Source organism: Vipera ursinii (assembly GCF_947247035.1).
Source record: "Vipera ursinii genome assembly, chromosome: 2".
Classification (NCBI taxonomy): Eukaryota; Metazoa; Chordata; class Lepidosauria; order Squamata; family Viperidae; genus Vipera; species Vipera ursinii.
Window position 1 is genome coordinate 272,565,581 of NC_139513.1, and position 288,358 is coordinate 272,853,938.

General features: G+C 37.6%; 1 protein-coding gene across 1 annotated transcript; it reads left to right on the forward strand.

Annotated features, from left to right (window-relative positions):
* Window positions 1-64,339: 64,339 nt before the first annotated feature.
* Window positions 64,340-223,377, forward strand: HCN1 (hyperpolarization activated cyclic nucleotide gated potassium channel 1; the record flags this gene model as incomplete). Its single annotated transcript, XM_083356618.1, has 8 exons — window positions 64,340-64,722; window positions 99,530-99,953; window positions 164,023-164,184; window positions 185,944-186,162; window positions 204,734-204,880; window positions 214,078-214,318; window positions 220,406-220,570; window positions 222,503-223,377. 8 exons carry the CDS (start codon window positions 64,340-64,342, stop codon window positions 223,375-223,377), a joined length of 2,616 nt encoding a protein of 871 aa, XP_083212744.1.
* Between the last annotated feature and the right edge of the window lie 64,981 nt (window positions 223,378-288,358).

Sequence of the window (288,358 nt, forward strand, 5' to 3'; positions counted from 1 at the left end):
TCACCAACCATAGTCGATTGATGGACTGTAAGAAAAGGGAGGGGGAAGCATTTTACATACATGCATGCGTGGTGGCCCATTTTTGCGCCTCTGGGTTTTGTGTGCCAGAGGCGGCACTCAGAGGCGCCTCCCTGTCCTCCCCTGAGGGCACCACAGTGCTGATGCAGCTCTGGCATTTTGCAATAAATAAGTGGGTTTTGGGTTGCGGTTTGGGCACTCAGTCTCTAAAAGGTTTGCCATCAATGAGTTATGGGGATACATGGGGATTATTGAAGGGTTAACTCTATGGTTAGTTTTTTCTGAAGTGTGGACTGGACAGGGGCTTTTACATAATAAGGGGGCAACCTATTTTATTGCTAGGATCTGAACTGGAATATCCTTTGGGAAGAGGAAGAACCTAGAGCCATGAATCTATTCTTCTTCCTGGACAGGGAACTCACCACTGGTGGTATTTCTGTAGGAGGAGATGGGAATCAATTTTCATCTGTTTTCAATCTTATTGCATTTTTGAACTCCAGTACTATGGCGAGTCCAGCTTCTTTTCTTGCCTCTGGGTGGTATATTTAAGTTGCACCAGGGGCTTGACCAAAGGGAATAAAGCTAGTCCCAGGATAGAAGCTTTTGTACCATATTTTCCGGCGTATAAGATGACTGGGCGTATAAGACAACCCCCTACTTTTCCTGTTAAATTACCGTATTTTTTAGACCATAAGACGCACCTGACCATAAGACGCACTCAGTTTTTAGAGCAGGAAAACAAGAAAAAAAATATTCTGAACCAAATAGTACCGGTATGCTTTTCAACCTTTTCATCCATTGTACCACTTTTAGGACAAGGCAATGTCTGAGTACCACCAGTCGCCCAACAAGGTGTCAAAAACGTGACACTCCCCCCCCAAAAGGTAAAAAATGATAAAGTACAGGTAGTCCTTGGCTTACAATGATTCACTTAGTGACCGTTCAAAGTTACGACGGCACTGAAAAAGTGACTTATGACCATTTTTCACACTTATGACCATTGCAGCATCCCCAGGGTCATGTGATTTACATTCGGATGCTTGGCAATTGATTCATATTTATGATGGTCACATTGTTCCAGGGTCATGTGATCGCCTTTTGCAACCTTCTGACAAGCAAAGTTAGTGGGGAAACCAGATTCACTTAACAGTCATGTTACTAATTTAATTTCTCTCGCTCTCTTTCTCTCCCTCTCTCCCCCTCCCTCTTTCTTTCTCTCTCCTCTTTCTCCTTCTTTCTCTCTCTCTCCCTTTCCCTATTTTTCTCTTTCCCTCTATTTCTCCCTTTCTCTCTCCCTCTATTTCCCTCCCTGTTTCTTTCTCCTTGTCTCTCTCTCTTTCTCTCCCTCTCTATTTTTCTTTCCCTCTATTTCTCCCTCTTTCTCTCTCTCCCTCTATTTCCCTCCCTTTTTCTTTCTCCTTCTCTCTCTCTCGCTCTTTCTCTCTCTCTCCCTTTCTTTCTCTCCCTCTCTCTTTTCCTCTCCCTCTTTCTCTCTCTCCCTCTATTTCCCTCCCTTTCTTTCTCCTTCTCTCTCTCTCGCTCTTTCTCTCCCTCTATTTTTCTCTTTCCCTCTATTCCTTTCTCTCTCTCCTTCTATTTCCCTCTCTCTTTTTCTCATTGTCTATCTCTCCCTCTTTCTCTCTTTCTCCCTTTCTTTCTCTCCCTCTCTCTTTCCCTCTCCCTCTTTCTCTCTCTCCCTCTATTTCTCTCCCTTTCTTTCTCCTTCTCTCTCCCTCTTTCTCTCCCTCCCTATTTCTTTCTCCTTCTCTCTCTCCCTCTCTTTCTCTCTCTCTCTCTCGCTCTATTTCTCTCTCTCCCTTGCTCTCCCATTTCCCCTCCTTCTTTCCTTCCTTCCTTCCTTCCCTCCCTCTTTGTCCTTCCCTCTCCACGTTAGAGCAGTACCTGTGGAGGCGGCCCTGCGGCCCGGCTTTCTCTTGCAGAAAGCGAGCTGAAACAGAGCAAGGGAGATTGCCAGGAACGCGAATCAGCCGATCTCGTGCTCCTGCAATCTCCCTCACATGGTTTCAGTTTCCCTTGCTACAAAAGAAAGCAGGCTGAAATGAGGGACATTGCAGCAGTGCGAGATCAGCCAATTCGCATTCCTGGCAATCTCCCTCACTCCGTTTCAGCCTGCTTTCTCTTGTAGCAAGGGAATTTGAAACCGAGTGAAGGAGATTGCAGGAGCGTGAGATCGGCATTTCTCAGCACGTGCCGATTCGTGCTCCTGGCAATCTCCCTTGCTTTCCACTTGCGGAGGTTGGGGCTGGCCATACGGATCAGCTTCGGATCATAAGACGCACCCTCGTTTCCCCCCCTACTTTTGGGGAAAAAAGTGCGTCTTATGGTCCGAAAAATACAGGTACAGGGTTTGGGCTATACTCGCCGTATAAGACTACCGTATTTTCCGGCATATAAGACAACTGGGTGTATAAGACGACCCCCGATTTTTGAGAAGATTTTCATGGGTTAAAAAGTCGTCTTATACGCCAGAAAATACGGTACGTTGCTGTTGCCTGGTTGCCATCTTGGTTCCATGAGATCCAATTTCAATTATTCCAAAAAGATTCAAGGCCTTGCTTGAACACATGCGATGAGGTTCTATGGTTTTTTGGACTGCATACATTTCAGTGTTTTATTAGGTGTATATATTATCTGTTGTCTTTCTGTGAACCTGTTCTAGTTTCTCATAATTCTTTTTAAACCTAGAACTAGACCCAGTAGCTAAGATTTTTTTCAAAGCAGAATGAAATGGAACTATTTCTAGAAGCATCCTCAGCTATGTTTACTGACTTCAATATGGTGGACCCAACCAGATTATTGAAGCCCCTCCCATTTTAAAATGTGTTCATTGCATGTATTGCATACATGTAAAAATGGTCACCAGTCATACTTGCCAGTTTAAGCTGGTGACCATCACATGATTTGGAAATGATAGTTCTGTTGGCACAATCTAAAATTTTATTTGCAGCTTCTTTGCAGCTACATCATACTGGTGACTCATATTCAGCTAGTAAACAATTACTCTTTTTCCAAGATCTTTTTCACAAGTACTACTACTAAATTAATTCCTTATTCTGTATCTGTGCAGTTAATTTCTGCTTTCTAGGTGACAAAATCTGCTTTTGTCCCTGTTAGTTTCATCCTAGAACTAAGGAGAAATTTCCTGACAGTTATCACAATCAGTGGAACAACCTGCCTCCAGAACTTGTGGAAGTTTTTAAGAAGAGACTGGACAACCGTTTGTCTGAAATGGTATAGGGTTTCCTGCTTGAGCAGGGGGTTGGAGTAGAAGATCTCCCAAACCTCTGATTTTATTAACCTGTAAAGATTGTTTTGAGTATTATATTTGTGTATTAAGTGATTACCCATTATACTACATTTTGTCAGTTGGACATTGGTGAAGCATGTCCTCCATCTCATCATTAATTGTTCTCAAACATGTTGAAGAGGATAGGATCCAGGACTAAAACTAGTGACAATTCTCTTAATGTCTAACTAATAGATGAACTATTAAAGAACATGCAATATTCTGAGGAAACCAAAAAAAGAGCAAAACTAGGCTTCTTAGTTGCCAAACACAGTGTTATAATTGTTATGTTCCATTGGTTGCTTGACTACAAGATAAAGTGAACATTGTAATGCCAATGCTTAATGGTTAATCAAAGTGAACTGTCACTTCAGAAGATAATATGGTAAATCACGGATAATACGCTGTGGGATAGCATAATATGCTGTGGTTAGTGCTAAATGTAGTCAGCCTATAAGTGAACACAATTTTTAAAACCTTATTTTTATCTATTTATTATTTAAGAATTGATTATACAATAAGATGCATTTCCAGCATTACAGCCGTTGCTTCCAGAGGATCCAGGAATGAACTGAGTATACCAGATCATATATCTCACCCTCTCAGTTAGATAAGATGGCTTTGGAATGCTTTTAAAAGCATTCATTATTTGACCTAGTGATATCAATTCCTGGTTCAAATCTCAGGTTAGCTACTGTATGAGCTCAGTCTCTGGCCTGGTGCAAGAATCTCTCTCCCCCCTCCCTCCCCCCTCCTTCTGCTCCCTCCCTCACCCACCCTCTTTCAAACAGGTGGTTTTAGAGACTTCACTTTGGATAAGTATTTCTGAACTATGATCTCAGGAATTATGAAAATATCTCAAAGCACAAATTTATCCCAGAAAATTATTGAACAAAGGGCAATGAACCAGGCTTAATTATGAGTCAATTCCACCTAATGAACCAACACTGGGCATTAGATTAAGAATAGGTTAAAAGAGGCTGACGTTTATCTAGATATGGACTAAAATAAATGACTAAATAAATAAGTAATTTTCTCAATATTTTCCCCTTCATTTAATGAGTACTGGGATGCCTTTGGTAGTAGATCAAAATTTTTATGCCAAGGATTATCTGGCAGTATATCATGGGCACTCAAAATGATTGCCACTTGGATGTGGCAGTCCCAATTTAACAAAGGCAGATGGATGAAATTTTCCCTGCCCCCAACTCACTTTCAAATACTAGTTTATCTTTGCCTCTTTTGTCCCAGACAAAGCACTGAACTAAAGCCCTCTTCCCCATTTTCACTTTCTTACAATTCCATGCAGATTCTGTGGAATCTATGGGAAATACTAAATCTTTTTTTTTAAAAAAACTATTCTTTTTTTTAAAATCCTTTTGAAAGCAAACTAATTGGGCTCTGCAAAGCTTCAGCCCGTGTCCCTAAAAGGCAAAGCAAAACTGCCATTGTGCTTTACTGCTCCAATTTCCTTTTCTTGGCATATGTTGTAGCTAAATTAGGTTTCTTGCTTGTTTAAAATTGGAGCTAGAATTGGAAGACTTTTCATGAGTATGTAACCCAGAGTTTCTCACATTGACCTAGAGTAGAATGAACAACTCTGGTGGCTACAGGACTACAGATAGTCCTCAAACCCCTTCATATGGCCCTGAATTTTCCTCTGGTTGTGTCATCCAGTTGCAGTAATTTGACTGTTGAAATTCAATAGTGTGTCATGGATGCATCCCCGGACCCCTCTCCAGATGTGAGTTCAGAGGAAGAGAGTGAGTTTGAGTTGGCAGATGAAAGTGTGGAGCTGAGTATTGGTCAGGATTGGGGCTCGGAGAATGATAGGCTGATGGAGAAGCCTCAATTGGGTCATCAGATGAATGACAAGCTGAGACTGAGGGACGTGAGCCATAGCTGCAGCAAGTTGGCTAGGAGGCTCCAAGGGAGGACTTGGAGCAGCAATGAGAAGGAGGTGTAGTTCACTCCTCCTCCTTATCCAAGGACACATAGAGCAGAGAGGAAATAGGCACAATGCTGATCAGCTAGATTATTCATGAGGAGGCAACCTAACCTCTCATGAAGGGCTGCACTAGCATTGCCTACTTAACCCCACCCTGAGGACTTAAGTGTTGCTGGAGCTACATGCCCAGTTCTGTGCCTTGTGTGCTCATGCCATGTATCCTGGCCTGTTTGACTCCTAGACTACTTTCCTGAATTTCATGCATGCCCATTGGATTTTGTTATCCAGTGGCTCTTACTGTACTAAGTCTGGAATCTGGACCTGTGCAATAGGAGTGATTTCCAAGGACCTGTTTTTTTGGGGGGTAGAACTCTTGCTATACATTTGTGTGGGGTGGAAACAGGGCAGTACATAGTATCACAAGCATTGCCCAGGTGTAACTTATGTGCCATGTGCACCATTTTTTTTGACAAGAGTTCTCCAGATAGTCATTCATTTTCTGATCATCTTGAAATTGTAACATTGCAATGTGATAAAACGTGGTACCTCAGTACTTGTCATTAATTGGTTCCAAGATGCATGAGGAGTACCAAAAACAAGGAGTACCAAACAAATTTTCCCCATAAGGAATAATATATTAGTCATAAGGCAACCAACACCGATACGTTTTAGCTTGAGTGTCGAGTACCAAACAAACAAAGTGTACCAGGACAAAATTTCCACATCAAAATGGATTGAATGCCTTATTCAATGAATTTCAAACAATTGAGTACTGAGGTACTATTGTATATAGAGTTGTTCTTGAAGTTCACTCAGAAAGCACAATCAGTTAAAAATTTATTTATTTATTTATTTATTTATTTATTTATTTATTTAGATTTATATACCGCCCTTTCCCGAAGGACTCAGGGCGGTTGCAGTGACCCAAGCCATAATGGGCCCTTCTTATTATGCTCACGTGTCAAAACTGGTATGCAAGCTATATTAGCTACCATTTGGCTTTATGGTACAATTCAAGATGCTGATCATTACTTATATTGACCTTCATGGCATAGCATCCAGTTACTTGAAGGATTACCTGTCTCCAGTTGTTTCTGCCCACCCAGCATGTTTAGGCAGAGTAGGGTATAGTCCAGATCTTCTAAATTAAACATTGTTGTGGGACCAAGGAAGCCCTTGTCCTCTGGGTAAAATCCCCCTAGAGATACATATGGCTCGTACCTCAAGTGATCTGGAAGTCCCTTAAAATGTGGCTCTGCTCTCACGTTTAAGATTAGGGTGCTCGTGGAGCCCCTGATATGTTTTCTGAATGTTGTTATCTTGCCTGGACATTTGTGTTTTGCTGTAGTTCGAATTGTGTTTTCTTATATATTTGATAGTTTGTAAGCTACCCAGAATCTTCTTTTGTGAGTTAGACAGCCTTAACAAATCTAATAAACAATGAAATAATAAATAAATAATAATTGTTTGCATAAATATCTTTGAGTTGATACAAAAAGAGATTAAGGAAAAATAAGTAATGGATTTTGGGATAAATATAAAATAAATAAATCTGGATTTAGTTTAGGCACTCTAGATTTATGAGCAGACTCTAGTTTTTGGATTATTCTATAAACCAAAGAAAAAGAGGATAACAATATGACAACATTTGATGCTATGGTGTAGATTTCCAGGTGAAGATTATAGTTAGTGTAGCCATGAGAGTTTGACAGCTAACTTCTAACCGATGTTCTTGATTAACTCTATGGGGAAGTTACAGCATACATAGCAACAGTTTAGGAATAACCAAAGTATCATTGTTGCTATCACGGAGACAACCACACTTTTAAATGGTAAAACAATTAGGATTTTAGTGTAATGCTAGAAGACACCCAGAGAGATTTTGTTACAAGGTGCATGGCAAATAAATTCACTAAAATAAATAAAGTTTTAATGCAATTTGCTGCATTTGAATGTATATTGCAGAAGAGAGCGAGGGATCTCTTTATAGACTTTATTTAAATGCTGTTTGTATAGTTATCTGAAAGAATCCATCTCTGAGGCAAACAAAAGCTTTTTGATGCTAGGTATGTTACAAATAAGGAGAGAAAAAAATGAAATGGTTCACAACAGTCTTGTGTGTTGTCTTTGGTCTATTGATCGGTGCCATAGCAATCAAAACACATGGAAGCTTATTGGGAGATTATAAATATATGCAAACACACAGAGAGAGTTAGATAGGGAGGGAGGGAGAGGGAGGGAGAAGAGAGCGGGAAAGAGAGAGAGGCAGAGGGAGAGAAAGAGAGAGAGAGAGAAAAGGAAAAGGAGAAAGAGAGGCCTCTGTGAGGCATAATGTAAAGAAATTTCTGTTCTAAAACACAGAATAGATTGATTAAAGTCTATTCTTTGACAATGGTTTTCTATGATAAGGACCTCTATTTGCTGTCCTTATCTACTTTTTTCTTATACTTGCTGATAAATGCAGCTTTCCACAAAATATATAACTTTTATGGTTTAACCATCTCTGACAGAAATAATCTGTTTCTCCCTTATAATCAAAAAGCGTTATTTTATTCTCAGCTGGAGTTGTGTATTTCTCCCCTTTCCAGAATTTGTTTTATTTCCTAGAATATTTTTTTTTCACATTTCAGCTTTGATTACAGACTACTGCCGTTCACTCTCTTCAAATGATTTGCACAAAGTAATTTAGATTTGCAACTTATACTGAGAAACAAATACATTAAGTGCAAGACTAGACTAGACCAATGCTAAACAGTGTCTCACAGAAAGACTCCCACTCCAATACTAAAACTGGCTAAAAAGCTTGAATCCTTTCTATTTTGATCCTCAACTTCTCAATTACACTGTATGGTAGAAAATTAAAGAACTTTGCTATTTTTTCAATGCTAGATAAGAGAGTCTTCAACTCCCAGGAACTTAGACTTGGAATGCCATAGTTACATTGTAAACATTATTTAGTGGCTGCAACAGACTGTAATGGCAGCTTTCATATTTTATTTTATTTATTATATTTCTACACCTCCCCTCTCACCTAAGTGACTCTATTATATATTGCATTGTATTTTCTAGCTAACAATATTGTTGATATAGTGGATACCTATTACATGTTTTAAGCAGACAATAAGTATTATTGTATATACAATGTGTGTGTGTGTGTGTGCATAAAGAGAAATCACACAAAATTATTTTAATTCTGAGGGTCTATACCAGACATGTCAAACACAAGGCCCGGGGCCCAGATCCGGCCCGCGAAGTGGCTTCATGTGGCCCGTGAAGCCATCCTGGAAACAGTGAGGGAACGTACCCCACTGCCTTGGCCCTGGCCCAGAGACCCTCCTTCTGCCAGAGACCCTCAGATCTGTCCCACTCCTGCCCAGGCCCCCATAGGCACCCTTGATGCAAATGATGTAGAGCTGGCCATGCCCACCCAGTAGGCCATACGCACTCTAGCCACGCCCACCCAGTAGGCCACGCCCACTCAGGCCATACCCACCCAGCCCCCTGAGGGCAACTGCAATTCTGATGTGGCCCTCAATGAAATTGAGTTTGACACCCCTGGTCTATACTGTATATCACTTCCTATCCTAAAGAGAGGTTAATACAGAAACATATATTTGCTTGCAAAGACCATCAAGACAGAAGTAGTTCTCTTGGAAAGAAAAGTCTTCTGGGAATCTAGGTCTCATAGCTTCAGTAGAATAGTTTCCATTTCTTCCACCATTTTTAGCAAATTTAGCTACACATCATTATCTAGAAGGTTTAGCTCTGTCAGAACAGAGGTTGTAGAGAAAATCTATGTATCTGCGTTATTGCTAGAAATTGACATCGACTTGTCACATAATCAGCCCACCCATCTGAACAGGGAACCTTATAATATTTCTTAGATTTTTTTAAAGCTCCCTGAATAATTATTGATTTGTGCTCTCATTTTGAAAGCTACCTTATTCCTTGAGAAATAGAAAGAAAATACTTCGGCATAGGACTCTGTGTTGAGCCATGGAGCCTGCTGGGTTTCTAAGGAAACTAAAATTAGTTTAAGCTTTAATTGCAACGTACATTTTTCAATAAAATTTGGGATGGCAACATTCTGTGGTCCAGAGGCTGCTGTTTATGTTTCAGGTCTTCTGAAATATATTAATGTCTCTCTAAGAGTTTTTTGGGCTAGTTTTACATAATTTATGGGGATAGGTTTTTTTAGTGGCAGCAACAGCATTTCATTCCTCAGAGGTCTTGTCCTCTCACTCCTAGCCTTATTGTCCCATTTGAAATTTGGGCATTTTGCCCCCAGTCATCAATGCTGTGGACTTGGAATGCTCCAGGATCTACACATGGTGTTTTGAAGTACAGGCAATCCACAGATATAATTCAGTTTAGTTTAGTTCAGGAGTATTTCATTTTGAAATGGTAGAATAACATTCCCATAAAAACACAGTATTTTTCTTTACATCCTAGAAGTGTAGAACCTCAAGTTCCAAGGCTGCATGTGCCCCCCCCCAAAAAAAAAGTCTTGTCACCTGCAGAAATCTTAAATTGTTTCCAGACTGAGTGTTTTAATATGACAGAGTGGGGAAATAATTAAATGCATTGGAAAGGTCTAAACATAAGTTCCTACTAACTTGCAGAAGATGTGTCTGGTCTCAAGGCAGAGAAGTGATTGATAGAAACATTTTCTTCTTGTGAAGAAAAAAAGGACACTTGAGAAAGAATATTGTCCAAGATAATTTGGCCTAAACTTTTTAAAAATATCCCAAAGTATCTTCTATTTAAAAGGGCTCTGTCTTTGGACAAGGCTACCTCAACTTTCAAGGAAAGAATCAGTAACAAAAAATTAGAATAGAATAGAATAGAATAGAATAGAATAGAATAGAATAGAATAGAATAGAATAGAATAGAATGAAATTTCGTTGTATACAGCTCTCAAAGGGTCACCATTTCCACTTCCAATATACACTACATAAATATGGTAATAAATAAATAAATAAATACAGAATTATGCATATACCCACATAGATTATATGACACAGAGAAACAATACAGTCTAGTTAGCATTATGTATAAATGTGCATGGGGAGAAAAACGAACCAGACAGATGGCATAGGGAACAAAGCTATTACAAAATCACATAGTCCTGCTGGAAATACTAGATATAGAATACATATCTTTTAATACCAGCAAATTAAATCTGGCCAGACTGTATGAAATAACTAGATTGTCTCATTTGTGTGCCGCTTTTCTAAAAGATGATATTAAGCCAGCTGCATACGCTGATTATTCATTTGGCAAAAATGATTTGGTAATTAAATTTGAGATTAATTATCTCATCAGGGCAAAAATGGGCAGAACTAAAGCAGAACTAAAGCAGGCCTACCACTCAACAAGTTCTGGAATGCTTTGCTGATGTGTGATAACACTATTTATTTTATGCTGCCACTTGCTTCACCATTTATGTGGTGGGACTAACACACAATGTAGCGCTCCACTAGCATCATAGAGAGTAAAGTTAAGCTTTGAAGATTGCATTAAAGAGAACTTGAAAATATGAGAACAGAACAGACTTAAAACATCTAGTCAGTATTTCTTCTCATACAATGGTCCACCAGACATACCTAGGAACACCACAGGTAAGGAGGTAAAAAAACCTCCCTTCTTTCCCATTGTTGTACCCTGTACCTAGACTACCCATATGCTAAAGATAGTACTCAGTCAACACAGTTTTCTCAGAGATGCCAAATACAATCTTTCCTGGAGAAGGTCCTTCTCACAGTATATATTTCATCTCTAGTATCCTTGGTCTATTGCTTCTTACAAGCTGAAGCTGGTGCACACTGCAAAAGCTTACACATTTATGAACATTCCTCAATTCACTAATGAAATACAGGTACTTTGGTCAAGAGCTGCATTTGGTTTTTGTGTACAATTTTAAGGGCTGGTCATTACCTTGAAAAGCCTTCATTGCTTAGGAACTGGGCTTTTATAGAATGGTTTCTCTCTGCCCAACTAAATGAGGAACAGCAAGCTTCCTCCATGCTTCTTCTTTTATATAATGTCATCTTCATAATCCCTGGAGGTAGGACTTTATCAGTCATATCCTCGTTTCTTTAGGGGGACAAATGAAGGATTCCTGCTCCTGTGAAATTTACTTCTTCATTCTTCCCTGAGCTGTCATAGACCTGGATGATGAAAACTTGTTGCCAGACAGAATGATGCCAAATACATATGACAGTACCTAGACAATCTTGGGTGATCTTGAAAAACTGAATGGAGTCAGCTTTGGCTACTAGTTGTATGAGAGGTCATCAAGAATCCCAAATTCCAGGTCAGACTTGGGGGGGGGAAAAAACCCTTCTGTAGGTATGTATCTCTAATGTTTCTAGAAATCAAGTTTAACTTGCAAGATTTATGTCCAACTTAGAACATTGGTCTATATGGCCATAGCAACTAACATGACATAAGATTTCTATAGTCTGATTTGATGTCTCCATCTTTTATGAATAAATATATTCCCAATCTATGTCAGTGATAAATACAGGAAGTTATAAATCAGTTCTATCCAACACCACCCAATTTATTTGGTAATATTTTAAAATGAGAACAGAACAAGCAATATATACATTAATTTTTGATATGCAGTTTTCTCTGAAAGGCATACTAGTGTGCAATATGCATACTCAGGGCTTGTTTTGTCATAGAATGTACTGGAACGGAGTTCCGGCACCTTTTTTCGATGGATTTTCCAGAATTGCATTCTTTTCCTATTGTTTCCCTTCTTATCCTTGTTTGTTTTTGAAAATGCCCCGCTGGCAGTACAGTGTGAGTGGGGTCCCCTCTGGTACGTTCTGCCTCCTCTAGGAGGAGCTATGAGGTGCCAGAGTACCACAGCCAGAGCGTGGCTTGATTGGTTGGGTTGGAGCATGTGGTGTGGAAGCCGATGGTGGCAGGGGGAGACACATAAACATGGAGGCCATCTTTCACAAGACGGTGAGTGAGCCTTTTGTCTTCCCTTACAGAAGGTGGGGTGTGAGGTTAAAAAGAGGCGAAGCGAGAAGAAAGAAAGGTGGCTGGCGTAGAAGCTTGTTCGACAGTGAAATTTGCTGTTTCAGTTCCTTGGGTAGTTCAAAGGCTGGAGTGTCTACGAAAATCTTTTTTTTTTTTAGTCTTTTATACTTTATATTCAAACTGCAGAGGGGAAGAATAAGAATAAGAAAAATGTCTTGTGATTTGGAGATATTATTAATAATAATATATATTAATTATGTATTGGTCAGATGTAAAGGTAGACTTACAGTATGAGTTAATCAGATCTATTTATTAAATTGGGTTTAACTTAAAGTTATATTAAAAGTAATCTGTTCATTCACAAAGTTTCAACTTTAATTTGTTTCAATTTAATATCCATATTAAACTCCAAATGTAAATTTTTCTGCCTTGTTTGACAACTTCTTAAAAATAATTCAATCTTTTACAAGCACCCCTTTTTTATTGGGCCAATTTCATTCCACATAGAAAGCTGACATTTTCACTCATTAAACTAAAGGGGTATGCCAGTGGTAAATGTCTCAAAAGATTAATAAAATGCCTTCTTGTAATTTAAAGCCACACAGTGCATGGCAACATCAACAATATTAAATTACCTTGAACAAAAGCCTAGTCTTTTAGATACACTAAAAATTGAAGGGTTTTTGTTTTTTAACTACAAAGGTAAACCTTGTAGGGTAGGCAAGGCAGATTGTATGACGTGTGTTAGTTCCGGCATCTTTTTTTTTCTTTACAAAAAAGCACTGTGCATACTATTCCTAATATAGGTAATTGCAATATTAGTTTCAACTAAATTTTCTGTGCTGTCCAGATCCCCAGAGACACATTTCCCTCCACTTTTCTAAATAAAATAAACAATGGGAAAAGCAAATGTAATCTCAAATCCTACTGAAATGAATGAGACTTAAGTTGTAATAGCTGTCCAATTGATTTCAGTTCTGTTTCTTCTATAATGCTAAAGTGGTATCTGAGAAAAATGACAGTAATGATTTAGAAATGTAGCCTTAAAGAGAAATAAAAGAGGTAAACAGCAAAGTAATTTAAGATACTTTATATAGGTGACCTTAAAGTGTCCTTTTGGTTTATGGTCCATTTGTCCTGAGAGAGAAAAGAAGATGGAACAAGGTGAAACAATACAAAGCAAATTGCATTCATTATTAACTTGAAAGGAATAATATATTTAAATTCTAAACATGGAATGGGTAGAAACCCTACACCAATCCTTTCCTAGTACAGTTCTTCCATTATATGACATTATGTCCACCTTGCTGCTGACTTTTTTTTAAAGAAGTGACATAATCCTTGCCCCAGTTTATAAGTAAAGAGGTCTGCTCATTTTTACATTGATGAATTATTTGGAAATGTTGGGAAAATGGATTTTGGGCCAGTCATTCTCTTTCAGCTCCACTTACCTCATAGGGTTGTTATTGTGGGGAAAATAGGAGGAGGAAGGTATGTTGGACATGTTGGCTGCCTTTAGTTATTTGTAAAAACAATAAAGGTGGGATACAAATAAACAATCACATTGGCCATGAAAAGGTAGTATCTTCTTTGAATCATACTCAGTTCCTGAGGATTTCATGTATACAGCTATATTTTTCTTAGTATTGGTGTGTATGTAGTTTTTTTCTTAAAAATGGTGAATATGTAATTCTTCCAAGATGTTATTTGAGTTCCCAGCCGAGTCTAGTCTCACTTCTACTGGGTGACCTTGGGCTAATCACTCTCAGCCCAACTCACCTTCATAAGAGCCTTGGTGGAGCAGTGGGCTAATGCCTCCTTCAGTAACACCAGCTGCCTGCAATTAGTGCAGGTTCGCATCCCACCAGGCTCAAGGTTGACTCAGCCTTCCATCCTTCCGAGGTAGGTAAAATGAGGACCCAGATTGTTGGGGGCAATTAAGCTGACTTTGTAATAATGCCGCTGGGGTGTGTGTGAATTAGCCCTAATAAGCAGGCATAGACATAGAATGAAGGCTATTGCTAAGCACATTGATTTGTGCTTAGAGTGTAAGCCGCCCTGAGTCTTCGGAGAAGGGCGGGATATAAATGAGATTAAAAAAAGGGGGTGTTATTGTAGAGAAAATAGGAGGAGGAAAGAGTATGTATGTTCTCTGCCTTGAGATATTTTAAAAAAATGGTAAAGGTAGGATAAATAAATATACATAAAATTTATGCATGTATCTCTGACTTATACTATATCTCTAACATAAATTACCTCTCCCCATTCTGTACTTTTTTCGAAGAAGACCAGATACAATGGAAACAGCTAAGTAGTTACTATTAGTTGCTTAGCTTAGCTACTATAGACACGGCTTAGAGGAACAATTCTCTGCAAGTATGGGTCCTCCTTTACACATTTCTTGAATGGACTATCAGAGGAACACTTTTTTGCCATTTTAACAAGAATTTTGTTATTAAAGGGAATACAAGATAATTGCTCTCTCCCCCAAAGAATCCCAACATAGAAATACTGGTCTTGTAGAAAGTGTTTGAAAAGGTTTGAGTTCAAAGGTTGTTCTGCTCCACATTCAAAGTTCCACATTCAAAGATAGCGTGACAAAACATTTCTGTAACTCTGTTTTAAATTTTAGAACCATAACTCATAATAGACACATAATATGTTAGCATTTTATTACCATTTTCATCCAGGTCTCTCAAACAGGAAAATAAAAAAAACTCCACTGATAGACAACAGAGATTCAAATTCCACAGGAATGTGGAGAAAAATAGGAAGAAAAGTGCTATGAAAATTTGACCTTGACATAAATCTTTTTTTTTTAAAAATCCAACTGGAGATTTGAATTAAGTTCTTGAATCAAATTTACAATTATCTGAATTTAATTAGGGCATCAGATGGGGTGTTCTTGGGGTAAACATATCATGATAGTGACTTTAACTTCGTGACTGAATTCCTGTCCCATTTTGATGGCAGCATGTATAAAAGAGGCAGAGCTTTTGAACATGCAGCCAGAGCAGTCATGTTGACTTTTTTGACCCCCCCCCCCGAAGGTGCCCCAGCCTCAGAATCGCTAATCTAGGTCTAAACTGTATTTTGTGTTCAGTGTACAACCCATAATTTATATATATTGATTATATTGATCCTTTTTCGTCTTTAATAATTTAATTGAGCCCACCTGGTCTGACAGGACAAGATCTATACCTTGAAAGATAGTCACTCAGGCTTAGAAAAATAGTTAATGTGCAGATCTTTGATATGAGTAGAAAATAATTATTCTACATATTGTCTTAATGGACTTGGCAAAAATATTTTTTTAATAAGTCATAAAAGCAGAAGTACAGAATTGTGCTTGATGGAGCTTAGGAAATGATGCAGAAAAGCTGCACAAGAAAAAAGCCAAAGTCAGCTTGAATAATTCAGCTTATGCATATCTACAGAATGCCTTTGCCCATTGAAATTGCATTTAAGAGAGAGATAATTTTATGAGCTTCCTACAATTTCCCAGTGAATAACATCTCAAGAGAGAAACAATGTATTTTAAGAAAATTACTGACATTGGATAGACCATAGATCTTAAGGCAAGTATGGTTTTTGAAGAGTTTCTCCTGCCTTTCTTGTAAAGTGATGTAGTACTATAACACTGATAATACTGAAGATCTACCATATTGCATTAGATCATTGTTAGGAGGCAGATGGCCAGCCTCTTCTTAAAATTAACAGAAACAGAGAATGGGAATGCCTGAATAAAACGTAAAACAAGTATGAATATGGAAGAAAAATGCATAGCAAAGTCTAGCATAAATGCAAAACAACTTCAATGTCTCTATCAAAATTGATAGCAAATTATTGACAGTGGAACTGAGGTAGGAACAGACAACATATTTTTCTCTTCCCAGACAATTTGAGCAGGCATGTAAAAATAAACTATCAATTCCTTAGCGAAAGATCTACCAAAAAATCTACTAAAGATTTGTTGCAGATTGGATCAATTCCAATTCCATTAATTCTAATTCCAGGGGCAAAACATGAAAAGTGTCTGTTCTCTTCTGGTATTGGCTGGATAAATATTTCAGGAAGAATTAATGCTTGTTTTCTTTTTCTGAGACAATTGAGATTTGCATTTCTGAGCTAGGGAGTACTCATTTTATCAGTGCATGGGATGGATGTTTCTATATATATGCATGCTGAATGAAATGAGATTTCCACCAAGCTTAATGCTGTACAATCTATAACAGGGGTCTTCAAACCTGGCCCTTTTAAGACTTGTGGGCTTCAACTCCCAGAATTCCTCTGGCTGAGGAATTCTGGGAGTTGAAGTCCACAAGTCATAAAAGGGCCATGTTTGAAGACCCCTGCTCTATAATAACCAGTTTCTCAAATTTTCAGGCAAACATGTTTCCCTTCTAAATCAAAATCCTACAGAAAAACTCTGTGGATGTGAAAAATTCAGCACTGTATCTGGCACTTGACTGCATGCCAAGTATAACCTTTGCTACTGACCTAAGGGATTTGTTGAGGGTCTCTTTCATTTCCTCAAGATAGCACTGATGTCAAAGAGAAGAGGAAATATTGTAGAACAACTGTTGAATACACTGCTAAAAACTTACAATCATCATGTAATGATGAGTCAATCTTGTAAACTGAGCTGTGAAGCAAAGTTCTTGCCAACTGATCCTTCCCCTTTGATACCAGAGCTTTTCAGTTGCTTAATTATTCATATTTGTTCTTAGTTTTTAGATAACTACCAGCTTTCCACACAAAGAAAAATAATCCAAAACCTTACAGTGAACATTACAATGACAAACATTAAATTACATAAGCAGAATGATCTCTGATACAATTTTCACTGAGTATCTTCTCATGGTGGCAAGGATAAATTTGATCAGCTAAACTTGTAATAATATTGCAACTGATGTGTTGTTTTCCCAAGGGCTTTATTTGCTGCTGAAAATATTATTTTTCCTTTGATTAAATATTTAGTCATTTGTGAAAAATATAATGCTACTGTATATCATTTGTGACTTCTGTATAAAACAAGATGGAGAAATTCAAATGCTTTAGGAAGCATTTGGTGATTCAAAAAAACTTGACCTTCTGTTTATTAAATAGAATTTTGACTGGAGGGGTTCCAGTGAAAGATTAAAAACGTTCATAACCATCACGCTTTATCAACAATACAGAGTTAGGCTCTTTTCCTTCTTACATCCTGTCAGGACCCACCTCAATCCACATCTTAGGAAATAAGAACTCTTGGATGCAAGTTTAGTCCAAAAGGAAAATGTTTACTAGGAAGGAATCGATTGTGGGAATACAAGACGGAATCTGAGAAAAGTTACATTTCAATCCTATATAAACCATTCCCATTCCAGTCCTTCCCCTCATCCATTTGGTCAGGCTGTCGTCAGTTGCTAGGTGTCAGGTCCTTCCATGGGAAAGGGAACTCTCCTTGGTTTTATGGTTATTGCTTCCCTTTTCAGTTGTAAATGAAGATACAAACCAGATCTGTCTGTCCCCCTCCCTTCCCCCATTAAAACATCCCCTGTTGTTTGAAAACTAACCTGTTGTAACCTGTTTATTCTCCAGAGCAACAACCGCAACGAGAAACAAAGCCAGCGTTGGCTGCTACCCTGTTGTAGTAACTAACCATCCTCTCACCCCCCCTCGGAGAGATGGCAGAATCCCCAGTAATAGCACGTTGTTCTGCCTATACAATTATGAAATGTGATATAAATGGATTCTGACACATCCCTTCCTTCACAAGAAGAAAGGAACATTCCAACTTGCCAATGTTTTAGTCACTTATAATTTCCCCAACTGAGAAAAATATGGGAGGGAAGGCTCAGAGGCACTAGATCCATTTTGTCCTTTATACCAGTGGCCCCCAACCTTTTGGGCACCAGGGACCAGTTCCATGGAGAGAGGTTTTTTTCCATGGATCAAGGGGAGCAGGGTTTTGCATGCTGCTTGCATACCACGGATGGGCAACCCTGCTCTAATCAATGCAGGAAAGACCAAGAGCCACTATACTGTGTTGGTCCACAAGATACACAAGTTATCTGTGCAGCAATAGTTTGTCACAACTATGAAGCCATCCAGATTGGTAGAAGGAAGGAGTGATACATACATACATACATGCATGCATACAACATACATTGATACATACAGTCATTGGATAACTTAAATCAGATTTTTTCTGTATAGTTGATTAATTCTTTTCAATGTTTTGAAATCCAGAGTCTATGTATATCAAAAGAATTGCGGATTTTCTATCATCAGTAAAAAGATGCTCTATTTTTAGCCTATAGCAAATCAGTAACATCTGTACTTGGATGAAACTCAGCAGCTTCCTTGTGTTGCATTCCAACACTGAGTCACAACTGGTGTTAGAATATTATGACTTGTTTTTGATACAGAAGGGTTAGTTCAAGTTACCACATACCACACACACACACACACACACACACACACCAAACAAACAAAAGGTTAAGGATGTTTCTGCAATCTTAAATACAAGAACAATTTTATAGAAAATTATGTTTTCACACATTTATGTCAGTGATTAATATTTAATTCTTACTACCCAGACAAAAAGAATCAAATTGTGATACACAGAGAACATTGAGGGGCAGAGAGTGCTAGAGAAGTATCTAAAATTAAGTGAATGGAAAATATGAAAAGGATAAAGTGAAAGAGGCTGTGGATTAGAAAAATACATTCAGGAAAATAATTGCATAGTGTGCATCTTAAAAAAAAAGAATTTCACAAAGAATGTAGTTAAACAGCAAAGAATCATACAGGCTAAAAAATGCCTTAACAAACTATATGCACCTTTATTTTAAAGTATTTTAGAATTTTGACTGAAAATGTACATGTTGTGTATTAATATGTTATGTTAATGGTTATGTACCACCTGTAAATAGTTATGAGGTAAAACACTTCGGCAGCTTTTGACAGCTGTCAAAAGCTGCCGGTAGCCTCTGCGCAAGCGCTACCGCTTGACAGCTCCCAGCTGTCAAAGTCGCAGGGAACTGCGCAGGCGCGACACAGCTTGACAGCCGAGGGCTGTCAAAGCTCACCACCGCCGATTGGTCCGCGTGACAAGCGGGAAACTGGCACAACTCTGATTGGTCGCCTGGCAGCCAGCTGGGGGTATAAATAGAGGCGCTGCGAGTCTGTTCCTCGCCTGGTTCCTGACAATAAAAGGTTTTCGTTTAGCCAGCTGTCTCGCGTACTTCTTCAGCGGACGAAGCAGTACAAAAGTGTTTATAGCCTTTTTTTTAACCTCAAGCCATAATTTCATTGTCTGAAATTACTTTATCTGAATTATTTTATACTTTTATTTGTAGATTTTGCATAGTGATGCCTGATAGCTGAAAATGTATGCATGAATTTCTATATTTGAACATTTGCCCAAGTATGTAAAATGAAACATGAATTTGATTTTAGGAATAGAAGAGCAGCTATACTATTAGATTAAAGGTGCATCTGGTCTTGCATTCTGTGTTATCTTGTGGCAAATCCAATAGTTTGAGAAATTTATAAACATGGACAAAACTTCACTTGTTTTCCCCAATTGCTTGTATGTAGTTTTTATGCTATCTGTAATCAGGAGGCAACTTACTGCTTCTAGATGACTTTTGGAGGATCTCAAAAGATATGCTGTTTGCGGACTAGGTAGTACAGTAATAGGATGAGAGACTATTTGGAAATAGTCTCTTCCCAGGCTAAACTGGGAAGTTAAAAACTAATTATGAATGTAGGCAAATATATGTGTCCCAGGAAAATGTTACAGGATTCAATCTGGGTTGGTCATCAGGACCAGAGGTTTCATCTTTCCAGCTTTTGGGCGAGTGCTGGACCTTATCCCCGGTGAACTTTTCTCCACCAAAATGGAAAACCACCTTTTTATTCTAACAATTTATTATTTATTTATTTATTATTTAAATTTATATACCGCCCTATTCCCGTAGGACTCAGCGCAGTTTACAGGGAGAATTAAAATACATAGCATACAAAAATTAAAAGCAGTTAAAAACTATAATTAAATTACAGACCCTGAAATTAAACTAAAACCCAAGTAAATTAAATTAGTTAAAACCCCTCAGTCTGGGCCAAACAGCTCGAAGAACCAGGTTTTCAAATCCCAGCGAAATGAGTGAAGGTCGGGGGCAGTCCTGAGTTCCATGGGAAGTTGGTTCCATAGGGCCGGCGCACCCACAGAGAACGCCCTTCCCCTGGGAATAACCCGCCGGCATTCCTTAACCGGCGGTACCCTGAGAAGGCCCTCCCTGTGGGAGCGCACAGGACGATGGGAAGTTGATGCCGGCAGCAGGTGTTCCCTTAGATAATCTGGACCCAAGCCATTTAGAGCTTTATAGGTCACTACCAGCACCTTGAATCTCAGGAATAGGAATTGACCTATCCTATAGGCAGCAAGTTAAGTGTGACTCAAAAGTTATCTAAATAGTCATAAAATCTTATTTATTTATATATTTGAATTTATTATAGCTGTCCTACTCCAATGGATTTTGACTATTAAAAGCCTAGCCCTTCATGAATTTATCCACACTCCCCTTGCAAATCAATCTCAATTGTTTTTATATGCCCTTGCCAAAACTCCTTTGGAAACGGATTTCCTTTTCATATGCAAATGACTGAAATGTAAACCAAGTATCATATAACATTTCTCTCTCTGCTCATCCAAAGGCAGGAAACTCAAAAATGTTGATTTTTTTTTGTTCCAAAATGCTTACAAAGAAGACAGGTGGTGAATTATTTTGTCTGTAAACTGAGATTTTGCTGTGAGTTTGAATGTGATTGAAAATGACATGTTGGATTTTTGCCCCATATTTTATGATTATTTATTGTCTGTCATGTTGCAATTTACCTTAGGGACTTCTAATACTTATGTTCTTTGAATTGTCTTTCATTCCTAAGTATTCTTGAATTCCAAATACTTAAAAGCATTTCTGCTTATTAAAATGGGAGAATACATGTGATTGTTTCTTCACTCTTTCTGAATGGAAGAAATGATACAAAGGATAATCCCATCTTTATTTATTCTGAACAACCACCCAATGAGGTATATTAAAGTACATGCTAATAGCTAGAGCTGTGTGATTTGGGAATTCAACTCAGAATCTTAACTTGTTAGGCAAACGGGAGTCTCTAAATTGGTTTGGACATGGAAAATGCTTTTCTTGAATCAATCAGAAATCCTATTAGATCCAGTTATTTGCTCATGAGAATCAAATCTTTTGGAAACATGGAATCAAACTGATTTTCCATGTAGAATTGATTATTTTAATTGGAATTTGTAATCCACATCTTGCCTAATAGTAATACTTCTGAGATTATACACTCTTCCTGCTACATTTAGAAGGTCTATATCTGGAGATAAAAACAGTTCTGGAAGTCATAAAGGATATGAGGTTGAGCCAAGCAGCATTGACAATGTTTTTTGTACCATAGAGGTGATATATTCATCTTCTGAAGATATACTAAAGATATACTATGACTTAGTTGCTGGCAGAAAACATTTCTTTGTGTGTTCTCTGACTACTGACACACTAAAGCAGTATTTCTCAATCTCAACAAATTTAAGATATGTTGTTTTTAATTCTTTTTTAATCTATTTTCAAACTATGCTCTTTATATTACCATATGATTTTATTGTAAACTGTTCAGAGTTGCCTTGGTGAGATGAGAAGTATAAAAAATTGATAGATAAGGTAAGGTAAGGTAACGTAAGGTAAGGTAAGGTAAGATAAGATAAGATGATAAGATAAGATAAGATAAGATAAGATAAGATAAGATAAGATAAGATAAGATAAGATAAGATAAGATAAGATAATCTTTATTGTCATTTTTTTACTGTGGACACAATGGCACACATAAAAAATGAAATTTAGTTGCCCGCTCTCAAAGTGAAACACATACATGACACACACCTAAAACAATAAATCATTAAGTAAACAGTGCATAATAGTATATAGTAGTATAAAGGTAAAGGTAAATGTTTCCTCTATCCAGTTGTGTCTGACTCTAGGGGGCATGCTCATCTCATTTCTTAGCCAAGGGAGCCAGCATTGTCCAAAGATACTTCTGTGGTCATGTAATAGGCATGACTATGTGCTGAGGTGCACAGAACACTGATACCTTTCCACTGAAGTGGTACATATTTATCTACTCACATTTGCATGTTTTCGAACTGCTAGGTGGACCCAAGCTGGGGCATGTAACAGGAGCTCACCCCATCATGGAGCGCTTGGGTCTCGAACCTGGGTTGATAACTTTCTAGCTGACAAGCCCAGCTCTTACCTGCTGAGCCATTGCGACTTCATATACCAGTAATAATATACTGCATAGAAAAATAGGTGCAATAAACTAGAATGGAAGAGGATGAGATGGAACGGAAGTATAAAAATAATATTGAGGGATAAGTGAATTCAATTTTGTTCTATAAGGTCTTTGACTCAAATATTTATCTTTCCTGATTCAGATTGGAAAGCAGTAGGATTCTGAGTTAAAGAAAAATCAGAATAATTTCACAAGGTTTTAGATAGATAGATAGATAGATAGATAGATAGATAGATAGATAGATAGATAGATAGATAGATAGATAATATATTGAACATAGCTAATAATACGATTCTGAAAGCTGGAAACTCAGGTAGCAAAAAATACTATCATGATCAAGATAAAACCATATATTTATCATAGAATAAGGAAGCAGATCTCTTAGCATACCTCCACAGTATATAAGAAATGAAGTGAATTAGAAAGCTCTCATCCATTTAAGAATATCTTATTGATCACTCTAATATAGGCCTTAAGGTGTCTCCTGGGGACCACTGCAGCAGTTAGTCAGCAGCAGATATAAAGGACCTTTAAGGGACAGCCAAGGGTGTTGTAAAGCTTTTCTTATTTCAAATTAAATGGCCATCCTGATGGTTTTTAAATTTGTCTCCAACCCATAATGAAATGTGTACTGCAGAGGTCCCCAATCTTTTGGGCACCAGGGACCGGTTCCGTGGAGAGAGGTTTTTCCACGGACTGGAAGGTGCATGGTTTTGTGTGCTGCCTGCATCCCGCGGATGGGGCTTTGCTTGTTTGTGAGGACTGGTTGCTGGCTTGCCATGGCCCAGTACCAGTATTTGGACCAGGAATTGGGGCCCCCTGGTGTACTGCATGTCTCCAGATTCTCTTAAATTGTCACTAGACTGTAATTTTTAACATAATAAATAAGGATGTTTATTAAAAGGGTGGGAAGAAAGCATTTTATTTATTTCTGTGTTGATTTGCTTAGGATTGCCTGAGTATGTTGCTCAACCAGCACACCTGAACACAAATAATCTGTTTATGGCCTAGAACTTTTACTTCACCTCTGAGAGGACTCATTTCTGATCTAGCTCACTGATCCTGATTAATTCCTTATGCTCGCAGACCACAAATTTGCATTGAAGCTTTAGGAATACTTCCTTTTAAACTTCCATTGACTCTCAAGAGAGTTCCTGCACACGGTTCAGCTCCTTCCTTCAACTCTTTCGGCTTTCAGCCAGGACGCACTTACCTCTCCCATTACCATCAACTCTGTCTTAACCATCAACTCTTTCCACCTACAGTCTCTGTCTTGCCTAAAGCTTATTGGACTTATTGCCTGATCCCTGAATGTTTTCTTGGCTCTGCATTACACCTTATCTGACTTCCAGTCTCAGAGAACTTCAGCATTACCCCCCTCCCCACCCCATTTGAACATTGCTTAGTTCTCTGTTTTGCTGGAAATTAAGAAAGTGTTTCTCTTCTTCATTTTTTCTTTGTTTACATGTTAAGGCAATTTCATTTTCTTTCTCTTCTAGATATTCTTTATTTTTCCCTCTTGGTTGATCGGCTTCCTTTTACATCTCGCAAATATTTGTTTCTTTTGGTGTAAAGTTTTTCTGGGGAGCTGGAGAAGACCTGATGGGGATGATCAGGCAAATTTTTCCTTCCACCTTCTTTGGTACATAATAAGAATCATATTTAGTAATGTGGTGCAGTGGTTAGAATGCAGTATTGCAGGCTAACACATTGCTCACTGCCAAGAGTTCAATTCTCGCTAGCTCAAGGTTGACTCAGCCTTCCACCCTTCCAAGGTTGGTAAAATGAGAATCAGATTTTTGGAGGCAATATGCTGACTGTAAATTGCTTAGGGAGGGCTGTAAAGCACTATATAAGTCTAGGTGCTATTGCTATTGGACACTGAGCTTGTCAATCAGAAGGTCGGCAGTTTGGTGGGTCAAATCCCGAGTGCTGCGTAACAGAGTGAGCACCTGTTACTCGTCCCAGCTTTTGCCAACCTAGCATTTCGAAAGCACGTAAAAATGCAAGTAGAAAAATAGGGACCACTACGGTGGGAAGGTAACAGTGTTCCGTGCGCCTTTGGTGTCTAGTCATGCTGGCCACATGACCACGGAGACGTCCTCGAACAAGCGCTGGCTCTTTGGCTTTGAAATGGAGATGAGCACCGGCCCCTAGAGTCGGAAATGATTAGCACACATGTGCGGGGGAACCTTTACCTTTACCTTTTAGGGGGTTTACTGTCAGTAATATCTCTCTCTCTCTCTCTCTCTCTCTCTCTCTCTCTCTCTCTCTCTCTCTCATCTATTGTAGGTAAGTAAATTAGCCAATGAAATCTTTGGTCTGTATACATGCTTGCATTTGAAGCTGTTATTCATTCTCTTGCTGTTTGCGTAGGCATCCTTTGGCTGTCTAATGCAATGTTTCTCAGCTTCAGCACATTAAGATGAGTGGACTTCAACTCTCAGAATTCCCCATGCCCCCTGCCCCAATGTGGGAAGGAAGAGCCTGCTGCACATTTCCTGAGTTTACAGCCATTTTCCATTCATTGTTGCTCTGAATTTCTGTATGAATGAATTTCTCCACAGAGAATTTCATAGAAAGCCTAGACTAACCCAAAAATATGCATTACTTTCCCAACATTTAATAGACTTTGGAGTGTGCACAAGGAGTAAGACAAAATCTTCAGTCAATCATCATTTTAGAAGCTGGTAGGATCAGAAGCAGAGTCACTGCATATAAAGAAAACAGGGTCAAAATCAGCTGACTGTTCCCTTTGAATAACTGAATGAAACTGTTGTTTCTCCAGGGACAACAGACTGAAAATGCTTCCACCAAAAATGCACTTGCTATCTTTGGCACAACAGAGTGGAAGAGCAAGTGAGAGAAAGCTGCACTGAATTCTGCCAAGTTTTGGGTGCTCTCTGTTTGATGCAGCTGCACACTGAAGCAAAAAGAAGTCTGCAAGCATCCACATGTTCTTAGCCGGAAGCAACTAAAAAGCCATCTGTTTAGCAAAATGGCACTTTTTTGTTTGTTGGTTTCCTGCACATTGTGCAGACTATAGGCCATCTTAATAATGCATCTTGCAATTGATCTCTATCCCATGCCTCCCAATGTTGAATTAGTTATTCTTAAGCAATGAATACCCCTAGGGATAAGTAAATCCAATTATGTACTTTAATTTGGTCTACTTGAGTTCCCTTCTTCCTGGATTCCAGTTTTAATAGGAGTTCTAAAATGTATTCTAGAATTCAATGGCATATAGTTTACTGTGGTAGACAACTTATTTGATTAATTAACATCTCTTTTCTACCACTTCTCATTAACCCTGCATGCTGATAAAACAGTGTAACAAAACAAACTTGATATCAACATCCTGTTACCTCTTGCTTCCCATTGCCAGAGAAGTAATAAAACCAGGGACAAAGTATAACTGATTTTTGTTTGGTTTGAAAATGCTGTGCTGCCATTCTAACGACTTTTATTTACCTTTTATAATTTATTCAGAATTGTTTTCCCAATTATGAGGTGTCCTGCATAGATCCAAGTTTAGTTAACAGTATAAGATATAAAAATACTTTCTTTGCTTTATACTGTCACAATAGAATATTGCACTATACTATATTGTATATAGTAGATTCATGTGCACAGTTAGGCCGAATGTAACTAGGTTTGCAGTCAGAGGGAAACTGTTTATATTTCTAACTACAGGATCTCCCAGTGAAAGGATATGAAACAAGAAAGCATGTTTCTCATATTATAATTTCAGTTAAATGATCTGCTTTCACCCTCCTCTTCCATGATAAGGTAATGGCACTCTACTTAACTTCAACACAAGCACTTAACTTTTTTTGCTTTGCTGCTGATATTCATGCTAAATGATTCTAATATCCTCATTACAGATTATATGTTATCCCTGAAGCAGGGAAATAGCCATTTCAGAATCAGAGACGTTAGTTCAATAACAAATATGAAACAATGTGGGCTTTATTTTGCTAGCAATACTTTATAAAAGAGAAAAAAGTATATCCAGTTTTTCTTAAATGATTAAACACATTCTAATATCAATCATGTACTGAGATGATATTTTAATTATTTGATATAGCTTCATACGTTTTAGCCCCGTGGTAGTGAACCTATGGCACATGTGCCACAGGTGGCACACAGAGCCCTCTCTGTGGGCACACACGCCATCGCCCCAGTCCTAGGCCTTCAGCTGGGTTTTATAAAACCTTTTCACTTTAGTCCTCCACTGCCGTGTGCAAGAAAAAAAAAGTTTCAATCAATCAACTTCTCGTGGGGAAAGAAAGATCTTGCAAAGTTGGAGTTGATTGATTGAACTTTTTAGTCCCACCCAGTCTGCCGTTACTACTGCAGCCACGCCCACCCAATGGGCCACACCCACCCAATGCACCACACCCACCCAATGGGCCATGCCCGCCTGGCACCTGACAATACATAAGTGGGTTTCGGTTTCAGTTTGGGCACTCGGTCTCTAAAAGGTTCACCATCACTGTTTTAGCCTGTATCTCATTTTATGAAAGGTACCTGAGATACTTCATTTGTAAAGGGTAGTATGTATATTTCTAAGTATTTTTTAGAAAATTAAAATGTATTTCAAACAAACAAATATTCCCTATGAAACAATTCACAACACAGCTGCAGTATTTATCAAGAAATCTGTACAATCCACCTCACTATCTCCATGATTCGAAATAAGAGCAATAATGAATGATCAATGGTTGATCCACAACACTGATTTCTGCCCATGTGTTTTTTTTTTTAAAAGAGCAGGTCCTTTTCCAAGCTGGATTATTTCATCGGCGTTTCAGTGAGAGAAATTTTTGACAGATGGTTCCTTTAAATCATTCACATAAAAGTGACTGACAACTCTAAAGACTGGAAAATTATTTATTTGTCTCAAAGCAGACCATTCAGATCCACTTTCCACGATGTAGTCCAGATTCAGATATCTGGCAATTGGCATTCATACCCATCTTTTCATCTAATGAGGGTGTTAAATACTTTGCTTCTATTTCTGTTCATTTACCACATTTCCATTCCAAGAAGCGTGGCAATGTGCCAAGTGCCTCGCCTCTGTGTTTGACTGGCATAATAATATTACTATATTAAAAGACACTTTGCCACTTATACCTCTGGTAACCAGACTCCCTGATTCTCTGTAGGACTTTGGCTGACTATTTATTTATTTATTTATTTATTTATTTATTTATTTATTTATTTATTTATTTATTTATTTATTTATTAGATTTATTACGATGGGCATACATAATATTCCTTCCTCTTCCTATTTTACCTCAACAACAACCCTGTGAGGTGGGTTGGGCTGAAAGAGAGTGACTGTCTCAAAATTACCCAGCTGGCTTTCATGGTTAAGGCAGCACTAGAACTCACAGTCTCTTAGTTTCTAGTCCAGTACCTTAACCACTGGACCAAACTGGCTCTCTAAATAAAAAGGTCAATATGCAATGTGCTGTGCTGCGATGCAATACAATAAATGAATTATACTATACAATGTCACGAATATGACATTGTCCATCTCCTTCGACATTCAACCAACAGTTTGACCTCCTGACTTTCTTTCCCAATGAAAAACTGACTAGCTGGAAAGCAAAGTATCATCCACTAATATCAACTTTCTAGCCAAGATTCCCTCTGGCTTCATTTAGGCCACAATACAGATCAGATACCCATTCTATTTTTTAAAGCACTTCATTTTGAAATAATCCTCTGTCCCAAAGCTCAGTATTTGCATAAATACCCATCTGCCAAGATAAAAAGCAAAAGGTAAAATGAAAGCAGGTATCTGCTGGAAGAAGATGCCAAAAAAAGTGAAGATGGTGGCTGTGATTGCTTGTTCGACACCCCACCTATTTTAATATGCACAGATATTTTAAAGGGATGGGGGTCTGATCCCTCAGCCTCTTACCATATTTGGTGTAATTTATAAAAGAGGTTCTGAGCATCAAATGAATCTGTCTCATAAATTCCGTTCAGTATACCAGAGTCAACTTGTGAAGTGCTCTTCTTACCTCTCTTCAGATTGAATAAAGCTTTAGCCACCCAATTTTAAATATTTTCTAGAAATAACACCCATAAAACACAATAAGAGAAAGGGGAAAAAAGCCACCTCTTGCTTGCTATCTCTGCTCCTATTCCACTAAGATTTAAGAGGATTTAAACTCTAGGAGTCAACATTTCTTTAACTACCTTTTCGACAATGATCTCTGAGGGATTTCATTCCCTGGTTCCTAACGAACTGTGGGTCAGTGTTTGCTCAAGGCAAACCTATCAGGACAGAAATGTCAGCAGGATCCACTGCTTCTGTCCAAATGATCAAAGGAGCAGACACACAATGCCAGTTCTGCCCCTTTCATTTGTGCATGCAACTTTGTGCACAAGACTGAAAAATGTGGCAATGCTTGGTTTATGATGGCACAGGGCTTCTTTGCCCCATCTTGGCCTCATCTGCAGGTATTTTTGAAATAGGGTTAACTTAAACTTCTTAAAGAGTTACTGTATATTTGCTACTTTTAAATATAAGAAATAGAAGATTTGTTTTCTTAGAGTTAACTCAGAAAGAAATGGCTGGGCATTTGAACCACTGCCAGATAATACTGTATGAACAATAAGTAAACAAACAAACAAACATCTTACATGTACTGTAAATTTAATGCTCATGAGTGTACAAACATAGGAAGATGTTCTAGATCAGATCATGGACCCGTTTTGCCAATCTGGACAGGCAAAAGTGAACACAGAATAACTAGCTTGTGTGAATCTGCCAATGACAGATAAAAGTCATATTACCATGCTTGATATTGGAGGTAATATATAGTACATAGAAAAATAATTATTAAGACCCATTGAAAGCTCAATGAATCTTCCATACATTCATCTACTCTTTAAAATCATTCAGGTTTGTTGTCATTGCTGTAACTTCTAGCTATACATTTCAATGTTTAATAAAATGTACTAAGGAGTTATTGGTATCTGACTGAAATTTCCAATCATTCTGCTTTGTTGGGTAATCCTAGAGTATGCTAGTTTTTTATATATAATAATTTTATTGATATTATCATTACAATAGTAAAAACTAGTACAAATTTTTAAAAGGTAGAATTTCTTGTAATAAAAGGTGCAAAAAAGGGAAAAATGGAAATAGAAAAGAAATGGAAAAAATAAGAATAAGAATAAAGTAAAGAAAAAGAAAAAATACATAAGGATGTGATTTCCTGCCTTCATCATAATAGGTATAAACTTTTAATAATTGATAATCTCCTCTTAAAATACAACAAAAGTTCTCTTCTTCCCATATAACATCTCTGTCTGTAAACAAATCCATAAAGTATTGTCATTTTAGTCCTGATATTAGCAAAAGTCCATTAAGTATTGTGAAAAATAATAGCACATCTATATTAACCTTAATCAAATAAACCAATTTTATATTCCTTCTTTTTAGTTCTAACAATCTTAATATTTAGTCCATTAATATAATGTCTTAGAACTTGATTTCTTTTCATTTTGTTTTCTTTGCCCCTTCTCATAAGATGCTTCAAAACTTTAACGAGACTCTTTTGCAAAGCCAGTGTAGGAAAATTATTCAGTTCACTTGCTTGGTTTATTGTTTGTATATTCCTTTTATTTATTAAAACATTGTCCATTTTTATTTTTTTGCTCTTTTATGTCCAGCTTAACATCTTTTCCATGTCATTCTTATAGCCTGTGATTTGCAAATCCACTTACAATCTTCTCAGGTAAAACTGCTTTAACATTTTAAGCAAAATGTTACAATATTTTGCTTCATTCTGCAATTGTAAATAGAATTTATGAATTCTTCTCCTTTGTTTGTAATCTTTATTTCTCTTTAGTGTCAAAGTCCACTGCCAAAGAGAAGACATCATGAAAAAAAAAAACCCTGCCATCATGTTTGATTTAGACTGAGAAATTTGGTCAGTCAGGGAAGCTCCAGAGTGATAAAAGATATATAAAAGAAAATAACAACAACAACAACAACAGCTGAAGCACCTTCACCACTTACTATAATAAAATAAGCTAAACAAGCAAACAAGCACAGAGAAAAATTCCAAACAAACACGAAACAAATTCTCCTTTTCAAATTTTATTTTATTTATTTATTTTATTAGATTTATATACCGCCCCTCTCCAAGGACTCGGGGCGGTGAACAGGGCAATTAAAACAGTAACAACACACAAGGTATAAAAATTAAAATAAGATTAAATCAATAGCCCTAAGTAATAAATACAATCTAAAATTTATTTATTTTTTTAAAATTTAAACACTAAAATCCAATCCCTCAGTCCAGGCCGGCCTGTTCAAACAACCAAGTCTTCAGGTCGCGGCAAAACGAGTGAAGGTCGGGAGCCATCCGGAGCTCAACCAGAAGTTGATTCCAGAGGGCAGGCGTGCCCACAGAGAATGCTCTCCCCCTGGGGGCCACCAGTCGACATTCCTTGACCGATGGCACCCTGAGGAGGCCTGGAAAGTAAGATCCAAGAAGATTCCACAACCAATCAATCCTGTTTCTACTGACCCTGAGGGCCCAGATAAACCACTGAGCCTTGGTGGAGCAGTGGGCTAATGCCTCCTTAAGTAACACCAGCTGCCTGCAATTAGTGCAGGTTCGCGTCCCACCAGGCTCAAGGTTGACTCAGCCTTCCGTCCTTCCGAGGTAGGTAAAATGAGGACCCAGATTGTTGGGGGCAATTAAGCTGACTTTGTAATAATGCTGCTTGGGGGGTGTGTGAAAGCCCTAACAAGCAGGCATATACATAGAATGAAGGCTACTGCTAAGCTTGTAAGCCGCCCTGAGTCTTCGGAAAAGGGCGGGATATAAATGGAATTTAAAAAAAAAAACAACCTCATGTGGCCTCAAGAGCTCTCAGAGAGTGCTAATGACCAGATAACTGAAAAAAGTACAATCCTTCCATCCTACTCCCACCATCCTACCAGAACCTATTTTTTTTTCATCTCCCTACCATCCAGTACCAATCCTTCCATTCCCTGCCATCAGAACTGATGAAGCTTCTTGGATGAGAAGTGAAACATTTTCTTCTTCCTCAAAGAAAAAAAAAATCCACTTGCCTTTTGAAGAAAAAAAAAGTACTTTTGGGACAACTATGACCTGGATGACTGAGAATCTCCACAGACATAAGAACTGATTTTTTTTCTGCAGAGGAAGAAATCATTAGTTCATCTCTTGCTGAATGTTGACATGAAACTCCACCTTCCTCTTATTGCCCTGCATACATAAGCTGATCCATTCAAAAGATTCTGCTCTGTAAAGTTATATACAGTAAGAGTTTTCTTTCTGTTCCACAGAGACCTTTAGCCATGTAGGACTAAGATTCTGAGACAGAAACCATAGTTTTTTCCCCTACAAGCTGTTGAGTGAAGCCATGGAAAAAGCAGAAGCTTGCTATGAACTATACATGCTCCCTCTGAAAGCTATTTTTCTCTCATAAGCAGATGAATAAATTGTCTAAATGGTTAATTGAATGAAAGACATATATATATGTTCATAGGTTATTCATGAAGTTACTTTTTTATTATGAATGAATGAATGAAAAATGAATGTGTCCACCACAATCCACAAAGTTTATTTTTCACTGCTGGGATAAAGTCTACATCTTACCTAATTAAAGGCCTTGAGATGCAGCTTCACGTATCTTGTAACTGAGATAAAACAACTGCTACTTTTTATCTCTAGCAATTGCAAGTTTGCCATAATTTTAACCAGTTAACTTGGGACCAAGTTCATGTTCCATGCTTGATCAAGCAACACTAATTAATGTGGGCTTTAGCAGGCTTTCAAAGCATCTTCCAATTGAGGAGTGACTTTTCTCAGATGTTTAAACCCTTACTCTCTCCAGCAGAGAGAGAGAGCTCAGATTTTGCAAATTAAATCCCTTCTTTTCCCTTCTCAAGTCAGCTAGCTTGTACAAGCAATTGACTGCTGAATTGTAACAGCTAGCTAAACCCACCTTTCCCCTGTGCGAATCTGTGTTGCCCTGCTTTCTTGGATTTTTTGTAAACTGGCAGGAGCAACCAGGCTGAATCACAAAACCAGGACAGTCGTAAGCAAACCAGATGTATGGTGAACCTAGACAGTGCAGACTTTAAAAGTGATGGCCATTATAGGAGCATATCTTAACCTCTTACTGGATGAGGCCTTCTTCCTTGAGCAGTTTGCCATTTCTAGTGGCAAACAGAAGTGGTTTCAGCTTCCCCTACTCTTCAGTATATGGGTCATGTAATGTATTGGGCTTTGTCTTGTTAAGGGAACACCACGTGGGTTAATTGCTGGAAGGTTGCTTAAGCTGGGAAGCTGCCTAACGGCTCCCAGCTACTCAGACAACCTGTCTCCAGTGCCACTATTGGTTGCCTCTAGGGCAGCAATAGGTTGCTTTTAGCCTATTAGCCACCACCTAGAGGCCAGGGTATAAATTGCTGCATTTGCAGCCCTGTTTCTCAGTTCAGATCCTGCAAGCAATAAAGAATGGTCTTCGCTGAACTCACTCGCCTCGTCTCATCATTGAAGCAATGAACCCAGTTTTGAACACTGGCAATGAAGGATGGGATCCTGCTCCTCCATCTGAGCTGAAGAGTTACTAGGGGAGGGGCAGCACACACCTGGCAGGAAAGCAATTCCGCCCCCTATGGTCAGCTAGCACAGCCACATTAGCAACCACGTGCCCAGAGGACCAGTCCCTGGGCAACGGAGGAGCAGGATTCGAAGACACTGAGCACCAGCCGCGAAGACCAGCAGAAATGGCCAAGGTCGGAAAGCTGGAAGAATTCAACAGGTCCTCATACCTGTCCAGGGTCGAGAACTACTTTTGAGCAAACCAGGTCACCAAGGACGGACTGAAGGCCACCATGCTCCTCTGTGTGTGCAGCCCAGCAACGTTCAGCATAGCAGAGAACCTGTTTGCGCCAATGCCATTGGACTCCGTATCATTTGCAGACTTGAAGAAGAAGCTCGGAGACCACTTTCAGCCCAAGCTGTCAGTAATCGCTTGGCGCTATGCATTCGAGCAAAGAGTCCAGCAACCAGGTGAAACCGCGTCCGAGTTCATCGCAGCCTTGAGGCAGGCCACACACCTGTGCCAGTTCTCTGATGTTGAGGAAAGGCTACAAGACCAGCTTGTCTGTGGTCTCCGAAACCAAGAGCTACAGCAAAAGCTCTTCACCAAAGAAACGCTGTTGTTCCCAGACACGCTGAAGGAAGTCATGGCAGACAAAGCCACTGGCGGGGCTGTACGAGCCATGCGGCCCACCAAAACTGCACAATGCAAAGAAGCCATCCACCACAAGGATGCCGGACACACCAAAGACCCCAAAGATGACACAAAAGTCAACAAGCTACACAGACACCACAACCAACAGCATCGCAGTGACAAGCAGCATGAGGCCACTTACAAGGCAGATCCCTTCTTTAGATGTCCAGGACTGTAGGTTCTGGACAGCCACGTGCCGGGCTTGTAGAAAGATGGGCCACATCACATCCGTCTGCAGAGGTTGCCAGAGGGACCGGCCATCGAATCGCCAGTCAGAAGATCCGACTAGGAGAGGTACCGGGGACCTGGGACAGTATAGCGTGGGGTTTTGCTCCAGCCGCAGAAGCATTTGCCGTACCAGGGCTCACCGCCTGATTAAGCCAAAGTATAGACTTCAGGTGGAGCTGCAAGGGGTCCCCTGCAAGATGGATCTGGACACGGGCTCTGCTGTTTCTATTATTTCCCTTGAAACATTTAATTTCGTTTGTAGTCGCAGTAAGAGATGGGCCAACCTGAGGCCATCCGATATTGTACTAACTGATTTTCAGAATGCCAGAGTCGCATTCTGCAGGTACTTTCTGTATCTCTTTGCTGCCATCTAATGATTGCCCAGTTTTTTTGCGCCTCATGCTCTGCTCATCAAAAGAGACTGCTACTGGAAGAAGTCAAATGTAATTTTCTCCCCTTTTACTATGATTAACCCATTTTATTTTCAGAGTCATTATGTAGTATTTATTAAAAAGTAAAGTTTAATAATATTTATTAAACATTAAACAAACTCAAAGCCTAGAAGTGGTGTGGGCTTTTCAGAAAAAGTTTTGGCCAACTTAAACTCTATTTCTACTGCTGTGTCTCTGAACAACTCCCTTCCTTTGGACAGGAAAGCAAGAAAGTGGATTGTGTCTCAGAGAGATTCCCTGAACACTGTTGAAAAAAGGTGAGTTCCTGGTGGAAAAACAAATCATTTGAAACCTCTGTAAGATGAAACCTGCCCATTCAGCACCTGTTCTATTACTTTCCAAGGAGTAATCTCAGTTTTTCCAAGCTGAAACTCCTATTCTAAACACAATAAAAATATCTCTGTGTTTTGTATATTCTAAGTAATTACCGTAAGCTCACCTCATTTATTAGTTGAGCTAATCCACTTCTCTGCAGCAGGGATACTTGTTTAGCATTACTCTCTCTTGCATTAATTATTAGTATGTAATTTTGTTAAGTACTGAGGCCTCATTTATATGCATGTTCCCTGGAATCAATTAGATTTCTTGCCAATTCATCAAGAATTCAGGTCTGATAGAAATAAGAATAGAACTAGGCAGTGGTGGGATTCAAATATGTGAACAACCAGTTCTCTGTTTGGATTCCGCTTCCGGAAGACCATTCTGGGCCTGGGCAACAAAAAAAATTAGCTACCGGTTCTGCTGAAGTGGTGCAAACTGGCTGAATCCCATCACTGGATCTAGACATTGTTTTGTTTGCTTTTTCTTTTAAACATTGTGGCATTTGTATGCTGTCCAATAACAGGACTTTGCCAGACAGGTTATAATAATTATTAAAAACAACATGTTTATGTTTATGTTTTATTTAATTTATATACCGCCCTTCTCCCTGGGGACTCAGGGCGGTTCACAGGGCATATAAATAAAAATACAATACTATACAAAAGTTAAAACAAAGATTAAATCAGTGCCCAATTAAAAACAATAATACAATCTAAAATGACAATTTAAAACCCAACTCCCCCATCAGGCCAGACCGGCCAATTCAAACAAATGGGTCTTCAGACCACGACGGAAAGTTCGGAGGTCCGATGCCGTCCGGAGCTCCACCGGCAGTTGGTTCCACAAAGCCGGGGCACCCACAGAGAAGGCTCTCCCCCTGGGGGCCGCCAGTCGGCATTCCCTGACCGGAGGCACCCTGAGAAGGCCCTCTCTGTGGGAACGCACAGGGCGGAGGGGAGTTGAAGCCGGCAGCAGGTGGTCCCCGAGGTACCCCGGACCCATGCCATGTAGGGACTTAAAGATCATAACTAAGACCTTGAACCTCACCCGGAAGACAACTGGTAACCAATGCAGCTCGCGGAGCAAAGGTGTAACATGGGAGTACCGGGAAACTCCCAAGACAACTCTCGCGGCCGCATTCTGTACCAGTTGAAGCCTCCGAGTGGTCTTCAAGGGAAGCCCCATGTAGAGAGCATTACAGTAGTCAAGGCGAGAGGTCACGAGCGCATGAGTGACCGTGCACAGGGCATCCCGGTCCAGATAGGGCCGCAACTGGCGCACCAGGCGAACCTGGGCAAAAGCCCCCCTAGTCACGGCCACTACATGATCTTCTAGGGTAAGCCGTGAATCTAGGAGGACTCCCAAGTTGCGAGCCCTATCCATGGGGGGTAAGAGCTCACCCCCCATAGAAAGAGATGGAACATTTTGAATGTCCCGGGATGCCGGAATGCACAGCCACTCAGTCTTGTCAGGGTTGAGCTGAAGTCTGTTCCTCCCCATCCAGACCCGAACCGCCTCCAGGCAACGGGACATCACAGCGAGGGCATCACTGGGGTGGTTTGGGGTCGAAAAGAAAAGTTGGGTATCATCGGCATATTGATGATACCCAACTCCAAAACCACGAATGATCTCACCCAGCGGTTTCATGTAGATGTTGAACAGGAGAGGCGAGAGAACCGACCCCTGAGGAACTCCACAAACGAGAGACCTCGGGGTCGATCTCTGCCCCCCTGCCAACACCGACTGCGAACGTCCCAGGAGATAGGAGGAGAACCACCGAAGAACCGTGCCTCCCACTCCCAATCCCCTGAGACGCCGCAGCAAGATACCATGGTCGATGGTATCGAAAGCCGCCGAGAGGTCTAATAGGACTAGGACAGAGGAATATCCCCTGTCCCGAGCCCTCCAGAGATCATTCACCAGAGCGACCAATGCCGTCTCCGTGCTGTACCCGGGCCTGAAACCCGATTGGTAGGGGTCCAGATAATCCGCTTCATCCAGGACCAGAGGGAGCTGATGCGCCACCACACTCTCAACAACCTTCGCAAGAAAGCGAAGGTTGGAGACTGGACGAAAGTTGTTCAATACAGCTGGGTCCAAGGCAGGCTTCTTGAGGAGAGGTCTCACCACCGCCTCCTTCAAGACGGTGGGGAAATAACCCTCACTCAAAGAAGCAGATATAACCGCCTGGAGCCAGCCTCGTGTCCTCTCCCTAGCTGCATAAACCAGCCAGGAAGGGCACGGGTCCAACAAACATGTGGAGGAGCTCAGCCTCCCCATAATCCTGTCCACTTCATCAGGGGTCACAGAATCAAACTCTTCCCAGATAACATTGACAAGACCGTCCGTGTCCTGATCGCCTGACTCTGCCCAGCTGGAGTCCAAACCGGTCCGAATCCGAGCGATTTTATCCGACAGATGTTGACTAAATTCCTCGGCACGACCCTGCAAGGGATCCTCCCTCACCTCCTGATTAAGAAGTGAGCGAGTCACCCTAAACAGAGTGGCCGGGCGATTATCTGCGGACGCAATGAGGGTCGAGAAGTAATTACACCTCGCCACCCTCATCGCTGCGAGATAAGACCTAATATAGGTTCTTAACCGCAACCGGTCGGGTTCGGATCGGCTCGACCTCCAACAGCTCTCTAGGCCCCGTTTCCGACGCTTCATCTCCCGGAGCTCCGCGGAGAACCATGGAGCTCGCTGGGATCTGCGCCGGGTCAGGGGCCGCAAGGGTACAACCCGGTCAAGTGCCTCAGTGGCTGCCCTTTCCCAGGTTTCCACTAAGGCATCCGCCGAGCTGTGAGCAATGGAGGCAGGTGGGGACCCCAGCGCCGCTTGGAATCTATCAGGATCCATTAAGCGTCTGGGGCGGTACCATCTAATTGGTTCCGTATCCCCACGGCGGGGGGGTGGCAAAACGGAAGACCATCCGCAGGAGATGATGATCGGTCCATGACAGGGGCATAATAAATGGAGAGCCCCCACCAAGATCATCCAACCACCATCTAGATAAAAAAATCAGGTCAAGAGTGTGGCCTCCCTCATGAGTTGGTTCAGAAATTACTTGCGTCAGGTCCATGGCCGTCATGGAAGCCATGAACTCCCGAGCTAGCTCAGATGAGCCTCCCAGGGATGGTAGATTGAAGTCTCCCAAAACTATAAGTTTGGGAAACTCAACCACCAACCCTGAGAGGATATCAAGCAGCTCGGGCAGGGCTGCCGCTGTACGACTAGGCGAAATGTACGTCAGCAGCAAACCCAACTGCGCCCCAGAACCAAATCTCACAAAGAGAGATTCACACCCGACTATCTGAGAAACGGTGGTCTCCCGCGGACATAAGGTCTCCCTAATAATAACCGCCACTCCCCCACCCCTACCTTGAGCTCTAGGCCGGTGCAGCACCCGGAAGCCTGGTGGGCAGATGTCAACCAAAGGGACCCCACCCTCTGGGCCCAACCAGGTCTCTGTGATGCAGGCCAGGTCCACATGCTCACCCTCAACTAAATCCCTAACGAGGGGAGCTTTGTTAACCACGGACCTGGCATTCAGATACACCAGCCGGAGCTCAGGAGGCTGCACATCCTCGCTCCTGGAACCTCGGGGAAGAAGCAGAGGGTCGGAGCGCCTCACCGCTTGCAAGTAGCGGAGATGGCCCTCCCGGTAGCGATACAGCCCCCTGTCTATCCGCCTGCTGCCATTCCCCGTCGTGGGAATTGGTAATCCCACGACCCGCTCGTGAGCTCCGGAGACAGCGACACCCCGTTCTCCCACCGCGTGGTCAGACCCAAGTCCGGCCTGAACCATGGTTGATTGGCCACCCCCCAAGGCCAGACAACCCTTATCACCCACCCCCCTCCCTAACCCTATAAAAAATCTAGATAAAAAAGTAATCAGAGGCCTTCTGTTAACTTTATATTGACGGCCCCTGCCCCTGCCCGGCCATCTCTCAGGGTCCCAAAACTCGGGCCCGTCATCGAGGTTGAAGGTGTCTAAAGAGGCGGGTCGCACCCAGGAGAGGGGGGCTCCCCTGAGGGCACACAAATCCGTGCTAGTATATTTCCACATAAGTCTAGCAAGTCCAGGAAAGGCGTCCCATTAGTGGGAGGATCGAAGCATAAAGACAGGTATCTTGGTCCCCACCCAACTTCACTGCCACTCAGTTGGGTGCCCCCAGAGACAGGCCACCCCCCGCCCTCTCACGACGGGTTGCAACTCTGTTCCTGGAGGTGGGCCAGATATCCTCTGGGTAGGCAACCCCATAGAGCTCTCACCTCCATGGGGTCGCAGATGGAAAAAGTCAAGCCACTCTCCCACCGTGGCCGATACCCAGTTATGTCCCAAAATCCAAGGGGAGAGGGGGAAGGTAGGCAGACAAGATGATAAGTATATATGTCCATATGTCCGAGACAAAAAGGGCAAGCAGGCCAGGGTAGTGAAGATGGTCCAAATTGCGAACATCGCTGCAAAAGCAGTCCAAAGGCGGTGGGGGAACCACGTCATCCTAGTACCATTATGATGATCCGCGGTCATCTTCTCCGCCACTGAATGGACTGAAGACGCCGTCGCTGCCAAGATGACTAACAGTCGCCCTTTCCACCGTCGAAACGGCCCGAGGGCGACAGTGCCGCTAAAGAGCAGCCCAAGGCGAAATAGGGCAACGTGGAAATCCCACCGCTGGCGAGAGGGCCAAAAGCCGAGAAAGCTCGAAGTCAGTCGCCGGCAAACAGGCACACAGTCCAAGAAACGCTGGTGTAGCCGTAAGCAGTCCAAAAGCAGGCCCCAGAAATGTCTCATCAGCTGTTGGGCCGCTAAAAACGGCCAGAACATACCATCTTCGCCGTCGCCGCCGAACACGTATTGCCGCCGCTGCTGCCGAGCGCAGGCCGCCGTTGGCGCCAGGCGCGGCCCAGACACCACCGCAACCAGCGCCGGGGACACCGCCCACGCCATTGCCGCCATTGCCGCCATCACCATCATTGCCGCCATTACCGCCTTCGTCATCGCCCGAAATCGCCGCCGCCCGAGCAGATTCACCGGCGTCCACCCCGACAACCGGGGCCAGTCCGGTTGTCGGGGCCAGTCATTCTAACTTTAGCATTATAACTGATTGCATCAGATTTCATGAGTTATTAAAAGAAGAAGATACTTCTTGTTAAAATCCTAAATCTGAGAAACAATCAACCTAAATAATGTGTACTGTTCTCTTTAGGTGGTGAATTTGTCATTTCTGAATGTTATCAGGTATAATGTCTACAGTTTAAGAAAGATGTCCACTTTTTTAAATATAGGGCTTATTCCACACAGTTTCCAGGAGTCAACAATGAATCAAAGGCACAATAACTATTGTCTGTCTGTTTGTCTGTCTATCTATCTGTCTTCATCATCATCTATGATCTATCATCTACCTTGAGATATAGATATATCAGAGAGAGAGAGAGAATGTAGAAGCATGTTAAGAGATAGTCAAATCACCTCACCTGTTACATTGGTGATTTATTGGTGGCTATGATTAGTTGCAATTAATTTTTTTTCCAGTAGTCCATATACTGTACATTCCTCTCTATGGTCTCTTGTTTGTGCAAATTGTCCAGTGGAGGATTTCCATATTTAGTATGTTTCATTTGTTTGTCCAAACATTTGTCAGTTTAGATTTGAGGAGATCCAATGGTTCATCTGTAATTAAGTGCATTATATTACAATATATAAATAGAAAATTTGTAAGTTTTTCGTAAATGTTTTCTCAGACTTCACTCACAAAGCACTCCTTGGAGTGTCAGTAAATCTGCAGCAGAGGGATATGGTATCAATATCACACATCTGATTCCCTTCTTTTTCAGGAATGTCTGAAAGCTGTTTGGTTACAAACTCTCCATTGTTACTCATTAATTGTTCTGGAACACCTGCTCTCCCAAAGAGTTTTCTCAAATCATTTGTATGGTTATTGCTGGCCATACAATAAGCAATAACCATATAAACCATAAATGATTTGAGAAATATTCTTGGCACTTGCACAGAGTATGAACAGTAAACAGGGTGAACTATAAATTCAGGTTAATGAGGGCAGATATGATATTGTTGCCATTATGGAAACATGGTGGGATGAAACACACAAATGGAACACACAGTTAGAGTGATTTAAATTATTTAAAAGAAACAGACCAAACAAAAGAGGAGGTGGAGTTGCTCTCTCTATAAGAAATACATCTCTATAGAAATAGAGCACAGCAATGATGAAAACTGACTTGAATGCATTTGGGTCAAAAAGGGAAAAAATGACATTTCCATAGGTGTATACTATAGGCCACCCAACCAGAGAAAATAGACGAACTTTTTGCTAGTCAGCTAACTAAGGTATGTAGGAAGCATATAGTAATGGGGGACATTAATTACCCTGACATCAACTGGGAGACAAACTCTGCACCTAGCAGACAATTTTGTCTCCCAAAAAGTAGAGAAGGGAACTAAGGGATTAGCCATATTGGATCTAATTCTTACTAACAGAGATGAAATGATAGAAGGTATTGAAGCCACAGGAACCTTGGGGGGATGTGATCATGCAATATTGGAATTCAGCATCATGGTAGCACAAGCAATAGAACAGTCAAACTAGAGTCTTGGACTTTAAGAGAGCTAATTTCAACAAACCTAGGGAGGGCTTGGGAAGGATTCCATGGATGAGAATCCTCAGGGGGAAAACAACTCAAGAAGCTTGGGAAATTTTGAAAAGTGAGATAATAAAAGCCCAGAGTAGCACAATACCAACAAAGAGGAAAAATAAGAGCTCTCAAAAGAAACCAGCATCGCTGCATAAAGAACTGTCTGATAAATTGAAAGATAAAAAGGACAAGTATAGAAAGTAGAAAGAGGGGCACATAACTAAAGCAGAATATCAGCAAATAGCCTGAGCCTGCAAAGATGAAGTGAGGATAGGTAAGGCTCAAAATGAACTAAGGCTTGTGACCAAAGTCAAAAATAACAAAAAAAGCTTCTTTCAACATGTAAAAAACAAGAAAAAAGTTAAATAAATGTTGGTCCATTAGTGGGGGAAAGTGGCAAGAAGGTGACAAGCAAGAGGGAGAAAGCAGAACTATTTAACTCGTTTTTTGCATCTGTCTTTACACAAAGGGAAAAAAAACAGTCAAACTTGTTTAAAAACAGTGCTATAAAAAACAGAATAGAAACCCAAGTTAAGATAGGCAAGAAAATGATAAGTGACCACCTGTCCAACCTAGATGAGTTCAGATCACCAGGACCAGATGGATTACACCCCAAAGTTCTCAAGGAACTGGCAGATGTGATCGCAGAACCACTGAACTATATTTTTCAAAGATCCTGAGCATTGGGGAACTACCAGAGGACTGGAAAAGAGCTGATGTAGTTCCCATCTTCAAAAAAGGAAAAATATGGATCCAGGATATTGCAGACCTATCAGCCTGACTTCAGTACCTGGGAAGATTCTGGAAAAGATAATCAAACAATGAATCAGCAAACACCTAGAGGCAAACTAAGTCATTACTGAAAGCCAATATGGATTTGTCAAAAACAGATCATGCCAGACAAATCTTATTGCATTCTTTGACCAAGTGACAAAATTAGTGGACCAGAGGAATGCTGTGAATATATTTTATTTGGACTTCAGTAAGGTATTTGATAAAGTAGATCACAACCTACTACTTGATAAGATAGAAAAATATGGGTTAGATGGATTCATAGCTGGCTGACCGACCATACTCAGCATGTAGTCCTCAATGGAACTGCATCTACATGGAGGGAAGTGTGTAGTGGGGTGCCCCAGGGCTCTGTTCTAAGCCCAGTGCTCTTCAACATCTTCATCAATGATATGGATGAGAAGATAGATGGGGAACTCATCAAATTTGCAGATGGCACCAAGCTGGCAGGAATAGCCAACACTCCAGAAGATAGAGTTAAGATACAGGAGGATCTGGACACACTTGAACACTGGGCATTATCTAACAAAATGAAATTCAGTGGTGAAAATAGTAAGGTTCTACATTTAGGCAAGAAAACTAAATGTATGGGTATAGGTGGTACCTTGCTCAATAGTAGTAACTGTGAGAGGGATTTTTTATTTTTATTTTAATTCCATTTATATCCCACCCTTCTCCGAAGACTCAGGGCGGCTTACAAGCTTAGCAGTAGCCTTCATTCTATGTATATGCCTGCTTATTAGGGCTTTCATACACCCCCCAAGCAGCATTATTACAAAGTCAGCTTAATTGCCCCCAACAATCTGGGTCCTCATTTTACCTACCTCGGAAGGATGGAAGGCTGAGTCAACCTTGAGCCTGGTGGGATGCGAACCTGCACTAATTGCAGGCAGCTGGTGTTACTTAAGGAGGCATTAGCCCACTGCTCCACCAAGGCTGCCACTGTCCTAGTGGACAATCACTTCAATATGAGCCAGCAGTGTGCTGCAGCTGTCAAAAGAGCCAACACAGTGGTAGGCTGCATTAACAAAAGGATAAAATCAAGATCAAGTGAAGTATTAATACCACTTTCCAATGCCTTGGTAAGGCCACACTTGGAATACTGCATCCAGTTTTAGTCACCAAGATGTAAAAAAGATGTCGAGACTCTAGAAAGGGTACAGAGAAGAGCAACAAAGATGATTGGGGGACTGGAGGCTAAAACATATAAGGAACAGTTGCTGGAATTGGGTATGTCTAGTTTAATGAAGAGAAGGGTGAGGGGTGACATGATAGCAGTGTTCCAATATCTCAGGGCTGCCACAAAGAAGAGGGAGTCAAGCTATTCTCCAAAGGACCTGAAGGCAGGACAAGAAGCAATGGATGGAAACTAATAAAGGAGAGAAGCAACCTAGAACTAAGGAGAAACTTCCTGACAGTTAGAACAATTAACCAGCTGAACAACCTGCCTCCAGAAGTGGTGAATGCTCTAACATTGGAAATTTTTAAGAAGAGACTGGACAGCCATTTGTCTGAAATGGTATAGGGTTTCCTGCCTGAGCAGGGGGTTGGAATAGATGACCTCCAACTTTATTATTATTATTACTTTGAACATGGATTCACCACAATTAAAAATTGGGCCTATAAATGTTCCTCCAATGTTTATATGAATTCTAGCAGGCCATTTCCACAAGATATTTTTGGCATCTTTTGGATATGTTTGCAAGTTGACCAACTAGCTGCAAGCTGTTAAATTTGTTGATGCAGTCCCTGCCACCAAACTGCAAACTAGTCTCTTTGTTTTTACTACATGAGGATGTCCAACACTCTCAATCCTTGAGCTTCCAGTTTGAAATAATATGATGAGCACTCCATCCCTACATCCTTGTTTGCAGAATTATGAATTCTATTTTGTACCCATGTCCTTTATGGGAAACTGCCCCCCCCCCCACGAATACTCCATTCAAAAAGCTGCTGTTAGTGGAATTCCTCTTTCTGGATCAAATATTGAACACAGCAGTTGATAATTAAAGAGGAGAGTAACTACCTTTTGTACAAGGACTTGTGGAAATGGTTAATTCCTCAAATGTAATTCAGCAGTGTTTGTCTATTTCTGTATAATTTTCCTGTGCAATTTTGAGGGAATGCAATCGGAAAGGTACTGGTTATTCATTATCTTTCATGATATCTAAGCTAACTATGCCAACACCATATTGTGAGACATAATACACCAATTTCAGATCAAGGTGGGATAAAATACGTGTTTTGTACACTTCATCATCTTCCCGCCTACTAAGAGAGTGTTGAAGGGACAGAACATGGACAGAATCTCTTAGAATTAATTAATCCTACAAAAGATTATAACTCTGATATATCTTGTGGCCTGGGACATTCACAACAGCTAAAATTTTCCCTGTACACTTGCCTTGGCCTTGTACTTCTATACAAACCCAGTGGTGGGATTCAGCTGGTTCGTACCACTTTGGCTAATTTTTTGTTGCCCAGGCCCAAAATGGATTTCCAGAAGTCACATCCACACAGAGAACTAGTTGTTCACATATTTGAATCCCATCTCTGCACAAACCTAATATGCAATACTACATTTAAATAACTCACACTTGCCACAGAGTATTCTGAGGTCATTGTCCACAAGTCTCTGCAGTACTATCTGTAATCATCATTTTCTCTGGTGACAGTAATGTCATCTGAATAGCACTGGGTTTCTGAATACCTTGTAATATTTGGGCCATGGCTTTCTGCCCAGACACTAGTGTTGATACTACTAGACCATCCTTTTATAATGATATAGATTTCCTTGTTAACTATTTCTATTTCACTTTCTGGATCAAACACTTCAACTATAGGACTGTGCTGTTTTTAAAGTTGAGATGTGTTCTTAGTCTTTAGGAAATGATTTGCTTTTCCCTAAGCAACAGGCTCTGTAAATATCTCTCACTTTTTTACTGTTTGTACAGGTTTTCTCTTTTAAATCTGCATGAACTGGTGAGTGTGAATTTTGAGTTGTTACTCACAGAGTATGCTATTGCAAGTTTGTTTGCATTTGTTTTTATTCCTGATTGGAACTCTATTACATCTTTGCAATAGTTTTCATGGGAAGAGCAATTTCAAATGCATCCTTAAATGTTAAATCTGTCTCTGTTATGAATCTCTTGCTTTCAGAATTTCACAGTCTAGTTGATCTCTCAATGCACTGTTAAGCCCTTCAATAAATTTGCAATGTTCAGATGGTTTTTGAGTTTAGCTGCATATGCTACAATATATTCTTCCCTTTTCTGTTTGCTTTATGAAACCAAATTTCTCTGCTAATAATAGTGATTTTAATCCCAAATATTCCTGCATTATTTTTGATTTATTCATCATATTTGTATAGTTTTCTGTCCAACAAGAGAATGACTCTAGGTGTTATACAGCACTTAATTAAAAAAAAGAAAACCAATAAATATAAATTCTGAGAATAAAACATATTGATACACTATAGCACCATATCTCTCATACCATCCAGTAAAACTCACATTTTTTAGCCACCCAAACTGTTTAAGTCCTTCAATATATAATGTCTAACCTACTGTGGCACTATCAAGCGGGCTAATCTTCCCAATATAACTATCTACCCTGCTGTGCTGTTTTCTCTTTACTTACCAATTTAATGTTATTCTTTTCTTCGTCTGTTGAACCAGCCTTTACCCCTCTCTAGAGATAAAGTGAAGTTTCAGATACTTTTTACACAATTCCATCCTACTCAGCAGTGTAATGTCTTTTGTATCTATGACTTCAGGCTCAAGAATAGGTTTTTCCAGGTGCTTGCTTCACTGAAACTTCTAAAAGAACTATTTCAAGTAAGTCTGTAAGAATTAAAACACATATAACCCAAGGTAATAAAGTCAAGTCATCACCATCATTTTAGCCATTGTCTGTCCACTGCAGGTTGAAGGCCTCTTCCACATGTTTCCAACCTATATGGTCCTGAGCTTTCTTTTGTCAATTAGGCCTACTATAAAGTAAAGCATTACCGGTTAAAACTACCAATAATAACAGGAACCCATTACATTACATTTCAGTTAGTACATGTTTGAAACTTAAAAGTGCACTGTGAAATTTGGAAATGCATGTGCTTCAAATAGTGTTAGTATGTTTCTTTTTGAAAATGCAAAAATATTCTTCTCCTTTCCAGTCTTGCATCACACAATATATTAAAAGCATCACTGGAGAACATAGACTGTTTCTACAGCATAGTTTCATCAACTAAAATATAAACAAATCTTTCATTCATAGTACAAGCAACAAATCCAGGAATGCTTTAATGGATTACATCAAATTGGGAAGTGGTTTTGATTCTCTTTGGAACAAGCCTGGATATTAAATTCTGAAAAACCCACCAAAAGAAAAGAGAGTGATCCCTCAAGATTGTCCTATTGATTCAGAGGAGTGAAAGTGAAATAGGTTCTGAAGCAGGCCACACAATGTGTGTATGTATGTATCTAACAAAATGTATCTAACAAAATGAAATTCAATTGTGAAAAAAGTAAGGTTCTACATTTAGGCAGGAAAAATCAAATGCACAGGTATAGTATAGGTGGTACCTTGCTCAATAGTAGTAACTGTGAGAGGGATCTCGGAGTCCTAGTGGACGATCACTTAAATATGAGCCAGCAGTGTGCTGCAGCTGCCAAAAAAGCCAACCCAGTGCTAGGTTGCATTAACAGAGGGATAGAATCAAGATCACGTGAAATATTAATACCACTTTATAATGCCTTGGTAAGGCCACACTTGGAATACTGCATCCAGTTTTGGTCACCACGATGTAAAAAAGATGTCGAGACTCTAGAAAGAGTACAGAGAAGAGCAACAAAGATGATTAGGGGGCTTGAGGCTAAAACATATAGGGAACGGTTGCTGGAATTGGGTATGTGTAGTTTAATGAAGAGAAGGGTGAGGGGTGACATGATAGCAGTGTTCCAATATCTCAGGGGCTGCCACAAAGAAGAGGGAGCCAGGCTGTTCTCCAGAGCACCTGAAAGCAGGACAAGAAGCAATGGATGTAAACCAGTCAAGGAGAGAAGCAACCTAGAACTAAGGAGAAACTTCCTGACAGTTAGAACAACTAACCAGTGGAACAACCTGCCTCCAGAAGTGGTGAATGCTCCAACACTGGAAGTTTTTAAGAAGAGAAGCCATTTAAGAAGCCATTTGTCTGAAATGGTAGGGTTTCCTGCCTGAGCAGGGGGTTGGACTAGATGACCTCCAAGGTCCCTTCCAACTTCTTCTTCTTCTTCTTCTTCTTCTTCTTCTTCTTCTTCTTCTTCTTCTTCTTCTTCTTCTTCTTCTTCTTCTTCTTCTTCTTCTTCTTCTTGTTATTTCTATACCATAACGTTGACTGATTGATTGATAAGATTTATAAGGCCACCCAACCAAAGTGATGTGACTTTGTAGCATACTGATAAAAACAATCCATCAATCAAAGAAGAAGAAATACCCACATAATGATAAAGAATGCAGTATATAAGTTCCAAATGTAAAATATGAAGTGGTAACCAAGCCCATTCATTCTTTGCGATTCAATTGAACAATGGAAAGAAGATGTAGGAATAGGATCAGATTTCTGCAGGATAATTCTCCAACAACTAAACATAACTGGACCAAATTTGCTATGTGGAGACAAGTCAGTGAAAGAAAGTTCAAGTTCAAATGAAATCGGATCAGTGGTGAAAAAGTCAGAACAGATGTAGGGGAAAACATCTCCCTAATTTCCCCAGCTCCTCTCTATGTGAAGAGACAAACAGATCAGAATGCTGCCAACTTTATCATTATAAGCCTCCCTCCCCTTTTTTGCAAAATAATTTTATTAGTATTTACAAATGCAAAGAAAAAGAAAATATAGGAAAATATAAAATGAAAACATAAAAAGGAAAGAAAAACACGCACAGATAGAATATATATATATATACCAGGAAGAATATTGTGCATATTTGAACCCTGATGATATAGATTCAACTTGTTAGAATTTCAGTTTACTTTTAAAAAGCTTGATCTTCGGTCCCATCAAAATAATGTTCTCCAATCATTTTCTCTTTAAGGAGCAGTTTCAGTAATTGTTCTCTGTCTCCTCATGTTTCACATGTTCCTTTTATGAATCCAAGATAAGAAGGCTTTCCAAGTCACACTTCTGATTTATTATTTGTATGTTGCCTTAAATTATTAAGACATCAGCAATTCCCATTTATAAATCGATTTTGGCATTTTTTTTCCATCTCTCTTATACACTGGCATATTCCTTCAAGTTCATCTGGCTCCTTAACTTTCCAAAATCCACATTATAAGTTTTACTTTTGCTGTTTTTTCTAAAAGCAAACAGCAAATTCTTAATCTTTTTTAATCCTTAAATTTACATCAGGGCTTCTTTTCATCCAGGGTAGGAGGAGGTGTTTTTAGCAACTTAGTAAAGCTTGTCCTTGGGGAGGGTTCCTCAAACAGCTTCCCAAAGGTGCTTTTTCAAAAGGCAAGTGGAATTTGTTTTTCCTTGAAGATGTTTTGCTTGTCATCCAAGACACTTCTTCAGTTCTGAACTGAAGAAGCTTCTTGGATGAGAAGCGAAATGTCTTCAAAAAAAAAAACAAAAAAACAAATTCCGCTTGCCTTTTGAAAAAGTACTTGGGACAACCATGATCTAGATGACTGAGAATCCCCATATACAGTAAGCAGCTCCCTAAAGTAGTTAAGAAACTAAGGTGAACCAAATGGCTCTTTGGAAGAAGCCAGATACCAACTTAAATAGGATAATTTCCCCTTCAGTTCCCAGAGCTCTCAAACCTGCTGGGGACTGCTCTTTTATAATCTCTATGCTTAGCAAACCTGTGGGCAATCCTTGTCCTCTCCTTGATCCAGATATGAATTCCAGACATGCTGATCCAACTATTCCAACATGATTGCTTTGCAAAAAGCAGAGCTGTGTTCAGTCCACCACTACTGTCTTTGGAAGTCTCCATTCTAAGCTTCCCTCCTAATCATAAACCAGGATCCTTGCTTCCTCCATACGCTTCCTAATACACATGCAAACCCACACACAAACACACACTGTTACAATAGCAGGAGAAAGCAGAAATTCTCCCACAGAGACACAACATATTACTTAACTACACAGAAGAAAGTACAGGTGCTTCCTATGGTCACTGTTGATAAGGGTTGGGAAAAAGTCAAGAAACCATTCTCTTCGTGCTTTCCCCAACTTGCAGAAACAGCAGGCATTCATGCTGTGTTTTAGAAATAAAAAAGCATTGCTTAATTTTCCCCACACTGTATTTTTTACTTCACATACAGTAGAGGTAGCAGTAAGAATGATTATCCTTCAACTCATGTCTTAGTAAATTAGAGCAAGGAAGAAAATATGGCTAATCAAAGATTTTGTCACATGAACAGCTCACAAACCACACTTGAATGTTAAATGGAGCTACACAGATGGCTGAGGAAGCTTACCAGAGAAATGAAGAAAATAATGAAGGGCTGCAAGACCTGGAAATATTAAGAAGATACAACTGTGATTCAGCAATAAAAAAGTTGGATGTTGACTTACTAGCAAAAGCTGGAAAAGAATTTCATACCAATTGGATGTATATACAGTACACAATCCCACCATGGCATTTTCAACAAATGGGTTAAACAACCTACACTATAGCTTAATATAAATGAATCTCAGACGACTAGGAGACAAAATGAACTCTCATCTTTCTTCTCAGGGCATCCTTTGCTTATTGATTTTTTTCCTGTATATTTTTTTTCTTGCTGAAGCTAGTGGCTGATTATTTATTATTTATTTATTAATTTTATTTGTATACCGCCCTTCTCCCGAAGGACTCAGGGCGGTGAACAGGGCAATACATATTAAAAAACAAGATACAAAAATTAAAAACGATTAAACAAATGCCCATGAATAAGTTAATACGCATTAAAAATAGATTAAAACAGATTAATAAAACCCAACCCCATCCTATCAGGCCAGGCCAGCTTTTTCGAAAAGGTAGGTTTTGAGATCGCGCCAGAAGGAGCGGAGGTCAGGTGCCATCCGGAGCTCGACCGTAAGATGGTTCCATAAATCCGGCGCGCCCACAGAGAACGCTCTCCCCCTGGGGGCCACCAGTCGGCATTCTTTGACCGGTGGCACCCTGAGGAGGCCCTCTCTGTGGGAGCGTACTGGGCGGAGGGAAGTTGATGCCGGCCGCAGGTGCTCCCCAAGGTATTCCGGACCCATGCCATGTAGGGCTTTGTAGGTCATTACCAACACCTTGAATCTCACCCGGAAGACAACTGGAAGCCAATGCAGCTCGCGGAGCAGAGGTGTAACATGGGAGTGTTGGGAAACTCCCAACACAACTCTCGCGGCTGCATTCTGTACCAGCTGGAGCCTCCGAGTGGTCTTCAAGGGTAGCCCCTTGTAGAGAGCGTTGCAGTAGTCCAGACGAGAGGTCACAAGGGCGTGAGTGACCGTACGTAAGGCATCCTGGTCTAGATAGGGCCGCAACTGGCGCACCAGGCGAACCTGGGTGAAGGCCCCCCTAGTCATAGCTACTATATGATCTTCTAGAGAAAGCTGTGAATCTAGGAGGACTCCCAAGTTGCGAGCCCTATCTACGGGGGGTAATAACTCACCCCCCCATAGAGAGAGATGGGATATCCTGAATATCCCAAGATGCCGGTACGCACAGCCACTCGGTCTTGTCAGGGTTAATTCAGCTTAAGTAGAAAACCTCAAACAGAACAGATTGTAATAGAACAGAATATCAGAGTTGGAAAGGACCTTGGAGGTCTTCTAGTCCACACACCCCCTGCTCAAGCAGCAGACTCTATACCAGTGGTGTCAAACTCGCAACGCCACATGATGTGTCGCGACATATTGTGATTTGTTTTGCCATTGCCGGCAATGGGGTGGGCACAGTTTCACCATGACACATCCGGCCTGTGGGCCGGCAGTTTGACCATCCCTGCCCTATACCATTTCAGACAAGTGGCTTTCCAATCTCTTTTTAAAAGTCTCCAGTGATGAACCACCCACAATTTCTGAAGGCAAGTTATTCCACTGGTTAATTGTTCTCGCTTTCAAGAAATTTTTCCTTTGTTGTAGCTTGTTTCTCTCCTTGATTAGTTTTCATCCATTGCTTCCAGTCCCCTTTGTTGATCTTTTCTGGACTCTTCTGGACAGGTGAAATGATACAGAAACATCAGTTTCTGTTTTAATTTATTAGTTTAAGTCAGCTTGAATGGAAGGTTTTCCCTGATTTATTGCTAGCTATAAAGTGGCCAAAGGTTGGGTTGAATGCCCTCTCTTGTGTTCTATGATCTTTTTTCTAGTGGTCTCAGGTAGTGGTGGGATTCAGATATGTGAGAAACTGGTTCTCTGTGTGGATGCTGCTTCCAGAAGTCCATTCTGGGACTGGGCAACAAAAAATTAGCTACCAGTTCTGACAAAGTGGTGCGAACCAGCTGAATCCCACCACTGGTCTCAGGCCTTCTTGGCTTTCATGCTTTCCTTTAGTTCAGGGGTTCAAACTGCCGGCCCGCGGGCTGGATGCATCATCTGGAAGCTGCGCCCACCCCATTGCCAGCAATGGCAAAACTGCCCCAATATGTTGCGCGATGTCACGTGATGTTGCAAGTTTGACATGTCTGCTTTAGTTCCAAAGAAAGACTTCCCATATTGCAAACTGAGGGCTGCTGAGAAGGTTGGAAAATGATAAGGAGGAAGAGAAATAGAAGGAAAGAAGAAGGAGAATAGTCCATAACACCCTATACTATATTAGAATAAAATAAGCTAATAAATACCATCAAAAGAAGTTGAATCAAATTTTAAAGAGGAAGAAATTTTTTAGAAAACTGGAAGATGGACTGAGGATACTAGCTATGGTGATAACAGGGACAAAAATGCTGTATCTGGCTCAATTTACTCCTTTTTTAGACCTTTCTAATGCCACGGTAATGAAAGCTGTCTGTAATTAAGTTGGTCACATAATAAAAGGAGATAAATTTCATTTTGTTCACCTTCATCGTACTTAGTAGCTTCTGTTGTTTCCTTGCATGTGATTTTTCAAGGGATTCATATCAATGTGTATTTGTTTCCAGTGCAATCTCTATAATAATGTACTTTTTCAAAAACAACTGGACTTAGGCCTTAGAACAGCTGGAGACCTTTACAGTAAGGGAGAGGGCAGAGACTCCTTGAAGATATATTGTGTTTTTCTGTCTGCTGCAGAAATTGATTTCAGGGGCCATGCTGCTTTCTGCTGAGAAGCCTTTTAAAAACATGTTTAAATGTTGTATGATAGTCATATGGACATTAATCAATGTGCAAAACAGATGGATAATTGCAAATACTTTGGAACATATGAAATGTGAAAGCTGAATCAGCAACTGATCTTCAGATCTTCAGAACTGCAGCCCCCACATATCCTTAACACTGACCATGCTGCTTCCTTGGCCAGTTGAATCTACAGTGTAAAACAGCTGGAGACTCAGTCTTGTTTCCCTTTGTTGGAATTAAAAATTAGGTCTAGTTCCAAGCCAGGAGTAAGCCACTGGAAATAAAATGGAGGCTAAGATGCTGGAAATAAAATGGAGCCTGGCTGCTTGGGAAAGAAGGTTTAATGATGACCAGAACCAACAAGAGCATGTAGTCCTGGGACAGCTGACAAAATGGAGTTAAGAGTAGGTGGGCTTTATACCTTTTTTGGGCTTTGTATCTGAGATGCCTGTTCCTGTGCAAAGACATGTCCTTTAATATTCTAATGGCTGTTGCCAGATTCCTATGGGGTCCTGTAGGGGTCATGGCTGGCTCTATACGCAAAAGGGGAAATCCTAGCTGTTTGTCTGAGCTAATCTTGTCAGCTTTTGGCTTGCCTAATTGTATTGCTTATTTGGAGTCTCTGCTTGCTCTTTGCTTATGAACAGAGTGGGTCAATCTTTCTGAATGGATATAGAATCTCCTAAAGACTGGCCTCTTCATTATTTTTGCTTGAGGCTGCAGCTATTTTCTTTCTTTCTTAAGATTTTTCTCCTCTTTTAGTATTCCCAAAATATTTCATTCTCTAGGAAGGGGAATAAGGTGCTGACTTCCTACACTTTAGAGGCCACATTCTGTCATATTGTGTTCATATTAAGATGTGAGATTCTCATCACATGATGTACTCAGCTTATAACATTTATAAAAGTCTTCCATCCTTTGCCAGATAATATGCCAAACAACAAGACCCCCACATTGCTATAACACTCAACTTCCAGATGTCATGCAACAAGGGTGGGGAATTATGGCCCTTGTTGGACTTCAACTCACAGAATTCCAAAGTCAGCCAATTCTGGGAGTTGAAGTTCACAGGTCATAAAGGGGCCATATTTGTCCACCTTGTCATACAGGGATGTCCCCATAGTATCCTGCAATTTAATAGACCTGCCCACATAACAGCAAAAATGACTTTTTAAAAAAGCCATTCTATGCTATGAGAAAATCAGCTTCACAAAATCTGGCTACCATGCAGCAAAATAATATTTTGTCAAACTGATTGATACCTTCTTGGCTTGCTCTTTTAAAAAAAAACTTTGCTTTGACTCTATGAATCACCATAAAGAATAATAAAGACTTTGTATGGATAAGTATAATGAAATATGTGACTGATTTATACAAAATACAGTAGGTTAAAAAAGCATGATAGTTATATAAGTGATTTAGAGACTGCATGTGTCTGTGTGTATATCTGCATACTCTTTGCATTAAATAATTATATTTGTTGTAATTTACTGTGATAGTGACCTATTCTCTGTATTCTAGTTTTTTCTGATGTATTTTTCTTTACTTATTTTTAACCACTTACATTTTTTTTCTGGATAATGTATGTATTTTTGTGTTTTGTTCCCTTTGTTTTTTTTTCTTTTTCTGTTATTTTAAGAGCAATAAAATATATATGTTAAGAAAATAGTTTCTAGTGTGCCAAATGGAACCAGTGGAACAGCTTGTCTCCAGAAATCGTGGGCACTCCATCACTGGAGATTTTTAAGAAGAGGCTAGACAATGCCTTGTCTGAGATGGTGTAAGTTCTCCTGCTTGAACAGGGGGCTGGACTAGAAGACCTTCAAAGTCTCTTCCAGCTCTATTCTATTCAAATGTCAAATGAAAATTAAAAGAAAAAGGTGCAGGTGTGATTATAAAATAATGTTGAAACAACACATAAAGGCCAAAAGTAAAAGTGAGACACATTTGCTATCAGTCAACATTGGAGAGATACATTAAATATGGAATTGTGGCTGACTATGGCTTTTTAATATTTCTCTCTAACTCTCTTCATTCCCCTATTTAATCCTTTGCCCCATTCAGAATTCCATCTTTCTCCTTGAATTCCCAAACATTGCTTTTCCATTTTTGACTCTCCTTTGCTGACCAATTGAAGGCTCGTTCATAACTATTATTAATTCCTTTTCTGGGTGATGTGCTGCCAGCTGAGAAATCTATTTAGCAAAGACAGCCCTTCAAAGCTTTGAAGGGCTGCTGTCAGTTTGAAACTGCTTGCTAGAATAACAAATCCTTGTACTTCTACAAAGTGAAGTTGCCTTGTTTCTTTACTTTGTACATTTTTGATTGCCTTCTTTAGCAGCTATGCATGAAAATAAACCTTCTTACTGGATATGCTGAAGAAGGCCGCAAAAGTTACCCAAAGTGGCAGGTATCATTGTTGATTCTCCACAATGTGAATGTTATTGCTTCTGCAACACACAGTGGCCCATTGAGGTGAACACAGTCATATAGATTTTGAGCCAAAGATTCAAGCAGAACCACCAAATAGGCACAAATGGACACAGACAGTTCTAAACAGACAGACAGAACAATAGATGTTCATCATGTAAGCCTTTCAAAGGTTTTACATCCTCTGCGACTAAATTAATTTTCCTAAAGACTAGCCTAAAATCTTAAATATATACCAGTGACACTAAGATATGGGCAAATGAGGGCTTTCATCAAATTATGATGAAACATATGTATGCCACAGCCATTTGCACTATTCAAGTGACCCTGAGGGCACAGATAAACCTCTAAGTGGCCTCAATAGCTCTCATAAAGAGTGCTAATGACCAGATGACTGCAAGGAATATAAAACTTTCCATTCTCCACCATCATTTAAAACTAAAGAAGCTTCTTGGATGAGAAGTGAAACATCTTCAAGTAAAAAACCAAAGTCCAGTTTCCTTTGGAAAAACATCTTTGGGACAACTATGACCTGGATGACTGAGAATCTCCATAGACATTTAAACATATAGAGTTATATACACACATACACACACACACACACAAACACACACATATAATGTATATATGTGTTTGTATATGCATACATGCATATGTATGTGTGTGTATGTATAACTACCCATCTCCTTCCCTCCCTTTAAAGGGAAGATTGCAATCAGCTACCCTTAATCCTTCCTGATGCTCAAAGATACAAACTTCTGAATCAATATCCCAGAAAAGTCCTTGGACCCACCCACTGTTCACATTTTGACTTCAACTTGCCATTCAAAGTTTGGTGCAGCCTTTGAGCCAATGAAAATTTCACATTGCTGCTCTAGAATATTAACAGCTGATTTCTCAAGCCAGTTATAGTGCACTGTGCTTCCAAAAGGATCTATTAAATGCATAATTTGCAGCTGTTCCTGCTAATGTTATCTTAATTAGAGGAAGGGCATGGAATCACTTTTTCTCTAGAAGTGAATAGTGGTATAGAACTAAACAATAAACAATTCCAGCTGAAGATTTTGAAAATATAATTCAAATCTATAGGATATGCTTTGGAATGGCTGAGCAATAGCTACCGGCTGCATTACCTTTGATGAATGTAAGCTGAGACTTTCTACTGTTTATATTTTGTATTTTTAATCTTAACTTTTGCTCTGACAGAATCTAATTTTTAAGACAAGACAATGTACCAACTGCTGGAGAACATGATCTTATCAAATTATATTCATGGCTGTTTCCTTCAAAATTCAAAACAGGCTTTCAGTATTTCAGTATTTGGTCACATTGTAATTCTATGGTTTGAATATAACAAAAAACTACCCTTCTGATGAATTTACACCATCAGATGAATGGAGATGTGAAGTATGAAAGAACAGCTTGAATGTACCAATATCCTGTTTGTTCTACATCATGGTTTATGATGTCAGGATACATAGCATCACATATATGGATGACATCTGTGGATACTACTAAGTGCAAACTTATATAAGTGACAGCAAGCAAGAAGCAACTTTGTGTATTTGAATACTCCATGTTATTTCTTCTTTATGAAAGTTGAAAGAAGAAATCAGTAGACCACCTTAATTGAAATTGGACAATATATACACTGAGTTATATCTGGAGGATATCTACGCTAATAATACCAGCCTGAGTTATTTAAAGAACCAGTGAGAAACTGTAGCAAATCCTACATTTTATAAAAGTTTTAGACCTTAAAGTGAGAAGATACTGCTCCCAGCCTCCCTGTGCAGATGGACTAGTCCCCTCCTTGCTGATGATCCATAATTTTTTTGAAAATGCAATGGTTTTATTGGGTTTTCCCTTGAGCTTATGTTGATGTCATCTTTCATTTTTGATTACTTATGTTGCTTTTAGTTTTCTTTGGAGTGATGGCTTTTTTATGGTTGTTATTTGTTCATTTCTGTCTGTTTGAAATGAGACCAAGGATCTTTTAGCTTGTTCTCTTTATAGTCAGAAACCATCAAGAGTCATGCTGAATGTACTGGAACATTGTAACATTCTATGTGTGCACTCCTGGAGATAGTTACCTTTTGAAATGTCATAAATAAATGGAGAGTGACAAAACAAAAACCAAACCAACAGAAAAAGCACTAGAATTGTCTGGAAGAACTAAATGCTGAAATTCTCCCCAAAATCTCACATCCGCTTGGGATTTTATTAGATTGAAACTCTATCAAGAGAAAACCTTGCCCAGGATAAAACTTAAAATCTAAGGCTTAAATGGTTATTGCTAATTCCAAGTTCACAAGTAACTTTGAATTATATATATATATAATTCTATTAAGATTTTAATATAGACATATATAAATAACACAAACTAATATTTAGAATAAGGAAAAGATGAAAAGCAAGACAAAGAAAAAGCTGAAAATGTAGGGAAAAAACAGAAAAAATCACTTCTGGTTTTCTTTACAGGTAGTTATAAAAAATAAATTTGCCTCTTACTCTATGGTTACAACATGAATTTTGTTTTTTTCTATAATCTAGTTTTTTTCCCTAATCATCAAAACCATACATCAAAGTTTCCCAGCCTTGACAACTTCAAGATTTGTGGACTTCAACTACCAGAATTTCCCAGCCAGCATGAGGAATTCTGGAAGTTGAAGTGCAGTTGAAGTCTTAAAGTTGCCAAGGTTAGAAAATCCTGCCATATATCATAAATTCATTTTTTTCTGTTTCACAAAAAAAGCCCAAAATGGGATTTGAATCAGCAACAAACTTTTGTAATGTCTTTGACCAGAGATGTCAGTTTGCCCATCTGACCATTCATCTTCACAATCCATTCCTCCATTCTGAGTAATGTTTAATCTCTACACCTTTGTGCATAATTACCAGAAGCTTTTTTTCCTAGATGATTTAGTAGATTGGGCCAATTCAGGTTGGAGCAGGTGGACCTGCATATATGCAGGTGCCAAACCATAAAAGGCTTTATAGGTCAAAACCAGCACTGTAAATTATATTCAAGAGCCAACTGGATAGTGCAAGCCAGATGGCTTTCCCTGCTGAGCTGCTCTAGGAGAAGTTCTCTAATTTCAGCTCCCCCAAAATGCTGCTTCTTCCCAAGTTTAAATGCTTTTTATTACCATCTCTGCTACATCAAAAATTTCTACAGTCCAATAGCTTAAGGTCTGCTACTCCCCATCAGGTCAGAAGGCATAGACATTTACTGCTGCAATAAAATACAAATCACAGACATTTTTTCTGAAATTGAACCAGGCAGGCTAGATGCTTGTAGATATTATAGCACTTTTTAACTGACTGTCATCTTTATTCATCATTTTTGGGGTAATAGTCTAATCCAAAATAAGAAAATACAATTGGCCAGTTGGGCTGCAAAGTCTAGATTAAATAGCATCAAAAAGTAATCTGGTCCTATGTCATGAAGGCTTTAAAGGTGATAACCTTGAATTGCACCTGGAAGAAGCCAATGCAGTTCACACAACAGAGCTGTAACTAGGTGCATCCACTCCTATGTGGACCAATTATCACTTCTGAGTGGTCTTCAAGGCCTGTTCATGTAAAACACAAACCTGAAGTCCAACCAAGAAGTGACCAAGGCATAAGTGACCTCCACATCCAGGAAAGGGCACAATTGCTGCACAGATGAATCTGTTTAAGAGCCACAATGGATACTCCTGCCACCTGCTCTATGAGCTGCAGCTTTGAGCATAGAAGGTGTCCCAAATTGTGCACCAGTTCAGTCTAGGGGGAGAGCCACCCCATTCAGAGCAAACATGACACATCACCAGACTGGGAACCAAACTCCAAAACTTGCCAGAGTTGAGTTGGAGTCAGTTCCTTTCCTCCATATTCTCACAGCATCCAGGCACTGGGCCAGCACCACAACCAGCATCAACTGACTGGCCCATGGTGGGAATATGTAATTGAATGTCATCAGTATAGTGGTCCAGAAATACACCAACATGTCCAAGAAAGTCAGGACAGCATCTTCATCCTGAGTAACCCCATCCCTAATAAATAATAATAATAATAATAATAATAATAATAATAATAATAATAATAATAATGATGATGATGATGATGATGATGATGATGATGATGTTGGAAGGGACCTTGGAGGTCATCTAGTCAAATCCTCTGCTAGGCAGGAATCAATCCTATCTCAGTACTGTAACCTAAATACAGGCTGAAAAATATCCAATTAATATGCTTCATCCAGGGTACTCTGTAACAGAACACCAACCATCCTCTTGAGACTTGATGGAAGTTGTCCAATACTCTTTGCCTGAGAATGTCCTCTTGAAAAGGGAGCACACTATCACTTCCTTCAAAGCAAGCAGTACCATCCCATTCTACAAAGAGGCATTTACCACTGCTTGGACCCATCCACATGCCCCCTCCAGGAGAGACCTTAACCAATCATGAAGGCAAATGGCCAAACTCACAACGGTTAGGACCCCATCTATCTCCTTAGGAAAACAGACCCAGTCAGAATCCAACTCTAAAAGAAGTCCAAAAACTTTGTGTAACAGACTTTGATAATACACTTCACATAAGCCCTGCAAGGATTCCCCCAACTTCTCCTTACCTACAAGAGACCTAGTCACCAAATTAGAATTGTTGGTGGCTCTCTGCAGATTCAATACAGTGGTAGAAATCGGCTTTGCTGCTCTTGTCACCACAAATAAGTCATATGCTTGATCAAATTCACCAATTCCTATCTTAATTAGTGGAGTAAGGTCACTAATAAGATAATACGTTGCAGAAATAAGCTTTTATTTTTAAAAGTATGATGTAACTGGGAAATTTCAAATTTGTTATATACATCCAATACAGCGACAAACAGAAATATTCCAAAAAATTGTTTAAAATTTCACTTTGTTTCATAATTCCTGATATAAGACACAATTCAATATTTATTTATTCCTCATAGTTATATCCAACTTTTCCTCCAGAAACTCAAAAATAATATTCACAACACTTCTTCCTGTTTTTCTTCAAAAACAACTTTATGCAGAAGCTTGGATTAAAAGTCAGTGACTGATCTAAAGTCATCTAGTCAGCTTCATTGAGAAAGCATTTGCACATCATTTTTTACAATCCTACATTCAACCAAGTTTCTTGATTCAATTAGCACTTTAATCCATAATTCATAGCTGCCAATCTTTTTTTAAACACCATCAAGAGTAGAAACTGAGTTTAAAGATGTAACTTACAGACTGAATCCATAGCTAGTGCTTGATATTTATAGTTGCTCCTAGTATTTGGGGGCATGGGGGGAAGACATGTTCTTCTCAGCCAGAAAATCAAAATCTGTCTATTCCAAAATATTTAGGTCATGTGTATACTCTATAAATAAACAGAGTAATAAATTAAATTTAAACAAAATAAAATAATATCAGTAAAAAGCAAATGGAATTTTGGTCAGTGGATGTAGCAAAAAATAATTTAGATTTTTTTTTCAGAAAGTGTGCAAATGTAGGACCTCTGTACTAATTAAAGCTACTATATCCTTTTTCAGAGTATGTAAATCTGTTTTAATGCAATGCCTAATGCAACTACTAAAGCAACTGCATCTTCTTTCAGACAGACACAAAATCCTGAAAAAAGACATAGCTAACTTTAATGAGTAACAGTGTGGTTTGTTGCTGCTTGTGTGAGTTTGATACATTTCTTCTGAATCATATTCAAAACATGTACATTCATTTCAAAATCAGTTGTGGTTGGAATTAACTAGATATTTTCAGACATATAAAATATACTTTTCATTTGGAGGTAGGTAGAATCTTTTCTGGACAGCTCATTGCATTTTTCCCAGGCACATTCCTACATGGGTGGCTTCAGGATTGTGGCAGTTACAATTATTTCAACCTTTCCATTGAACATTAAAGTAGATGATCTCTGCTTAAGAAACAACTGTCATTTTCCAGCTGTCATTACTCACCCTAAAGCAATTAGTAACATTAAATGGCACAAGCACAGATTAGTATCCAAGAAGGAATCTCCATGTGTCATGTGGAATTAAGAATATGTGTCTGTCTGTGTCTCCCTATAATCTTAATGATTCAGCACTGTTTTTCCTAGGCTCATACAAAAGGAATAGGACAACCATTTGAAACTCTAGTGAGGCAGAATGTTTTGTAACCAGGCTTTTAAAACAGATTTCAGTGATGTGTTCCAAAATTATATCATGTCTAGCCCTTTTAACAGAACTGCACAGATAATACTTGTCAAGCATGTAGATGTAGACATGAAGCATCTCTTTTCTTCTTTTCAGAAATAGTCTAACAGCAAACCCTCCCATGATGGAACTGTAGATTTAAAGCAACAGCCATTTTAAACAAATAAAGTGAGAAATAGCAAATCATTGTAAACTTATGACCTGGTATAGCAAAATTTGAATATTGGAACAGTTTGTAAAATTATCTTTTGTTAAAGATCAATAGCACTAGCACTAAGACACAAAATGTTTATATGTTAGCAATTATTTTTAAATGACACTTTTTAAAATGGGATATAACCATATTATGCAATACAGTTGTGTTTTCTATATATACTATTGTAACTTCATTCTTGAAAAGCAAATAAGGAGGCCAAAAAGAAATATGACTCTATTGGAACCTGGCAGTTTGTTAGATTCCTGATTTTGCTTCTTCATAGGATAGCAAAAATATTGCAATGAAAGATGTACAAAATGTTCTGGTAGATTATTGTGAAATAGTGCTGCTCACAGGTTTTCTATATGTCTATCATTTGCTGGATTAGAGGATCAGAACTGGGCAAAGCTATGCTCAAATCCTCACTAAATTACACAATTTCCAGGATGATTTTGGATAAATCTCTGTGGATACAATTTACAGGATTGTTAGGGGGGAAAAAGTGCCCTTCTTTGCAAAAAAAAAAGGTAGAATAGAAATAAAAGTCATTTAAAGTTCTGAAAGGATACTTCCAGTCAAAAAAAAAAAGTTTTAAAAAGCACTATTTCAAAGCTACTTTGTGAAGCAGGGGTGCCCACAGGAGGGTATGATAAAAAGTTATGGTAAGGATCATCAGACTGCAATCAAAGCTTTTGTCTTCTTTTTTGGATATGTTGCATAACTTATGTGTGTTGTAGAACTTTGATCTCATTGTTGCAGTCACTATCTTATTTTTTTTTATCACATCCTGAGGATACCCATCTTTTGAAGCTGTGTGGCCCCTTTCTTCTAAAAGCAAAACCTGGTGTGACCCCTCTCCAGCTTTTCTACCCTACATGGCAAGTTCTGCAAATACAATATTATGGTTAAAATTACAGGAGAGTCATAGTAAAGACTGCACTGAGTTTGACTTCTCAAAGCTACGTCACTTTTTGGGGTAGGGGTCAAAGGGTTTTCTTTTGACTTTCTCCATAATGCTTTTTCATCTTCCTGCTCTAAGATTTTCTAGCTTCAGTCTTTGATTCTTCTTAATTTGTTGGTGATAGGATGGTTGGCTAGTTGCTGCCAGATGGTTTCAATCCATACTCATTCGTAGGGGGTTAATTCAGTGATTCTGATTCTGGGTATCTGGCCAGTAAGCTGAAGCAGAACTTTAAAAAGGATACAACAATGTTAAACATGCTGCCTATTATCCCACCTGTGATATTAGGTGGGATAATAGGACCTTCGCTCCTTCCGGCGCGATCTAAAAACTTATTTATTCGAGCAATCTGACCTGGTTTGATGGGTTAGGGTTGGGGTTTTAATATGTCTTTTAATTACTGTTTTATATTCGGGCATAATATTTAATTGTTTTTTAACTTTTGTATTTTGTTTTTATATTTATTGCCCTGTACACCACCCTGAGTCCTTCGGGAGAAGGGCGGTATAACAATATAATAAATAAATAATAAATAAATAAATGTTCAAGATCACAATAAATGAAAGAACACCACCACCACCACCCCCCTCCACCATCACCACCACCCCGTAAACTATCAAAAGAAATTGAAGATTTCTTTTGGAGTTTTCAGTTATTGTGACCGCCAAGACCACGCGCTGAAGCATTGTGTCTGAGACGACCAGAGTGATATGAAATTGTACAATTGGCAAATGATCTTGTTAATGCAAGAATTTGTAAATATGGCAGTGTCTAGACATTCCTTCAACATCAGCCATGAAGGAAAGCAGGCAGTCTGTCTTAAGATACAACGGGTCTCAGCCCTATGAATTCTTCTGGGAAAACTTGACATTGGCTTTGTTACAGACATTTCTAGTCCTTTCTCTTTCTCTTTCTCTTTCCAGCAGTGTTTCTTAGCAGCTTGAAGTTGCCCAATAACAGCTGGGGAATTCTCAGAGTTGCAGTCCACACGTCTTCAAATCGCCAAGGTTGAGCAGCGTTGCCCGCAAGTGAAACCAGGTTTCTCTCCAGCCTTAGTGTTTTCACACATCTGTGGAGGCTCAATCTCCCCAGCAGTTACAACTCGAGTAGGGGGTGCCAGCTGGCACGTATGAGTCAGTCAACCTGTCTTGCAAGGCAGCTGTGCCCAGTTGCAGCGCGCAGCCTAACGCCACTTCTGAATCGGCCACCCTCTTTGGAAGAACCCCCCGCAGCCTCCCTGCCGTTCTGAGGGACCGGCTGAAAAGTGGCGGCGGGGGGGGGGACACCTTCAGGCGCCTTTCCCGCGTGATCCCGTAACTCTTTCTCTTTAAACCAGACCGAGTGCCACTACTCAAAAAGAGGTGAAGATCCGAATCAAAGCCCCCGGCAGGTCAGGTTTGGAGCGCCAACTCCTCACCGATCGGCGAGGCGGTTCGGGAAAAAGAAAAGCGCCGCTTCAGCCCAGCTGAAAGAAAGGCCGCCGTGTCCCTTCTCTCTCAAGGGCTCCGCCGGGTCGCTCAATGTCGAGACGAGGGGAGGGGACGAAGGGGCGGAGCCGGGCGGGGCGGAGCGTTCGCCAGCAGAGGGCTCCGGAGCTGTAGGCTTCGCCTTTTTTTCTCTCTCTCTCTCTCTCTCTCCGCCCCTCTCGGTCGGTGCCAGAGTGAGAAGAGGCGCTTGCCGGCTTGGCCAATGCCAGGAGCGGCACAGGGCAGTGAAGCGCTGCTGAAGGGCGGGCAGGACCAGCCGCCTCCTCCTCCTCCTCCTCCTCCTCCTCTCACTATTCTGAGGGAGCCGGCTCGCCTGGCTGGCTCGCTCTCTTTTCCCCGAGAGGAGCCGGACAGGCTGGAGCGCTCTCCTGGGCGCTGGACCGTGCCATGGAAGGCAACAAGCCGTGCGCCTCGCCCGGCAGCCGGGACGAGAGCAGTCCCGGCACCAACGCCTGCTCCCAGGCAAAGACGGCTGCGGAGAAGGCGCTGAGCAGCCCGAGCGCCGGTGGGAGCCTGAAGGAGCAGGGCAATTCGGTGTGTTTCAAAGTGGAGGGCAACGGCGGCGCCGAGGAACCGGCGGGGGGCTTCGACGGTGCCGACGGCGCGCGGCGCCAGTACGGTTTCATGCAGCGGCAGTTGACTTCCATGCTGCAGCCCGGGGTCAACAAATTCTCCCTCCGCATGTTCGGCAGCCAGAAAGCCGTGGAGAAGGAGCAGGAAAGGGTTAAAACTGCAGGATTCTGGATCATCCATCCGTACAGCGACTTCAGGTGAGGGGCGCTTGGTTGGGCGGCAGGAAGAGACCGGGTTTGCAACTGGTGAGGCTGAGCAGGCAGGAGCCAACTCTGGGCAAGCCAAGTCTAAACTGGAAGGGGCGTATTTGCTCATTTGAAAGCGCCAGCCGGATGCTGGGTGCTGTCAAACAGTATCTGGATGTCAGACATAGGAGCGGGCACCCTGAGTTGATAACATGGGAGAGAGGAGGAGGCATAGGATGAAATGTTTCTGTCTGTCACCTTATTCGGCGTTGTCTGTCTCTCTGCAGCCCACTCCAATAATTTTGATATCACTGCTGATGAGAATTGTGAAAAAAAAAATGCTGGGACTTCTGCTTAAAGCCACATCCTGTTTTCTTTCTTTCTTTCTTTTAAAAAAATCTCAGAGAGCTAGTTAGTCTTCATCCCTGGCAAAGTTTTCTTCATCAGAACTCATTCCTGTCTGAAGAAAAACCATCCAAGAAACTAGAGGCACAGGATGAGGGCCATGAAAATTACAGAGCTTCTTCCTGCCTTTTCCATTTCTTCTCTCTTCCTACAAAAACAAGAATCAAATTCCAGTTTTTGGAAAACACATGCCGGTCTTGTCCATAATCTAAGTACGCTCCCAGCATACTTACCGTACTCTGTTATTTTAAAATTACATCTCATCTTTCCTCTGAGACATTAACGTGGTGAAAGTGAAGCAGGTTCTCTTATCATTTCCTGTCTACAGTAATTCTCTAAGGTAGGCTGAATATTTGTTGGCCCCAAATCATGCAGTAGTGGTTTTTCCCCAGGTAAATTGCTTACCTCGGGAACTAAGCGTATTCATTCATTGATTTATTCATTCCTGGGTTTACATGGGAATATGTCGATCCATGAATGTAACTTAACAGGTTAGGTTCACATATAGACCCTAATTTACAAATAAATACATTTCAAGATTAAATTTATCATTAACCAAGCCTAGACTATGTAAAAGCAGAAAATGGAATTTTAGCTGATTTGGTTAAGCAAGTTGGGAGAATATAACCACTGAATTCCTTGTTGAATGGAGACTTGAATGTGGATTTCTCTGATTCCAATTCAAGTTCTCAACCGGTGATGACACTCCTCTCAGAATGCTACCATAACCTTTGGGATTTGAACTGGCAAGCTGGCTCATTTGCATCGCTTTCAGTCCCAATGGAGCAGTCTATTCTTAAGCACCTGACGAGAAGCTAATTTTTTCTTCCTATCAGCTTCAAAATATGTTGCTGAAACAGATAACATGATTCACCTAGCCCTGCTTTAAGGGAAAAAAAAGCAATATTTTTTTTAAAAAAATCCATGTATTTATTTCATTTTATATCTTGCCTTCTATTCAAGAATTGAAGCAAAAATATGTATTGCTTCCCACCATTTTACTTTCACAAGAAGCCTACAAAGTTGATTATACTGATAGGTGATGACTTGTCCAAGGTCATCCTACGAGCTTTATTCCTGAGACAGTATTTGACCCCAGGTTTCATTAGTCTCAGTCTGCTAATGTAACCATTATATAGTATTATTTCTTATGATCTTTAGTTTTGAAAGATAAATGGTTTGGGGTTTTAAAAATCCCCCTTTTCTTCTTAACAAGTAAAATTATTTCACTGATTTTTCCCCAATGTATTTTTACAGATATTTTTAATCCATTCCATTCATTCATTCATCCATCCAATATTAATATTAGACCCTGCATTAAAAAACCCCCTTTCACAGCAAAAGCAAGGAAGGTGAAATATGACTTTATTGTCAACCCCGTTTTCCAATAATAGGGCTGTTCCTTACTTTATCTTCTCTGAAAAGTATTCATTCTCTGAAGTGAAAAGCCAGTGGTTGCTGGCACACTTATTGTATGGCATTAGAAAGTTGATGGGTGCTGTTTTTCAACAAACCAAGAACTACTAATGTCTAAAAACTGTACATATCCCTTCCTTTAAATCATTGTTGTAGCAAGTAATCATTTCCCCTCCAGCTGACCAAAGAGGACAGACAAATATACCCTGCTTTCTTTTGAAAGGTGAGAAAAAAAGTATTTACATGTAACTCTTTGAGTGATGCCAAAATTAGAAACAAAGTGATTGACCTTGACTGCAGCCCTATGCAAAATGCTCTTTTCTAAGCACAGAAGGTTGGGGGGGGGGAGGGGATAGCCACTTCGGTGCATTTAACATTTGCATTAGAGACTGATTCAAAGCCATTTAAATAACTTCCCCCCCTAATCAATCCAAAGAATCAAATAGAATTGACTCAGTTTTCTGAATAGATTGAAATAATTAGATTGGTAATTTGAATTAAATCAATTATTTTGTTTGGGTTGGAGTTGATCTGTATACTCCAAATACATATGTTAAACATAATATCTCAAAAGTGTTTTACATGGGCAAATACCTAGAACATTAACTGACCACTTATTTTATATATTTAGTCATTCATTTCTTTATATCAACATAGGTTCTCTGGACTGCTTTTAAAAAGCAAGAATGTGATAGAGTGCAAAAGTTAAAATTGTACAAGTTATCCAATCTTCTTCAAGATATATAGGCAAGCACATACAATATTCTTTATAGAGTACAATTTTACACATACAATTAGGCTCTGCATATATAGGCCAGTGTGAAAGACATGAATCTCTAATCATTAAAGTTGGTAGACACAGAACATATTTGGGACACTTTAACAAAATAGCTGTAATGGTTTGGATAACCATTTTTTAAAAAATTACCATGGGTAAAACTGATGATGTAATTTCTCAAATAGATAAGATAACCTTTATTGTCATTTTTTTACTGTGAGTACACTGGCCCACATTAAAAATGAATTTCTGTTGCCTGTTCTCAAAGTATATATATCTATATCACACATATATACGTGCTATATGCATATACACCCATACCCACACACACACATGTACTCACACACCATATATATATGTGTGTAGCATTTATATATGTGTGTTATGTATATATTAATCACTGTCCATTTTGAATACATAGCGGAAAGAGGAAACTTGAGAGTTCACAAGGTTGATGCTATAGGGAACCCCTTTCATAACTCCTTTTCAAGATGTTGTATAGTTCCTTAGCATATTCTGTATTGTTTTCTGGAAAGGTGAGCACTCTTAGAAAATTTTGGTTTCTAGCTAACAACTACATTATTTTTTAAGAATGCCACTTGGACTCAAAAGGATTCTCCTTGAGGAGAATATTTTGCTTTTTGATATGCTAGCTTCTTATTTTTAAGAATTATAATTAATAATTATATCAATTGGCTGACGGTAATGGTGGGCACCAAAGAAAGTTTCAGTGATTATCGGCATCAGTCTGAGGATCCAGGGCTTAACTGAATTGTGTGGGTATCAGTCACATCAAGAGGCCATGGTCATCTAATAAATGTAATATTCACCCAACACATCTCTGAGTTCTTCATTAATCTTTGAACCTTTCTTTCTGATAAATGACAAAAGAAGGCATCAAAAATTAGGAAACCAGAAATGTCCCAGAAAATCATTATATATATATATATATATATATATATGTGTGTGTGTGTGTGTGTGTGTGTGTGTGTGTGTGTGTATATATGTATAAGTTTAGAAATGTGTGCTGTTTTTGCTCTGAAAAATCAAATCTCTATCCCTGAGTCCCACTGCTGTGTGAAAAACGTATATACGGTCTTGGTTGAATCATGCACCATTGAATAGCTTATGCTGATCTGTGCATAAAATTGCTTTTGTATGATAATACATGCATGTTTGGCTGCCTTCCTCAATACTTTGGATACAGGCTATTATCAGGAAGAAAAAGAAGAGCATGGATTGAGGGCAACTGGGATTTTGAATAATAATTTTTGGATAGAATGGATTTTGTCCTTATTAATTTATCTGCTGCTACAAACCAGAGACTAATATATTTTAAGACACACAGTATTACTTTGCATTGAGGTCTGTCAGAGGGGAGAAATATTAGAATCTTTAACTGGTAGCTATCCAAGGTGTTGAATAATAGGGCTTTTGGAAATCCCATCTTTAACCTTGGAATGCACTGCCCTTGTCCTTTCAACCACTGTATTTGTTGCTGTGCATAATATACAAATTTAATTTCCCTCTTAGGCATATGGAAGAGGAAAGGGAAAAGAAATTTATATAGTGGTGACCTTCTGTAGATCAACCATTAATAGATTAGCATGGTCTTCCACATTTATTTAAAAGCTATACAGACCAAGTGACATTTTAGCACAGTATAGAATAAAGTGTATCTTTCATTAATGTCACTTTATTCAATCGTATAAAAAAATGCTAATTCTATTTACTGATGCTAATTCTTATAAGCACTAAATGAGAGGTAAAGAGTATATATCTTGGTATCCTAAAATGTGCAGATATGTTTGGATATAGCATTGTAGCGTTGGTGCACAATAATTTGAACTTAATTTATTTAAAACATTTTGTAGTAAGTCTTGCGTTGTTTATGCATACTGTGTGTGTGTGTATCTATAAAGACAGGAAGGGACATGGTGGCTCAGTGGGTTAGGATGCTGAGCTTGTCGATCAGAAGATCGGCAGTTTGGTGGGTCGAATCCCGAGTGCCGCGTAACAGAGTGAGCGCCTGTTACTCGTCCCAGCTTCTGCCAACCTAGCAGTTCGAAAGCACATAAAAATGCAGGGAGAAAAATAGGGACCACTACGGTGGGAAGGTAACAGCGTTCCGTGCGCCTTTGGTATGTAGTCATGTTTCGATGAGGTCCCACTTGTCATCTTCAGGCTGGTGTCTTCGGTTTCGTGCTTGTGCGAGCGAAGCATGATCGGAAGATACTAGCCTGAAGATGACGAATGGGACCTCGTTGAAACGTCGTCGACACCCTCAATCCTACACAGGAAAAGACCCAAATAAGCCAAGACCTATATACATATACCCGTGAAAATCTACGAATATATATATATATATATATATATATATATATATATATATATATATATATATATATGTAATTTCTCACTGGCTATTTCAAACTTTTAGAAATCTTTGACAGTGATGTCAGTTCATACAATATAAAATAGTTTTCTCCATTTGAAGGAAAAGCTTTCGATAGAAGAGAAAATGTGGAACAGAGTTGAATAGTGGATAATGAAATGTGTGCAAGCAAGCAGTCAAGCTCAGAGAACCCCAAAGACCCTGTAAGGAAGAACATGTTTGAAATTTACATTTTAAGCAAACTCAAGAGAAACCTTTAATAATAATAATAATAATAATAATAATAATAATAATAATAATAATAATAATAATAATGAGGAGGAGGAGGAGGAGGAGGAGGAGGAAGGGACCTTGGAGGTCATCTAGTCCAACCCCCTGCTCAGGCAGGAAACCTTATACCATTTCAGGCAAATGGCTGTCCAGTCTCTTCTTAAAAACCTCCAGTGTTGGAGCATTCACCACCTCTGGAGGCAGGTTGTTCCACTGGTTAATTGTTCTGTCAGGAAGTTTCTCCTTAGTTCTAGGTTGCTTCTCTCCTTGACTAGTTTCCATCCATTGCTTCTTGTCCTGCTTTCAGGTGCTTTGGAGAATAGCTTGACTCCCTCTTCTTTGTGGTAGCCCCTGAGATATTGGAACACTGCTATCATGTCACCCCTCACCCTTCTCTTCATTAAACTACACATACCCAATTCCAGCAACCGTTCCCTATATGCTTTAGCCTCCAGCCCCCTAATCATTTTTTTTGCTCTTCTCTGTACCCTTTCTAGAGTCTCGACATCTTTTTTACATCGTGGTGACCAAAACTGGATGCAGTATTCCAGGTGTGGCCTTACCAAAGCATTGTAAAGTGGTATTAGTACTTCACTTGATCTTGATTCTATCCCTCTGTTAATGCAGCCTAGCACTGTGTTGGCTTTTTTGGCAGCTGCAGCACACTGCTGGCTCATATTTAAGTGATTGTCTACTAAGACTCCGAGATCCCTCTCAGAGTTACTACTATTGAGTAAGGTACCACCTATACTATACCTGTGCATTTGATTTTTCCTGCCTAAACATAGAACCTTACTTTTTTCACCATTGAATTTCATTTTGTTAGATAGTGCCCAGTGTTCGAGTCTGTCCAGATCCTTCTGTATCTTAAGCCTATCTTCTGGAGTATTGGCTATTCCTGCCAGCTTGGTGTCGTCTGCAAATTTGATGAGTTCCCCATCTATCCCCTCATCCAAATCATTAATGAAGATATTGAAGAGCACTGGGCCCAGAACAGAGCTCTGGGGCACCCCACTACACACTTCCTTCCATGTAGATGCGGTTCCATTGAGGACCACACGCTGAGTACGGCCTGTCAGCCAGCTACAAATCCATCTGGTGGTAATGCTATCTAACCCACATTTTTCTATCTTATCAAATAGTAGGTTGTGATCTACTTTATCAAATGCCTTACTGAAGTCCAAGTAAATTATATCTACAGCATCTACAGCAAGCTTAAACACAAGCAGAGGCTCTTATGGATGGTTGTGATAATTGGGTGTTGGTAGAATCTGACAAGTCCACAGAGCTGTCCCATCATTGGAGAACTGCCTCAAAGTAAAATATGTGGAAGGAAGAGGATAGCAATGTCTAACATGACTCAGTTTTTCATTTCAAAGTCAATTAATTTTAAATACAAAATGGAAGATTAAAATATCCATTTCTCCTTGTAATAAACATGGATTTAGCAATCATCCCCCAACTTTTTCTGATCAATGATGGTTAGTTTGATTATATTTATATGTGAGTTTAGGTAATGCATCACATTAAAGGATCCCTACTGAGTCCATATATTAGCCTGTCCAGTCCTTTCTGCATGAATTTCCTTGCATTTTTTGACTGCAATTTGTTGAACAACCTTAAATTTCAGGTTGTGAAAACATGACTCTCATTACTCAAATTATCTATCCTGTACTTGATTTTTGATATTTTGTCATACCCTCTTTAGTTCCATGAGAGGGAGCTCCAATTACTGTAGGTTCTGTGGGTCCTTGATGCTGTCTGGTCTTGGTGGTTTTCTTGCAACATTTCATTACCAAACTCAGTAACATCATTAGATGAGGTTGCCTAGTTTGGTAATGAAACATCTGCAAGAAAATCATGAAGCTCAGAGAGCACCAATGATCCTGCAGTTCAATCTTGAATTATGAATATTTTCTTCTGTTGGTTCTGTAATTTCCCTTACTATGAAAAGAATTTCATCCCTCTAATTTGGTTGCATATTTTGTACTCCTTCTAGCTTTCTAACGTCCTTTTTAAATTGTGTTGACCAGAACTTGCATATATTGTTCTGCTGTTATAAACAACAAAATAAACTCACACATAACCATAGAAATACCCACACATAACCATGAGTATTATACTGGGATTGAGATAAAAAAATCAGAATCTTTTTTGCTGTGTATACAAATGTTTAGGAAACTATTGGACACTTACAGAAACTTAATGTTATATTAGATGCAATGCTGTACAGATTTTTTGGAACTCAACTCAGAAATCCATGTGTACATTGTGAATGTGTATATATGTATATGTGTTTGTGTGTGAGTGTGTGTGTGCACACACACACACACACACACACATAAATGAATGTATGTAAATCTATTTTAGGATTGCCTCTCCAATTAAAGACAATCCTAATGATTGCCCAACATCTTTTCCATGATGATCTGTCCCTAGCTTCTTTCTACAACTGGTGCAACTATCATCAATCTCTCTCAGTCCTTCATTAATTGAATTAATTATTAAATAAAATAAATCCTAGGAAATAAAGCACTTTTTACAAGATTCAGTGATATTCCATTTGCATGGGTCAACCATTCTGTCTCAAATATATAAATTAGTGTCACACAAAAAAATACACAACAAACATGAACACCTTCAGCTCTTTTCTTCCAGAACAAGCTTTAGAAGAGAGGAAGACAAATACTCAATAGAGATGGGGTAGGTCCGTAGGAGGAGAGAGTTGCTGCACTGAGGAAGAAAAAAGAGGGGGAAAAGGTGGATGGAGTTAAGAAGAGACCATGGGAGTAGGAATAACAAGAAAAGAGAGATAAGCGTTTTTAGCATTCTGAATAGAGTTACATTCTCAAGTAAACATTGCCATCCAAGTAGGAATTAATTTTTCAAAGCTTTTCAGATGCATTTGCAACTCAGATTAATTCTTTTGTTTTCAACAGCTATTGTTATATCAGACATAAGATGTCAATTTCTTCAATTAATAAGTACCGGTAATTATTTGAGGGGAAAATTAGTATTAAGCAAGAGCTTATACTATATCACAATATTTCTCAATCTTGACAATTTTAAGATGTGTGGACTTCAACTCCCAAAATACACAAGCCAATTAATTGGAAAATTCTTGAAGTTGACGTTCATACATCTTGAAGTTGCCAAGGCTGAGAAATAACTGCTGCATTAAATTGTATACAATGCTATCTACTGTCAATACATTCAGTACTATTATAATGCTAACTATTTCATGATATTATAACTGGTAATGGGTGTTTTTTTTAGTTGGCAATAAATGAATTAAGTGCTGATAATTTATAATTTATATTTATACCCCATATAAATATAAATTTATAAATTTATATTTATTTATACACCTTTATTATTTTTACTTAAAGTGACAAACATATCTAATATACCTTCCTCCTCCTATTGTTTCCCACAACAATAATCCTGCACGGTGCATTGGGCTAAGAGAGTGTGAGTGGCCCAAAGTCACTCAGCTGGCTTTCATGGCTAAGGCAGAACCTGAACTCAGGGTCTCCTGTTTTATAACATGGTGCCTTAACCACTAGACCAAATTGGCTCTAATTAGCCCATATAACTAGTTCTGACCCATTTATTATTTTTGTCCAGCTCTTAACTAGTTTTCTGTTACCTAAGTTTTAATTTACCTCCAAAACAGAAAAAAATAGAGGGTTAAGGAAGGCATATCCTGAAGTCTTCTGGATGTTTTAGACTACATTTTCTGCAACTTGCCACACTAGATGATGCCATTGGAGTGGAATTCCAAAACAATTGGGGAACAGCAGGAAAGACAGTGGGAGTAGTGAAAGACTGAGGGATTCATAGTGCATCTAAGAAATGGGGAATCAAGAAGATAAGAAAGAATTGGACTGTCTCTGGAAATGAAGTTTAAAAAGACATTAATACCCTTCACTGATGTACTAGTTGTCCTGCTTTTTTGTTGTATTATTGCGATTCTTACTCCTGAGATGGTATAGTTCGGGCACATGTTTTTCATGCAAAAAAATTCAGATTGGATTTCTAGATTTGCTTTCTAAATTGGACCTACCATTTCTAGATTGGATTGTGCTACCAGATCTGAGTTGAAAAAGTGTGGGTGGCCATTAGATGGCAACTGAGAGATACATTCTGCATTTAAATAAATAAATAAATAAATAAATTTAACAATACCATTCATTAGCAGTTACTTGACAACTTGCTTATAGAAGACATGGAATAATTTTTCAAGGCCAGACTGAATTCAGTGATGTTGGCAAATAGCTCTAATAGATAAGCTGGCCAAAAGCAACAACAACAAAATGATAGAGAGGGAATGGGAGAGGGAGAGGGAGGGAGAGAATAGCCAAAGATGATTTTTCAAGAGTGTGGTATAGATTTATTGAGCATACAGAGAGTACTACAGTTTATATACCCCTCCTAAAGACAAGGTCTATTGTCAGATATTCATTAGTTTTAAAAGAACCACTGAGCAATGCATTAATCTATACTACTGATTGCTATATTTAACATACTAGGAAGTTCTATTGTATAAAAACAACATAGAGCAAATTGTAGTATGCACTTAAATTTTAAACAATAAAAAAGAAAAAATGCAATACAAATATTATGCAATTCATGCATGAGGTTCTGAATGCATAAAATGGATAGATGTATAATTGAAAAGCCTTGAAAAGATGCACTTAACATACACACACACACACAGAAACAGAGAGAGAGAGAAAGAGAGAGGGGGGGAACATATTTTCTTTAATAATGGTATGTGGTCATTAGGACAAGGAGAATAGGCTACTCTGATGGGAATTAAGCTCTAATTAGCAAACCATTATGTAAGCAACATGATAAACCTTTGTCTTCCTAGCCCCGCTTGTGACATTCAGGCTATGCACTTGAGATTTCTTCCTGACAGCTTTTATTTCTTCATAATCCACTTGTGATACTGACATGATATACCTGAAGCTTCCTTCTCACAGCAGCAATGTTGCCCTTGTAACCTCTAAAGGTATTTTAATTTCAGATGGAGTAACAAGTTGAGTGGTCAAACTGATTTGTCTCGTACTGTCTTTGAAATGTGGTAGGCAAGGCTCCCATTTTGAAGGGCCATTCACTTAGGCAAATAGCTGTCTATACTCTCAATCTGTAGAAAATAAAATAAAGGTTTTAGGCTTGGTACAGTGTCATATCCAGGATATGAAAGCATTTCTTAATCTTGGTGATCAAATATCATTTTAAAAATAGATGGAAGAGCTATTATACATTACATATTCATCAAGCTGTTTCTTTTCAGATCAAGTAACGTTATGCAAGAGAGCCAGATTGGTGTGATGAAGCATCAAGCTAGAAAGTGGGAGACCCTGAGTTGCAGTCCCATTTTAAGCATGAAGCCAGACTTCGGACCAGTCACAATCTGTCAACCCTAGGAAATAGGCAATGGCAAACCATTTCTGAAAAACCTTGCCAAGAAAACTGCAGGGGTTGGTCCACATAGTCACCAGAAGGCAATGCTGACTCGAAGGCACACACAAACAATGTGCAAACTTTAGCAAAAGAATAAAAAGTAGCAATCAAATAAATTAAAATCAGGAAATAAAAGAAAGAAGAAATGAATTTTAAATACTGTATATACTGTATAGTTTACAGTAATAATGTTTGCTATATTTTTCTGTTCCTGTCAACCATCATTACTTCTATCATGGCTGTATGTGTTTCTCCTTTTAGCTTCAAATTACATAATAAGGAAAAATGTGATAATTTGGAATATAAATTTAAGAATTTGGGGGTCAGAGAAAACATTATTTTCCTTGCTAACTTTTTCTGTTTTTTCTTCTTCTCCGAATTCTTTTGTACAATTTTCTTAGGCTTAGAAGAAGAAATAAAAAAAAACCTTTCATCCATAATTTTTAGTTTATTTTCTAGAAGTTTCCATTTTTATTACCAGTTTAAGAATTAACTCATGCTCATTTTTAGTATTCTGTTTTCCTCATCTTACATAATTATTTGTAACATGGCATTTCCCTTTATAACTGCTAAATCTTGATTACTTATGTATACTGGCAGATAATTGTTCTAGGAAAAAATTTCCAGTGAATCAAGGCACAAATCACCCTATAGTTTATGCTATGCAGCCCCAAAGAGGTTTAAATGAGTTCAAAATAACTTTAAAGTCCATAAACAAAATCATTTTGTGATTGTATAAATAGAATAAGCATTTCATGGAAGAAAAGGAAAGACATACAGCTTTTCCTCTCTGACAGTGATAACGGGCATATACATTGTCTCTTTACTACATTAAAACTTTGGAGGTCCTTTCATTTGTGAAATTATTTTTAAATCACATTTCAGGAAATAACAAAAGTGAACCATAGTTAAATCAACTGACTAGCTTAGAATTTTCAGTCAACATGCCATTATCAAGACATTCTGGAAATAAATGTCTGGATTACTTAAACTGCAGGAAGTTGAGAAAGACTGATATAATGCAGTATTTAGGAAGCAAAATATTTAAGAGCAAAATGTTGGTGATTTCCTTTGTATGTTGTAACTTAATTTAGAAAACCCTTCTTCCATCTTTCTGCCCTTCTTTGTTTTTCTAGATGTAATTGTTTTCAAGAAGTCATCTGCAATTAACATTTGTAGAATACATTGGTATTCTGCTACAAAGTGACCTTGTTTTTGTTTTAATTGTTTGAAAACTTACAGATATAGATGTCTCAATAATGGAATTACTGTGACAATATAATAATCGTTTTAAGGACTGCAGCCTATTAGTCCCTTCATTATTTAGAAATAGAAGACTCTTCTGTTGAGCATGTATCTCTTCTAATACTATGACACCAAGACATAGGTGCAACCATGGAAAAGAAAGAACATTCTACTAAAAATGAGGCTGTATTTCTTAAATGAAAAAAATATATTTTAGATTTGCAGCAAACTTCTCAGCAAGCCTTCCAGAGGCGTATTTACCATAGTTAACTTGAAAATGTCTCAAATCTGTGAAAGGCAATCTTGTTATATATTTATGAGGGATGGATTAAAAGTGAAGAGAGAATTTGGTGGTTGAATAAATGGTCCTGCATACCATGTATGTTAGACTATGAGCATCCTCTCTGTGTGCATTAATGACACACCAAGTAAAGACACTTTGCAAATTTAAAGGCAAAAGTGTTAGTGTTTTAGTTTTTCTTTTGTTAAATTTGTTTCATCTGTGAAATTAGTGCTTCTAGTAACAGAACAGCTAAAGGTTACATTTGAAAAAAAAGAAATCTCCATTGTAATCATCTTTAGTAACATAGAAATCTGCCTTGTGTTAGCTCAGACTTTTTGTTCATTTGCTGTGTCCATTCACTTTCTCATAGTTATATTGGCTAATATGGTTCCTCAAGAACTTGGAATCCAGAATCCAGATTTTTCTTTATCAACGTCCATTTTTATGGATTTAATTTCTGATCCAGTCCATTATTAAGTTAATTTCTTATCCAGGCCATTCAGTTAAATAATATTGAAGATTTTTTTTCTTCTTGGAGTTATTAGGTAAGGCATAGTAGGACTGAATGTCACCAATATATTGACATAGCTCAACTCTAAAGTTCTACATGACTTCCCTCAATGATTTCATGTAGAGAATAAAAAGAATGTGAGAAAAAAGGGATAACAACCTAAGTGATGGACAGTAATCCCCTAGCGCACCCTGCCACACACAATTCAGAAACCATTGCCAAACAATACCCCCAAAATCCTGTATAAAATGATTCAGAATAATACAGTGACTGATGGTAATAAAGGGTCAGGAGAGCTTTATGATTTTGTTTTGAGCACAAATTGTCCATTGTCTATTTTAAGTAGCACCAGTTTCTCACATTCATTTTAGGACAATATCTAGTTGTTATTCTCTCTGACTCCACATGCAAATCTGTTTTCCATTGTTAGCATTCTGTGGTTCCTATGTAGCCTGGGCTTTGTTATTCACAGTAGCTTCTTTAGTAATATAACATAGTAATGTTCTCAATCTTATTCCAATTTTCTTGCCCACATTTCATAAAGTCTTCCCTCATTTCTCTAAAATGAATTTTACAGATTATGGCTTTCTCTCTATAGGTAGTATTTCTGAGTTGCCATTATTACATACAAATGAATCAAAATTCACAAAAATCCACTGAAAACCATAAAAAAATACTAATTGGTGTTGCAATTCAGTAATATCACTATCCACCCAATATTGAATCTTATCTATTTGGCTGCCTAAGATTTTTGAGATAAATGCTTAACCTGCTTTTGATGAGTACAGGAGTCAACTTGCTAATTGAAAAAGCTTTTCAGAAGTCTATTTCTCTAATTCTATTTTCTCCAGAGATGTGATTTCAATTTTGGAATTCATGGCCCGTAAAGTGCTAATTCGTACCTACAGGATTTATTCTAGACATATTAAATCAAGTTAATGGCAGACAATAACACATTCACATATGTACAGTACATGTATATTGTCATTGGTGACACTAAAGACTCAGTAGGCTTTCTTAAAGATATGTTAACAGGCATGATTTTAAGCAGAAATAAGAATAAATATTTTCATATGCATAGGTCCATCAGAAATTAGGTCCTGATCCTAATGTGTACAGTTTTTATGCTTGGATAAAGGTTTTTCATATCAAATTAAATTATCATAAATGTTTACATGCTATTGTGGCATATTTTAGAGCCAAACCAATGCATACAATTTTTAAGTTTCAAACAGTAAGTTGCAGAAATATGTCAAAGGGAAAGTAAGTATTTTTTTCCATTCTCCTTTTTAGAGTTTTGATAATAAATTTCCTTTGAAAATATTAGTAAATGTATTGATTATTTAGAACATGGAAGCTATAGTTCATTGCTAAAGGAAGAGTTGAACCTATGTTTTACTATACCTTCTGTAAAGGAAGTCAGAGGTAACATTTTTCTTTTATGTTTTTGTTTCTTTTTATAATTCTTATTTTTCCAATTCTGTCTCTAATCTCTTTCTTTTCTATTTTTTTATGTTTGACCATTTGTTTTAGTTACTTTTTTATTTTTATGCTTTATAAAAACATTAAAGTTATATTAACAAAGAAAATATAAATATTTAGTATTAATTATAACTGTGACTTGGTGCCAGTGGGACTTTGCTTTAAAAAAAACCCAGAGGACAGATTTCTGATAAAAAAGAGAAATGATTCCTTTCTGGGTCTACATACTTCCAAGTTGAATGTGAGCTTCTATGGATTAGCTGTGATTCACATTGACCATCAATGTTACAAGATCAAGATTACTGGAAGGAATTTCAAATGAAATCAATTGATATTGATTTTTGAATTAATCCTTAAAAAGGATCTGTGAACATGCAAGCACTTTAAATCTCATCTGACATTTTCAAATTGATTCAGTAACATGATTCAGTTTAACACTCTGAACAACTTAGGTTTCATTCAGACTTTCATAATCATTACATTGATAGAAACCTACTTGAATTACATGATTTGAATATTTGCATAATTCTATGAAAAGCTGTATCAATAATGAAGAAACATATTTATACAATACTTATTTAAAACACATTTTAGTCATCATAAAGTTTGTATTGATGAATGTAATTTCATAATTGTCCATATATTTTTAAACAGTTGATTTGTGGTTGGTAGGTTAACAGTCAACAGTCCAAGTCAAAGAGGATCATTTATTTCTATCTACATCTATTCAATGTCTTATTGAATAGTTGTCATATTATCAAAAACCTCAACGAGAGAATGGGAGTCAATAAACTATAACACAGTAAAACAATGGAATGCAATAGTTGACCCAAATTTACATGTTAAATGTTGCTGGATTAGATTAGACAAAATGCCTACTTTGTTCATGTTGTGTGGAGAACGGATAGCAGTAGAAAGTTTATTAGCAAAATATGAATGTAAAATTTGTGTTTTCTGCAATTTTTTAAAAAAAGATTCTTAGTTAAAATAAATAGCAAAGACCATTTTTATATGGACATCTTCATAATTACAATCATCAATATAAACTTTATCTACGCTGACTAAAATTGCAAAGTATTACTTTACCTGCAGCATTAATTCTTGAAATGCTGCCGAAACCCAGATAGGCACCATGTTAATTTTCAGAAAATAAAAATGCTTTGTTTAAAACCACCTGCCTCACACAAAAAGAGAAAGGAAAGCTGTACCTTGAGGCCAGATGAGATGACAGGAACAACTTCACCAGTTTACCTGCTGGTAAATGAATGTCTTGTGACTAATATACTCACCATTCTAGCTATTATTTGACCTAGCCAAGGGGTAGGGAACCTTGGCTCTTTTATGACTCATGGACTTCAACTCCCAGAATTCCTGAGCCAGGCTGGCTCAGGAATTCTGGGAGTTGAAGTCCATGAGTCATAAAAGAGCTGAGGTTCCCTATCCCTGACCTAGCCCATTATATAATCTCAGAAGTCCTGAAGTGCCTTGTCTTCTACCATATAACCATATAACTGTTCAAAGTTATTTATAAGTTTATTTCCAATAATGCCATCAATTCTGATGCTGTAATTCCTCTCCTGCAATTATTTAGCACAGTATTTCAATTTCGGTCTTTCTTGGATTGGTAAAGATGTCTTTGAATTCAGCTGGATTTCTGGTAATTCTATAGACATATCCACACAGTTTTCTTACAAATGGTATGGAAATGGTTTGCTATTGTGCTATTTTCTAGTCTAGTCTAGAACCTGGAATTTACAAGTATTCTGCCATCAAGTACAAAGAAGGAATGATCCAGCACTCAGACATGGTTAACTAGTGCTGCAATCTGTAGTTACATCAACATAAGGCGGAAGAATTCTCTGCCACCTTTCTGCTGTTAAGGTCTCGTGTTTCTTTCAAACCTAGTATTTCTTTCATACCAAAAGTTTCCTCTGAATGCTTTTGTCTGAGAGGCAGTTTGGTCTATTAATTAAGGCTCCATGTCAGAAAGCTGGAGACTGTGAGTTCAAGTTCTGCCTTAGCCATGAAAGTCAGCTGGGTGACTTTTGGATTTTTGTTTTTGTGGGGAAACTAGGAAGAGGAATATGTGTTGTATATGTTTTCTGCCTTCAGTATTTGTAAAAATAATAAAGGTGGAGTAAAAATGAATAATACTTAACAAGACTTAGGTGTTCCTATTAAAATGTAGCAGAAGAATAATTTCTCATCATCTGTAGAGGGTTGATTTTCTAGATACTGGCTTGTGAGGATAAAACATGCCTTGCTTATCAAGTCATTGACAGAATTACGAGCTGTCAATCAGGGAATTTTAATCAGTTTGCTAAGGATTCAAGATGCTATTCTGACTTATAACCATCTTTTTTTTTAAAAAAAAGTCCAATTATGCGTATTTCTGCATAATCCTGCACAGTGTTTAGCATTTTGATTGCAGTGTTATAATGATCTAAGTCTATATTTTTAATTTGGAGGGGGGTAGATTTGCATGAAATTGCATGAATATATTCCATAATAAATTTAAATTTAAAACAGCTGGTGAACTCATAAGAACTGCTTTTCAATCCCTTGAGTTACAAGTGGAAAACAAATAGGGATTAAAATGGGGTTTATTTGTGAATGACAATACCGAAGTTCTGACACCCGCATAAGGGGGCTGAATTTTTGATAAACCAGAGTTCATTCTTACCTTTTTTTTCTTTAGATTGCAACACAACTGCATTTATTGCATTTGTTATTTTAGGTTCAAAGTCTGTCAGACTGCTTTGGTGTTAGAAACAGATGGTTTATGTTTTTTTAAAAAATCTTCATTATGATTCATGGCAATGGTAACTCATACTTGATCACCACATAGATTACTGTGACATCCCTTAAGTGGGGCTGTTTATGGAGAAAATTTAGAAGTTACAGGGGTACAGAACAGAGCAGCCAAACTGCTGATGGGTCAGTCATAGAATTTCAGTTGTAAGACAATCCTAAAATTGATGCCCCGGTTAGCTGGGTGGCAAATCAGTAACAATACTGAATATCTTAGTAATTAAACACAACCACAAATAACACATCAATATAAAAATAATAGCACAACAATAATGGAAGCCAAATAAGTAGATATGCATGAATAGTCATTTCTAATATTCAAAGGCCTTCTGAAAAAATACTTGTGATAATATTTGTGTTTCTGAATTTAAGAAGGTTAAGGCCTAATTGCATGCCTGAAGACTCTGTTGCAGAAGGAAGGAAGGAAGGAAGGAAGGAAGGAAGGAAGGAAGGAAGGAAGGAAGGAAGGAAGGAAGGAAGGAAGGAAGGAAGGAAAGGAGAGGAGAGGAAGCCTTTGAGATGTAGTTACCATATGCTGTTGGTGCTTAAAAAAATGAAGTACTTTATAGATAATCTATGATATACCAAAAATAGAAAAAGAGGTCAGAATACAAGGCTCTCAACTTGAATCTGAGACCCAAATTACTGAAAAATGTGTACAGTAAGCTAGAAACCAGGAGACTGTGAGATGATGTTCTGCCTTAGGCATAAAAGCTGGCTGGGTGATTTTGGGACAGTTTCTCAATTCACATTATCAGTCTCTGGTGACAAGCACTCAGGTTGCAACCAATGGATCAACACTCAGTTGATCTGAAAAAAGCAGACTTTCCACTTGTGTGAAAATGCTAGGATGAAAAAAAACTGTTTTAAAAAGAAACTTAAACTTATTCAAAGTAAAGGTTTGAAGTAGCATCTTGACTTACAAGTAGTATTTCTTGAAAAAAAATATCCCAGGGCAGCTGTTATAACTATTTCTCCCGACCCTGATTATTTTAATTAAAAAAAAAGTTAATGTCCTAGAGTTTACCTAAGCAATTTATATAAATAATTAAAGATGTAATTTTATACTCACTTACTTGAGAATAAACCCATTGAACTCATCAAGATTTCTGAAAATAAATATTTCTTAATATGCTGTAAAATGTAAATCAATTTAAAAACTACAGTTTGGGAATACTTAAGCTTTAAGTCAAAGTAAATACTATAAATGCATTCAGTGTATTCCCATCTGCACAATTTCCCATTAAGTCTTCTGTTAAATTCAGTGTTAATAAAGATTTTTTATTGTTATCTATAAAATGTTCCCTATTAGATTATGAGCTCTCATTGTTTTTTTTCCTGGGCCATAAGCATGGTAATTTAGAAAGAAAAAATGAAATGATTTTTCTTTCAATTAACTTTTCACTTTATTTAACCAATTAAAATATTAATCAAAATGGTTTAAAAATGCAGTGAGCTTTAGTTCTGAGACTAAAAGGAGATTTTTAGGCATATAGTTATTTTTTTGACAAACATAAATAGAAAGAAAAGTGATGACCTAAAATGACCTAAATTTCTGAAGTGCTTGATTTAAGAGCAACTTATCATGAGCCACTTGCTCAACTGGAAACACTTTTCACTGTCACCTTAGGTTGTGTTCCATGTACTGAAGTAAAGAAACAGCCACAGAACTGCTGAATAAATAATTGCACAACTGGGTCTAGTCTGTACTCAAGAATCAGAGAGAATGTCTACTCCAAGAGATTTCAAGGAATGCATGCTACACAACAAAATTTATTACCTTTCTGTAAGTTGTGGCTTTCATATGATGTCACAGGAGCCACCTGTGACATCAACTTCGCAACTTAGCCAACTTCACATTTGAACAGATATTTTTAAATCAATATGGCACTCAGTAACGTTATTGGAGAAAAAAACATCATGCTGCTTCTGATGGAAAGGACTGCTATATCCTATAAAAAAAACTAAACATAGATAAATCCAACACTGATGGATGATTTGTCTAAAAAAATTGAGATAAATAGGGCAGTTTAGTTCTGTCCTTGTTGTAATTAGTTTGAAATATCTAGCTATCAGATAATACTTAACCATGATTTGACCTGACCTTGGCTGATTTTAAAAACAAGGTTTTCCTTTTTTGTGTACTTTGTAATCAGACACAAAGCTATGGATAAGTCCTCAAAAGTCTTTCCACTTAACATTCAGGCAGAATGTCTCCTTGGTACAGAATTATTTGGAGCTTTAGACAGCACAAATCTTCTCTAACCTGCTGTCACCTACCTAAGACCTGCAGCTAGCAGATCTTTATAAAACTCGGCTCCAGGTTTTCCATCAGGTCATGTTTTTTAATAGTTCTAGTTCATAGCCAAGGCAGAGAGTTCACCTGGGGGAGCTACAGGGCTTAATTTAACCTCTCCATGGAGACGTCCTCGGACAAATGCTGGCTCTTCGGCTTTGAAACAGAGATGAGCACCGGCCCCTAGAGTCGGAAATGACTAGCACGCATGTGCGGGGGAACCTTTACCTTTACTTAATAGGTTTCCCAGGTTTCAAATCTGTAGTAGTTTGATTAACTTGCTGACTGGTATAACACCTTCAGAGACAACTGAAAGATTTTCCTGTTTGCATCAGAATGACAAATGAGTGTACAAAAGGAACAGGGCTTTTGTCATGAAGGTGATTCTCCCCCACCCTTTCCCCTTATGGATGCCACTATTCACATCACTGTGACACTCCCCCAATAAACCATTCTATCTGCATTTGTTGTATATATTTATGAAAGTCTATCACCTAGACCCACATGTCCTGTTTTTTGTTGGTTTTATGTTCATTTTAAAGGCTGTTTTGTCCCAGATTAATATTCCTCTCTATAGGGAGGATGAGTTTATAAATATTTTCCTAAATATGTCTTAGGAAAATAACAATTGTGTGCTCTTGTGCTGTGTAGAATGATCATAAACCTAAATGTGAAGGCCCAGTTCATACTGTCTCCTAAGACAATAGCTGGGTTTCCTGAACACATTCAACCATAAATAGCCCACTCCTGATTTCATTGACTTGTAAGACACACACACATATGTACACATACACAAAGTACAAAAAGCTCAGAAATAACATTGTGGTCCATATATTACGATATCTTTTCAATTATAACATACTTTTAAAATATTTTGGGAAAGAATAAATTGATAAATTCAGCTGAGAAAAGCTTTTTCTCTAAGAATTGATTCTATGTATTTAGCGCACACAAAAGCTGTACAACAACATACACATTATTTCAGCTTCAGTGATTTGTAAAGGCAGGATCAAATTGCCTTGATTTGCTGATTTGTCTTACTACAAGTAAGCAGATAAGTCAAGGTGGCTGCTATACTGGGTGGAACAGTGAGTGTATTGACTTCATAACATTGCTTCAAAGCAGGGATGCCTGTCTGCAGAGGAGGTTAAAAAAAAGTCAAGATGGTAGCAATGTTTATATGCCAAATCCCCACCCCTTTTTACTTTCCCCTATCCACATGATAATAGACCGGTGTAGCACTAATCAACAACAACAACAACAACAAAATAAGCTTGCTTTAGGATTTCTGGATAAAAATAGATTTCTTCAGCAAATCAGGGAATTTGAAACTTTTTCAGGCTACAGAACCTGTTTTTTAAAAAATCCTGAAACTCTGTTCAAGAGGAAAATTCTAAGTGATGGAAAGTTAACAATAAAATGAAACATAATAAGGTTAATAATAAATAATAAACTAAAAATAACATGCATATATAGAGAGAGATACATATCCAGGCTGGGTGTGACAGTTTATTATTGTGTGACTGAAAATTATGCATGAGAACCACCATTTTTGCAGGGAAGTCACTTAGAATGAATCCTCCACTTAGGAATGGAAAATTGATGGCATGGATTCCCCCCCCCCTACTTTGAGTGCCTGGTTGAATCCACTTAAGCACCTATCTTCTTATCCCCTTCCTGCTTTTGCAAACTTGTCATGTAGATGTACTATTCCCACTGTGGTCATGTGCATTGCAGCTAAGCAGTGCAATCCTAAATTTCTTTAATTCTCACACACAGCTGTGTAGGACTTATGCTTAGTATGTTTGCTCAGGATACCATCTTAACTTCATGCATGCAAATAACTGGAAAGTGAAGAAGGAAGGAAGGACTTATGGGAATCACTCCTGTGCTACTAAACAAATTAGAAACTCCTCTCTCCTGTCAGTTTTCTATTGTCTTTGCTTTCAGCTTCCTTAGCTGCTCTTTAGAAGACTTCAATTGTTTAATGGCTGGGGAAATGTTTGTTAGAGCTTGGAGGCAGGCAGGAAATTGGATTTTGTTTGTGTATTCAAGAGAAGATGGAAGACTCAAGCAGTGAGGGACTTAGGAGTAAGGCAGCCAGCTTCTCCTCTGTGGACATCTTGCGAACACTGAGTGATAACAAACACTGGAGACATACAACTAGTGAGATGCAAAGAGCTGGTGCCAAGACAGGGAATGGATAGGATATCTGGGTATGCATTCAAAACTACCGCGTTCAAAAGAAGGAATCTCAAGTCCTGCAACTTAGAAGCTAAGTGAAAAAGTTATTTGGTTGAATAAGAAACTCATAAGGAACTCATTAAGGATAATATATGTGGCTAGGAAATGGAGTCAAGAAACTGATTAAGGATTATGGCAGTTCTTTCTCAACCATGTTCCTCTGATAGTTCATTATGCATAGCTAGGTCTTTCCCTTTGTCTTTCCCTCCACTCTGAGTGTCCTAAATTTCTTACCAGGTTTATCTCAGGTGAAAAAAAAAAGAAAACCAGCAGGCTCACAAGAGCCCAGGATGAAGCTGAAGAGATGGTTGAAAGCTCTCACAAGAGTTGTTGATCCAGTGAGAATTCTTTGGGGCGTCTTATAGAACTCAATGTTCATAGAACTTCTGTGTTTTGTTTCAGAAGACTGGAGACCTTAGAACAGTATGACAGTAGTAATTCAGTGACTGAGTGACTCAGTTTTTAGAGCTTTTCATCTTAATGAAAGACACAAATATCTCACCATTCCCAAAAGGAATAAATGGAAGCTTGTCCTAACCATACCAATATTTTGAAAGTGCTTCCTTTATAAAATATTACTGGGTGGCCAGATGCTTATGTAAAAAATTAAATCCTATTACATTTAGACAAGTCAACTCAAACTGCCAAGTAAGCATGGATAAGATTAATTTACAAGGGCATTTGAAATCCGCAGCTAATCTGGATCTATTTGTATTGTCTTTTCTTCAGTTCTTCTTTACCAAATAGCAAAAATATCACGTTACAAAGATGTCAGAATGGATCAGGTACTCTTTTGCATATGAGTGCTGCTTAATAATTTAGCAAATCAGATTCTAGTATCACCTTCCATAGAAAAATATTTGCATTTATTGAGAAATTTTTGATCAACTTTACCTTCAATATTCTTAGAAATGAACAAAGCACTGTGTTATGCTCCCCTTCCAAGCAAGTAATCAAATAAGCAAACATGGAGAAAAATAAATAAAAAGATTTCCCAGGCACTGTCTGTTAAGATACAATTCAATGGTGACTTCCTGAATGCGGGAAGGGTGCAATCTGAAATTAATTTCTAAGGAACATAAGGGGGCTGGAAGGTGCTGTGGGCATGCATTCTAGAGTATGGGTGGGTACACATTAAGGTGAAGGGGATTTCTAGAGGCAGGTGTTTTGAAGTGTGGGTGGGTACAGAGAAGGTGCAGTGGACAGGTACTAATAAATTAGGGTAGGCAGGTGGAAAAGCAGTGGGATTGGGAGGGATTTTTGTCTTCCTGCCAATGGATTTTGCCAGTAGGAAGGGAATGTCAAAAATTGTGGCTTGCTTCAACATTATAACTGCAAGCTTGAACACCCAGATTTCAATCATATGACCAAGGGAATGCTGCAACAGACACAATTTCTTGGACCATTTGTGAATCTCCCTAGTTCAGTACCATTGTTAACATTGAACAGTTGCTGAATAAGTGTTTGTAACTCAAGTATCTGTAGATACTTTGGAATCTATTCTAGTTTCTATAGTAAATAAAAAAATATTGCTAGTCCTGTGAATAATTTCTGACCATAGACTTGATTCAGAAGGAGTAACTTTTTCTCTAAACCAATTTGAAGTAAATATTGTGGACATTTTATAAATATCCACAACAATTCTCTTGTACAAAAGAAAAAAAAGATTTTTGTTTGACTACATGGCAAAATATGCCAAACATTTACTTTTCCATGTTATCATTTCAATGCAAGTCAATATCAATATTTTTCTTGTAACTCCTTAGGTAGACAACCAATCACAACCAAGGGAACATGCAATATACAGAATTCTAGAGTGAAAACTGTACCTTTTCAAATTATTGTTTCAGGCCATACACACTCAAATATGAATTTGATCAGTAGGGAATGATATTGAAATTCTGACTCAACAGATTCCCAAAGAACTGCTATTGTTTATCACAAACTTTCAATTTGGGAAAAAGAAAGCAGTAAATATTTGTAATGCAGTTATAGCCTATGAATGTTTTGTTACAGATTCACAGCAAGAAACATCAAAACTGTCTTGTTACTGATTTACGTTTTGTAATACTTTATGTTGCTTTAATTTACCATACAACAGTATTCTACACATCTTAATATTTCAGATGGATTGGGGATTTAATGATACACAGGTGGTTTATTTTAATCTTTTAAATATATTATGAACTGCCTCAGGAAAATGTGCCATGAAATATAGCATACATATGTGGAAATTGTGAAAATAGCAATATACTCTTTTCCTGGCCTATGTGTTTTGAGTTCTTGTTCATAAGATTTCTTCTCATCTTGCAGTTTAATGCAAATGTCCTCCACACCCATTCATTTTAATTAGCCACCTCATGAATCTTTCCTGTGACAGGGCTTGACCTAATCTCCTGGCACCTCGTTATAACTATTTCAGTTCCAAGGAATCTCTGAATGCAGATTAGGAACTATTTCCTAAAGAGTGCACCGGCTCAACTTCACCATAAGCTTTGATAAGTGACCATGAGCTTTGATAAGTCACCAGTTGTTTTACAACTAGGCATCCTTAAAGCCCTATAGAATGTAAGATAGTCTTATACTAGAGATATAACTAAGAATGAGATAATTACTTTGTTGTTCATTTTTGGAGCCAGGCAGCTCACCATAAATTCAATATTTGTAAAAATAACTCACTATACTTACAGAGAAATGAATCTATGTTTGGGAGTGGGGTGTGGAAACTACTGTTATTTTTAATGACGTAGATACCAAAAGTAAAACAATAGAATAAAATAATTTTTAAATGGCAAAAATCTCATGGGATGTCCACCTCATTTGAAATCTTAAGAAATGTTGATGATAACAATGGAAAGACATTACTGACATTAGGTAAATTAGTTGTTAAAAAAATACCTGTATCACAGACAATAGGGCATCTTACCATTATTGTACAGGTATTCCTTATTATTATTGTGTGATTCCCCTTTGTGTGATAAGGAAAAATTAATTTATTAATATATTTCAAATTTGAAATTTTAAAGTTGTGATCTGGGCAAGAAAGAAAACTATAGGATGGACTTCTCCAACCTGATCACTTTCAGATGTGGGGGATGCCAGGTTCTGAAATACTTAGTAAGCAATAGGGTTACTGGAAGTATGGGACTTGGAACACATCCAGCACCTGTCAGTCTGGAAAGCACTAGGATGGAAAAGGTTATTGTAGGAAATTTATCTGAAAATTTTGCTGCTGGTGTTTTCAGTATACACAAACATTCATATCCTTCACTGATATGAATTGTTCTGAATTAATATAATGCTGCTCGGAGTTGTGTAACATTTCACTCTGCAGGGAACTTGACAGCATTAATTACTTGATGTTGAAAAGTCCTTGAATGTTTTTTAAGTAGGAACTCTTTTTCCAGCACTTAAAATTGGTGTTGCTTATGAGAATACAGACAGCTTTAGGCACCTGAACATTTATCAGTTATGGTCTATAACCATCCTTAGAATTTTATACAAAATACTTCATCAGAATCTTTCTATAATAGAACCATTATGTTCCGCTCTCTAGTATAAGGGGAAAGAGAACTTGGCCATCTTCAAAAATTTAAAGAGTACTATCATATTTTCAAAGAGCCCTCTTCTTTTAGAGCTAAAGGTCACATCCAGTCCCTTGATTGTTGCTCTTCTCTGAATGTGTTCCAGTTTCTCTGAATCCAATGGTCCTTGCCCAGTCTTTGAAGTGGACTCTGAATAGTGCAGAATAAAGTAGAACAGTTACTTCCCATTATTTGGAAAGATAGTGATGTGCTCAGATAACTTGAATTGTGGCAAAGAATTGTGTTAGATATTGCTAAAAGTAGTATTCTAATATCATGGGAACAAGCCTGGATACTTTTCTCAAAAAATAGCTTAGGTTGCTGTTCTACCACAATTATTACTGCTAATTTTCATTTCATGATTTTTAAAAGATTAGATTTTTATCAATATATGTAAGTTATTTTAAATAGATGTTTTTCATCATTTGTTCTTGTGGGTTAAGAGTATTGCAATAGAGATATTTTCAGTTACTTCAAACTTTTGTTGGACCAGTAGGCCCTTCATCAACTATAAACCCCTGCCATATTTAAGTTCTAAAAAGTCTTTAGGATGTGGAATCCAAACAGATTACAGATTATGCTTGAGGCTAATACTTTACTTTTGCAGAAGGGAGCTTTCTGTTCATTTAAAATTTAAAAAAAGTAAAGCAACAACAACAACCACGATAAAGCAAAATAGAATAGAATTTTACCAAGACCTGAAAATAGAAATAGAATGAGGCAAAAGAAAACAAAAACAATACCAACATTAATAGGCACCTTGGGTTCAATCCTAAAACAACTAGAGCACTGGAACATCACCATTAGTCAATTGCAATAGGCAGCTTTATATGGAACATCTTACATCCTCTGATGATCCCTTTAACATCTACATCTGACTTTCCTAGGTCCTCAGGAAGGAATTACTAGGTGGGAAAAAAATGCATATCCAGTCTGAAAATCTGGCTGTGCAAGGAATGATAATAAGAAAATGATAAGGCAGGATAACTGGTAAACTCCAAAACGTTTTAGTGGATACCCTGGTGTTATTAACACCATATCCATAAACACATGGTTGAAATGTTCTTTTGAAGTTTTATGGATTTTACTTCATTGTAGAAGTTCCATTGTTTCTGTCCATTGTTTTTGTTGTCTTATACCACTGAATATTTTATCAGTTTGACATCTCAGTTTTTCCTCCCTGCTTTGTACTTTTTATATTTTCCCTCATGCTTTATATATGACTTTAGGTTGTAAGATTTGTTTGATTTGTTGATTCCGAATGATCTTAAATACACATAGGATACAGAAATATGGGACAAAAATATTTAAAGTAAAATAACATGGCCCAATTTCATGATTTATTTGATTATTCATTTATCAAATTTCTACACTGCCCATCTCACCAAAGTGAATCTGGGTGGTTTACAATTAAGACACACAAGAGTATAAAAACATAGTTTAAAACAGAAAAAAGCAGAACTAAAAGAAGGTTAAAATGAAGATGTTAAAAAATTAAAAGAAACAGAGGGAGTTCCCTCAAGCCACCAATCACCTTCAGGTTTGCATATCATCCTTAGATCCCCATGCTAGGATGAGAATCATCTCCAGTAGCTCTGATATGTTGCCAAATCATGATTATGCAAATATATTATGATATATAATGAAAGCTAAATTTCTACATACCAGAGTTACAGTAAACACTGCATATAATTTGTCCACAAATTGAATAAATGATACATATACAAGATGGATATCTGACTGCAAAATTAGAAACATGCCTTATTTGTACAATTTATGTGATAGACATTGTCCATTCTTCCTCAAATATTATACCATATTTGAGATTTGCACTTATTGGAGGATGTCCAAGAGTGAATTGTTTCAGTCTACCATAAAGTCCATGGTTAGCAGCAGGAATTCCTGTTTTAATGTCAACACCTTGATAGGTTATGACAGGAAGGCTGAGGAAAATGCCATATAATCCTTAAAATATGACATGGGATAATAAAGTAATTCTGCAGCACAATGACAAATTCATTCCATATGCCAATCATTGATAGGAAGAAAAAAACAAAATCTGAATATGTTTGTGAAACTCTGCATGTGTCCTACACCAGAAAAATTATCGATACTTCCTCAGTTAAAAAAATACAGAACTTTTCAGCAACGTAACTGTGTGTTTGCAGTTTTACTGGACAAATCAGCAATTTTGCAAGAAATAAGACATCATGCTGATTGTCTTTTAATCAGTCGAATTTGGTCACTACAAGGAGTGAATTATAGGCTAAGAATGTATGAGTTGAAAGGAACTTCATAAATTATCTAGACCTTTCATCTGCCTCATAAAGGGTTCCACAAATCAATCACTTGGAAATGGCCGTCCAACCCTCATTTAAAAAGCTTTCACTGTTGAGGGACATATCACAAGTTTAAGAAAATGGCTCCAGTACTTAACATTTCCTATCACCTTAAAGGTCCTCCTCATACTTGGGTTGAATCTCCTTTCTTTTAAGTCTAACATGTTAGCCCTTGTCAGTTTCTGTGCACAATAGATCCCCAAACTCAGGCATGTGATAAAATGTTAGATTCTCTATAGATTGCTATTGTTGCCTGTTATTTTTTGCAAGTTGTGTATGCCTGGCTCTTTGAACCATTTTTAATAAGTCTCGGTTTCCAGATTCTCTTCCATTCTGATATTGCTTTAGCTTTATCATGCCTTTTTCAATTATGATTGCCAGAATGGTACAGAATAGACAGTCACCCAATAACAGTCTAAGCAATGCTGAATACAATGAAGCACATCTTTTCAGGTTTCTAAGGAATCAGTTGCAGAGTGCAATTATTCAACCAGTTGCAAATCCATTGAACTGCAGTGCCGTTTGCTATAGATTACAGGTATTGACTTAAACCGTTCCTTTAACAATTGTTTGAAGCGCTTACAACTATCACGGTATCCCAATAGTGACTTGATGAATATTCAGGCATTTGGCAGTTATAATCCTGGGATTGTGTGATGGCTATATGTGACCTCCCCAGCTGGCTTCTGACAAACAAAGTCAATGGGGGAAATTAGATTTGTTTAAAGACTGCATGATGCACTCAAGAACTGCAGCAATTCCCTTAATAGCAGCAGAAAAGTTGGATGCAACTCATTAACAACTGACTAGCTTAGCAACAGAAAATCTGGTGCCAGCTGTGGTCAAATTTTAAATACATTACATCTACAGCACCTCTGATCTATTAAATTAGTCATCTGGTTGTAAAAAAAGGTTTGTTTGACATAATTTGTTCTGGAGAAATCCAGTGTAACTCCTGGTAAGTGGTAGTATTCCTTTCTCAGTGTTCACAGGCTTGTTGCTTGACAATTGGCATTCTAGTAGCTGCATGTATACACGTGTGTATATTCCATCATCTGTCTGTCTATCTTATAGTGTTTCCCAAGTTTTCTTTCTTCTGCTTCTTGAATATGAATATGAATATGAAGAGGAGACCTATGTTGCTCTTATTCAATTTTCTGGTACCTCACCTATTTTCTACTTTTGGTGCTGGCACTGCTGTATACCAGCCAACAAGATGGCAAGCTAAATATCTGCCACAGCCTAGTGACCGGCAAAAGTCAGGCAAAACTTTTACAGGAAAAGGGCCCCTTTTTCAGCATAATCAGAAAACAGCTGTAAACATAATCACAGACTTGGCACAGGTTGAAACCATGAATCCAGTCAGCAGATGACAAACTCAAGGAAAACACAGGACATATGCTGAGATGGAATACAGTCTCACAGCCCAACAGGGTATACACATCAAAGTTGAGACTTCAAAAGTTGTTCACAGGATTTGTTCTCAGAAAGTAGGGCCAATAAATGAGCCACACTAAGCCTCTACGCAATACACAATTGTGGCAACATTGGATCTTTTATTGAATTGCTTCTTTGAAACATCTACAGAATGCTGCTGTCAGTTGTAGAATCCTTATCAATGCCTGTGTTTAGATCTAGGTGGCTGGACTTCAGAGTCAGAGATGTTGTCAGTAGATGCAGGCAAGACGTCCCCAGGCTTCCTAGATCTGCTTCAACCAGAATGGAGTGGCTTCACAACTGCTGCAATCACATATAACACATATATTGTCCCTACTGCAGATGCTCCATCCCCCCACCCCCCACCTTCTTATCAGAAGACAAGTCCGACAGGACTGTCATATTGTTAGAGTTTTCAAAGATTGCAATCAGCAGTACTGGTATCACTTTAGTCAAGTGGTCCTTCTAGTGCCTAGCTGTAATCCAGGGGTGTCAAACTACAGGCTGGACACATCATCTGGAAGGTGCACCCACCCCATTGCCAGCAATGGCAAAACCATCCCGATACATTGCGTGATGTCATGTGACATCACAAGTTTGACATGTCTGCTATAATCCAACTGTTCCTGGAGATTTGAATTCATTTAAAGTAGCAAGATGGGTTTATATTACATCTTTATCATAAAGATGCTAGAGCATCCACCTTTATTTCGCAAACACACAAATATACATGCACTACTACTTTCTCCCTGATATGCAAAAAGATAGCACACTGGATATACAAATGAAACTAATAAAAGTCTTGATATTTTAAAAGGACATACAGGTATTAATTTATAAGAGTGATTTGGATAATTCTTACTGAATTTACAAAAGAGATCTATAAAAACTTTGGAAGATTTGTTGGGAGGAGAAAAGGAAAGAATAAAAAAAATCAAGCCCAAGACCATTATTTTAAGAGATTAAAGGTAAAAAGTTTCCCCCGCACATGTGTGCTAGTCGTTTCTGACTCTAGGGGCCGGTGCTCATCTCCGTTTCAAAGCCGAAGAGCCAGCGCTTGTCCGAAGACGTTTCTGTGGTCATGTGGCCGGCATGACTAGATGCCAAAGGCGCACAGAACGCTGTTACCTTCCCACCGTAGTGGTCCCTATTTTTCTACTTGCATTTTTACTTGCTTTCGAACTGCTAGGTTGGCAGAAGCTGGGACGAGTAACAGGCACTCACTTTGTTACGCGGCACTCAGGATTCGACCCGCCAAACTGCCGACCTTCTGATCGACAAGCTCAGCATCCTAACCCACTGAGCCACCGCATCCCTTTTATTTTAAGGGATTAAATTTGTTAATACAGAGTTGATTTATTTGATCATGGTTAAAATAGTTATGTAGTGATTTCTGATAGCCCTTAATATATTTTTGCTGATTAGGAGTAAATGATAAGGCCTTAAGATATTGTTAAGAAATGAGTTATAGGAAAAATAGTGTATTTGTTGTAGAAATAAGTGATAATTTACTAAAATTGTACTTGTGATGAAGGAAAAGTCACTCCTTGTTTGTTTTTTTATTTTCACTTTTATTTCTTTTTTGCTTTCCCCTCCGTGCTTCTCATTTTTCTTTTTATATTTTTCAGTTTTTTAAAAGTAAAAATTTTGTACTGCTTGAAGAAGAAAATTAAATCCTTTAAAACACTGCACAATAGGGGAGCAATAAGAGATGTAAAGGACCTAAATCATAATTATTCAGAAACTACCTGTAAAGTAAAATTCAACAACAGAAAGGCAACCCATGGCCTTTTGAAACAGGGGGCTAGTGTTATACACAAATACAAAAATAAGGTCAAAAAACAAGCACCACCTCAGACAAGATGCGAAGAGAACTTTATTCCTTTTCCAGGACATGTACTCAGTAATATATTTCATGCAGTTCAGTGAAGCTGATTAGGTAAGTGGGAAAAGGATTGTAACCTTAGCTACTTTAGCCAGATACATGAATATATTTGTGTAACAGAGTAAAAAAAATGGAACCTGACTCTATTGCTTTGGTGGATGCTACTTATGTTGTTCTCCCATGGAATAAAGCTTCTTTATTGAGCCATGGTGGCACAGTGGTTAGAATGCAGTGTAGCAAGCTGACTCTGCCCACTGCCAGGAGTTTGATTTTGACTGGCTCAAGGTTAATTCAGCCTTCCATCCTTCCAAGGTCGGTAAAATGAGGGTCCAGATTGTTGGGGGTAATATGCTGACTCTGTAAACCTTTTAGAGAGTGCTGTTAAGCACTATGAAGAAATATACTGTATAAGTCTAAATGGTAAGTGGTATTGCTATTCTTTTGAGCCAAGCTTGCCTACAAGGGATTCATGGATGGTCCATACAACTTTCTTGGCAATACTGTGGAAGTGGTTCGACACTTCCTTCTTTTTGGAACTTTTCTTTATTTCCAACTTTTTGGTTTGGTCTATAACTCTGGTGAAATGCCAAATCTAAATCAGCTCAACTTCTAAGCCCAGGCTGATTAGCTAGGGGAATCATTTGTTGACACTCATATTACATACTTTTTTGTGAATAAAACTGAGCAGATTCCCACTGCTCCATTTCTCTTTTAAATTGAATTTTGAAGTTTTTTTAAAAAAACAGTAAACCTTTAAAATGTAATGCTTCTCTCATATATAACTTTTATTGTTTTATCAATGTATAACATACAAAGAAAAATAACAATAGGAAATTAAGGGAAGAAAAAAGAAAAGGGGAAAAAAACGAGGTACAAGGGAAGAAAGAAAAAGGCGTTGACTTTCGACTCTTTTTAGCGCAGTACAACATTCCAGTCTCAACTTGTTCTGTCAGTAAATTTTTCCTTAGTTCTAAGTTGCTTCTCTCTTTGGTTAGTTTCCATCCATTGTTTCTTGTCTTGCCTTGAGGTGCTTTGGAGAACAGCTTGATTCCCTCTAATATGTGGCAGCCCCTGAGATATTGGAACACTGCTATCATGTCACCCCTCGTGCTTCTCTTCATTAAACTAGAGTAGACATACCCAATTCCAGCAACCGTTCCTTATACCTTTTAGCCTCCAGTCCCCTAATCATCTTTGTTGCTCTTCTGTGTTCTCTTTCTAGAGTCTCAACATCTTTTTCACATTGTGGTGACCAAAACTGGATGCAGTATTCCAAGTGTGGCCTTACCAAGGCATTGTAAAGTGGTATTAATGCTTCACATGATCTTGATTGTATCCCTCTGTTAATGCAGCCAAATTAATAATCTTTATAAATTATCACCATTTATATTAACAAAATTCACTGTATTCTTTCAGATTCTTTAACCTTAAAGGGAAAAATACTTTTTTCCCATCCATTTTAAAACAGTAAGCTTTTCTTTAAAAACATATCTAAAATTAAAACATTCTAATAAATCTTTAAGTTTGTTTTAGCGTGCATACTTTAAAGTTTACTTTCAGACCAATAAAATTCCAACTAGCTCTAACTCATTAAATTTAGATCACTTCCTCTAAGTTACCATCGTAGAATATATTTTTTTCTTCTTGTATACATCCTTTTTAAAACTCTGGATTTTTCTTTAATACATCTTTTTCTTTAACTTTCTCTTAACATAGATATTTTCAAATATACTTTCAATAATATTTTACAAACTTTAGGAATTATTTAAGTATTATATATACATATTTCAAACTTTAGTTTAAGATTAAGACTTTCTTTCAATTACAAATGTGAAACAGATGAAAATCCATCCTAATTTCAATTGACTCATTACATTTAAGTCACTCCTTCCAGCCTGACGTCACTGAATTCTTCTTTGGAATATTTGTCAAATAGTTATAAGCTTCTCTTTCTCTCAAAGATTTCTCTTCCTTGTTAATATCCATGAGGAAAAAGTCCCTACTTGTCCTTTTTAAAGTTACAAATTTTCTTGAAGCTCTTCTTTCAATGCTGTTGGGAGGCTTCTATTTAAACCATCAAAATAAAAATTGGTGTCAGGTTTATATTCCAAAATTACAGTTGACTCCTTTGCATTGTCAGCTATGAAATTGTCTCAGTGTTTGGTAACTTTCTACAAATATTTGCATCTCTGAAATAGTTTGAGTAGTTTTTTTTAATGCCCTTGGAGCATAGCTCTTCTATAAACTGATGGATTTTATTTAAAGATTTTTCAAATACATCTCTAATGTATCTCCTCCATCTTCTTAAGTCCCTCTACAGTCCAAAAGTAGCTTTTTTGTAAGTCACTTAAAAATTGCTGTCCAATCAGGTATCATAAAAATCAGAAAGTTTTAGTCACCCACAGTGAAGCAGACCAAGCTACAAATCACTAAAAATAATAAACTAGAACCACAACTTTCTGCTGTTATATTTTTCCATCATTTTTTTTAAAAAAAGATATTCCACACTTCCTTATTTTAACTTGCCTTAGCAGTCTTCTTCCTTGTTGATTAACAAGAAGAAACTCCCCCAAATGGTGCAGATTTTCAAAAAGGAATAACAGGCTGTAGCTAAAGAAAACATCTTTTAGCTTAATTAAATATTGATAGTCCTTAAAATGGTTAAGAAATGAAAGGCACAACTTACTGTTCATTTGAAAAATAAATTCTCAAATGGCTGCTTCTTTGGCATACAAGCTTCTTCAAAGCAGATGCTCCTGAAGCTACTTGCAGATCTTTGCTGTATTGGAAGATCTTGAGGAATAATTCTAGGACTTTCCCTAACCTGGGAGAGTTAAATTAAAGGAATGCCGGTTCCTTCTCTTGATAGTTGAAGAAGCTACATTCTAGGGAAAAACCCCTTAGGGAATTGTTTCCTGGGTATGTTGTCAATTGGCCAGTTGTAAGGATCTGCCTCAATCAGTCCTCCCAAGGAAGCAGAACTCTTTAAACAGCATCATTTCAAAAGGAACTTTATTGGGAGATGTTGACAGCAGGAATAGAAGGCAGGATCTGAGGGTTTCCCACGCGAATCAAATAGTCAAAAGAGTGAAAAATAACCCCACCCCAACTGTCCATCCGGACAGTTCAAACAGGCCAATCCACAGGTGTAAAAGTCCTGTGGGAATGGAGTGGTAAGACACAGCTTCCAAGGCTGTTAGGTCTCTGCACCATTTCTTCTGCAGCTGTAGATAAGGCAGATGGCCGGAGGCACATTCCATTCTCACTCCGATAGAGAAACATCAAAGACGATAGAGCAAGGAACAAAGCAAAGGAAATACACATCAGCACCCCAAGCATCCCCCTCCCCCCCCAGGAGAATGGCAGAACCCAAAAAGAATAAGAAATCCCATGCCCATAGAAATATCGGGTTCTGACAGCCATCTTTTTACCAGAAGTAAAAATATAATGCTCGTCTCATAGCTTACTATCTTAATACTAATGTTCCTGATCGCTATCTGAAGCCTTTATTTTGCTTCTGAAGGTTTAGGCATTCTGATTTTTCTTTTTCTTTTTTCTTTTTTTAGCAAAATCTTTTCTTGCACTTATCAATGCTTTCAGTGTAACTACGGTGAAAAAATACTTCTAAAGGTTTAGTTCCAAACAATTTCATGTTTTCCATAACATAAACAGGAAATGTTTCTGTTGAAGATACCAAAGAAAATTGACTCTCAGCAAAATGTACCATCAAACCTCTGTGGAAAAAAAAGGTTATTTTGAAGATGTGACTTGCAATCATAGGCGCATGAATAATTGTGAAGGGAAGGTTTCAATTTCTGTTTTGTATATTTGATGAAAAAAGTCTTGAATGCAGTGTTGTTTCTTCCAATTTTATAGCACTGTCCACAAATCATATATGCACAGAAAAGAATAAATGGCCATTTACAGGTTGCTTTGCTTAACAATTGCATTCTCTATTTCTCTTAGGTTTTACTGGGACTTAATCATGCTTATCATGATGGTTGGAAATCTTGTAATAATACCTGTTGGTATCACATTCTTCACAGAACAGACAACCACACCATGGATTATTTTCAACGTAGCGTCGGATACTGTGTTTCTGCTGGACTTGATTATGAACTTTAGAACCGGCACAGTTAATGAGGATAGCTCTGAAATAATACTAGATCCCAAAATAATCAAGATGAATTATTTAAAGAGCTGGTTTGTGGTTGACTTCATCTCATCCATACCAGTGGATTATATCTTTCTTATTGTAGAGAAAGGAATGGATTCAGAAGTCTATAAGACAGCTAGAGCACTTCGCATTGTGAGGTTCACAAAAATCCTGAGTCTGCTACGTTTGTTACGACTTTCAAGATTAATAAGATATATACATCAGTGGGAAGAGGTAAGTTTTTCTTCTAGATATTCATCCAGAATTCTGTCGCTTTAAAATGATCATAATGGGACTATATTAAGACAAGTGAGAACTCCTAGCATGTTGGGCATGAACAGCACCTTATCTTGTTAATTATTTTTTTTCTTTCTATCAATTCAGTTCTTTTTATTATGGTGTATGAACTATTTTACAGAAAACTCTTAGAGATTCAGCATAACAATACTGATGCTGTCAAAAAAAGATATTTAAAAAAATTAAATGGTTGCTCCATTTATAGCATCCTTCCCATTTTTTAAAAAAAAAACATATTTAAGCAACTTAGAATAAAATACAGGCAAAATAATAAAAAATATAACTAAAAAAACATAAGTAAAATTTAAAAGTGATCTATTTCAAATTAATTTAATGCCTAACAGCATTTGCTAGATTAATTAAATAAAAGCACTAGACAGATTAAAACCCACAAGTCAGTTTCTACACCAGAAACACTCTTGCTTGTCAATGGAAAGATAACTTAGCCTGATCTCTAAAAGGAGTTTTAGAACTTGGAAGCAGCCAAAGAATAGAACCTCTGTCATATTTTTTTTCCAAAGGTGATTTCATAATAGTGGGATATGCAGATAGGCTTTCTGTGTGGATCTTGAAACCAGCTCTTACAAAGGACAGATCAATATAATAACTTGATTAGATTGATCAGTGGTGCATTCATACATGACCACCATGACAGTATAGTATCTACAGAGCTTATTTGTAATGACAGCATCATCCCACTTTTCATATTGGCTTGTTTATAATGCTAGTAATTTTAAATGTCCTTACTGTTGTGCATAATGGCTTCAGCTTTTTTGTAATCCATAACGAACTGTACTTTATCTTGTTTTGTTTTGGGGTTTTTTTGCAGTAGCAACCAAAAGTCAGTAGAAAGTACAGCCATACAGCTATTTTCAAACTCATCTTCTTGAGCATTTTTTTTTCACAAGGGGATGAGTCATGGTATCATTTTGATATCAGGAAATAGGATCTGGAAAGGTGTGAAATACAGTAGTGCACAGTTGTCTTACTGGTTCCACTTGATACTTGATGCTGTTGTACAAGAGCTTGGGAGTCCTTCTACAGTACATTTTGGAAAGAATACAAAGTGTAAGAGTGTTTATTTTCTTGCTGTATGGAACATAAATAAATCTTGATAAACATGCCAAGAGAAACAGTTTAGCAAAAGAGCAGAAAGGACTGCAAGTGCTCTCCTCAATTCACTCATATAACCAAAGCGCTATTAATTAGACTTGATTTTCCCCCTCTTCATAACTGCAGCCTAAATAATTCAGCACCTACTTGTAGATTTTTTCCCCCCCAAAATGGAGGGTGAGGAATGAAAATTAATATGGTTGTTTCATATTTCTGGGGCTGCCTACAAAATTGTCTGTGATATTTATCCTGTTATTAACTATACATTATTTAAATTTAATTTTCAAAGCTGCCTTGCATAAGCAGAAATGTATCTTTGCACAAGACAGTTCTACTAAAGTGACACAAATTCTCCATCACATTTTAATCCACCACAGTCACACACACACACACACACACACACACACACACACATACCCCACACATACATACCCATCAGATTTTCTCCCTCTTCAGAAGAAAATGTTGGGAGAAGAGAAGTAAAAGGGTCATGATAAATCTGGGCAAAGCCAGGAAGTACAGTTCTGCTACTTTTTTTTTAGATCTAACACCTTCATAACCTCTTAACTTCTATGGCAAATTCATCATTCCAGCCATTGTCTCTCCACTGCAGGATGAAGGCCTCTTTCCTACCAATGGGGTTTTGAGGTTTCTTTTGCCAATTGGGCCCTCAATACTTGCTGATGGCATTGCACAACGGCAAATTGTGAATTTGCAACTTAAGCAGTTCAAGCCTGGTTATTTTTAATTTTTTAATACGAGGAAGAGGTGATAAAATATAAATAAACAAATACATAAATATATAAAGGTAAAGGTTCCCCCGCACATGCGTGCTAGTCGTTTCCGACTCTAGGGGGCGGTGCTCATCTCCGTTTCAAAGCCAAAGAGCCAGCGCTTGTCCGAGGACGTCTCCGTGGTCATGTGGCCGGCATGACTAGACGCCAAAGGCGCACGGAACGCTGTTACCTTCCCACCGGAGTGGTCCCTATTTTTCTACTTGCATTTTGACGTGCTTTTGAACTGCTAGGTGGGCAGAAGCTGGGACGAGTAACAGGCACTCACTCTGTTACGCAGCACTCGGGATTTGATCCGCCAAACTGCCGACCTTCTGATCGACAAGTTCAGTGTCCTAACCCACTGAGCCACTGCGTCCCTTCTACATAAATATATAAATAAATATAAATAAATAAATAAATATTCTTAATCTATAAACAAAAGTGCTGCTGAATTTTTCCAAACACTTCAGAGAAATGCCTGCTTTACTAAACCACCGGTTCTATTCTGGCAGCATTTCCAGATGTTAAAAGGACATTGACCATTGCTGCTTCGTATTATAGCAAGTCTTCCCATTTTTAAAACAGTGTAAGTAATTGGAAGTGAATTACAAAGCAGAAGGAAACACTGAAGAATAATAAAATGTAAAAGACCAGTGCTGTGATTCAGTCAAACGTGTTGCCCTTTTGAACAGTATTTATTATTACTGTTTTATACTTTAAGATAACAAGAGGTGCTTCTTAAAAATAACCCTGTTTAGTATGAAACACAGAGAAAAAATAGAAAAAAATGATACAGAACTGGATTAGTGTTCCAGAGGGATTCTAAATAGATTAAAATTAGGATTTTATTTTCTCTGAGCTGTTGGAATAAACAAAGTAAATGGCATCTTTGGTGATAACTGATTTTTAACGTTATAGCTAAGAGCTACATTAAGAATGTAAATCCCAAATTGCTATAGGTGAATGTTCTTTCTCTCCTCCTTCCCTCCATCCTCTCTCTCTATTTAAGGCGGGGGGGGGGGAGTCCTCTAGATTCTGGAAGCCTAGTTAGTTATGTTTTCAAATTAAAACCAAATATAATAAAAAGTGATAATCACCTTCTTGACTGTTTCTCATCCAGGCCTCTATTATGTGGTTTATATTTATCCAATATATGATATGTTTATTTATTTCAATTTATATGTCTTCCCATCTGAGATCTGTAATTCTGGGTGGTTAACAACACCATAGGACAGTAACAATAATAGCAATATGTAGGCAGCTGAAGTAAAAATCCTAACAACCAAAGAACAAATCAACACTTTCCATGAGCTCGGCCATTAGTCTTCCTAATGGGCAACTCATTTTTTAAAACATTTGAAGTAGCATTTCCAAATGTTATGCTGTAGTTTAAATATGAATACAAAATCTAAATTAAAAGGTTGAATGATAATCTGGGAGGCAAAAACAACATCAATGATGATGATGATGATGACGACGATGACGACAATAATAATAATAATAATAATAATAATAATAATAATAATAATAATAATAATAATAATAATAATAATAGAGTTGGACAGGACTTGATTAAAGTTCCTTATCAATTGCATGCTGGTTTTCCAAATTTGACAGAGGAGCTTCAAAAAATGAAAATAAGATATCGGTATATGATCAGGAAAATGATGTCAACAGCATCCAGTCAATGTTATTTGTCACTTCTAGCATTCTAGAAGGTGGGCATAAAGGTGATAAGAGGGCATCTTATCTTAGTGGAATTTTGCTCAAGTACACCTATGTAACCCTCTGTTTCGTTTGATCCTAAAAGGTTCTTTGTCCTCTGGTCCTGATTGCTGCTAAGGGATCATATATCCCCAAAGGAAACAGCAGTATTATAAGGAGGGATAAATGACAATGTCATATTTGCATTTTCAGGATTTCTCATTTTATTAACTACAATTTGACCTTGTTTTGTAAAAGTTGGTTAAAAAGAATCTCTTGTAATATTCGTACTGATTTTTAAAATATATATTGTATTTTCATACATGCATATTTTTTCATGAAAATAGGTTACAAAAATGATCACAAATTAGTAGATTTGTTGTAAATCAATATTTCTGGAAATGTTCTAGAAACTGGGCTGTCATTGTATCTAATACACTGAACTGATTGGCTGGTTGCTAAATTCATGGCAATGTGTATTCATCACTGAGCTGCAATTGTTTCAACAGGAGCAATTATTAAGGACCCAGATTGTTGGGGGCAATAAGCTGACTTTGTAATAATGCCGCTTGGGGGGGCAAAAGCCCTAATAAGCAGGCATATACATAGAATGAAGGCTACTGCTAAGCTTGTAAGCTGCCCTGAATCTTCGGAGAAGGGCAGGATATAAATGGAATTAAAAAAAATAAAATAAAAAAAGTACTTGGGAGTGAATATGGTTGCCATCTCTTTTACCCTTGCAATCAGGAAGAGAATGAAGCTGCAGGTGGTCCAGTTTCTCAGGTGGAAAAGTGCCTTGTCCCATCAAGAGATCTCTTCAAAGCTTGCAGGATGCCATTATAAGTCAAGACAAGACAAAGATGAAATACTAAAGTTATAACAATTCTGAATTTTCCTGGACTGGGGAAACCAAGGCTATTGTAGTGGCAGCTGGAAGTATATACTGCAAGATATATTTAGAGAATGCTTTAGAAAAAAAAGTTGTTGAGATGTAGCAGGAATGGATAAAACAAAGAATGCACAGTCATTCTCTCATTTGGCTGTGGTTCTGTAGAAGCAGAAAGGATGGAAATATCTTTGATGGTAGATTTGATTTTGATGTAGGTAAAATAAACAGAGGAGATGAATTATGGGGGCCCAGGGGAGCTAAAGGGAAGCATCATGCATGGGGAATGGCTATTTAAAACAGCAGCCTTTCTTCTGTGAACTATCTGCTCTTTAATTAAGACATTCACATATTGATCTGGGAAGTAAATTAAGGTGAAAAGATGAGGTCAGGTGGCTACCAAACCTAAATGATTTGCATATAAAGAAATGCATGGTTTATCAGGGCTCAGTAAGCACAACTGAGTGTCCTTTCCTTGGTGACCCCATTTTCTCTGCATCAGTTTATTTCAGTGGAACATTTCCTTTCAGAGGATATTTTACATTAGGCAGGAAGCAAAATGGAGGGATACAAAATTACATTTCTACATTAATAAATCAATAGCATTTAAAGATAAACTTTATTACAATGGAATGGGATGCACTTTTGTTAATTGTGTCCCAATTGTCGTGTACCAAATATGTACAAAGAGAAGTGAACAGAAATGCACTTAAAGAAAGCAAATGTATGACTAAGGCACAAGAATTTATCTGAACTGCTGATACAGCTGTTAGGAGTCCCAAATTGACCAGGTCAGTTTAGCAAACACAGGATTGCTTTAGTATGGAGGTAAATAATCTTTTTGGATGTTAGATATTTAGAAGCACAAAGTGATGGTCTTTAGGAAGTAAAATGCTCATTCACTGTGGATGTCAACATTTATTCCCTTTCTTTATGTTGCTGGTCGTCTTAGCAAGTATATAGGCTGGTAAACAATACAGTTATCATTTTTATTTTCTTGGAACACCTATAGGGACTGTGCAGATTGCTAACTCTGCTTTGCAACATGCAAGCTTCTCATTTAATTTTTAAAATAAAAGTAATATGCTTTTTTTAAAAAAAATGATGATGCTTACAGATCACCTGATTGTTTATTTCTGATTTAAGATAAGTTCCTTTCTTTCCATTTGCGCAATGTACAGAAATCCTGTCCTTGTCCCCATAAATATGTGAATAAGGTATATATTATCAATGCTTTAAAAATGAGGCTTGGGTATAATTAAAATAAGTAGTTTTTTAAATAGTTTCTTGCTGGCCAGGAAATGGATAGGGACTTGACTGGCTGTACATTTTGCAACTAAATATTTTGTGCAGCTCAAAAGCTATTGATTACCCTTTTTGAGTCTGCTTTGCAAATTGCCATTCATAGAAGTGACTTGATCCATTCTATCTCTCCTGAAAAGGGATGTGGTGGCTCTGTGGGTTAGGATGCTGAGCTTGTCGATCAGAAGGTCGGCAGTTTGGTGGGCCAAATCCCGAGTGCCGCATAACAGAGTGAGCACCTGTTACTTGTTCCAGCTTCTGCCAACCTAGCAGTTCGAAAGCACATAAAAATGCAAGTAGAAAAATAGGGACCACTACGGTGGGAAGGTAACAGCGTTCCGTGCGCCTTTGGCGTCTAGTCATGCTGGCCACATGACCATGGAGATGTCCTCGGACAAGCGCTGGCTCTTCGGCTTTAAAACGGAGATGAGCACCGGCCCCTAGAGTTGGAAACGACTAGCACGCATGTGCGGGGGAACCTTTACCTTTACCTTTTTCTCTCTCCTGAAAATAAAAAAAAGGTTAAGGTAAAAGCCAGTAATAATAAAACTATACATTAACAATTGAAATAATTCCAGAAATCTTAAGACACTGAAACACTTGTCTAAAAGTAGCTCAATATATCATCACAAACACTAATAGTAATGGTATAGTAGTAGGTGGATGCTTTTTGTTTTTTTTAAAGAAAACAGCCATCCAAATCATTTTGAAAAAAAAACACACAATGTTTGGATTGTTCTTCTTTTGCTAAGTTTTGGAAGCCCAATAAGATGAGCAGGAGGACACCCAGTCCCACATCTGGGGATATTAGAACCTAGAGGAAGAACTTTAGAAAAGTAGATAGGCTGAAGTTCTTGGATTCTGGTTACAAGCATTTCAGAGCTTTATAGTGATGAACAAGACACCAAGCTGCACATTAGCATCCAATGCAGTTTCTTAAACAATCTGTTTCAGGTTGGCACCTGAAATATTTAGTGCTAAAAGAGGCAAGGATATAGGCGATGCACACAGCATTCTTTTCTCTAGACTCCACGGATTCAGATAAAAAATGTGTGAAAAGGGAAGCTAATCCAAGTAAGTTTTTAATCTGAACTAATGTCAGTGTCAACTCACTTCAGAACTTGGCTGCATGAACTCTGAAAAGACAGTTTATCTGTTTACCATGTAAACATATTAATGAGACAGCACATGCTGCCTACCTCTTTTCCCTGTCCAATGCATTTAGAACTCATTATAGTTTCTAGATACTCTTCATTAAAATATGTATTCATTTCATGTAGTGGGAATATGTACTAGTATGACCCAAGTAGCATTTTTCAGGAAAATTTATATTTGGTGCATCAGCTTCAGCTTCAGAGACATTTACTTGAGCATTCAGAATCAAGCTGGATCCAGGAACCAACTAATGATAAACTTGAACGCAACCCAATCTAATGGTACTGAACTTCATTTGCATGGTCAGTTACGTCCATATCAGTCCATCACTAATTGTAGATTCCTTAGAATGAGATACCAAAAAGATATACTATTAAATGCTTTCTGCATAGAGGTATGCTGAACTTCAATCATCTGGATGACTCGACTGGCAATATAATAGTTATATGTACATTTAGTGTAGGGGATTTCAGGACTATGCTACAATGTCAAATAAAATGGCTGACACAGAAATAGAGCTAGCAGCTGTTTGGTATAAATTAGTAAAATATTTGCTTAATATCATGCCTATCAATTACTTCTTTCTTATCTTGCAGACTCTATAATACTACATAATTGGCCTCATATATATTTCTGTCATGTAAATCATAAACTTGCAGGTGGGTTTGTGAAATAAATAAATAAACGAAAAATTGTGGGAGATTAAATCAAAAATATCTATCATATATCTTTCCTTTTTATATGTAATAAAATTAATTTTGTAGTCATCTGTTTTGCACAAAGCCCAATTATGTAATCAGAATATAATTTGGAGTTTTCCAACCTTTTCTTGTTGTTCCAGTAATCAGAAGTATTTTGAAGAGCAGAAAGTCTTTTCTCCAATCTTAAGGGCAAAATTGGTGAAATATAAATATAATTAATGCTTGCTAACTTTGTTTCTTTGAGTGTTCTGACAATTTTTCTTGTGCCTCTTTATATATGAGAGTTGAAAGAGAAGCATTGGCTCCATCTCCTTAATTTTAGTTTAAACAGGATTATTTAATCTTACCCTGAAAGCTCCCCTGTGGGTGACTATTGGCATCCTTCACAGGTAGTTGCTTGTAGGCTTGGGCCAAATCCAATTTGGCGAATAAGTGACTTCCCTGTAGAGATGCCAGAATATGGCTGACTACAGACACTGGATATGCACGTTGTTGAAGTGCTCTGTTTATAGTGCACTTGTAATCCATGCATATGCACACCTCATTGTTGGCTTTAAGTGGTGTAACTATGGGTGTCTCCCACACACTGCTATCTACTGGCTTCAACACGCCTTGTTGCACCAGCTTGTCCAGCTCTGCATCTATTTTTGGTTTGAGGGCAAAAGGTACTCTGTGAGGCTTGATCCTGATTGGGGTTATGGTTGGATCAAGGTGGAGGGCAATTGGAGGTCCCTTGTACTTGCCTAAGCTAGGGCTGAAAACATCAGCAAATTAAGACGCTCACTTATGTCCCTCAAACCACCGCAGAAATAGTGGAAGTGAAAAATCCCATCTGTTTTGGGGAAAAAAATCAAAATAATGTTCCCTATCAAACTGAGGTTTGATTGAAAGGGGACAAAAGCAATCTTTTTTTTGTTTGCATAACATTAATTTTCTATACGTTAAGTAAATTTGGAGATTCAGAACCATACACCCAAAGCTCCTCCTTAATTCCATATTAGGAAATACATAAGACTGCTTCTGTTCTTGCTACTGGTTGCTCCCATTTTGTTTCCTAAGTGTAGGATTTTAGTGAAAAAAATATCATTTATTCTAAGCAAGCATTTAAAAAGAACTCTTCCGAAGTATTGCTTTGGCAGTATTTTGCCATAAATAAGGGAAACATTCATTTATTCATTCTTCTTTTACAGTACACTACATTTATGACTGTTTTAAAGACTGTGGTATAGAGATGGAATGACTATTTAAATGTAAATGCAGATCAGCTATTTTAATTACTTATAATTAATTAATTCTTTTGCGAGACAGCAGGGGAATATTTTCTTGAAAGTAGCAAAAAGTAAGTAAAGGGATTGCAGTGCTGTCCAAGTTGTGATTAGAACTCTGGGTCTGGAACAGAGCACTTATCAGTTATAGGACACACTAATATCTATGGTGGACCTGCTAGGTCTCATTTTTTTTGTTTTTCTAGAACCCCTTTTTCATTTTCTTCCATGCTGGCATCTTTCTCTCTTTTTCTCTCTTCTTGATATGTTCTGTTCTTTGCTCCTGTTGGGGATAGGCAGATCATTTCAGTCAGAGGTCTGACCTTCTTGCATACAAAGAGCCTTTGGAATAAAATGAGTACTGCATGAAATTAGGCAGGCATCTCTAAATGTGCAAGTTATTCTCTTGGGATCAAAATTGATGGAAGAGTAGACAACATTTAACTCGTCTGGCAGTGGGCAGTCCTTCAATGGATATTGAAATATTTTTAGAGATTCTGCATTTTCCACATCAGTCAGAGGATAGATTAGATTACCTAATACATTTTCACCAATCTTATAATTCTGCCAGAGCATACACTATTCTCTTGTCTTTGAATGAAATTTCCTGTGAAACTGATTTAAATAGACAAATTCAATTTCCTACTGACATTGATTGGAGTAGACAGACAGCATTTTTAATAACTGGTTTTTAATAACTGTGCGTGCAGCTATTAAAACAATTTGCTGAATCATGTCAGATTTTTATCTGAAGTAGGGGGAAAAAACCCCAAATAATAACTTGAAGAATCACTTGTTCTGCACATGCTAAATTTGGTGAGCATGGCGTCTGTAATAAGGCATTTCAAGAATAATTAAACTGTTAGAGCTTTCAGATTGTAGTCTCTGCATGTGGTTCTTAATGGTGTTCTCATTTCAATAACTAGATAGGGGTGGGGGTTGTGGGTTTCTTGTTTTTTTTTCCTCTTTGAATCAGTGTTGACACTTGGAGACTGCCTGGACAGGTCCTTGCAGTTTTCTTGGCAGGATTTCAGAAATGATTTGCCACTGCCTCTTTCTTACAATTGGGGGAGAGAGACTGGTCCAAGTCATCCAGCTGACTTTGTGCCAAAGGAGGGACTAGAACTCACAGTCTCCTGGCTTCTAGCCTGTTGCCTTAATCATTACACCACATTGGCTTTTGACAAGATATTATCACTAATTATAGGCAGAAGGAGATGGAGACTCTTTGGAAACAGCAATGAAAGAGAAATGCTGATGGCGGTTCCATAATGAGAACCAGTTTGGTATAGTGGTTAAGGCATCAGGCTAGAAACCAGACAACTCTGAATTCTGCTCCAGCTTTGGGATGAAGCCAGCTGGATGACTTTGGGCCAGTCCCTCCCTCTGTATCTGATTCATCACCTAGAGCTTGTTTATAAAATGGAGGGAACCTACTGTAAAATAGAACCGTAATAAAAAAGTAGATGTTAATTTTTAAAAATGCTACTTTTGATGTATTTGTCAAGTTAATATTGCCAGAATCATAAAACTGAAAGGTGCTGTAGAAGTCATCTAGTCTAATCTACTGCTCAATGCTGGTTATGCTAAAGCCAGCTGGATGGATGGCTATCTGAGCTTGGTTTGGAAGGTGCATGCTATGTTATGAGGCAGTCTGTTCCACCAATTGACAGCTCTCATCACCCAGAAATCCCTCCTAATATATAACCTGAAAACCACTTCTGTATAGTTGAAACCAGTGTTTCTCAACTTCAGCAACTTTAAGATGTATAGAATATTTTCCAGGGCAAGAGAAAGCAAGTTCACTCCCTCCCACATCTATACAACAACCATTAGGTATCTTAAGACTGATATCATATCTCTCCAGTTTTCTTCTGTGTAGACTAACCATACCTAGTTCCTTTAACCATTTCCGATAGGACTTGATTTCCACTTTTTTCCCTCTCGCAGCAACTCACTTTTGAACTATCATTTGTCATTATTCTTTTGAAAGATTGTTCCTAGAACTGGACACAGTATTCCAAAAGGCATCTGACTAAGACAGAGTAAAGTAGGAAAATTATTTCTGTGATCTGCTTCTGCTACTGAACCCCCAAAGCATTTGCCTTTCTATTAGCAGCATCACATTTGCCTTATGCTCAGTTTCTCATCTACAGTACTAAATCACCCAAAGTATGCTCTAAAGCCAGGTCTTCTCCATCCTGTTCTTGTGTCTCTCTTTTTTTCCATTTGTGCCAGGCTTTACATCATCAAATTACATGGGGTTCATTGTGGCCTATTTTTCAAGTCTGCATAGATCTTTTCGAATCCTCTCCTCTCTAGCTATTCCTTCTTATATAGTGTCATCTGTACATCTGATAATCTTCCTCTGAGACCTTACATTCAGGTTTTTAGTGAAAAAGCTGAATATCACAGGACAAAATTCCATGGCACTGTACGCCATGTTATTTTCTAAGCTGTTGTGGAGCAATTTATGAGTATCCTCTAGATGTGATGATTCAGCCAATTAAATCTCCATCTGACAATAGTATTTAGTAACCAGGAGTTTTCAGGTCTTAAAAATAGGAAGTAACTGTCCTTTTAGGAATACGTTTTAAGGATAATTTATAGATGGAAAACATTTCTGATTGTCTGTATTAAAGATGTAGGTTTAATGTAGGTTTAATTAAAATTGTGATTTTAATTTTTGCGGCTAGACTTAATTTAATTTAATTTTAATTTTATATTGTATTGTTTTTAAATTATGCCTTGTAAACCGCCCTGAGTCCTTTGGGAGTAGGGCGGTATATAAACCGAATTAATAAATAAATAATAATAATAATCTTTAAATTAACATTGTTCCATTATCCTTACCTTGTCTTTGATAAATTTTCTTGCAATCAGGTCACTTTTCAATGGATTACTGGTAAGAGATAGGAAGGAGCAATATATCCAGGACAGAAACTTGGAAAAGCAAATAATTTATGATAAATCACGTGTTCTAATAGAATTAATATCTAATTAAAGCCAGTTATTAGCACATTTTAGGAAACAGTTAATGTATTTAAAACAAAATAGATTTTAAAACCATTTAAAAGAATGCAGAACATCATCTTTAAAAAAAGGCTGTGGTTATCATGCTGTATCTGCTGGGTGAGAAAGAAACATAAATATTACTTTTGCATAGACTTTCTCTTGTTTATGCAAATACATATGTTCCTTGACCCTTCCTTGTTCTAAAAAATAGGCCTTTAAGAGAGTGAGCTGAAATGGAGAGCTGCAATTCCTGTGGTGGAAACCAAGCTAGGGTTTTATCCACCATAGCATTTTTGCTTTTGATATAAAATTGCAAACAGGTATCAAGAGTTTATGAAAAAATATTAATCTAATACTATGCACCCCCTTCATGGATTACTGCCTTGTCGTGGCGAAGGGGCTTGCGTAATTCAATGAAGCTATGGGCTATGCCGTGCAGGGCCACCCAAGACGGACAGGTCATAGAAGAGAGTTCTGACAAAACGTGATCCACTGGAGAAGGAAATGGCAACCCACTCCAGTATCTTTGCCATGAAAACCCTATGGACAGTACCAAAAGGCAAAACGATATGACGCTGGAAGATGAGCCCCTCAGGTCGGAAGGCGTCCAACATGCTACTGGGGAAGAGCAGAGGGCTAGTACTAGTAGCGCCAGAAAGAATGAAGCGACTGGGCCAAAGCCGAAAGGACGCTCAGCTGTGGATATGTCTGGTGGTGAAAGGAAAGTCCGATGCTGTAAAGATTTTTTCTCCATAGGAACCTGGAATGTAAGATCCATGAATCAAGGCAAGCTGGACGTGGTCAAACAAGAGATGACAAGACTAAACATTGACATCTTAGGTATCAGCGAACTAAAATGGACAGGAATGGGTGAATTTAATTCAGATGACCATCAGGTATACTACTGCGGGCAAGAATCCCTCAGAAGAAATGGAGTAGCCTTCATAGTCAATAAAAAAATAGGAAAAGCAATACTGGGATACAATCCTCAAAATGACAGAATGATCTCAGTTCGAATCCAAGGCAAACCATTCAATATCACAGTAGTCCAAGTCTATGCCCCAACCACCGGTGCTGAAGAGGATGAAATTGACCGGTTCTATGAAGCCCTACAGCACCTTATAGAACTAACACCCAGAAATGATGTCCTTATCATCATGGGGGATTGGAATGCTAAAGTAGGAAGCCAAAAGATAACTGGAATAACAGGCAAGTTTGGCCTTGGAGTACAAAATGAAGCAGGGCACAGGCTGATAGAATTTTGTCAACAGAATACGATGGTCATAGCAAACACTCTTTTCCAACAACCCAAGAGACGGCTTTACACATGGACATCACCAGACGGTCAACACAGAAATCAGATTGACTATATGCTCTGCAGCGAAAGATGGAGAAGCTCTATACAGTCAGTAAAAACAAGACCAGGAGCTGACTGTGGCTCAGACCATGAGCTTCTTGTTGCAAAGTTTAGGCTTAAATTAAAGAAAGTAGGGAAAAGCGCTAGGCCAGTCAGGTATGAATTAAATCATATTCCTGTTGAATATACAGTAGAGGTGACAAATAGATTTAAGGAATTAGATCTGATAGACAGAGTGCCTGAAGAACTATGGACAGAGGTTCGCAACATTGTACAACAGGTAGCAACCAAAACCATCCCAAAGAAAAAGAAATGCAAGAAAGCAAAATGGCTGTCTGAGGAAGCTTTGCAAATAGCTGAGGAAAGGAGGGAAGCGAAAGGCAAGGGAGAAAAAGAAAGATATGCCCAATTGAATGCAGAATTCCAAAGAATAGCTAGAAGAGATAAGAATGCCTTCTTAAATGAACAATGCAAAGAAATAGAAGAAAACAATAGAATAGGGAGGACCAGAGATCTTTTCAAGAAAATTGGAGAGATGAAAGGAACGTTTCATGCAAAAATGGGCATGATAAAGGACCAAAATGGCAGGGACCTAACAGAGGCAGAAGAGATTAAGAAGAGGTGGCAAAATTACACAGAAGAATTATACAAGAATGAGCTTAACGTCCCTGATAATCACAATGAGGTGGTCACTGACCTCGAGCCAGACATCCTAGAATGTGAAGTGAAGTGGGCCTTAGAAAAGCTGAGCAACAACAAAGCTAGTGGAGGTGACAGTATTCCAGCTGAGCTATTCAAAATCTTAAAAGACGATGCAGTAAAAGTGCTACACTCAATTTGCCAGCAAATTTGGAAAACTCAACAGTGGCCACAGGATTGGAAAAGATCAGTTTACATTCCAATTCCAAAGAAAGGCAGTGCCAAAGAATGTTCAAACTATCGCACCATTGCACTCATTTCTCATGCTAGTAAAGTTATGCTTAAAATTCTACAAGCTAGACTCCAGCAGTATGTGGATCGAGAACTACCAGAAGTACAGGCAGGATTTCGAAGAGGCAGAGGAACTAGAGATCAAATTGCTAACATACGCTGGATCATGGAGAAAGCTAGAGAGTTCCAGAAAAACATCTACTTCTGCTTCATTGACTATGCTAAAGCCTTTGATTGTGTAGATCATAACAAACTGTGGCAAGTCCTTAAAGAGATGGGCATACCAGACCATCTTATTTGTCTCTTGAGAAATCTATATGCGGGCCAAGAAGCAACAGTGAGAACTGGACACGGAACCACTGATTGGTTCAAAATTGGGAAAGGAGTCCGGCAAGGCTGTATACTGTCGCCTTGCCTATTTAACTTATATGCAGAGCACATCATGAGAAAGGCAGGGCTAGATGAATCAAAAGTTGGAATTAAGATTGCCGGAAGAAACATCAACAACCTAAGATATGCAGATGATACCACTCTAATGGCAGAAAGTGAAGAAGAACTAAAGAGCCTGGTGTTGCGGGTGAAGAAGGAGAGTGCAAAACTTGGGTTGAAACTAAACATTAAGAAAACCAAGATCATGGCATCTGGCCCTCTCAATTCCTGGCAAATAGATGGGGAAGAAATGGAGGTAGTGACAGATTTTATTTTCCTTGGCTCCAAGATCACTGCAGATGGGGACTGTAGCCAAGAAATTAAAAGACGCTTGCTCCTTGGGAGGAAAGCCATGGCAAATCTAGAAAGCACACTAAAAAGCAGAGACATCACCCTGTCAACAAAAATCCGTATAGTCAAGGCTATGGTCTTCCCAGTTGCAATGTATGGCAGTGAAAGCTGGACCATAAGAAAGGCTGAGCGCCAAAGAATTGAAGCCTTTGAACTATGGTGCTGGAGAAGACTCCTGCGAGTTCCTTGGACTGCAAGGCGATCAAACCGGTCAGTCCTAGAGGAGATCAACCCTGACTGCTCTTTAGAAGGCCAGATCCTGAAGCTAAAACTCAAATACTTTGGCCACCTAATGAGAAGGAAGGACTCACTGGAGAAGAGCTTAATGCTGGGAAAGATTGAGGGCAATAGAAGAAGGGGACGACAGAGAATGAGGTGGCTGGATGGAGTCACTGAAGCAGTAGGCGTGAGCTTAGATGGACTCCAGAAGATGGTAGAGGACAGGAAGGCCTGGAGGAACATTGTCCATAGGGTCGTGATGGGTCGGACACGACTTCGCAACTAACAACAACAACAAAATACTATGCACAGGTTTGTGGAAAGATGTAATTATCGTTTTGGAAAGATGCCATTTGTGTTTTGCAAGTCATCATCTGACTTAATAACATTCATAGTCCAATGAATATCGGCTAGTTTATTCCATAATTCTCTTAAATCTACATATTAATATGTTCTTGTACTTTCCTTATAACTTACCTTTTGACATCTTTGCTGCTGTTTGTTTTCTTTTTTAAAATATAGGCTGCTATTGATATACACATAAATGTATATCCAATTGGCATGTTTAAAAGGTCATAAATATTGTTCAGTTGATCAAAAAATAAATGTTGCTCTTATTGATGTTAATTAGATTTAGACATTTGAAAGTACAATATTGAATAATATTCCTAATATGCTTACTGTATTTCATTACACTGTATTTCATAGCTGGTATCATGCTATTTTTAGGTGCAGATGGAATTTACTAATTAAAAATATCAATCTTTAGTTTATTCATGTTTTAGGCTGGTATACTAACTTCCTAAAAAACCTAAATAGCTGAATACAAAATAAAGGAAAATAATGTTGATTTATTTTTATTCTTTTTCTTCCCATGAAGTTTAATTAAAGATAAATAAGACAGAATATGTTTAAATTTGCACACTGACTCATATAATTAAAGGAACCAATAAAAGTTCTTGTTCAAGTGACTGTTTCTAAAAAAAAATCCACTGGAAAAATAAATAAAAATAAAATCACCCCCTGTTTGAATTGTCCATCTCAAGTCTCTTGGATTTTACATGCTTCTGAAACTAGATAAGCTATCACTCATTGATTCAATAGTGTCTACCCAAGTTTGGCAAAATCGAATTTCAGAGCCTTTTCCAGTCTTGATGGTGATCCCAGCCATTGAAGATTTTGAGTGTAAAGAGGAATGAGGCCATCTGCAAACCAAAGGCATTTCCAGTTTGCATGTCTACCTGTTCCAAAGAACCCTCTTTATTTGTTTATTTATATTTCATATTTCTTAACCCGCCCATCTCCCTTTTTCCTGAGAACAAAATCACACAACAAACTAACCCGTTTCCTTTTCAACAGCTATGGAGTAGTATCCTGGCTGTTTTCCCAGGGGAAATAAAATTGTAAACGCCAAGCAGGATTGTCATACTAACAAGAAAAATGAAGAAGAATGAAAATCTAGTTTTATACCAGATTGATGGCAATATATGAGGAGCATGAACTAGTATAGATCAGTACTCAAAGAGTCTGTTTTTTAAAAAAAATTCTATCATTACATTTTGGGTTCCTTGATAAAGTATTATGATTCGTATGTAAAAAGGAGAAATGTGTTTATATATTTATAGTTTTTGTTCAAATTTGTTTAAAACTTGTTTAAAACTTGTATTATTCAATCCCTATTTAGTTCCCACAATTATTACAAATATTTTTATACATATAGCAGAACACCATCTGCACATTTTCATTTGGATCAAAACATTAGTGAACTAGATATACAAAATGTCAGAAAAAACACATTTGGTCATGCAGATCAATGAAATACAGGTAAATGTTTTAGAAAAGGTGTTTTTGTTCCTTGTTACAAGTTTACAAAGGACTGTGAAATGAAGGTATTGAAATAATAAATTCCTTGTTTGATTCTTAGATGGCAAACCTCTAGAAAATGAGAAATACCACAAAGATATTGTGAACTCTTATTTAGTTATGTGAATTTATCTCAGGAATTCATGCATTGATACAGAAATTTGACATTTTTTTTTACAGTTTGATAGAGAATATGGTATTATCACAACATATTTAATAACTTTTCAAACATAAGTAAATATAAAAAGGAAAATTTTGAAGTAAAATGTTGCCACATCAACTAATCAAAATGAAAACCACATTTGTTTCTGATTTTTATCTGTGTGGCTCAGATTTTCAATTAATAATTTGAGGATAAATATTGTTGTCTAAGACCCCTGAACCACATAAAATCAGTTCAGTTTAATACTTGAATTTTTTTTTCAAGGAAGTGCTAAACAAATTGTGTAAACTATAAGACAGGTAAACAAAAGGAGTCTTTAAATACAGGCCATTTGAGTTAAACAAAAAATGAAAATTGATTTGTGCTAGCATCTCAACTGGGAGTATGCAATGTATACTATAAGGTAAAGGTAAAGGTTCCCCCGCACGCACATGCGTGCTAGTCGGTCCGACTCTAGGGGGCGGTGCTCATCTCCGTTTCAAAGCCGAAGAGCTAGCGCTTGTCCGAGGACGTCTCCGTGGTCATGTGGCCGGCATGACTAGATGCCAAAGGCACACGGAACGCTGTTACCTTCCCACCGGAGTGGTCCCTATTTTTCTACTTGCATTTTTACGTGCTTTCGAACTGCTAGGTTGGCAGAAGCTGGGACGAGTAACAGGCGCTCAACTCTGCTACGCGGCACTCGGGATTCGACCCGCCGAACTGCCGACCTTCCGATCGACAAGTTCAGCGTCCTAACCCACTGAGCCACCGCGTCCCTATGTTTACTATATGCAATGTCAAAAAATAAAGATGGCAGCTATGATAGTGCAATCAAAGCTCTGCCTGTTTTTTATGTGCATCATAAAGTGTTCCTTTGAAACTTACTATATACAGTCTTATTTATCTCATTTAACCTTTTAGAACATACAAGCAATTTCAATTAGCAGTAACAGATCTTAAGAAAATATTCAAAGATATTAGGCAAAAGAACATTCAAAGTATGAATTCAAAGTAGAATGTTTGGTATGATGTAGCAGAATCTTCCCTAACCTAATTCTCTTTAGAACAGCTAGACCTTAAGTCAGGGGTCTTCAAACTTGGCCCTTTTATGACTTGTGAAATTCAACTTCCAGAATTCCTCAGCCAGTATGCCTGGCTGAGGAATTCTGGGAATTGAAGTCCACAAGTTATAAAAGGGCCAAGTTTTAAGACCCCTGCCTTAAGTGAAGGAGATTTCTTTGGGGGTGGGGAGAGCTCATTAGCTCATGGTTATCCGATAAAGGACTCACTTGGTGCATGATGTTATATCCAATCACACATATATTCTAATTTGGAGAAGTCTATAAAGACAGGAAAGGACGCGGTGGCTCAGTGGGTTAGGATGCTGAGCTTGTCGATCAGAAGATCGGCAGTTTGGCGGGTCGAATCCCGAATGCCGCGTAGCAGAGTGAGCGCCTATTACTCGTCCCAGCTTCTGCCAACCTAGCAGTTCAAAAGCACGTAAAAATGCAAGTAGAAAAATAGGGAACACTACGGTGGGAAGGTAACAGCGTTCCGTGCACCTTTGGCGTCTAATCATGCCGGCCACATGACCACGGAGACGTCCTCAAACAAATGCTGGCTCTTCGGCTTTGAAACAGAGATGAGCCCCTAGAGTTGGAAATGACTAGCACGCATGTGCGGGGGAACCTTTACCTTTACCTATAAAGACAGGACTGTCATAGACTTTATGACTTAACTGTCTTGAGGACTGTCTTTCCCTCAATTTATGCTAGGCTCAAATGCAGTTCTTCTCAACCTTGGCAATTTGAAGATATATGGTCTTCAACACCCACAGTACCCCACCCAAAATGGGGTACACATCTTCAAATAGTTCAGGATGAAAAATATTGCCCTCATGTGTCTCTGGTTTTAAAAAATCCCCCTCAGGTATGTTTTTCCTACTATATCAGCATAGATATATTGAGTGGTTGCACTGAGAGTTATTATCCTAGTATATCTAGAGGGTGTCAACTTCAGGAAATTTAGTTTACAAATAACTGTAATAGAACTTTGTAATATTATTACAAATAATATTTTTATTTATTAAATTTTTATACTGCCCACCTAAGTGACTCTAGGCAGTTTACAATATCATAATAAATCAGTCTAGATTTGCATCCAGTCTAAGTCACGATGTTCTGAAATACGGTAATGGGACTCTAATTTGTCAGAGTTAACTTAATTCCTATTGACTGAAATATTCCTTTAGTGGTCGTTCTACCTCTCAATGCAATAATGCACAAGGTTTATGTGTTCAAGATGTTATGACAAAACAAATCCCAGGATTGAAATTGCCTTGCCAGTAAACCTTGCCAGCCTGTGTGTTGCTGCATTTTATTCTTTCTTGCAAATCAAAACAATTTGAAAGAGGTGAGGAATGGAAAAAAAATGGAAGACAGCTCTCTATCTATTTGCAAATGTTTCTTTTCCAAGAAACATTTTGAGGAACATTTTGCCCCTGTTGGATTTGTGATTATAAATGTACTTTTTTCCTGACAACATTATATACCAAATAAACAGTGATGAATCAAAATCATAATGATGATAGAGATGATGATGATAATGATGATGACAGTACTTTATTACTAACAAAATATCTAAGAATGTATCATACGTACATAGGCTTCTTCCAAGTAATAGACTTATTTGCTTGCATTCTGTGTTATAGAAGAAAAAGGCATATAGTATATATAGAACCCTGGTTCAAGCAATAAAAAGGACCAGATATTATTTTCTGTTCTGCTTTGCTAACAAATCTCTTTGTAATATACATATCCCAAGTTCCATAGTTCCTGCAAAAGGCTAAGTATTAAAATAGGAACAAAAGCATGACATTTGGTTAGAAAGTAGGAAATAGGAAAGTATCAATTGTTTCTCTGCATTTTTTGCCCTTTTTAGTTTAACACATTGTATACGACATCCAGATCACTTGACATTTTCCTCCTCTTAATTGTAATAATGAATATGAAAATGATCACATTCAATTAAATCAGAAAAGTGGGCTTTCAAAGAAGTACATACTTAAGACAAAATTATTTCATTTTAGAGTCATAGGAGAAAGAGAGAACAAGTTAGATAATAATTATTGCTCATTATGGTATTCTAAGGGATTTACTTTGACTCAGTATGTTTAGAAATAATTGAAGCTGGCTATTTCCTCTTTAGTGCACTTTTCACTGCTGTTGAAAGGGAAGTTTAGAAGACTGGAATGCAAATACTGGAAAGGAACTCTTTTGACATATAAGAACATATATGAAGTGGGGCCCATCCTAGGGCCGATTTGAAGTCCCATGACAGCGTGCTCTCAATGCAGCAAAGATATTTACTTCTCCATCACCATTGTGTCTGCATTACGCTAGAAATATTTTTATTGTGTCTCTTCCATCAAGATATTGAATGTGGGGAGCCAATATAGCCAAAAGTTTGCTGCAAGCAATTTCCCTATGTATGTATGAAAAAAGGGAAATACTGCTCCAGTACTTGGGTATTTGGAAACAACGTGTTCTGTTCATATTCATGTTCTTCATAGCTTGTAGATCCTGAGAGAATGGTCAGAATGCGTGGAGAGATGAGAGCCATGTCTGCTTGTTTGACATGGTCACTCCTGGCTGATTATATCAGCCAGGATAGGAAGAACCCACGGTTAAAGCTGGTGATTAATGGTTCCTTCAGCCTGGGATGTGTCAGCACCTTCTTAAAGCAGACTATTCAAAGACCTTTATTGGAAACATGCTGTATTTGACTGAAGACGTTTGTAATGATTGTCCAGTCTCAAATAGACCATTCCTGGATAATCAGATTGAGAAAATAATGGCCTCACTACACCAGTTATATTTGGGTGAAACACATTGTTGGGATACATTTCAGTAGGAGTTTTGTCTAAGGATCAGGACACTACAGCCTTGCTATGGACTTCTTGATAGCTTTTGATACAATGAGCCATAGTATTATTATCTTATCCGATAGGGAGACAAATTCTGCACCAAGTGGAAGATCTAACATATTCCTGACAAACCTAGCAGACAACTTTCTCTCCCAAAAAGTAGAGAAGGGAACTAGGGGATTAGCCATATTGGATTTAATTCTCACTAACAGAGATGAAATGATAGAAAGTGTCGAAGCCACAGGAACCTTGGGGGGAAGTGATCATGCAATATTGGAATTCAACATTATGGAAGCACAAGCAATAGAATACAGCCAAAATAGAGTCTTGGACTTTAAAAGAGCTAATTTCAATAAACTTAGAGAGACCTTTGGAAGAATTCCATGGATGAGAATCCTAAAGGGGAAAACAACTCAGGAAGCTTGGGAAATTTTGAAAAGTGAGATAATAAAGGCCCAGTCTAGTACAATACCAACAAAGAAGAAAAATAACAGCTCTCAAAAGAAACCAGCATGGCTGCATAAAGAACTCTCTGATAAACTGAAAGATAAAAAGGACAACTATAAGAAGTGGAAAGAGGGGCACATAACTACGGCAGAATATCAGCAAACAGCCCGTGCCTGTAAAGATGAAGTGAGGGAAGCTAAGGCTCAAAATGAACTAAGGCTTGTGACCAAAGTCAAAAATAACAAAAAAAGCTTCTTTCAACATATAAGAAACAAGAAAAAAGTTAAGGAAATGATTGGTCCATTAGTGGGGGAAAGTGGCAAGAAGGTGACAAGCAACAATGAGAAAACAGAACTATTTAACTCGTTTTTTGCATCTGTCTTTACACAAAGGGAAAAAACAGTCCAACCTACCCAAACCAGTGCCATAAAAAACAGAATAGAAACGCAAGTTAAGATAGGCAAGAAAATGGTAAGTGAGCACCTGTCCAGCCTAGACGAGTTCAAATCACGAGGACCAGATGATTACACCCCAAGGTTCTCAAGGAACTGGCAGACGTGATCTCAGAACCACTGAACTATATTTTTCAAAGATCCTAGAGCACTGGGGAACTACCAGAGGACTGGAAGAGAGCTGATGTAGTTCCCATCTTCAAAAAAGGGAAAAAAATAGATCCAGGAAACTACAGACCTATCAGCCTGACCTCAATACCTGGGAAGATTCTGGAAAAGATAATCAAACAACAAATCAGTGAACACCTTGATGCGAACAAAGTTATCACTAAAAGTCAACATGGGTTTGTCAAAAACAGATCATGTCAGACAAATCTTATTGCATTCTTTGACCAAGTGACAAAACTAGTGGACCAGAGGAATGCTGTAGATATAATTTACTTGGACTTCAGTAAGGCATTTGATAAAGTAGATCACAACCTACTACTTGATAAGATAGAAAAATGTGGGTTAGATAGCATCACCACCAAATGGATTCATAGCTGGCTGACAGGCCGTACTCAGCGTGTGTTCCTCAATGGAACTGCATCTACAAGGAAGGAAGTGTGTAATGGGGTGCCCCAGGGCTCTGTTCTGGGCGCCCAGTGCTCTTCAACATCTTCATCAATGATTTGGATGAGGGGATAGATGAGGAACTCATCAAATTTGCAGACGACACCAAGCTGGCAGGAATAGCCAATACTCCAGAAGATAGGCTTAAGATACAGGAGGATCTGGACAGACTCAAACACTGGGCACTATCTAACAAAATGAAATTCAATGGTGAAAAAAGTAAGGTTCATTTAGGCAGGAAAAATGAAATGCACAGGTATAGTATAGGTGGTACCTTGCTCAATAGTAGTAACTGTGACAGAGATCTCAGAGTCCTAGTGGACAATCACTTAAATATGAGCCAGCAGTGTGCTGCAGCTGCCAAAAAAGCCAACACAGTGCTAGTCTGCATTAACAGAGGGATAGAATCAAGATCATGTGAAGTACTAATACCACTTTACAATGCCTTGGTAAGGCCACACCTGGAATACTACATCCAGTTTTGGTCACCACGATGTAAAAAAGATGTTAAGACTCTAGAAAGGGTACAGAGAAGAGCAACAAAGATGATTAGAGGTCTGGAGACTAAAACATATAAGGAACGGCTGGTGGAATTGGGTATGTGTAATTTAATGAAGAGAAGGGTGAGGGGTGACATGATAGCAGTAGTGACAACTAACCAGTGGAACAACCTACCTCCAGAAGTGGTGAATGCTCCAACACTGGAAGTTTTTAAGAAGAGATTGGCCAGCCATTTGTCTGAAATGGTATAGGGTTTCCTGCCTGAGCAGGGGGTTGGACTAGATGACCTCCAAGGTCCCTTCCAACTTATTATTATTATTATTATTATTATTATTATTATTATTATTATTATTATTATTATTATTATTATTATTATTTATATTTTGCAGCAATGTTAGTCCTTCCTGTCAGACTGCACCCAGGCTAACTAACTGTAGACTACAGGACTCTGTGACATTAAACCATTGGGAAAAGTCATTTAGACCTTTGAAGTGGAGTGCTGAAGTTAAATCAAGATGGAAATATTGTTGGTAATGAGGAAGTTTAAATATATTGCAAATACACCCATCTTCCCACACACATAATTACATATGAGTGGTGAGTATCACTTACCCATATATATGCCAAGAGAGTCAGAGCTCTCCAGATATCAGATGTGAGAGTGTTCCATAAGGAAGCTTCTCTGACAGAGATGCTCCTTGATTATCTGATGTCATTAGATACACAATTGGTGGCTAGTGTGGCAGCAGCAACCTTTCCTGAGCTGGTGATGGTTATCCATATATTGATTGCAGCCTGTGTTCTGCATCGCTGTGGTATCCAGAAAATGCAATTAGGAAAAAATGCTGCAGCTAGGTGGATAACAGTGTAACCAAAAGGGTTCTCATGATGTCGGTACTGAAATATTTTCATTAATTGACTGTGACATTGTTTAAAAGGTTGATGCCAACATTTAAGGCTCTAATTAGCTGGAAATCACTTCTTCGACTTTGAATCTCTCCAAGAACTTTGATCATCAGAAGAGACTCTTTTAAATATGCCACCTTTGGTAGATATTTGACTATTTGAAAGTGGGAGACAGTCTTCTGCTCCCAGGCTTATATACGGTAATATTTTTCTCAGGAAATACCTTAGGAATATGGATTTTCAGTTTTTCAACTTGGGGGAGGGGGTGAGAGGATATTTTTTCCCCCTTGATTTTATTCTGTATTTTACAGCTTCTTGGAAATGCTCCCTAGTTCTTCTGTTAGCAATGAGAAATATAACAAATGACAAGGAAGCTTTTGGTAGCTTTGAATCCATTTGCAGTTCTTTGGTGTTGGCAAAATTGAAAATGTTGGTATTTTAATGTGTTTTTGTAGTTACAAATCATGATACTGTTTTTAATTTTTCAACTAAAATTTCCTCTGGCAGTATAGAACAATTTGTAAATAGTTTGCCTTTAGATTTCAGTATAAAATCTATTAAACACATAATTATGAAAATGCACTTTTACTATTTTTATATGATTAGTAAAGGGATTTGTTTAATCTCCTCTATTTTTAAAGCAATATTAACCATGTGGTTAACATAACTAGATAAGCACATTAGAGTAATTAACCTTCCAAGGAAGGAGAAGCTTTAGAAATTTAAACATACTGCATTAAATGATGGATGGCATTAAATTATTGGCAGCTGCTGGGTAAAAGTGATTTATATCATAGATTTAATTGGACATATTTCAGGTCCAGCATTTCATGGGATTTAAAGCTCTTTCTGCATTGGGGTCATACCTTAAATTGCTACTTCAAAACTGGGTTTCTTGCATTATGTTCAAACTCTCAATATATTCTGAGCATTACAATAGCTCGTCTTTTAAATATCATTTATGTTGTAAATAATGTCTTAGGGTATTTTTTTTATTAAAGTGTTTGAAGATAACACAACAGCCTATAAAAACCTATAGGCTACAATAATTCACTTTAAATGCATGTAAAACTGATTTACAATTTTGAGTTTGGTTCTCTCTGTAATATAAATCTTCATTAGCCTAAATCAACATGCATTGGAGATTAAAAACTATTTATTTGCTACTTAAAGAATAAATAACACCTGAATCCAGGCCAGAGCAGAAGGTATATTCCCTGCGGAACTGAATGTAACCTTACATTCCAGTCTTTGAATTATATAACTTGAAGTCTATATCTCAGATGCTTTGATTTATATTTTGTTAATAATATCTATATCATTGAAGCAAATATAGAAATTGAAGTAAATAAAATAGTTATAACTGAGATAAAAGTTTGAAATTGATTGATTGATTTATAAAATTTATCTGGATACATTAAACTGGCCAGAGTTTAGGTAGCTTATAACATTTACATATTAAAAATGAGAATGAAATGATTAAAATAGTTTTTAAAAAGAGTTTACAAATTATAAACTTGGTTAATTTAGTAAAATCCCAAAGTTCTTCCAGAAGTACCATATTCTCATTTGCTTCCATAATGGCATGAGATGGGGCCACTATCTGCTGGAGAAGGGAAACTATTTCATAATTTTCTGTTGAAAAATAGAAGATGTAACATGGTTGTGAGGCCATGTTGGAGACTTAATGGTGTATGGCAACTGTCTTATTGATTCTGCTTTCATATTGTTTATAAGAGCTGAAGCAGAACCTGTTTCAGCTGCTGCCAATGAACATCCAATATTTTCCCCCAGTTGCCTGAATATTGAAGTGCTGCAGTGCATTATGGGAAAAGATGCTAGCTTTCATTGGCCATGCTTTTTAGTGTGTCAGTTGCCATTTTTCTCAATTATAGAACACATGAGCATCTCTGTTGCAAGAAGTGAGATGGAGGAAGAGAGAAGAATGATGTTTTTATAGCTTAGTCATCCTATTAAACTTGGTGCCTCACTTGGGTAATTGTGAATGCTCAAAAGTGCCATTTGAGACTCGGATTTGCTGGAACCAATAGACATATTGATTAGGAAAATGAATGAACATTGGAAACATTACCTTATAGTGAGTCAGATAATTTGAACTGCATTTTCCATCTCTCTTGTTTAGCATGGGTCAATGATGGGGACTATGGAAATTGTAATATCATCTTGCAAGCCCCTGATGTTCTATACTGGTCCTTTTTTTATACAGGTGTACAGAATGCTCGGTGCTGGGCTTTACTTTGCCATAGGCTTGTGTGCTACAATATGAGATCAGGAGAACAATAATCATGACAAAGGGTATATTGAAAGGAAAGAAACAATTTAATTTGCTTTGAACCCATAACTATTTTCCTGTGTGCCAATCTGTCATTGGTCTGTTTAATAGCCTTTTCATCCTTTTACAATGAAAAATTATGGTTCAGTGTTTATTTTAGAAGAGTTTCCTGGGGCTTGAAGGGTTACAAGCAAAGTTGGGGCAAACTTTTCTTTTTCCTCCGGCCTCATTTGGAGATTTGAACTTTGCATCTTCTACAATCAAAGAGCTGCATTAGGGCTATACTGTTGAGAAGACCAGTTTGCATGGTTCCGTTGAGTAAGGAGATGCTTAATTATTATTTTTTTGTAGTTTCACATTTACTTGTTCATTATGTGGCCAGTTCCTCCTTAATGTCTCTGAAATAAAATAGCTGCCGAATACGAAGCAATTTAAATATTCTTTTTTAATAATAATAATACTTTTTGTCATTAATGGTGTCTTTCCCTCTGTTTAATTAAGAAGTGAGTTTACTAACCAAATAGAACGCTTTAGCAAACCGTGTTTATTGTGTCAGCTATATCCGGTATGGCCACCTTTTCATGCTTGCAGATGCTGGCTGGCTTCCATGTTTCATTTTATCTCCAACAAAAAAGACATTAGCAATTTGAGATGTCTAATTGAGATGCTATCTTGAAAAATACAAATGCCCGACTTCAATAATTTAACTTTAGTGTTTTCAAAGCAATCACCTAGAATGCTTTCCTCTCTCAAAGCAAGTCTCCCTATCGCAACTTTTTTTTTCTAGTTAAGGAACACAGAGCCTTTCACAGCTGTTGTTTCAGAGTTCTCAAGGTTATGTATCTTTCCCTGTGCAGTCAGCCAGGCCCCTTTTAAAGTTTCCCTTTGAGTCCCAAAGTTATCTTAATCTTTTCAGTTTTTCTTTTTTCTTTTCATAAGAAGAAACCCAGATTTCCAACAGAAGTAAATAATGAAAAATAAGAAATAAAAAAAATCTTTCAGTCCACATGCTTTAAGAAATGAAGTTCCAATTGGGATTCAGTTACTTTTTCAACCTTTAAAATGCCCTTGGGTATTTAGTCACTACTTTTTTTGGAGGGAGGGCTAAAGTTCCCCTTCCCTCACCACAAGGGGGAGAATGCTTAGCAGCTTAAGGAGGTACAGAAAGTAATTAGGGTGTAAAAGAAGTAGATCTCACCCAGTCTCTTCCACACTGCTTTAAGAGTTGCCTGGTGGAAAATGTGACTTCGGCTGTTCACAGCTTAGGGATGAGCCATAATGCCTGGCCTTTTCTTCCTCCAGTTTAGAGGGATAGCCAGATCTAACGAGAGAGTTGTGGCTCTCCCGTGGTCCAGCGAGCACCCCTCCTTGCTGGTCACCTCTTCAGGGTGACTTTCGGCCCTTTTCAGGGCTCCCAGTAATGCGAAACTGGATGGGGGGGGAAACAGAGCAAATCTCCCAACCGTCCATAGCGGCTGCGTGGCAAACTGGAAGTCCAACAATGCAGAATATTTCTTTCTTTTCTGGATTTTTAAAATTTAGTTATTCCTAATAGGGCATTGAGTGCAAAAAACATAACTTTTTTGTTTAATCTGCTTTCTGAATCACACAATATATCACTCACATTTTGTTTTCTTTTTAGTGTATTAAAGTTTCTCAGTTTTGTATTACAATACATTCCTCCTAGGACCCTCCAGTTAGAGCAGCCAGATAAAAATAACTTACTCAGTGTCATTATCCAGTTTTTTTTTAAACAGAACTTCACAATCTCATGTGTTACTGGTCAGAGATTATGTAAACTATAAACTAATATACTACAATGTGGAAGGGTGATTAATTTGTCAATTAGATGTTGTTGTATTTGTTTCCAGGATAATTAGTCACAGAAATGCATATTCTAAAATATGATAATTTGTCTAGGTGTGTTACTGTGAAAACAACAGAAACAAAAAGGGGAAGAGATAGAGGGAAGTCTCTTGCTGTCCTTTTCTTGCAACGCAGATCTTGAATCAGTTGTTATGCTGATGATTTTCTGTGCATGCACAGAATGTTATTCTATTGTTTATAGTCTTGAGTTCATAAAAAACAGTCAGAATACAGTAACATAAATAAATATGCATATGACACACAGCAGTTTGTTTCAACAGATTGTGTTTTATATTGGTTTGCATTTTAAATATACCTTGTTATTAAACAGTTTACTCTAAATTATAACAACAAATTTTGCAACCGTTGCATACATTGCTGCACTGCAAAAACTGCACATTCTCCACAGCTTTGAGTGTTTTAGGATGCATTTTCCTGATGCATTTTGTGCATTCCTATCTTATGAGAGAGCCATTTTTCTGAATACTAAAAAGGTACAATTCTGTACAATTTATGCTACACAGCAGTTCTGGTACATATGCACCTGCACATCTGAAATTGTATTAAATCTCTTCCCATTTTTACTTGGATTCTAAACTTACTGGTGTTGGAGAGTGAAGTGCTCTGTGTACATTGTAGGACTCCTAAGCAAAGATTAGTGAAGAGAATACAGTAACTGTAATAGAAAGAAGATCTATTTACAAGAGGGGAATTGAAAGGGTAGGTAATGCCTTCCTAACTGCATTTTATCAGCATAGCAGTGAACAAGCATGAGTTTTATATATTTGTACCTAGGAAGAAAGTCAAAAGGCAGAAACCCCAAATTAGCCATCTCTACGAAGATAGCCAAAAAGTGGTAAACTCAAGTTAGCAATCTCTTAGACAAAGTCCCCAAAGTGCTTTTTGAAAAGGCAACTGGACTTTGTTTTTCCTTGAAGACAGTTTATTTCTTATCCAACGATCTTCTTCAGTTCTGAGGTGCTTAAGTGGCAGTGCCATTGGATTTGCACCTGAAATAACTGGAATAATAGTAAGACATTAAAAATGGGTTTTTCTTAGTATCCATCAAGAAAATGCATTAAAGTTCCTACAATAACTGTATCTTGACATGTATCCTGCTTTCTAAAGGGCCAAACTTTATTCAACTTGGGATATGTACTAGTGGAAAGTCCCTCATCCTTCCCTATCTGTCCTAAAATGAGTGCTAGTGATATATTGCAGCTAATATGTCTGGACACATCTGGCTTGAATCCCAGCTCAGCCAAGTGAATTTATTGGATTGCCTGACACAAGAACATAGGAAGCTACCTTCTCTGAGCTAAGTGGCTGGTCTATTAAAGTCAGTACTGTCAACACTGACTGACATTAGATCTCCCAAGATCTCAGATGGGGTTCATTCACCTTGCTTTATCATAGATACCAAGGACTTCTGAGTTCAAAGGTTATGCTTTATTAATAACCTATTTTTTCATATATGTTGGTGTTATGTACTGGGCTTAATTGTAACACCACGTGGTAAGCTGGAGCTAGCTAACGGCTCCCAGCAACTCAGACACCCCGTCTCCAGTGCTGTTATTGGCTGTCCCTAGGCGGCAATGGGTTGCTTTAAACCTATTGGCTGCTGCCTAGGGGCCAGGCTATTAATTGCTGCAGGCTGCAGCTCAGTTCCTCAGTTCAGATCCTGCAAGCAAATAAACATGACCATTGCTGAACTCACTTGCCTCGTCTTCATTCCTGCGCAACAAACCCACTACACAACACTGGCGACGAGGATGGGATCCTGCTTCTCCAAAGGAGCTGAAAGTTACTAGGAGAGAGGCAGCGCATGCCTGGTGGGAAAGGCATTTCTCCCCCCCCCGGTCGGCTAGCCAGACAACGCTAGTGAGCACGCTCTCAGTGGATCAGTCCCTGGGCATCAGAGAAGCAGGATCAGAAGACACAGGAACCAACTGAGAAGACCAGAAGAATGCCCAAGGTTGGGCGGCTGTGAGAGTTCGACATCAAGCGACCAGAAGGATGGCCATAGTACCTATCCCAGGTCGAAAACTACCTCCGGATGAACCAGGTTGCAGAAGATGGACTGAAGGCCGCCACGCTGCTCTGTGTGTGCAGCCCAGCAACATTCAATCTGGCTGAAAACCTGTTTGCGCCAACGCCGCTGGAGTCAGTCTCCTATGCTAAGCTAAAGAAGAAGCTCAGAGAACATTTCCAGCTGAAGATGTCAGTGATTGCTTGGTGCTACACCTTCGAACAACGAATGCAGCAGCCCAGTGAGACCATGTCAGAGTACATCACGGCCTTGAGGCAGGCCACATGCCTATGTAATTTTTCTGACGTTGAAGAATGACTTCGAGACCAGCTCGTCTGCAGCCTACAAAATCGAGAGCTGCAGCAAAAACTTTTTGCTAGACCCAATCTGTCATTCACTGAAGCCCAGGATGAAGTCATGGCAGACGAAGCTGCTGGAGGAGCCGTCCAAACAATCCAGCCTGCCAAAACAATGCAATGTGAAGAAACAGTCCACCATGAGGATGACAAATGCACAGAGGAATCAGAAGATGAAGAAGATGCTGAAGTCGACAAGCTGCACAAACAACCCGACACTTAGCACCGCAGCAGCAAGCAACAAGAGACTCCTTACAAGGCAGACCTCTTACCTAGATGTAACGGTTGTGGTGGCCGCCACCAACGGGCAGGCTTCAGATTCTGGTCAGCCACATGCCGGGCCTGTGGCAAAACCAGCCACATCGCAGCAGTATGCGGAGCTCGCCAGAGGGACCAGCCATCGAAGCACCAGTCAGAAGATCTGACTAGGAGAGGTACCAGGGCCCAGGGGCCATTTAGCGTGGGGTTTTGTGCAAGCCGCAGAAGTATATGCTGCACCGGGGCCTGACGTCCCCTCAGATCCAAATTTAAACTTCAGGTGGAGCTACAAGGCGTCCCCTGTAAAATGGAGTTGGACACAGGCTCAGCCGTTTCCATCATTTCTCTGGACAAATTTAATTTCATGTGTAGTCACAGTAGAAAATGGGCCAAACTAAGGCCCTCCGACATGATTTTAACAGATTTTCAAAATGCAAAAGTCACAGTCAAGGGTGAAGCTACCTTGGCCGTTAAATTTAAGGGATTTTTTGGGCACCTGGATGTCGTAGTAGTAGGGGGCCAGAGAACGAGTCTAATTGGACTCAATTGGTTTGGTGCATTAGGCATCCAAGTAACCAGTATCAACTGGACACAAGCCACGAATCTAATGTCAGTTTGCGAGGACTTTGCAGACGTATTTAATTCAGCCCTAGGAACATACACAGGTCCGCCTATATCATTCAAGCTAGACCTCAACATGGTCCCCATTAGGATTAAGCCTCAAAGGGTTCCCTTTGCCCTCAAACATAAAATTGACACAGAAATAGACAAGCTTGTAGAACAGGGCGTTTTGCAACCAGTTGATGGTGGAGAGTGGGAAATTCCTATAGTAACACCACTTAAGGCCAACGGAGATATTAGAATATGTGCAGACTACAAATGCACAATTAACAAAGCCCTTAAGCAACACACATACCCTGTTCCAGTGGTGAACCACATCTTGGCATCTTTGCAAGGGGGCAGCATTTTCACAAAGTTAGATTTGGCACAAGCCTATCAGCAACTGCTGGTTGATAAGGCCACAGCCACAGCTCAGATGATCGTGACTCACAGGGGGGCTTTTAAAGTGAAGCATTTACAATTTGGGGTTAGTGTTGCACCAGGCATTTTCCAGAGAATCATGGAACGCAGGCTTAAAGGCATTCAGAGTGTTTGCCCTTATTTTAATGATGTGCTTATTTCAGGGGAATCCACAGAGGTGTTAGCCAGCAGGCTCAGAGCCATCCTACAGAGGCTGCGTGAAGCAGGCCTCAAATTAAAAAGAGTAAATACAGTATTGGGGTTTCTTCAACCGAATTTTTGGTATTTCGCATTGATGCTAACGGCATTCACCCAGCTGAGTCCAAAGTGAAGGCCATTCAAATGGCACCTAGACCCAAAACAAAAGGAGAGCTACAAGCATTCTTGGGTCTCCCCAACTTCTACCATGCATTTCTGCCTAACAAGGCCGCATTGGCAGAGCCACTTCACAGGCTCTTAGATAAAAAAGCTTTATGGAAATGGACCAGCATTCACGAGAAAAGTTTCCAAGACCTAAAGGCACTTTTGTTGGTTAAATCTACTGTCACTCATTTTAGGGAGTCTAAACCAGTCTGTTTAGCATGTGATGCATCACCTTATGGGGTGGGGGCAGTCTTGAGTCATTCAGAGAAGAATGGAACACAAGTTTCTATTGCATTTTATTCAAGGGCACTGTCCTCTGCTGAGCGTAACTATGCTCAAATTGACAAAGAGGCCTTAGCCATTGTAGCAGGAATTAAAAAATTCCATGACTATTTATATGGCAGGGACTTCATGGTCTTCACAGACCAAATACCACTACTGGGACTCTTTACAACAGACAAACACCCCACATACTTTCCCCAAGAATGTTGAGATGGTCTATTTTTCTATCAGCCTACACATTTAAACTGGTTCACAAACCTGGCAAAGAAATGGGCCATGCTGATGGCCTAAGCAGACTCCCACTGCCACTAATTGAACCAGATCCGGCCCCAGCAGCCAGAATCCTGTCCATTCAGAATTTGCCAGAATTTCCCCTCCACGCAGGGGACATAGCTGCAGAAACAGCTACTGATAAAACACTTAGTAGAGTGCTTTCATGGGTGCACACAGGGTGGTTAGATAAAAGCCCAGGCTCTGAATTCCAGAGTTATTTTGTTAGAAGACATGAGCTATCAGCTCGCAAGGGTTGTATCCTATGGGGAAACAGGGTCATAGTTCCCACTTCAATGAGAGATAGAGTTTTACAGTCACTACATGAAGGCCATCCAGGCATTGTCCATATGAAAGCTTTAGCAAGAAGCTACCTATGGTGGCCAGGCCTAGACAAGGCCATCGAGGCACAGGTGCATGGATGTTATACATGCCAGCAATCAAGGCCTGAAATGCCACACGGTCCATTTCACAGGTGGGAGGAAACGCACGCTCCCTGGTCTAGAATTCACATAGACTTCACTGGGCCCTTTCAGGGACAGCTGTTCCTCAAAGTGGTAGACAGCCATTCTAAATGGATTGAAGTAATCCCGGTTGCAAACATGACTACTGTTAGGACCATCCAGGTGCTGAGAAAACTCTTTGCCACACATGGGTTGCCAGATGTCTTAGTATCAGACAATGGGCCCAATTCACTGCTGCTAAATTTCAGGCTTTCCTGAGAGCAAATCTCATCAGACATGCAACGTCTGTCCCATTTCACCCGTCCAGTAACGGTCAAGCTGAACATGTGGTAAGGACCACAAAGGAGTCACTAAAACGCATAGTAACTGGGGACTGGCATCACAGATTGGCAGATCTTTTTACTTTGCCAGCATTCCATGCCCTGCACTGCTACTGGGAAAAGCCCAGCAGAACTACGTTGGGGGAGATGCCTGATCATGAAACTGGACAGGTTGCATCCAGATAGAGTGGCAGCAGAAGCCTCTCGACCAAAACCCCCGAGGGGGCTGCAAGTGGGTGATGGTGTGCGGGCTAGAAACTATGGGCATGGGAATCTATGGGTTCCTAGAAAAATTACTAAATCATCTGGTCCCCTCTCTTATGAACTGGGGCTGGAGGGAGGGTGAGTTGTCAGACGCCACATTGACCAACTCAGAAAGCAGTTTCCAGAATGGCCACTAAGCGAGGACTGCATCATATGTCCCTCCCAAGGTCCCCAAACTGGCAACCAAGTCAGCCCATGCATAGACGCTGAAGACTCTCACATCACAAGCAATGAGGAGTTGGCCGTAGAGGAGGGGAGTCCGGAAGTGCAACATGGATCCCCTGATGGAGCAAGCCAACCTGACTTTCACAACTGCTGTGCCAACTCTGCTGAACAGTCTGACTCTGGGGTGGGCCAACCTAGAGAGGCCAGCCAGAGAGCACCAAATCCTTCTGGCTCAAGTGCATCAAAGGACATTGAACCCCTGAGGCGTTCCACAAGGGCATGCAATCCTCCTGCTTATTTAGCAGATTATATAGTAAAATAAAGGAACTATAATGTTGTATGTACTTATGATAATTGTTGACTATGAGACTGTACTAAAACAATGATGGAGCTATAATGACATTAACTGTCTTATTGTATTGTTAATGGAAACCTATTCATACTATTGTTAAATCTTGTAATTTGTTATTTTCACACTTATTGTTGCTATGATGTTTGTTCATTCTAAGAGGGGAGGGGAGTTATGTATTGGGCTTAATTGTAACACCACGTGGTAAGCTGGAGCTAGCTAATGGCTCCCAGCAACTCAGACACCCTGTCTCCAGTGCTTCTATTGGCTGCCCCTAGGCGGCAATGGGTTGCTTTAACCTATTGGCTGCCACCTAGGGGCCAGGCTATAAATTGCTGCAGGCTGCAGCTCAGTTCCTCAGTTCAGATCCTGCAAGCAAATAAACATGACCATTGCTGAACTCACTCGCCTCATCTTCATTCCTGCGCAATGAACTCACTACACAACAGTTGCCACATGTGATTACCTGCTTGCAGTATTTGGGTGAAATTCGAAACCCCAGATGTCTCCTTTTTCCAAAGAATTGAGTTTGCAATAAGCTTTTCATGATTTGAATCTTCTTTCTAAATGTTGTCAGTAGTCCTGTATCAAAATATGCCTTTCTTCTAGTGCGAGAATATTGTGCTTTTTTTTCTCTGAGTCTCAGGGTCACTGGGAATTTCTTTAAAATTACTCTTGATTCTGTTTTTTGAGGTCTCTTTATCATTGGAAATGGTTGCTACAGCTTCTACTGTTCTCTTCTATTAACAACAATAATATATGGGACATTGTCCTAGCATACCAGTCAGAAAAAGGCCAGTGACAAAGTAGGAGGGTAGAGGGAGCCCACAATATTTTCACTTGACATCTAAACTGAAAGATAAGAATCCAAGTAAGCTGCAATCTGTTGGATATAAGCTTGGGAGATAGCCCAGATACATTACTTTATAGAGATAGTTTATAGTAACAGAATCTTGCAAGTTTGATTGTGTTGTCCCCCCACTCCCATATATTCCTGTAAGTCCAGGAGGAGTCATCCTGAGTGTCTTCTTAATATTACTTCTCAGGGGTTAAGGAATGCTTCTGTAGTCTTTGTTTACATAACAGTTCTTGAATATTTGCTTCAAGGCTATATCTCTGGCTCTCTTCATGTACTGATGTACAATAAAAGGTATTCACACATACCTTTTGGCTACCATATACAGTAGTTAAGAACAAGCAAGGACAAGAATGCAACAGTCCATCCATAAAACTATCACCATAATTCTCTTTTTCTTTGAAAGAAATTTCTGACACAGACTTTAGGAAGTCTCTTTCATTTAATTGAATAAAAATTGACAAAACAAAAGATGGAAGTAATTTTTCCTGACATAGCAGATCCTGTTTATATGCCCATATTACATGGGAAAATACAAAAGCACTTGATTCTTCCTTATAGTATCTAGATACGTTCTTAATTATGCTTTATGCCCCTTGCATTAACCATCTAGTGTTAACACTAAACCTCTTTTCTGAACAATACTGTAGAAGATTGGATACAGTTTCTTTTGTTACAGACTCTCAGTGCAGCCTTTTTCAGTAAACTAGTTTGGAAATCCCAAAAGACAGAAGCCCAAAAAATTATTACTTGAATCCATAATTTACCTAACAAATAAAATGAATTTATAAAATCTCAGCTTTGAGGGCTCCTCTGATCTAATCTTTTTCTATAGTTTTCATAACTCTACCTCAATTTTTCTTTCATTTTAAAGCAGCCAGAATGAAATTTCACAGCCCTATTTTGCATTTGCCATGGGGACACTATTGATTTTTATTTCTTCCATGCTCAGATACTATTTCTGCTCATACAATCAACTTATCCATGTTAAATTAAATCACAATTTACTCATTGAAGCTCATTTGGGGGTTTGCATTCATAAATTAACAATTTGGGCAGGGTTTATGTAATATATAGCAAATAAAATGTTAGTGTGTCATATGAACATAGCCTCTGATTTATTGAATTATTGGGTGCAATAGAGTTGATATTTCCTTACAGATGTCACTAGTCGTAAAATAAAGGTGGCACAGAGGCTGCAATCAGAAATATGATGGTAACTGATAAGCAAACTGGCTTTAAAAGAGTTGAATGAAGCATGTCCTTCAGTGGCTACATTAGTACTAAATGGATGTTTAATGCGAAAGCATTAACTTATCTTAAGACAAGCTAGCAATGGCTACATGCAACTGAGGTAACAATTGTTGACTTAGCACTATCATATTAATATTTGTCTTTCCCTCACCTTTCCAAAATAACTGCACTTAATTTATTTAAAAAATGAGTAAAAGAAACTAATCAAAAAAGTTATAAAGAAGAGTTTTTAAACAGTTTCCAGAATGTAAAGAGAGATAATGCAGGTCAATCACAAAGGGAGGTTATTCCATAAGACTAATGGCTGAGCTTGTCCTGGCTTCCATTCTCTTTACTCATGAAAGGGAGCTACATTCTGAAACCTTCACTAGAAATAATGTATTAGATGGGTCAAATCTGGTAGGTGAAGGCAGTCCTGTGGATACCTGATATAAATGAATGTGACCATAATGTTCTTTGGAGGTAGCAGTTACCTTGGTCTTCTGATTTCTTTGAGTCTTCCTTAGCAAATAACAATAGCACTTAGACATATATGTTGTTGTTGTTAGTTGCGAAGTCGTGTCCGACCCATCATGACCCTATGGACAACGTTCCTCCAGGCCTTCCTGTCCTCTACCATCTTCTGGAGTCCATTTAAGCTCACGCCTACTGCTTCAGTGACTCCATCCAGCCACCTCATTCTCTGTCGTCCCCTTCTTCTCTTGCCCTCAACCTTTCTTAGCATTAGGCTCTTCTCCAGTGAGTCCTTCCTTCTCATTGGGTGGCCAAAGTATTTGAGTTTTAGCTTCAGGATCTGGCCTTCTAAAGAGCAGTCAGGGTTGATCTCCTCTAGGACTGACCGGTTTGATCGCCTTGCAGTCCAAGGGACTCGCAGGAGTCTTCTCCAGCACCATAGTTCAAAGGCTTCAATTCTTTGGCGCTCAGCCTTTCTTATGGTCCAACTTTCACTGCCATACATTGCAACTGGGAAGACCATAGCCTTGACATATATACTGCTTCACAATGCTTTACAGCACTCTTTAAGTGGTTTACAGAGTCAGCATATTGCCCCCAAACAATCTGCGTCCTCATTTTACCAACCTTGGAAGGCTGAGTCAACTCTGAGCCAGTGAAGATCGAACTGCTGGAGTGGGCAGATTTAGCTTGCAATGCTGCATTCTAACCACTATGCTACCATGGCTCTTGTTGAAATGTTGAAAACTGTATTTCAGTAAGTTCTGCAGGACCTGAAAGTCCCCAACCCTTAGCTAAGTAAAAAGATGGAATTCTGACAAACAAGAAAGATGGCAAAATGTGCAAAGCAAACAGTTACAGTAGTTTATGAATCTTCCCTTTTGCTTCAGTGTTGTTGCTATTCAGTAAATGCTTGTAATGGTACCTGGGAAAGAGTTTGGCAGTCAGGCAAATAAATGCTGCCTGGTCAGACAACATAGCTGCATACTGGGTAGAGCAAGAGGCTTAGGAGGGATCCTCCCTAATTTTCCAGGCTATAAAGGCGATGGTGAGAGAATTGTATGTTCAGAGTTGCAAGATTCTGTTAATGTAGCTTTATAATAAATTACTTTATTATAGAATTAGTTATCTTGTCATGTGTCCTGTCTGATCTGTCTGGTAAGGCTGACAATATTTCACTGTAGAAGCTGTCAACTTGGGAGAGTTGACTTTGCAGCAACAGATTGGAACTTACAAAGATTTGATACTAAAAATATAATTGTTTCTTAATTGTTTTATAATTTAAATAATAGTAGCACAAACATAACCCCAGTCTATTGTCAGTTACAATGACCATCACAGCACTTTAATTACTATAATCAAAATAAGGAAATTGGAAAATTTGAGAGCATGGATATAGGTTTTTTCCCCTCTTTCTGTTTTGCTGCAGTCATTAGTAGTATGAAAAATTGAAAATTGAAAACTCAAACAGTATAATGACCTCTTTAAATCTGTGTGGCAAATAGCTCAAGCCTTTCTTCTTGTTATATATGTCATATTGTCATTTACTTCACAGAGGACAATATTAATGAAAAAATGGAATATAACTAAGCAGGAAGAAAATCTTCAGTTAGGCTGCGAAGCAATTCTGCAATATCTTTCAAATAATGCAGAATAAAATGTGAGATTTGCCCATGTAGTTGTTGCCTGCTTTCAACTAATTCCAATACTTTACATGGTGTTAGTAATATATATATACTGGTAAAGCTGTAATATTCTGCAGTTCTAGGTCAACTGAAGTTTAGCATCCATCCAAGCTGTTAACAGAATGAAATTGTGGAAGATTAAGAGGAAGTTGGAACTGAACTTTAATTTAGGTCACAAACATCTGTTCACAAATGAAAACATAGAATGTAAGCTTTAAAAAAGAAAGCTGTAGACCAACATTTAAACCCTATTAAAGTTTAATGCTGCAAGCCACTGCTAAAAATGTCAACCAAGTCAGAAAAAACATCTTTTCACTCTGTTCCAAAATTGGATCAAACTGTGCAATGCTAGAAATACATAAAAACCCTATGCAATAAGGCGCCATTATAGTAGAGGGACCGAGAATAGTGGTAAGAAGATGAAGAATTATGTCCTTTCCAATAATTCATGAAAAATACATTTAAACCTCTTTTCTTTTGGTTTCTATTTTGTCACTGTTTATTTACAAGACTAAATTATAAAAAAGAATAAACAAGATGGGCAAAAGCAAAACAATTTTCCTTTCAGCACAGAACATATGTTGTTATAGAATCCAACATTATAATATTTTACTATTTATGCAGCTTTTCCTGAACAATTTTCATGTAGATAATAAGTTGGACCAATAGAAAATAATATACAGACTGTAGCTTAGGGTTGAACTGTGGAGTGATTGAGGGTCTCTGTGCTTGGTTGTTGGCTTGCAAACTTTCAGTAATGAAAAGTCTGCAAACCAACAACCAAGTTCAGAAAGCATAAAGGACTCCAAAGCTGGAGTCCTTGTTTGGGACATGTCCCCAAATTTTGGGATATTTATGTCCTTTTTGCTCACATTCTATACAACAATTTCCTACTTGGTTTGTGCTTTCCTATTTAAAATACTTTGATAACATTGCTGGCTAAATCGTTGAGCATTAAATGCACATTCAATGTACACAACTCTCCCTTTAAAAATAAAAATGGGATGTCTACAAACCCTTTTTGTGGCTGGAAATGTACTTTGTAGGGGAAAATTATCCATGTCCCAATTTATAAGTAGAGACAGCATGATGTGTTCAAGCCAAATTTATCTGAACAAGGCTGGGGATAGAACACAAGATTCTGCCCACTTATAAGGAGGTTACAAACAAGCATTATATAGTTGTATAATAAATGCTGACAACTAATGATTTCAAATGCCAATCATCTTCTTTTTGATAACATGGGTTAGATTTTCTGATAGTAGCGAGAATTCACTTAATACATCCAATGTTGGCATAATACATCTTTTGTTGTTAGTTGCTTCCTAATTCCCATTTAAAAATACAAGTGCTGATTAAGACAACTCATGAGCCAGGATCCGCAAATGCCTACGCAAACTATTATGGAAGCCTGTTTGAGTTCAGAGGCCTTGATGTTTTGAAGATCTTGGTCCATATATTTGTTTTTACTCCTTTAATTTATACAGAAAGAAACATTGTCACATGGTATAAATAATACTGATAAAATAATTTCTTACGCCCATATGATTTTTTTTCTTGTTTTAATGTCTAGTGGACCTTTTATTTTTCTTTACCAAATTCTCCCTAAAGCAAAGTTTTGATTCAGATGTTGAAGCAGCTTGGCACTGTCGTCTAGAACATTTGGAAACCCTGAGTTTTCTAATGCTAATCTAGACTGAATAGTATTCTGGATATGATTCTCCAGGATTTCACAGAGAAATGCTTCCCAAACCTGTTTGATCATTCCAGAGATTAATTAAGAGTCTTCTATATGCAGTATAGAGGCTGATCTGCTATTTTCTACCTTTTCTTTTTCTCATTTGATAGGCAGGATTTTAGTGAGCAGTTTTTGTTTTTTTAATATCAGATTCATGTAATGCTTTTGAATCCACTTTCTGAAGATATCATATACATTGCTTAATATTATAAAGTCACAGAAATATCCTTTTGTGCAGAAAGTTAATAAACTGCATTTCACAAATTTAATATATGGACAGAGCTAGAGATCATATGTTTCTCAGTCGCTAATACATTAATACTCCTGAATGCTGATTCTTTCCCTGAAATGATGGACTTAGAAGAATGCAAATAAATGTGTTATTAGTTTCATGCAGCCAAATTACTTTAGACTTGTTTTTCAAGACAACATCACGGCTGCATCGTCTAGAGCTTTTAAAACTAAATATAATTTGGAAAGCATGGTCTGGGAGATTTCATTTTTAAAGGCAGACAGTTCTACTGCATGCTTGAATGGTTTTCAGTGGCCCTGAAGTAAGATTTTACTTGACAGAGTAAATTTCATAGAAGAATAAAGATAACTCAATGACCTGCCACAGTCTTCTCAAAACTGGCACCATCCAATATACTGGATTATAACTTGCAGAACTCCAAATCAGTAAGAATTCAATCACTATCTATTCTGAAAGTTAAATTTACCACATGCAGAATGGCCTTCAACCAAGGAAACCCAACAATGACTTTGTAATAGCTTGTAGTAATGTAGATTTCAGGACCCAATCTGAGCCAGTCACCGGGATTAGAGTTTTTTAGTCTTCCAAGCTTTTCGACTCGTGCTGAAGCCCATACCAGGGAAGTTCTGTTTGTCCAGAATGTTGCCACATTTCTGGAGAGAAAGAAATTCCCTGAGGATGGGTTTCAGCACGAGTCCAAAAGCTTGGAAGACTAAAAAACTCTAATCCCGGTGACCGACTCAGATTGGATCCTGCAACATTATCCTGGGACATGTATATTTGCATTCATTCATGTAGATTTCATTTATGTTTTTTCAAATGCCCCTGCATGTATTTGCCTCCTGCAATATTGTCTATTTTTTGCTATATATTTGTTTGATAAAAGATTTCTTGCAAAGATAATAAATGTTTTGAACATACAGTAGGCTACCTAAGGGACCTACAAGCACCAAGGATATATATGGCGTTTAACAAAGCAGTATGCAAATTATGGCATTTCAGTAAATGCTGACATTTTCTGTGAAATGAGAAAATTCCTGTCAGCCTGTTGTTTTTAGAAAGATACTTAATTAAAATAGGTTTTGCACATTATGCTGTTCATGGTATAAAATTAATACTATCTCAGAAATCTTGAGTTTTTACAAAGAGGCGTCTATTAAACCTATTGGTTTAATAGATGGCTAATGGAATTTCATACAACCATGGTCAATAAATAAAGACAAGTCATAAAATAAAATACTACTTTTTAAAATGTTATGTTTTTATTTTTATCCTGTCATTATTATTTTTTAAATTACTCAAGGCAGTGAATATTCCTAATACTTCTTCCTCTTTCTATTTTCCCCACCACAACAACCCTGTGAAGTTAGCTGGGCTGAGAGAATGACTAGTCCAAAATTATTCAACTGACTCTCATGCTTAAAGCAGGATTGGAATTCACAGCTTCCTAGTTTCTAGCCTGGTACCTTAACCATGATTAGACTAACATTTCTCCTTTGAATGATTTCTGGATTGGATGCAGAAATCACAGGGTATGAATTTGAGAATAAAGTAGCCATCAAGTGACAATGTGCATCTTTTTCATTTATGAGTTTTGTTTGTTTTTTGAGTTCCGTGCTGAGTGGCCACATGTAGAATTCAGGATTATAGAGTTGTAAGGGATCTTGGAGGTCTTCTAGTCCAATCCCCTGCTTAAGAGATCTTATACCAGGGGTTCCCAATATCTGGACTACTACCAGGCCATGGCCCATTCAGAACCGGGCCATGTGAGCAGCTGGCTGGCACCCATGTGCGCACGCAGCTCAACATGCAGGCTGGTTTGCCTCTTCTCCCCTGTCAGGGCAGCAGGCTGTAAAGGTTGGGGACCACTGTCCTATACCATTCCAGACAAATGGCTGTTCAATGTCTTTTTAAAAACTTCCAGTGATGGAGCATCTACAATTTCTATTTGATCTTGAGCCTATCTCCTGGAGTGTTGGCCATTTCCCCAGCTTGGTGTTCTCTGCAAATTTGATGAGTTCCCCTTCTATCCCTCATCTAAAACATTTATGAAAATATTGAATGCTTAAGATATAACCTTGAGGTGCCCCACTTCCCTCCATGTAGACATAGTTCCATTGAGGACTACACACATTGCTGCAGTTGGTCGGCAATTACAAATCCTTCAGGTGGCATTGCTGTCTATCACACATTTTTCTATTTTATCAAGAAGTAGATTGTGACAAAATTTTCAATCAATATCTCTCTATGGATTTAGCCATTTTTTTCTTCTGTAACAACATTTGAAATGTTATGACAACTTCTGAAGGTTGTTGTTTGCACTTCTAAGACTATACACAATCTTAAAATTGTGAAACTCTTCCCTAGGGCAATGTTGTGAGGTTTTGGTGAACTCTTACAGTTTTCATTCAGAAACTGTCTCAGTTGTTTTCCTTCAAACTGAAAGATGGACCTCCTCACCTGCTAAAACCTGTAAGGTTCTTTTGACTCATATACTGTAACTGTCCAGATCTTGGAAGCTTACACACAGCTGTTGTTTGACCCTGGCAGTTTCACTTTCTGCAAGCCAAGAAAAGTATTAGCAGGAAGCAAACTATTCACTTTTAGGGTTTTATGCTGTCTTACCTCCTAGCAAAACTGCCCTATAAAGTTGTAAGATTTCTACTCCTAGGGAGAAGACAACTATCACCCAGGAATTTGAGGACAAGGATCCTTGGTGAATTGCAAATATTTGCTCCCACAATAGCAGTTTTCAGACTTTCAGTTTATTTCTCCTCCTCTCTGTCTCTTCCGTCAGGTTTAAAGGGAATTTAAAGGGGTGCAGAGTTTTGCAAGCCAAATGGTTTATTGCTAAAGTAAGGTAATTAAAATGCAGGTTAGCATTAGCAATAGCAGTTAGACTTATGTACCGCTTCAGAGTGCTTTACAGCCCTCTCTAAGCAGTTTAACAGAGTCAGTATATTGCCCCCAACAATCTGCCTCCTCATTTTGCTGACTTTGGAAGGATGGAAGGCTGAGTCAATCTCGAGCCTGTCAGGAGTGGGCAGTGGGCAGAGTTAGCTTGCAGTATTGCATTCTAACCACTGCTCCACCACAGCTTGGTTGCTCCTTCTTCTTAGCTTTATAGAAAATGAATGTAGTATTTCTACCTCTTATGTATCTAAGAGAGACCACGTACTTGAAAAACTCCAGCATTTGAGAAGAGAAGAACAATAACATTTTCCTAAGCAAGTAGCTATTCTAAATATACAATTGCAAAAAATTAAAATAAAAAATTGCCAACTATGCAAATGGTGTGCTGAGTATTCAGTGAAATCAAGGTTGATATTACAGTTATTGTGAAGATGAGATACTCGGAAAATATCTTACTATTTAGCTCAGGCTGTTCCATTTTCTACAAAAAAATAGCTATGAAATAACCTTCTTAATGGTGGAGGGGAAAGATTGATATATGTAGTTATAGCCTTTTAAATACAAATTAGGTAAAAAATCACAGTGGCACTAATTATATATCCCAAAATATCCCTGATAATTTCAGTTTTTACCCCTTTGTGATTAAAAATAGAGTTATATTCTCATACTGAGCAATAAAATATGAGTAGGATAACACTCAAGCAGTGTGCAGTACATTTGATGCTACTGGATGTACTATAAAAAATGGTGGGAAGGAGAAAGCCAGCCAAAGGCTTCACCATCATCATCCCACAGTGCCACGGGACTCAACCCTCTCTCCTTGACTATTTAACTATTCATGACTATTCTACATGCAGCTGCTGAGTAAGCTTAGTCATCACTGCAATAGGCTTAGATGGAGGAGTCTTTGGATTTGGACACCCTTTGAGGTAAGCCAGGTCAAGAAACAGACATCACAGGGATTCCAGAAATTGTACTTTATTGTTATAGGATATGTTAACAAACTCCTAATAGTCAAACCCTTCACTGCATCTTTTTAGGTCAACAGGATAGGGCTCTTCAGAGTCCAGTTATGACACTCTCCACTTTCCTCACAGAGCTGAACAACTGTTTCACTTCTCCTACCTTTCCTCAAGAGATAGATAAGTTCCTCTGTATCACCTGATTCTATGAAGATTTGATATTTAGATATGGATGATGTTTCAGTTCCCCATAGGGAGCTGACCTCTAATCTAGGAGTTCTCACAATTCCTGCTGCAGGAGCAGCTTACAGTTGTGGTTGAAGGGCCATCACGTGGTGCACCAGTTCTTATTCCTCCTGGAATGGGAGGCTCACCTCACACTCATGCTCACAGCCCCCTTAATCACATCCTGCTTGGACTGCTGTAATGCATCTTACTTGGAAGCTATATCTGATGCAGACTGTTACAGCTCCAGTACTTAGAGGTAAATCTTAGTTTTTCCATGTTATCCAGCGCAAGAGCATCACTAGTTACTAGATGGCTGCTGAATGAGGTGCTCAGGAATTGAACATCTTTGTGTTTGCCTACTCCTAATTGTATCTACCTAGCCAGTGAGATCTGGAAGACTGTGCTTTCTCCATGCCCTTTCTCTCAAGGAATATCATCAACAGACTCTATGCTGGAGAATATTTTCAACTGCTGTTCCCTGTATGAAATAGAACTTACTCAAGAGTTTCAATGGCCTCAATCCATTGAAATTTGGGGAAGTCACAAATTCTAGCTGTTTCAACAAACTGTGAGGGCCTTGGTAATGTAATGTTTCATCTTGTAATATGGTGTTCATTTGTCTAATAATGTTATTATGTTTCCTGGTGAATTAGAATCATAATTTTATATTGCATTTTTAATATTCTTTTTATTTCATTGCTGCAATTTGTTATGATTTTAACCTTATTAATGGAGTTGGCCATGTAATTGGAGATGAAGTACAATAAACAATTAGGAATGTAGTTTTATATTTTATATAAAGCATTAGATTCCATGATATATCTTTTTCTTTAACTGATTGCTTTTCTTTTTCTTTTATCCCAGCTCCACTGAGGATTTTAAAACTACTAGTAAATCAGTAAACTTCAGTACTAACCCATAAATTACAATTGTATGCATTATTATTATTATTTACTTAAAAAGGAATAGAACTCTTTAATAGGCTGAGCACTTGTTTTATCTTTCTTTAAAAAAAATTAAATGAGAGAACTGACAGTTCCAGCTCTGCTTCTTTCAGTAGCACTATGCTCTCAGAGCTCACAAAGGTATATTGCTGAAGAAATTCTGTCCCCTAACAACAAATTTCCACCTCCATTTCCACTGGAACGTTAAAATATTTAGGCTCATTTAAGTCTACACTGACAGAGTCATTCAGTGACGTCCACCAGTTCCCACAGCTTTCATCTGAATGACTAAGGCAGTGTTGCGGCATTGTGCTGTAAGTTCCACTCCTTTGAGGCATGTATACGAAGTTGCAACACACAAAGAAAGGATATGCTTTTATTTCAATGCTGCAATATTACTTGCATCACTCTAACACCTCCCCCTCCACACACACACCTCTACACATATTGGATGCTCCTAGGCACAAACCCTGATTCTTGACTTGTGTTACAAATGGCAGGTTTAAAATATAATAGTCTCTCCTTAACTGTACAGCTTTATATCAGTCTTTCTGTCTGTCTGTCTGTCTCAGTTAGTGAAGGCAGATATACTTTTTGAACATAGTCACCCGAACAATTAAAAAAGACAGAGACAATGTTGAGACAAAGACCAAAAATGCATTATCCTTAAAAGAAGAACTAGATTCATGGATTTGGAACAGACCTTGAAGTCATCTAAACTGATCCATTAATTCATTTCAAAATGGACTTTACTATTGTAATATCTTAGACCTCCAGTGAAGAATCATTCATGGCCTCAGAAGCCAACCTGTTTCACTATTTAATAGCTTCCTCCTTATTTCTAGTTTGAATCACTATTAAGCTTCCACCTTTGAACTTCCAATTAGAACATAAAACAGGTCTTTCTCTTTTTCTATACCATCCGCTGGATGATACTACAATATTGATCATATACTGGTTGATCATACTTGCCATATAAATGGAGGATAGTGCTGATAAAAAAAATAGCCCAAATTAGCTTTGTTCCATTTCTAGTATTTTGCAGGATCAATAATTCAGTTCTGCTTTTATAAAAGCCCAGAATAACATTTCTGTAAGAAGGGCAGTTGTATAAATTTAATAAACAAATAAATAACAGTTTGCTTATTTATGAATAACTGATTTAAAGATAAACTAACATTCATTCTCTTTTGTTCTCTCTGTTCTTTTTCTTTTTTAAGATTAAAACATAATTGCTTTAAATTCGAGCCATTTTAAGTTGTATATAAAATGGTGTAATTTTAGTGCTGTAATTCAGACTTACCAATTAACCAAGTATGGCAAGATTTCTCTTAAGCCATGCCTTCATCTTCTCCTTTGGCAATGCTTTACAGAAGTAGAGCATCCTTTGGCTAAACCAAGCATGGACTTGAACTTCACTGTCATACAGGACTGTTCAAATGCAGTATATCTCTAAAAGATAGACTCACCCTAGGTGAATGTACCTTCAGTTAAGGTCACCTTCAAAACATTTCTCCAGGCCTCTCCACCATGAAAAGTTACAGCAGGTAACAGCTTAGGAAAAACCTTTCATAAGAAAGTAAAATCTGTACTGGTTTACACACAGGGTAGCTCGTTCAGGATATTGTCTGGAGGGCTATTTTGTACTCGCCTGATAAAAAGTTAAAAGGGTTGCCATCATGATTTACTGACAAATTATCCCCTGATGTGAAACATCTTTTTATGAGACAGATTGTTCAGAGTATTCCAAATCTGATTCTTCCATGTATGAAATAAGACAGTGCATATGACTGTTCTGTCAATTTTTAATACATTGGTTGAACTATATAACTTTATATACTTATTTACTTACTTATGGTCAGTCAAAAGTTCTTCTCAGACAAGGTTTGATATTTATAGATCTATGGATAAGAAATATAGCTATAGATATCTATAGATAAGATTAGGATGTATCACCACAAAAAAATTCAAGGCAGTGTTTCCTAAATTGGTTTGTTATTTATTGCATCTGTATTCTCCCTTTTTGCTAAAACTCAAAGTGACAGAGATTCTTATTCTTGTGAGATTCTTGTGAGATTCTTATTAATAATTTTGTAAGCTAGTAAGAGAAGAGAAAGTGATTGGCACAAAATTATCCAATAGTTGAATGGGCACTTGAACATGTTTTCTCTGGTCCAATTACAACAGATTAACTCTATACTATTCAAGTTTTCTTGCCTTTTATTACTACCAGGGAGGATAGACTGATTATTTATTTATCCAATTTCTATAGTCACCCAACTCAACCAAGTGACTCTGGATTAGACATCCATCTTGACTTGAGGAAGTATTTGATACTCCCCTTTAGATAGCAAACCCTGATTTGCACAGAAAATCCACTAAATTATTATCCACAATAACAACAAATCCTAAAATCCATGTTTGTTTTCTTAGAAATAAGTATTCTGTATTAAATGGGACATTATTCTAGAGAAAGCATATTTATTTAAAAATAAGATCAAACACAATTGAGCCATTGGAAGATCTACCTTGCTGTAAATATGTCTACAGAAGGAGGTTAAAATCTCACATATTTGTCTTTTAAAAAAATAATGTATATTGTGAATTTGTGAATCAGATCTCTTATCATATATTATTTTGGCTGCTTTAACATGAATAATAATGTTATTTAGTGTTTCTTTACGCAAATTTATTCAGTAATAGCAAAAAACACGAAATAGGGCATATGAGTCATAACAAGAGAAATGGTAAAGAGCTTGAATGAAATGAAAAAAATAAAAATAGATATATTGTGCATCTGTGAAATGGAGAAAGGAAAAGAATAATAGATAGGAATGTGAATGCCTTGATTTTCTAAGGTGAGTTTGATGGATACATGGAGGAAACTGAAAAAGCTCAATGAAAGAACTAAACAATGTGTGAAAAAATATGAATTTAAGCTAGAAATCTTTTGATGCACATCGAAGAAAGAAGCCATAACATATGTTGTAGTTGTATGTTATGCTCCTGGTAAAATCGGAAGTATTGAGGAAACTGTGAAAGGAATATTTAAAATTGAAAAAGTCAAAGAGAATTCTGAGAAATTTTGATGAAAGTTTTAAAAAAGTTAATGGAGTAGAGAGTTAATCAAGGAATTCACTAGTGTAAATGGAATTAAGAATAAAAGTGATGAAGTAATACAGGATGGAATTAAGGAATGGAGTTCAGGAAAACATATTTCAGAGATTTCTGTGAGAATGATAGCAATATGTTGATAATGCAATGAAAACAAAGAATTAGTGCATAAATAAATGAATAAAATGGAAATCATAAATACTACAGGATGTTGTCTGTAGATATATAGAACTGGAGACGGGTTATATTGTGGAAATGGCTTGCTTATGAAATGCTTGTGTAACTTGTTTAATGTGTGATATGTGAGATGTTTCTGTGCCTAAAGACTGAAAGAATTGTTGTTAATGTTGCAAAGGGAGGGTAGCAACAAGCACTACAGAGAAATTGGTTTAAGTATACATGGGCAGTGGTTTGTTTTCAGAACTCTAACTAAAATGGAACTGAAGTAACAATGAACAAAATTTGGGAAGTGCAATGCAACTTTATTATGGTCTTGGAAATTGCAGGCCAAATTTTTGGTCTTCAGCAGATCACCGAGAAATTGAGAAATTTGTAAATATACCATTGTACATCTGTAGGTCTTAAGAAATTGTATGATAAGCTTGAATTATGGGATGATTCACTTATGTATGAGCAAAAGTTGAAGGCTGCTGGTTATGCATTCAAAGTGGTAAATTAAAAATTAAGGCATACTGTCAAGGGAGTAAAGGTACTGAGCAGGAAGTAAAACAATAATGTTGTTATGTACTGGGCTTTTGGTACCACAAAACCTGCGTTGCTGGAGAGCTAACAGCTCTCCAGCAACCCAGACAGGACGTTTCCGGTCCTGCAATTGGTCAACCTTGGGTGGCAAGCACGGGTTCAATCTAATTGGTTGCTACCATAGGGTTTGACTATATATTGTGGCGGGGTGCGCCCCAAGTCCTAGTACAGTTCCAGCTTGAATAAAAGAATGAGTTTCTTTGTACTCAGCTGTGTGTCTTCATTCCTGCTCACCAGAGCCCACGACTTAACAAACGTGTGATGCTTTGTTAGGTTAATACATTTACTAAACGTTTAAGGAAGATTTGTAACGGTAAAAGTGTGTTTGTTTTGGTTAGAAATGTATGTGTAATTTTATGTGTAAATAATGACATTTTATTGAATGAAATGATTTTCAACAGATGTTAGATTCATTTTTATTTATTTTATTTATTACATTTGCATGCCACCCATGTCCCCTACAAGTGACTTGTGTGATGAACTGTATGATGAAACAGGAAGCATGCATCTGAAAATTAATGTATCAAAATCTAACATAGTTGTGTGTCAAGTTGCGAAATATATTTTGCATTATATGTGAACAGTAAATAGTTAGGCGTGTAACTAGAATTTCTGTTAATGATGAGAAATAGGTCAAGAAATGTTTCAGACATGTAAACCATGGGATAATTTTAGTGAGCACTATGTGGTCTGTTGCATAAAATTAGTATGTATAAGAACATGCATCTGTTTACTTTCTTTTGGGCAGTGAGGCTTGAGTATGTCAAGAGAAATACAAAAATAAGTTGAATGCAGTTACAAATAAGTGACTTATGAATAACATATATTAAAAAAGAAGTGATGAAGTCAAGAATGGATGGATGCTGAAAGAATGTAGACTGAATAGAAAAATGAGTAACCAGTGGTAGTCTGGTTATATAAACAAAATTAATGAACATCAAATTGCAAAACAAATAAAGGGGGTGTATTTGAAAGAAAGGGAAAACCTCACTGGATTATGTTAATGAAATCATCAGAAAAATAGAAATGGCTAAACCCAATCATGATGGACCGGACAGCAGCAACACCAGTCCCCAAAGCAACACAATTTGAGTAAACACATTGCTTTTTTTGGCAGCCATCTGCTTCCTCCTTTCATGGATAATTTATGTGAGCCTTGCATCTTTCTTTTAAGGAAAGAGAAGAGCAAAACATTTTGCTGAGAAGACTGGAAGTGACATTATAGATTGAGAATTGTAATCAGAGATTGGGTATATGTGCTGAAGCTAACCTTCCATTTTCACCTCACTTTTGCCAATCACAGTTTTTGCAGCAGAGTATATACTCTATGTCTCAAAGTTTTATAAAGAAAATAGTCAATTTCTGGGGAAAATTCAAGCTGGTTATGAACTAGAAAATTATATTTGGTATGATATTCTCCTCTACAAGCTGACTGGTTTGTAAATTACCTTTCTTGATTCTACCAGTAGAATTTGATCAGCTAATAAATCAAGAAAGCCTTTTTGGTGACTGCTTCCAAACTTGAAATTCCCATCATAAGAAATAAAGCTCTGTTTTATTGTTCTATTGACAGACAGAGAGATATACAAAAATTCACATGACTGTACAAACACTTATTTATATTATTTATATTGCTATGGCAAATCTAGACAGCACACTAAAAAGCAGAGACATCACCCTGTCAACAAAAGTGCGTATAGTCAAGGCTATGGTCTTCCCAGTTGCAATGTATGGCAGTGAAAGTTGGACCATAAGAAAGGCTGAGCACCAGAGAATTGAAGCCTTTGAACTATGGTGCTGAAGAAGACTCCTGCGAGTTCCTTGGACTGCAAGGCGATCAAACCAGTCAGTCCTAGAGGAGATCAACACTGACTGCTCTTTAGAAGGCCAGATCCTGAAGCTAAAACTCAAATACTTTGGCCACCTAATGAGAAGGAAGGACTCACTGGAGAAGAGCCTAATGCTGGGAAAGATTGAGGGCAAGAGAAGAAGGGGACGACAGAGAATGAGGTGGCTGGATGGAGTCATTGAAGCAGTAGGCGTGAGCTTAGATGGTCTCCAGAAGATGGTAGAGGACAGGAAGGCCTGGAGGAACATTGTCCATAGGGTCGCGATGGGTCGGACACGACTTCGCAACTAACAACAACAACAACAACAACATATTGGTATTCATATTACTTGAGTAATTTTAGGCAGCATAGAAGAATTATAAACCTACACAACCTCTCCCCCTCCAAAAAACAAAATAAAACAAAACTACTGGAACCCAAGAATAAACAATAATCCCAGTCACAGAAGAAATAAAACACAACAACAGCAGACCTAACTCTTGGACTGAACACTTGACAGCCAGGCCTTCAGTGCCTTATAAAAGGCTGAAAAAGCTGAAGCCTCTGTAACTCTGTTTATTGCTTTTATATAAGCAGTCCTTTGATGAATAGGTGAGTTTGGACTGTTAGTGATTAGCAGAGGTGGGGAAATGGACAGGAATTTTCTGAGGGAAGTTGACTTTTGTTCTTGTTTATTGCATTTTAATTAAATCCGTATTGGCTGTCTTTCTGGAAAGTCATTTAAGAATTGGATGGAGAGATGGATATATCCAAAGTTGAACCAGACTTCCTAGGTGGCAAAACTGACTTAAGTATTATATTAAATATATTGAAATATATTAAATATTTTATTAAATCACTGGTGCTTCTGCCTCCTGGCCCCCACGCTAGGCTAGTTTATTTGAATTCAGACGTATCTGCATTACAAAATGCCTTACATTTTGAAAGTTAAATACATGTCTATTTTTATATTGTGCTGAATTATTACTGTCCTCAAATACACTGAGAATTAAGTATGAACTAGGACTTCATTAAGTAACGCTGCCTTCCAGGCATAACCAAAAAATTTACACTCAGCAGATTTTTCACATGTTCTGCCTCAGACACACCTTTCATTTTGAGCCCTACTAAGTGTTACAAACTATGTAGGGCATTGGGACCACACACTTTAACTATACTGACATCAATAAGAAAGCTCCATTTATTTTCCGCAGGCATTGAATCAAGCGAACAGTTTGATATCGATCTTTTTGCTGAAAATGCCACTATCAACAATAGTTATACCTCTCTATCATACAAGCTGGATTGATTGGCAACACTCAAAAGCTTTCCTCATTAGTTTTTATGTGTTCTGGCAAATGGGGCAGCAACTTGTACTATATGAGATGTAATAATCACTCCTGCCTAGGGCTGAGCAAATCTCTTTAGTTCTTTTACTCTTTAGTTCTTTCAGTTTTCCAATTTTAAATTTATTTTTTAATTTTTTTTATTTTAATTCCATTTATATCCCGCCCTTCTCTGAAGACTCAGGGCGGCTTACAAGCTTAGCAGTATTCCAACTCATTTTCCTTTTACAAATATTCTGGTGTGAACAGAGGGCTTTCCTTGTCTTGTGGGCTACAGCTTGCACTCACAAACAGCCAAAGGTTTATAAGTGACATCCTGGAAGGCTCAGGGCATAGTTTTTAGCCCATTTCTTCCTTGGGAGAGGAAGACTGGGAATCGCAGCAGGAGAATTCTGAGGGGCAAATAGCTTCTTTTTCTCTTTAAATAAACAAAGAGCTCCAAAATTACTCAAAGGTGGCTGAATTTCAGATTTCCATTCCCAAAGGCACCCTTGGGTTCAGTGAAAGAGAGAGAAAGAGAGAGAGAACATACCGGGAGTGATCTCAGCAAGAATTTGATCACCATACTGGGGTACAAATATTGGCCTGAAATTACCTTGCTGTAGGGTATAAATTTGAGAAAAGCAAATTGGTTGAGTTTCAGAGGAAATATTTTCTTGGTTGTTATGATGGGTTTGAAGCTTACACAAAAGCAGACATGGAATGAACCCAGATCTCAGGTTCTTTTCCAATCTGCCTCTTTCACTTAGAAAAACAGAAAATGAACATTGGTTTTGAAGGACCCCAGCAGAGCAGGAGTCATCAAAACCATGATTCCTCAACCATCTCTATTTTCCCATCAAGTGCAAAGAAGGAAAGTGTTGTAACATGGATGGTGTTCTGTACTCAGTTGTCTTCTCACCAGGATCTTGGAGACAAAGCATGGTATTTCTAATGACTAATTATGACTACAAGGTTTAGGAGAAAGACTGAGTGACTGTGATGTGTATAGTATACTATGCCATGTTTTTCAAAGGCTATAAGAAAAATCAGAATTATGCTTATTTTTTTTTTACTTTGAAATAAGCTTTTAGATATGTTTTTGCAGAGCATTATATTTTAGTCTTTGTATATTTAACTGAATTTTAACTCTTTTCATAGGAAAGTGATTTGGTTTGGGCCAGTAGCTAAGCAGGATCAGACCTGGGTAGCACTTGAGAATTCTTGTCAGATTTATCCTATGGACCTGATAGGAAAGATGGCCAGATAAGCTAATCCTACTTTATTGAAAATTTACATTATCAGAATCTTGCAAATTTGAAAGTACAAGTCCGTTTTGAATATCTTATTCTGTCTGCTGTGTGGCATATTGTAGGCTATGCTTCCACTTATCTGACCATTCTCTGGACAGTACTTCTTTGCCTGGTCTCCCGAAGTCATTCACACATACCATTACAATTCCAGAGTGGTAGCTTTGACTGGATGGTTCAATTTTTTTAAAAGAAATAGTAAACCATTCTGTTTTGCTCCAAGAAAAAACATGAACATTGTCCAGAAAATCACCAGGAATTGAGGTTGAGTTCCAGATATCTTTATTATTTTAATTTTTTTAAAAAAAATTCTTACCATTTGGCTGCCTTGGACACCCCATAGTGAAAAAGAGAACTGTGTACTGAAAGTCATATTTAAAAGTTATAACAATAAGTTGATTAAGATATGTAAGAAACATAATAGGGCATGGACAGTACCTTCAACCAACAAATGAGGTTGATAGGTGAACTAATATGGTTGATTTGTCTGAAAGAACTTGGGAAGATGACTACTCTTAAAAGTTTATAGGAGTGAGGGACATTGAAATTGTTTATCAATAGAGGGCACCTTATTGCTTTCTATTAAGAATGGTTAGGTTAGCACAAGGACATTGAAACCTTTTCAGACTGTAGAACTGATAGTTAAAAATAATAATTCTAGAATTCTTCATAAAATGTCAGAGCTCTTGTGATAGAAGTTTATTTTCCCTCTGTTCCTCTTAGTCTCTCAAGGAACCATCTCCAGCATTTGTGGAACCCTATGGTCCCATAGAACACAGACTAAAGAACCCTGGGCTAGTAGATCTTTTCATGTAATGCCTCTGCTCCTCCCGATGAACTTCCTGTATCCCTATTTTTATGGACCTTCAGGAAATATCTGAATTTACTTTTATTCTTTTTTTTTCTTGAATTATATTTTTATGCAACTGAATTGATTTATAATTCCTTTTAAAAACTATCTTACTCTATTAGTACATATGTCTCAGGTGATGATTCTCTTAAAAGCAATAATATTAAATCAGTACTTGTATATGAGGAATGGTGGGGGGAAAGGATATCCTGACTGATAGAATACTGCAATGTGCTATGCATTATTTAAATATGATTTTGAAATTTTTCAGTAGGATAAAATGTATCACCTAAGTATTAGTAGGTGATTATTCCATAGGAAACCTTTATCAGTAATTACACTGCGATGTTTTGGACCCAATTTAGGTTGCAAATTCTAGCTACACTTTCTAGTAATTAAGGCCATACCATGTGTCTATCTCTGAGAACAATTAAATTGGCTACTGTGGAAGAATGAACATTTTTCACCTATTTACCCAAACATTTGACATAAGCAGAGTGTCATTAAGAGACATAACTAATACAAATAAAACACTTATTCAAATTAACAGCATATACTTTATAAAATTCAAAATATTCTAGACATAAAGTACTTGTCTGCTTTCTAATATATCCAGAAAAAAAGAGATCATTAACCAATTTGGGCTAACATATGCATTAGGCTAAAACCCATGCATACGTAATACATTTTTAATATATAGCAAACACCAATCTAGTTATAAGGCCAATACAATTTTTGTCATCCCATTCTTGGATATTTTGCTCTATCCATTTTTTTTCTATAAGACATAAAAAGGATGTACATTTTAAAGTAGATACGAGAAAGACTACAACAGCAGGAAGCACTATTTCCCACAATTTATAAGTAAATAGAAACACTATATTTGCTTATCATAATTGTGAATAGTAAAATCTGTTATGCCAATGCTATATTTAAAACTGTCTGACAACCAACAAATGTTGGTTCTTACTAAATTAGCTTAATTGAAAAGCATTAACTACATAGATACTGCAGTAATTCAATATATGTTACATATATTTAATATGTTTTACTAAATATATTATGTAGTGTAGATTATTTCCCCCTATTTCTTTATTATATTATAAATTTTATTTATTTCCTTACAAATTTTGAATCTTTTGAATTTATTTTAATCTTTCATTAACAAAAAATAGTATTGGTCAATATTATTAAACATGGTGTTGAGATTAATTTTAATCCTGATGTTAGGGCAAGGATCTCAAACTTTGTGATGTTTTGGCCTCTTCATGCAATACATATCACACACGTGCACACATAATAAATACATGAATTGTGCAACCCTCTCCATAAATAGGCACAAAAGTCCTAGAGAAAGAAAGCAAATTGATGGATGCACTTAACTGAGATGCCAAGGAAAGGATGCTTCTATGCTTTGAAATAACCAAGTTGGAAGAATCCAATAAGAATGGAATGTGCTCCAGAAAGATTCCCAGCTACATAATTGCTGGATTTCCAGTATGATGCATTCTCTTCCTGCAAGAGGTAAAAAGCAAAAAAAAAAACAAACCACAACCTTGAGGTAAAACTTGCCTACTAGAAAGAAGCCCAAGGAGTAGGATGAAGGCATGAAAGACTACCTTGAACCTGGCTGAGATGTTTTGAATGGTGCTGAAGAACAGGTTGGGACTGCTACAGGTTAAGCACAGAGATTACTAAAGAAGAGACTTGATCCAGCCTGGTCCAGTCTAGTGCAGCACCAACAGCATAGTAAAGACCACTTTTATTCATGCACAGTGGAAAGTATCACACACACATACACACACCCCTTCACTTTGCTTGCAATCTTCAAAGAATCATATTTTATAATTTGAGAATCTCTGTGTTTGAGTACTGATGAGAAATCTATATTGGGGAATGACAACTTACTAATTCAAGCTGAAGTTATAGCTCCCTTAATCCATATTGCTGAATCAATTTATTTGAAACATTTCCTTACAGCTCTTCATCACAGCTGATTCTAGAATAATTTATAAAGCCTGAATATGTGGCCTGATTTTTTTAAATACCTGCAGCATATGACAGAAATTTGTGATTGGATCAGTTATATTATCCTTACCAAAATAGAGAGTAGATTTTAGTAGTGTTGGCCACAACTTCTGCATTGATAGGTTACTTTAATAATAAATAATAATCTGGCAGCTATCCTCTTCCATTACTGAGAATACTGTCACATACATTCAGCTTTGAATTTATTTATTCAATTTTTTTCCATCTTCTTTTGCTTCTTTTTGCCTGTTATTTATATTGTATCAGTTCCCTTAAAATATCATTTTAGCTCCTGGCTCAGATCTTAGGTACAAGATGTCCTGTTTTTAATAATTATTTGACAATAATCCATCTAAAATTTTCATTGTAGTAACAGTCATATTTTAAAAGATATATTGGTGAAATGAATCATATTCCTATTCAGAATTTAATCTGTCCTTTCTATTGGTATTAAAATGTGTGGATTTAATTATGTTGAGTTGGACCTTAGTTATTGGAAATGTTTGGCTAGGGTTGTTTCTGTCTCTACTTATTTGCAGATTCTCTAATTCATTTTATTCAGGGTTCCAATCATACAAAGATAATTTTTGCAATACATTTGGAATATGTGATGTAATTATTTGCAGCTGATTTCATTTTCCTTAGTCTCTCTTCCTCCTTGGGTCCCTGTCTTGATACCTCCACAGACATCTGTGCATTGATACATACAGGTGAAACTCCAAAAATTAGAATATCGTGCAAAAGTTCATTTATTTCAGTAATGCAACTTAAAAGGGGAAACTAATATATGAGATAGACTCATTACATGCAAAGCAAGATAGTTCAAGCCGTGATTTGTCATAATTGTGATGATTATGGCATACAGCTCATAAAAACCCCAAATCCACAATCTCAGAAAATTAGAATATTACATGCAATCAATAAAACAAGGAGTGTACATAGAACAATATCAGACCTCTGAAAAGTATAAGCTTGCATATGTACTCAGTACTTGGTTTGGGCCCCTTTTGTAGCAATTACTGCCTCAATGCAGCATGGCATGGAAACTATCAGCCTGTGGCACTGCTGAGGTATTATGGAAGACCAGGATGCTTCAATAGCAGCCTTCAGCTCTTCTGCATTGATCTGTCTCATGTCTCTCATCTTTCTCTTGGCAATGCCCCATAGATTCTCTATGGGGTTCAGGTCAGGCGAGTTTGCTGGCCAATCAAGCATAGTAATCCCACGGTCATTGAACCAGGTTTTGGTGCTTTTGGCAGTATGGGCAGGTGCCAAGTTCTGATGGAAAATGAAGTCAGCATCCCCACAAAGCTCGTCTGCGGAAGGAAGCATGAAGTGCTCCAAAATCTCCTGGTAGACATCTGTGTTGACCCTGGACTTAATGAAGCACAGTGGACCAACACCAGCAGATGACATGGCTCCCCAAATAAATACAGACTGTGGAAACTTCACGCTGGACTTCAAGCATCTTGCAGTGTGTGCCTTTCCATTCTTCCTCCAGACTCTGGGTCCTTAGTTTCCAAATGAGATGCAAAAGTTGCTCTCATCAGAAAAGAGGACTTTGGACCACTGAGCAACAGACCAGGTCTGTTTTTCTTTAGCCCAGGTAAGATGCTTCTGACGTTTGTTGTTCAGGAGCGGCTTGCCAAGAGGAATACTACATTTGAAGCCCATGTCCAGGATCCGTCTGTGTGTGCTGGCTCTTGATGCACTGACTCCAGCCTCAGTCCACTCCTTGTGAAAGTCCCCAACACTTTTGAATGGCCTTTTCCTGAGAATCCTCTCCAGGCTGCGGTCATCCCTGCTGCTTGTGCACCTTTTTGTTCCACACTTTTCCCTTCCACATAACTTTCTATGAATGTGCTTTGATACAGCACTTTGGCAACATCCAATTTTTTTTGCAATTACCTTTTGAGGCTTTCCCTCCTTATGGAAGGTGTCAATGATGGTTTTCTGCACAACTGTCAGGTCAGCAGTCTTCCCCATGATTGTGATTCCTACTGAACCAGACTGAGAGACCATTTAAAGGCTCAGGAACCCTTTGCAGGTGTTATGGATTAATTAGCTGATTAGAGTGGGACACTTTGAGCCTAGAATATTGCACATTTTCACAATATTCTAATTTACTGAGATTGTGGATTTGGGGTTTTCATGAGCTGTAAGCCATAATCATCACAATTATGACAAATCATGGCTTGAACTATCTTGCTTTGCATGTAATGAGTCTATCTCATATATTAGTTTCCCCTTTTAAGTTGCATTACTGAAATAAATGAACTTTTGCATGATATTCTAATTTTTCAAGTTTCACCTCTACTATCCAAATCCCCAATTGGTGTTCTAAGTTCAGTTCAGTATTCAACGACAAATGACACATAAAACTGCACAAACCCGATACAGCTATGCATGCAGTCACGTCTGCACTGTGTTTTATAGCATTTGTTGCTCCAGTTCATATCCATGCATCATAGGATGCATTAGAAAGTAACAGAAGTGAATATAAAAGTAAAATGTACCCTATTTTTGCAATGTGTGTGTGTGGGAAGGAGAGTCTGTACCTTAATGTTGGAAAAATGCAATTTAAATAAATAAAATTCAGATACGCATTAAAAACAGATGTATAAAAAACACAATTTCATAATGCAGAGGTTTTATATTAGTAGCAAGACCTAGTTATTTGGACAGTCACAGGAGGATAACAACACACTATGTAGCAATTCCACCATAGAATGTAAACTGGAGATGCAGAAAGAGTTAATAGCCCTCTTATCCCTGACACTGTTTTCATCATTTTTGCTAGGATTAAATCCATTTATCTCCCTCATTGGCAAGGAACATTAGGCACACCTTGCTGTCAGTGGACTCAGTGAACAGAATCTTTCTTTCCTCAAAATTTGTTTGAGAACAACAGTGCTTTTGAGATACCCTTATGTAAACACTTGCAATATTGATATGCCATACAAGGTTACCTATTACTAGCTCCTGAAGGCCCCAAGAAAAAAACACTAGAAATCTGAAATGTCAGATCAGTCCCGGGGCCTAACATTAGTTAACAATGTTTATTAACATATAACTGTTGGGTGGTAAAAGATTTGTGAACTTTAGAAAAAGAGGCTAGATGGTGTAGATAGTTTGGTTTTGTAAGGCAGGGGTCCCCAACTCCCCAGTCCATGGACCAGTACTGGGCCACAGCATGCCAGCAACTGTAAGCCCACACAAACAGGATGCAGGCAGCACACAAAACCACACTCTCTCCAGTCTGCAGAGAAACTTCTCTCCATGTAACCGGTCCCTGGTGCCCAAAAGATTGGAGACCTTTGTTGTAAGGTATTTGTGACCCCAAGCACCTGTCTTATATTTGCTTGTAAATGTTGATGTGATTCCTTGGTTGGATTCATGTGTTGGTTTGTACATGAATGCGTTGTTGCCTATAGGGATGAGAATAGTCTCTGTGAAGATTTACAAAGGCTTGATTTTCCCTTAAGGTGACAAATGGCTAGGAAAGGATGCAACTGTGCACAGAAGCATATTGGCAGCTTTATGGCTTCTAAAATTTGTAGATTTATTTTAAAGACTCAGTTTAAAAAAATTATAACAGAGATTATAAACTGAAGTAAGATTTATATTTAACATTATCTGAAAGCTTATATCTATGACACATGCATACGGATTCCTCTACCAGGTATGCTTCAGATTTGAGGGGCCCACCATTCAGAATTTGCAGGGATGACAGGCTAACATACTGTAAATCTCCAGGGTTCAAGTAGCATGACAAGTTATTTTATGTTTTCAAATACATTAAAACAAATTTCTCATTTCAACTATGCATACACCAAACTTCAAAAGTATGTTATAATTCAGTGATGTTTTCCGTCCATATCATTATTGCAGTATAAATTGCAGCTTTACAGATTTACTCGTGGGAATGAAGCATATATATTTACAATAAAAAAGTCCTTTTTGCTGTATTTTGTACATTTTTCCAAGCAAAAAAAAATAAAAATATTTCATATTCCAGAGAGTAACTATATCTGTAAATGGATGAGAGATTCAGTTTTTAAAGGCTCACTTTGAAAAAGGTTCAGCTTCTAACAAATTATTAAGTCATTCAACAGTCACATCAACAAATTTATTTTTATGCTGCCTTTATTATTTTTTAAATAACTCAAAATAATAAGCATACCTAATACTCCTTACTTCTCCTATTTTCTTCTCAACAACAAGAAGAGATGAGTTAGTCTGAGAGAGAATATTAAAGTCACACAGCCAGTTTAAAAAAATTGGAGTCACTCCAGCTAAGTGAATGGTATTTTAAGGTAGTGGGTAATCAAGAAAAATCTAGATAAATATTTAATTTTTCTCAAGGCAGGTAGAAAGTCTCCTTACCATTACATATTGCATTTCTTCAAACCCCCAAATAACTATAGGCAAGATAAAAGCAGTTGTACATTCTTAGCTTCTCTAGGCTACTTGAAAAAAAAATTGAACTAAACTTCTGAATAGTGGGAATGTCAAAACATTGAAGAGATCAGTTTTGTTCAAACTGTATTATATTTAATCTAAAAATGGTATTAATGTTTGTAGATGATAGCTTATAACTATGCCAAAATATTCCCCTACAGCAAATCTCCTCTATTTTTATATTATTGTCAGGGTGTTTAGTAATTTGTTTTAATTTTGCTGAGTGAAGTTTTTGCACTGTTAGAATAGAAAGAATGTGCTACTAACATGTTCCGTTATATAACTTTCCATTATTCTGAAGTCTTCCCCATGGGAGGAGTTAACATTACATTTCTCCTCCTCTTTTAGATTTAACTGAAATGTGGTAAGCCAGGAAGACTGCAGTCTCCTAATGAGAAAATTATAGCTAGTCCTCAGCAATTGGGACCAGAATTTCCATAAACAATAATAAAGTATGTTGTCACATGATCACATTGCTTAGCAACAGCAATTCCAGCACTCTTTATTGCATTGTTTTGTAAGGATCACAAGTCGTTAAGTGAGTCCCAGGTAGCTTACAAGCAGACTGGCAGAGTGGTAAGTCATGATGCAAGCACAACCGGGCTAAGAATGGCTGTTGTTGGACAGGGCAGTGTGGCAAGTGGCCTGCAAGAGTAGGACCAGGTAGGGCCAGTTGCAAGCCATTTAGCAGAGCAAAGTACAACATTCTGAGATGCCTTCCCTATTGCCTTTGCTTGTGGGAAGCTGGCAGGGAAGGTTGCAAAAGGTGATCATGTGTCTATGGAATGCTGCAACTGTCATGTAAGCCAGTGGCCAAGTACCCAGATCACAATCACAGGAGTGCTGTGACAGCCATAACTTCAAGGACTTCAAGGTGGTGAATCCATACGATGCTAATAATAATTTATGAAATCCAGGGTGGCATAGGCAGCAATTCATTCATGTCTTATGTCTACAGGAAAACCAGGAATGGTGTACTCTATTATTGTAATAAGGTATTGTTACAAAACCTTGAAAGCCTGACCAAAGTCATATACTGTGTTTCTTTCTTATGCTCTTTTCAACCTCTGGGGGTTATAATTGATTCTCCAAGTTCCTTCTAAATGGTCCTTCCATACTAAGCTCATTTTTAAATTTACACCAACTTGGGACAATCACTCAATTCTCTCTCTTCTTCTTTTTCTTTGTTACTATGTTTAAGACTCATTTTTTTCTTCTGATTACATTATTACTTTATATATTACAGATTATTCTTCTCCACTAACTTTGCTTTTTTTCCTTAGCTATAAAAATGGATGGTTACAATTGTTTGGAGGATAGGAACTTGTTACTTTTTGCATTAGGTTTTCCTGCTGATTCTTTAATACTGTATTTAGTGTAACCCAGGGTGTGTTTCAGTTACTTCAGGGTGATACGATTGTCATCATTCAACAAATCATGAAGAAATGGAGCTCTTACCCCCCGTGGATAGGGCTCGCAACCTGGGAGTCCTCCTAGATTCACGGCTTACCCTGGAAGATCATGTAGTGGCCGTGACTAGGGGGGCTTTCGCCCAGGTTCGCCTGGTGCGCCAGTTGCGACCCTATCTGGACCGGGATGCCCTGTGCATCATGCACTCGTGACCTCTCGCCTTGACTACTGTAATGTTCTCTACATGGGGCTTCCCTTGAAGACCACTCGGAGGCTCCAACTGGTACAGAATGCGGCCGCGAGAGTTGTCTTGGGAGTTTCCCGGTACTCCCATGTTACACCTTTGCTCCGCGAGCTGCATTGGTTACCAGTTGTCTTCCGGGTGAGGTTCAAGGTCTTAGTTATGATCTTTAAGTCCCTACATGGCATGGGTCCGGGGTACCTCGGGGACCACCTGCTGCCGGCTTCAACTCCCCTCCGCCCTGTGCGTTCCCACAGAGAGGGCCTCCTCAGGGTGCCTCCGGTCAGGGAATGCCGACTGGCGGCCCCCAGGGGGAGAGCCTTCTCTGTGGGTGCCCCGGCTTTGTGGAACCAACTGCCGGTGGAGCTCCGGATGGCATCAGACCTCCGAACTTTCCGTCGTGGCCTGAAGACCCATTTATTTGAATTAGCCGGTCTGGCCTGACGGGGGAGCTGGGTTTTAAATTGTTGTTTTAGAATTACATTATTATTTTTTAATTGGGCACTGATTTAATCTTTGTTTTAACTTTTGTATTGTATTGTATTGTTATTTATATGCCCTGTGAACCGCCCTGAGTCCCTAGGGAGAAGGGCGGTATACAAATTAAATAAAACGTAAACGTAAACGTAAATTCATATAATAAATTATCAACCTGTCTTTAATTTAAAAAATGTAAAACTAAAAAAGTGAATCAATGGAAGAAAAAAGAAAAGCAATATCGATTTAATGATTAGTTAGTGACATTCTTGTGAAGTTATATGTTAATTTAATGTAGCTGGATACTACTAAATGTTAGGTTAAACTGATATAAACAAAATGGATTAGTACAAATTTGCCCATTATGCCTTTCTAAAATGATTGCCTTTTACTATCAGTTCTGGTCAGCTTCTAAGGATTTTTTTCTGGACATAAACTTGATGGCACTACTTTATAGGATTTGGACTGTTGTCCACTATTGGTTTTTCCTTAATGAGGTATAACTCAATGGTAACATCTTGGTTTTGATGACCACATATTGTCTGTAATTTTATCTGCAGATTTTCCACATGACCTACGATCTTGCCAGTGCTGTGGTGAGAATCTTCAATCTCATTGGAATGATGTTGCTTCTTTGCCATTGGGATGGTTGCCTTCAGTTCTTGGTCCCATTGCTTCAAGATTTCCCAGAAGATTGCTGGGTGTCCCTAAATGGTATGGTTGTAAGTATTGTTCATTTTTCATTGTGTTTTTTTCAGACATTTTTTTAAGCTTATGAAGTCAGAATGGTAAGGAAAGAGAAGTTAATTAAGAACCTATTGTCCTTAGCAGTGGAAATACTGTCAATTGCTGAATTTCAAATCTGTCTCAGTGTGGAATGTGAAAATAAATTGAAGTACTAGAACAATAATACATAATTTAATTGATTCAAGGATTTGTTTATTTTAGGAAGGGGTTTCAGGTATTTTCAAGGAAGAAGAAAGAAATTTGGCTCTATATTTCCCAGTTTTTACATTGCAAAATCAGGCTCCGGGGTCCATAAAAAAATATGCTAGTAAATTGCACGTGGATGCCATGCCACCATTTATACATCTCTGGATAGAATATGATCAGTGTAATCAGGGCTTTTTTTTCTCATAGAACGCTCAGAACAGAGTTCTGGCACCTTTTTTTGGATGGAACCTTGTAGGGTAGGCAAGGCAGGTTGAATGACATGTGTGAGTTCTGGCACCTTTTTCTTTTACAAAAAAAGCACCTAGTGTAATAGATTAAATAGGATCTTCAAAAACAATATTGGGTATTTGCTGGTGGACACCAAACCATTCATTTTCCAAAGATGGTAAACATTAAAATCTTGCTATAAAATGAACCATCAATTTAATTAGTGTTGTTGCTCTTACACTACAAATTGAACATAATTTAAGTCTATAAGCTGCCAACTTTTACCACCATCACATTTAGAACATGATGCTCATTCTAATAACATACTGGTGGAGGACAAGTCAGATCATCTTCGAATATACTGTATTGAGCAACCATAGAAGAACCGGAGTATAGAAAACATTGTTTACCATTTAAATGAAAAATCTCTTCTTCCATAGCTGAAAAGCTTTCAACTTTCTGTGCTAAAACTGATTTTTTCCCCTCCAATATAAAATGTTATTTTGTAATAATTTAATTTATTAAAAATAATAAAGGTATAAAAATAAACTGAGTTTATTGCTTATTTTTGGAAAAAATGGTTCTTCACAGTCATAAGAAGCTGACTGATAAAGTAGGCAGTTAGGTTAAAAAAAGGTTTAAGAAAATGATAGTATAAAACTGAATATTGTCTAGTGGCACACACTCAACAAAACTAAAATTAAGGAGAAGTAGAGTTGCAATTAACTGGCTTAGTACAGCTTATGTAGTTTCTTAATCATATTCTCACCCCGAAAGGTAACTTTGGAGTGTTTGATTAGAAAGGATTAAGCAACTGCAAAACTTGTTGTGTCAAACATGGCTGCCAAAAAAATTAACACTTATTGGTATATGATTTTTTTTATTGAATAAACCACAGTTGACTCGTATGTTTTTCTGAAATATGACTCATTATTTACAATGACAGAATTCACTCAATATGACAAATCAGAAGCAAAGAAACAAACCCCATATGTTTGCTTAAAGTGTGCAGTTGTTAACATGTTAGCATGATCTAAATGTAGAGTAGTTCAATATTTTTTTAAAAAATAAAGCAAGATTTTAACATATTTAAGTAAGAACCATGTCTAACTTGAACCAATTATTGTCATCTTCCCTCATCACTCTGGTACCAAGAAAGACATGTGGAATTACTTCCTTCAGGCTTCTTTATTGTTCCTAATCCATAGACAGAACTCTTGCCAGACTAAAGCAACCATTTGCATAACTACAGATAGACTCTGAGAGTCACTAGGGAAGAGTCATATTAGGCCTCTACCTCCTACCAAACATTCCATGCTTTGCTGCTTCTCTGCTCTCTTCAGCCCCGCCCCTTGGAAATCAAGGTTACATTTCACAACATTTATATGTTTTATGTCAAGTAAAGATCAGATACAGATTATTGGTTCAGAACTTTGGTTTAGTTTTTCAATTTGTATAGATATAAATTTCATATTATAAAACAGGAACATTTTCAATCCTATACATGTTCTGAATGATCACACATTTAAAATTCTGCTGATGCAAAGCAAACATTAATTTTATTTCTGCAAAATTTTCACTTCCCCAAATAGTTTTTTTGACATAGCATATCTGATAGTAATTTCGCATAATGAATTTCTGTCAATGAAAATTGCATAGATTAGAATTGGCATAGGAGTATAGGGAAGTGATGTATAAAAGGAGAATAATAATTGCAAGTCATTATTCTGAAGACTGGATTTAGAAACTTGTACCTAATGCTTGTCTCTTACTGATCTAAAGAAAAGTCCATGGCTTTAAATATACCATAGATATGCAGTGTGATTACCTCAATTTCTCTTGGACTACTGTATATCTTAACACTACAAAACCTGAGCCTGAGTGACTAAACAGAGAGATGTTTTTCTACTCTTAGTTTTCCATGTAGTCTCTTCTATGTTCTGCAGTTAGGATGAAGAATCAATCTGGCACTTCTGGAATAGATTATGCAGCCAATTATTTTCCATGGAATTAGCAAATTAAGTGCAATAATAATTCCATGACTTTCAGTAAAAGGTCCAGATTCCTCATCAGTCCAAAGGGAATTTACAAGCAGATCTAGGAAATATGAAGGAAAAGTATTGGGATCAAAGTATTAGGGGTCAATATACAGGTGAAACTCCAAAAATTAGAATATCGTGCAAAAGTTCATTTATTTCAGTAATGCAACTTAAAAGGGGAAACTAATATATGAGATAGACTCATTACATGCAAAGCAAGATAGTTCAAGCCATGATTTATCATAATTGTGATGATTATGGTGTACAGCTCATGAAAACCCAAAATCCACAATCTCAGAAAATTAGAATATTACATGCAATCAATAAAACAAGGAGTGTACATAGAACAATATCGGACCTCTGAAAAGTATAAGTATGCATATGTACTCAGTACTTGGTTTGGGCCCCTTTTGCAGCAATTACTGCCTCAATGCAGTAGCATGGAAGCTATCAGCCTGTGGCACTGCTGAGGTGTTATGGAAGACCAGGATGCTTCAAAAGTGGCCTTCAGCTCTTCTGCATTGTTCTGTCTCATGTCTCTCATCTTTCTCTTGGCAATGCCCCATAGATTCTCTATGGGGTTCAGGTCAGGCGAGTTTCCTGGCCAATCAAGCACAGTAATCCCACAGTCATTGAACCAGGCTTTGGTGCTTTTGGCAGTGTGGGCAGGTGCCAAGTCCTGATGGAAAATGAAGTCAGCATCCCCATAAAGCTTGTCTGTGGAAGGAAGCATGAAGTGCTCCAAAATCTCCTGGTAGACATCTGTGTTGACCCTGGACTTAATGAAGCACAGTGGACCAACACCAGCAGATGACATGGCTCCCCAAATCAACACAGACTGTGGAAACTTCACACTGGACTTCAAGCATCTTGCAGTGTGTGTCTCTCCATTCTTCCTCCAGACTCTGGGTCCTTGGTTTCCAAATGAGATGCAAAAGTTCCTCTCATCAGAAAAAAGCACTTTGGACCACCGAGCAACAGACCAGGTCTGTTTTTCTTTAGCCCAGGTAAAGCTTCTGACGTTGTTTGTTGTTCAGGAGTGGCTTGCCAAGAGGAATATGACATTTGAAGCCCATGTCCAGGATCCGTCTGTGTGTGGTGGCTCTTGATGCACTGACTCCAGCCTCAGTCCACTCCTTGTGAAAGTCCCCAACACTTTTGAATGGCCTTTTCCTGACATAACATTCTATGAATGTGCTTTGATACAGCACTTTGGGAACATCCAGCTTCTTTTGCAATTACCTTTTGAGGCTTTCCCTCCTTATGGAGGGTGTCAATGATGGTTTTCTATACAACTGTCAGGTCAGCAGTCTTCCCCATGATTGTGATTCCTACTGAACCAGACTGAGAGACCATTTAAAGGCTCAGGAACCCTTTGCAGGTGTTATGGCTTAATTAGCTGATTAGAGTGGGACACTTTGAGCCTAGAATATTGCACCTTTTCACAATATTCTAATTTTCTGAGATTGTGGATTTGGGGTTTTCATGAGCTGTAAGCCATAATCATCACAATTATGACAAATCATGGCTTGAACTATCTTGCTTTGCATGTTACGAGTCTATCTCATATATTAGTTTCCCCTTTTAAGTTGCATTACTGAAATAAATGAACTTTTGCATGATATTCTAATTTTTTGAGTTTCACCTGTATTAAAGTTAAACAAAAGGTATGCTGAAATCTTAACAAATATTCATATATATGCAATTAGTGCAGGTTCGCATCCCACCAGGCTCAAGGTTGACTCAGCCTTCCATCCTTCCGAGGTAGGTAAAATGAGGACCCAGATTGTTGGGGGCAATTAAGCTGACTTTGTAATAATGCCGCTTGGGGGTGTGTGTGAAAGCCCTAATGAGCAGGCATATACATAGAATGAAGGCTACTGCTAAGCTTGTAAGCCGTCCTGAGTCTTCGGAGAAGGGCGGGATATAAATGGAATTAAATATATATATATATATATATATATATATATATATATATATATATATATATATATGCTGAAAAAGGCTCTCATTCTCAGAGTGCTTGAGATTTTTTTTAACCTTGGCATTTTTTATTGTATTGTTGAAATGATGGACAATATTACTGCAACTGTTTTTTGTGTATGCATCTTCCATTATTTTTAACTTTTTCTAGCAGTCTTACTTCCCAATTTGAAAAAGTATACAAAAATTATTCATTGAATGTCATTGAAATTTAAATGAGGCATGGGAAGCAAAACTGCAGACTACTAGAAAGATGATTGGACAACAAAAGACAGGATGTTCATTCCCTTCCTCATTCATAACAGCAAGCACATCATATTCTATCCACATGTGAGAAATTCATTAAGATTCTCTCCACCCTTGAAAGAAATTTCAGAAGCAAATTCTCTTGCATAAATTGCCAGAAAAAAATGCATGAGATTTTTTTTTCTGCAGGACACTAAGCAAACAGCTTTCTCTTCCACCAACTGTAGCTAACTGATTGTCAGGAACAGACAATCTTTGCATTGCATTCTTTGATGAAATGTCTATTTACGAGAATCTCCAGAGACTGACTGCATTTTCTTAAGAATGATCAGATAAGCCTCCTGGGACTCTTTTCAGAGAGAGGGCTTGTGCTGCTTTTTGCATCAAAGAGAGAGGCAACCTTTAACTAAAAAGAAATTTCCTGACAGTTAGAACAATTAACTAGTGGAACAACCTGCCACCAGAAGTTGTGAATGCTCCAACATTGCAAGTTTTAAGAAGAGACTGGAAAACGATTTGTCTAAAATAGTATAGGGTTTCCTGCCTGAGCAGGGGGTTGGGCTAGAAGACCTCCAAGGTCCCTTCCAACCTGATGATGATGATGATGATGATGATGATGATAATGATAATAATAATAATAATAATAATAATAATAATAATAATATCATCTCCCCCATTCTAGCTGGAGATTCCACCATATCAATAAAGTATATTAATATTGCAGTTTTCCTCATTATTGTTACATTATGATGTCATTTTGTGTTCACAACAGCACACTTATGAGATAGACTGAATGGAAGCATGACATTGAATCAAAATCACAGAGTGAGCTCTTGCTAGGAACCTAAAGCTGTGTTACCTAGTCTCAACCCAACACCTAAGCCACTAACCTATTTTTTGCCTATAATGACCGCAGAAATTGATAGACTCTAAAATTGAACCCCACTGAACTCTTTTGTTACATTAAACACTGCTTTCAAAATTTTTAGCAACTTTTAACTTATTCCATGGTTCATCACGCAATCAGCCTGATGTCAGACTGGATTTGGCATTTTTGTCCATCTATCAAATCCTTCCCAAGGTCCTGGGATAGGCAGTTGTGGATGTTTGATGATGTTAAAGGTGTTAACAGAGGATGTAACCTGTTTTAAGCAAAGCTGCCTTTTGTAATTGACTGATGGTGATTTTGTTACTACCAGTAGTATTCAAGTGGTGTTCTAGTTGCTTCGTGACTGCACCCAAGGTGCCTATTGCTATTGGTACTACCTTTGTTTTCTTTATTACTATTATTATTACTATTGTTACTGCACCATTTTCATTGTTACTATTGCTCCAGCTATCCCATGTCATTATTGACAATTCTATTTATCTATTCTAAATTATTTTTATGTGAAATAAATGTTCTCTTCTTAGATATATCTTCTTTGACTTACTTGCATCATTCATTTTCTCTTTTTTCTTAGTTTTCATTTTTGACTATTGTGGTCAGAGTCTCCTACATTTTTCTACCAATCTCTGAAGTCATTCAGACATTCTTAGCTGATCAGTTGTGCATTTGCTGACATCCTGCAAGTGTAGGTTTTCAAACGGTGACATAGCTTCAGAAACGTAATTACCCTAATAAAAAAGTAGGTCACCAAGTTGCTGAGCGTTATGTCTTGATCAACCCTATGCTCTTGGTATTCATCTTTTTTGATAGCTCCCTCCCCCAAACACACAAGAACCTAAAAATGCATATTTTTACAGAGTTTTGTAAGCCAGGTGTTCAATGAAAGGAACAAAAGCACTCTCAAATGAGCTAGTCAGAATGAAAGAAAGATTTTGTATTGTGTCATGCAGAGAGTATCATAAAAGACAGTGAAAAGCAATCCCAGTGCAATCACCTTTGAAACTCAGGGAGAACTAGTTGCCTACGTTACATGAATTAACTCTACACATGGTTGTGTAGGAGGCAGTTCCAAAGAAACTACTGGGACTTATTTCCACATAAAATCTTCAAGTCAGAAAAGCAAGCAGACAGTCATCTCCACTAACACTTAATGATTCCATTTAATATTTGTTCAGTCCTTCTCTACAATTGGCATATTAAAATAGCACATATTTCATTTCAGTTTCACAGTTCTGTATTTTGGTGAAAAAGAAACAGTTGTCAACATTTAACTTGTTTTAATTGGGACCAATTTTGTTTCACCGTTGTACTTAACTCATTCTTGAATGAATTGATATTTTGACTATGACGGATTAAGTTTGCCTTAAAAATATTAAAAGTATTCAAAGATAGTGTAAGGATCCCACAGCTATATTTTAGGGAAAGTCATAGTATTCCTTTAAGATGGAAATACTGTTCATACTTAGGATGAAATAAAAGGAACCAAAACAATCTAACTCACTTCCATTGAAATATTTACACATATAAGACTCAGAAGAGAACTTTATATTTATTTGCTTGTTTATTTAAATCATTTGCAATTAGCTCTTCACTCTGAAAGCCTTGGATGTGTAGAATTGAACATATGTCACTAAATGTTATCAATACAACTCTTCAATCCTCTTTTAACATAAGTGAACTTTTATCTTAATGTGGTATTTTTCCTAATATTGTATTTACTGCTAGTATAAGGCTAAATTATGAATACTTTTTAAAAATCGATAATAGTAGAGCAATTTGCCATAATCCTCTGACATCAGAAGACCCAAACTATCCAGAACCCTGGAGTGTAGAAAGAAAGAAAGGTCAACATTTCCATTTCTCACCCCTTTCTAAGGTTCCTGTCTGTAATATATTGGGATTAGTCTTACTCAGGGCTTTTTTTCTCATAGAACGCTCAGAACGGAGTTCCGGCACCTTTTTTGGATGGAACCTTGTAGGGTAGGCAAGGTGGGTTGTATGACATTTGTGAGTTCCGGCACCTTTTTCTTTTACAAAAAAAGCACTGGTCTTACTTAAGTATATCATGTGGGGTTAATTGCTGGAAGGTTGCTTAAGCTGGAAAGCTGGCTAATGGCTCCCAGCTCCTCAGACAACCCATCTCCAGTGCCGCCATTGGCTGCTTCTAGGGTGACAATAGGTTGCTTTAAACCTATTGGCTGCTGCCTAGAGGCCAGGGTATAAATTGCTGCATTCGCAGCCCTGTTTCCCAGTTCAGTTCCTGCAACCAAATAAAGAATGATTCTTGCTGATCTCACTTGCCTCATCTCGTCAATCAAGCAACGAACCCAGTATCTAACACTGGTGATGAAGGTGGGATCCTGCTCCTCCAACTGAGCTGAAAAGTCACTAGGGGAGAGGCTGAACACACTTGGTGGGAAAGGCAATTCCCCCCTTATGTTCGGCCTAGCACAGCCACGCTAGTGAATACGTGCCCAAAGGACCAGTCCCTGGGCAACGGAGGAGCAGGGCAAGATGACAACGAGCCCCAGCCGTGAAGACCAGCCAAAATGGCAAAGGTAGGAAAGCTGGAAGAATTTGATATAGCTCACCCGGAAAGATGGTATTCGTATCTATCCAGGGTCGAGAACTATCTACGCACGAATCAAGTGCCATTGCTAAGCACATTGTGCTTTAGATTGTAAGCCGCCCTGAGTCTTTGGAGAAGGGTGGGATATAAATGGGATTTTAAAAAAAAGTTGCCGAGGATGGCCTGAACGCCTCTACGCTCCTGTGTGTGTGTGGCCCAGCCACGTTTGACATCGCTAAGAACTTGTTCGTGCCAATGCCATTGGAGTCCGTAACATTCATGGACTTGAAGAAATGGCTCAGAGACCACTTCCAGCCCAAGCTGTCGGTAATCGCTTGGCACCATGCATTCGAGCAGAGGGTTCAGCAACCAGGTGAAACAGCATCTGAATTCATTGTGGCGTTGAGGCAGGCCACACGCCTGTGCCAGTTCTCTGACGTCGAGGAGAGGCTACGAGACTGGCTTGTCTGCGGTCTCCAGAATCGAGAGTTACAGCAAAAACTCTTCGCCAAAGAGACACTGTCATTCCCAGACACACTGAAAGAGATCATGGCAGATGAAGCCGCCAGCGTAGCTGTATGAGCCATGTGGTCCGCCAAAACAGCACAGCACGAGGAAGCCATCCATGAGGACGCCAAACACATGGAAGATCCAGAAGACAATACAGAAGTCGACAAGCTACAAAGACACAATGACCAACAGCTTCACAGCAACAAGCAACAAGGGGCAACTTACAAGGCAGATCCCTTCCTTAGGTACCCAGGATGTGGAGGCCGCCACCAACGCATGGACTGTAGGTTCCGGACAGCCACGTGTCAGGCCTGCGGAAAGACAAGCCACATCGCGTCCATCTGCAGAGGTCACCAAAGGGACCGGCAATTGAATCTCCAGTCGGGCATTCTGACGAGGAGAGGTACTGGGGCCCCGGGACAGTATAGTGTAGGGTTTTGCTCCAGCCACAGAAGTATTTGCCGCATGGGAGCTTGCTGCCCTATTAAGCCAAAGTTTAGACTGCAGGTGGAGCTGCAAGGGGTCCCTGCAAGATAGAGCTGGACACAGACTCAGCCGTATCCATTATTTTACTTGAGACATTTAATTTCATCTGCAATCGCAGCAAGAGATGACCCAAGCTGAGGCCATCTGACATTGTACTAACCGACTTCCAGAATGCTAGAGCCACAGACAAGGGTGAGGCCACTTTAGCTGTTAAATTTAATGGGTTTTCTGGCACCTGGACATTGTCGTAGAAGGAGGTCAGCGAATGAGCCTGATCGGGCTCGACTGGTTTGATGCACTAGGCATCCAAGTAACCGGAATCAGCCAGACGCAAGTCGCAAGTCTAGCAACAGTATACGAGGAATCCGCAGATGTGTTTGACTCAGCTCTGGGGATGTACACAGGTCCACCAATAACATTTAAACTAGATCCTACTGTAGTGCTGCTCAGGATTAAACATCATAGGGTGCCATTTGCTCTTAAACACAAAATAAATGCTGAGTTAGATAAACTTGTAGAACAGGGAGTACTTCAGCCAGTAGTTGGGGGTGAATGGGAGACCCCAATCGTAACGCCACTAAAAGCCAATGGGGAGGTCCGAACCTATGACGATTACAAATGCACAATTAATCGTGCACTCAAACAGCATGCATACCCAGTACCAGTAGTAAGCCACATCCTAGCATCCTTGCAAGGTGGTACAATTTTTGCAAAATTAGACTTGGCTCAGGACTACCAACAGCTTTCTGTTGACAAGGCCACAGCCACAGCACAGACAATTGTAACCCACAGAGGGGCATTTAAAGTAAAATGCCTGCAATTCGGAGTCAGCATAGCCCCCAGCATTTTTCAAGGCATTATGGAGTGGACCCTCAAGGGCATTCCGGGGGTTTGCCCCTATTTTGATCATGTGCTCATTGCCGATGAGTCCACTGAGGTGCTAGCAAGGAGGCTCAGAGCCGTCCTTCAAAGGCTGTGTGATGCAGGCCTCAAGCTCAAAAAGAATAAGTGTAGTATTGGAGTCCCTTCAACTGAGTTCTTGGGTTACTGTATAGATGCTGATGGCATCCACCCCACTGAGTCTAAAGTAAAAGCCATTCAGATGGCACCCAGCCCCAAAATGAAAGGAGAGCTTCAGGCATTCCTAGGCCTCCTAAATTTTTACCATGTGTTCCTTCCTAACAAGGCCGCAGTGGCAGAGTCGTTACACCAGCTCTTAGACAAAAATACTGTGTGGAAGTGGACTAGTGTTCATGAAAGAACTTTTCAGGAATTGAAGTCTCTACTGTCTGTCAGTTCCACGATCACTCACTTTAAGGAATCGATGCCAGTTTGCCTTGCATGTGACGCATCCCCATATGGGGTGGGGGCTGTCCTAGGTCACTTGGAAAGCAATGGGACTCAAGTTCTGATTGCCTTTTATTCCAGGACACTGTCCTCCACAGAGTGTAATTACATACAAATTGATAAGGAGGCATGGGCCATAGTAACTGGAGTAAAAAAATTCCACGACTACTTGTATGGTAGGGTCTTCATGGTCTTCACAGACCATAAACCGCTCCTGGGGTTATTCACTACAGACAGATGGACACTCCACATCTTATCCCCTAGAATGTTGAGATGGTCCATTTTTTATCAGCTTACATCTTTAAGCTAATTCACAAACGCGGCAAGGACATGGGCCATGCAGATGGCCTGAGCAGGCTTCCACTGCCTCAAATCGAGCCAGATCCAGCCCCAGCAGCCCACGTTTTGTCCATTCAGGACCTATCAGAGTTTCCCCTCTATGCGGGGGACATAGCCGCAGAAACAGCGGCAGACAAAACTCTAAGCAGAGTGCTATCTTGGGTCCACACAGGGTGGCTACAAAAAAGCCCTGGCCAAGAGTTCCAGAGCTATTTCACTAGGAGACACGAGCTCTCAGCTTATAAGGATTGTATTCTATGGGGGAACAGGGTCATTGTTCCCACTTCATTAAGGGACAGAGTATTGCAATCACTTCATGAAGCTATTGTTCACATGAAAGCTTTGGCACAAAGCTATTTATGGTGGCCAGGATTAGATAAGCTCAGGTACACGGGTGTTACACATGTCAGCAGTCAAGGCCTGAAATGCCAAACGCTCCCATCCACAGGTGGAAGGAGACACACACACTCTGGTCGAGGATTCATATAGACTTCGCTGGGCCCTTTCAGGGACAGCTCTTTCTTATAGTGGTTGACAGCCACTCTAAATGGCTGGAAGTTATACCAGTCACAAATAGGACTACTGCTAGGACCATCCAGGTGCTTAGGAAACTCTTTGCAATGCACAGGCTACCAGACGTCATAGTGTCCGATAATGTGGCCCAATTTTCTGCGGCAGAATTTCAGGCTTTCCTGAGGGCAAACCTCATTAGGCATGCAACATCGGCTCCATTTCACCCATACAGTAATGGTCAAGCCGAACGAATGGTGCGCACCACAAAAAAATCATTGAAGCGTATAGTGACCGGAGACTGGCACCACAGACTGGCCGACTTTTTGCTCTGCCAACATTCCACACCAAGCACAGAACCCACTGAGGGGGTTGTAAGTGGGTGACAGGGTGTGGGCCCGGAACTATGGGCATGGGAACTTGTTGGTGCCAAGAAAATCATCAAAACATCGGGCCCCCTCTCATACGAAGTGAGCCTAGAGAGTGGGCGAGTTGTCCATTGCCACATAGATCAGCTTAGAAAGCATTTTCTAGAATGGCCACAAAGCAAGGACTTCATCTCAGGTCCCATCCACAAACCGCAAACCGGCAGCCAGGTCGATCAATCCATATGCTCTGAGGTCCCAAGCAGTCAGAGCAATGGGGAGGTGGTCATAGGGGGGCAAAGCTCAGGAGTGCAACATGAGACCCCTGACAGAGGAGTCAACCAGAACACTACAGCTGCTGTGCTAACTCTGTGGAACGATTGGACTCTGGGGTGGGCCAACCTGAAATGGCCAGCCAGAGAATTCTGAATCAGCCAGACTTGCTTGATCTTATGGACCCTGGTCTACCCAGTCCGACAGGCAAGCTGGTAGGCCAGGGAGTGCCTGGCTCTCCCAGGCGTTCCACGAGGGTTCGCAAGCCGCCTGCATATTTACAAGGTTTTGTTCCAAAATAACTGAGCTATAATGTTGTATGTGTCATTGATTGATGCTAGCCAGGAGAGCCTCTGTATTAGCAAGTACGGGAAAATGTGTATGCTTGCATACTACTTTTGAATCTCTCTAAAACTTGTAATTGCTGTAATCATTCCTTTGTTGTTATAATGTGTGTACATTCTAGGGGGGAGGGGTGTAATGTATTGGGCTTAGTCTTATTTAAGAATATTATGTGGGGTTAATTGCTGGAAGGTTGCTTAAGCAGGGAAGCTGGCTAATGGCTTCCAGCTCCTCAGACAACCTGTCTCCAGCGCTGCCATTGACTGCTTCTAGGGTGGCAATAGGTTGCTTTAAACCTATTGGCCACCGCCTAGAGGCCAGGGCATAAATTGCTGCATTCACAGCCCTGTTTCTCAGTTCAGTTCCTGCACACGAATAAAGAATGATTCTTGCTGAACTCACTCGCTTCATCTCGTCAATCAAGCAACAAACCCAGTATCTAACACTGTCCATTCATAGTAATTGGAAAAGTTGTCTATATTAACTGCAGACTTAATAGCAATAGCAATAACACTTAGATTTATATACCACTTCATAGCTCTCTCTGAGCAATTTAAAGAGTCAGTCCAGTTGCCTTTTGAAAAATAATGATGTGATGGTGGTGTTGCTGATCAGAGGAACTAATAAAGTATTTAAATGTCTTGCAATGTTGTAGAGGACTGAGTTGGTGCTCAGTCTGAGTGGAGCTCTGTTTGTGGATGTTAACTTGTTTTCTATTCAAAAGGAAGGTTTAAAATGAAAACAGAATGAATAAGGAAAATGTTAAAACAATGCAGCTGGGTTTGAGCTTGATAATTTTGGACTTGTCCTTTTGAATAATTCATTCTTTTCATCAAATTCATTGCAGTTCTATTTCAGAAAACATTGGGTGGCATGCAGTAACTGGGGAACTGCTTTATATAGTTTTCTTTTTTTAAGAATACCTTAGTCCTAAGAAAGCAGTTTAAAAACTAAACATTAATAGATAAAATAATAGCTATTAATAACATCTTTGAAATAAAATAAGAAAATTACCTTAAGAATGGGAAAATGAAGTAAACAAAATTACCATTGTTAGCAATATTCCAGTATAACCTATGGGTGGGAGATATTAACACTTGAGTCTTTTGATGCTATTGATGGTAATAACTCTTTTTTTGGCAGTCAGTTTGCTGTAGTGCACAAGGCGTGAGTTCTAGTCCTACCGTTTGAGCATGATGCCAGTTGGGAATCTTGAGTAAGTCACTTTCAGTCAGCTGTAGGAAGATGACAATGGCAAACTACATCTGAAAATCTTTGCTAAGGAAACTGTAGGTACTGTCCAGACAGTCTCCAATTGAACAGAAGGAGAAAAAAATCTTTTATAAGGAAATCTGAAGAACCAAACCCTCCAGATATTATTGAACTATACCTCCAATCATCTTTAGGTTTTGGACATGCGAGTTGGATCTGGACTCTGTAATGGTATGTGAGAATAACCTTGGGAGAAAGGGTAAAGAGATGCTTCTTGGACAACAGTAAGATAAGAGGGAGCATAGTCCAAAGCTGCATGGTGGGCAGAACAAGAGGCTCGAGAGGAACGCTTCTTATGTTACTGAGCTGTGAAGGTAGCAGCAGGAGAATTGTATGTTCAGACTTGCAGGATTCTCTTAACCTTACAATAAATTAGAATTAGCTTATCTGGTCATGTTTCATGTCTGGTCTACCTAAGGCTGATGGCTCTAACAGCATAGAAGCTTATATTGGTTCTCTTCATGTTGTAAAAAATTGAATTGGAATTTTCTGAAAGTCTTAATAACAGCTTAAGATTCCATAAATTAGATTTCATCATCTAATGTTTGCATTGTTCTTTTTTTTCTTTCTAATTTTTTACTGCAAATGCAGTTTCTGATTTTTTTCTGGATCGACCAAATGTTGACCCATTGGCTGTGATAGGAATTGAGCCTGATATCATGTGCTAAAAAAGAATTGCAAGGAGTTGAACTGAAAGATGTGAATGAAGGAAAGTACTAGGCCAAACAGTCTAATTTTAGACAGAAGCCAACTAAGGTTTTGAGGGATATGTCAATGGGCCAATACTTCTAAAAATGGAAAAGAACAGGACAAAACTTGAACAGCGTCATGTCAGAAACTGAATTAATTAAACTGACTGAATACAGTTTCTTTTCTTTTCTCACATTAAAAATTAATTTTGGCAGTGACTTCGATAGGGTTTGTGGTAGCAACATAATTCCCAAGACAAAACATCATAGAGGAAGCCAGAGAACAAGACAAATTATCAAGAAGAGGTTGAAGACTGTGATTATTATTTTTAATGAAAGTCCTAGCTCATAGTAAAAGTGAAGTGGTCATACTTTTGTGAGGATAGTTTGTATTTCTAATTATAATTAAAAGTTGTCTTTCAGCTGACAAAGATCTTTTGTTGAAGGTCACAACCGATAAAGGAGAATATTTGTAGCTCAGGATTGAAATGAGGAGTCCTTGCTCTCTCTGAGTTTGGTTGTTTTCTTTGAGATATTTCATTACCCAAACTAGGTAACATCAGTGCTAGTAAGGAGTGGGCTCTGCTCTCATTTTATATTCCATTGTTCAGTATATGTCATAAGTTCAATGGTTTCAGTCAGAGGAAGGCACCACTGAATTCAGTTGGGCTTTACTTTGATGTAGCTATGAATAGAACTGCAAAACCTGCCCTGAAAATTTCATTAATGATCTGTTTCTTTACTGGTTCTTTAATCATCAGATTTATTATGTTTTTAGTCAATAAATACAAGAAAGTAGCATGTTTTTCTACCCATATCCACAAATTTATATCTCTTTAAGCCTTTTACTGTTGATTTTCTCTATCTCCATACGAACATTAAAATAGGCTTATTCAGTTATATGCAGCTTTTCTCCTTCCCCTGTGCTACTAGAACCCATGTTTAGCTAATGAAAGTAAATAGGCAAGATAATGGACAAGAAATAATATGTATTCACACAAATAGCTTTTGATTAGAATTAGACAAATCAGTAAAGGATTTCTCAGTGTCTATTGGCCAAAGAGCCTTGGAGGAGCAGTGGGCTAATGCCTCCTTAAGTAACACCAGCTGCCTGCAATTAGTGCAGGTTCGAGTCCCACCAGGCTCAAGGTTGACTCAGCCTTCCATCCTTCCGAGGTAGGTAAAATGAGGACCCAGATTGTTGGGGGCAATTAAGCTGACTTTGTACTAATGTCGCTTGGGGTGTGTGTGAAAGCCCTAATAAGCAGGCATATACATAGAATGAAGGCTACTGCTAAGCTTGTCTTCGGAGAAGGGCGGGATATAAATGGAATTAAAATAAAAAATAAAAAATAGTAGCTTCACATTATATATTTCTCATTTCATTGTGAACAGTTTTTAATATAATAATAGCAAGAGAGGTTTATACTCTTGATGTCTTTCACACAAGCTTCCCATGAGGATCTAATTTTCCATAGCACATTGGTTGCTGAATTAGAGAATCTTTAGATCAAACCCAGCTACATAGATGTTTCCTCCTTTTCTTCTCTCGATCTTCTTTTGCTCTCTTCTCCCTTAACACTTAAATAGTAAAATAAGTACCAGGATCAAAGGATGTATAATGTACTTTCTCTTGTGTTTAATTTATGTCATTCTGAGTAGCTTCATAAGAACTATTTGATATCATCAGTATGATTATTTGATCCACTAGTTCAAACTTTGATATTTAAAATTCAAATCTTATTGGAATAAATTCTTAGGGGGCTGAAAATTTAAATTTAAAATTCTATAAAGATTATTGTTATGAAATGATATTGTTCATTCTTTAAATTGTTTTTACATTGTGTTTTTATGGTGGTTTATTTGGTTGTTTAAGGGACACGGTGGCTCAGTGGGTTAGGACGCTGAGCTGGTCGATCAGATTGTCGACAGTTTGGCAGGTTGAATCCCGAGTGCCGCATAGCAGAGTGAGCGCCTCTTACTTGTCCCAGCTTCTGCCAACCTAGCAGTTCGAAAGCACGTAAAAATGCAAGTAGAAAAATAGGGACCACTACGGTGGGAAGGTAACAGCGTTCCATGCGCCTTTGGCGTCTAGTCATGCCAGCCACATGACCACGGAGATGTCCTCGGACAAGTGCTGGCTCTTCGGCTTTGAAACGGAGATGAGCACCAGCGCCTAGAGTCAGAAACGACTAGCACGCATGTGCGGGGGAACCTTTACCTTTACTATTTGGTTGTCTGTTTTAATTAATGCCCAGCTAGATGGATGTATCTAGTAATTTTGGTTTAATGTGAAAATAAAAATTATAAGAAAAGTTAAGGAGGCTCAAACCTGGTTAGTACTTACAAGGGAAATCACCAGAATTGTAGTCGAGATTGGGAAGTAGAAAAAAATTCCATAATATTGATGTGTCTGTTTTTTATTTGCCAGTATTAATTAACTAATCAACAAATTAATTTTTATACTGCCTTTATTATTTTTTATAAATAACTGAAGGCAGCAAACATATTCTTTTCTCCTCCAATATCTCCACAATAACAACCATGTGAGTAGGTTATGTTGAAAGAGAATGATTGGCTCAAGGTCACCCAGCTGGTTTTCATGCCTAATTCTTGAGAAAACAGAAGAAAAAATATTATGTTTACAGTCATATAACGTAAATTAATACATGAATTAAATCTGATATTTAAAAATAGATATTTTTATAGCTTGATACTCTAAATAATTATGTAGTGTATTTATGAAATACAGGAGCCAGAAATTTCTCTTTATCCCCTTTCAGCTAGTTTTTGGTTGTTTTGAGCTAAACCTGTAAAAAGATCATTTTTTTCACAAATGCTGGAAATAGCATGAGTTTGCCAGTGTACAACAAATTTATTTATTTATTTATTTATTTGATTTGTATACCGCCCTTCTCCTGAAGGACTCAGGGCGGTGAACAGGGACATAAAAACCAAAGTACCCAAAATACAGAAATTAAAAACAAATTAAACCCTAGTGCCCAAATGCAGAAAATAAATTACATTAAAACAATAATTAAAACAAAACCCATCAGACCAGGCCGGCTTGTTCAAACAAATAGGTTTTTAGGTCGCGTTGGAAGGAGCGAAGGTCGGGAGCCATCCGGAGCTCAACCGGTAAACGGTTCCACAGGTCAGGCGCACCCACAGAGAACGCCCTCCCCCTGGGGGTCACCAGACAGCATTCTCCGAACGGCGGCACCCTGAGGAGGCCCTCTCTGGGAGCGCACTGGGCGGAGGGAACAAATGAACAGTCTAAGTATTTTAGGCTCAAAATATCCCAAGAAACTGCTATACAGTAAATCTGCTTTCTGTTTTCAGCATAGCAGAAGCATCTGCTTTGAAGCAATAGCAATTTTGCAGATCTTTGCTACCAGATTGTAGCAGCTGGAGCTATCCAGCTGTAACAAAGAGCTGAAGGAAAGAAAAGATAGCCTCAGTTAGGCAACAACCTTCAACCTTGAAAGCTAATTTGCCTTTGAATGTCAAAGTATGGATGAATGGTGATAATGAATAAAGCTGCCATGTTGCAATAGAATTGATCTCTTAACAATGGGAGACTTCCCTAGGAGTAACCCCACCCAACTCAAGTTAAACACTGTTGTATAACTACAGATACTGTTAACGTGTACTGTAGTATATGTGCAGGTTTTTTCCTCTCCTTTTAGGAAGAACCAACTTGACCATGGTTAATCCATGATGATTATCCATACCTTCTCTGAACCAGGCATATAAAACAATACCTGAATCAAGATTCATAAATTTGTTGAAGCCTGGAACTAACTGATCTTTGTCATAAATAAGATGGATTGAACTGAACTGACAAGAAGCACCATGGAAGTGTTGTATTCTTGGCCCTGCTAGCTGGGTGACTTAGAAAAAACTGGGCAGAATCACGTCATTATTTTTTCTCCCATTGGGTTCAAAGGAAAAATAGTAAACAGTACTGATCCCACAGCTGTCATTATTATCAGGCCAGTTTTGGAAGAAAGAATGGACTTAGTGTTGGAGATTTACAATTAATTCCCAAGACTGCTGAACTTCTGGACATCAACAGCAGTACTGGCTCTCATGAATATCACAGCAGAAGTTATGGTGAAATAGATATAATCCATTCTCTGCTGGCATCTTATGTTTCCACAGATGATTTCCCAACAAACATAATTGTTCCCTTAGTTGTTCCTTAGCTGCATGAGGCCAATATTTAAAAGGATGCATCTTTCTGACTAAAAAGAGTACAACACACCTTTAAACATAGAACAGGGCTGTATTTAAATAGAGTTTGCCAAAGAATACTTCTAAATTAAGGCTTAGACTTGGTAGATTAATTGCAAATAATCAGTGATCACTGCTTTTTACAAATGTGAAGGTTTTTTTTGGTACCCTCAGGCTTGATTATATAATCAATCCTCGGATAAACAGCTTTGGTATTTGTCACAATTACTGTCTTTAATAGTTTATTTCTCTCCTTGGATTAATGTTTCTCTGTTTAATTCAGTTAAAATGGATTACTACTAATCTGAAGGCAGTGATAAGTATTTATAGTGTGTTGTTTTTCTCCTTTGAGAAAAAAGTAGGATTTTGAGTAACAAAGTATTTTTTTAATTTAGTAATGTTTCAGAAGCTTTTAAAACTTATTAATTCTAAGAAAAATGTCCAATAATCCTGGTTATGAAAATAGACATAATATATTGCATGCAGTCCATGCTGTTTTCATGCTCAGGTCTTATATTCATATTTGAACCCATGCAATCAAATATAAATTTGGTTTTAATGACCTCATTTCCCTTAAAAATAATTCTTCCTTTGTGAACTATTATTAAAAGAAGCATTAAGCAGCTGGAAGAATGTATTTCTAGTTCAGACTTTGCTGATATCAGTAACTAGAATGAACAATTGTACTAGATCTTTAAATTCTCATGATTGATCTTGAGGGTTAAAGAAAAAGGTAAGATAGCATGGAAATATCTATGCTTCTATGTATTCAAACAATGTCATTGCTCCCACTGTGGGGGAAAAAAACCCTTCCAAAGTATCTCAATTAAATGCATAGATTTCTATATCTATTGTGGAACTGTAGTTCAGCCTCTGCAACAATCCATAGAAAATATGGAGGCCTTTAGAGGTGTAGAAGGGAGCTCAAAATGCCACCAGGTTGGTAATAAAGGCAGGGGTCTCTATCACTCCCCCATCAACCCCTCCCAAAAAATGCATTTGTGATATGGCATGCTTAAATGAAGGTTTTGAATAGAGTTTCTGCGCAACCCCCCCCCCCAAGAATTAACAGCACTGGAATTAAAGGACATAAAATACAACTGGTTAAAAAAAAGAGCACTATCTGAACATTTGGGATTTCAGGATTCCCTTTCAAACATTTTTATTATTATTTTATTTTTCTTATTCATGTGCCTTGAACCAAAGTGAGCATTTCAGGAAAAACTATGATACTTCAAATAGATAAATTATCTTGGATTTGATAAACTTAGGCTATCTAATTTTACTTCCTAGATATTTGTGCCCCATGAAAGAATTTTGAATAACTGTAATATGTCTATCAAATTAGAATCCCAGAGCAGGATATATTCCTATAATTTTATGAGTTCTGAACCAAACAGATGTTGTGCGATCAACATTTGCAATCTATTACCTGAAGAGGCTAGAGGAGAGAAAGCTACAGACAGTTGTTCTAGTTGCATAGTCAGGTTTATCTAAATATTTTAATACATTAGTGTGCATGTGCATGTCTACATGTCTGTATGTGTACAAACACATAAACATACATACATAAACACATACACATGCATGGATGGCACGTACATCCATGTACGTAAGTGTATGAACAAATAATTGTATAATATTTTTTGTAATACATATGTAGCATTTATATTTCATGTATGAAAAGGCATTATACATTCTTTTTTATTATTAGTTTTATTCATTTATAACATAAAATGTGAAAAAACAAAAGCAAATAGTAGGGGACAACAGTAGAAAAAAGGAAAACAAAAAAGGTGTGAAGAAAGGGAGGGGAAGAAACAAAAGGCATTGACTTCCAAATCTCTCTGTTGCAGTAAAATCAGACGTTAAAATAAAATCTCAACTTTTTACATTTCTGTAGAAGTATGCATTAGCCAGGGACGCGGTGGCTCAGTGGGTTAGGACGCTGAGTTTGTCGATCAGAAGGTCGGCAGTTTGGCGGGTCAAATCCCGAGTGCCGCATAACAGAGTGAGTGCCTGTTACTCGTCCCAGCTTCTGCCAACCTAGCAGTTTGAAAGCACGTAAAAATGCAAGTAGAAAAATAGGGACCACTACGGTGGGAAGGTAACAGCGTTCCATGCGCCTTTGGCGTCTAGTCATGCTGGCCACATGACCATGGAGACGTCCTCGGACAAGGGCTGGCTTTTCGGCTTTGAAACAGAGATGAACACCGGCCCCTAGAGTCAGAAACGACTAGCACGCATGTGCGGGGGAACCTTTACCTTTACCTTTTATGCATTAGCCATTTCTGTATCGTCAGTCTAATTGGTAAAACCCAAAATCATATCATTTTTTTCCACCTCAAGCACAAAGTCCAGAAGCAGTTTCCAAGTAGAAATAAAAGTACTTATATTCTTTTCTTTTATCAGCACAGTCAATTTGTCCATCTCTGCTAATTCCATCAGCTTTTGTAACCATTTGTCCATGATAGGAATCGAAGCATCCTTCCACTTTTGTGCACAGAGCAATCTTGCTGCTGTCATCATATATAAAATCAGAGTTCCAAATTTTTTTCCAGTTCTCTTTCCATTAGACCCAGAAGGAAAGTTTCTGGTTTAATCTTTATGTTCACTTTAAGAATTTTCTGCATTAATATATGAATCCTACTCCAATATTTCTTTGCCTTATCACATGTCTACCATAAATGATAAAAAGTCCCTTCTTTACATTTACATTTCCAACATTCATTTGAAATATCTTTAAACATTCTAGATAACTTATCCGGCGTTAAATACCAGCAATACATCATTTTGTAGAAATTTTATTTTAGGTTATAATTTAATGTAAATTTTAAGCCCTTTATCCACATATTCTCCCATTCTTCAAACATCACATTATGCCCAAAATTCCTTGCCCACTGGATCATACAGTGTTTTACATGTTCATTTTCCAAATTCAATTTTATTAATGTTTTATAGAAGTTGGCAATGATAAAGGCATTATAAATTCTGAGAACCTTGAATACTTGCTAGTCATCCTTTGAAGGAGAAAGTTCATTGTGTGTAAATGCCTGATTTGTGATTATATGAATCTCAACCCACTTCTCTAAGATCTTTATTTATTTATGAAAGTTGTAATGCGGAGGTGCTTCGTCTGGGATAAGAAGGCTGTTATTCTCCTAAAGCTATTTTCCTTTGTTCTCAAGCATTTCTTCTGTTCTCCCTTCCCCTCCTCTTTTACAGAATAATTCCTGGGGGAAGCAGTATTCCTACGCACTCTTCAAAGCTATGAGCCATATGCTTTGCATTGGGTATGGAGCCAGAGCCCCTGTGAGCATGTCAGATCTCTGGATAACCATGCTGAGCATGATTGTGGGGGCCACCTGTTATGCCATGTTTGTTGGACATGCCACAGCCCTGATTCAGTCTTTGGATTCATCCCGTCGTCAGTATCAAGAGAAGGTAATGTTTAGCAATGGTACTCTTTTAGTTTCAAATCTTGTTAGCTTTGATGCTTGTCACTGAAAAGAAAACGGATCTCATAGATTCTGTTGACTAAAATATGGCTGTTTGAAGTAGTTAAAATTGCTGATAAATGGAATCATTCATTCAGAGATAAAAGTGAAATTGAAAAATACATATAATTTCTTTTCAGATTTTTCCTTGCCCTCCTCAACTAAGCACTAACATTCACTTTGAATTTGAAATAATGCAGTCTGAAAGACATAATAATTTTGTATTACACTTCAACATGAAGTGTCCAACAGATGCCATTTCCAAAAATTCCCACCTCCATATTTAAGCATCAGCAAGTTGGAGTACTATCTGCATTCTTAGAATGTAAGGGTTAGATAGTTCTTCAGCTAATCCATTCTGATCTATTTAAGGACTCACAAACCAAGGCCAGTACATTTCAAAAATTTCCTAGGAATTTTAGACTTTCCCCAAGTTCACTTGAGACTAGTTTCTCAAGATTTGTTGGATAAAGATAGTAAGTGCCCATCATAAGCCACCATGCCAGAAAGAATCTCAGTCTATCTTTTCTTGTGTTTGAAGGATCAGTAAATGAAAGGGAAAGACATATTGGTTTTAACTTATTCTAAATATGTTGTACAAATATAAAAGTAAATTCAATTTAATTGATTTAGGAGGTGTCCCTAGAATGACTCTAGGTAGTTCATAATATGATAAGTAGAATAAAATACAATATAGTTCAGAACAGATAAAACCAACAAAAACAAATAAGACAATAACAAAGTAAGGAACAAGATGATGGTACAGCCAACAACTAAACCAGGGGTGTTCAAACTTGGCCCTTTTATGATTTGTGGACTTCAACTCCCAGAATTCTTCAGCCAGCATGCCTGGCTGAGGATTTCTGGGAATTGAAGTCCACAAGTCATAAAAGGGCCAATTCTGAAGACCCCTGCACTGAACCATTCACAAGGGCCTCTGAGCCTTCTTCTAATGGTGTTCCAGATGTCTCTTCTGGTACTTCATCTCCCAGAGTTCCTCAGTAAAAGAATAGCATATAAAATCAGTCAAGCCAGGATTAAAATAAAATAATTTTAAAATGCAATGTTCTAACTCAAGTAGCATTATATAGTTTTATTATACACACACACACAGAGACAGAGAGAGAGAGAGAGAGAGAGAGAGAGAGAGAGAGAGAGAGAGAGAGAGAGAGAGAGAGAGAGAGAGAGCTTTAAAATAAATTGTCATTGAGTCTGCACATGAAAGTAATAGTATAAATAAAATAAATGCTGGATTTCATCAGGTTTTCCTGCTGTGGTGCTGCCTTTCAAGGCTTATACAAAATGTCCATTGAGCAATATGCTTGGAGGAAAAAAAATCTTTTTTAAACAAGCTATCTTAATAGCCTTATATAGCCATTCCAAAGATTAACTTTTATTTTTCACCCATATTATTATTTGCACCAGATTTCCAAGAAATCATCTTTTCTTGGCTAGCAGTAATTCCAAATGTTGCTTCAGAATTGCATATTTAACAGATATAATGTTTGACTGTGTTTTGAGCTATGAAATTCTGAAGTATGCTACTTGGAATAATTATATTAGGATATTAACTAAGCATGTTAAGCATATAAATGTCGTTCCAGCTTAAAGTAGTTTTACAGTTAGAAGAACCACACACTTTCATAAGTGATGTTACATATGAGCCAGTGCTTTTTCCACTGTCTAAGAAAATTAAGGAAGAGGAGAAAATGGTTCTCATTATCTATTTCTTCATCCCATAATAGCTATATTCTGTCTCCCTTTGTCCATTTTCCTGGTAGCCACTGAAGAGTTGTGTTCCCTGTTTATTTGCCTTCAAATATACATTAAGAACCATTGTCAGGAGAAGAAGGAAGTTAGATTTCCTTGTAGAGAGACAGTGCTTATGGAAATATTTATATCAAATTCTTATTTTTTTCAAACTTTTTTTTACCATACAACAGGTGTTCAGGTTTAATTGCATATTTGTACCTGAAGGATTGGGATCAATGCTATCCATGAGGTTTTTTCTAGTTCCTACTTCCTTTCTCTGAAATAGCATTGCCCCCAAGATCGATATGGTCCTGCTAGACAATCAGAGGCTATTAAACCGGTCCATCCCAAAAGGCACCAGAGGTGTATATTTTATGAAGTTATTTCTTCTTTAAGTGGTGACATGTTTGTCATTAATGGATTGTTAATGTTTGTTGGGTAATAAATTATAAATATGGGTATGTAGTTATGATTTATTTGGGTTGTTGTAAGCATTTGTTTCTTTCCTTATTTGTTCTTATGCATAGTTTCAATTATGTATGCTCCTAAGAATTGGCAACAATTGGAACGGCTTATAAATTCACAAACAAAGTGGGTAGTCAGGGATTTTAATAGACTTGTTCCCCTCAGTGCCTGCCACGTGCTCCCCCACTGGCCTTTAATGTTATTACAAAAATTATTTTAGTTAAAAATTAATAAATGATTACTAGCAAAATATCTGTTTCTAACATACATTTCCAATAATGCTTCTGTGGCCAACCTAAGCCTAGGGACATTCTTGACAAAATAATAGCCAATAACAGTCTACTTAGCTAGACAATAGCTAGATTGGAAAGGCAAACATAAATATTGCCATTTTTTAGAACATGCAGATCAGGAGACATGAAATAATATATTAATCCACAATTCAATTGTCATTTTAAAAAATAAGTTAAAAAACAAAATTGGTACTTATTTATTTCTCTGTTCCATGAATCAACGTCATTTTGCATTTTTGAGTATCTTGCCGACTATGGAAAAACAGATTTTGTGTGACAGAAAATAGCATCAGCATCAACTATTTATATTGTTGTTCACAGTTTTCATAATCGTGCCATTTTTTAAAAAAAAAGATTTCCTGTGATTACTCACAAAAACACTTCTGCTGTAGAAAGCATTGCTTTCTTTAAGCAGAATTAAATTGAAATTATGTTATTTTGCTTTGTAGTTTATTAAATAGTAGCCAGCAAGAAATCAAAATTGGACCACATCATTCAAGGAGAGGAACTTTTCCCAGATCACTGTCCTACATAAAATTACTGAATTCCATTCCAAATAAAGGGACGTGGTGGCTCAGTGGGTTAGGACGCTGAGCTTGTCGATCAGAAGATCGGCAGTTTGGCGGGTCGAATCCCGAGTGCCACGTAACAGAGTGAGCGCCTGTTACTCGTCCCAGCTTCTGCCAACCTAGCAGTTCAAAAGCACGTAAAAATGCAAGTAGAAAAATAGGGACCACTCCGGTGGGAAGGTAACAGCATTCCGTGCGCCTTTGGCATCTAGTCATGCCGGCCACATGACCACAGAGACGTCCTTGGACAAAGCCTTTGGCTTTGAAACGGAGATGAGCACCGGTCCCTAGAGTTGGAAACGACTAGCACGCATGTGTGGGGGAACCTTTACCTTTATTCCAAATAAAAACTGCTCTTTTGGGGGGGGGAGGGAACTCCAGGAAACTATGAAAGAGAGGGAGGCCTGTTTGGTGTGATCCATAGGGTCATGAGGTGTTTTGAAGACTTTTTGGAAAACCAAGACAGAGGTCAGTCTTCTCAATTCAGCTAGGATTGCCTTTTAAAAATTGGCACAGCTACAGGGAAAGCTTGACTCTGGGATCTCACAAAAGACAAGCCCCTGTTGCTGAACCTCCTTTGATGACCTCAGTGAAACTTGGACTTGGGTAGGTGGGCAGGGGTAACCATGAAGAAAAGCCTGAAGTACCCTGGAGTCATACCATTAGGACTTCAATGTCATTATTATGTGCTTTATCCAGAAAAATACCAGCAGCTAATAAAATGCATATATGGTCTTTTCTGGTTCTTTCTTAGACTGTCTAATGCTGAAGTCTGTGCTGATTAAAATTCAAGTCCAGTCAGAAAGTAATACATAGAATGCATTACATTAGTCAAGCATGGGTGCTATTAATCTTTGTAACAGACAAAAGCATTGTGCCTGGAATTATTTGAGTGCAAAGTACATATATTTTATCATCTAACAAAATGCCTTTCTTTTATGCAGACTGTTTTTAGTTTTACAATCCTCAGCTTGTTACCTTTCTTATGCTTTGGAATTATATCCTCTTAGGGCCAGCAGACCCATCACCTATGCTGGAAGGGAATTATGGCAGTTGTAGTGTAGCTTTCTAATCTGGATTTCTAGCTACCCAAAGAGAAAGAATAGCATTTCCTGAATAGAAACTTCCTGCAAATTAATATAAAATCTCTAAGGAAAGTAAAGAATTGTGCATCTTTGTGCAATACGCAGTTAAATTATAATTTTCAGTTAAATCCTATTGGAATATGACCTGTACGACCCTGATTATAAAGGCATAGGCAAACTGTTCTTTCTTAGATGCAAATATCTCCTCCGCTTGCATTATACATTAATTTTCTCATAGTTTTCTACAGAAAATGCATGGTAAGCTCATTGCTACTGTACCTTCTTTCCAACAAAATGAAATTGGTTGATAGGTAATTTTGTAGAAAACTAAATCTAATGATTTTATCTTCTGGTGCATGGCGTCCAGCTCATTATACAGGCAGATTCTAGATGCAAAAGCTAATTCACATCTCATGTTTCACACATGTCAATAACTATTATGCTGGTTGATATTCTAACATTTTAATTTATATTTCAGGTAAAACCAGGGGAGTGGTAATAGCTGAATTTACTTACTGTTGTCTCCTGATATAAATATCTAATTTTAATAGTTTCAGACAGCACAGTATAATTAGCAAACATTTAAATAGACCTTTTTTATAAAAAAAACACAACCACATGTTTTTCATCAGTTCTCATTCAATTTATTGAAAGAGAACTTCCTTCTATAATTTATTTAGATTTTTATTTTGTATTTATTTTATTTATACACACACACACACACATACACACACACACACACACATGCCCATGTATATATTCTGCTCAATTCTAGCATCCGGGTAGCTGAAATCCAAATGAATCATAAAGTATTAATAATCATAATAAAATAGTGAGCCAGTTTGGTTTAGTGGATAAGGCACCAAGCTAGAAAGCTGGAGACCATGAATGTGTTCCAGTCCTGCTTTAACTACAAAAGCCATTGGATGACTTTGGGCCATTCACTCTTTCTCTGCACAACTCACCTCACAGGGTTCTTGTTGTGGGGGAAATAGGAGGAGGAAAGTGTCTTGGATATGGTCTCCACCTTGAGTTATTTGTTAAAATAATAAAAGCAGGATACAAATAAATAAAGGTATGATAATAACATAAAGGGAAAAATAGGAGGAAAAATATATAGGAGAGTTTTAAAAAAATCCACCACAGAGATTTATGTCTCCAAATGCTCCTAAAGGTCCAAGCTTTTCTTGCTTTACAAAAAGTTTTGAGAGTGGTATCCTAGGGATTTTGTGGAGCAGTGTATTTCCTGGGGAAAGGAAGAGATTTTGTTGCCATTCATATGAAAAGAATAAGATGTTCTTGCAGCCAAGGAATTTATGCGCATGGGTCTCCAATGTTTCGTTCTACAATTGTCCTTTCAAAGATCTAGAGCAGTGCTTGTCAACCTTGTCAATGTTAAGATATGTGGACTTGAACTTCACACTGTTGAAATCAATGCATTCTAAAATTGCCAAGGTTGAGAAACACTGCTCTAGAGCTTCATAAGATCAGGAAGGAACTCATCCCATATTATTTTTTTCCCCCACCAGATTGGGAAAATGTGACATTTGCTGCGTAAAAACATAGTTGGCAGTGCTTCTTCTAACAATAAACTCTGAAGTGCTACCAACAGAAATTTGGAAGAAATTGTCAAGCATATGCCAGTAAGGCAATAGCACAGAAACTTTTGTCAATGAAATCTTTTTGGAGAAACCATGAAGCAGATTTTACACAGCACCAGTTTTCATAATATTGGGAAATATTGAATATTGTCATGTGCAGCTGCTTTGAAGAGTGCAGACCAATGCTATTTACCCATGTATTCCAAAGTATTATTTTTTTCAAAATCAAATCTAATATGCTACGCAGCCCTTTTTTCTCACCTAAACAGAGCTTCCATTCATTTTGTGAAAATTAATTTGAACATAAAATTTATATATATATATGAGATTTATTAAAACTAATTCAGATGAAGATTAAATTGGTCCAAGTAGTTATAGTAGTCTCTACTACAGTCGCTGTCCACAACAATATGAGTTAACAAAATAATTAAAAGGTTACTTTTCAAGTTAAATATAATATAAAATATGTCAGGATGTGTTTTACAGAAGGTATAACAAAAAACAACTATGTTTTATGTTTATGTTTTATTTGATTTCTATACCGCCCTTCTCCCTAGGGACTCAGGGCGGTTCACAGGGCATATATAAATAACAATACAAAAGTTAAAAGGAAATTAAACCAGTGCCCAGTTAAAAACAATAATACAATACTAAAAACACCAAATTTAAAAACCCATAATCCCCCATCAGGCCAGACCAGCTAATTCAAATAAGTGGGTCTTCAACCCGCGACGGAAGGTTCGGAGGTCTGATGTCATCCGGAGCTCCACCGGCAGTTGGTTCCATAATGCCGGAGCGCCCACAGAGAAGGCCCTCCCCCTGGGGGCCGCCAGTCGGCATTCCCTGACCGGAGGCACCCTGAGGAGGCCCTCTCTGTGGGCACGTACTGGGCGGAGGGAAGTTGACGCCGGCAGCAGGTGGTCCCTGAGGTAACCCGGACCCATGCCATGTAAGGACTTGAAGATCATAAATTCAAGGCAACAGAATCAAACTGATTTGATGAAAGTGATCATACATAAAAATTGAGCAAAATTGCTGGGATGCTTCACCAGATAGGGAGTTATAAAGAATCATATTACAAGGCACAGTGTTAACAGGATATGGGATGGATTCACTGGAGTCACAAGGGCATACTCTTAGCTCATAAATAATGTGTTTGCATGTGCTCTCAAGTACAGCTGTTGGTAGGACACTGATATGTGCAAATGCTACTGCTTTTTTTAGATTTTGGAGTTGTTCAGTTGAAATATCTTTCCAGGCTAAAAAGTGGGCGTTGACTTCTCAGGAACGTATTCCTGGGAGGAACAGATTGATTCATTTCTGTCTTTCTAGATATCTAGATGTTACGCAAGCTTTTCCAAAGTGTGGCTGTTAAAAATGTAAGGAAAAGAGGCAATACTTTTTAAAATAAAAACAGAATGTTTTTTTTTTCACTTTCAACATTTGAAGGGCAAGATTTTTCCCAGCAAGGTATTTGAGGGAGCCCAGCAACAGTGAAATACCAATTACAAAAGAAACCCACAAAATAGCTATGGGAATTTCCAACAGGTTGATGTGAAAAAGAGAGAAGTGTGAAGACATATCTTCCCTGGGCTCTCATGCCAAATTTCATGGCAACATTGAGTCCAGCTCTCCCCTCTTCTTGGGTGAGCTTGCTTGACAAGCTTTTATGACTTAATTCACTGGAGTGAGTTCTTTAAAAAAGTCAGCTTAAATTATTTACCTTTATATTCTCTCTCTTTCTCTCTCCCTCCCTCCCTCTGAGTAGTTTTAATGATTTCAAGTATTTTTTGAAGTAGCCGAAGGACCACTCGGGACGACAGGCTAGTACTAACAGGTTTTTATTTAGAGCAAGGCAAACATAGAATAACCTTGCCGGCTTTTATAGCTGGCAGCTGTCAGCGAGGGCCAATCAGGAGTGTTCATTTTGGCGCCGCGTCAATCCGGACCAATCTGCGTCGTCCTCTCTTTGACAGCTTAGGCTTCCGCATGGTCCGGTGTTTTGACAGCCATGAGCTGTCAGTGGCTGCGCCTGCGCTGTGCGGGGGGGAACTTTGACAGCTGTCAAAGTTCCCGCGTGTTGTTCTGTCAGATTTGCTTTTCCTCACGTTTACAGTTTAATCACATCTAATTTAACTGTTTACATATATAATACATTTTTTAAATAATTTTATTTTTCCACAGCATATATTGAAAACTGAGATGAAAGTATCCCAGAGTTTGGATCTCCTTCCTAAATAGGTCTCCCTATTCCCTGAAGTGAATCTTGAAGCATATGACTATGTAAACGGTTTAGAATATAGGCATGCCCAGGTTGAGCACTGTCCAGCAAAAGCTATGGATTTTTAAGCTGCTTTCAGTCCCATTAATTTTATTGGCAGATAATGTCTCATATCTTTAACAGTGTTAGACCCCCTACTCTGTTTCTGAGATATTTGGTTTGAATTATGCATAAAAGCAATTATTTAGCCAATGTACCTAGAAGTGATTAGCAGTTCTGAATTAGGACAAATGTAAAACCCAGAGAAACAGAAGGAACTCTTGAGTAGAATTTCCCAGACGGGGCATGCAAACCCATACAGCTGATTGTACCACATAGCAAAGTTTGTGGGAAGCAATCCATTATTTAAGGACTTCTGCACAATACTTTCTAATTACATGGAATGCAAGGAGAAAACACAGAGAAGGTGAGAAAGTGAAAGGCAAATGAGTTCTTTGTGTCAGCTTAGTTTCGATAAATTACTGCAGGCAGTTCTTATGTAAAAGACCCAACTGTAAGGAGACTGTCTCATTAATAAGTAGGAGAAAGTGACAAGATGAGAGGAGCACTATAAGGTGCACATGTGTGTTTATAGAATACAGTTAGAATTGCCTGGAAGAAAAAGTATCTGCTTTGAAGGGACTAGAACAGGGGTAGGCAACCTCGGCTCTTTTATGACTCGTGGACTTCAATTCCCATGGCTGGCTCAGGAACTCTGGGAGTTGAAGTCCATGAGTCATTAAAGAGCCAAGGTTGCCTACCCCTGGACTAGGACAAGGGACAGAGAGAGTGATATAGACAGATAAACAGACATGTGTTCTTAGTATACAGTCTAGGGATAATAAAAGGATGGCTAAACTGGTTCAACAAATTCAGTTGAATATTTACCATTCATGTATTTAACACATTTATGTTTCAGTCCTCTTAATTTAATTTTATAAAATAAACTGATTTTGTGAAACAAAATTTCAAAAATAACTTGTTTCAAGCCAAAGCATAGTTAAATATCCAGATTTGAACACTGAATTGACTAATTAATAATTATTAACTGTGTTTATTCAAACATAGAAATGAAAGCATCGAACCTTCTGTTTCACCTAAAGAACAAAGGAAAAACATTGAATAAAGAACCTTACAGGCATTTATACACCCTTCCAAGGATTAGCTGACTGTGATAGACTATATAGTCCTTTCTAACTGGACCCTAGCAGAGCAAAACTTTCCTTTGCTAATTTTAAAGATTTTGAAGGAGCTCAAGGATCTTTGTGGCAGAAATTTAACCTGCTGCTTTGTAAACCAATTACACTGAGCAGCATGTTGCTCGTTTGTTTTTCACTTCACTTAGTCTTTTCTCTATCAGAAATGCTGTGCATTTAAAAGTGACAAGTTAATAATAAATATTTCCTTTTGTGGAAGACTCTTGGATGGTAGGTGCTACTTTCACTACATTAGAAAAAGAATGCAATTATTATGTTTAAGTCTGTACCCGGTCTTCTTCCTGTCATGTCTAGTCTACTTCTTCCCCATTAATTACTCTTCATAATATCATTTAACTGATGCTTGGTAATGAAAAGCTACATTTCAATAATCAATATACACATGTTTTTCACAGTTTTCCTTTACAATTCAGTGACTGAGAAATCTATTCAGTCTGAGTGAATCCTCTGAAGAAAATTAGAGTCTTGCACTCTTCCCATGAAGTTGCTTTCCCCTCTGTTATCTTTTTCTTCAATACAATGAGTGTAACTCCATTTACTTCAGAGGAATAAAGACTGGCTCACCTTATATTAATGATGACGAGTTGGAGAGCCACAAGGATTTTAGTTGTTAATATCAAAAAGGCAATAGGGAACAGGAGGGATCTCTGCCATCCAAGCCTCTTTTCTGAACCATTGTCTACTCTCCCTAAAGCTATCCTGGATGGGAAATATAGGAAAACCCAATACTGCCCCTGTGCTAGAAGTACCACAGAATCAACATCTTATGTTCTTCTGTATTGCCAGTTCTATAGGATGATTCACCATCAGTTGATTACCCCTCTTTTATTCAAATTTCCTCAACATCCTATATTTTTTATTTGCACTACCTGCTAAATGATCAAGATAAATTGATTTCTTTAAAAGTAGCAAAATTTTGCTACCATATTGTAAGCTTTATCAACAAAAGATTGCCAATACATCTTGTTACTAGGGGTTGGTTTTGTGTTATTTCTTTTACTGAAAGTACTTTTACTGGTCAATGACCAAAATAAAGTTTCTGTTTGTCTGACCGTTTACAATAAAAACAATAGTTTTATTGCCTTTGCTTGTCCTCAGTTACACATTCAGGTATCCAATTCCAGCTGCAGAGCATTCTGTTCATATTCAATACTGGTTGAGTAGAATTACCAGGTTAGTCCAGAAATAGAGTAACAGGAGTGAGGAAAGGCAATGCTGAATGAAGTTGCAAAAACAACATCAATATCAAATCCCATTATTATTATTATTTTGTAAATAGTTATGAATTTGAGTAATTTCATTCTGAAAATCTAAATTTGAAAAAAAGGAAGGACTGAGTTTTAAATCAAGAAATTATCTCAACCAATTTTCATTTTACTGCTGACTTCACATGGATTGAATATTGCAAGCATATTTTTTTAGATGCAGGATGAAGTTGAAAGTCAATTAGAATAATAGAATACATAGACTAATATATGCAGTATTTTTTATATTTAAACTGAATTGTAGACTGTGTAGATTTTAATATAATTTTTAAGTTTTTTGGTAATTTACAGTTTTTTCAATTAAGCTACCAGATTATTTTACTTTTTGAAAATATTGGTTAATTTCTGTACAATGCTTATAGATGGGTTTTGCAAGTTGATTGCTGTAAGGAATACTTTAATTTCATTCAGGAAAATCAAGACTGTGATACACTGATTGCTTTATTATCCCCATCTCAAGAAGGTGGGCATTAGGCTGTTTTTGAAAAAATAGCTGTAAAATTTCATCTAACTCATCCTAGGCTGCAGTTTCAGGAGCTGGCAATCTTAGTTATCTTTCCTCTCTTTCTGACCATATTGAGGTGGATGTGAATTGTTTTTTGTTTGTTTGTCTGTTTTACATTTACTTTTGTTTGTTTTACAATTACTATCTTGTTCCCTACTTACTTGTTCCCTACGGACTGGGAGCTGTTCAAGATGTATGCATTTTTATAATGGAAACATTATGGTATTCTGATGCAAAGACTGGTTGTTAGGTTACTTATAACTTCACTGATGTCAGTATCCATTACATAACCTTTGTAATATTGCTAATGCACTCTGCAGAGCAATTGGGCTTAGCTCTCTGAATCTGTCTCTTTCCATGCATGGCTTCTATGAACCAATCAAGATCAGCTGGCTCAATCTCCAGTAATTAGGGCAATATTAGTCACAATACTCTCACAGTAAATCCATCTTTTTTTTATAACATCTGGTATTGAAGACTAAACAGTGACCTTACCCATAACAACCTTTAATCCCTTTCAAAAGTAGGTCTTATTAATGATGACTCAGCAGATGGCTCTCTCTCATGTTTGCAGAATACATTTTTCAGGCAGCACAAAAAAAAAGATTTCTTGGTAAATTTGTCATTCTTTCAATAACCCAATGATTCTTCTATGGGGTTTTTACTTTTGTTAATTTAACAGCAAAATAGCTGATAAAACAAACAGAACATTCCAAAATCTGGGTAGAAGAGAATTCTTTTTTTTTTCTTTACAATTTATTTATTAAATTGATATGCCACCCATCTCACTGTGCAAAGCAACTTTGGGAGGCTTACATTTAAAATCATCAATATTAAAATATTAACAACACTAGATGCAAAACTAAAAAAAGACAAAAATGGTATAGTGGTGGCATCTTCCCTATTAGTCCACCAGCTGCTTCCAACACAGAGTCTCCCTGCCAGGATCCCAAGCCAACCAGCAAAGCCAGGTTTTAAGACTCTTCCAATAGGTCCGAAGGTTGGGGACAAAACTAATTTAAGGTGGCAAGATGTTCCAAAGACTAGTGAACGCAGCAGAAAAGACTCTTCTAGAGCTGCCAGCTAAAACACTTTGATTGATGGGAGACTGCAGCATGCCCCTACTGGTGGATTGAGTGGGGTGTGCCAATCCCATTAGTTGAGACGGTGCCTCATATAACCTTGTCCCATGCCATAAAGAGCTTTAAAGGTGATAACCAACATTTTGAAATGGACCAAGAAGCCATACAGCAACCAGTGCAGCTCACACAACAATGGTGTTACTTGTGTCATCTTAGAGGCAGGCGAAACTGTCTGCACCATTGCGATCTGTACCAATTGTAATAATTTTATTAAAGTTTTTTAATAACTTTATTGGTTTTCAAAAAGATACAAAGCTAAAAGATAAATAAACAGAAAATTTAAAAAAAGAAAAAGGTTCAGAAGGAAACAAAAGTAAAAATGGAGAATTTTCTATTTATGCATTCATAAAGAAAATAGAAAAAAAAAAGACTTCCAACTTTCTTTGGTACAGATATGATATAAGAATGCATCAGACTTTACTTTAAGGTTAACATTTGTCTACATTATATTGATAATACCATATAATATTAATCATCAAATCCCCAAGTCACCTTTTCATTTTTTTCCAGTTTTTTACAAAAAAGTCCAATAATGGTTTCCAAGTAGAAATAAAGTTTGCCAAAGTCTTTTATATCAATTTTACCATCTCCTCCAATTCCACCAACTTTACGATACATTCTTCCATTGTAGGTATTTGTACGTCCTTCTGCCTTAAGGATATAAAAATCTCACTGCCATTATCATATATAACAACAAAGTTCCATAAGTTGTTTCCATTTGTTTGTCCATTAAACCCAAACAAAAATCTTTGGTTTCACTTTTAAAACCTTCTGTATCAAACTTAATACTTGATTGCAATATTTTCTAGCTTTATTACATGTCCACAAAGATGAAAAATTGTTCCCTCAGTTTGACTACATATTCAACATATTTGAAATCCTCTTATACATTTTTAACTGTTTAATATCATGTAGCAACAATCTATCATTTTATAACAATTATCTTTAAGATTACAGTTCAATGTAAATTTTATCCCTTCTTCCACATATTTCCCTTTCATATCTATATCTACATTTACACTTGCATTTATATCTAGCAAAGTTTTTTCCCCATTTCATCATACAGTCTTTGTTTGTTCTGTTTCCATTTTAAATAATAATTTATACATCTTAGCAGTAATGCGATCCTCATTTGTACAGAGCTCTACATCAAATTAAGTTTCATACTTTTGAAATCCATAATTCTTCTTATCCAACTTAAATCTTTCCATTTGTTATTTTTTATTTTCTATGTTAATTTTCCATAGGAAAGATTTTAAAAACAAATATAAAACCTAAAATTAATATAAGTTAAAAAGAAAAAAAGAATGAGAGAAATAAAAAATAAGGGAAAAATAAAAAAAGAAAAGAAAAGGATACAATGGAGCTTTTGATTTTCTTTCCATTGGTATAAATTAACCATATAGTTAATTTGTATTTGTATTTCTTATTGCCAGACATGTGGAGACTTTAAAATTCTGTTGGAACTGTGGTTTGCAAAGATTTAAAAACAGATGAGCCAAAGCCCTCAAATACAATTTACCTCATTAGAATTATATTCTAAGCCAAAGTTCTGGGAGTTGAAGTCCACACATTTTCGAGCAGCATGGTTGAGAAACACTGCTTCAAGGAGTATGGATCTAGCAGTATAGTAATAAAAATCTGAAGTAGTGGTAATAGGGTTAAGCAGGGCAGAAATAAAATAATTTAGAATTTGCAAAATAGAAAAATTAGGCTACTTGGTAGGTGGAACCCTGGTGGTGTTGTGGTTAGAATGCAGCACTGCAGGCTATCTCACTGCTCTCTCCAGGAGTTCACTCGCCTCAAGGTTTACTGAGCCTTCCATCCTTCTGAAATTGGTAAAATGAGGACCCAGATTGTTGGGGGCAATATGCTGACTATGTAAACCACTCAGAGGTTTTAGGGATGCGGTGGCTCAGTTGGTTAGGACGCTGAGCTTGTCGATCAGAAGGTCGGCAGTTTGGCGGGTTGAATCCCAAGTGCCGCGTAACAGAGTGAGCGCCTGTTACTCGTCCCAGCTTCTGCCAACCTAGCAGTTCGAAAGCAAGTAAAAATGCAAGTAGAAAAATAGGGACCACTATGGTGGGAAGGTAACAGCGTTCTGTGCGCCTTTGGCATCTAGTCATGCCAGCCACATGACCACGGAGATGTCCTCGGACAAGCGCTAGCTCTTCGGCTTTGAAACAGAGATAAGCACCGGCCCCTAGAGTTGGAAACAACTAGCACGCATGTGCGGGGGAACCTTTACCTTTACCTTTTACAGAGGTTTTACAGGGCTGTAAAGAGAGGGCTGTAAAACATTGTGAAGCAGTATATAAGTCTAAGTGCTATTGCTATAGTTAGCTGAAGACATATTCTTAGGTGTCTGCAGAAGAGGGTCAAGGCAGGGCAAATGAAAAAAAAAACTACTAAATAACACAAACTCAGCTATTGATGGATTTAGATAAGATGGTCTGAAAGGGTGGAACCTGCATTTTAATGTCACTGACTATGCATGTTTTGTCTCTTTGCCATCATCATAGTTAGCAGTGGATGTCTATGAATATGCTGTATTTGGTTAGAACCACTGAGTAACAATGAAGCATTGCAAAAACTAGGTCACATGTAAATGTTTGTAGATGGGCACATTTGCCACAATAAAAATACTTACAGTTGCCATTTACAATGGAATGAAAGCCACCTCCACTGGTAATGGGAGATTTTTCCCCATTGTGGATAGCAAGGAGATCCAATTCAAACTTTTTGGGGGGCCTGGGGAATAGGGAAGAGTTAATAAGTCTACTCATCTAGTCCATGGTCTCAAGTTGACTCTTTACTGGCCACCCGTGACTTGAGGACAAATTCAGTGACAGATACTTAAATGGAATTTCCATGTATATATGCGTTTTATACTGTATTAGCAGCTTCTTATTCAGAAAGGATCCCATGGCAGTGTACATAACATTAAAAAAGTGAAAGTAATGCAGCAAAAAGCCAGTGCACACATAAGTTGCAGAGGCAACAAAAAGAGAAGGTCATGGCTTTCATGCTCCAATTAGCCATAGGGAACCATAAAAAGAGCCATATGCTAATCAGCCCTGAATCAATTTGAATTGGAAATTCAAGATTCAGAGCTGGCATGATTCAATTGGATTTTACAGTTTGCGATTCCTAGGCACACCATTCAGTTCAAGCCTCTTTGAGATTTTAAAGTCAATTAGAAAAAAATTACCCACCGGTTAGAATTGGAAAGCATTAACATTCTTAGAAATGGGATCTTTTTGGGAGGGATAAGATATTCCTTACAAGGCATTAACCCCTGCCTACTTTTATGGTAGCTGTATAAAGGATTTTTCTGCAATATTTTTTTTTAAATATTCCTCTGTCCTTCCTTCTTTTAAGGTATGTAGAGTTCAAGGCTTAGGAGAAGTAACTCAACAGCCTCCAACTTGTATAACTCAAAGCCTAATTGTGTTTAATCAACACAGCATGGGGTCTACCCCAATTTAGAAACAATCATTGTTCAAAAGGTTTTCTAAAACAGAAGACCTTCATTTTTCCACTTACTTTTCTGGGATGTTAGGCTGGCTTAACCCTAAAGATTGACCACTAGTTTTCCCTCATGGGATGATTATTTTATTCCCTCTTATTACAGGTTTTTTTTCTGTGGTATGAGCAGGATTGACATAACTGGTTGACAAGGTCATCTTCATTGTTGGTTTTGGTGGGGTGCTGACTATAAGGGAAAAAATCCAACATCTATAGAAATAATTCCTTAATTGGAAAAATTGAAAGTTTCCAAAATTGTTAAACCTTTCTTTTTTTCTTTTTTTTGGTCTGCATAGGAAGAATATTTTGTTGTTCTTAAAATGCTATCACAGAGCTATATTGGTAGTAGTCCTAGGATGTGTCTTATTGACAGTACGTTTTTAATGGCATTACCTTACAAGGAATTTGTGGTGTCAGACTGATTTAAAATACAATGGGTATAAATGTGTGTATTAAACAGCCTACACATACATGTGTAAATTTAATTTTTAAAATGTTAAAGTGGAGAGGACAAACAAGTGAGTGAGTCAGTCAGTGAGTGATCAATCAGATGCAGGAAGTCTTATTTTGAGAGTAGAATGTGTGTTCTGCACTTGTATAGCTACAAATTCAGTGATCATCGACAGTGCAGAGTGAAGGAAAGTTCCAGCCTTCGCAGCACTCCTGCAGTCACATGAACAAAATTTGGGTGCCTAGCAACCAGCTCACATACACAGACAGTTGCTATACCCCACAGTCACATGATCACCAATTGCAACTTCCCTACCCTCAAGTCAATGGGAAGTTGGCAAGGAAAGTTACAAATTGCAGGGATATGTCTCCACCCCCCCTATCCCCACAGCCTTTGTTCACTCACCCAAACTGCTCCCTCTTTCCCCCCTCTGCTGCCCCCCCACACCCTCTTTTCATGACCTCCTTTCAGTCAGAAACATGCACACACTCTGTGCCCTATTCCTTGGTCTCCCTCATATCACATGCATCCTGCATCCTCTTTTCCACAGTCTCTGCAATTGCACACACAGGTGTTTCTATAGCCCGTCTATAATCAAATGCCCCCCATGCCCTCATTCACCAGCCTTTCTGAGTTCACACCACACTGCGTACTCCCTCTCCCGGTCTGCACTGGGCCTTAAAGGACCTTTTCCACTTTTGTGGTATTTCCCCCCCCCCCGCTTCTTATGTGGAACTTTCTCTGTTTCCTGATTAATGACCCACACATTTTGCACTACAATACAACTAAGAATGCCTGGACTGTTACCAGTAAATGAAGTGGTCACTTGACACAACAGTTTAGGATCGCATTACTTAGTAACAGTAATCCCAGTCCCATAAAGTCATAACTTGAGCACCTATCTTTATGTGTTTTCAACTGTTTGTGAGAGAAAATGGAAATAATACAAGTGAAAGAATAAAGCATTGCTATTTCAGTATATGACCTGATTTGTCAAGAATTTTTGAATAAAATATAATATAATTCATAAATATGTGTATTTATGTTTATAATAAAGTAAAATATGAGTTACTATAGTGGAATGTGGTGCTGAGTTGAGGGGAGAGTGAATCCCAGATGCTGGGATTCTTTAACATTGTCTTAGCAAGATATCTTGAACCAAAAATTGGTGGTGAATAGTTCTGTAAATGTGGTGGAATTTGGTGCTGAGTTGAGGGGAGGAGTGAAATCAATCCAGTCTGGCAAGAATAATACCAGACTCAAGGACCAGAAACAACATGATGAGCTGATCAGAGTAGTATATTTATTGTTGCTCGCCTGTGGTAATTGTCAGTTAATAATTATATTATCAGTAATTTTAAATATTAAAAAATCAGCTATATAGAGTAATAAATGAATGAAGTAAGCTTATCTTTCCCAAGCCTTTGTGGAAAGTATCATAAAATTGTTTTATTTATTGGAAGTAGAAATTTGATTAGATGTAATAAAAATTGTCTGAGAAGAAAGATAGGAATTCTTATCTTCGTATGAATCAACCATCTTAAATGCAAAAACTGGTGCTACTATGCCTCTATGCTTGTTTTCCACTAACAATATTCTGCTGCAATAAATGCAGCTGCAGGAAACTACTTGATGCATTCATTGTTCATTCAGCTGATCTTCTGATTCAGCAAGAATCCCATATATCCTTCTTCAGACAGCAACATAATTAACTCATGGAATTCATTTCTACAGAAGGTAGTGATGGCTATTAATTTGGATGGCTTTAAAAGAGAATTGGATAAAGTCATGGAGGACAGATTTATCATGTCATGACTCAGTATCATCTCCATGGAGAGAATAGGGTGCAACAGTTGCAACGAGAGTAGGGGATTGTACATACATCTCCCACTGGCTAGCACCTCAGAGGTACCTGGTTAGTAACCATTAGAAACAAAATGGTAGACTAAGATAAAATTTGTTTTAAGGCTATTACATGTTTTCCATGTGTCTTCTTCCAATATTGTGCTTAGAAACCCCCACATTATAATGCTGTTTCTCATGGAGCATGGCAATCAAAAATATTTTTGGAAAGTATAAAGAAAACAAAGGTTATCCTGTTTTCTATTAAAAAAACAATCTTCAATCCATGGCTGGGAAAAATGTCATCACTGAGTCCAATTTTCATAAACTAGAAAATAATAAAAGCAAAATATATTTCTAGCACAGCATACTAGGAAATATAATTTCCATTCACAATCCTAAGCACTCTGAATTTTAAAGCTATTGTGCTTGCATTTTCCTTTTGATAACCACAATTTTAAAATATTAGTAATGCATTATATATGGCTCTTCATATTATTCTAAGACACTTTGCAGTAATTATTTGTATTTTTTTTCTTTTAGTACAAACAAGTTGAACAATACATGTCCTTTCACAAGCTACCTGCAGATATGCGTCAAAAAATCCATGATTATTATGAACACCGTTACCAAGGCAAGATCTTTGATGAAGACAGCATTCTTAATGAACTCAATGACCCTCTTCGGGAGGTAAGAAAGCTGTGTTGATGATGTACTAGGAAAGAAAAGCCTTTCTCAATTTGAACTGCAGGAGATTTCAGAAAGTTTATCTTTCCTTAATGCACAGTTTTGTTTTTGTTTTGTGGCTTTGAGCAGTTTTCTTGACAAGAGCTTTAGAAGTGTTTTACCATTGCCTTCTTTCTAATGTCATCCACTTGGCTTTGTACCTAAGGCAAGCAAGACTCAAGGATACTCCCAGGTTTATAGCCTGGTGCCACTGTTATATCAAACTAGATATAAACTTGGATGTATAGTTATAGATAACATGTGGAATGTCTCATATCTGAAGCCTGGAACCTGCAGGTAGAGTTAGAAATTCATTCCTATGAATTCTTATTTCCAGATAAAATTGGACCTTTTATTTAAACAGATCCAAAAGTAACCAGTGATGATAGCTCCATGACACATGTGTGTGTGTATGTGCACACATGCAAGCACATTTGTCTTCAAGTCAGTTTTTGACTCCCAATGACTACCTGGACAAATCACTGCAGTTTCTTGGCAAGATTTCAGAAGTAGTTTGCCATTGCCTCTTTCCTAGGGCTGAGAAAGAGTGACTAGCCCAAGGCCACCCAGCAGAATCATAGTTGCTTGGTTTCTAGCCAGATGCCTTAATTACAACACCTTAGTGGCTCTCTTATATACCTTGGTTTTATTTTTTTAAAACAACTCCATAGCAAAATTAGTTCAATTACAGCTCTCAGAGTACCATTTAAATTCCACTCCATTATTATTTGCTGAAGATCAGTAAAGAAGGCCTTCATTGGAATTGTTCTGTTATTGTTGGTAGAGACTTTTCGTCAGTTCCTCCATAAGTGAAAGCCAGCAGGACAGAATAAAGCATTAAAGAAATAGGAGCTGCTTCATTGGCCCTGTTAATTTTAGTATATGTTAGTCATCCACATCAACTCTGGAGTGAGCATATTTCTATCAGCCACTACCATCAGTGGAGAAATAGTTCTTTTAAAGTATTCAGCAGGGTATTAAATCCAGGAAGATCACCTACTTAGCATAGCTGTGAACTGGCAAGTTTGAGATGTGATTGGTGCTTCTTTTATAGGAAGATTGCTATGGTCAATAAAATTACATGCTAAGCCACTGAATTGGAAAATTATCAGTAAAGCTCCGGTATCCAAGAAGAAAATCTACAGTAATTCAAGCAATTTCAACCTTCTCATCTTCTCTCTACGTAACATGGCAGAAAGCATCTCAAAGGCTCAGTCTCATAATATATAATGGGAAGCATGTTCTCATAAAAAGAGGTTCTGCCTTTGTATTTAGACTTGCAGTCACCTAAGCAGTAGCCTGTGAAATCATTAAGTACAGAGTATAAAGTGAAACTAGGCCACCTTAACTCATTTAAGAACTGATGGACTGTGCAACTTGGACAGGTTCAGTTTTTCTCACTTGAGTAATGTTGAATGCCAAGGAAATTTCTTATTTGTTTGCAAGAATAATTTTCTATTAGCTTTATTGAAATACCACTCTCATTAATTTTAAAGTTATAATAAAAGAATGACAAATGTTACAACTTTCACAATTTTTAACCTTTTCAAACTCTGTTTTCTATTTATCAGATAATGAATTGTATTCCCCTTGCAGATGAGGGCGGGCAATTCAATTAATTAGAGTTGCACTTAGAAAAAATGCCACTGAGCTAATAGTCACTTTGAAGAAAACATTAAAAAACAAACAAACATGAAAATGATGAAATGCTTTGCACAAAAAGTGGGCAGCTGGAAATATTAGCAGAACAGTGGATATTATCATGCACCATTAATTATAGTTGGTCATTGCAACTCTTTCGTTAATTATATTGTGTTTTCAGTTGATCTAAATGTGTATACTCAGTAAATTCATTCAGTTGGGCTTCATCAGATATTTCATTCAGTGGAGATGTCATTGCATATTTATGACTTTTGTGGAATTCAAAAAAAAACTATTGAGAGGAAAAAAAATGCAAAAACCAACCATTGGAAATATTTTTGATGGCGCCAGTACTGATAGTTGAATCTGTTTGCTTAATACTCTAGAAAGCACCTTAGATTTGATCGTGTGGCCCACTTCCCCTTTCCCCTCTCCCCCACCAGGCCACCAAGCCGCAAAGGTTGGGGACAGCTGGGGTAGTATATAAGAGGAGGAGGAGGAGGAGGAGGAGGAGGAGGAGGAGGAGGAGGTGGTCTTTGAGCAGAATCTTGGGGATCACACAAAATAATGCCATAACATAAACTAAATATAATTGAAAATTTTAATATGTTTAATATAAGTATTAGAGGTTATTAAATACACAAGACATTATTGTATTAATTATTTCATTCAGATACATGAAACATTAGATAACTTAGAGTTGACACTAAGCCAGGCTTCTTTTGATCTCAGAACCACACAAACCAACTCAGTCAAGTAGATCTTTTGTTCTGCCATCTCAAGAACATCTATTAGCCAAGAAACGGCTGGCAGATGGTAGTTCTCCATAGATGAACAGCTTTTAAATCAATCTGCAGGATTTTTCAAATGACCCTCAGCTACAGGGATTTTTCCCCAAATTTATTTATTTCATTAATTTGTTATAATGTATGAATATATTACATTTCTTGTAGGTTTTCAGAAATACGCAACCATAAGCATGCATTGAGTATAAATACTAAAATAGATTCTATTTTTCCCATTCTTTCTAGAGACAGTGCTTGCAAACACATTCATTTCAGTAGTCTTTTTAGTGAAATCATCACAAATTAATTTGTCATAATAATGATCAGCCATCCTTTTAATAATATGCACACCCATTATTGCCATTATATGCCATTATATGTATAGGTGATATATATGTATACATTTCTCCAATCAGTGGCTAAATTCTTAATCAGTTTGATAATGAAATGGAGGCATCCCCAAATTAAATAGTATCAGAGTTTGGGGACAATCTGGATACTTAGAGATAAGCAAGTTTGCAAAAGTGCCATTCAGTTAGGACTTAAAATCTAGATCAGTGAATACAAGCTGAAGCAAAAATAGACCCCATGCTGGTGTGGTATAGTGTAGTTTTAATCACAGGTGTACCATTTCTGAGCCCATCTTACTGAGGTCTTCCAGACAAATTAAAAAAGGGAAATCCCAGCATTCCACTCCAACATGACCAATAAAGGTAAAGGTAAAATTTCCCCTGTCCAGTCATGTCCGACTCTAGGTGCTCATCTCTGTTTCTTAGCTGAGGGAGCCAACATTGTCGGAAGACATTTCCATGGTCATAAGGCCAGCATGACTATCAACCAAGGCTCATGGAACACTGTTACTTTCCAACCAAAGTGGTACATATTCACCTACTCTGCATTTGCATGCTTTTGAACTGCTAGGTGGGCAGGATCTAGGCAAGTTAATGGAAGCTTACCTTGCTGCACAACACTCGGGTCTTGAATCCAGGCTGTCACCTGTCCAGCTGACAAGCTCAGTGTCATAACAATGCAAATTTTAAATTGCAGTCTCCACATTAGAAAAATTGTTTTGTAAGAAACATTTACCTTTTCATTACTCACCATTGTATATCCTCCCCTCCCTATCGTATGCCTAAAGAATCATGTGTTGAGCAGAAATATATTGATCTGAGTCCCGGAACTATTGCAGTGACAAAGTGCTCTTTCTCAGGACCTGCTTTGGAAGGGGCAAGGCCTCCATAGCTTGGGTTTCAAGCACCCTGTGACAATTGTCTAGTTGATAACAGTTTTTAGAAGTAATTAAACATAGTTTAATTAAGAAAGCCAGTTTGGTTAGGCACCAGGCTAGAAATCAGGAGACTGTAAGTTTTAGTATCTCTTTAAGCATGGGTGACCTTGGGCCAGTCACACACCCTCAGCCCAACTCACCACACAGGGATTGTTGTTGTAGGGAAATAGGAGAAGAATGTCATGGTTCCAACATAGAGACACGAATAAAACAGAACTCTGAGGCTTACAAATTCCTGAAAGAACATGTTTATTACTTACCAAGTATCGACAAGTCAAAAGTGAAACCAAGTCTGGAGACACCCATGACAATTCCCCAATACAACGTTAATAAATCCTACCCCTGATACAGCTTCTTGGTGGGCTTTTTATGCAACACCTAGCTTGCAGTCTCAGGAGCAGCCAATGAATTTATTTAGACTAGCAAAGCCCCTGGCAATCCCCTCCCCTCCTTTTTATGTATCAACCGAAAATGAATAGGGAAGATGGCTACAGCCATGCTTATTGTTAAAGTTGACAGAGGAAGGATTCTTAGGTATGGTCACTGCTGTGAGTTATTTATAAAGATAATAAAGGTGAAATAAAAAATAAACCAAAGTATTTGAAGCAACTGGTTAAGTTTAGTTTAACGAAAGACAACTGAGGCTTTTCAAATGCCTGGAAAGATGTTATGTAAAAGATATATATCAAGACCCAATATTTCAGCCTGGAAGGCAAGACGGGGAATAATAGATTTCAGTTAGAGGAAGATAAGATTCTAACTGAATGTTAGAAGAAACGTCCTAATAACAAGAGCAGTTTGACAGTAGAATCAATTGCTCAGATAAGTGATGGGCTTCCCTTCATTGTAAGTGTTCCAGTGGAAGCTAGATAGCCATCTATCAGTAATATTTTAATTTGGATTTTTGCACTGAGCAGAATGTTGGATTTGAAGACATGAATGGCCTCAGTTTTGTAATTCTATAGTTTCCATGTTCAGGGGAATCTTACACAAAGGCTATGCTTCTTTATCTCGTTTAAAAGAAAAAAAGCTTAAGCTTTGTCCAAGAAAAGAAGGTAGAAAGACTCCCAGGTTATCTTAATATGAAATTTACAGTTAGCCTGCCCAGATATTTGTTACAATATTTTGTGCCATGTTTTTTTAACTAGAAATGTTAGAAACATTACTTATGTTTTCAAATAACAATATTCAAAGATAGTTTACCTCGGTTTAGGTTTCTTTGGGCAAAGCTGTTGCCTTATGAATCCTCCTCATGGCCCTTTGCAGGTCTTTTGCATCTTCCTTATGGCCCTTTGGTGTTTTTTCTTTACAGTCAAAAAGAAATATTCTTCATGTAACATCCAGATTAACTGGTTTAGAAAATAGGACTGGACTAATTACGTACATCTGAAAGAGCTAGTTTGACGTAGAAGTTAAAGTACCAGGCTAGAAACCAGAAGACTCTGAATTCTAGTCCCACTTTAGACACAAAGCTACATGGGTGATCACACCCAGGCTGCTCATTCTCTCTCTACCTAAAAAAGAGGCAAGGGCAAAACACTTCTAAAGATCTTGCCAGGAAAACCATAGGGAATAATCCAGGCAGTTGGCAGGTATTAATGATGACATGAAAGCATAGACACACAAAAGATTACATTTGATCTAGCAGGGCCTTTATTTTTTTAAAAAAATCATTGAAACAAAGATTTGGGAACTTGAGTCCATCTTTCAATTAGATTTAGCATCTCTGACAAAGGTATACTTTGTCAGGCACAAACAATCAGAACTGCTCATGGACAGGCCCAAACAGATATTTTATTATTGATTGCCTATATTACAAGAATCCCGCCAGACTGACGGGAAATGGAGACCTAAGAATTTGATCTCAGATGTTTCCTCCTCCAAATGGACTCTAAGCTGGAATATCTCTTTATTCCCTCTGGTGGACAGCCCTCCCCTTCAGCCGGTGATTCCACCAGAACTTGAACATATTCAGTGAAGAGGATTGCCACTTGCTTAACTTATTCATTCATTCTACTCTCAAAGTGTCTGCACTATTTATATTTGTTATTTTTTTCTTAATGTTAGAACAGAATTTGCCTTGATGTAAATTAAGCCCATAATTCAGTATCCTGCCCTGGGAAGCAACAGGAAACAGGTGTTAACATTCTCTGCAAAATATTTTCCTGGATAGGTTTAACATGTAGCATAATATTTTGCATTGCAAAAGATACCTGTGCATTGTGTTGACATTTACTTCCTGTTCCAGATTACTTTCCAGATGCAAAGTAGATCAATTTAGTGCAAATTATAATTTTGTTGACATTTAAAAGCAGAATTCAGCAGGCAGTCCTAGAGTGCAGATTGCAACCCTGAGAACTATGCACTACGGCAAAGCTAACTTCTGAGAAAGAGGTTAATACCCTTTCTGAGCTATTATTTAAAGTTCAGCACTGATCTATTTTTAGACAGTAGTGTGAGAAGAGGTTGGCTGAAAATAGATACAGATCATGTCTCCTTGTAGAATATAGAACATTGAGACACTTCATTTTCAGAGAACATAATTGGTATTTGGGATATAACCACTGTGCTCTCAAACCTTTTTTTTTTAAAAAAAAGATCTTTACAGAAGGCCTTTACAATACAACAGCATAACAATGGGTTGGAATTTTGAAATGTAGTTTTTCTAAACAAGTTTGGGAATCATAAAAATCAAGTTTTTCCCTCAAATCTCTTTCTGTTGTACAGTTTTAACAAATTGTTTTAACAAGTATATATACAGTATATTTCATCTATCTTACTTTCAGTCCTCAGAGCTTATAATATCAGTGCTTTCAGCAGCAACTTCTCCAGGATCTCTACCAGATCCAATGTTTGCTCTGTATTATTTATTTATTTATTTATTTGGATTTATATACCGCCCCTCTCCGAAGGGAGTCGGGGCAGTGTACAGGGCAATTAAAACACTATAAACAACACATAATGTATAAAAATTAAAATGAGATTAAATCAAATAGCCCTAAACAATAAACACATTCTAAAATTTAATTTTTTTAAAAAAATTAAGATCTAAAATCCCAATCCCTTAATCCAGGCTGGCAAGTTCAAATAGCCAAGTCTTCAGGTTGTGGCGAAACGAGCAAAGGTCGGGAGCCATCCGGAGCTCAACCGGAAGCTGATTCCAGAGGGCAGGCGCGCCCACAGAGAATGCTCTCCCCCTGGGAGCCGCCAGTTGACATTCCCTGACCGACGGCACCCTGAGGAGGCCCTCTCTGTGGGAGTGCACAGGGTGATGGGAGGTTGATGCCGGCAAGAGGTGCTCCCGTAAATAACCTGGACCCATGCCATTCAGGGCTTTATAGGTCATCACCAGCACCTTGAATCTCACTCGGAAGACAACTGGAAGCCAATACAGCTCACGGAGCAGAGGTGTTACATGGGAGTATCGGGAGACCCCTATCACAACTCGTGCAGCCGCATTCTGCACCAGCTGGAGCCTCCGAGTGGTATTCAAGGGCAGCCCCATGTAGAGAGCGTTGCAGTAGTCTATCCGAGAGGTCACGAGCGCATGAGTGACTGTGCGTAGGGCATCCCAGTCCAAATAGGGATTGTCTTTATCATTTAAAGAGATAATTCCCAGTATGCTGCTCTCAGAAATTGTTTTAGTGCTTTCAAATCAAGCCGATTTAAATATATTCATAGCAGCAGTGACTGAAACACTTCTTTAAAATTCAGACCATTTTTGGCTATGGCTCTGGAGTCTATTTCTCATGATCATTTTTGAATCAATTTTTAAATAAAAAGTGAAATAAAGCAGAAATGGGATTAACACTTATCTATAACCTAGCAGTTTGAAAGCACGTAAAAATGCAAGTAGAAAAATAGGGACCACTACGGTGGGAAGGTAACAGCGCTCCGTGCGCCTTTGGCATCTAGTCATGCTGGCCACATGACCACGGAGATGTCCTCGGACAAATGCTGGCTCTTTGGCTTTGAAACGGAGATGACCACCGGCCCCTAGAGTTGGAAACGACTAGCACACATGTGCAGGGGAACCTTTACCTTTACCTTTTATAACTTAAATACATATTGCCGAATAAAATCAAATAATAAGTAAGAGTTTCTAAGGCAATTCTGAAATATTCTAATTTATCAATAATTGTGGTTTGCTCCCTATGTTTCTCTGCGTGTGTTTGAGAAAGAAATAGATTTTGTATGTTTTCAAAGAGCATTAATTTCTGCCTCAAAGATAGTTGATACAGGTAGTTCTCACTTACCAGTTGCTTCATTTAACAACTGTTCAAGGTTACAATGGTATAAAAATAGTTTTGCAATGTATCCTTGCATTTATGACCATCAAAGTGTCCTGTGGTCATCATTTGTGTGTTTTGCATTTGCCATGTGACAAGCAATGTTAATAGAGAAAACAGAAGTAAAGTCATAAATCATGGTCATGTGATATTTTTTTAATGACCATGACTTCCTTGGTGACCAAAGAGGTGACTTTTGGGGAAGAAATGTAGACAGCTCTGCAAAAAGAGTTGCTGATGACCAAGAAAGTTGTGTTTATTGTTCACCCCTGTATGAACAGTATATTTAAAAATAGAAGCAAGAAACACAATTGTACATGGAAGCTCATTGTGGAAACACCAAAATGAGTTACGCTGTGGTGTCTCTTTTATTTACTTGGTTAGTAAAGCTTTTTTTATATTTTTATTTTACTATTCCTCCAGGAGTTCAAGACAGGCCATATTGTTGGCCCTCCCTTGCTTTGTTTCATAAAAACTTATTATGGCTGTAGTTCAGTAAATGGCTTCTGAATCCTAGAGCAATCTTCCAATTATCCTTGTTATAGTTGTTTTTGTTGATACAGGAGGAGAAAATGATTGCAGATTTTCTGTTACCAAGAAGCCCTGCTATAGAAAATTACTTTTAAAATGTCTTATATAACTATATCCTGGAACAAAAGTTGAAGAAATGAAAAATATCCAATTTTTAATAATCAATCTTAGTTATTTTATACATTATTCTATAAAAATGCAGATATATTCCAATGTACTTCTATTGTAAAATTTGTTCTATTGAGGTTTTGATCTTTAGAGGTTGGAGAGATAGACTCTTTACCTGTCAGGCCTCCCAGGTAAACCAGACAAGGAGATATGACTAGATTAACTACTTCTACTTTTATTGTAAGGCTACATTAGCAGAATCTTGCAATACAGCTGAAGGTACAAACTTGCCACTTTTAACTATCTCAGCAATTGGGGTTGTTGTTGTTTCTAAATTTCTTTCTCTGACCACTGGGGGCTCCTGCTTCTCTTATCTGATTTTTTCCCCTCTAGGCAGCATCTCTTCTCCCTTTTCTCTCCACATCTATGAGTAGGATAATATTTCACTTCTTCCTTTCCTACATTCTACCAAGCCGCCTTTGTCATCATACCAATTATCTTTTTTTTTTTCCATTTTAGGAGATCGTCAACTTTAACTGTCGTAAACTTGTTGCCACCATGCCTCTGTTCGCCAATGCTGATCCAAATTTTGTAACAGCCATGCTGAGCAAGTTGCGGTTTGAAGTGTTTCAACCTGGAGATTACATTATCCGAGAAGGGGCTGTGGGGAAAAAGATGTATTTCATTCAACATGGGGTTGCTGGTGTTATCACTAAATCCAGTAAAGAGATGAAGTTGACTGATGGCTCCTATTTTGGAGGTGAGCACAATGGAAGTTTTGGGTTGGTAAAAATGCAGAGACTGAACGTACGTTTCTTGAACATGAATTAGTTTACAAAAACTATGAAGACACTAACATATGTCTATTTGGCATTTCTTCTTTTTCTTTCACCATAAAGCACAATGATAGCAACATACAGTAATTCAAAACTTTATCATAAACAGCTTTTGCTGGGAGTTTTTGATACACTCTTTTGATGACTGTGCATATGCCATTATCTGCCACCCAGCTCCCATTCATATCCTATGTTGTTTTGGCTCCTAATTAGTCCCTATCCTAGCATCAGATAAACTAAGCATGTATATTCTTTTGATTTCCCATTGGTTGAAAGCTCATAGCTGAACATATAACTAGTGCCATTAAAAGCATATGGATAGACACAGACTTGCATGTGTATACAATAATTTTTTTAAACTCACATGAAGTTATTTCTGTTGTATTCAGCCTATGATAGCTATATATTTCTTCATGATTTTTAACATTATCTCATGTACAACAGAGGAACCTGTACTCCCATGTCCATATTAAAATAAAATAAATTAAATAAAATAAATAAAAAATTCCTTATATCCAACTGCCTAATTTAATCCTGGATATGATACAAGAGTGAGCACATTTCTCCTCCAACTAAACAGTAATTTATCATCATCTCACAGAAATAGTTTTAATCTATCAAAATGTATGATGCAATATTTTTGCTTGTCAATGAGTTCAAATGATTCATTTCACTAGCAATTGCTTCAGTCAGTGAAACAAGAAACTGCAATTCCATTTCTCCTACATATGCTCAATATCTCTGAGAAGTTATAGGACCTTCAGGATTAGAGTAGATTAGAATAATGGGGACTTGAACAAGGAAAATGGTGATAATAACACCATGGAAGCACATTTGATTCCTCTCATGCTTATACTTTATCAGAGCCATTTACTTCCTGCTAATTTAAATCCCTGATATTTCTATTTAAGAGTATACTCTTGTGTTTATTAACTAAAAGATGTGCAATTTTAAATACATTAATTTGGGAGTCTATAGAATAGCAATTTTTATCAGCAAGCAAGCAATAGATTCTATTTTTACAACCACAGAGTGGTTCGGATACAGCCTGCAATTTTTCTATGACATTTTCTGCCATTTCATTTATAGGTACAGGACATGTAGTCACATGTGTCCTTCACATGACCATTTTATACAGCAGAAAACATCTTCGAAGGGTGGAAGTTTAAAGAGCAAATAGGACTGTTTTTATCTCAGTTCATTCTCTCTCACACATACACAGAGACATCTATGTATTTCTCCCACCCAGAAAAGAATAGTTGAAGGTGGTATGTATATATCATGCTTAATCTGAGTGGTCAAATTGGTTTGAAAAATGGATCCAGTTTGTTTCAAACATTTTAATCAGCTCAGAAAATTGATTTGACTCAGTCCAGACTTCTAGATCAATTTATTCTAAAACTCTCAGACCTGATTCAATTTGGAGTACTTTAGGCTATAAAATATAGCTAAACTAACATAACCTATGAATCAGTCTGATTTCATATAAGTTACCCACTTGCCAGAGAGATTCTGGATGGATAACATTAGAAGTAATGATCAATAACATTCATCACAAAAATAATTCATTTGATAAGGTGCTTAATTAAAAATAAAATAAAATACCAAGCAGTAAAATACCTGTTATTTTCTTAACTTTTCACCATGATTTCTATAACATTTTAAAATAATAAATGTTACCCATGGAAATTTAGATGGTTGACCAGTTTCTCTCTATTTTGGAAGAAGGAAACTCAGAGACTCTTAATCTCTTCTCTTCTGTCAACATTGCCTGGAATCAGCCATAAAACCATCAGAATATTGTACTCTCCATTCCCAATTTCTACAATCAGGCAAAAAGAATAGCATGATTGTTGATATAGAGAAATCTCAAGAAATCAAGAAGAACAAGGGTATTCAGTACTCCAATCCCAGGTCCCCTAGAAGTCATCAATTGCAATCAACATCCATTTCCCATTCAAAGTGGAGAACTGAAATTTTATTACTTTGGAGGCTTGATGCCAATCATCAGCAGATCAGGGAAATACAGATCTGCCAAGGCACAGAAGATTTGGCAGATCATTGCCTTGAAATGACTTCATGTTTCTTCACTGAGCATTTATTTTCTGTTTTTAATCAAATATTGATGTGACATTGCATGATAACTAATTACATCGTGAGGTGTAGTTTTATGTGGACAATTATCTGGCAACAATTGGATCGTTGTTGCATTGCGAGCTAGGCATTATGTTGCTCCAAGAGTGAACATTTTTTTATTTCAGCTCGGAAAAGCAACAGCATTTGGGAATGAAGGAGGAATTCTCATACCTGGTTCAGATTACTGGTTCAAATTTGTGTAGCAAATTCAATTGAATGTGATTTACATAGAGTGGAACCAATCTCAAAACAGTTTTTGAGGGATATAATGTGCAATTATTTAACAGGTAAGATTTCTGGAGTGAAGGACAAATTGAAAGAGTGATGTAACTCATATTATTACCTTATATTGAGGAAGCAGGCCCCCTAAACATTAGAAGAGACATCTGGACCACCCTCACTCCCAAATATGCTACAATTTGTGATGTTAATCTGTCAAAAGGGGAAAATTATTACGTTCATGGGGAATAATCGTATCAAAGGTGTATTCAACTTAAAAATGCAGTCAATTAAACTGTAACAAATTTAGGATTTGTTTAGAATCTGACCCTGATATTTCAAATCTCATATGAAAAGGATATGGGTCCTTAGAATGTAAAGCAAATTTTAATGCAATGTTATTTACCATTCAGATGGGATGTTTGCAAGCCTGGTACATTCATTTATGTAAACTCAAACCTAGTTCTTTACATTGCAACATGGTAGGTTTTTGTTTATTTTTAATACAAATATATATTTTAAGAACTCAGAACAAACACTGAGCCTGGTGGATACTAAAAAATATTTCTGGGAGCCACAGTATCTATTTCTGGCCTCAACTGTATGAATGTATTTTGTGGCAGCACGGATTATAAAATCTCCTTTCACTGAATAGAGATTATTTTAAATAATTATTTTAATAATTATTTTTCATCTGATCTAGGATGGTTTCATCATTTCACTTAAATTATCTGTATTTCTTTGGGATCAGGAAAGCACACAAGCATCTTGGTCTTTAGGAGACAGGTGTAAAATAAAATATGGCATCTTTTCTCTCTTCATGATCTGACTTAGAAAAGAATTGCAGTTCACTATCAAGTTGTATTAATTGAAAGTTAAAAAATAAACTTACATATCAGCCATCTTTATTCAAAAAATTATTTCAGATGAATAATCAAGGCCTTTAACAAGGTCATTATTTGAGAAATCCTCTAATAGATAGAGTATATAGTACTGGATTACAGATTAAGGGACACGGTGGCTCAGTGGGTTAGGACGCTGAGCTTGTCGATCAGAAGGTTGGCAGTTTGGCGGGTCAAATCCCGAGTGCCGCATAACAGAGTGAGTGCCTGTTATTCGTCCCAGCTTCTGCCAACCTAGCAGTTCGAAAGCACATAAAAATGCAAGTAGAAAAATAGGGACCACTACGGTGGGAAGGTAACAGCGTTCCATGCGCCTTTGGCGTCTAGTCATGCCAGCCACATGACCACGGAGACATCCTCGGACAACCACTGTCTCTTTGGCTTTGAAACGGACCGGTCCCTAGAGTTGGAAACGACTAGCACGCATGTGCGGGGGAACCTTTACCTTTACCTTTTTACAGATTACAGAGACCAATATATTCCAAATCAAGTCAGAATCTTTGGCCCCAAATCCAAAATGGTCTATTTTGTTAAATTTTGCTTTCAGTCCAGAGTTTCTCTTTAAAAAATTGTGAATGAGAATTCAACATAGGGAGAAGTCTGCTACACAATCTGGTCTTGACCAGATCATGTGCTGCTGATGGTCCACAGCCACTTTTTAAACTTATTTTAACTGAAAGAAGATTTACCCAAAAGTTTACTAGAGCTAGTGTTGAGCAGTCTTATCTAAAGAGCTTTTAGATTAAGTAAAGATGCTTCTCAAGCAGTGGTATTTGTACAGTTGATTGTTGAATAGGTAAGTAAGTAAATTAGAATTTTGCATGGTGGGAAATTGGTCAGATGAAATCATGCAATTCTGTAAAGTTTTCTAGAATTTGAATCCCATTCAATCTTCTAGGATTTTTCTATTGAATAATTTACCTGGACAGAGCCTGTATTTTTCCTGGTTTCTCATTTTATAAAATTTTCATTTGTGAATTATAGAAGACTGCAGATATGTATGTCTTCTTATTGAATCTTTGCACACATGAATAGTTTAATGACTGCACATGATTATTTGCTTTCCGAATTTCTCATCTCATAATTGCCATCTATTTTAAGAAAAACACTAATCAAGCCCGTTCCATTTAACTTTAACTCCTAAGTCTATTTTGTGAAATTTGGCTTACAATGTTTTAGTATTTCTGGAGTTACTTTAGCTTGGTTGCTCTCATTACAACAATAATTAGCTTTCCTTTAAACAATCATAAAGGGAATATTTTTTTCAGAAAGACCAAGTAATTACAGAAATCTCTAGATATCAATGCTATTGATGCATAATTATAAACAGAACATAGCTCTATGTTTTTGTCCTTTACTCTAGGAAAAAAAAGAAGTTAGATACCAAAATCATGACAATGTTTATCTCCTTGTTATTGTTTTTTATGCCTCGTTATTGAAGATACTAAAAACGGACTTCTGTAAAGGCTGATCCTTTTAAAGGAATCAGAGAGCTGAATTCTGCTATAAGATTTTTTTTTAAAAAAAAACTTGAGAGACCCTAACCTTTATGGTAAGGAAGTGATGCAATTTCTGAATTTTGGTAATCCAGTTTCCAGAAGATCTTGGTAATCTTCCCAGTTACTATCAACATGCTTTATCATCTTTCTTTTTCATATCTCAAATTGAGGTTTGATGAGAAAACTGTTGGGTATTAGCTAAGGACATTTTTAAAAGTGTATGAATGTTTTTCTCTCAAAGACTGAACAATTATTTTGCTCTGATGGCACAAGAATATCCCTGAACTCTTTTTCTGGAATGCATAATCTGGAACCTTAAAAAAATGTTGAAGAGGTTTGCACATTTCTTTCTATCACCTTCGGTTTTAAAACTCATCAAGAACTGCAGCAAATTAAACTCCTTTTCCTGGTATAGTAAAAGCCTAATGTGCTTCCATATGGTAGGTAGGAATGTAAATATAGCTATTTTAAAAATTCCATAGGAAAAGAAACAGAATTTAGAAATAAGACAACTTTAGTAAGATTTTATGTATGGAAGAAATGGGAAACATCTTCACATGCCCCTTGAACTTTAATTATTTAGTGTATTTAATATTTCAGAAAATCTTGAGAACTGAGGATATTTCAGAAAATCTTGAGAATCACATGGTATAGTTGTTGGGGTATTACACTGGAATTAGAAAGTAAGCTTTAAGTCTGTCTTTAGTCATGCATATTCATTGCTTGAGGTTGGGCCAGTCTCTTGGCCCAGCCTATTCCACAGGTTATTCCTGTTGTTTTTGTTTTGTAAAGATACAATTGAGAACTTTTGGAGAGGTAGTTGATCTTAGGGAAGGTAGAAAATTATAGCAGCTGAACATTCAAGGGCATCAGAATATGTCAAGCAAACTTGGATAATCTCCATTTGGATATTAAAAATTGGTTGTTTTAAAAAATGTTTGTGTGGGGGAAATTAGAAGCTTCTGTGATTGTATAGAGATACTTCATACAGATGTTAAATTCCATGGAAATGTTTTGCTTTAATAAATTATAAGCTTTCATTTAAATATTCAATATATTAAGACTTGCCATTGATCACAGCAATTTAGAAACTTTTTTATGCATTAACATTGCAACTTCTGGTCACCACATTGTAGTCCCAACACTCCTAGACTGACACTGAATAGACTGGGAAAAAATTTTTTAACTGGATTTGAATTTGCTCTGACATATTTGCTCTGCATTCCTTCTTGTATGTTCTTTTTAACTCTTCCAGAGATCTGCCTTTTAACTAAGGGCCGTCGCACTGCTAGCGTGAGAGCAGACACATATTGCCGCCTATATTCTCTCTCTGTGGACAACTTCAATGAAGTTTTGGAAGAATATCCAATGATGAGACGAGCATTTGAAACAGTGGCCATTGACAGATTAGACAGGATAGGTGGGTATTAAACTTTTTATCAAGCTCTTTTTCTCTTTAAGGTCAAGAAACTTAATAGGCTATAGTTTTCCATTTTGATTTGTTTGAATGATTATGTATAAATAACTATATCTGAGATGATGATCATGATCATCATTATCATCATGATTATCATTATCATCATCACCATGCTCATCATTATCATCATGGTCATGATGATGTTGTTTTGGACATCATATGTGTATGTAGATCAATGTATGAATGGAGAGAGAAAAGTAAGGATACCCATTAGTGAAGCTCAACTTCTGGTGACTATATGGGGGCATTCATGCCATTTTCCTGACCATGGTAGAGAAGAGATTTCTCATTGTCTTCCAGATACTTTTTCTGATTTCTCAGTCTAAGTTATGGTTCTAGAATTCTTAGTAGTCTTTTATCCAAGTACTAATCAGGGTCAGTCCAGACAAAGAGGAAGCATATATACAAATTCCTGCTCCTAAAGTTAGACTTCCTTATTTCCATACAAAATGGAATCCCAACAAAACAGGCAGGATCCAGTACACAGTTTCAGGACAGTCTCTGTTTCATGATCCCTTATCAAATCAATTGATCAAGTTTATATGAATGTATCCTTTCTAAATACTTCTAGCTCTGTGATATTACAGAACAGTAGTCTATATTCAGGTTGTGTCAAGGTTAGGGATTGCCACTAATTCATATAAGTATATGAAATTATGTTCAATTGTTATAATTGTGGCTTTGCAGAAAATATTAGTTACAAGAAACAATCCAGTTATTACTGAAATGTGACATTTATTTTTGGGCATTGGATTAAATATGTAACACAGTCCTATAACACTTAATACTAGTGAAATTATAGTCAGGTGTTACATAATATGTTCTATTTCCATATTATTGACATACATTTGGAAAGATTACTCCTCTCAATTTGTTGGTCCTTCATTACCAGTGTTGAATAACTGCTTTCAAGAAACATGTTAAATGGTCACACACATTTATAATTTATTTAACATGTTTAGCATTTGAGAACTTAGGACAGCTTGACAAAGAAATAGAAAAAAGTTTTAAAATCTAGTTACTCCATTTGCTTGGCTTTTTACAGTTTTGGTAACATGTTATTATTGGTTTGTGAATATATTTGGATATTAACTAACAAACAAGCAAGTACACATACACAATTACAAATGCAAAATCTCCAAGTATTTCTTCACATTGGTCTTGGTTAATTATTCAGGAGTCTTCTTAAAGTTCTTTGGGTGCAACCAAATTATTCCAGAGAGTATTTGCACTATATTTCTTCATATTGCACACAAACATTGCCCACATTCAAAAATGTGTATGTAGCTTTTGTGATTGAGAGCAAGATCACTCAGCGATACAATAGCAATATTCTTATTGGTATGATGCTTTCCCCACAGCTATGAATTCTGCCCCTTAAATTGTCCATTGGAGTTGGGTGGCTAATACATTTAAGTAAAATTTAAAAAACCAAATTAAATTAATTGAAGCTAAAGAGAAGAGAAAGGGATTGACAAATTTTGCTTCTAGTCTTGATACCAAATAGGAACTCTTTGTCACTGAACACTATTGGATCCATAAGTAGAACAGGATTCATGGATCGATGTTATGCTTTATTGAGTTACATTGATGGCCAGTATGGGAAACAGGATCCTGGATGGATCTTTTTCAAGCCAGGAGGGCTCTTCATTATGGGTTCTTGAAGAATTTCTTCTTGAAAATGAAGGTTATTAAGCTTATATGGAGGATAGAGCTAGAAATGAATTGTTGATTTTCTTTTGTTCTTATAACCATTACTAATTATCATTACTGTGATGCAAAGATGCATTTTAGAGATAGAGAAGCAGAAATGTATTCCTATGTTGAATAACTGCTAACTTGCATGGTGTGTTATGTCAATTTCATTCCCTGAAGGAAAGAAGAATTCACTTCTACTCCAGAAATTCCAAAAAGACCTCAATACTGGTGTTTTCAACAATCAGGAGAGTGAAATTTTGAAAGAGATAGTGAAGTATGACCGAGAGATGGTACAGACTGTTGGGCAAGCAAATTTTTCACAAACACCTGCTTTGAATTCAAGCCCTTCAGCTACCACTTCATCAATGCAAATGAGGACACAGACAACACCTGTCTATGCTATGACCAACCTCTCCCATGGGAGCTTGAATTCATCAACACCGAGCACACAGACACCTCAACAGGGTGTAGTTTTCTCACCATGCTCCTACCCTTCTACAATCTGTAGTCCATCAGTACAGAGTCCTTTAGCTGGCCGAACTTTTCAGTATGCAACCCCTACTGCTTCACAGTTGTCACTGCTACAGCAGCAGCAGCAGCTGCAACAACCACAGCAGCTGCAACAACCACAGCAGCTGCAACAGCCACAGCAGCTGCAGCAAATGCCCAGTGGGTCCCAGAAGAACGACATCCATAAGAGTACACAAACTCTTCACAATGCTAGCCTGACAAGAGAAGTACGCCCCCTGTCAGCCTCACAGCCTTCTTTGCCCCATGAGGTCTCTACTATAATTACCAGACCACATCCAACAGTGGGAGAATCTTTAGCTTCCATTCCACAGCCAGTGTCTGCTCTTCAAAGCACAGGAATCCAGAGTGGGAGCAAAGGCACAGTCCCCCAGAGAGTGTCCCTCTTCCGACAGATGTCTTCAGGAGCAATTCCACCAACACGAGGACCAATGCCATCCACAGCTGGGCTACAAAGAGATACTTCCACAGTCTTAAACACTGAACTAGAGGGAGATAAACCACGGTTTGCTTCAAACCTATGATTCATGTAGACTGAATAAAGCAGAAGCATTGAAACAGACTGAAACTATTCGAGGACACCTGTTAGAACTTAATTTTGCATAGTTCCCAGCTGTCTACAATAAAAAAAGAAAATTGTAGACAAACTTAACCCACAAAATTGAATGTACATTGTAAAGACAGATAGAAGGAAAAAAAGAGAGAGAAGTCCAAATGGTGTCTCTTGTCTTTGTTTCTTATAAACAAATCAGAGTCTAAAAACAGTTGTAATATTTATTTTTAACAGTTAAAAAATATAAACTTTCCTGATTTGAATCTATTTTTTAAGAAATGACAGTATTATGAATTCCAGGAGCTAAGCCAGAAAATAAGAACAGCTTTCATAGAATACCTGCTAGCTTGGAATAGCGCCTCTAGAACAAGTGCTTTTTAACCTATCTTAGTCAACTACAATTGAAACGTAATTCCTATTTTAGAGGTCCAGATTATTTTTTTGGTGCTTTTATGTTAAGGCTTAGATTGAAGGGTCAATGAAATTTTTACTGTTTACAAAAACTAGTAAGAACAGTAAATAGTGAAGACTCACTCATCTTGTTGTAAATAACTTTTTAGACCCAAGTAATAATAACAAAAAAAGCTCCTGTGTGATGTATCATTGCAAAGTATTTGTTTAGAAATTTAGTTTCAGCTACTCATGCCAAAATGTAAACATTTAAAAATTTTTATAAGATATAAAATACAATATAATTGTAATGCAATGGCTTGCATTCTAAAATGCTACTTTTACATGCAGTGTTTTTATGCAGATTTGTATGTTTGATCCTGCTATGTGTATTTCAGCAACGCTATTATCTTTTTCTTCTTTGTCCTGGACACTGTAAGAAATATTCCATGCATGCTCGGACATAATAGATGGGGAAAGTGGGGGACAGAAAACTAATGAAAAGATGAACCAGGAATATCCTGTGCCCTCAATGCAACTAAAAGATTCAGTCAGCAATATTAGAAGAAGTGGAGAAAAGGAATATTGATAAATGTGAATGTATGGTTTTCACAATTCATTTCCTATTATGCTGATTTTGAATCTAGAGTTAAAGTTTAGAAGTGTTTTATTTCAATGGATTGAATGAATTGTTTTAACAATGCTTCAATTAGTCTTTCATATGTGCTCTGTGTCCTCACTGTAATTCTATAGTTGATTGTAGCAATCTTTTTTTTAAAAAGAAGTATATTATAGCATCCTGTTTGTTAGGAAAACACACATTCCAGTGTATAGTGTAATAATTTGGACAACAACATACTCTATTACACCATGTAGCATTGAACATAGAAATTAATATTTTTCTTTCTTTTTGACTTCTAATGTCTACACAAAACAAAGGGAGATTGTAATCAAGAGTGGGGGTTTTGTAGAACTTTTCTTTCAGTTGCTTTGTCATGTCATCTTATGACTTCAGATGCCTCCAAAAGGAGTATTTTTCAAATGCTCAATGTACTGATTTAGGGACATTTATTCATGGCCTATCATGTTGCGAGTGCTCTTAGGGGTATATTGTCATCCTGGGACATATCTACTGTATATGACATTTTCCCTTAATCATTGGATTGAAATTGTAAATTGGGTTGTTTTTTTCTGTTGACACTCCTGTGTCAAAGTTTACTCTTGTTCATAATCATGCGTTGAGAGAGACATGAAATTCAACTGAGGCTATCTTGTAGACATTAATGGAAGCAGCTATCGAAGCAGGAGAATGGTCATATAGCTATTAGTAACATATAAACCATGGGTTATCCCAAACCCTTTCCAGCAATGTACTGATTTTCTCCAATCCACAAGGTAGCATTACTTTAATATGTAATGTGTATAGCAGAGTTCAAAAGAGTACCTTTTGAGCCTACATTTCATGATAGTTTTTTTTAAGGCACTCGTTCCCTATTTTGGATGTTGCCCTGCAGCTGAAAACCAGATTGGACTGCTGCCTGTAAACATATTTTTCTTCCAATGCTATTTTAAGTGCCTACATGAATTAGGCATAATTATTAGTGAAAAGTACATATTATGTTATTGACTTCCACTTCCCAAGTCAAAATCAAGTTAATGTGGTCATTTATTCCATGAATATGATGCTTCCAACAGTTAAAATAGAATGGTCATGAATCCCATGTAAGGGATATAATATTTAAAGTATTCTAGGTAAACATCAAGTCCATTTATTTTTAATACACTAAATCCCTGACTATATATTAATACTGATAACAAATTTTATCCAGACAATTATGATCTTATCCTGGTCTTTAAAACTGTTCAAGGTTTACATTTGATAAGAGTATAATGGAGTTGGTAGTGAACTATTTTTATACATATGTTTATTTTATTTTATGTACTATACAAAAACTCAACATACATGATCTTTCAGTAATACCATTAAAAACTTTTTAATGACTTTATAATAGAATGGGCAAAATCTGAGATTTGTAAGTTAATTAAAATGGTACAGGGTATAAAACTGAAATTATGTATATAAGAATGTGTGTGTGTGTGTGTGTGTGTGTGTGTGTCCATAATTGTTCATACATACACACACACACATGTATACAAAACAATTCACTCATTTCTGTAATATAAAGACTATGCGTATTTTGAGAATTGACCTATTTTTCTCTGAATATAAATAAGCCCTGAAATATGGAACCTTACATCTGTATAGGATGAAATGTATTTACAATAATGTTGGATTATGTTGCTGCTGAAAAAAACAATACATCAAACAGATTCTTACAATAATTGCACAATCAGGGATAAGTTATACTTTTTTCTTTTGTCTTTGCTCAAAGCCATAAATATATATATATATATATATATATATATATATATATATATATATATATATATATATATATATATATATATAATATATAAATATATAAATAAATATATATATGGTTATTAGTAAATTTAACACAAATATAAAACAATAAAATGTGAATATTTTATTTCATTTGTAATGTTTTCATCCCAACAAAACATATTATTTTCATGTGACATTTTCTGGACATTTTCTGACTCTATTATCACATGACTGAATGTCCTGCCTTGATCCATCCTTTTCTCTTGGAAATACATGATATTTGATTATCTTAATCGGATAAACATAGGTTCATTTCTTGAAGTTTATTCAAGAAATAGATTGGTAGCCTTGACTAAAATATAACTCATGCTTGTATGCATAAGTGTCAAAATGCTTGTCTCATGTCCATGTGCAAGAAATATGAAAAACCACAAAGATGTGACAGCACCTTAACATTTAATAAATTCAGAAAAGCTTTCATTAAAAAGTGTGCACTGTTATGGGAGACTAACAAGATGGAAGTAAGAAGATTCAGCATTTATATTCTGAAACTTTATATCTCTGGGCAAAGAAAGCCCAAGTCATGTATTGAAAAATATAAGCTTCACAAGACTTGTAAAATAAGTATACAATCCCTTGGCAACTTGTGTCTTTTAAGCAGAACACATGAGATCTTACCTATCTTCCTGTTTTTATTGAAACCATCTATGATATGTCAACAGATTTCCCATATTTTATCCTGTATAGAAGTGTCCTTCCATGGTTTCTCAATGGAATATCTAGAATTTTAGATTATTTTATTTTATTATATAGTTGATTAAGCCAGAATTAAGCACACCTCCTTAATCCATGAATAATATGCTACAAATTTGGCTCTGCAGGTTTCTTGAAATACCTGGTTTATGACATTGTGACAGCATATTCCATATGCTGCTAGTGGCTCAACTGATATTAGAAAAAAAGTCATTATTTTAGATGAAAATTTAGGAGCTAGTTTAACACAATAATGACCCTCTTTTAAATTCAGAAGTAGGAAGTTAGTTCAACCCTATTTTGACTGGCCTAAACATGTGTTTCCTAATACATAAATTCAAATGGGGCAGAACTGTCATGATGACATTTTTTTCTGCCATCTTGTTAATTTTGATGTGAGTCTACATACACAATCCACAGAAACCACTATTAGAACCGCATAGTTTAAGTTATACATAAAGAGCAAAAAAAAACCCTCAAGCTATTTGATGGGATGTGTATGGAGATTCTCAGGATGAACGTTTACTAAAAATGAAGCATTATGAGTGTAAAACATATTCTGGTCTTTTATAAGGAATCAATATTTACTGAAAGAAGTGGAAATGGCCGTGTTTAAAAGGTGATTCTACCCATTTTATTATATGGAAGTGAGATTCATATGTTAATAGAAACACCAAAGTACATAGAATGCAGTTAGAAACAAACTAAGAAGTGTGAGCTGTACAAGAGAAGAATGAATGGCTGCTAATGAATATTGTGGAATTAATGCAAAAGTGAGTGCCTCATATAAAGAAGTACATAGAACATAGAATAATAGAGTTGAAAGGGACCTTGGAGGTCTTCTAGTCCAACCTCCTACTCAAGCAGGAGACCCTATACCATTTCAGATAAATAGTTGTCCATTCTCTTTCTGAAAGCCTTTTATTTTTATTAAATAAAATACATTTTATAGTTGTGTCAAAACAAAAGAGAGATTCAAGGAATAAGAAGATCAAGAAAACATGATAAATTTATAAAACTAAAAGTAATGTATAAAGCAGTGGTAAAATCACACATGCTTTGGAAGGGTACAAAGCTATGGAGAAATATAGCAAATTGTATTGATATCCAGTATTTTTTATGTCATTAATTTTTTATGGTTTCTATTTCCTTTTCTGCACTGATATAGCATGCATTTATCCTGAGAGGGAAACAGACTGATGGAAACGTAAGCATGTAGGTAAGGATATCACCTTTACAGAGGAATTATTTGAGGAACATCTGCAAGGGCTTAAAAAAATCAAGATGGTGGCTGTGGCCTTGTCATTAAAGTCCCAATTCTTTGTTATGTGCACCCACAAAACCCACATTTTAAAAGGATAAGGCTTTGATTCTTGTGTTTAAACCGGTGAAGTGGGAAAATATAGGGAATAACAGCTTCTCCATATGCCTAAACAATAATATCTGATACAAAAAGGCAAAGGTTTAACCCAAGTGTATATTTCTAATGCTTTTTTAAAATTACTTTTCAATGCCTCTCATTGTGGCGCAAGCCATGTTGGGGGAAATGAACAATGGATTGATTACTGTATGTGTAAGGATGTACTGAACATTTATACAAAATATTTAGAAAAAAAATCTAAAATATACATGAGAATGGGGCGCTTACATATTTGAATATACTTTTTATGAGTTTCAAACCCTTCCCCATGTGGCAAGGGGAAAGGGGGAGGCAAAATGTGTTTGTTCTTGACAGTGTTCTTCTCATGCCTGAACATAATGTCTTTTCAAATGCTTTGCACAGCTTTTTAGAAAGCAAAGATTTGCTTCAAAGAAAAGCAGGAAGCAAATGAAACATCAGAGATTTCAGTAGCTGAAAACTAAAAGAAATGTTATTGATTCTCTCCTCCCAATGCAGATCCCTCCTCAATGGCTGTAGACAAGTGGTTCTCAATCTCAGCAACTTTAAAATGTGAGGACTTCCAGAATTCCCCATTAATTATTATCATAATGATAATAGTGATCTCAGCTGAACCAGCCAAAGAGTTAGCAAGAGCTGTTTAGGCCATGTTCACTTGTCAACTGAAAGAGCAAAGCTTTTCAAAATAAATAAATAAAACATAATCCTGGAGATAAATTATACAATAGTTTAATAAGTCTCATTGAACTTTTGCCTTTGATGTTCTAAGGCCACTCAGCAATAATAAACTGCAATGCTGCAAATATATTTTAGTACTTAAAATAAGACACATTTGGGACTCTACAACCTGGATGATCTATGTATCATATAAATGGTGAGCTTTTCAAAAAGCCATACTAGCAAAGCTAGAAACAGAAATAGCCCATGATCTCTGGGGATCAAAGAACTCCCAAAATAGGTAGGTAAGTAAGGGGAAAAAATAGCATTTCTTTTTTCTCCTTTTGCTCGGTTGGCATTTATTCACTGGCTTATGTTAGTTGGTGAACTCGTTAAGCTGTTGACAGCATTTTTGGAAATCACATGATCTTTTGTTACAAAACAAGGAATAACACAGCACACCACAATTCATCAAAATGTACTTCTATTTTCATTTCATAATTCATGCCATGTAAATTTCACAAAGGTTTCCTTCTTTTAGGATAAAGAGAAAATGTCTAACTTGTTAAAGAAATGATAGGTCAATTATTGATGAAACATAATGATTGATTATTAGAAAGAACATACAATATTTTTGTATAATTATTTCAGAGGAGGTTAGTTCTTCAATTCATAATTTGAAATACCATTAATACCAAACTTAATTCATCTAAAATATAGAAAAATGCCCCTATGATAAAGTTCACATTGCTTCAAATGGTGAGTTTGAATTCTAAACTTAACCAGGTCAGTGAACGTATTTGTACAGTATGTTAAGTTTGCTTATTTTTAAGCTTGATTCTAATTTATTTATTTATGTGGCATTGTGTATTGTGTGAAGCCAGCCTCCTGAGATTATTAATTTATAATGCAATATATTGTGTAAATCCAGAAAGCAATTTCAACTATGAAAAGTATTGAAAACAAATGAATCCACAGTTTAGTCAGACACATTTTCATTTTTATCTGTTACAACAAATTTCTTTGTTATTTCCATCATGTACAAATGAGAATAATCTCTTAAGAAAGAGGTACATATCACCATGAAGATGGTATCACAACCCACCTATATAAATACAAAACAAAAATCACAAGGGATATTTTCAAATCAACTACGTTTTCCCATTTGCAGAATTTTCCATTTTAGACTTTCTAAACATAACTTCATCCCAGCTCCATTTAAACATTTTTGTATTTCATTTATTAGCAGAAGCAAGTTATTATCTAATATTGAAATAAATTTTCATCTTGGGAAAAATGGTTATTTCTATCTTCTTACAGAATAATTATCTAATTTTCTGTTTCCTGCAATTACTTTCTGCATTTTAGATACTGTAGTGAGCAAAACTGATTTCTAAACTCTGGCAAAGTCATAAATAGCCCAAGATTAGTAATGTATATAAGATATTACCTTAAAGAAGAATATTAGAAATAGTAACTATTTAGATCATAATTTTAAGTAGAAGTAAAGAGTGCTGAAATGTCTGAATATGAAAATATAGTTAAATGAATCTTTAGAGACAAATACTTAATACAGTTTAGGAATATACAGAAAAGAAATGAAAAGGAAATTTGAGGTTTTCCACATTAGTGAAAGAGATATTCAAATTGATGAATGTATAATAAAGAATACAATAATGATGGATTTCTATCCTTAGGATTGGATTTTCACGGGTTGTGATTCAGACTTCTTCATCATTGTAAGCTTTTCCTAGTAACAGCTTATATGCCTCTGAAAGATAAGAGGGTTGATAACCAGAAGAACAGAACTACTTGGACTGTAGATACAGACACCCCAGTTGTACCTCTCTCAAATTATGTCTGACTATTTATTTTTTAGTGAGCTATGGTACTTTATCCAACTACCCTTGTTCAGGTACATTAGCAATGAAACAAGCCTTACATCACTACAGCAATAGTCAGGTAAAGTTATAGGATGCTATCAATCATTTGCGGGGTAACATGTCTGAAATATGCAATTAAGTGGCTTTTGTTTATTTCAGCTGATTTATAAGACTGCCTCTTGAAAATATGAGGATGAGCAGCTAACAGAGTTTAAAATATCAATGCAAAAGAAAAACAAAATAAAAGAATTAAAAACAAAAAGAAAGAAGTACAACATATCAACCAAGGAAATCAATCAACCAGCCCTTCAAGGACTCAAATAACCTCCTGACATCTTTGCCCAGGAAAACAGGGCGGTGCCTCCAAAAGGCCAGGTAGGGTCAAGGCCAACCTAATCTGACAGCTTGTCTACCTCCCAGCATTGCCTATAGTGACACTCTGGTTGTCATTCTCTCTGAAAAATAATATATGTGAAGAATTCTCTCAGAGGTCTACATCAAGTGCCTGACATTGAAGGAACAGAACTACCTGGCAATATTTTATCTTGTACTCATGTAAGGTATTTCGGGCATGATAACTGGAAAGCTGACAGCCTGGGTTTGAGACCAAGCATTGCACAATGGGGTGAGCTCCTATTCCTTGCCCCAGCTCCTGCCAACCTAGAAGTTTGAAAGCATGCAAATGTGAGTAGATAAATAGATACCACTTCACAGGAAGGTAACAGTGTTCTGTGCACCTTTGGTGTATAGCCCTGCTGGCTAAATGACCACAGAAAATGTCTTTGGACAATGCTAGCTCCCTCAGCTAAGAATATAAGCTGAGATGATAAGCACTGCAACCTAGATTTGGACATGAATGGACAGGAAAATCTTTACCTTTACTCATGCAATGTATATTGAAGAAAAACAGAATTGATACCAGTAAAGTCTTTGACAACGAGATCAGTATATGTGGGCAGCTATGATGCTATTGTAATAACAATGGAAAGCTATTCCTAAATGAGTGCAATATTTTGTTTATATTGCTACACTAAAATGTTCTACCTTTGATAAACTGAATAGGATTTCCCAAGAATATTTCCCAAGAGTACAGTTTATTGCTGCAAACCACTATTTACCAAGGGTACACTCATTGTTTTCCTATCCTACTTCTCATCACTGTTGTTAAAGAAAGACTTGTCTTACAGAATGTTTTCTATTACCCATTATTAACAATTAGGCAACATTTACAACAGCTACATTGCTGCGCTGTAAAGTATCAGACAAGAATTAAAAATTTCATTGGGATATTTCCCTCTTCTCCTGTATATTGATGACTTTGATATTCCTTTGGGGAATACATTATTATTATTATTATTATTATTATTATTATTATTATTATTATTATTATTATTATTATTATTAATTTTATTTGTATACCACCCTTCTCCCGAAGGACTCATGTTTTGGATATGGCACCTAATTTGTATAGTACACTAAAATGTATTGATTTAATGATTATTTTTCAATGGCTAGATAAAACTAGGGGAGTCCTTTAAAATTCTCCAGTTAAAATTGTTCTTTTGTGCATTAACTAGTTGTGTTTGCCTGTGACACGTTTTCTTGTTGAATCAGTAATATTCAAAAGGAGATTTTCCCCCCATCTCTCGATCTGTCTTTCTTAATGTAAATGAAGGTATTCGTGGTGAAATTATTCATGTATTATGTATGCGTGCATGCTGCTTTTCTGCAGTTTACCATTCTGCCATATTTGTAATTCTTCACTCAAAAAAACACACAATGGGCAACCCCTTCCTCATGCCCTAAGGGGAGATGAAGTGAGAAGTGATTGTATCCATTGCCTGTTTCTTTTATAATGGAAGCTGAAGTTCCCATTCAATTTTTCAAAGAGGTACAAGTTAAATGTAGACTTGCTATAAGGATATACTGGAGACATGAGATAGGTTTATCTGGGAAGAGAAGATGGGAGGGAGAAATAGGATAGCGCTGTACAAATACCCCCCCAATATATATATATATATATATATATATATATATATATATATATATATATATATATATATATATATATATATATATATATATATATATATATATATATATATATATATATGACTGATGAGAACATAAGAAGTTCGAAACAATCATCTCAGCCTCCCAAATTCTTTATTAGCAATTTGAATAATTTACACAAATAATGGGCTGTCATAAGTTGACTATATCCTGTGGATAAGCCTTGAGTCAGGCCAAAGCAGGAAAGAGTGAGTTAATTAGCAAGGTGTATTAAAAAAAAGCCTTGACAAATTCTTAACATATATATAGAGTAACAATCTTAAATTGCAAGATATAAAGTCCAATTATTTTTTTTCAAAAATTAAATAATATGACTAGTTTGAAATTGTTATTACTGTTTCCTTAATGTCTACAAGAATGGTGTAGACTATCATCAATTGTTCCCTTGGGGAAAAAATATTCTTTGAACTTGACTTTATAGTTCCACCTAAAAAGTTCCTCTACTATGTGAATCTAATTTCTGGATTTGTACCTTTTTAGCTAGCTCCCTCCCTCTCATAGATGTTCTTTCCCTTAAATGACCCCTAATGTCTACTAAAAATAAATTCATTGCCTGTCCACTATCTTCATACTCTGGCACACAGTTCTCATCAATGTTCAACTGTATGTACAATTGTTGCGATGAGCGACCGGTCAGGGTTCTGGCTTCAACTCTTAGAGCCCCTTAACAGGGGTGGGAATTTAGAGAGACCCTCGCGAGGGTGGACACCTTGAGTAAGGAAGGATCTTGCCTTTTACCACCGACCCAGTATGCCGGAAATTCCGACGGTCAAACTTGGGAACTGCAATGATTAGGCAGAGTTAGAGACAGAGTAAGACAAACTGAGGCACCAATACAAGAAGGTGAGGGAGCATGGAGTGCTCGGGGTGGATGTTATGCCCTCCTTCACAGCTCCACAAACCCTCCTTTTATTATGCTGTTTCATTTGGGAGGGGTGAAGTACACATGAGGAATTAACACAAAGGAAAAACATAACTCATTGCATACATCTGCTAATGAACATATGTGAGGTCAAAGGAAACAATAAAACATAGTTTATGCTAACAGAGAACTGATAATGAAGAGGGTAAAGGTCATTACAGGAAACAATAAAGCATAGCTTATTATATTACAGAGAATACTAGGGTTGTCATAACTTGAAACATAACTTGAAACATAACTTGAAACATATAAAAGACAAGTCTTTGTTATAAATGAAGCAAGGAGCAAAGGTTTATCACAGGAAGGCAGAGGCCCTATCTTGAAGCAAGGACAACTTCAGGAAAACTATATACTGGGCAATTTAAATGAAACAAGTCTTTGTTGTATACACATGTGAATCAGAGACAGGAATGTGGTTGTAAATAAGAAAAGAGTTATATCACCAGAGGCAGAGATGGAAGCAGGAATGTGGCCTTACAATTGCAGATTTGGAGAAAAGGCAGAAGTGTTAAACTGAGTGCAGGAATGTAACTTTGCAAATGGGGGGGAAGGCAGAAGTGTTAAACTTTTTCAAAGAAGGTCTTTTGCAGGCAGAGGAAAGCAGATTAATATAGGAATTAAAAAAGGTCTTTTGGGATATAGGAATCAAAAAGGTCTTTTGGGAGTCTGGGATTTACAACTCCTCTTTTTCTGTTTTTTAAAGCCAATTACTGAGAAGGCCCCTCAATGTCCAAGAACTTTCTCTTCTAGGATACTTACGCTGGAAAAAGAGAAATCCTCCGACAACTCCTGTGCCTGCGCCAGTATTCCTTTCAAAGAGTGCTGGTGTGAGGGTGTATCAGTCTCTGGGTCAGAAGTGAATTCTAAAAGAGGATGTTTGTATTCACTGTCAACAGTGTGTTTCATCAACAGAATGTCATCGCTAATGTTGCTCAGCCTTCGTTGTAGAAAATCTAAAAGTTTACCCATAACACATGGGCCAATTGCACATGCAAGTAATAGTAAAATTAAAGGACCAGCTATGGCTGAGAAAAGGGTGGTCAGCCAGGGAGAAAAGTTAAACATTCCTTGATACCAGGTATAATTCTGCCATGGAGTCAAGCACAATCAAAGAAATACTGTTAGTGATACTTCTGATAAAAATAGGCAAGACACAAGGTAAAATAATACATCCTAATACAATCATACTAATAAAAGCTACAATAGCTTGTAAACCAGGTACTTTGGGAAACCAGGAGCTAAGTAATTCCTGAAAGTTGAAACCATTTCAAGTTTGGACAGGAACATGAGCTACAGAGTTCACATAGATGATGATGGTAGACTCGTTGTTAACAACAGGTTGTTCCTTCTGGGTCCATGAGATGGGCAAAAACAGTGTGAAAAGAGTCATTTTTGACTGGAAGTAATGTCAAAGGTGTGAGTCATTGTAAAGAACTGGATGGGATAGCTGATGAAGTGGAGTTGACGTCTGGGGTAAGCTTTCAGATGGAATTGTGTTTTAGTGGCATCAGTCAGTGGTGTAAGAACAAAGCTGAAAAAAGTCACAAACCATGCTGTCATCTTTAATGGGTTCTGCAGTTGTGTTTGTGGAGGCATGATATGAATGAACGTGGTGACCTGGGATCCACAGCACTTTGTCTGGCAGTTGAGCAACTGCGTAGCCTCTTCCCCAAGTGAGAAGGTCTGCAGGGCCTTTCCAAGTTAGGTCTGGAAGTTGGCGATACCAAACTTGTGGCTTAGGGAGATCTGAAGAAGAAGAAGAAGAAAAATGCTGCTCTGCAGCTGTGGTTAAGAGATGGCCAGTGAAGTTTAAAAAGTTCAGAGTGTAGAGGCAAAGGTTAAGAATTTCTTGCACTGCTGGGAGGTTGGAGTTTCGTTTTCCCCTGTTCTGATTTTTATAACGATCTAAAGCATGTTTCAAGGTTTGGTTAGGCAGGGCCATTATCTGTTTTGAGTTCTTTTGGACATCCCAGCACTGCAAAGGTCCGAATACAATGATTATCAATTGAAACATGAAAATAAACTGCTTCTGCAAAGCTTTGGAATTTTGATGAAAATATGAATGACTTTCCCAGGGGGTGAGGGGTTGCAAAGAACAGGCTGAAGGTCCGAAGGCAGCCTGATCTGCAACATTGTTTCCCTCTTGCAAAAAACCTGGAAAAGGCTGATGACTACGAATGTGAGCAATAAAAATAGGATGTTGGTGTTCAAAAAGCAAATTTTGCAAGGTTAAAAAAAAGTTGTAACAAATCTGGTTGAATGGAGGGGGATAAATAAGATCCATAAATCACTTGAATTGTGTGATAAACATAGGTTGAAAGGAAAAATATTTGACAAGCAAAAATTGAAGCAGCCAGTTCAGCTTTTTGAGCTGACCGCTGGGGTGTTGTTTGCTTGGTTAGTGCGAACAATTTGCATTGCAAACGATAATCGGGTGGTGGGTGGCAAGAAACCTTGCCATGCCAATCAGCTAAGGAAAATTGCAATTCACTTGAGGTTTGAAAAAATGATTCCCAAATTTGCAAAGACATAGGCACAAAAAGAGTTCTCTGGTTAAAACAGAAACTTTGGGCGTGTGGGATAAATGAATCCACTCCAAAATTTTCAATTGGTTAAACAATAGCAACATTCGACTCCCATCATGCAACATCTACCTCTCACTTTCTACTACTTCCCATGTTTCTCCCTATCTATAGTACATTCTTGTTCCTTCAGCATTCTAAGGCTTGTGTTCACAAATCCGTGCAAACCAACTTAAAAACCACTTTTCTGTTTCTCCCTTCTCTTTTCCATTCATTCACTGCCCTTCTGCCATTCTGGCCTAACTTCTGTCTTTTTTGCTTCCAGCTTCTATCAACGTTTGCATGAGCCAACTGTTTCTCTTAGCTATTAATCAATCCTCTACATTAATCATATTAACAATCTCAGAGCCTGTTGTAAGGCATAAAATAGTGCAGATTAAGGGAGGAAAATTCTCCCAGATATCACCTTCTATCAATGTGTCCTGCACACAGACACAAAAACATCAAAAACAAGAAAACAAAAACAAAAAACAACTCCACAAAAAGATCAGAGTAATTTCTTTTAGGTGAAGTTTAACTAAAACTCAAAGAATTCCAAAAACTTCTCCAGCAAAGAATCTCTCCTCTTTCGAGTAAAAAAAAATTGCAAGCTGAAACTGCAAGAGTGGGCATCAAGTTTCCACCCCCCTTTCTCAGACTGGAATTCTAAGCAGAGAAAAAAAATGGTTAAAAGGACCACCCCCCCCTCCTTCTGGCTGTTCTTGTGGAAAGCTGCTACACGGTTTGATTGAAACAAGTGCCATTGGCTAGAAATCCAAGGCAGGAGTAGGAGCCAATAGTGGAGGGGGTGACTGTTACATGAAGGAAAATAGTACATGGAAAAGAAGTGTATTTAGTATGTGCCGAAAAAGGAGAAGCAAGATAACGACCGCGGTGTTGCAATACATAATTACAGTGAGGCAGAGAGTCATCTCGAAAAGTGAAAGTGACAGATGTGAAGGGGGGTGCAAGTATAATATGCGGGTCAGCCCTCAATTGAGCTGTCGCTAAAGAGTAAAGGCAAAGACATAGAGTCAGCAGCAGGGGAAGGCTTTGTGATAGCATGATAGGGCTGTACGCAACGTGCAGGGACCCACAATGTGCGATCTGGAAGTTGGACTGCAGCGTAGCCTTTTCCCCAGGTGATCAGGGGTACCGGTCCTTTCCAAGCAGGATCTGGTAGTTGCCTATAATAAACAGAAGGTCTGGAGGTTGGACAAGGAGGGTTAGAAAAATGTCGAGAAGCGGCTGAAGTGGCTGGTGACCCTGTAAGGTTCAAAAAATTGTGAGTATAAAGACAAACATTAAGAACATTTTGCAACACTGGGAGTGTCGGGGGGCTTACGCCTTTTGCCCCTAAATATCGTTGCAATGCATTTTTGAGTGTTTGATTTGTGCGTTCCACAATAGCTTGCCCTTGGCTATTAAATGGAATACCAAATTTGTGTACAATGTCCCATCGATAGCAGAATTCCGAAAATGCAGTACTTGTGTATGCAGGACCATTGTCAGTTTTTAAAATTTTAGGACATCCCAGTGTTATGAAAGATCTAATACAATGATTGATTGTTTGTTTGGCCGTTTCCCCTCTTTGTAGGGTGGCCATGATAAAGCCTGAATACGTATCTACGGATACATGAGTATACTTCCAAGGGGCAAATGGAGGGAATTGTGTAACGTCCATTTGCCAAGTCTCACAAGCTTGTGTACCCCTAGGATTTACTCCTTCAGGGATACTTCGAGCTTGAAGACTACAAGTAGGGCATTGTTGAATGATTGCAGCAGCTTCTTGGTGTGTGAGTCCGAATTGCTTTACAAGAGCCTTTTTGTTTTGATGAAAATATGAGTGACTTTCTCCGGCTGTTAAAGTACAAATCTGTAAGACAGATTTACAGGCTTCATCCGCCATGTGATTCCCTTCTGATAGGAATCCTGGAAGATGTTGATGACTCCTAATGTGTGCTACAAATAATGGTGTTGTCCGTTTTTGTAACAATTGTTGCAGCTGTAAAAATAAATTCATTAATGATGGTGATAAAGAAGGAGAAATATAGGCATCAAAAATTGAAAAAACAATGTTGGCAACATAAAGACTGTCTGTGATTATGTTCAATGGCTGATTTTGAAAAATGGAAAGAGCCAGATTAAAAGCAGCTAATTCAGCTTGTTGAGCTGATGATTGTCCCGTAGTGAGACGTTTGTGCCATGTGGAATCAAGTTGCCAAACACATGCCCCAATGGCTTTTGAACCATCCGTAAACACTGTTAGTGCCTGCGGGATAGGTTGTTTTGCTATTGGATTAAAAATTGTAGTTGGGATTGTTTTGATCAATTGTAATCGAGGGTCTGTGGGGGGGGGTAAAAGAAACTTTACAAAAATCTCACCACCAAAAAAAAATAAATAAAAATAGTTTGCTCTCCTATACATGCATTTACTCTCACACATCATCCATGGCTTTTACAACAATAAAATCTGCAGTTTACTGTTCCTTTCACACACACTCACATTTACATATCAGCAAATTAACTCATTCACTTCTATTCTGACTGCTTGCATAAACAATTTCACATACAAAAATTTCATGTCATACTGTCTTCAGACAAACCATACATTACAAAAATTCCATTTCATACTTACTCCAGACAAACCATACATTATTAAATAAGGATAGGTAATTGTTGCTCTTATATTTGTAGCGTTTGCTGCAAGTCTAATATTCTGACTTTTTATATATTTCTTTTTGAAAATGAGCCAGAAGATAAATTTAAAACAGCAGGACTTTTTAGGCACATTCTTCATGGAATTATATCATATTATTATAATAAAAAAATTGAAGGAGAGTTTAAAGAGTTCATAGTCCTGTTTTGTTCCACAGATTTTTTAGTTATTGTTCCACTATTAGCTGTCCATATCTTTGGAAGAAAAAGATTCAGACAGTTACATGTTGGTGGGAATCCCCAATTAATCAATTAAATCAATTAAATGAAAGGAGAGTTCATATTGGAACCAGATATTATATTATTAAAGATCTTCAGCATATGGGCATGCATTAAAAATGACATATAGTTCCACTGATAATGCTTCTGAAGTTCTTAAGCTTGGTGAACAGCTGGTTTTGTGTAACTGATAACACTTATTGGAACTTGAGCTCCAGGTCAAGTCAGGGAAATCAGAAGATCCAGGAAGTTCAAATGAATATAAAGATTTATTGCAAGCTTAAGTTCTCTACAAGAATCTGAACTACTAACAGGACAAGCAAATTGCTGGTAGATAAGAGTTAATGGAATTCAAGGTGGGATGGACTTAGATCTCTTGTGAGCACAAAGGGACTCATGAAAGATGATGCATTTGACACCTCCTTCAGGGTCACTTGGTCATTTCCTACATCAGCTTTCTAATGTAGCCTTCCCCACTCTGGTCCCTTGCAAGTGCATTGGAATACGATCTCTCATTCAAGATATGATATAATTGGTGGAAAATAAATGAATTCTCAGCAATTTAAGTTAAATGTAATTCTGACCTCTGTGGAGAAGACAGCTTACAAAGCCTTTCATAGTCACAAGCCATTTTCTTCGGAAGGGGCAGAAGCCACAATAGTTGAGTCATCACATGGGTGATATTGGAACATTTTCCCCCTCAGGGGTTGGGAGAGAAATGTTTAGGACTCAGTTGACTGTTTACCTTGTAGTCACCCTCCATTTTTCATTTCAAACTGGAAGGAAAGGGGTGAGAAGGCAACAGACCTTAAGAAAGACAACAAGTGTTACATGCAGCCATGAGGGTTGAACAGAAAAGAGGGTGGTTTTTCTTTTTGGTTGTGCCAAATGTCTCAGGTAGCAAGTGATGGAGACAAAAAAAACCTCTGAGATTCTATACATTCTCATGATAGTGATAGAATTTATGAGGGAGAAGGAAAACATGCTTGTTGGTCAAACATACTGCTGTGCATTTCTTTGTATTTCAGATAAAAATTAAAACTAGCTTGTGCCATGCAATTAATAAATAGGGTTTGAGTTTAAAATGAGACAAGGACCCTACTATAAGTGTGAAGAACTTTCACCTTTTGCTCACTGCTGAGGGACCAATCTGGATCATAGTTTCATAGATATTAGATTGAAACCAGGTTTATTTTTATGTCAAAGAACATTTTCCTTCCAAGACATATGAAGAGATTCTGAGAACCCAGATGACTACAGGGGCAAAGCCATGATCATCAGGAGCTCATTCTACTGTAGAGGCAAGGATTTAATCCTCCCTATTTACATTTACAGTAAAAAAGAAGAAAAAGAAATGCATTAAAATGCAATTGTTAGTTGGCCAAACAGTACAACACAAAACAGCTTTTGTGTTTTGTAAGGATGAAAAGATTAAATGTGTAAGACCCCACTCCAAAGATGGCATTTTTTGTTATCTGTATTCTGTATTTTATCATTTAATTTTATTCTGAGAAGGACCTAAATAATGAATATTATAAATATAATATATAATAAATGCATTATTAATATAAATCTGCCTCTAAACACAGCCTATCATTTATTGTTTTCTGTTTGTTTTGTTTTTGTGCCTTGGAGTCAGATTTTATTCTTGTTGACTACCTGGACAGTCCCTGCAGTTTTCTTTGCAAGATTTTTCAGAATTGGTTTGCCATTGCCTCCTTCCTGGAGCTGAGAGACAGTGACTGGGCAAAAGATCACTCAACTGACTTTATACCTAAGGCGGAAACGAAACGCACAGAAGCCCTGGTTTCTAGCATGTTCCCTTAAGCATCACTTCACTTGTAATTTTAGACAATTGGTTTAAGATCTTGTCTTCTGGGGCAATACAGAATATGTCTGTTCCCTAAACTATAGGAAAATCTGTATAGATGCAGATATTAAAGACTGTGCGGGATCTTATTTCCCCATAGTGACTTCTGCTGTCTAACCAATTTATACAAGCAGTCCAAGATAAAATAGTTAATTTGTCATAACAATATATTTATCCTCTCCGTCAAACTTTCCATACAATAGATAACTTCAACTTTTGGTAATTATTAACTTCCTCATTATGGTAAATGAAAAGGATTATCAGGAGGGTTTTTTATTGCTTTCAATACTAAATGATAGCTGAACTGCCCAGCAACTCATACCCCTTTTTTATATCCCGACATAGGTTTAAAAAGGATGGGACACTAACACATGGTTGTATCACCTATACTGAACTTTTTGTTCCCATCTCTCCTATGGATATCTCTGAAACCAGAAGAATCATAAACATCTTCTGTTATTTTTGATTTTCAACTTTTCTCTGTCCGGGCTGGTCTAGATTGGAAAGATATATATACACACATCTTTTTAAAGGTGATTTTTAACACCCGTGGTTTGGGGAGTAATCTAGCAGCTGGTCCTTCTGACTAAACATATGTCTTTTCTTCCTTATGAAACAGAAGGAGAAGAAATAAGTGCAAGATGTCACACAAATTTGTTGGATAATAAAGCTCATCACTGCAGGAGCAGATAATCACATTAGGGAAATTTCTTATATGAAAATTAATTATATGGGAGTCTTTAGGGCCAATGTTATTCTAAACAATGTTATTGGAAAAGCACAGTAATTGGACAGATAGAAAGCAACCATTTTAGCTTTTCGCACGGTGCTTTAAAATATGTGCAAAATTTGAATGCTAGCATATCCTATGTAATAAATACCTGATCTATATTTAGATTTTTTTCTCCTTCCCAGAGGAAATGTGAATCTTCATAAGACAACTCCATTGAAAAGGTTTCGACAGAAGGAATCCTTAGAGATTTTTTCACCAAGGCAACAGTCAAAGTCAAGGTCAAACTTTCAGTCATGCTCATTGCACACCATTAAAATTAGTGACTTTTTTTTTCAGAAAGCCAATTGCAGACATGGAAAAACAAATCTGCATCAAGAACTTGATATTGATGGGATCCTGGAAGTTTAGCTATTCTGTCCTGCAATGATTTCCAGTTGAATCACACCATCATAACCCTTCATATCTACTCTGTAGGATGGGAGCCAAATTCGACTTCTTTTTTCCCCTCCCCAGTGCAGGATGTACAATAGTAAAAGGTAAAGGTAAAGGTTCCCCTGCAAATGCGTGCTAGTCGTTTCTGACTCTAGGGGCCGGTGCTCATCTCCGTTTCAAAGCCGAAGAGCCAGCGCTTGTCCGAGGATGTCTCCGTGGTCATGTGGCCGGCATGACTAGACGCCAAAGGCACACGGAACGCTGTTACCTTCCCACCGTAGTGGTCCCTATTTTTCTACTTGCATTTTTACGTGCTTTCGAACTGCTAGGTTGGCAGAAGCTGGGCTATTTTTTATTGGGACAAGAACATAGAACAAAAAAAAACACCGATCCCATGACAGATTCAGAAATGGTCATAAAATAAAATTAAGTCCACATGGAGAGAAGTAAGCAGTACTAGATCCAGTACTCTTCAATATCTTCATCAGTGACTTAAATGAGGGAATTGAAGGGGAACTCATCAAATTTGCAGATGACACCAGACTGGCAGGAGTAGCTAACACTCCAGAAGACAAACTCAGGATCCAAAAAGATCTTGACAAACTTGAACAATGGGCCTTATCCAACAAAATGAGTTTCAATGTGGAGAAAAGCAAAGTTTTACATTTAGGCAGGAAAAATCAAAGGTACAAGTACAGATTGGTCAAGACCTGGCTTAAAAACAGTAACTGCGAGAGGGACCTTGGAGTCCTAGTGGATGATCACTTAGTTATTATGTTTTTTTTAAAAAAAATATTTTTGCTGTTATTATATGCTGCCAGTATTTAAAAATGATTGTGAACAAGCAGCATGCTATGTAGATTTCAAAAAACAATGGTAACAGGTGCATCCATTTCTGTTGAAGGTAATACTGAGATTCCATGCATTAAAATGAAGGTAGTTTCAGCAGCGAATTGGTGAAATCTTGTTCCTGCCTCTAATGTTTGCTCATTAATGTACCTACTACAGTAGGTACTGTACAGTAAATTCAGACACAAATTTGCATTCTTTGAGGCATCTGTGTATCTAGTCATCAGTTAGTCACAACCTATACAACACTGTAAGTTCCATTCCAGTGGGAAAGCAAAATGTCATCTGATTAATCAGTAATGAAATGTTTTCCAATTAGTATGAGCTATTGGGATATTTTTGTGTCTTTTAAAATGTTTTATATTGGGATATGTAAATTTTACATGTTTACATCTCCAGGTCATACCAAGGGCTGTACTTATAATGGTTGTCATAGCTTTGGATTTAAAGGCCAAAGATGCTTTGGAGAATAGGAGGGCAGTTATAGGAACCTGGATACAGCTGCTTTAACAGGTTCCAAATAGTTATCATGGTAGCAACCCATGGAAGTTATGGTAAAGAATTTCCAGAGCAATTTTTTGCCTTCAAATTCAAAATACCACACAGCATTAATATTAATCTGATTGTAAGCAGTAGTAAAGCCATCAGGCTGATACTAAGCTTAAAATTCAGTTTGAGTTTCATTTGTGCATAAGTAGGTTTAGCGGGCTATATTTGGAGAAGAAGACATGTCAAATTTTCAGAAAAACATCTTGGCAACTAGGAGTTCTAAGGTGGAAATAAATGACACCTTCATGTTTTGATATGGTCAAGTATATTATAATTAAATCAATAAAATATACTCTGCTACAACTGAATGAACAATTAATGTTGTTTCAGTTGTCTTACTGAGCTGAAGTTGTTCCCTAAATGTGAGCAACCTCTGTCCCTACTATCCCAAACAACACTGAGCAGGACTGGCTCTCTTCAGCTGGTGAATCAAGACTATGTCCTATTAGATCCAGGAATCTTTTGATATGGTCAAACATGTCTACATCTGTGTATCTTTTGTGCGATCTTCAGACCTCAGCATTTTTGAGGACAAGATGGATCTAACTTCCAGCCTAGTTTAATATATGCTAAATTGCAAGCATGAAGGTTGGGGTAGATGTTTGGCTCAGCTCCCTGCTTGGCCCTGGCAACAGAACTTTTTGTGCTTTGCAAACTTCTTCATTTCTTCACCTTCAAAGGCCTCTTATGTTCAAACTATGGCATTACAATGGGCAGTACTATACATAAAGAAAGTAAGAATATTTTTACAAGATGCCTTTAGTATCTATTTGAGAGATTCACTGTTTAACATTAATAAAGCCTCTCTCTCTCTCCTTCTCTCTCTCTCTTTGTCTCTGTCTCTCTCTACCACCCCTCTCTCTCCCTCTCTCTCTCCCTCCTTCCATCTTTACTAATTACATTTATATGCCACCCATCTCACTGTCAAGAAATGCTGGACAGCTTACAAATATCATAAAAACAAAGGTACAAAACATTTAAATATTAAAATGAACAGAGATAAAATAAAATTTAAAAATCTAGAATACTATGGAGGTGGGATGGATGGAGGTGGGATCTTCTTCCTAGGTTTACTAACCTTCAACACAGCATGGCACACCCTCACATTACATCATCTGACAGCCAGGTTTGTTAGAATATTATTCCAGCATTGCTAATTAGCTTCTACAGGATTATACACTCAGGTTAATATCTTGTTTCAACTCACACAACTTTACCCTCTATTTGAAACATTATCCTACTAAAGCATGTGTCTGAACACTTGTCAGAACACTTGCCCCTTAAGAGGTCAAACTGTTTTTTGATAATGACAAGAATAACAAGAATAACAAGAATAACAACAAGAATAACAACAACAACAACAACAACAACAACAATAATAATAATAATAATAATAATAATAATAATAATAATAATAATGTCGGAAGGGACCTTGGAGATCATCTAGTCCAACCCCCTGCTCTGGCAGGAAACCTATACCATTTCAGACAAATGGTTGTCCAGTCTCTTCTTAAAAACTTCCAGTTTTTGTTTGTTCCTTTGTTTGTTTGTTTGCTAGTGAACATTGGTGCCCTGCCAAACACTGGCCATTGTTACTGATGGCTCTCTCAGGATACTGATGGCTATCAAATAACTGCATTTTCATTCATTCATTCATTTCATTTCATTCATTTTTTTAATTTGGATTTTTAAACTGTCTTGGCTTTACTAATCCCATGGCCATTTAGGATTACTGAATGCAAGTTATACATATTTAATATGAAAAGCAGCTAAAGCAGCCTCTAGGATGGTGAAGGAAATGGAGAAAGGGAGAAAGGAAGGATAGCCCTTCTTCCCTAACATTTTCTTCCTTTTATTTTCAATATCCAGATATAAATTCAGAATACACTAAAAGTGTCACATCTTCACAGCAATAATCATCACAATGATGAAAAACCATTCTACATTATGCAGATTTACACTCAAATACATTAATCTATTGAAAAGTTACACTTCTCATACACAGTGAAATATTGTATGAAATCTCAGGTCATAAATTACAATCATAGTAGCCTGATGCAGTAATTTGTGTTCTATCAAGTCAATTATTTATCTATAGCTTGGTTTGAAAGCAGTTCAAACTTGCTCACAAAAATGAATACTAAGAAACACTGTGCTTCTTTAATAACTTTACTGGTTATTTTAGTGGAATTAATACACATATTTTTATTGTATTATATTATATTGCAAATTGTGTTTCTAATACTATAGCTTTATCAAGCTGTACATTGAGCTGGTTTCATTAATTTTTAATGTACTTTGGTCTTAGGTAATCTCACTTAAATTCTATATCATTTTAAAGAAAATGTATATTAATGTAATTTAAAAGATTTAATTTACCATCATCAGGATCTGTTTCAAGTGCCCAAAATACTGTATGGTATATACATCTCTGATCTATTGCCTGATTCTACTTCCCTAATGGGGCAGCAGAGAATAAGAAAAAAGCAGAGGCATAAAAAAGATGTTGAGACTCTAGAAAGAGTTCAGAGAAGAGCAACAAAGATGATTAGGAGAGTGGAGGCTAAAGCATAGGATGAACAGTTGGGGGAACAGGATATGCAAAGAAAAGGACTAGGAATGACATAATACCAGTCTTCCAATAGTTGAGGGGCTGTTGCAGAGAGAAGGGGGTCAACCAATTCTCCAAAGCATTTGAGGACAGGACAAGAAGCAACAGATGCAAGATTATCAACTGAGAGATCTAACCTAGATTTAAGGAGAAATATTCTGTTGGTGAGAACAATTAATCAGTGGAATGGCTTGCCTTCAGAAGTTTTGGATGCTCCATCACTGAAGGTTTTAAGAGAAAATTGGACAGCCATTTGTTTGGAATCATTATAGGGTTTCCTACTTGAACAGAGCATTGGACTAGAAGACCTCTTTGCAACTCTGTTATTCTGTGATTCTTAATGCTCTTCTACTATCTGTCTCTATCTCTGGTAGTATTACAAACTGCATGAAAAAAAATAGCAGACTAAACCTTTTTGCATATAAAGAACAAACATGAAGTCTCAGTGTACATAGGATGGCCACAGTGTTCCCTTGTGCAATGTCTTCACCTTGATAACAAAGTGAGGTTTCTTGCATGGTCCAGTCTCATAAATGAGTTGATTGAAAATGTAGATTTCCTTTCTGCATAGGTCATTCCTTTAATTATGTTTAACATTTAATTTTAATAGATGAACATTTTTGAAAAAGTGGACATAATTAAGGAGATAAATCGTGGAAAATTTGATTACTATGGCATTCAGGATCACCTTGGTGAAATAGGTTGCATAAAAGACTAATACTAAATAAAAAAATAAATATATTCAAAGATTATGATTGATTCTATGATATTTTGCCTTTGTTCCAGGAGTTCTAGGTAGCATTCCTAACTTTCCCGAGATAGCAGCCATTAACTCAAACTGAACTTTAGTCTGTTTGCATCATTATATCCCTTCAGCTAATTATCCTGTTGGTTAGGCAGAGTGCTTTCTGCATAAACCATTTGCAAAAGATCTTCATTACCTTGATTATAATGTACTGAAATACATGAGGTAGCAAATATGTCTAATTATAAGAAATAGTGTCCAAGCTCTCTCTCTCATCATATACTATACATATACATATACATATACATATACATATACATATACGTACGTGTGTGTGTGTGTCTGTGTCTGTGTCTGTGTCTGTGTCTGTGTCTGTGTGTGTGTATATGTGTGTGTGTGTATATATATATATATATATATATATATATATATATATATATATATATATATATATATATATATATATATATATATATACACACATATAATTTAAAAACTGGAATCCCAGGTGTAGACATTTGAAATCAATAAAAATAAAATGAACTCTGGGATATAAGAAAAAATTCTTCTTTATTGCTGAGCTTTCATCAACAAGCTGTTGACATCATCAAAGCAAGGGCCGGATGATAAGGGAGTCAGTACATACACTTATATGGTAATAATAATGGACAAATTGTGGAATGTGGGTGTGACATACTCGTGACAAGCTCGCTGGTGTATATCCACAGTGGTTCCGGCTTTGCTGTAAAAGCCAGTCTCTGGTTGACATTCAAAGGTCATGCCTATCAGCTGTTTGGTGCATATCAGCTGTTTGGCACGTAAGCCTCGTCATGCCGCGTGCAGTCATGCACTGGTTGATAGGCTCTTTGCTCGAAGTAGAGTCAAGGAGGTCATCTCGTTCCCTCGCGGGCGGTTGCCATGGGTCTGATTCTACTGTGGAAGAAAGCAGATTTCCTCATGGGATATGTAAGTGATTCACCCCCCCTCGTGCTTCCTTACCCGGTTGCCGTAAAATCGGCTCTGTTGTGTGACTTGGTTTACCGGATCTCAAAACTGATAGGCGCGACTTTTGAATGTCAACCAGAGATCGGCTTTTAGAGCAAAGCCAGAACCACTGTGGTTATACACGAGCCAGCTTGTCACGAGTATGTCACATACAAATATACTAAAAGGCTAAAAGAAATGAAATGGGCTGCTCAAATAGCAAGAAGAACTGATGGCAGGTAGACCAACGCAGTCACAGAATGGATCCCACTTGATAAAAAGCATTCACGAAAATGACCTAAAACAAGATAGAGCAACAACATCACCAAGTACTGCAGGCCCAACTGGCAAAGGAAACCTCAAGACCGTATTGAATAGAAACATGCAGAAGAGGCCATCATTCTGCAGTGGATAGACAATGGCTAGAATGATGATACTGAACTCTGTGGGATTTCAGCATGAAGCTTTTATCATTTAACCATCCAGATTCAGTAAATTATATTAAATTGCAGCTCAATGATCATTTTAGATTTGTGATCATCCTATGATGTTCTATCATCTATTCTAGAAGATGGGAAATGGAATTAGGTTGGTACCACTGACTGACATAGAGCAACATTTTTGCTTCCCATTAAATTTGCATGTGATTGGAGTGCATGGGGATTAAGAATATTTTTTAAAAAAGAAATTAAAACTGGCAAAATGAAATAATGTAAAGGAATGCAGTTCTGTTCATACTATTGCAATCAGGAGCCATGGTAGTGCAGTGGTTAGAATGCAGTATTGCAGGCTAACTCTGCCCACTGCCAGGAGTTCAGTCCTGACTGCCTCAAGGTTGACTGAACCTTCTATCCTTCTGAGATCGGTAAAATGAGGACCCAGATTGTTGGGGGCAAACCTCTTTGTGAACCTCTTAGACAGGCTTAAAGCACTATAAAATGGTATATAAGTCTAAGTCCTATTGTAATTCCTATTAATTGTTAACAAAGAATTTAGACATGTTGGTAAGTTTTTTATATTTAGGGGGGAGGGGAAGCCAAGGAATTCATTCCATTTTTCCAATAAGAATCCTGTTTCACAACTAGTCCAAGAAAGTGCAACTTGCCAAAATAATCCAATCCGCTTCCATGGCTAATGGTGGACCTGAATTTGGATCTTCCTGGTCCTAAACCAACATTGCAACTACTATATCATGCAAGTAAGTAACAAATGTTAATGAATAATCAGACTTATACTTGTACAATAAATGAAAATCTTCCTTGGCTTATTCTACAGAAATGCAAAACTGAACGATGCATAGAATAGTTATTTTTATTATTTTGTCTTGTTTTCCCATTTGCATTTAGAACATTCTGAGCTTAAGCTCTGGTTTCCACAGAATGAATCATCATTGGCAGCTTTGGTAGTTGAATGCATTGACACTGTTTGTCATTACTGTTAACTCACGGATAAAGGGACTCTGCAGAACCATCCCTGATTTTTCCCCCCTATCTCTGCAGCATCATTAGATGTCAGTTGATCTATGTTATGACTCAGGCTGGTGGAATATTTAGAATGCACTCATATTGTTTTGGCCTTTGTTTGGAATGGAAGATGACGTCTCAAGTTTTTTCAGTCATCAAGAATATAGCTCCACAGAGAGCTTAATCAAACATTTCTAGGGAATATCGTGAAAGAGTTGAGAAGTTAAATTTGCAAACATTTTCTTCTTCTTTTCAGCAATCTCTATCACAGCTTCGCACTTCTTGTCCTCCCACCTATAACTTCACAACATTATACACCATAGTGATGTAACTGCATCAGTTCACCCATGTTTTCTTACCCTTATATTTATTTTCCTATTCATTTGCTAACGTAAAAATGCAAAACTTTTTCCAGCAGTTTAAAAAAAAATCCTAATATGAATTGATGAAATGATTGCTTCTGAAGATATTGGATTGATTAAAATGTTATTAAATCAGTGCAGGTCCTAATCCTGCTCTCTACAACTACATTTACACCTACATCCACACAGCATTGTAACAAATAAATATTAACTGCTTTTATTGTTGTTTTACTATTCTGTCTACTGGATTCCTGGTAGACAGAAGATATATAATTCATTATTAAATAAACAAAACAATCATGGAATCAATTCTGGGCAAATAGGAGGCCGACCATTATATTTCCAACCTTTTGCAATTGTTTGGGCAGGACTATTGTTGTTTGAAAATTATTTTTTAACAAAGGGAGTTCAGGAAACTGCAGCAATAAGTCAGAAAGACTAATGTAATCTTTTTTTCAATCCACTAAGACTTCTACAATCTATCACATTCCCAAAATATTAAAAGGCAGGGAAGAAGAGGATAGAGAGAATATGGCTTCATCCAATCCAAGTTTGTCTCTCACTTTATCTGCAACTGACTTTAATCATAATCAGCTTGTATCCTTTAATAGACTAACCTTGAGGGAACACATTTGCTGCACTACAGGAAAAAATCATTGTGGAAAGATTTCTAATAAACATTAAGAGAAGCCCAAATAGAGTCTAGAAGATAATATTAGGAAGTCAGCATTAGGAAGAGGAAATGATGTCCATGAACTGGCTAAGGTCCTAAACACATTTTATTCCTAATAGCTCTGCTGATAAAAGATCCCCCACCATTCCTGATACCGTTACCATCTCCTGCATTTTTTTGCAATGCGAATACAGACAAAATATTTTATCCTTAACCTGGGTCATTTGTGATTCAACTGAACATACTAAAAGTGGGAGTCCTTCTTCATCTGAATGGATGGATTACAGCAAACTATGAATAAGGGACCATTAAAAAGTACACCTGCCCTCAGTAAAGTTATCTTGCTCAGATTTCAAACCTTGTTACAATTTTATTCAATTTTAAATTCTTTTCAATTTGTCTCCTCTGTTACTAGACTTATAAGATACTGTCTTTAAGAGACATACAAATCTAGGAAGCGATGTTATTTCTAATATCATGCAGTTTCATTATCCATCCCATTACCCGTTTTTCAAAAGATTATACTTGAGGACAGAAAGTTCCCTCTGGGCTGAGCTGCAATAATTTCAGTGACAGCTTTTTAGAATTATTAGACTGAAATGGACTTTTTCTTCCACTTTCAGTGGGTATCTTTGATTTTCCAACCTTTTGTCAGTGCACATTAGGAACTATAAAAATTGGCTGCTGATGCTAGAAACCATGGGCATCTCAACAGAAGCTATGATGGATTGTGCGTACTGATGTAACTGTGCAAATGATATGAATTATGTATCATTTGTGTAGTAATGTGGTATGCATTACAGCACTTATCTCTCTGTGGGCAAACATGCAGATAATCTATAGGTTACATGACTTTGTTTAATACTTTATGTTTGGAAGTTTTGTCTTCCTCCAAAGAAGTCCTCTCGTGTTTTCTCATCTCCTGTAAGGAAGATGAAACTAAAGCGTGGTTATTTGGCAAAAGTTTTCCAGAGAGCTTCACAGCTGAAAAGCTTTTTCTGCTCTGGTTATTCATGCCACATTAAGTCTTACCGGTAGGCAGACTAAAATGAAGTGTTGAAAACAAGATGCTAAGGCTATTTTGTTTGTTTTCATAGTATTTTAGAAAATATAACAGCTCAGAGAGATCAAGGAACATATTGTAATCCTAGTCCATTGTCTTATTCATAGGAGTGCATCAGCTAAAAGCTTTTAGGAGTGCACCATAGCAATAATTAGGGTGTGTTTTCGGTTATGGTTTCTTAATGATGGATTCTCCTGATGCTGCCAGTCAGAAAAGGCTTCTATACCTGGACAGCATTCTGTGTGTGCTCAGCAAAAAGACCTTTTTTTTTGCACTTGAAGTGTTAAAATAACAGAAGAATGAATGAATAACATCAAAGTAAGCAGTTCCTTTGCATACAATCAAATCAAAGGAAGTCATCAGATCAGAACTTTGTTGATGATGGCTTATGAATTACTGTTTGTTTATATCCTGTTTGTATGCTTTTCTGTCCTGCTGATTGTGGCATTCCTTTAAAGATGGAGACACACACTTTATATACATTATGTACACTGCATATGCAGAAGGCTTCCTGAATCTCAACATAACAGAAATGAAAAGCATGCACTCACCACACACACACAACCAGTAGAGCAAATGCTTTTTACATTTACTTACCTTTGTGCAACAAAATTTTGTAGTTGTGTAACAGGCTCCCTCACTCAACTTCACTGTCATGGCCTGCCTACCTACATATACTAGCAATGACGTTCCATTTTGGAAACAGAAATTCTATGTCTTTGCACTCACCACACACACACAACCAGTAGAGCAAATGCTTTTTACATTTACTTACCTTTGTGCAACAAAATTTTGTAGTTGTGTAACAGGCTCCCTCACTCAACTTCACTGTCATGGCCTGCCTACCTACATATACTAGCAATGACGTTCCATTTTGGAAACAGAAATTCTATGTCTTTGCACTCACCACACACACACAACCAGTGGAGCAAATGCTTTTTACATTTACTTACCTTTGTGCAACAAAATTTTGTAGTTGTGTAACAGGCTCCCTCACTCAACTTCACTGTCATGGCCTGCCTACCTACATATACTAGCAATGACGTTCCATTTTGGAAACAGAAATTCTATGTCTTTTATTTCACTGCTCAACCAGATAATTTCATGGACATGCATTCTAAGGTGATGTTTATATTGAACAAAGAAGTTTTAATTAGCAATGGCTGAATCCATTAATATTGATTGTTTTTAATTTGTCATTTCTTCAATCTTCCATTCAATCTATCTATTTTTCATATCCTTTTTTAAAGAATGATTGTTTTCTGCATGCATTGTCATCTGCGTATACTACTTTTACAAAAATATGCTGTTCCAAACTTATTGATTGGAGCCAAATATATAGTCACATTTATGACAGAGCAGTACTTTTAGGACGTAATGGAGAGAGGCTTTCATCTAGCTAAGATGTTATTCATAGTTTTGTTCAATAAATTCACAAGAGAAATAAAAACAGGATTATTATTATATCCAGCATCTGTTCTCCACATCTACAGCTGGATGTATAAAGAGAGCTAAGAAATGTCTCTATATATAGAAACTTGAACCACAAAGAGTTGCCTGATTATTCTGCTGCACAAAAGTATACCAGTTACAATTCAGCAGTATGGACAGGTGTATATGATTGTGGGCTTATGCAAGCATGATGGTGTTGTGGAAAAAGTAAAAAGGTGATCAATGATGAAAGGAAACTTATTAATTTATTATATGAATGATTATTTGGTTCCAATTTGTGAGAAAAATGGAACACTGTTACAGTGACAAGAAAGTTTATATAGAAAATTAGATTTCTGTTACTTATAAAGAACATTATTCATGGTCTGGTAGCTGTCAATAAAATAAATATTTTTCATGTCTGCTAAGAATAGTGAAGTGGGAAAGATAGTTTGTGCTTGTGTGATTTTAGGATATTAATGCGGAAATTTTTTATTATCTTTTATAATGGAAATATCCAGAATGGTCAAGCTAACCTTTGTTCTTAATGCTGCCCTTCACATCAGGCACACAGTCTGGTTTTTGCAAAATGATTATCAGAATACAGAGAATATGCGTGAAGATTCCTTTAAAAGAGATCTCAGCTATTGATTGCCTAAGCCGAATCAAAATATATGTTAGGTACACGAAGAGAAATATAAATGCATTTTTCTAAACATTATTATTTTTAAATATACAGGTAGTCCTCGACTTATGACCACAATTGAGCCCAAAATTTCTGTTGTTAACTGAGACATTTATTAAGTGAATTTTGCCCCATTTTATGACCTTTCTTGGCTCAGTTGTTAAGTGAATCACTGCAGTTGATAAGTTAGTAACCCAGTTGTTACGTGAATTTGGCTTCCCCATTGACTATGATTGTCAGAAGGTCACTTGCGAGACCACCTGCTCCCATTGTCAACTTCCCTTCGCCTGGTTTGCTACCACAGAGTCGGTCTCCTCAGGGTTCCGTCGGCTAGGCAATGCCGGCTGGCGATACCCAGGGGGAGAGCCTTCTCTGTGGGTGCGCCGACCCTCTGGAATGAGTTGCCTCTGGAGCTGTGGACGGCCCCTGACCTTCGGTCCTTCCGCCGTGACCTGAAGACATGGATGTTCCAACAAGCGGGCCTGGACTGACTATGGTTTTAAATTTGGCTTTTATTGGGTTAAATTGTCATTTATTTATTCATCCATTGTTTAATTCTTTTTTAAATTTTGTACTTTATGTTTTTTAATTTTTTATTGTTGTGAGCCTCCCTGAGTCCTTGGGGAGAAGCGCGGCATATAAATTTAATAAATCTCAATCTCACAAAAGGAAATCACATGATCTTGGGATACAACAACAGTCATAAATATGAATCAGTTGCCAAGCATCTGAATTTTGATCACATGATCATGGGGATATTGGAAAGGTCATAAGTCACTTTTTTCAGTGCTTTTGTAACTTCGAACAGTTACTAAACAAACTGTTGTAAGTCAAGGACTATCTGTATTCATCTCATTTAGTGTGTTCTAAAAGTTGTCTTGCTCCAGAGTGTCCACAGAAATGGTTACTGACTTCAAAATGGCAGGTACTATCAAGCAACTGTAGCTCCCACCCTTTTTGATAGGGAGGCAAGGTATGTTAAAAAGATTTGGCTTGCCTGATCACTTCAGGAATCCAAGGCTTATAATTACTAAAACTTTTTCTTCTCTGAAGGAAATCTTTATGTTCAGGGTGCTTAATATTTTTCAAATTCTTTTGGAATACGAAAGGTGCTTCATAGGGTCTTTTGTTTTCAATCACATATCTTTTAATTAGCCTGTATCATTCCAGGCTTTTCATACTTGAATCTGAAATAGCCTAAGGTAAGATTGAAATTGAATTAAAATGTGAGAAGTCATGTAGACTGCAAATCACAGTGGAAATGATTGTACCATGAAAGACATGAGATTTATACACAGCCTTGGCCAACGCCTTCCGAAATAAGGTTAAGAACCTCATAATTTCCCAGAAATTGTCTTCTCCACTGAAACAAATTGTTCTCTTTCATCAAATTGATTGAGAACTGTTAGGGGAAACATTTCTCTGCTCAACGTGGCTTTGTAGGCTCTCTTATATGATGGTGAGCAGGGGACGGGAGGGAATTACTTGGGAAAAAGCCAGGTTTAAGGAAAATGACAAAATGTTTCTGAGACTCATCTACTCATTCAGCTCAATGTTAGTGATGTGTAAGCATTTATGTTCTGTCCTGTGAAAATAAAAATGAGCAGGAAGGACCTGTCCTTACATGGCATGGGTCCGGGTTACCTCGAGGACCACCTGCTGCCGGCGTCAACTTCCCTCCGCCCAGTGCGTGCCCACAGAGAGGGCCTCCTCAGGGTGCCTCCGGTCAGGGAATGTCGACTGGTGGCCCCCAGGGGGAGGGCCTTCTCTGTGGGTGCTCCGGCATTATGGAACCAACTGCCGGTTGAGCTCTGGATGGCATCAGACCTCCGATCCTTCCACCGCGGGCTGAAGACCCACTTATTTGAATTAGCTGGTCTGGCCTGATGGGGGAATATGGGTTTTTAATTGGTTTTTTAGTATTTTATTATTGTTGTATTTTAATTGGGCACTGGTTTAATTTCCTTTTAACTTTTGTATCGTTATTTATATATGCCCTGTGAACCGCCCTGAGTCCCTTGGGAGAAGGGCGGTATAGAAATCAAATAAAACTAAACTAAACTAAACCCTTTTTCTTTTCTCCCTGGCAACGGTTGGGCTTTTGAATGATTAAAAAGTTCATGATCTCAGGGAATGTATCTCTGATTTTATTGAAGCACTTCAAGTTAATACATTAGAGCAACTCCAGTAAAACTTTAGAGAGGGACTAAAAGAAAAGGCTAACTAATGAAGACTGATGCAGACATGAGGGAAGCCATCTGGCACCAGACCATCCACAGCTCATATTTAGGGAGAAGTTGCCAATTTCTGTTGATCTCTGGCATGCCTTCCAACTTCTGATTGGAATCATTCACAAATGAAAAAAAATCTAATTGCTCTAAAGTCTCTGTGATATTTGTCAATAGTGGCAATTCAGCTTGTCCTAATGGAACCTTCTAATTTCACTAACTCAGATAAACCATGTGGTCACTCTGTGTAACTTACCAGAAATTGGTTCTGCAGCAATAAATCTTGCTTGTCTCCCTTTCAAAAGAATCTGATAGATTAAAAAAGAACGCTCTTTAATCTTTTTATTCCTTTGCATATTATGATAATACAGCATACTCAGGTCAGAACAATAAATGTTGAAAAAAGAATGACCACATTCCTGTTTATTCTATGGAAGGAGTGGTGGATCTATATTGACACATGAGCCAATTTGTCTCCAGGGTCAGGAGCAACCTGTCCAACTCAGATAACCAGGATTTTAGAGGAACATTTTATAGAATTTCCTATAAGACCAGGAGTAAAAAAATGTTGAGTCTATGGTCTCCCAGAAGAAAGTCTTGATACCTGTCTTGCTGAAGTTCCAAAATAGGATGACACTGGTGGTCACATAGTGCATCCTGATGGTGTACATAACTAAAAACATCACTCAGGATAGGCACTGAGCAAAACCAGATAAATTCTCCCTCTTTCAAGAGGGTGTGGAAGTTGTGTAAAATCCCATACATGAGGCTATGACATAACATAACTTCTGTATCTCTCTGCTCTAACAACTTAAAAAACCTAGATAGTCTTTATAGCTTTTCCTGCAACAGTCCTAAATGCTAGGATCTGAACAGTTCCTACAGCTAATGCACTATATATAGTTATTTAAAATGCAAGGCACATGATTTCAATTCACCATAGGTTTAAACATGGTAGAATAACATCTGGCTACTTACATCTGCAAAGCACCAAATAGGCTGAAAGAAAATAGTTATTTTATCCCTAGGCTGTATTTAATGTATCCCAAGGCTAGTGCATTTGTCCCTCAAGCTGCAAGCATTTAAGAAAATGACTGAGCCTGATTTCTTTCACCAAGCTTTAAGCTGTTCATTACGTTTAACCATTTTGATAACATAAATATGATTTAAATTTTGGATGTTCTATCTTTTGTATTATTTGATTGTTATAATCCACTTCTGCTATTTAAAATAAGCAGAAAGCAATGTATATATTTAAAATAATAATAACAATAATAATATTCATTGGAAATTCTATTAAAACTATTATGTACCAGAAATGAAAAATTGGTGGGAAAATAGAGTTGAAAATAGAGTTGAAAAAAGGAGCAAGTTAAACAATTTCTAAATACAAAGTGATGAAGTCTTGGCTCATATCACGCCAGATTTAACTGTGCTTGGAAAAAAAAGAAAGTGTGTATAATTGATATGACAATACCAGGAAATAGTAGAACAGAAGACAAAGAATTTGGAGAAGATCACAAAGTATCAAGATCTGTAAAAAAATGGTATAACCAGGTCCCACTCGTCATCTTCAGGCTTGTGTCTTCTGCTTTGTGCTTCTGCGAGCAAAGCGTGATCGGAGCTGCCGTTTCTCTATAAATATTGGGGTGTGGGGGGTTGCTGGCCTTGTTGCTGAAAGTGGGTTGGTTGGCTGTGTTGATTGGTTGATGGGGTTATTGTTTGTGGATTTTGTAACATCCTGTGTGGCTGAGGTGTTGGCTGTGTGCCATTAGTCTTTTGTGTTGTAATGACCTGGATAATGGGCTGTGTAATGACATCCTGAACTCTAGTGTAGTGATATTCTGAGTTCTGTGATGTAATGTCCTGAGCAGAAGGCTGTGGTGTAACATCCCTGGCTTTGGTTTGGCTTTGAGTTTGTGGTCTGGCCTTGTGTTTATGGCGTGTGTCAGTTTGCTTTGTGTGGGGGTTAAGCGGGGTGCAGCAGCTGGAGATGCCGCCATGGTTTGGCTTCTGGATGGTGGTTGCATTTCGTCTATGGGGTGGGTTTGGGTTTGAGTCTGGTGAGGATGATTGGTGGTGGCATCCTGTGTTGTTGTGGGTCTGGTGTCAGTTTTCGTGGCTAGGACTCGTTTGTTGACTAGGGCTAGTTTCCAGATGTCTGGTAGGCAGGAGGTATCATCATGTTTATTCATGTTGTGGGGGTGTTTCTCTATTTCAATGGCTTCCATAATTATTCTCTTGTTGTAGTGTTCAATTTTGGAGATTAATTTTGTTCCTTCAAAGTCAATTTCATGTCCTGTTGCTTTAAGGTGCTGGAAAAGGGAGGAAGTTTTCTCTTCTTTTCTGACTGCGTTCTTGTGTTTTGCGATGCGTGCATTTATTCTCCTATTAGTTTGTCCAATGTATGTGGCTGGGCAGATTTTGCATGGTATTTCATAGACTCCTTGGTTTTCAAGCTGGATCTTGTCTTTGGGGTTTCTTAAGATGTTGGCTATTTTTTGGTCAGTGCCGAAGACTGTCTTGATATTGTGTTTGTGGAGAATTTTGCTGATTTTATCTGTGGTGCCTTTAATGTAGGGGAGGAGGGCAATGCCGTCCTGTTCTGTGTCTTGGTTCTTGGGGGGTGTCTCCCTTTGGATTAGATTGGTAATTGTGTTTCTTTGGAATCCATTGGAAATTAATAAGTTTGTGAGAGTGTGTAATTCAGTTTTCAGGTGGTCTTTGTCAGCTAGGTGTTTGGTTCTGGAGATGAGGGTCTTGGCTATGGAGTTGATCTGTGCCGGGTGGTGGTGGGATTGTGCATTTAAGTAGCAGTTGGTGTGTGTTATTTTCCAGTAGATGGTGTGTCCTAGGGAACCATTGGGTTTTTTGTAGATTAGGACATCCAGAAAGGGGAGTTGGTTGTTAGCTTCTATTTCCATAGTAAATTGTATTTTGGGGTGTAGGCTGTTGAGATGTGTGAGGAAGGTGTCCAGTTTTTCTTTCCCATGTGGCCAAATTACGAAAGTGTCATCTACATATCTAAGCCAGAGTTTGGGTTTGCGTTCAGATTTGTCTAAGGCGTTGGTTTCAAAGTGTTCCATATATAGTTTTGCAATGACGGGTGAGAGGGGTGATCCCATGGGTGCTCCTTCTATCTGTCTGTATCTTTGTCCATTGTGGCTGAAGTATGTGTTGGTTAGTCAGTGGTTGGTCAGATCTAGGATGTGCTTAGTGGAGTTGTATTTGTTTTGGATAGCTGTCAAGGCTTTTTTAATAGGCACTTGGGTGAAGAGGGATATGACATCGAAGCTCACGAGTAGGTCGCTGGGTTGCAGGTTTTGTTTCTTTATTGTTACTATGAAGTGGAATGAGTTTTGTACATGTGTGGTGATGGATTTTGTGTAGGGCTGAAGTTATTTGGCAAGGAATTTGGCAAGATTCTGTAGAGGTGAGCATATATATATATATATATGTGTGTGTGTGTGTGTGTGTGTGTGTGTGTGTGTTTTCTGAGGATTTCGCGGGTGTTTGAATGTAGATCTTTGGTCATTCGGGTTTTTCCCCACGTAGAATTGGAGGTATCAGGGCAACGTTTTGACGAAATCTCATCCGTCATCCTCAGGCTGGTGACTTCAGCTTCGTTCTTCTGGGAGAAGTGTGTGATAGTGGCTGTTTTTTCTTCTTTTTTAAACTGCCAGAGGGGTTGTGTTCTGTGGGTGGAGGCTTGGCTGTGTTCTGATGGGGTGGAGGTGTGCTCTGATTGGGTGGGGGCTTAGCTGTGTTCTGATTGGGTGGGAGTGTGTTTTGAATGGGGGCTGTGTTCTGATTGGGTGGGGATGTGTTTTGAGTGGATGGGCTGGTCTCAGCTGCCAGCCTTAGACCTGAACTGGTGAGTTGTGCTGCTTTTGTTCGGCTCTGTGTTTGTCGTGGTGCCATGTTTTTATAGTGGGCGTCAGTTTGCTTATTGTGTGGTTTGGAGGGGTTTAAAGTGGCTAATGTTGCAGCTGTAGTTAGGTTTCTGTTTTGTGGTTGTGCGTCGTTATCGTTGTGGGTTCGGATTTGCTTTTTGAATGGTTGTGTGGTAGTGATGTCATGTGATGTTATCATGAGTTTGGGTCTGGTATCATTCTTGGTGGTTGGGACTTGTCTGTCAATCAAAAATACTGCTGTGGGAGATCTGCAACAAATACCATTTGCCCGCAAACAAGAACTGGTGGGACCTCAAAATAGATAAAATAATAAAAAAGCAAAGAAGCTAAAGAGCTCTGGGAATTTAAAATTCAAATAGACAAGCCCATGTAACACTCCAGGCCTAACAATTGTTGGTAAGAAAAACAAAATAGTCTGGATAGTGAACATGGCAGAACCTGGAGCCAGCAGACTAGAAGAGAATAACTGAATAAAATCACAAAATAAAAAAAAAACATGCATATCAATGTAGAATGACTGTGGCAAAAGAAAGCAAAGATAGCACCAATAGTAAATAAATGCCTTGGGTACAGTTCTGAAATATGTGGAGTACTACTTAAACATCATCAGTATTGACAAAATCCCTATTGGTCAATTGCAAAAGGCAGCTTTATTTGGAACAGCTTACATTTTGCAACAATACCTGTAACACTATGAAACCTTAACATCTGTCTATCCTAGGTGTTTGGGAAGCGCTTGGTAGGTGGATAAAAAATGCCAAATTTAGTCTGAACATTTGACAAAATAATAATCTTCTGTAGAGTAACATTTTCGCAAACGATTTCACTCCGATTACACACACACACACACACACACACACACAAAATCTCTGTATATGTAAACACATACATACACACATACACACACATATACCAGAAATATTTCCTCAAAGTAGATACCAGATGGAGACTATTAAGTAGTGGGCTCTTTGGTGCAGGAAGGAAGACACGAGGCTGAGTACAGGATAACACATACTTTATTCTTGCTAGAACTGTACTGAAACTTGGGCTGCAACCAGCCACAATATATAGTCTAGCCCCTAGGTGGCAGCCAGTAGGTTTGAACCCACTCTTGCCGCCTAGGGCTAGCCAATTGCAGGACAGGAGACAGCTAGTCTGGGTTACTGGAGAGCCGTTAGCTGCTCCAGCCATGCACGTGGTGTATCACCACAAGCCCAGTACATAACAGAGACCACACTTAGTACTAGCATTTTAAAGCCTCGGGTAGGATAGGAATGTTTTTGTTCCTGATAAATGTTTTCTACCCTTTAATAAATTGCATTTCCTTTTGCTGTAGAGAGAAGATAACTGCGGATGTTAGAAAGACATCATAAAGTAAATATAGATTGCTTTTAATGGTGCTACATTTTCTTGCATGTTTACACAAAGACTTTCACCCTAAATAACCTTTCTGATTACTGCATAAAAAGAAATCTGGGAATGAGCTATGGAATCTGTATATGCACTCCTATCCCCCACCAAAAAATAAAAAAGTGCCATTTTAAACCTGGTACACTAGTTTCTAGCAAAACATAAAATTCTACCTATCTGAAACACAAACACTTTGCAAAAAAATACATCCAACAGGCTCAAGAGAGCTGTACATTTGTCACATTTAACAAGTTTTCAGTGTTGGTAAGAGAAAATGATTTCTATCTACTTAGCTTAGTGTTTGCCATCAAACACCTTTCTTTTCTGTGGTACAATTCACTGAAAATGTGCATTTTGTATTTCATTGACATTCTGTATCCCAAAGCCAATTTCCTCCCTCCCCGTTACAAGGTGAACCTTTTTTTTTGCTGCCTAGCACAAAATCCAATGTACAAACCTATCTTTCTATAATTAAGCATGTTTGTGTCCAGGAAGTTGTTCTAGAATATTTTTTTCTTACCCTAAAGCTGTGATAACCACTGCACAAAGACATCTGCTCCATTTCATTGGATTTCAGCAGCTTCATTCATGTGGAAGGAGCCCTGTGCTGGGATGCAACATCTAATTATATTGGAAAAAAAACAAAGCAAAAATGAGTCTACATAGATCTGTTAGGTTTTTTTTAAGAAACCTTAATATTCTAAAAGTGTCTGAAAATTGGCAATAAGTATCAACCGGGCATGCAGTTTTAGGAGTTCCTTTGTGAGATAACTATGAGATTCTATGAGGCATGAAGATTTTGGATGCGGATCAAGCTTTTGAAATAAATTCCCAACTCGCAACAGGATTTTGGATTCAGATCTGACTTAAAATGATGGCCTCTGAAATTCAGATCAATAAAATATTAGAATCTGATTTTGTGGCCAGGCCATACACTAAGCATGTTGCTTCTAAACTCCCTCCATATAATAAGGTCAATCAGAATGGGTCTTTCTATAAGGATCAGCAGGCAGAACAGAAAACATGAAAGTGGAAAATGTAGCACATTTTGCAGGTTTAATATTGTCATAACCCAAAGCTGGATGCTAGATGAAAGCAGATAAAACACTAGTAATCTCTTTCATATTGAAATTTATATTTTTGTTCTTCCCCCCTCCCATCATTGCTATGCATTTTATTACTTTAAACTTCAGAAGTATCAAGTGACAGTATTTTTTCCCTTTATATATATATGCAAGTCATTCAGAATGTTCTCCTCATCTGTGCCCTCCTTTCATTCTTTTGCATACATTTTTAATGATGTGACTAATTGATGCTGGGTTGTCATCTTGCCATTCAAGGAAAACAACATGACTCAAATCAAAGGATTTCAGAATGCCGAAGAACTAGATTGTCTTCAAATATAATTTATGCTCACCCCCTAGGATGTATTCCATTCTTCAGAAGGATCAAGTAGGTGTCCTCAAGATCTTTCCTCTTATTTCGCTTCAGAAGTTGATCTAAACTCCAGTTGGGCCACTATGATACCATTTTATTGCATGTTGTAGTCAAAAATCCTCATTCATTCCTGCTCTCACCCACATATAGATGCCACAAATTATATTCATTTAACCATTGTCAGCATCCCTTGGAGGACAAGTCACAACTGTGAAATGGGCAGCCATAGAAATTGTGTAAATAAAAATAAATTAAATAAAAGAGAGGCACATATTGCAATATTGTGATATAAATTCCACTTCTTATGTACTTGTGTATAATACATCAAAGCAATACTGAAAGGGTGGAGCTTGGTTTGGGATGTCACAATGCACATGTCTTCCAGTTAGGAAGGGATGCCCAGGGAAGACCTTTGCTGCACACAGTAAAACTGGGAAAGTTACAGCAGGCTACATGAAGGATCTGGGTATGCTTAGCTATAAATAAGATGATTGAGAAGATATATGATAACAAACTTCAGTCCACAGAAGAAAGAGTGAATTTATTCTCTATGGCATAGACATAACCAAAGTTAATGGGGTAAAATTACAAGGATGGAGTTGCAAGCTAGACATCAAAAAAAAAACTTCATAACATTTCAGAACCAGATAATGCTTGCTTAAGATAAATACTAGAATATCACACTCAATCCATGAGAATGTTTTCCAATATGTTTTTTCATCAGACATAATGAGAACTGCCAGGGAAGAAAATCAAGATAAGTTTTCTGCACAACAGAAGTGAAAAATCAAGTCAGACAACAGTGTTAGCTTCGGTTAAGAGCTTTTGTAAGTTGTATTGCTTTCCAAAAGATTGCTAAAGAATGGAATTGAGGGAGAAGCAGGATTTAATCTCTGCTATGCAGTCCCATATTATGTCACAGAAGGGGCAAGGGGGTCCTGTTGTCACTGAGAAATGTGGCAAGAAAAAAAAGAAACATGTCTAACAAGGAAAAATATGTCACAGTTAAGTGCTATATAGTAAGGGTGCATGCAGATATAGCAAAGCAAACTTAAAGCAATACAAAAAGAACTTTCAGAAGTAAATTGGTTGGGGAATCTATCCATCTAACATGATGCATGCCAGTTAAAAAGCAGATAAATTCTTGAAATGCCACCATAATGCCATTAAAAAAGAGGCAAATTTAGTTCCTTTGAGCATGGGTCTCTGATTCCTGGGGTATGACAATGAAGACATCCCCAAACCAAAAGCTTAAAATTGTCTTCTCCTATTTCATGGCATAGTACCATATATTAAAAATCTGTCTGGTTATTTATTTAATTACAGGTAGTTTTTTTCAGATGGATGACTGTGTTTTATTGGCTATACCAGCTCTTATTTTTATTACATTGCTTACAGTCTTGAAATTCCATTATATTTTATAGTTGGATTTAATTACTGTTAACTTCTATGAGTGTGGGTAAATATGAACATGGAGGTGACAACTCTTAAAAGTGTACTTAAAATAGCAAGGAAATTTGGAATTATCCTGAACAACTCACTTCCTTTCCACATCCACCTTTCTTTGTGTCGAATCTTTGTTCAGAGGCAGATTGGTTTTCTTTATTTGTAAATGACTCTGAAAACTTTCCACCTGAGAACTGATGTGTAAAAATTTTCAATTCAGAAACAAACAAGATTCTCAGCCTTCTAATGAAAACTGTATTCTTCATTTGAAATAAAAAGCATTTCAGTGTAGCAAAATTTGTTTGTTTAAAAGATGTATATGGCCACCCATTTAATATATACGGTAATAACCCATGGAAAGCAACAAAAAATAACAACAAAACAGATTACACAACAATGTCACACTATAAACAATACTGATACATGTACTTATATGTAGCAAAACAGAAACTTAGTTCCCTTATAGCACTGACTTTGAAGAATAAATTCAGGTTTCATTCATGTAATTAAAAAGGAAAAGCTTTGGAAGCTGATAGGATTTAGCAAAACTACCTTTTTCATAGCTCATTCTTTCCACTAATTAAAAGATCTGATGATAAGCGTGGAATGTCTGAATACAATTTTGTATATCTGTGGTTAGACTCAAACCAAACTGAAAAAGACAATTAGAAAGGAAATATTGTCCATTGAAGATTTGCTTCTAAACTTCAGACTAGATGGGATTCATTTACCAATCAATTAATCAATCAATTTGTTGTTGTTAGTTGCGAAGTCGTGTCCGACCCATCGCAACCCTATGGACAATGTTCCTCCAGGCCTTCCTGTCCTCTACCATCTTCTGGAGTTCATCTAGGCTCACGCCTACTGCTTCAGTGACTCCATCCAGCCACCTCATTCTCTGTCATCCCCTTCTTCTATTGCCCTCGATCTTTCCCAGCATTAGGCTCTTCTCCAGTGAGTCCTTCCTTCTCATTAGGTGGCCAAAGTATTTGAGTTTTAGCTTCAGGATCTGGCCTTCTAAAGAGCAGTCAGGGTTGATCTCCTCTAGGACTGACCCGTTTGATCGCCTTGCAGTCCAAGGAACTCGCAGGAGTCTTCTCCAGCACCAGAGTTCAAAGGCTTCAATTCTTTGGTGCTCAGCCTTTCTTATGGTCCAACTTTCACTGCCATACATTGCAACTGGGAAGACCATAGCCTTGACTATACGCACTTTTGTTGACAGGGTGATGTCTCTGCTTTTTAGTGTGCTGTCTAGATTTGCCATGGCTTTCCTCCCCAGGAGCAAGCGTCTTTTAATTTCTTGGCTGCAGTCCCTGTCTGTGGTGCTTGGAGCCCAGGAAAATAAAATCTGTCACTACCTCCATTTCTTCCCCATCTATTTTCCAGGAATTGAGAGGGCCAGATGCCATGATCTTGGTTTTCTTAATGTTTAGTTTCAACCCAAGTTTTGCACTCTCCTTCTTCACCCGCAACAAGAGGCTCTTTAGTTCTTCTTCACTTTCTGCCATTAGAGTGGTATCATCTGCATATCTTAGGTTGTTGATATTTCTTCCGGCAATCTTAATTCCAACTTTTGATTTATCTAGCCCTGCCTTTCTCATGATGTGCTCTGCATATAAGTTAAATAGGCAGGGCGACAGTATACAGCCTTGCCGGACTCCTTTCCCAATTTTGAACCAATCAGTGGTTCCGTGTCCAGTTCTCACTGTTGCTTCTTGGCCCGCATATAGATTTCTCAAGAGACAAATAAGATGGTCTGGTATGCCCATCTCTTTAAGGACTTGCCAGAGTTTGTTATGATCCACACAATCAAAGGCTTTAGCATAGTCAATGAAGCAGAGTAGATGTTTTTCTGGAACTCCCTAGCTTTCTCCATGATCCAGCGTATGTTAGCAATTTGATCTCTAGTTCCTCTGCCTCTTCAAAATCCTGCCTGTAGTTGTCGATCCATATACTGCTGGAGTCTAGCTTGTAGAATTTTAAGCATAACTTTACTAGCATGAGAAATGAGTGCAATGGTGCGATAGTTTGAACATTCTTTGGCACTGCCTTTCTTTGGAATTGGAATGTAAACTGATCTTTTCCAATCCTGTGGCCACTGTTGAGTTTTCCAAATTTGCTGGCAAATTGAGTGTAGCACTTTTACTGCATTGTCTTTTAAGATTTTGAATAGCTCAGCTGGAATACTGTCACCTCCACTAGCTTTGTTGTTGCTCAGCTTTTCTAAGGCCCACTTTACTTCACATTCTAGGATGTCTGGCTCGAGGTCAGTGACCACCTCATTGTGATTATCAGGGACGTTAAGCTCATTCTTGTATAGTTCTTCTGTGTAATTTTGCCACCTCTTCTTAATCTCTTCTGCCTCTGTTAGGTCCCTGCCATTTTGGTCCTTTATCATGCCCATTTTTGCATGAAACATTCCTTTCATCTCTCCAATTTTCTTGAAAAGATCTCTGGTCCTCCCTATTCTATTCTAATCAATTACCAATCAATTAATCAATTAATCAATCCTTGCCCTGGGAAATATGAACAAGCCTGAATTAAGCTGCTTAACTAGACCAATGGCAAACAAGAAGCATTAAGGTAATGAAAGGAGCTGAACTGGTCTGGTATTACCTGATTCAAAATATTGATCAGGTATTGATCTGCTATTCATCAAAACAATTCATTGAAATGAGGCGCACCTGGGGCCACCTTTTTGCATTTGGAGTACCAAAACACCAATTGGCCTCATTGTTTTCTTATCAAAAAATTTCTATACTGGGGGCAGGGGGAGGAGCTATGAAAGGCCATTAAGGAGGTAAGCAATGGTAAGACCTAAACATTTAAAGCATGCAATAATAAAAAAGAGAAAATGAAATGAAAGTAACTAACACCAATTTACCTCAACACCCCTCTATGGACCTTCTTTGTGTCTTTTTATCCTTGTGAACCACCGTCCTTGTAACCATTCACTCTGGTTCATATAATGTCTTTTGTTTGTTCAAACTTCTTGTATCTTTACTATGGATGATCTCATCACTTCCAACTAGCCATGATTTACTTGGTCTTCTTCTCAACTTATTTATTCTTAAAACATACAGTACATACATACACACATGCACACACATGCATACTGATTTCATTCTTGTGCATTTTTTCTACATGATCAACCACTGACATACTCTTTTTTGTTCTATTGTTTTACCTTTTTCTACATAACCACTAATATATATTTTTGTTCTAACCATTCACCTTTTATATTCAGTGCATATTCAAGCAACACCAATCCTTTCTTGACCCCATTATCCCCCTTTCTAACATCACCACAATTCCCTACATGTGTATCTAAATATAAATTAAGTAAGGAGGTAGACATAATTAGCTTTATTTTCACTTTTTGCTCAATATTGTATCATTTCATTCTTATTCTTATTCATGCTTTATTTCCTTTAAGTTTACTACACAGATTTGCTCAGAGCTGATTGGTCAACAAATTTCAACCCAATCTTTGTTTTCATTGCGTTCACACATACTTTGTTTTAATATCTGAAGAGTACCAGTGTGGCAATTGTATAACACTTGACAGCAGGAACTGCAATTGTGCAAGAGTTATTTAAGTACATAAAAGTAACTATTTGGAGGAGAAAACTCTAAGTTCTCTATGCATCCTAGAGAGTCTGATATTTTGTTATCCGTGTTTGGTTGTCAGAAACTGCAAATTGTCCCCATTCTGCCAAAGTGGGTAAACATGATTGTGTTGTTGCTAGACCAGAGAAGTGAAATGCCTGGAAAGTTAGTACTGTAGTGTCAAAAACAAAATGAAGAACTGAAATGTGTAGGTTTAACTTAAAGAATACTTTTTAAAAAACATTATTTCAGCTTAGAGCTAGAAGAAGAGTTACAACACTGAATGGATGCAGGAAAGATTTCTTCTTAGGCATTTACAAAGATTAAGTACTCCAGTATACATTCATTTCTCGTACTTTAATTCTGTTGAATTAAAGAGAAATACTATTGAATGAAGAGAAATATAAACAATAAGGAAAGAAGATGTATGACCAGGACATAAATACAGATTAAATCACTATATTCCAAATAATATTTTTTTAAAAATCCCTTGTCCTTAGAAGCATTATTCAACAATTTCAGGTCTAAGAGTTTGTAAGGTGCTATGGTGGCCAATAATTTTAAAAGCTGGGTGATGAGATGGTTTTGCATGCCCAATAAACTGCCAGACATCTTCATTGACAGTGTGCTGTACTTGTGTATAAATTTTGACATTTCTGCAATCTTATTAACGAGCAGAATAAAGTGATGGGATAATGATTTAAGAAATCAGGTACTCGTTCCACTTGGGACATATGACCACAACTGAACCCAAAATTTCTGTTGCTAAGTGAGACATTTGTTAAGTGAGTTTTATCCCATTTTATGACCTTTCTTGCCACGTGTTAAGTGAATCTGGTTTCCCCACTGGCTTTGCTTGTCAGAAGGTCGCAGAAGGTAATTACATGGGCCTGAGACACTGCAACTGTGATAAATGTGAGTCAGTTGCCAAATGTCTGAATTTTGATCACGTGAGCATGGGTATGTTGCAATGGTCATAGGTTGTGAAAAATGGTGATAAGTCACTTTTTTCAGTGGTGTTATAACTTTGAATGGTCCCTAAACAAACAGTTGTAAGTTCAGGACTACCTGTAAAGAACTCAACAAAGCAGTGCTTTTCATTTTTCCTTCCCTCCAACTCCACTATGCAAATCATGTCATCATTCAATCTAAACACACCCATCATCCCTTCTGTATACATGAGCCCACAATGGCCTGTCTTCTGTGTTTCAATATTATTTATCTATGTTAGGCTCATAAGCCCTAAAAATAAAAGAATTTCATGATCATTCCCTATCCTCTTTTTTGCATCTTTTTAGTTTTTATTGGAATGCTTATTAAATTGTGATTATCCCAATCTTTTAGTGCCAATATATGTATTTTATACATTTCTTATTAACTTGCATAAGAGTTTTATTAAAAACAAAGTAAGTGCTTCAGATCCATGTCCTGACTAAAGTTATTCTTGTAGTAGTTATAGATGGCAGAATGAGGATAACCTTATGCCTGCTGGAAAAGATGCCAGCTAATGCTACCTTCAATCCTGTTAGTTGAAGGTGAGGTCATCTGCTGCAGGTAGTGGATCAAAATAAATTGAGATGACAGCCACAACTACATATTCAAAACTTACCTTTTTTATGTGCAGCTGCCATCTTGATTTTTTTTTTTAATTCCTGCTCCCTCCCATCAGAAGAGACCTGGTTGATTGTGTGGATCTTGCCTACTCACACCCTTAGCCACAACCCTATTTTTGCATTACTGGAACATACAGAGCTTGCTGAAAGAATACCATGCAAAGATGAGACATTTGTTTCCCTTTCTTGTGTCCAGAGATTACTGTATAGGGATCATGTTTGTTCTTGGGGAATGGAAATGGAAATCTTTGGATATCTTGGCCCACAGCATTGATGCAGAAGTTTGAAGACTCCTAGCTAAATCTGTTTTTCTGTGCAGGGGAAAAATGTGAATCTCAGATTATAAAACACAGAATGAGAAAGGTGAAACAGGAATAAATCACCATATGGATCACTCTTTTTTATTTTTCTCTTTTTTGATCTACCTTGCCAAGAATTAATAAATTATTCCTGTCTTTTTAATGCTGTAATGCACCAATGTATTACATAAATACTGTATCTACTCATTAATTTAGAGATTTAACAGTCCATTATTCCAGGAAAAAAAAATAGAATGGCTTACATTACTGGAAGACAATAACATAAAGCAGTTTATGCCAAAAGCCATAGCCAGCAAAGAGGCAAAAGGTTGGGGTTCACATGCCAGGTCCATTTCTCCAATAGGCAGAGTGGCCACTTTTTATGGATAATAGAAGACAATGTTTCAGCAAGCAATATTGCGGGCTCCTGCACTTTGTCCCTCTGAAAACTCTATGTCTTTCATCAAAGATGGTCTTTGTCTTTCTCTGTCATAGCACCAGCTGTGCCTCTAGCAACCTTCCTGTCCCAGTTGGACCTTAAAGAATGCAGTTCAACCATAGAGAAAAGCTATGTGAAAACTGAAAACCTTCCTATGAACATCTGCCTCAAGCATGAGTTCCTGCTGTGACCAAGTGATTCAGGATGGACTGATTGCACAGAGGATCCTGCTATACCTATTGAAATTATTCCAGAAGGGTTACCAACTTTGATTACCAGCTAAACCCCAAAGTAACTTTAAACGGTCTTCTAAGGGGTGGAGTAGGACTCCTTGTTTTCTTGTGGTATGTTTTCACAACCTATAAGTTTTATTTTAAAAAGCTTATTTTATCTATTTGTCTAATTTATATAAATACTCATCTCACAAGTGACTTTAAAAAGAGGCAGATACAAGGAAAACATCCATGTTAGGATTTGGACAAATATGTACTGCAGTATGCTGCTGAAGACACTTTAAGTCTTGTTTCAAAATACACAAGGAAGGAGCAAGGGAAGAAGGAAGGATAATCCAACCCAACACATTCTAATTTATAATTAAAACAAACACAATCATCTATTAGACTTCTCACATTATGTACCTACTAGGAGAGTTTGAGGGAAGGAGACTATGGTGGCCCTGTTCAAAAACCTGAGGAAAGTTTATATAGATCACTATCTATTCTGTATCCTCCCAGATTACAGGATATGGAATAACGGCAAGATACAGGCACGATGGTTCCAGCAGAAAGTTAGGAAATAACTTGAAATGTGATGTGACTGCCAAGAAAGTGAATGCAAATTTAATAAAATTCCATTTGGAATCTTAAAAGCAATAATTCTATTATATTCTGCATTAGTCAGATTTCACGATCGTGCATCTGTCACATTAAGAAGATTCAGACTGAAAAAAAACATTTTGGATGAGTCAGGAACTGGAAATAATTTTTATAAGAGATTGAGGGAATGTTATGCTCAGAAAAGTAGAGAATGGAAGATAGGAAATCAGTCTTTAATTCTGATCACATCACAGGCTTAATCTGGTTGTTCAGTTAAGCCATATTTTTTAAATAAATCATTGAACCATAAATTAACTAGATGGGCTGAGTTTGCACAACATACTAAGGTTAATACAAATAAAGCTTGGCCTGTAATATATATTTAGCTGCTAGATCTTTCACATATTTAAGCTTAATATGTATATAACTTTCAAGTAATGAGGAGACTTCATGCAGAAGGATACAAGGATTCTGGTCTGGTGCTACAGAGCAGAACAGAGAATAATGGATTTCTTTTCTAGGAATGTTTAAGTGGATTTCACTTGGATGTTGATAAAATCTTTCCAAGTAGGGTACCTCTTAGAATAAAATAGTGAACTGTTCTTCACCCTATATGTTCAAACATAAGCTCTGTCAAAGAGAATTGGATTGGTTTGGATTCCTGCACTGAGTAGATTAGAATCAGGACTTAAATCACCCCTTCTACTCTATGAAGATCACATCTGGAAGGCACCAATCCAGATAGCAGAACAACAACAAAAAACACTTAAATAATACCCATTGTGCATCTATTGCTTCACCCTATGAACAACCCTGTATAAGAAAAAAGCCATAATGAAAAAAAGGTTTTGACCCAGGAGCTAGAATAAATATGGGAATACATGCCAGAAACTTTCTTGAACTTTGTGCCAGCCAGTCAGCAGTTGGGTAACAGACAAAATTTATGTCCTTTCACCAGCTCCCACATTTACATAAATACTCATATTGGCATATACTATTTACATACTGAGAGACAGCTTGGTATACTGGTTAAGGCATCAGGATAGAAACTGGGAAACCATGATTTCTGGTTCTGCTTTAGGCACTAAGCTAGTTGGGTGATCTTGGGCAAGTCCCTCTCTCAAACCTAGGAAGAAAGCAGGTGCAAACTAAGAGAGCCAGAACCAATTCCTCTTTTTTAGCCCTGGCAGTGGCAAATCATTTCTAAACTCTTATCAAGAAAACTGCTGGGATCAATCCAGGCAGTTCCCAGGAGACAACACTGACTCAAAGGCATTCACACATCCATTCATATACCACAAGCATGTGATACATTAGTCTGGAGTCTCTCAAATGGGCACAAGCTTTGCTGCCGGTGCCTACTTCCCTCCGCCCTGTGCGTTGCCACAGAGAGGGCCTCCTCAGGGTGCCACCAGTCAGAGAATGCCGACTGGTGGCCCCCAGCGGGAGATCCTTCTCTGTGGGTGCCCCGGAGCTATGGAACCAGTTACCGGTTGAGCTCCGGACGGCGCCCGATCTCCGCTCCTTTCGCCGCGATCTAAAAACATACTTGTTCGAGCAAGCCGGCCTGGCCTGAGGAGGGGTTGGTGGGGTTTTTATTATTTTTATTGGGGCTTTTTATTATGTATTAACTGTATTTTTAATGGGCATGTATTTAATTACTTTTTAACTTTTGTAATTCTGTGTTTTATTCTTGCCCTGTACACCGCCCTGAGTCCTTCGGGAGAAGGGTGGTATAGAAATATTAATAAATTAAATTAAATTAAATTAAATATTTCATTTTTTAGAATTACATTGGTATTTTGGGGACACAAGAAATATACCTGCAAATGTTTTAGTTGTTGGACTTCTCCTTCCCCTCATATGAAGGGCACCTGGAAGTTCTGCTGGAGCCATCCTCTTTTTCATTGTTTATCTTTTTGTTGGACAATGAATGGGAAGCTTCTTAAGGATCATCCAGGAGTCATGGTACCAAGAAGAGAAAAATGCAAAGTTTGTAAACTCCCATGTAAATACACGAGAGGGTGAAATAGTGTCATAACATCACCAGAATGGATGAGGCATAAATAGTTTATCCTTATTCTTTTCTTTTTCTGTTTTTACTCTTTTCTGTGTGGTAAATGCTTTAGGCCTCTCAGGGAGGCATCCAATTGGCCACTTTAAATAGAAAAAAACTGCTTCTATTTCAACAAAAAAGAATAGAGCAAGTGCCCCAAATACCTCTGCAAGGATTAAGGTAGCTGTTTTACCCCTTAATCCACTCAAATCCTCAGCATTGCTTACACTCCCTAGCTGGCTGGGGAATTCTGGGAGATGAAGTCCACATATCTCTTAAAGTTGTCAAGGTTGAGAAACACTGCACTGGATCCTCTGGAACCGGACCATCTGCAGGGTGGAGGTAATGGTATTAAAGAGCTATAATAACAACAAGAATAACAACAACAACAACAACAGAAGATGTGGGTGTGGCTTCATGATTGAAGCCCAACACAAAGAGGAAAGGAATAGGGCTTTCATTACCTGATTGCAGTTGCCATCTTGAATTTTTTGATTCCACCCACAAATGTCCCTATTCTGGAAGTCACAAAAACAGTATTGGGATACTGTTTATTGTTTTCTGTGTCAGAATAGAGGTTGAAGGGACCTTGGAGGTCTTCTAGTCCAACCCCCTGCTCAAGCAGGAGATCTTATGCCCTTTCGGACAAATGGGTCTCCAGTCTCTTCTTAAAAACCTCCAGTGATGAAGCACCCACAGCTTCTGAAGGCAAGCTGTTCCACTGGTTGATTGTCCTCACTGTTAGGAAATTTCTCCTTAATTCCAGGTCGCTCCTTTCCTTGATTAGTTTCCATCCATTGTTTCTTGTCCTGCCCTCTGGTGCTTTGGAAAATAAGTTGTCCCCCCCCCTCTTCTTTGTGGCAACCCCTCAAATACTGGAATACTGCTATCATGTCTGCCCTAGTCCTTCTTTTCTCTAGACTAGCTATACCCAAATCCTGCAACCGTTCTTTACATGTTTAGTCTCCAGGCCTTTAATCACCTTAGTTGCTGTTCTCTGCACTTTTTCCAAAGTCTCTCCTTTTTTTGTAATGTGATGACCAAAACTGGATATAGTATTCCAAGTTTTACTAAGGTTTTATAAAGTGGTAACTAATACTTCACGTGATATTTCTCTGTTTATATAACCAAGGATTGTATTAGCTTTTTTGTCATCTGCTGCTTACTGCTGGCTCATATTTAAGTTATAATAAAAGAATAAAATCAAAAAAACATCCACATCCACCTATCAAAATAAATAAATTGATGAGAAAGAGTGCCATATTCTTGGAAGGTGATGTATAGCTGAAAACTTTACCTTTCACCATTCTTCTAAATTTTCCACAGTCCTTTTTTCCTGAATTTCTTTTTAACAGCCTGTTTAACTTGCACCCACATTATCATTATTTCCTAGTGGCCAACTATGTCTCATCAGACCATAGCCATTGCCCAAACTGCAGCATTTTAGAAATGAAACTAAAATTACACAAACGTCAGTTATGCAGGTATGACTTAAGAGATCAGTTCATTTAAGATCAAATGGGGAGAAATTTGATCCCTAAATTTGCTCTCTACTCTACCTCTTTAAATATTCTTGCAGGGTAAATCTTCCCTTTCAGCTATTTCAAGTGGGATGTTTCAGATTTCATTTTAGGTTCATTTCATTTCATTTACTCAGCTTGCACCCATACCATTTTCCGCACTTGGGCTAATTTAATGTTTGAAAATGTCATTTCTTTCCATCTCTAAAGCACAGAAGTTGATTTGGAAAGTGGTTTTTTTTAAAAAAAAATCAATCCTCCTACACTGCAAATAAAGAAGTTCAAAATAAAGTAACACAGACAAAGAATGACAGAAAAGAAGCTTTTGCTCTACTATACATAGTTGAGGAAGAAGAGCATGTTCCACCAAGAAAAAGAAATGGTGCCCACTGAGTTGAATAGATAGCTTCTAGGGGTGAAGATAACTGATCAATTTAACAGGCCACCAGCCTTTGGGTTTACAGCAGGATTAATTTAAGAAACAGAAAAGAGCAACAACAGAGACCATAGCAGCTTGGCAGCCCAGGATGAAATGGCTGTTACGGGCAGCACTGGTGAGATGGAAGTATTTATTTAATCCCATTTATATCCTGCCCTTCTCCGAAGACTCAGGGCGGCTTACAATTTTAAGCACAAACCAATGTCAGAGACTGCAAATTTGTATGTCAGAGACTGCAAATCAATAAGGGTTGGAACTGCTATTAAAACAGAATGAAATACAATCTGTTCCGAGATGCTTAAGACAATTCAGAACAGAAAACAGCATTTTTAATCAAATCTGAAATACACAGGCATGGACTACATTTGCAATGGGCTGAGTCATCCATGTAGTGACTGAAAAATCATAAGTAATACATATCCTGTACTGGCACTGGACCAAGCAGAAAGTTTGGATCTGCCCCATGTCATAACATTAGATTCTAACTGAATTTTCAGGATTGGTTGAGTTACAAGAAAGATATTGAGACTCTAGAAAGAGTTCAGAGAAGAGTGACAAAGATGATCAGGGAACTGGAAGCTAAAGCATACAGGAATTGGGTATGTCTAGTTTAAAGAAGAAAAGGACTATGGGTGACATGATATCAGTCTTCCAATGTTTGAAGGGCTGTCACAGAGAAGCATGGGGCGACGTATTCTCCAAAGCACTTGAGGGCAGAACAAGAAATAATGGACGGAAGCTTAACAAAGAAGATCTAACCTAAAATTTAGGATAGATTTCCTGTCAGTGGAAACAATCAGTGAAACAGCTTGATTTTTAAGAAGAGGTTGGACAGCCAATTGTATGGAATGTTATAGGGTTTCCTGCTTGAACAAGGTGTTGACCAAGGTGTTGAACGAGACTTCCAAGGTCCCTGCCAACTCTGTTATTCTGTATTCTAACTTCTCTCACCAATTGTTTCCATAGAATGTAGTGAAGATATAATGATGCACCTCTCACAAAAAGAATCAAAAGTTCCATTTCAGAACTGACAGAGAAAAATAAAGAGAAAAAGCATGCACAACTTTGGATATAATCAACTCCATGCATCTTAAAGTCCACACATCTTAAATCAAACCAAGGTTGAGAAATACTGTCCTAAATTCTTAAAGCTATAGCTTTTTAAAATTCCTCTAAAGAGCACCTTAATCTGTCCCTGTTTTAGAAGTTCACATCACTTTCACAGCTACTCTTATTTCTTTTTCTGTAGAGGACTACAGGGAGGCCTTGAAGAAAATATGTGAGAACTGTACTGAAACTAAAACATGAAGCTTTACCTAAGCCAGAGTTGTGGTGATACTGTAGCTAGAATGCAGTATTGCAGGCTGACTGCTCACTGCCAGGAGTTTGATCCTGACCAAGTAAACATTGACTCAGCCTTCCATCCTTCCAAGGTCAGTAAAATGAGGACCCAGATTGTTGGAGGAAATATGCTGATATTGTAAAGTATTCAGACAGTGCTATAAAGCACTATGAAGCAATATATAATTCTAAGTGAGAAAATAGGAAACGTGAAAGAAACTCAAGATTGCCTTGCTTTGATTTTTTTGTAGAAGGATGATAATGTCAAAAATCTCTTATGGTATCTGCTTCCTGATGATTGGGGGACTGGAGGCTAAAACATATAGGGAACGGTTGCTGGAATTGGGTATGTGTAGTTTAATGAAGAGAAGGGTGAGGGGTGACATGATAGCAGTATTCCAATATCTCAGGGGCTGCCACAAAGAAGAGGGAGCCAAGCTATTCTCCAAAGCACCTGAAAGTAGGACAAGAAGCAACGGATGCAAACTAGTCAAGGAGAGAAGCAACCTAGAACTAAGGAGAAACTTCCTGACAGTTAGAACAATTAACCAGTGGAACAACCTGCCTCCAGAAGTGGTAATGCTCCAACACTGGAAGTTTTTAAGAAGAGACTGGACAGCCATTTGCCTGAAATGGTGTAGGGTTTCCTGCATGAGCAGGGGGTTGGACTAGATGACCTCCAAGGTCCCTTCCAACTTCTTCTTCTTCTTCTTCTTCTTCTTCTTCTTCTTCTTCTTCTTCTTCTTCTTCTTCTTCTTCTTCTTATTATTATTATTATTATTATTATTATTATTATTATTATTATTATTATTATTATTATTATCTGGTCTACCTCAAAGATTCCACCCAAGTTCTAGCTCCCTTCCCCTGAGTCAAAATGCCAATGTGGGGTGACACTGCCATCCTAATAGGAATCCCCAAACTGAGGAGAATTAGAATGCAGAGATAAAAATGCTTCTGCGTAATTAGTTCTTACACATTATTTTTCCTCCTATCTTGTAACTTCCACTGAAGAGTTGTTTTCTCTACTTTATTGCCACTGTAATTTCAGTTTTCGTTAGACTTTATAACTTGTCATTTGCTTTGTAGCAGGCTTCTTGTTTTGCTTCCTATAATATATGGCTCCATTTTCTGATGCTGTTTTAAGTGACAAAATGTTTGTAATGGGTGTCCAAGTTTAAAAGCATGGGATATTATTCTATCTATCATTATTCTATCTATCTACATACTTACCTATCCATCCATCCATCCATCCATCCATCCATCCATCCATCCATCATTAAAACAAAAACCATCTGGGTTGTTACAGAAAAAACTGCACCATTTAATGGTAGATTTAAAATGAAACAGAACAAGAAACTGCCAAAAGACTATTTGGTTAACTGTGGCATTAAGCCACAGTTTCCACTGCTTATGTTTCTGGATCTGTTGCCTTGTTGTGAAACAAAATCAGTCACTGATAAAAGTGGTGGAGGAATGTTCATGTTTTCCATTTCATCAACTTGGGATTTAATCCAAAACAAAGCTAGTTTGCTCAATATTTGCAGAAATAATAAAGTTTATGACTAGGCAGTGAAACTTCTACGAGGATAACAGTATTCCTAATGAATGGCAATTATATAAGTGAAAAATCGCAAAGAAATGTCCTAAATAGATTTGGGATGAACTGGAGTCTCTTTATTCTCGTTCCCAAACGTTATATAATGATACAGCAATTAAAAAGACAATATAATATAACAATGGCATATTTTACTAATGTTTTTCATAAGAGCTGTTGGTTATTGTGGGTTCAGCTAACTAAGAAAACAGATCCTTTTTTTTGGATCACATATTAAGCATGCAATCTATCAAATTAGTTATTGCAAGCAGCCTCCACTCATACATATGAGAGATGTTTTAGTTTCATATTACCGTGAATCAAATACAGGAGAGATTTTCACTACCTTTATCAGAACAAAAATTGTCACTTGTGCTGACTTCAAAATTAATTCATGGCTATGAGAAACTGAAAGAAAAGTGGTTGATCAGACACATTGGCTCATGAAAGTTTTCTGGAAAAAAAAAACAAAGATCAAGGACGTGTCAGAAAAAAACAGAAAAGAAGACTTATTGGGCCAATGACAGTTATCTCTGCCTGCTATTACATGTGGAGATAAATGATACTGTAAAAAGCCGCCATAGCCATAGAACCACAGACTTTGAAAAGAAGAAAGTTTACAATCTTGAAGACTAAGCTGATATTCTCCCCTATCCATCCAGTCCATGGAAGAGGGCAAGAAAGAAAACCAATAATAATATTGCAAATTAATGAGTGTATTCTAATTATTACAAATCATAAGTAAATAAATAATAAATAAATAATTTTATTTGTATATCGCCCTTCTCCCGAAGGACTCAGGGCGGTGAACAGGGCAAACATATAAAAATACAAAATACAAAAATTAAAAAGGAATTAAACAAGATGCCCAAGTTAACAATAGATTAAAATACATTTAAAACAACAATAAAATCCAAACCCATGCCCCATCAGGCCAGGCCGGCTTGTTCGAATAAGTGAGTCTTCAGATCGCGTCGGAAGGAGCGAAGGTCGGGTGCCATCCGGAGCTCAACCGGCAAACGGTTCCACAATTCCGGTGCGCCCACAGAGAAGAACCTCCCCTTGGGGGCCACCAGGCGACATTCTGACTGGTGGCACCCTGAGGAGGCCCTCTCTGTGGGAACGCACAGGGTGGAGGGAAGTTGACGCCGGCAGCAAGTAGTATTTGTTCCACTCTATTTATACACTATAGCTACCATCTGTGTTCAGAGAAATTGGAGCAGGCTCTGAGAAGAATGATAAGATATATCAAGGGATTAGAAACCATGAAGAGAGAAAGAAGCAGTTGGGTATGTTTTACCCTTGCAAAAAGGCATCTGTAGAGTGATATCATAACCCTGTTTTAATTCAGTTATATACAAAGACTTAAATGGTCCTTTCCTGCTAAGAGTTTATGATTCAATCCACTTGGCCTATAGAGGCTATGAGTATGTTCAAAACTTCATGAACCTATGACTTCACATGACTTTGATACATAAAACACTACAAGTCGGTTGAAGTCACTGTAAAGCAATGGTTAACAGTTGTGCATTCTGTTGGTTGAATTCAACTATGACATTTAACAGTTCTGAACAGTTCTGGCTAAAAAAGTTTGCAACAAAATTCAAATAGACAGAATAAGAATAGAATGCATTATCAACTAGAGTAAAATGAGACTAGAATCATCATCTGGTTTTTTAGGACCAAGGACAGCTGCAAACAAAAACCTAGCCTGTTAAGAGTTTCAAAGATTCTTAAAACATGTTAAGTTCGTCTAGATATTTTTACTACAAAGCTGTCATCTTAGCATACAACTGTTAGTGAAAAAGACGATTGTTAAAAACGTCTGGAGGGATCAAGAACTGGGCTGTCTATGTTAGCTTAAAGCAACTAGTGAGAGCAAATTATTACTTGTTCTTATGTGTATATGCTTGCAAGTTTGCAAGTACAGATGCAATGAGACAGAAATAATCCAATCTTTTTCAGAAGGGAGATGCACACACACAGCAAGCTATGTATTCTGTTTTAGAAAGCTGTAGAAATAATTACCTCAAATGATCAAAATTAGCTTGCCAATAATTAATATTATTTTAGGTTATTACATATTATACAGAAAAACATATTAATTGATTATGCCAATTCCTTAGCACATGGACCAAAGCCTAGAACAATTTGCGGAAGCCAACTCACCATGGATAACTCACCTTGGACAACTCACCACGGACAACCTCACCACAGGAAAAGTTACACTGATATCAAAGCAATGGTGCAATAGAATCATTAAAGAAAGGATGCAAATGGGGGACAAAATAAAATGTGAGAAGAGCAGCTAGGATGATCAGGGGCCTGGAGACTAAAACATATGAAGAATGGCTACGGGACTTGGATTTGGCTAGTCTAAAGAAAAAAGTAATAGGGGAGACCTGATAGCAGTGTTCCAATATCTGAGGGGCTGCCACAAGGCAGATGGGGCCAGGTTATTGCTTGTCCAGTCAGCCATGATTAAGCATGGTTGAGTGTGATGTGTATACCCAGTCTGTTTCATTGTGTAGATAGACACAGAACTAATACAGAAAAAGCTGGCTTGCTAATGGACTCTTAGTATTGAATAACAGAAACAAAATTTGATCCTGAATCCTTGTTACCTCTATTAACTTAAATTCTGGTTAAAGTTTAATGTTGTTCTTTCTGAATAATATTCATATAGTGTTGGAGAAACCTATAAAAATAGGATTGGAGAAAAGCCACTGACTTTTTTCATGATAATATATGAATTTGGAAGGCTACTCTTGAATCTGATATATCAGAACAATTTGAGATACTTATTGGGCTCTCAGAGTGTAACAATACATGCATCAGAGAAATTCCTGGGTCTAAACATGCTCTAAAGTTCAGTGTCACAGATGTAGTTCCCTTTAAATGGTTTTGGAAGCATACTGTTGCTGTGCTGAACAGAGTTGCTCCTGGTTTGATGGTCAGCTTCTTTTTAGCAACTACTCATCCATTCAGATGAGCATGGTGCTTTCAAGGTAAATGTAACATTGACTCATTCATGACATTTATGGGAGATAATAATGGAAGAATTTCAATCCAGAAGATGCTATCAGTCTAGGAACTAGTATGGCAGAATGTCTAGCACTAACAATGAGAAATAGTGTGTGGTATCAATGTGAGAGGAGAGACAAAAATGTCAAAGAGATGCCTATCCTAGGATTATGAATTTAACTGCACAAGACAAGCAAAAGAATGCCACTTTGCAGACCTCAAAGTTGAATAATAACAATAATGATGCTTGCCTTTGCATGTTACAAATCTGAGTTAATGATCCAGTTGCAAGTTGTCTATCATTTTAGCAGACTGGGGAAAGATCATTTCTAAATGGATTATTTCAGTGATTTCCAAAGAACGTTTATACATTACAAGTATATTTTTATACTCAATTTGGTATAAGTTAGTTTCCATTATGAAGAACATGAAATAAGTTGCAGTATTGTGTAGTATTTTTTTTAAATCCCATTTATATCCCGCCCTTCTCCGAAGACTCAGGGCGGCTTAATTTTAAGCACAAACCAATGTGCTTAGCAATAGCCTTCATTCTATGTATATGCCTGCTGTTATTCAATACTAAGAGTCCATTAGCAAGCCAGCTTTTTCTGTATTAGTTCTGTGTCTATCTACACAATGAAACAAACTGGGTATACACATCACACTCAACCATGATTTGCTTAATCATGGCTGACTGGACAAGCAATAACTGAATTCACAAAATGTATTAAATATGTAAACCTTAATGTCTGGGTTTTCACAAGCCCAACTAAATTGCATTATAACTTAGCACATTTCTTGAAAAGTTTTGAGAATGTACTTCATTGTTACAAAGATTTATGAGCAAATTTGCATGAAACCATGCAGATATGATGTATTATTATTATTAACCTAAAGGGAATTGATGAAATGGAACTTTAGGAAGTATTACTATCATGGTGATCTGTAAGAATTCTTCCCCAAGTTCCCTGAAAGTTTCATAACCTGGTATGCATTGCTTACCACACAGATCCCAGGATTGGTATTTTCCATACCATCCCAATAATTGAGATCAGAATTAGAGTCACCCTCTATGCACTCTTATTTTTGGAATTATGGAAATGGTGGAAAGGCCTTGTCAATTGTTTGTTTCTTTCCTGGGAGAAATTACTGGCAATTATTCTGATATTATTTAGTAAGAAACAAAGACCATTTGAATTTTTTAGATGTTTAAAAATCTTCAAATCCATTGTGGAACAGTGTTTTCATTGCTGGTTTATATCCAGATTGTAGTAGGTAAAATTCAGTAATATCTACCCACTGGAATGCCATCTAACATGGAACAGACCAGGCTTAGATGTACCCATCTCCCATATGCACATTCTGCTCTGGAAAATTGCTATATTATTATGATTTTTTTAAAAAAATAAAAAGCTTAATATTTTGTCCTCAGCCAATGCCCTTATGAGACATTAGGCTGACTACTAGCTCTTTTTATACAATCAGAAACCAGATCAGCTGAACACATAAGGGAAAACTAGACAGCTGCAGTCCTTTATCAAACTGGTTCCCTATACAGAGTACAATAGAATTGTCCAACCTTGTGAGTTGGTGGGCACCTGCAGCATTTTGACAACATGCTTTAGCTGCTCCCATAAACAAGCATTTCCCCTTCACAAAATTGCAAAAAGGACATAACAAATTACAAAGCATCAGTTTTCTGCAGCATGCTTACTTTACATTTCCTCTCCTTCAAGACCTTTCCTATTTTCCTGTTTACCTGTGTTGGGCACACTTCCAAATTAAGCACTGACCTGCAGATATTGAAGAAGGAATGGGTATGTGCCTCCTATACCATATATGTTTTTGGAGCTATGCTGAGTGCTGGAACTTTCCTTTGAAGATTACTGGCATCTTTTTGTTGTTGTTCAATGAATGTAAAGAGCAAATGAGAAATTTTTCATCAACAGAAGTGTTACAGGTAGATTGGAATAATAGGGAACCATGTTGTGATTCCAGAAGAACAAGAAATCAGGAATAGGAGGAACAGGTACAATAGGGATATTATGTGGAAAGATATTTAGCTCTTGATATTTACACTTTAAAAAATAGTGAAGACCTCTCCTTGCAAGTTGTTTTTTAATCAGAGTATGTAATTGAGCCTGGGATTCCTGGATAAATAATAAGAACTGTTGTAAAGTAGCACTTAATATTCTTCTATACAATCAGGCTTTTCAGGCAAATTGCTAAGGTTTGTTTTGTTTTTATGATTTTCTAAACAGACACAGAGTCACATCCATTCTATATTTTCCAGCATGGTGGACTGTTCCAAAACATAACACTGGAATGCCATTCAAGTCAAATTACAGCGCAATGTAAAAAGTTGGTTGTGTTTTAAGAAATGTTATTTGTTCATGAGTCAACTATTCGTTTCAAAGCCTGCTTTTGATTATTATTCATCAGGAGAGATCAGTGATACCATTTCAGAGTGTCAACCCGGGTGACATTAATGGGAGACATGGTATTCTCTAGAATTCTCCAATGATAGCCTTCCCTAATTGATTCTGAATGTTCTTTGATGCATATCTCTTCAAGATCTGTCAAAAGTTTGTTTATGATCTTCTTATTAAAGTTAGTTGTCCACCCACCCCAGATTTCTTTTATATCTCCACTTTTCTAGTTTTTACTCTCACAACATAACAGAATATCAAAAATAAATTATTTAAAAAGATTTAGTACTATGTCTTTCTATTTCTCCTTATGCAGGATAATTATCCAAAACTAGAACAGAATTGGGGCAGATTTGGTGTGGTGGGAGTATGCAGGAAATGAAAGACAAAGCTAAAAAAAATAGACCAGATATGTCAGATATTTACAGAAAAAAAATGTCACAATTCACACTATGGAAGAAATAGCTAGGCAACAGCTTAACATCTTTTTGATTCCTCCATCTAAGCCTTTTTCCTCTTTTTTTGTGGTAATGTGACATAGACAGAAACATTTTGAATGATGTAAAGAATTCAAGAAAGCATTCCCTGTGTTTTTCCTCATTTATATTTCACATTTTTCAGAATGATTTTTCCTTTAAAGGAAAAAAGGCACACTTCACAATGGCTGTACAGAATTTTGTTTTATGTCATTTTTCCATATATTCATAATTATTCTCTAATTAGATTTGCATTAATTCAGTTTTACAAAGTCATTTGAACATTATGCCGATATTTATATTAATGAGCAAATACATCATTTTTTTTGTTTTTCTCAAATGATGCCTTCAGCTGCATGTATGCATGTGTGTCTATGTCTCTCTCTCTCTCTCTCTACACACACACACACAAACACACACACACATATACATACATATACATATGCATATACATACCTATACATGTCTGTATATATACATATATACAATGGTCAATGGTCCCTCCTGTGACCATGCTTTACTGCATACTTTCTGTAAACTGTTTTTCAATTTAAAAGACTGTTGTGGGTATCATTAACAAAATATCTTAAAATTAGGTATTTAAAATAGCTATGTATTTTGCTATATTTTAAGTGTAAAAATATTTAGAGTAGCCTATAATTCAGGATCATTTTACAAAGAACCTATTTGTTGTGCGTCTCTAGAGGATAGTAGTCATGGCACCATCAACATGTCTTAAAGACTTTGATCTGGGCAAGGCAACCTTGCTAATAATCAACACATCAATTATCCCACACCTACCTCAACTTTAATACAAAAGTAGGCCATGCATGCTAATAGCAAACTTGAACTTCAAATTTCTGCTCTCCCTATAATCAAGGCTTTATGTAATGATGCTCCTAATAGTAGGAAATTTAAAATTTTCAAAACCATTTTCTCTCACTCTAAGTGCCTTTGAGTGTCAAAATCATCCTTAATTAGAAGCAGGGGATTTCAAAGCCTATTTTTCATGTATATTTCATCTTTATTTATCCTAACTTGATCATCCTAACTTGATCCACTTATGTATCATTTAACAAGACTGACATAAAGAAGATAGCACTGGAATGAAACTATTTGAGAATGGTAATCCAATAATATATCCAAATCTATTAAGGGCTGGCTAATAACGGTAGCTGATGACACATACAGAATTATTTACCAGTCTATAAGATGTGAGCTAGGAATGCAATAACTTTTCAGATATTTTATTTATGATCAAACACCAATCATAAAAACAAAATAAAATAAATAGGATAAGTGCAAGGGGAAAAAATAAAAATACTGAAAAAGTTAATGATGCAAAGAAGGTACTTAATGGTCTCTAAAAGCCCTGGCTTTCACTAAAAATTTTGCAATTTTCTTAGATGTTTTTGAGAAGTGAAGGAGAGCAGTAAACCTATAACAATGGGAGCAATTAAAGTTCTAATTGGGCTATAAACTTTATTCACCACTGGTTATACAGTATAATGGCATTTTAATAACACATGATGCAGAGCCAACCTCTGTATCTGAGCATAGGGATGTTCAGCTTTCAAATGGAAGCCTGGGGTTTCCCAGTTGTGTTACTAAGGTGTAGGACTTCAGTGCAAAGCACTGTAAAAAGTCTCCTGTAAGGGGCATGTAAAATACTTTTAAAAGTATCTAGGAATAGGCCATAGCAGGGGGCTTAGGAAAAAGATAGCAAACACTGGTTTCATCAATTACATCCATGCAATCATTACTGTGATCAATGAGCCATACACAGTAAAAGATAAAAGCACATAAAAACAAATAAAGACATGGTAATCAGGGATACAGTATTTGATGATGTCTTTACTGCTGCCACAGAAAATTTAGTAAAGCCACTAGGAAAATCAGAAAGTAGAAACTTTTTATATCAAAGTTCTGTCTCTTTATGATACTATTGCAAGATAGGTGAAATATTTTTTTTCTTATATCCCTATAATAAGTGTGTTGGACCAGTATATAGTCATCTGGTTCATTATATAGCTAGCTCAGGAATTAAGAATTGTGTTAGAGCATTTAGCATTTAAAGGGTTAAAAGCTGTATCCTTAATAGAACTGTATGTTAGAACATTTAGCATTTAAAGGGTTAAACACTGTCTCCTTAAGAGATGGCCTCTGGGAAATGTAGTCCAGTTGTTGGTCAGTCCTATATCTTATCTAGTCAGTGGGAGGGGCTTCAAAGTTTATTACAGGATGTCCTGGCTATGTGCCAAGGTTGTAAAAGCCTTTTGTCTATCAAGCCGCATGCATGCATCAATTGGGATCCTCAACAATGCCTAGCTGATATGGGGTAATTGTTTCTTTTTACCCTGCGTGGATGGACAAATATATAAACATGACTAGATGTATCTACAGCAATAAGTATAACAATATGTGGGTAATAGTTTTGATTTCTCCTAAGCTTCATGGACAATTCTGTTCAAGTAAGGAATTTTTTAAGCATCCTACCCTAAAGGGTATGTGTTATGGTATGCTATGCTCAAAAGAAATCCTTCCTCAACCTAATGTGGTTCTATCATCTTGAATATCTGAATCTCAAATCCCATGCTTCATTACAGCCAGAGTTCTATCTAGGTCAGGGGTAGGCAACCTCGGCTCTTCTATGACTCATGGACTTCAACTCCCAGAATTCCTGAGTCAGCTATGCTGACTCAGGAATTCTGGGAGTTGAAGTCCATGAGTCATAAAAGAGCCGAGGTTGCCTACCCCTGATCTAGGTGAAAGGAGAAAAGGGGCTGGCAAGAAAAGACCACAATATGCCAGGTCATTATTAATTTGTCTCATTAGGACAGAGCCACACCTGCTTAGCCAAATGAGATGGACCAAGGAAATTCTCAAAAGATTTTATTTAGGCTGAATATAAATTAGTAGAGCCTTAATCGATCCCCCAAGGAGATGATGTACTTTTCAGGTAATGAACTGCAATAAAATAAATATATAAAGATAATGATTGCATTTGTTTAAATATGCTACAGATTGCCTATAAAGACTTATTTTTCATCATTTGGAAAGCCACTGCCCTAGAAAATTCTCACTCTCACTTGGAAGCATTTTCCAGTCAAAGACATAAAATATTTTGTGTCTAAAAGAAAGGATTTAGATAAGAAGTCTTTAAACTATGAGCTGTTGCTATTTCATAGTCCAGCTGGAAGGACACTCATTAAAAACACACTCTGCAAAACAAGTTCCTGCAATTAAAAAGATCTCAGGTGGCATCGGCATATAACGGATGCCACACACCATAACCAATGTGGTACTAACTTGCTTGTTCTTTGAGAAATGATTGTTTCCCCCCCTTAGTATTAATAGCTTCATGGTCTAAGCAAGAGCAAGAATGGGTACATGGGGGATCAACCTAGGGGCCTGAGGTGGTATAGCAGGGGTGCCAAACTGCTGGCCTGCATGCTGGATGCGTCATGCCAAAACCACGCCCATCCCATTGCCGGCAATGGGAAAAAAGTCACAATACGTCGTGACACATCACATGACGTTGCAAGTTTAACACCTCTGTGGTATAGGGTCTCTTGATTGAGCAGGTGGTTGGACTAGAAGATCTACAAGGTCCCTTCCAACTCTGTAAGTCTGTTATTCTTCATATTCAATTTCATTTTCTACAGCAAGACAAAAGATGTGGCAGCAAACAATGGAGAAATTTGTGGTAATTTTGCTAGGGAACACTTTAAAAGAAAACTAAAGGGTATTTGGATTAGGGTTCAAATAGACTTTCCACATCTAACATATTTTAAAAATGCTAAAAACAAGAAAAAAATGAATTACCTTCTTATGATGTTGCATTATCATTGATTCTTGGCATCTGGAAAAGAATTGAGTCACTTCTCGATTAAAATGAAGACTCCAATAGAGCATTGATATGAAAACACAGCATTCTCATTAAGAAATATTCTGAAGAGGAAACTGCAATGTATGCAAAAAATATACACATTCCCTCTGCTTTTAAGATATACCTACAGAAGCCACACAAAATCATTTAAGACAACATGCTATTTGAAGCAGACCAGTAGATAACCCAACCTACCCAAATCATCTCAAACCAGGAAAATTACTCTTTCTTTCAACCTTACCTTATCCCTCTTTGTAAGAATTAGTTGTTGGCATATGGTGAAAACTTCAATTTTGATAGCCTTGGTGGCACAGTAGTTAAAGTGCAATATTGCAGGCAAACTCTGGCCACAGCCTGAAGTTTGATCTTCAAGTTGACTCAGCCTTCCATCTTTCCAAAGTCGGTAAAATGAGGATCCATATTGTTGGGGGTAATATGCTGACATTGTAAACCACCCAGAAATTGCTGTAAAGCACTATGGAGTGATATATAACTCTAAAAGCTATTGCTCTTGTTATAACCAAACCTAGGCTTGTGTC